Source organism: Leptosomus discolor, chromosome Z (genome assembly GCF_034619465.1).
Source record: "Leptosomus discolor isolate bLepDis1 chromosome Z, bLepDis1.hap2, whole genome shotgun sequence".
Classification (NCBI taxonomy): Eukaryota; Metazoa; Chordata; class Aves; order Leptosomiformes; family Leptosomidae; genus Leptosomus; species Leptosomus discolor.
The window spans coordinates 9,909,714-10,198,071 of NC_141419.1; the positions used below are offsets into that span (position 1 = coordinate 9,909,714).

Sequence of the window (288,358 nt, forward strand, 5' to 3'; positions counted from 1 at the left end):
AAGAGAGGATTGAAAATATGTGCGCAGGATGATCTTGGAGGTAAAAGACACAGCAGTAAGCTAGTCCTGTGCAAGAAATGAAATGTGTAGTTCTGTAGTTGCAGAAGCATGTACTTGTACTGTCAAAAAGTTACTTTAGCATTACAGTTTTCTGTTCTGATGAAAATAGTACCTGCCTGAGGTCCTGCCTCAGCTGTGGTGGATGCTAGGCATAGTAAAAGGCAGTCCTTAATCAGAATCAGAATGTAAATAGGACAAAACAAAGAGGAGGAAGGAGCTAGTAATCCGGTTTTAGTCAAATTTAAAGAGTAGGAGTAAGTGGTTTACCCAACTCCTGCTCTGTAGTGGAGTTAGCCGTGTGTAGTAGAACCAGGAACTGAACTCTATGCACAGAAGTGTGACACTTGCAACTGAGTATAAGTGTGTATATATTTGTCATTTGGGGAGTTAGAGATAGCTGTGTTGGTAGTGTACAGAAGACAGATGAAACAAGCCACTTTCACACTTCAAAGCAGTACTTTAGTAGTTTGACATTAATAAACAATACACGTAGTTCTTAGTTGTCATCAGTCGTTATCACACGAGATTAAAACAGTTAGTCCTTAACAAGCTTTCCTAAACTGTGAGTATACAGTACCATAAAGCTGATGCAGCATAGCTACCAATGATGACTTGGATCTTTGGCAGTCCTAGTTACTGAAGCAGCCAGCCTCAAGCTCTTAATGATGGGAAGCATGAACCCAATAAGCAACTTCCCTCCCCCTCCTGCTTTTTTCCTTTGTATTTTATGCGTCTTACCCTCCTCCTCAAAGAGATAGGGAGGTCCTTATTTGCTTTCAACATAATGATTTTATTTTTTAGGATCAGGACTTGTTCTTGTTTTGCCAGGTGTCTTTTCTGTTTATTCTGCAGGATTCTTCTGGTTCCAACAGATGTATTTCCTGCATTATTTGTATACTTTTCTCTAATCTTGCACATTTTCCTATTTGCACATGTTTTCTTAAGCCCCTTTTGTGCAGCCATACCATCAGTTTCTGTTTGCTCCTTTGCAGTTGTGTTCTTCTGTTTAGCTGAATTACAGAACGCTTCCACATTTTCACATTCATGCTGTTAGTAGTGTTACAATGCTATAGGATGCTTATGCACTGTCACCAGTTACGGTGTTTTAGTGGCCTTGTGTCTTTCAGTGCAAGGAAATATGTTGTACTTAAAATGGTAGAGGTGGGTTTGCTGTGCCTGGAAGCATGGGTTCAACAGTCGATTGCAGCTGTGAAATGGCATTGATGCTGAATGGGAGGTGACAGAGTACACTTGAGCCATAGTGGTTCACCGACTGACGAAAAACAATAAGGAACAAGTTACCCAGAGAGAGGGAAAAGCAAGCTAGCTATCTGCTGTTTCATGGTGAAGCATTTATTGGTTCTCAGAGGTACAGGTACTCCATTACCTCCTTCAGCCACTGATAGGACATAATTCACTCTAACAGCATTGTGTTGTACCTGTGTATTATGTAGCCTATTGTTAAATATTAATCGTCATATAGAGATGTACAAGTGAAAGACAGTCACTTTGAAAGAAATTGGAAGGATTATCCTTTTTTCCCACTAATAAATGAATTTCATTCGGGGACAAACGGTGACAAGTGTTGGCTAATTATCCTCATATTTTCTTCTGTAACTCTATGGCATCATTCGGTAGTGGTATTCTTTAAATGCTTTGTGTGCACAGGTATTTCCTAGTGCAGAAATAAAAAAATAACACAAATTATAGAATACTTAATTAGAAGAACATTTAAAATTTAATTAACAGTTTGTGTGGACTTGCTCTAGGTTAGTTAGGGTTGAGGGAGAGCTGCCTTTCCTGAATGTGCATATTTTGCCTTGTTGCTAAGCCAAATGCTGATAATTTTAAAAATGTCCCTATTCTATTGGAATCCATCTCTGTCTCCTAGTGTCTAGTATTCATCAAAGGGGAGGTCAGTTGGACCAGGCTACATTTTCTGATGGCTGGCTGTGGAATTAGTCTGAAGAGCAAGGACAGAGAAATAAGAAACTCAAAACTTAGCATTTCAGTATTTACACTGTTTTCAAGTACAAAAGGCAAGATACTTGTTTAGAGATTCAGAACACATCAGATCACAGGAGATGCTCCTGGCAAAAGTGAGTATGAATTATTTTTCATGGTTGCAGAGTTAGTTTCAGATTCCTCATTGCTTGTTCATGTTCGTGTGTAATAGTTGTACAGAGTTTTATTCTTAATATAAACAACAAAAATGCATTTCACAATTTATAGAATGTAGTATTTTTACTGCAAGTGTAATACATGTGTTTACATTTTGGCATAGGTTAGTCTATGAAGGTGTAATTTCACATTTGAGTTCAGTTATCAGCTGAGACACCTTTCCTTGTATAATTCATTGTTAGTGTAGGGCTTTCAGTTGTGGCAAAGGCGTGTCTTTTTTATTATTTTATTTTAAAGAAATGATCATAATGTAGTGCCAGTATTTGTGATTAAGTTAAGCAGAAGTTCATTTTCTACCCCCTCCTCTGCCCGCAAAGGTTTATTCAGCCAAATGTAAGGGAAGGGTCCAGGAACCTTTTCCTAAAGAAGTCTCCTAAGAAATGGAGATAAAGGTCACCAAAGCCTTTTGGTGGGCATCTGCAGAGGCCATGGTCAGCAGAATCTAGCGCACACAGTGATTAAACACTTCCTGTTGATTTCTAAGGGATAATCTCCCCTCTACATTTCTGTCAGTGTTTTATGTAAAGGACTGGTTTGTTTTGATAGTATGTGATGGCTGTTGTTTCCAGAACCACTGGAGCCAGAAACTAATATGATATTTTGGTAAAATGGCGTGTTAATCTCCTGCCTGTGACTCCAGCTGTTAGATGTTTGTTGAAACAGAAAAGTAATGTGAGCAGAAATAATTTTTTAAAGCAAGGGCGTTATACTAAATAGCGTTTTCAGTAATTTAAGAACATCTTGGTAGGCTGTCAAAGTTAAATAAATTTCCGTATTTCAAAAGTCACATAAATGAAATTTTCACTTAAATGAAGTTGAGTAAAAAGTACATGATAAACATCAGTATTTTGTATTTTTCTTTACTAAATGTTACTGTCCTATTATAATTATTTTTATACCATAGAGCATCTGCTTCTTATTTATCTAGCAGGGACTCTTATATCTGCCACAAGGGTTTTGGAAAATGCCGACTTCTTAATAGTTTTGAATTGAGATTTTTTGAAACACTGAGAAGCTCTAGAAATGAATGCCTGAAAGAAGGGATTCCTGTGTTGAATTACTAAATTATATTAATCTGCAGTAGTATGAATAATATCCAAATTCACTAATTACATCATTTTGACCAGTTACACAGGAGAGAAGTACAGTTATTTTCTGGCACCTATTCTGGTGCCTGTTATAATGATGCAAGCATGATGACTAAATTGTGTATTAAGAAGGGACCATGAGTAGCAGCCTGAAACTACAGATGATTTAAGTTAGATCTGAGAAATAAATGTCTAAAAACTCAGTCAAAATCAACAGAAGAATTTGTAAGAAAGATGGCAAAGAATATATGGTATTAAGAAAAAGAGTTGCTTCAAATGAGGATAGAGTTTATTGTTAATGGACTAAACTTGGAAGGAGGATGTCCTTTGGACTATAACCCAGACAAGGCCTCAGTTTTCTTCTTTTCCTTGTTTACACCATTGTGCAGGTGCTTACCACATTTCATGGCATATTTTGGAAAAGAGCTGAATAATTTTCCACAAACTGTTTATCGAATCTTGTATTTTATGTTGATTACAGTTAAAAGCTGACCATTCAATAATAAAGTATAAGCCTAGCACAAAAATTACTATAGTCTGTGTTGGATGAATATTTGGGGCTGGAAGGTTAAGTTTAAATGGACAAGGAGCTCATGTTTCCATATAAGTAAGGTAAGTATTAGTAAAGTTTGTTAAGAGCCGTCTTTTCTAATTGTGTTTATCTTTAGCTAAACTTTTTTGGTGTTTTCCATGTCCTTGAGGGTATTCAGTTTTAGAAAGTGGCTTACTACACTGCTTTCAGAAGCTGAAAGAGGCCTGTAGATTGAAAAGCTATGGGCCACAAACTGCTCTGTCATCTAGGAAGCCAAGATAAGTTACATGTGGAATCATATTGTCTTCCTTCTTTAAACAGAGATTCCAGTTGTTTGAGTACAAAAATATATAATAGTCTATGAGAAATCTTGAGATTCAGAAGTGATCTCTGGGGTCTTACATCTGCTATTCCAAGGTTGAAATACCAGATGGATGTTTTAAGAGCTAATAAACACTGTTACAGAATCACTTATATTTTGGCCTCCTCCTTTCTGATGGTTACTATCTACTTTTTCCAAACATATGGCAAGCTATAAGGTTCAGAATAGTTGTATTCTTTCTGCCTTTGTTTTGCTATTGCAGCAAAGCCAGGACACTTATTTTTACTGTATATATGTTCTCAAACAGAAATAGACTTTTCATAAATATGTCTCAAAATAAGAACATAAAGTTTGCTCACTTACGCTTGGAAATATGTAAGACAATTGTAGTTTTTTACTAAAAAACAAAGTCTACACAGGACTACAGTAGTGGCTTGAATGTAATTCAAAGGTTTGTTAAGAACTCCACCCCCAAATTTTCTTCTAGTTAGCTACTTGAAATGTTCAACCGGAACATGAACATAACACAGGTATCTTTATAAAATGATCTGAAAAACAATCAGTGCTGCAAAAATTTATTTCTTCAGATCTTTAGCTTATGCAGTTTAAGAAAGTGCGAGTGTGTAAGCATAAGAAAATACAAGTGTGTGATTGTGAAAGTTTAAGAAAGTGTGTATTTGTGAACTATTAGTAAGTTTGCTTTATGTAATCATCTGTCTTAAACATATGTGGTGGTTCTTTAAATTTATAGTTTATCTAATTTTTCTTTATTCTTACATCTTCCCTAGTATCGTACCCAGATTGTGTCTGAATGGACTTTCAGTATTCGAAAGTCCAGCATAGAAAAATCTGAATTTATTATCTCATGATGAGCCCTCAGTAACACCCATACTTTATATCCTTCATGCCATAGCAACTGTAGTCTGTTGTCCTGCTTATCTATGCTTTGCTTACACGTAAGTCTAGGCCATAGTGTTTTGTGGTAGGTGAGAATGAAATGCTAGGCAAGAAAACAGGGCTTTTGCGGATTTACTTGCCCGTTTAGCCTGCTATATTGAATAGAGTTGCAGCTGAGTGTGAGGAGCACAGCCAGTGAAAAACATGGTATAATTTAAAAGACTCGATAACTCTGGGGAACGCCAATGACTGGTGTAATTGGATAGTTCTGTCAGTGTGGCAACATTTGGTTATGAAGAGAGAAAGCAATGACATTTGATTTATGAAGTATTTATTTTTTTAAAAAAAGTTTATACATATTAATAAAATCACAGAATCATAGATTGATAGAATCATTAGGTTGGACTAAAACTCTAAGATCGTCAAGTCCAAACCTCGACCTAATGCCGCCATGCCCTCTAAACCATGTCTACAAGTGCTACATCAACACGTTTTTTGGACACCTCCAGGGACGATGATGCCACCACTTCCCTGGGCAGCCTGTTCCAATATTTGACTACTCTTTTGGTAAAATGTTTATTTGCAAAATGTGCATGACTTATGGATTAAATTTTATTTATAGAAGTACACTATTTCTTATGCAATATAGGAATTTTACAGAGAAATGGCCTCCTCTAAACAAAACTACTCTCAGTGCCTCACTTTCAAATTTTTTGAAAAAAAGGAAAACTGAAAAAATTGGTAGTCAAATATTTCTTCAGAGAACAAAAGTTGAATATTTAAAATAATTTGATGTGCAAAGTATTAGAACATTCACAGTATAATCAATATAATTAAAGGTGACAATGCAGCCTTTTTAGTCTGATTTTTAAGTAGGTTTTAAGAATTATGTTAGCTAAGGGGAAAAAATGTAAAGCAACAGGAACAAATCAGAAAGATACACAACTCCCTTTCCCTCTTCCTACCTTTCCCTCTTCCTCCCTTTCCCATATTGCGTACTTTGCAATTTCAAAGACCTTGGAAAACTTACTTTGAAGAATATATCTAAGTTAAGGTGTAAACGGTGTCTTTAATAACCATCTTTCAAAGTAAAATTGAAAGAAATATTTTTCTATTTTGGTAATTAAAAACTGTCAATTAATTAAACTGAGAAATTGTACAATCTAAAAATATCTTCTATTTTCTTATCTTATTCTTGCATTTATCCAGCTTTGTACAGTAATTTCCATAAGGAAAAACATGTAGGCATTAGCCTATAACATTAGTTCATGTTATTTGTCACATCTTCCAACTTCAGTGGTGACTAAGGCGGAAGTCCTTGAGTTAACAGTTTTTATTAAGCAGCGCAAATTTGTTTTTTGATTGTCAGCTGAAAGAGGTAAAATTCTTGTGGGAGAGACTTGGAGGGCAGTATTTTGCAAACAGTGTAGTGAGAGGCAATATGCCTTGCAGTTATGCCTTCCCATTTCTTATACTTCGTGTATTAATGTGTAGGCCACAGTGCACCTGGCATTGCTTCAGTTCTCGATTATGTAAAACAATGATGCTGTTCTCAACCATGTCGTAGTCATGAGAGTCCTATGTCTTCTGCAGTTTTGGCACTTAATTTTCTCATTCTTTTTAAGAATACGTACATATCTTCATATTGTTTTCTTTTCTTTTTTGTTGGTTTTTTACTTTTTCTGCACCTGTGTTTCTAAGTAACTTCTTATGCAACATGAGGCAGCAATATGCAGATAAATGGTTTGAGAACTTATTCAGAAACACAGAAGTTGACATGGTTCCGAGATTCAATGGAGAAGCATCTTTCTATCTTTCTGACTAGTGCATTGTGAGCCACTCACTTTCATTCTCATTTTGAGTGTGGTTTCAAAACTAAAGCCAAACCTCTGGATTTAATCATAACCTGTGGCCTTGGGACTTTGCTCTGGCAAGGTCCATGCCCATTCTGTGAGGAGACCATTCTGTGTGCAGTAGGTGACATTTTCAAAGATGTTTGATGTCAGGAAATACCTTTCATGACTATTTCAAAGCACTGTCTTGAGTGTGCTGAGGTCTCCCCAACTCCACTGGTCATTCATGTTGCGTTTTGAGTACAGTTTGTTAACACAGAACTTGCAGCTTGGGTTACTTGTGCATCTGCAGATAGCCTCTCCTTGTTTTCCGTGGTACAAGGAGGAGAGCAGTCAAGCAGATACTCCTGCATGTGGCAGAGGTTAGTCATCAGTACCTGAAACCTCTTCGATCATACTTGTTATGCTATGAATGGTGCCAAACTGTCTCAGGATCTCCATCAGGTTGCCTTTTCTGCTTCTGTCAGAGGTATTTCCGGTTTAAATCGTTCCAGGTGTGATTCGTCTGCCAAACAGCATGCATCCTATGTTCAATGCAATCATCCCAAGACAAGCCATTCATTTTCCTGCAGTTAGACAATAGGGAGCCTTTTAGACATGTGTCCTCATTTTTGGTAAGGTGATTTCCAAGTGCCTTATCTGGATGCTCTGTAGCCCCTAGCTAGTAGATGCCTTTACCATCAGTATAAGTCACATTGTGCTAATTTCTCACACTTTCATCCAGTTCCTTTTTGCAAAAACTCGTTGGAGACTTATTTGCTTTCCCTGCTTCCCAAGACCTCCAGATAGCACAAATCAGAGCAAGAATTATCAACCCAGAAGGTATTAGCTGTTATCACTGAATGCTGAAAACAGGACACAGCTGTGTGATTTATCGTGATCGCTCCAGGAGGACTGGTGCTTGTCATACATCTTTGCAAAATACAAACCTCCTCCTGTCTTGGACATTTGAGGATCTAGGGCCATCACTTCCCATGTTTTCCAGCATCACAGCATGAGTGCATTTTTAGTTAGGAATACCTAGTGTATTAAGGCTTTGTCTCTTACATTGGATTAGAAATTCTGGGTGAGTTCAGCAGAGTCAATTACAGGGATTTTCTTTTCCATTTGTGCAACTCTTTGCCAGAAACTTCTTATAACTTAATTATCTCTGAGTCTTCTACCACTTCGCAAAACTTGGCTGAAACTGGAAGATAGTGCGCCTGGAACAGTGTAGAGAAAGACAAATATGGAGACAATGGTTGCATAAGCCCCATTTTCTTGGAAAAGTAGACTGAAAAACAGGAACGCAAAGAAGTTAAAGTAGAGGAATGGAAGGTGAGAAGACAATGTAAATAGAAAAGACAACTAAAATAGAAAATAGTTTTGTATAAAAAAAGAGCAGGAAATAATGTTTGGTTTTTAGCCTACATTGCACATATTTGTGCTTTAAAGAAGAAAAAGCTGTAGGCACTGAGGAGGAAGATGTTATTGTAGGTGGTATGTCACTGTTATCACTTATGCTACAGTGAAAAGCCTTTTGAAAGGAAGCGATACAGATGTCTTTAAGATTATTTAGTCTTGCTTTGCTGTGCTCTTACAGTTTGTACATAAATAAATATTCTCAGCCAAAATACTTTGTCTCTCCTGAGCTTCATCATGAATTTGCTGGTATACTTTGAATATGAGCAATGAAGGTTTTTTACGGATTCCAGGATGGAAACTGCATCCCTAAGATTAAGTCTTGGTTGGATCTACTGGCTGATTTGAAGGTTTGGGTGAGAGACTGACGAAGAAGCTTGAAGTTTCCGTTGCGTACTCCTGGATGTGGAGTATGGGGAAAGCAAGCAGGTGCTTTATATTCAAACAAGACCTTGTCTTGCAAGCTTGAAAATACCTAACACATTCCAGATGGTGTGTACTCCAGTATATCTACTCCACTGTACATGGTAAAAGGAAGTATAGTGTCATTACTTTACTTATGGCCTTTTTTTTTTTTTCAAGGAGAGTGAAACAAAAGCTTAACAGTGCTTTTGTAGTTGAAAAGCATAGGTGAATAAGAAGCAGTATGTGAGTGCGTTACCCCGTAGTATCTTAATGATGCATTAGGTGGTATGGCATGAAACTTTACAAGTTGAGTTATGCCAACAGAAACTAATTTAAACTTTTTATTTAAGAAATTAAAGATTTTTTTAAAAAAAGGAAAAAAGGAAACTTAATGGACATTTACAGTTGTCAGTAAAATGTTTCATGTGACCCTGTGTAGAATTTAGTAAGGAGCTTTAATAATAGTATTTTGGGGAAAAAAAAAAATCCATGACATTTATGCTACTAAACAAGCCTTTAAGACCGTGACTACAAATATGGACCCACTTAAGAGACATCTCTATGGAGAGTTTCTCTATTTCATTTTTATAAAATTGACATTTTTCAAACTATTAGCTTTAAATTGAGAAGTAATGGAAGAAAATAGAATGTGTGGGAGTGAAGGGACTGAAATGCAGCCTACCTCTTAAAAGCTATGGGCACAGACTTATTTTGTAATTCTTTTTAAATATAATAGTTTTGTTGGAAGGCTATTTCCTGTTAAAATTCTAACAACTCTGTATCTGATCTACTGAACTATAAGACCTCAAAGGTCTTGAAATTTCTTTCCTTTAAATACCATTGTCCTCAAAGAGTATTGTGTCAGGATGGAGGGTTTTTCCAATAAACAAGAAGAGAAAAGGCTTTTATGGTCTAGTGTAGAAGTAGGTAGTATGTATTTGTAAGGTTTTTAGTTGAAAATGGTATGTGTTAGGTTCTTTACCAGTGTGTTAAAAGATTAGTTCCTTTAGTACAGGCCTTATAAATCCGTGCGGTTTTAAGCATTAATAATGAGCAAGACAGGAAGGCTGTAGCAGTTGGTTTTGAGAGAGATTTGGGGATTTATACAGTGTTGCCTCTTCTTTGTGAGTTTGCAGGTGACAGAAAATGAGAAAACTCACGTATTATCCCTAAATAGCATCTCTTATTGCCACAATTGGAAAGACAATTCTGCAGGAGATGCACCATTAGTCTCACACATAGGAGATATATTATATTCTTGCCCTTCAGGAGAAACCACTATGCCATACAGTCTTTCAGTTATTGATCTCAGATGTTTTCTCACACCAGTATGCAAAATTTACTCAATAATTATGATCCTCAGCTGTAGCTGTAGAAAATAAGTATTATATGCTATTTTGAAATTGTTCTAGTTATTGTATATTTTCTTGGCAAATACCATTAGTAAAAAAAAAAAAGATGATAAGAAAATGTGCAGTAGGTATTTCTAACTAGGCTTCTAAGAATGTCTTGTCTATGCATTAGTGATTACTTTAGTCTACTGATTGGTAATTATTTTTGTAATTGAAAAGTATTTTTGAAACATCCATCATTCATAAAGTGTATCCGCTTAACAATGAGATTCATTGATGTAGTCTTAATTGGGGACAGTGGCAGAAGAGGATTTTATGCTGTGTTTGTGGCAGAATGGCAGAAAAGTTGATTATCGAAGTTGTTTTGGTAAGGCCTTAAGCCGTGTCTAAAGACGACAACATTGCACAAGGTTTACTCTTTTTTTAAACTTATTAAATATAATAGAACTACATGCACAAAAAAATATCATCTGTCAGAAGAGGCATCTTGAATCGTTCTTTTATCTCTATTAAAGAAAGCCAGAAAAGGGAAACAAAGAGAAAAGGCATACTTGTATACAAACAATTGTTGTCACGTTTATGGGGTTTGTAACTGTAAAGACAAATAAGAGGGTAGGGAAAGCCACAGGTAGGATGCTTAATGTTTGTACTTCTTGTCTGAGAATGGCTTGTTTGTAAATGTTGAATCTTGGGTATTGTACACTGTGGCATTCCAGCTATGGGGTAAGTAGACAAAGATGAGAGGCAAAGGTGATATAGGACTGTTTCACTCAAGAACTACTCAGAAAATGGCCATTTCTTCTCTTCTGAAGGTTATGGAATCATGTTATGCTTTGTTCCTTTCTTGCTTGCAACTCCAGATGGCATGTTCCTCTTTTGAAGTCACTGCCTTTGACCGATAGTGTTTGATTAAGTGTATGTTAATGAGAAATCTCTCCTTGTCTTTGAACACCTTTTGCTAGTCCAAGTAGCACAAAATGTGAAAAAGCAGTGCTGATTCTGTTTCTTTATATTCTCAACGTTTCACTTGGTGTGACTCAAAGGATGGGGGAGAGGTAATAGGGAGAACTCATGGACCTTAGTTTGAAATTCTTGCATGTATGTATATGTAGAAAACAGGACTAAGCAACATAGTCTGAAAAACCCACAGATACTAAAAATAATAGTGTGTGCTATTTGTCAGAAACATGCATTTTCACAATCCTTTTTCAAGGCCTTAGACAGTATCAGTGATTCAATGGCTGATATAGCTGCCTTAGATCTGAGCACTGCATCCTGATATTACAGCTTTAGATAGAAGGCACAGCTTTCTGTTTCATCCGCAGTGAGGACTGTGTTTCTTCAGTCCCAGTGTGTGTTATATCTTATTCCCACTTTCTTATTTCCACTGTCTCTTATAATAGCAGAATTTGGGAGAAAAACTGTATTCAATAGGGTTACAAATTTAATTATAGATACTTAGAATCTTTCTTTAAAAGCTATAAAGGAAAATGTGTTATGTGTGTGGTGAACAATAACTGATGAATATAAAACTAATGTTTAAATATAAGTTTATGGCAGCAGCAAACATGGGAAGTCTTCAGGGGGAACATTACAAGAAGTTTTTAATAAAACTTGTTTCAAAGTTATTTATGGCATTTAAAATATTTTGTAAATACAACCCTCATGAAGACTATTTTTCCTATGCATTAAATTTTTTTTTTTTACTGGAGTGATATGGTATTCTTTTTGTAAAAGCTGTGCATGCTTCCGCAAAGTGTGGGGAATAGGTGAGTATGAAAGGTAGATTGGAAAATATAAACAGAGATCTTCAATAACCTGCCTATTAGTAGAACCAAAACTGGCTTGTGTTCTTTCGTAGGCAGAACTTTTCATTTCTTCCTTTTTTTACCAGTCTTTATTTTAAACAGTGATACAATTTTGAAAGAATTTTTACCACAGAAAATTGGATAAGAAACTTTTAATGTGTCAGAATAGAGCTCAAGAAATTATAGTTTTTAGATGTATTTCTTATGTAAGCTCTATGTGGTTTCCAAAAAACTTTAAATATTCAGGTGCTGTGGAGTCCAGAACAGTAGGAATTTCACATTGAATAGTATTATCTCAGGCCATTGCCATCACTGTTGCTGCCTGCTGTGCGATTGCAGATGACATCTTCTGTTCTGTAAAGCAGCTGGGAACAGTTGTGCAACTAAAGATGGATAAAGGAAATCATTGTTAAGATGATGGTTTGAAAGTGTAAGCTGAGTGATGAAAACTCTTGTCAATTTTCTCATCCCCTTTTAGTTTTGCGAGGATGCTAGGGCAATAAAGAGCTATCTCCTGCAAGATAAGAAGCAGTATCAGAAAAAAAAAAAAGCTTCAATGATTTGGCTAGCTCTCTGTACGTACAGAGCTGCAGTTTGAAATATCCTTGTTTTCAAATTACGGGTACATTGGCATCCTCTTTTTAAAGCAATGCTAATGGTAACAGTTTTATTTTATTGTCTGGGATATGGGTGAAATGAGAGTTCTAGGAGTAAAACTCTTATAATGTTAAAATAAGTTTTCAAATATTTAGATTTGCTGTAAAGTAACAGTCCAGAAAATTTGATTGCCATGGTGCTTGGACTGCACTTAGACAAAGCATTTTGTGGAAAAAATGTTGCTAAGTGAATAAACATATTAGGCAATAGTTTCTAAATATTTTATACATACAAGTTATTGTTTAAATTCAAAATATAAATAGTTATTTAAAACTTACCTTGGAATAAACTGACAGTAATATTTGATGTATTTGGATATACAAGAACTAAAATAGTACATTGGCATTAGCTGAAGGGAATTAATGACAGGTCATGAGTTCTTTAGCTGTTGAATGTCTTTTAAAGACTGAACTGTGGAGTTGTAAAATAATGAGACTTTTTTATACAAATCTTGGTTTAGAAATTTAGAAATTAGACTTAGGCAATTGATTCAGAGGAAACTCCAGGCAAACTGAAGTTTAAAACTGTATTTGGGTTTTTTTGCCCCCCCATACCCCCAAGATGTTCTGTGTAACTATAATACAAAATTTGCCAGACATTCTCCATGGTCGATGGTGTCCTGTGATATCTGAAACCCACTGAAGTCAGAATAAGACTCTTAACTGACTGAAGTGCCATAGGGAAATACAGGAGAAACAGTACTGAGTTTTGACCAATAAATAAGTCTGTCAATGTTTACTAAGTTTCTAAAAATGCTGGAATGTGTTTCTATGCTATAAACATGACCTAGTAATGTTTTACCCAGTGTAATGAAGGACTCATAATTTATATTTAAAAACAATGTTTGTCTCAAAAAATGGGAGACATCTGTTAGCTGCATATCTACAGACTATGAATCTATAGTTAAATATTGTGATTTGTACGTGTATAAAAGTGTATTGTACATGTGTAAATTAAAAAAAAAAGTGGTCATACAAAAGTCTGTTCAAGTTTTAGATCCACGCAACTTTTACAAACTGTATGAGAACAAATGCTTATTATGGTAAATATAAACAGTACAAATTAATCTTAGAAACCCCATGGAATTTCCCATGTATGTTTGTAGTGGAAGATTTTCACAATAATGTTTATTGAATTGTTTTATCAGATGTATCATTTTATATAGGACCTCTATGGGAAGATTGCTTCCTTTTGATTGACATTGAAAAAGCAAATACTAAAAAAAAAAGGAAAAAGTGCTCTGTGGTGGTGAACACTATAAGTATCTGCTGTATCAACTTGAACGTTCCATAATGTCCTTGCTCATTGCAGGGGGTGGGACTAGATGACTTTTAAAGTTCCCTTCCAGCCCAAACTATTCTGTGATTATGTGGTTCTGTATTTTTTTTTTTTTCAAATAGGCCTAATTGTTTTAAATAAAAATTGGTTCTTAACGTTAGCCTTGGTAGAAGTGGGGAATTGTTACAGTGAAGTTAAATTGCGTTGATACCGTGGGTTAAAATTAGAGACCTGAAAAATATTTGGTTTTAAGCTGCACTGTGCATAGGTTAAGTTTCTTGAGTAGCTACCAAAAAAGATCGACAGCTATATCATTGGTGAACTTTGCAGTGCTAGGTTAATGGTTGGACTTGATCATCGTATAGGTCTTTTCCAACCTAAGCAATTCTATCAATCTGTGATTCTATGATCATTTTACTCGTGATGGATGGTCCTCATGTATGTATTGAAAAGAACTATACCTACTACAGATAGGGACACATTGAGTTGCACCTGAAGCAGGTTCTCCGAGACCATTTGTCTCAAAACATACAATATTTCACTGTAATAGTAAATAGAAATATGATGGAAACATGCCTTTTATGCAGCATAATAACAAGTGTTAAATTAATCTCCTTTGCAGAAGAAATGTGTTATTACTGTCTAAAATGCTTTGAAAGAATTTTGAGTTTCAAAACAGAGTTCTTCCCCCATATCATTGCAAATAATAAGGATCTTAAGAAATTGGTTTATTTCTTAACAGAAATACGGTTTTTGCTGTCATAGAGGGGCTGCATCATACTGGCTGTCAGGGAGCAGCAATGAACAGCTGCTTTTTGGAGGCCAGGAGAGAAGGAGGATAACCTAAATGTCAGGGGAGGGACCCTGCCAGCCGATGCCCATCCTGCTGCCCCCAAGAGAGGCGAGTAGGACAGACACTGGAGTGGTAGTCTTGTACCCCTGAGAGTCCAGGTCATAAGGCAGTTAAAGCCCATTAGTGCACCCAGGGCCACCCCACTGGTTATGCTAAATAACAGCAGAATTTCTGCTCAATTTGTATTGATTTATGTCTTGATGTACTTATTTTTTTCCTTCAGAAGCATTTTTGTATTTTGCTTCTTCGTGTTACAGTCTTGCATTAGATATATTCTTAGATTTGCCTAAGAAGAAATGACTACTGACCACCTAAACCGTATTTGAAAACTGAATAATCTAATGTTTCTTTTTCCCCCAATAAACCAAGAATGAAAGGAATAATTACCTTGTTTTGACAAGTGAACTGAAGGAGTATGACATAGAAGTCTTACAGGAATGCATACATGAAAACTAGGCTGTCATGTTTACAAGGTGATTTTTTTCATATGATGAATTTTTCAAGCGCTAAGTGGTCTGTAAACTAGACTGGTATTTTTCTGAGGAACACAGGCTTCTTTTGGCTATACTGTAAGGAAAAGCGTTAAGGATAAATATAAATATAAAATTTTGATTGTGCAGCTATTTTATGAAAACCCTGAATCATTCCAAGCTGTTAATATTTTTGCATTACATGTATCTATTACACAGTACATTTTACACCAATCATTGACTGTTCTGCAAGCACAGTTGAATAAAAAATGGGTTTGAGTTATAGGTGTTGAATGGAGTTAGCCTCAAATTCTGTATAAACTCTGCGATATTTCTGAAGAGAAAAGGGAATAGATTTCTGTGGCCATATCTGAATATACGTAGTATCATACATGAGGGAGCAACTGTGTTTTCAGTATTCCTTTTATCTCAGTTCTGAAAAGCTCTCTTTAATATTTTCGCATTGGTTGCGGAACCTTTCCAAGTTGGCCTACTGGTTTTTTGCCAGAGTGACTGACAAGTCTTTCAGCATTTGGGAGTGTGCTTTTTAACTTCTTCTTTTAATTACAGTGTCTTTAATTACAAGAACATCTGTTAAGATACTTTGAGTCTTATATTGAAAGACTGATCTTCCCTCCATGTGTTATGTGATGTGTTTGGTTTACAGCCAAACTTTTTAAGCAGAAGGGTGACTGAGTTTCAGCTATGTTCCAAAATGTTTAAAGTCTTTGAATTGTTATTTGCAAAGGGGTATACAGTAGCTTCTGAGAATTTAAGAAAATTATATATCCATGAAATGTTTTGTAGTATTGTGCTGTTAATTCAGATGTGCGAGACAGTAGGCTTTAAAGCACCTTCACGTTTATTCTAACTTTGTTTTGAAAGAGCAAAACCAGAATCAGTAGTGTCAGTTCTGCTGAAGAAGTATGCAGTTCCGCTACTTGTAGGTCTACACTCCTATTTGACCAAAACCGTCATCTTGACTTTGCGTCTTAATCTGATGTTCTTTTGGAGCACGTATGTTGTAGACCATTCACTTAGAAAAACTCTCAATCTGTTTTTCTAGTAGTGCCTCTAGGTAAATTTCTAACCAATACTGTAATTGCTTTATAAAAGAATATTGCTTGTAAGAAAAATTTTGTATTTATTAATTCATTATATTTTGTTGCCCAAACATTGTCTGCATCTGAATAGTTATGTTTTTTCCTCGTGTTGCTACTGCAATATGAATAGTTTTATTAAATACATCTACTACTAAATAGTAGACATGAAATGCACTGGTTATTAAGAAGTTTCCACTTTTAATGTAATTTTTTCTTTAACTTCAGTAGCAAGTCATCTCTGGTTGTAAAATCAGCTTCATTATTTTGCAAAAAAGGGAATACAGAAAAAGCAGAAAACAAGAAAAAAATAACTCCGCTAATGCTTTGCTTCTGATATAAAGACTCCTGGGATTTAGTGTCAGTTTGAGTAGGCCAGTGGACTTGACCTGTTTTTTGGCAAAGTATTTGTTGAAATGTGTACAAAGCAAGATGACACTTGTTTTCTGGTACATTATAATATTTTGGTTTGTATTTTTATGTCCTAGTTATTTGCAATGATGTGCTTAATTTCCAGAAATTAGTTACTCCTTGGACAGAAATTATAAGCACACAGAAAATGAATTTACCCTCTAATGTATTTATTTTTATAGTTTCCAGTTATAATAGTGAGAATTTTCTATCTAAATCTTAAAAAAAAAAAGAAAGCTACTACTGTGATTAAAGTAAAAGAACTAATTTAAACCAAAACAATGTAAGATATTATGAAATTTTTCTCTGCTTTTGTTTTACAGATGACCCTTTCTGTAGCATTCTACTCAGAAGCAGTCACAAAGTTTACTAGTCAACACTGATTTTATAATTGCCCACATAAACACTTCCGTTATTAATCTAAGTATTTCCAGGGAACAAGATGTTGTATATTTTGGTACTTCTAGTCTGAATTTTTCCATTACTTAACCACTTTTCTGTATCCATTTCCCAGATTCTGAAAATGGAATGGGGAGGAGAGTATTCTCTTGATTCTTCCAATTTGGACTGTTTGTTAAATGTGCTTCCTGGAGAACTGGAGTGTCAACAAATCCTTGGTGATCTTGATGAAAAAATAAAGAAGAACTCTTCTAGGTAAAGACTGTTTTATTTGTGACCAAAATATTAGTGAAAGTCATTGCATTTAGGAAGAAATATGGCTTGTCTTTCTCTTCTAGTTATAGGTTAAAATTCTGATAATTATTTCAGTAGTAATTTTACCTTAACCACTTGAGCATTTAACAAATTTTTAATACCGTATAATTTTTGTGCTATAGTCTTTCTCTGTGTGGTATTTTTAACAGTTGTATCATCTTAATCTTAGGAATTACTGTGGTAGGTGTAATAGTGGAGGAAGAAAATGTGTATTCCCATGACAATTCTATGTCCTACAGCTATGAGTTAGAATTTTTATTCACTAAAAGAACTAGAGAATTTTACAAAAAGCAAAATTTGAACTCAGTATGTTCTTTAAGCATTCCTAATGGAAGTAGAAAAAACAAGTTAATTAATATCTATAATCTTTCTTATATAAGCCGTTATTTTACCTACATCGGTTAAAACTGTTGTGCTACAATGAAAGAGTTTCTAACTAGAACTTGTTTTGTAATATACCTTTCATTGTCTATTTCTTTCTAAAATACGAGTTTCCAAAAATTGATGCTATACAAACAGTGGTGTACTGGAAGGGTTCTTTGTTGATGCAGATTTTTTTGCGTGACTACTAAAAAATCAACTCAAGGTTTTGTGCCTTATTTGAAAAGCGGTGGCAGTGTTTTGTGGCTAAACTCTTTAGTACCTTTAAAATATTTTGGTCTGTGGAAGATGCTCTTAAGTAAATAAACTATTTGCCCCTTTGAAAAAATAAGTGTACATTCAGAGATACAAGAAGTAGCATAATATTGTATTAAGTTTTGAAAATGCTTGCCTCTGGATCACAGTGCATGTTGTAGAGTCATATGATTTCAAAGAAAGCCCTTCACGACATCTGTTTAAAGGTTGTGTAATTTTAATGAAGCCCACATTTGTGAGGTCTTTGCTCCCAAACATCTTCCTGAAGAATGACAGTCAACCATTGCTGTATCGCACTGAAAACTGATTTAGGTCATCTCTGAATTATTGTTATATTGCTTATGCCAGGCTGAGAGATTTTTCAGGCTTTTTATTTTTGTTACTCTTATCTCACATTTTGAACATTTTCATTTAAAAACTCAGTGTTTACAAATGTAGCTGCAATAGTAGTAATCCCAGGGTAGCAATGATAGTGAAGATCTGGGGAATACGCTTTTGTGGACCCCTGCATCGTGCGATTTCATATTACAATTTTCCAGCTGTTGACATCAGTGAAGTGTAGATACTTAACTTAGAGTTTAGTTGATCTCATAACACAGTTATAGGTACTTAGGTTTTGAGTTGCTATGGTCTTGCCTATCTGGAAAAAAACATCATCAGCATTTTTGGCAGATGTGTTGTCACCTCTTCAGTTACCAGCTAAAAGTGATTTTGTTGTCATTTTGCAGAGCCAGCCTGAGAGTTACAAAGATTATTATCAAGATGAGTGTTTGGAATGCATGCTTTACTACTATTTTTGTTTTTAATGTGTGTAAAATGTATGCTGCTGGTTGAGAAAACTTTTGGCTGTGGGAAAGCAAACCAGCTGTTCATTCCTTTTAATGGTACTTTCTATCAGTTAACATTTCATGGTAGGTTTTACATTAACATTATCACAGTGGAACTACTTATACATTTTTAAGAAGGCTGATTATCCCTGTCTTAGGTATGTAGTCCTACAAATTAGAAGGGCCTTTTGCTGTAAGTTTTGTAAGATCCAAATGGTATATAATCCAAGGAGAGCAGGAAATTGGAGTAGGGTGTGGTACACAGCAATGCATGTCAGGAAAAGCTGTGCTTTTCTGCTGAATTGACACTTAAGCTAGTTTTTAAACTAATTTTCACAGGGAAAATCAGAAAGTAGCCCTGTAGTTACCAGGTGATATTTTGCTCCTGTAATATGTCAGTTTCAGAAATGGAGAGGAGTTTAAAAGAAGATGGACAGCAGCTGATGTGACTTTTAAATTAAAAAGAGTCCTTTTATTGCTAATATATTAGAGGTAGCATGGAATGAAATCATTTTCAAGTTACCATTGATCTTTGTAAGTGGTATGATAAGACCAGCTCTATGCACTATGGTGATGCAATTGGAATACAATCCATTTTTCATCAGAGAGATTTATGATTTTATTATACCACAGAGAATAAACGTAGTAGTATACAGCATATATATGTTTTTAAAAATAAAACATTGTATAAAAAATTATGATCCAAAAGTGTGTAAATCACTTGAATGCTCATTTATTGCCTTCCAGCTGAATAGCTTTTATAAAATTGTGTGGCACGACAAATCAGATATGCTTTCCAGCAGTTGAATTACCTTCAGTATTTTTGTATTGTACCAATTCTATTTGGTTCTATAACAAACAACAAAAAAAGGCCATCTGTGTGAAATGGTTTTATTTGTAAGTTTTAAGGGACTAAGTGGTTCATTCATTCAGCCATTGTACAACAAAGCTCTTATTACACTTGAATGTTAACTTTATTTTTACAGCAGTTTATACTAGCAGATGAATATGAACTCTTAAAACTGCTGTCATTGCTGGCCAGTTTTATGTGCAGAAATAGTCTCAGGTTATTCTAAAGCATGAAGTTGTAGTCATCATTTCATCAGGATGCCCGTTTGTCTTCAATCTTTCCCCTTACATTTTCTTTGACTTTTACTGTTTATCAAAACTGAGCCTTTGTATTTTTTGGAGGATTAAGAATTAGTTAATTTTTGAGCAATCCACAGAACTAAACCTTCAGCTGATATTTGATACTTCTAAGCAGAAAATAAGGTGCAGAGCTTGAAACCAGTGCAGTGCATAACTTGAAAGTGATTGTAAGCATGAAATCTCTTCAGCAGTTGATTCTTTGCGTGTATTCAGTTCTTTCTTCAGTGAGTGGCTGACTGCCTTTTAGTGGTGATAAAGTGATGACAGATTCTGTGAGGCTGTAGGACAGGTGAGGTATTCTAGGTCTTCTTCAACAGAACAACTACTCAGAATTCAACAAAATTATTTAATAATAATTGCATCTCCACAATACACTGGAGACTGTATCTTTGTGAGGCTTTTCACAAAGGCTTGATTTGACTTCAATCTGATAAATTTCAGTGTTACCCTCTGACTAATTAGCAGTAATTCAGTCACCTGGGATTTTGTGAAGGTCTTTTTTGAAGGGCTCCAGTGTGGTCAATACTAGTAAGTGCTTATAGCGTTGCATCTTGTCCCATAGCTATTCAATATAAATTGTAATCATTATTTGAGCAACTGAAAAGATCCTTAACTTGCAAATAAGAGGAATATCTGGAATGTACCTCAATAAGGATCTTAGTATGACGTTTTCCGGTTCTTAATCATAACTTTGCTGATTTGCACAGAAATACTTCCCACTATCAATTCCTCACAACAAAGGGGTGGAGGACTTTCAAACAGGGCATTACGCACTGCTGTCTCATTGTAATTCACTAAATCAGAACTGGAGTGTGTGAGGACTCATGTGTTTTTCAACTGAGATGTGCTGCAAGAGTCATGTTTCTCTTTTATTTTAAAGAAAATCTTGGCTTATTCCTCTCTGGAATTTTCAGGAAGCAGCTACACCTCACTTTCCTGTTATTCGAGAAAATTAGCAAAATCTTGGTGTCTCCAAACTACCAATAGTGGTTGAGTATTGGGAAGAATTTCAAATGGGGGCTTATAGTAAAGGAATAAAATTAATAATTTTATCAGTTTTACTTAGACCTTATATTTATCACAGATCTGAAACTTCTGTGTGACTGTAACCTGCTTGCTGTACAAGTGCATTACTGTAGTATTTAGTTGAGAATTTAGTACCTGTAAAGATATTAGAATAATGTTACTAAAGTCTTTGTCAAAATAGTATCTGTCTACCCACTACCCTGGACTAATTGCTAGGAACAAGGAATTAAACTGAGAAAGGAATGTAATTTTATTCCTATTCAGCCTGTGTTGTCTTTGTGCGTGATCACTGAGTTTGGGATAGTTGTTTCTTACCACCTTAGCTGGACAGCACAGAGTCTTTCAGGGATTGGCTATTTCAATAGACACACATTTTCTTTACTCCAATATACAGTGATTGTATTTGTGTCAGTATATTCAGTAGTTACTTAGGTGTCATAGACATCAACAGAAGCTGTAATCAGATCTTTGACTGCACTGCGAAATATCCCAATTAATTTCATATGAGAATACATGAGACAATGGGGTTTTAGCCATTATTTGTCACTACCATGTTTTTGTTGATGCAGTTGAAAGACTCCTATGTTTCATGGAATTGTAGAATCACAGAATGGTTTGGGCTGGAAGGGACCTTAAAGACCATCTGGTCCAATCCCCCTGCCATGGACAGGGACACCTTCCACCAGACCAGGTTGCTCCCAGCCCCGTCCAGCCTGGCCTTGAGCACTGCCAGGGTGGGGGCAGCCCCAGTTTCTCTGGGCAGCCTGTGCCAGTGCCTCACCACCCTCACGGAGAAGAACTTCTTCCTGATAGCTAATGTAAGTCTACCCTCTTTCAGTAGTACCCTCTTTCACTGTCAGTTTTCTGAAATAACAAGGCAAAGCTTACATCTGGTGGGCTGAAATATCTCAAGTTTTTCAAACAAGACTGGAAATTAAAGGTGGGCAGTGGTTCAGTTAGAACTGATGATTCTCATAAGGTTGAGCTGTTGAGTGAGTTTCTCTTGCTGAAGTGCAGCAAAGTCATCACCATTCTAGTTCTTTCTGGTTTCAGTGGCATACATGCTTTACAGTTTCAGTGGCTATGTTTTGTAAGTAGCTAAGTTAGGGGTATGAAGTAGCTTGCAAAGTGCTTGAAGGAGGTGCTGCGTCTTTGTTTAATGTCTTAAGGTCCCAGATTACAGTAAGAAGAATTTGAGGCAGTGAATTTTTTCAAGGTTTTTAGCTTTATAATAAGCCTGTAACTTTCAGACTCTTATTTTAAAGAATTGCTGGTTTTAAAAGCAGGTATCAAGATATGTTTGTCTTAACAGCATTTTCTAAAGAGGTAAAGCTTTTGTAGTCAGTCTTCCCATCAGTTTTGTGTTGCTGTTTGACTTCACTCTTGTTGGTCTTATTTTAACTAGAACTTACATACAAAATATAAGTAAGAGAATAATATAATCAAACTATGAAAAAAATGTTAACATATGCAAAAATATTAGATAATAACAAAAGCTATATTATTAGCAGTAGCAGCTTTACATTCTGGCTTTCTCCTCTGCTGTTGAGGTCACCATTGTATAAAAAGTAAAATATGAAATGGAATTTAATCTGTTTATGCTGTTGCGTTAATGAGAGTAAGAAAATAGTCGTGCCAGAAAGAACAAGCTGATGGTGAGATAGACTAAAGTGGAAGCATAACATTATAGGCGAGGAACTATAATAATTCTTTTTTTTTTTCCAGAATTTTAGAAATACCAAGAGATGCGTTGTATTGTGAGCATTACTGTAGGTTATCATAAGCATTGCAGGAACATTAAAGATGATAAATAGCCATTTTTGGTAAAACCTCTTGTTTCTGTTCAAGATAAGGTTGTCAAAACATTCTTTGCATGAATCTTTGTGGGTTTTTTTGGTTAGATCGTATCTAGTAGTTTAAAAGTTACTAGAAAGTTATTTATATTTTTGGTTAAATTGCTGTTTATTAACACACAGTAGTGCTGAGGCATCAGCAATGACCTCATGCAACTGTCTGTAGATCATGGGGAATTTTCTTAATACTTCCTTTTTTGCAGGTCAGCTTTCATGAAATAAAATGTTTGTTTCATCATGGGAAAAAGTGTAATAATGAAAATGCCTGTGTGAATTATACTGGTAAAAGTTTATTTCTTACTACTGGAAGTGTACAGCAGGTCCTCTGACACAAAGTTTCCAAATGATATGATTTTGTACAAACTGCCCTGTATCTTTAGCAGGCAAGCTTTTTAATGAATATACATGATAATAACGAAGTAGTATGATGTTAGTGCTTCTGTCTTCAAAAAGCACTGGAAACACTTATTCCATTAATTTTAAAGCAAGCTCTTCTTAATAAGAGACAGTTAAACTTATTCTAAAAGCAGATGTCCATGAATATGAGGATCTTAAGCGTAAGTAACATGAGGTTTAACGATAATTTCACTTTATAGCTTAGCAGTTTAATTTAACCAATCTTATTGTCGTTTTATGGCTGTTCCATATGCTGTATGAAATAAATTGAAACAGTGCTTGTTAGAAATTGAAAGGAGTTAGAAGATCATCCTTCAACTTACTCATAGTAATCTTAGGCAGCAGAAGATGATGTATGGAGACAGCAACCCTCATTTTGCTACTGTGCTTTTCAAAATAATGTTGTATCAGTATGACAGTGCTTACACTATCAGCTCCGTTATAGTACTTGGTTTGTAACTGTTTCCCCATTCATGCAGCCACTTAAAAAGCAGTCTTTCCACATGATTAGGTTATTCCTAAAACCTGTCATTAACTTAATAAATAATAGCACCTAGGAGTTCTCAAATTGAGACTGTTTCTCTGTGGTGGGAATACGTACCAAGTGGTATCAACATGCTGCTCCAGAAAAGCACTCTAGTCTGGACAGAGATAACACAACAGAACTTTGCTTAAAAAGGAGAAGCTATTTCGGTGAACTCATTTTCACTGGCTTAATGGTATACCAGTAGTACTAACTGCAAGCATTGATGTGTCTACAAAGGCTCAAGATACTCCTTGTGTGGGACTAAAGATTTCTTTCTTGACAAATCGGTCAATTTTACAAAAATCCGTATAAGCATAACTATCAGATGTCTTTGCTGCAGAGAAAGGATATTTTTTCCTTTGAGCTTTTATATTCCACTTCTTGCATAGTAGTTTGGTAACTATTTTTTTCTGTTTACGTCCGAACAGTTCCACAGGTTCAAAGAAAGGTGGAATCACCTGTGGAAGAAAAGTGAATTGAGGTCTGTTAAATACTAGGACACTATCTGATTGAAGTCCTTGTATCGCAAACTGCTAGAGATGATGACGATATTCCAAGAAATCAACATTTTAAATTTTTTTTAATTATTATTATTATTATTTGGCATCTTCTAATGACCACTGTCAGAGACCTGGAGGCCTTCCATCTGACCAGGACAGCTATTTTAGTGTAGTTCCAATAGGCTGTTTTCCAACAGAAGAATGAAGCACCTTCTGGTTAGGTTCAGCAATTTCTCAACGTTTGTACCTGAGCACTTAGAGAATGAATTGTATGCCTCACCTTATCATTAATGTTTAGTATTTCAGTGGATGCTCCAAAAAACATACATATGGAGGACAGAACCAGTTAACAATAGTGAACAGGGAAAAAGCATTAAGTACTGAACCGTGTCTGATTTCTCTATTATTCCAGATCTTATATTTCCAATTTAGGTGATGTTACACGCAGACATGGTTGTGTTTTTCCATTGACTTCACATCATTTTAAGAGAATTTACTCTGCCATCATATGTGTAGAGGGTCAGTTGACATAATCTGGGTTGATGCCTCAATTTGTTAAAAAAAAGGAGCTTATTTACTGCACTGAACTTAATAAAATATATTTCCAGTTAAACCTCAGTGAAAAAGGATTATTTGTGAGGGAAAAAGGAATTTAGCACTTTATAGGCCTTTTTTGTAGTTATACTTTAAAGAATAAAATTCATTAAATACATTAAGCACATTTTTCACATCAAAATTATGTTTTATTTACAGTTTGTAAAACTTCAGCAAACATCCTTTTGAAAAAGGGAAATCAAAGTCTCATTCTCCCTACACAGATATGAAATTACAAAGGTTTAAATACTATCCTACATACTGAGAATAATGTTAATGCTATTTGGCAGAAGTCTTTTATTTAAAATTATTGCTTTCTAATCCTAGATGGTACACATTAATTTTTTTTTTTTCCAGAGGTAACCGAATTCCTAAATATTTAATTTAATGATGTAATTCATGTGAAGAAATAAGTACCTATAATTAACCTTTTTCTTGTATGTGGTGGGTTGACCCTGGCTGGACTTCGGGTGCCCACCAAAGCCACTCTATCACTTCCCCTCCTCAGCTGGACAGGGGAGAGAAAAATGTAACAGCAGGCTTGGGTGTTGAGGTAAGGACAGGGAAATCACTCAGCATTTACCGTCACAGGCAAAACAGACTCAACTTGGGAAAAAAATGTAATTTATTACCAATCAACTCAGAGAGGTGTAATGAGAAACAAAACCAAATCTTAAAAAGCCTTCCCCCCACCTCTCCCTTCTTTCCCAGGCTTGACTTTGTTCCCAATTTCTCTACCTCCTCCCCCGCAAGTGACGCAGGGGACAGGGAATGGGGGTTGGGGTCAGCTCATCATACTGTTGTTTCTGCAGCTCCTTCCTCCTCAGGGGGAGGACTCCTCACATGCTTCCCCTGCTCCAATGTGGGGTCCTTCCCACGGCAGACAGTCCTCCATGACTTTTCCAGCGTGAGTCTTTCCCACAGGCTGCAGTTCTTCATGAACTGCTCCAGCGTGGGTCTTCTCCATGGGGTGCAGTCCTTCAGGAACCGACTGCTCCAGCGTAAGCCCCCTCATGGGGTCACTAGCAGCAAACCTGCTCCAGCGTGGGCTTCTCTCTCTCCACGGACCACAGGTCCTGCCAGGAGCCTGCTCTGGTGCAGGCTTCCCATGGGGTCACAGCTTCCTTCAGGCATCCACCTACTCCAGTGTGGGGTCCTCCATGGGGTGTAGGCAGATATCTGCTCCCCTGCCTATGGGCTGCAGGGGGACAGCCTGCTTCACCATGGTCTTCACCACAGGCCCCACAGGAATCGCTGCTCCGGTGCCTGGAGCATCTCCTCCCCCTCCTTCTTCACTGACCTTGGTGTCTGCAGGATGTTTCTCTCACGTATTCTCACTCCTCTCTCACTGCAATTACTTCTGTGGAATAAATTTTCCCTTTCTTAAATCTGTTATCCCCAAGGCGCTACCACCATCACTGATGGGCTTGGCCTTGGCCAGTGGCGGGTTCATCTTGGAGCTGGCTGGCATTAGCTCTGTCGGACATGGGGAAACTTCTAGCAGCTTCTCACAGGAGCCACCCCTGTAACCACTACCGCTGCCAAAATCTTGCCACACAAACCCCTTACACTGTGATAATAAGTGTTGACAAAAATCTTAAGAGAAGTAGCAGTGGTTTTGAGACCACGTTTACCTACAGTATGCTGTAAGTAAACAGGATGAAAATCGTTTTCTTCAATCAAAAACAATGCAATTTTTACTTTATTGGGATAAAAGGATTAGATAAACTGAACGGACTTACCAGGATTTGTACCTACAGGGAGGGCCACTGAAACATATCCACCCAATCCCCTTATCAGCATTGGGACAAATTATGAAAGTATCCGGTCTTGAGAAGACTGTAGCCTATTCATAGCTGGTAGTTTATTGGCTTGTACACATATTCTTATGTCAAAAAATGGGTGTAAAAACTGGTTCGTAATTGAAGCAAATTGGCCCATACTAACTGGAGTAGCCCCCTTTACAACACACAAGGCTGTAATGTTTTGGATGTGTCTGAATGAAACACATCAGCACACCACAATAAAAGCCTTTCATAGTGCCCCTGGAATCAAGGTGTACGAACAAGGCATTCATAGCCCTGAGAACAGGTTTCACAAGTTACAAAGGTACATGCCAACCTCTTGTCTAGAATTGGTGTTCAAGGCTAGGCTATCCCATCAGGAACCTGGGTGGGCCACAGGCAGAGGGCAGTTGTTTTCATGGGGCTCCTGATAAGGTCCTTTGATGATGGGAAGATGCTTGTTTCAGTGCACTTCATTTTGAACTCAGTCATACTCTGGAAAATCCTAAGGCTTTTGTGTCAATTTTTTAGAAGTGTTTTACAGGCCATCCATGTATGTGTAAATTTTAAAATTTTTTCTGTATTTTAGCATTAGTTGTCGTTACTGAACTTGGTTTCTGAAGATAATACAGCTGTAAAATGTGGTGACATAGTTTTAACAGACTAGATACACTTTGAATGGTTTACCTCGTGTCTTTTAAGCATAGGACAAGTATACCCATAATTCTTAATGAATACCATTAAATATGGGAAAATGAGCTGTTGAAAATGACCTACTTATTTTGATGAAATCTTTTTTAGCAGTTGTGCAGTCATAGTTTTGGAAAAAAATTATATATTTTTTTTCTGTTGTTCAAAGTGCTACCCTTTTTCTGCACTTATATTCTTATGATCATCCTTGCATTTCCTGATTGTGGTTGACTCAGTTTTCATATTCAGCTTGTTATTATTTAGTACTGTGTTTTAAAGAAACAAAAGACACCAAGTGAAACCTATCAGATTATATGTCTCAGTGGCACTCTCAAAAAAAGTGTGCTTCTCTCTTTTGGGCTTGTTGTAGATAACTTAAAAATAAAAGGAAAACTCAGACTGCTGTTTATCTCTGAACTTAATTTAGTGTGATCATTTGTGCTTTTTTTCCCCACTGTTTTTTTAAAATGTCAGTTCAAACTAAAAGACTCAGTTCCCAAAGGTATGGATGACACTGATTTACTTTATTGCTGTTGATCAGAATGAGACAGTTTGTAAGACTTCCGCGTACATTGCATTACATCTGTAAAAGAATAAAATGTAAATCACTCAGTAAAGGAGAAAATCCAATAAATATTTCTTCCACATCCTGCAAATAGTACTCCAGGCAGAACTAAATGACAAAGTACGGTCAGTGGGTGATATGCAGAATGGCCTTTCATCACTGGTTTCTCTTTACAAATTGATATGGCCTCGTAGTGTTAAAGGTTTGTTTTGGTTTTTTTTTAAAAAAATATTCACAGTGGATTATATTTTTAATAAATATATTTACCTTCCAAAAGATGACATTTCATGGAAGATGAATCTTTCTATAGAGAAGTTATGCAGAAATAAATGAAAAACTTTATTCAAGGTTACTAATAAAAAAAAAAAAAAGTTTTCTTTTTTTTTTTTTTTCAGATGGAGGTCTTTAATTTGGTATTTTTGTCACAGCTTGTAAAACAGTGAAAGATGTAATTTGTATTCCAGTTTCTTTTCTTCCCTTTCGTCTCCTTCTCCTTTGCACCTCATCCCATCCTCCTTTCTAATTTTCTGCCTTCTTTTGCCAAAACTAGTCAAGTTTGAAAATGTTAGAGAGCAGTTAAAGAAAAACAGCCATACTTCATCTCTATAAAATAGAGAGGTGAGTGGCACTTTAATAGCCAAGTTTGTTGGTTGGGTGTGTCATGAAAATAGAAAATAATATCAAAAGTATCTGACACTGAAATACCTGTAAAGAGCTGAGTCTCATCTAATCCTGTAACTCTGCAGCGATAGAACTAAATTTTAACTTGTATTAAACTTTGCATCCCTTATCAGCTGTAGGAACATAAATGGAATAACTAATGTACTCCAAAATAAAATTCGAGTAGTAGTGAGCATTGCTTTGCACTTCAATAAACCAGAACTGGCATCAGTCTTATTGTTGGCTCTGTATTAAACCTAGATCTGCCTAGATCTAGTCAGTACTATTTTTCTAACTGAAACTATACAAAATATTAAGCATTGCTTTTAAAAAAAAAAAAGTAGTTCTGAAATACTGAAGAGGTGTTTTTGTAGGAAATTATATAGATTTACATTGTTTCTAGATTTTCCTCTTTTTTTTATGTAAGTGTCCACACAAAGAGAAATAAAATAATTTCTGATATTCAATTGTTGTTGTGATTTTTGCAACTGAAATCCCTGTAATAACCATACCAGCCACACCTGATTTAAAAAACAGGATTATGATTCAAGATGAATTTTAAGGAATGGATCAGCTCCTTGGAAACCAACTTTGCTGTCTTTCAGGTGTTCTAATGACAAAAACAAGGAAGAAAAGATCTGCTTTCTCAGCACAACTGACTCTAAAATTCTTCTCAGCATTTTCTGTGATGTCAATGGGTCTTTAAGAAGTCGTTAATATATGTTATGTATTATAGAACAACTGCTGATTGCTAAAGGAGCAAAATGACACATTCACCTTTGAATGTGGTAGTTGATTCAGTTTATATTCTCTGCTTTAGCTAATTAAGCACCAAGGACCAGATCTTAGGTTGGATGATGTCTTATTCACTGTGTACTTCATCAAAAAGTACAAGATTGTTTGAGAATTGAGGCAGTACTTGCTATTACTGAGGATGGTACAGTCTGGCCTGAAGGAAATTTATTTTAGCTCTAGCTTGACTGTATTTAAATGGTAATCCTGCAATTCAGGCCTCATTTAACGAGAGTAATTTAATCTATGAAGAAGGACTAGTGTTACATTAATTTGAAGTAGTTTTTCTCTTTGAAATATGGAATATATAAAATGCTTTTATCTCCAAGTCATTGAAAAAATCCTCTGATTTATTGATTTATTTATTTATTTTAGCATAGAACAGTGTCTTAAAGACCTGCAATCAGAAGTAAATGAAATATGTACCGATGAAATACTACAAAGCACAACTGACTGCCTTCAGTGGCTAAACAACTGCAATTTTAGTTCTCTCAGACCTTCTTCTACACACCACGGAGAGCTGATGGAGTTCCTTAGGACCTTGGTAAAAATGGTTTACTAAAAACTTTTAATGTTTGGGAACGTTGGTTATATGATGGGATGGGGAGGGGGGGGTGGTGGATGTTGAAGTTAATTAGTTTTCTCATTTCAGTCTTCATTGTGGTGAGGATAGTTCAGAAATCGTATTATAAGGCTTAGCACTGGTTTTATGTCCACAGCAGTGCGTTATGTTTCCTTTTGATCATGCCTTAAATAGACAAACTTGGTACAAAATCTTTTCACTGATGCTGCCACATGTTCAGCACTGCTAGTACTGTTTTATAAACACATGTTGGTAAAATGTGAAGCTACAGTCTACACCGAGACTATTACTGTTACTGCTTGTTCTTCGCTTGTATCAGTATGAATTTAACTCACCTAATACAGATTATTGTCCTGTGTGCATTATTTAAGCAGTAACTTCCTATCTACTTTTTCCAGTTAGAAATGTGGGAGATATTTCCATTGTCCTAGCAAGTTGTACAACTAGATATAACCAGAAATCAAATTTCACTTCAACAAAAGATTCCATTATTCTAGAAAGCATTTTTATCCAAAATTTTTATTAGCCTTAATGTTAACCTTAGAATATATGTGTGGAAATGGAAGTCTGGCAAATTGAATTGGCTAGATAAGTGAAGGGTGATGCCTCAGTAAATGACAGCCTGCAAGTTTATATATAAACTGTGTCTATTGTGTGTTTATATGATGTACATATGTATGAATGTCGAAACAAATAAATGGTATCCAGTGGGTTGTTTTTTATCACTTCAGTGTCATGGTATAGTTGTAGGACGTGAACTCCTTTAGGCTAAGATTAGCTCTTCTGGCAGAGGAAAACTGCTGTGGAGAAGTTGACTCTTTTCTCCTTTGGAACTATCTCCTGGCTAGAGCTCAAGCTTCATCAAATCACCTGGTTTTAACTCTTAAAACTGGTTGTTGATCTTCGAGTCACCCATGAATCCACTGGATATTAAGCTGTGTCAGATGAGGAAGTCATCTCTAGAAACACCAGGTCTTTAATGTTCATGAGGTGAAGAAATTATTTTGTCCCCTTCTAACATAGGTGACCAGTATGAATGTTGCTGTTGATAATCGCCTCACTCAAGGGTGTCAGAGACTGCTGCCCATCATACTTGACCTAGACAGAATGAGAGGACCCCAGAAAGTCCTGACTTATGGAGTCTTTTGTTATTCATCTTAGTCCAGTTAGATCCTTACTTAAACCCTCTAAGAAAAGGGCATGGCCATGATGACTTACCTGTGTCCATTCCCTGCTTTCTTCCTTCTCCAAGGTCTATTCAAGGCATATACCTGAACACCAGGTGGCGGCATTTGTTCGGGAAAAACGAAAACGTCCCCATCCCTAGAATACTTCGAGTATATCTTATACAAAATGTGCTTTCTAGTGCTTCAGCTTCTCAGGAGGATACTGACTGCATGACGGTCTGGCTGTGGGCTGTAGAGTCCAGTTAAGCCTTGAGAATGACCCTGGGCAGACTGCTAAACAGGCAGCAAAGTGTGAGAAGCCTTAAAGTCTCAATTCTGCACAGTTTAAGAGGAAAACATTTGTGGAGCTTAGGGACTGAGACATTGCTGTTTCCAGGCTCATGGCTTCTTAGACAATCCAGCCTGTTGCGTAGATGAGACTACAGATGAAAAAATATGTATGTGTTAGCATAGACAATACATCTGTAAGAAGATACAATGGCAGTAGATAATCTTTAGCTCCATAAACAGATCTGTGATAAACTGTTTTCAGTAATAGTCATCATTAATTCAATTTCTACAATCAGACCTTTCTCAAATGTGTATCTCCATCCATTGAACTAATTACTCGCTTGAGTTAATTTCTAACTTACAAGCTTTTAACTAGGTATCACATAATTTTCAATAACAGTAACCTTCCTTCTACTTCAGGACAATATCACTTTTATTTATTATTGTTTATCACAATAATGACACAATTATATGTGTTTATTTTGTTAGGGATTTTGTTTATCTTTTAAGATGCTGGAACAATTAAGCAAATAGTGCAAGGTTCTGGATGTGCTTTGGCTGAGGTGCTGTATTTGGGTGTATAGTTAGCATGGTATTCTCATGCATTTATGAACTCTCATAGAAATAGTGAGAGGTTCTGAAGCCTGAAAATGTTAATTATGGGAAATTTTGTCATTCTGTGTACTGTTTTGTAATTCTAAATATTTAAAAACTGAATGTGTACATGAACACATCTTCATTAAATTCCATTCCTGCTAAACTAATGACAAAATGGGTTTTTTTTAACAAAACATTTATCTTCATGGATTTGGTTATTGATATGATAGGTAGTAGTCAATAGTAGGTAGTAGTCCAGTTGATTGTCCAGACCACAAATGTTTTCCTGTATATTATTGTCACTATCTTCCTGTGCGCATAAGAGAACTTTTCATGCTTCTCTAAAACCTTTGGATACTAATTTGGATCTTTTTCTCTTGAATAGTTTTGGCATCATCTTTTGAAGTATTTTTACAGATTAATTTTCAAATGGAAAAGCCTGTGTCAATATAGGCAAGTTCAAAGAGACTTGGTGACACTCTGTTTTCAGAGCTTCAAAGTTCACTTCAGGGGCTCTTTTTCTGAGTAACACTGAGTCTAAGATGGCATCTGTGAGCTCCCTATTTTTAATGCTTTAGTTTAAGTTGCAAAGGGCTTGAAACAATGCTTAGATTCTTACTGGCTTTCATGAATAAAAATGTTTCTGCTTAACCTTAAAAAACAGCAGTAGGGATTTGCTTGGAAGTCATTTGGATTAATCACGCAAAGGCATCAGTTACATTCACTGTTTTGACAGCTTCTCTTGTTTTGATCATTTCAGAATATAGTATTTGAGCATGATTCATAAAAAAAATTAACCTTTAAACTCCAGAAGTCTACCTGTGGAGACTTGACTCTTCAACACAGTGGTTAGTGATTAGGGTTTCAGTTTACACAGAGACACATTCTCCTTGGGGACAGAAAACTCTGTAGAATACTTCAGTAGATAATAATAGAAAATAAAATCAGCCTTATGTATATGCATATTGATATGTATGATTTAAGATTTTAACTAGTCATACATATTCCTATCACATGCACATGCTTTTATAGGATATTTGGCTGAGAGTTTCCTTTATTATTCCGTCTTTCACATGCTTGTCAGTGAAAAAATTCTTAGAAAGCATTCTGAAATAAAAATGTAAAATGGAAGAAAAATAGCTACTCTGTTAATTTTAAGATTTTCCTTTATGGGAGGCAATCATGCTCTCCGTCTTTTGTTCAGAATTAGCTACTGTGGTGCAAGCCTTTTTATTTTTTGGTTTTTGTCACAGAGCACTCCAGAGCAGAGGGCAATAGGAAGGTTAAACTTGTTTTTTCCCATAAGAGTGCAACAGTTTTGAATCATCTGGAACAAAGAATAGGAGTTCTGATACTGAAAATTTTTGTGACTCAAAAACATGGTGGGGGGAGGAGCCCGCTGAAGTTTTTGTTCTAAATTTTGGTTTTTTTTATATTTTTATAAATTGTCTATTGATAAAAGCTTGCTACAGTAGAAAAACTGAGCATTTTGTATTGGAAATTATTATATTTAAGCAATACCATACTTGAATTTGGTTTATTTTTCTCTCTTTCAAAGTGGGAAAAAAAATAAAACTAGTCATTTCCTCAAATACTTGAGGTTAAATAAATCAGTAGTTCTGAAGGTCGAAGGTTGCCGACAGTTTCATTATCAGCCTTACTTTATAGGATGGAGTATAGCTGGGAGACCCATATAAAGGACATGAGTGGAAAGAACTACCCTTATGCGATATGCCACAATGCTTTTCTCTGTTGGAGAGAAGCGATAGGAGGTGGGGGAGCAAGTGAGAAGTTTTCTGGATCCTGATTCACCTAAGGCTTGCCCACTTGGTTCCTGAAACCCAGAAAATCAAGAGTTTCACTCAGTTTTCTTGTGACTGTGATGGGGAAATCTGTAGTCAGCTCTAGAGCAGCTGCAGAATTCAGAGCATTGTCTGTACAAATAAAAAGTTGATGGGCCTAGGACTGTGGCCAGAGCCAATCTGTAGTCGGAAAAATGTTGAGGATGTCGGAAACGGGTTTATAACAGGCAAGTTCCATTTCTCTGATAAAGGAGGGAGGTTTTGTTGTACAGTGTCCGTGGGATTTTGGGGTTGTCTTCTACTCATATATTGGACACACCTTGTTCGTCAAATGATTCGTCATGTACATATTGAGGAGAGCTGCAGAATGCTGTTTAAATTTGTGTGATTCTGGGCCAAGTAGAAAGCATTGAGCTCTGAGAAGAGGACCTGGTATTTGCTGCATGGCCTGATGAACTTGAAGCAGCTTTAAGGCCAGAGATCCTGTCCCTGGACCAAGAGGGAGCTCTTCTGGCTCCGATAAAGTAGGAACAGCGCGTGCATCCATGTGATTTCACCTGCTTTGTTAGCTGGCTTCCTTCTCCTTCTCCAACCCATACAGCTGAGATGTGTTTAGAGGTTGCTGTATTGTCATCAGCCTGCATCTTGGTTTGATGGCATACACAGCTGCTTATTCTTTTGCCCTGTGAGATCTTAGCCTGTTTCTTAACAAGTTTTCAGTTTTAGTTCTTTAAGGGGGTCCTGGGAAGATTATTTGATCCTTAGAATGGCTTTTTCGATGGTTGCTTGCTGAGCCAGAACATAGAAAGGAGCAATGTTTCATTTTATAAATTACTGTCTTGGTTTTATTAGCAAAACTTGTCATTATCTGTGTAAATCTTGAGTAATTTTTCATACCCTTTTCTTTCAAAGATTTGTCTGTGGATCACAACAAACAGGCTGCCGAGGTTTACCTAATAAGCTTTCCAAAGCTCTCCTTTGATTTGTGGGTGAGAATTGATTGAGAAAAGAGGTTAAGGGTGTAAGAAAGGTGGGAAGAGGAATGTGAGTTATTGGAGCAGGTAGATAAGGGTATGGATTGGCACATAAATCCATGGGAAAACAGGCTTTGTTGTTTCTGTTGTTTATATAGCAATTTGTTTGAGTATCTTATTTGCTGGGGAGATGATTAGCATTGGAAAAAATTGGTACTGTAGCATGAAGCTCTTAATTTTATGAACCAGAATTAATAAAGCATTTCTAAACTACTGTCTGATTTACCTTTGTTAGCAAAGCTTGCTGAAGAATGAGCAAAATCAAGAAGAAATGATACTTCACTTCCTTCTAGATCTCTCTAGCCAGTGTGGTGTCTCATTTCCCTGTACTCCAAGTGGGACGTCTTTTGAGCTAGCATCTTCCCTTCATGCCATTGAGGATGATTCAACTATGGATGTGAAATCTCTCTGGGACGATGTGAGATTGCATCTTCGACGATTTTTGGTAAATAGACTGCAAAGTCAAGAAGAAACAAATACTAATGCTTTACAGCAACAAATGGAGTTTAAAACTCAGTGCATACAGCAACTTTTGTTTCTTTATCCTGAATCGGAAGTTTTAACGAAGTATCAAAATATGCAGAATAAACTGGTTAGTGACCTTCTGCAGAACTGTATTTTGTCTAGTTGTGGTGAAACTAATTTTGATAAGGTGGTTCATGGTTACCAAAGTTCCATACCCACATTGTGCACAATGATAAAAGAGGATTTGTATATACTAAGTGGAACCATTGATCCTTCTTCATCATTGAAGTTTATTAATGAAACTTATCTGGACACTATCACCGAAGAAATGACGGTTCTTCTTGAAAGACTTTGTGAGCTGCAGTTCAAGGAAAATGCTCTACATATAGTTAAGGCAAACAAGATTTCAAGGAAGCATAGAGGAACAGTTCATGCTGTGGGTTAGTAGCCTTGTTTTATGTTCATTGTAGTTAGATATTATTTTAATTATACTTCTTTTTTCAAGTTACTTGATTGTTTCCTATGAAGAGAGAGGCCTGAGATTATTAATGACAGATTTATATTTTAACCATATTACTGCAGTTGAATTATAGACTGTGTCAGAATTCTGATGAAAAAGGTTTTAAAGTAGGGGAGAGTATCTTATGTATATAGAAACCCATTATAATTCATTGGATAATGTTGTCATGTCATAGTAATTTTTTTCAGTCTAACTTATTCCGGTTGCTGAAATATATACTAGAACTATTTAATGCAGATTTAAAAAAACCACACAAACTCTTCAGTCTTCTACCTCCACTTTTCTTGAATCATCGGAAGTTTAGAGGAGATTATAGGAAAGTCCGTACGATAATGTGACCATGAAATAGACACAGATTCATATATCAGATCTGAATCAAAAGATTACTATACAGATTCTAATTCTAAAAAAAAAAAAAATAATCATTTAAGTTTTCCAGTCTTGTGAAAGTGTGAGTTAATGCTACCTGGTAATTTCTTCTTGTTCTAAGGAGTTTAAGGCAGGAAATGAATCTGTTATTGATGTGGGATTTTCTGTACTTTCTTTTTACAGTTGGTGAGTCTGACAAGCTAATTTCCAACAGAAGGAATCAGAGCTTTAGAGAAAAATCATACAGAATGGAAAGTTTCATAATATAATTGCATGATTGTATGTAATTGCTTTTTCAATGCAGAGTTTTGAGCACTCCTCAGTGCAAGATCTGTTTGTTTAAAACGTAGCCTTCCATAAAGGTGAAGTAGTTTGCAGACAGAAAATATTAAAAATTTAGAATCATGTGAAAAATACGGAAATAGAAGACAGATCCTTGGGTTGTACGACATACATAGATTCATACACAAAGGATGAGTGAGGTGGTGCTTTGCCAGGCCTATGCAGATGAAAATTACACTCTTGTGAGTTTTAAAATCAATATACACGTTAAAGTAAGTGAGTCAATCAGAAATTGCACTGGAAGAAACACAGAAGTAATTTTTTAACAGAAGAAGAAAGATGAGGTAAGATGAGAAAGATAAGATTGCAGACAATGTGAAAGGATGAGAAGTTCAACGTGAAGCTGGTATATTAGTGGGAGGGAGTGTTGGTGGGAAACAAGGAGAAGTAGTGTCAGATAAATGCTCAGTTATGAAATAAATGACAAGAAATGAGTGAGATGGGAGTCAGTGAAAAGATTCACTGATGAAAAAAAAAATACTGGTAGGGTACTGGAAGTTTGTAATTTAATTTTTCTTTTAATCTCAAAACAGCTCACAAAGATAGGGAAGTTCAGTTAGCTCCATGTTACATCCAAGACATGGAGATTAAAGTGACAATAAGGGTGACTCTCTAAAAAAAACCAAGACATTAGCTGCTTCTATATTACAAGATGGAAGAGAACAGTCCTTCGGTCTATTAAGATAGTAATTCCTCTCCTTAAATTTTCTTTACGACAAGACATGTCTTTACATGGTTTTGTGCCAGCACATCTATTGGGACAGATTTACAGTACACAAATCTATTGTACATTCAAAAGAACAGAGGAAGGTGAAAGTATACAAAGTAAATCTTCGGACCTGCTTGCAACTTTTAAAACATTTTCTGCAATGAATTACAAAAAAAAAAAAAATTAACTCAGAAAATCCCACAGAAGATATTTCTTTTGGTTCAAAACGTATTAGAGGTCAGATTTGCAGGCACAGCAGCTGTCCCCTTAAGACCCATAAAATGTGTTTAGAAGTGGCTTTTGTTAATATCATTTAATCCTCAAAATTACTTTCTTTGCAGTGGCTATCGTGCTCATGTCTTCATCTCTTCACTGTATGGCACTTCATATTATTTTACTTCAAGAGGCTGGAATGCGCGCCAGCCATCTCTTACAAGTTTTCTGCAGAATCAGGCTGTTCTAGATGATCTGTGGTTATAGACTGCAGGCAAACATTAAAGTGACGATAGTGAAGTCAGCAAGCTAGAGTGAAATAGCGAGTCAGAGTTGTGAAGCTACATAGGATGTTTTTTTGTTTTGTGGACATGTCGTAGCCTATTACTTGGTATTATTAATCAACTCAAGCAAAAAATATACTTTTGTCATTACCAAAGCAACTGTTATTGAATTGTTCATTGTATGTGTGTTTGTATGTGAAGAGTCTTTTCTAGAAAGAGATTTCTCTCTTCTAAATGTTTGAGTATGCTACATTTGTGCCACACTAAGTCAGAAAAAGGCACTTTTCCTTTGGAATGAGAGTGTTCACAAGGCAGTTCACACTGAAGTAGCTATTCTGGAAGAACTTCTACAGAATAACTACTTTGGGAGGTTTATAATGGTAGATAAGGTCTTAGTGTCAAGTGGCTTTTCCTGCTTGGAACTCTATTAAATTCTGATATCTTTGCGGCCCTCCCACAATTGAGAGTGGAAGTCTGTGTTTATACACAGGTTAAGTTAAAAGGTGGCTTTAATAGGCTGCCTTGACAGTGATACCCAGTTTGCTATCAAAAAAAAGCATGCTGGAGTATGGAGGAAAGGGGAGAAAGGGAAGGAGATTTTTTTTTCTTAGCTGAAAGACAGTTATGCCAATGTGGTTCTTATTTTTTGATGCGTGTTGCTTCTGCCCTCTGGGAACCACCAAACCAGCATCAAACCAGCACGTTTCAGAACAGCGAAGTGATTTAATCTGGGGCATTCAATTAGGATTGTTATCCCAGAGGGGAAAAAAGGGTTTGTGTTTACAAAATGCAGGTTTGGGTTTGTTGGTTTGATTTGTTTGGTGTGTTGGGTTTTTTTTGTTTTGTTTTGTTTTATTTTTTTTTCCATAAGAACTGCTGTAATTGATCCCACTGTAGAGGAGAGGAAAAAATAACAGAAAATAATGAAACAATGCTAGAACCTCAGAAAACTTTATATAGATGACCTACTTCTGTCAGGAAAATATAGGTAGTCTATAACAAGCTTTAGCAGAGTTATAAATCTTTAAAATATTTCATATATAACAATCTATTTGTGAAGTAAGGAATTAACTTTTTTTTTCATATTGTATTAGAAAAGTTATTTGTCAAGTACTGTAATGAGGTTGTATCCATTTATCAGGATTGAGGATGAGCATGGTTTGAGAGAGAAGCTGGCAAAGTGGTGTGTGAAAAGAGGCAAATTCTTTGGAACTTGGCATCTTTGATTGCCAACTCTAGTGGAGGCAGGTGGTTTTACATTATAATTTGATCCAGACAGCTGGTTTTCAGCTTATCTCTTAAGATTTTTTGCTTCTATTTCCAATGTGATATTTCTCAGAAATTATTTGCAGTAAGTCTATTAAATGTGGATTGTACTTTTACTGTTTGAACCTTTTCCGTGTTCCTTTGTTTACAAAAATGTTAAACTAGTTTAATCGGCATTACTAACCTGTCTTAATCCTTCATCTCTTTTAGATGAAGAAACAGCTACTCTGATAAGACATCAGCCAAAGAAACATAAAACCCACGAGATTATATACATTCTATATATTAGTGGAATGTTGACTTTGCTTTATTTGTGTAATTTTTTACGTATATAGAGAGAGACTGTGAAAATACATGTGTAGACTAGTTAGCCTATTTTTTAATTTCCTGTGGTTAAAACCAAACAGAGATTAGAGCTTTATTTTTTGTGAGAATTCAAATTCATTGGCTTAATATTTTCATTTAGTTACAAACTTGCTCTCAAATCTAATGGCATTTGCCAATAAAATATACTTCTAGTGTATCTATATAATTAATAACTTTAAAAATCTTAAATGAAATGTTTTTAAAATCTGAGGCAATACATAGCGTGTTCATTAATATAAGTAGTTGATTATTTTTAAGGAAATAATATTGCAAAGTGGAGGTAAACTGAAGTGGTACAGATTTGACTAAGTACGTTTTTAGCTACGAAGTAATTAAATCACCTTCACTGATGTATTTTAATGTTAATATTTTACCTTGTTACCCTAGTATACCATCCTCTTACTTATGTGTCCAAGCAGGCATCCTTTCTCTTTTCTTTCTCCAAAATATGACCGACTTCCATTCTATTCTAAATATATATCCAAATGTGAACTATTATTTAAACTATGATATTTGTAATTTATTACAAATCTATTATTATCTTTAAATATTCGTGAGTTCCTAAGGAGTATGTTATGTTCATGGAACACCTAATGTGAATGTGGGATATATCTAAACTTGAATAGAAGGAGTCAGTATTGTTTAGAGGATCTGCTTTTGTGCGGTGGAGTTGAGAGGAAGAAGAGAAACTTGTTGAAATGAAGGTAACTTTGGGACATTAAATGAAACTACTTGGTAAGGAAAATCTGTTTTGGGGTCACTTATTCTTACGTGTTCCCACCAATTTGCTGTCCAGCTAATTTGAAATACCAGTTTTGGTTTTTGCACATTTGAGTTAAATTTGATTTCTCCTCTGCGTTCATGTGCACATGGCTTTATTTCCCCTAGTTTATAATTTCCTCCCTTTGAAATAAAGAACCTTAGTTTCAGACTTGCTTTTATCCTTCCATTTAATTTAAATTCAGTCGGTTTGTGATCTCTTGAGCCGCGATTATTGCCTACAACCAATCTTCTATGATCTTCACTTTATCTATCAAAAATATGCCTAAAATAGCATTGATAACCTGCTGGTTTAGTGACTGCATGGTGAAAAAAACAGTTTTTCATGTCTGGGAATAATTAGGACTCAGTAACTTTTGTATAATTTATTTTTCCATTTGTATCTGGAAAGTAAAGAATTCCAGACTTGGTTTCATGTAATTAATATCTAGGTCTTTGCACCTTTTTTGAGATTTCTGTCCAAATTACAAACTATAGCAGGCAATTTACAATTATTTATGTGGTAGTTACAATTGCTTATGTTTTCTTATCTGTAGTCCATTGTGGAAATCTGGCTTTTTAGAAGTTTTGGGAGGAAGGGGGAAAGTATCTCACTCACTTGCCTTACTCCTTTTCTGTCCTAGAAAGTCCTGTTGCATCTTTCTGAAGTACTGGTAAGGCATGCTAGTGTAAATAGCCTGTATGGATTACAGATTATAATACCCAGTATCATATCCTGCCTCAGCCATTCAAGTTCATTGTATTGCCCAGATCTTTGCATTAATACAGGCAAATTTTCAGTTGTATCTCTAATGTGTTGCTAAGGGCCAAATTTTAGAAATACAAATTTTAATTATTGAGGCTTATTTAAAGGTTTTTAATTTAATTTAGGCTTTAGAGTATTTCAAGACCTACCTGCCTATTGCAGTGACTTTTAGACATTATAAAGAGAAAAATAAAGGAATGATGACAGAAACTGGAACTTCACCCTCCTTGCTTCCATGCACGCCCTTCTCTTTTTTCTTACTCCAGCAGGCCCACAGTAACCTTCTCATCCCTTCTGATGGGCATGCTGGATTTGTTTCTGTTTCTGCATGACAGCAGTAGCTGATGTGCTTCCATTATACTTCTGCCTGCTTGGCATCTCCTCCTCTGTTCTGTTTCTGCTCTCCCTGTCACTCTGCAGCGTGCCTGGTAATGTAGCTTTTACAGGAGCAGGGCTTCAGGGGCCTGTATAAAGCAAGGTGTGGAGCAGTTGCTGGAGTGAGCTTTGCGGCTACCGACTTCTTGAGCTGCACTGCACATGGTGATGTATGGCACGATCTCCCCCATATCATGCACACGTGGAGTGGAAAACCCTTCTGTCCATGAAAGATGAGGAAGTAACATGTATCAAGTAAAACCATAGCACTTCTCTCTTATGCATATATAACCTTCAGAGAAAATGTGACGACATCAGCGAAAATGACATGGGTACTACATATGGATTGAGTAAAAATGCAGATGTTGACAGTAGATTTTTTGCTTTATAAATACCAGAGATTCCTGGTTTTGCATTATGTGCCAATCAATGTTGAGATAGGTTTAATTGTCACCTATTTAGAATAATGGAGCAAACAGTCTTGGTGGAAATTTATAACAGGAAGTTAAAATTGAAAACCATTGGACATACAGATATGATGCAGATTTCTGCAGTTGTCTTTGTTCCTCGAGAAGCCTGTAAAATTTTGACAGCCAAAACAAGATCCTGTTACTCAGGGGAGACAAAATAAGTGTCTTTGCATTTAATATAGGCAATAATGTGTTTCATAGCCTCTTTGTCACATGTTATTTATTTCTTATCCTTGCAAGTATTGTATTTGATTTCTACTGCGCAATTATATTAAATTGAAATATGACTAGTACTGGGGAGAAAATAAAACCATCTGTTTGAACGTACAGAGTTGAAGTTTTAATAAAAAAGAGGTACTCTTTTAAAGGCCATATGAACATAATACCCTAGGACCACAAATGTGTTTCTAGTGGGAGAATGACATTTTCATAAAGATTACAAAAGCATTAAGCTTGTTACTTTTTAAGCTTATAGTAGGGGGTAAGATAACAGTATCTAAGTTACTGAAATGTCACTTGAACTGACAGAATTTCAAAGCTGGTAGCATGCCTGAATATCTTCCTTCTTTCTTAGAGCAGTTGCTTGACATTACTTTTTAAGCCCGTAATATGAAGACGGGCAGTGAAGTCTCATCATTGACTCTTTGTCGTATTGAAAAGATACCCATTACAGAATTTTATTACCATGTTGTTTATTTAATAAGATAAGTAAATACTAACTTTACTTTTCAAATTATTGATGTATTTTTCAACATTAAATTCTTGGTACTCTTTTGGGTTGGAATTTTTTTAGACTGTTATGTCCTGATGAAGCTCTTCCAGTTCATCTTTTCCAGCAAGAACTCTAATCTGTTTTCTGAGTTCTGTAGAGGTTGAAAGGGTCATAGTTCCATTCTTGGGGGTTTTTTGGTTTGGTTTTTTTTTGCTTTCAAAATGTCCACAATTAGCAAACACCAACTAGTTATCTTCCTTTTTTGTGCTCTCAGCACACCTGCGTGTTCTTCCTCAGTGTGAAGAGAGCATTTAACTCACTATGCCCTCTAATTATCGCATTCTCCTCCCAAGTTTAAAAGATGAAAGCGATTTACTCTCCAGTCTGATATTTTGTGAGTGATCAGAGGTCAATTTGAGATTTCTATACTGTGGTATTCTGTTTAATAGTAAAAAGTGACAAAATCTGAGAGACAATTACTAAACTAGGCTCTCTTTCTACTTCAGAATATAGGCCTGTATGAATAAAAGTGTGTAGAACTCTGACAGATAAGACTTCAAAAATGTCATTTAAAGGGGCTTCCGCAGTATTGATTGAAAAGAAAGTTGTTACAGGAGTATTTTCAATATATGCATCTACCATCATATAATCACAAGTTAACTGGATGGTCCTACCTGTGATTTTTCTCAAGACAGAGAACCTCTTCTTCACAAAACACGTATTCAGAAAGCAAATTTAACTTTAATAGGGCAGTTTATTTCAGTCACAATAGTTTGTTTTGCAAAAAATCGTATGTGTTTGAATTGGAGGGGGTGTCACATCCATAAGATGGATGTTACACACTAAGTTAAAACATGAATCTCCTTTTCACTGTGCCTTAGGCTTAGAAATTTTAAAAAACCCTCCCGCTTCAATCAAGGAGCTGTCTGATCTAGAGAGAATAAGGAAAGTTACAACCCAGTCCAGCTTCTTAGTTAGAAATTCAGCAGTTAGTGCTCTGGAGATTTTTAGTATCCCTAGACATTGCGGACTGTCTGGAATTGCATCAGTTACTGGCCTCAGACTTTCAGGAACAGCTTCGTTTTCCTTGGTAGCTTCATTCACTGATTATCCTCTGGCTAAGATCCAGATCTTTGTATTTAAGTATAAGGGATGATTTACTGATTTGCTGTTCATGCACTCAGAAAAATCCAGCAATTTCTGTAACACAGAAATTAGGTGTTCTGTTACACACACTGCTATCAGCTCATCTATAAAGAGGTGTTTTGGGAGTGTAGTCTCAGCTCAGTGAGAGGGAACCTATATGTTTACATCCATGCTGATGTATGATTAATCCTTCATTTGTATTCTAGCCTTTCTACAAAATATTTGTTCAAAGGTTATGAATTTCCAAAGTTATTTTTCTAGAAGTTTTTAAATGGCACTGTCTGCCCTTTTTTCTGTATGCCTAGACTTATTTCTGATTTTTATATTCCTTGTAAAATTAATAACGAGAACTTTGTGGTGACTTTGCCTAACTAGGGTTTTGAAACGTAAAGAGGTAGGAAGCAGAAATATGAGTATTGACTCCAGCTTTATAAGTAAGTTTTCAAGTGTTTTCTCTTATTAGAACAAAAGCTGTCACTATCTGCCTCTGTTGTATCTTGGAAATTCCAAAGACTAAAAGAAGCGAAAGTGACAGAGGCACTTTAATCTATTATTTAAGGAAATACATAATACCATGCGTAGACTACACAAAGGAATGATGAACACTTGATAGAAATTCCTGATTGGTTGGAAGTTCCTAGCAATCTAATTTTAATAAAATGGATCTGATGTAATGAACCAATCTGTGAGACACCCAACCATTCCACTGTGAATGTAAATGCAGAGGGTAGAAACGAAGCTGGCAGACATTTTTATATTTGCGGACATTAAAGAAATTGAAATCATATTACAATGAATCTGTTAACGACTGTGTTTTCAAATACAAATTACAATTGTCTCTTATCAGCCAAGTGTTTTAAATGGTTTACAGGGAAACACATGCAAGTTGTATCCAAGTTAGGATTCACAAGAAAGTTTGACAGACCTGGCAGTACTTGATTTCTGTTTCAGCAAAGACTGAAGAAGGTCAGCTTCTTAAGAATTCTTCAAGGACTCCTCCGTTACAAGATAGGTGCTACCTCCAGTTTGCTAGATGCTCCCTCAGTTTTTATGCTTTCTCCACTCTACTTTGGTGTTTTCTGTGCCTGTGTGTGAACACTTCAGGGAATGTGATGACTCCCTCAGCCCGCAGTGTAGGCAAAAACATTCAAAAAATGTGTGCGGAACCAGTTTCAGTCGTTGGTAAGGCCAGAATGTTGTTTCAGATCCACAGAGAAATATTATTGAGAGTAGCATTTTGTCATAGGATAATTCTTGCAGTTTTCTGAAGAGGATTGTTTGCTTATAGTCACTACTTCAGAAGAAATTTTCGGGTATAGAATAGCACCTAAAAAAACCCCCATAGGTGCTATAAACAACTGCAAAAGTCTGCCTACAAGTTTTACAATCATTTCAATGAAAGGGAAGTTTAAAGAATGTCTACTCTTTCACTCTTATGGTAATTATCAGAAAATGGTTGGACACCAGCTGCTAAATTCGTTAAATGTACTCATCATTAATTAGTTTTAATTCAGAGAGTAATTAATTTGTTTACATTTGAATTCTTTGAACTGTCGTTGTCTACCAGAAATTGCAGTGTATAATCAGAATATCTTGTAGTTTATTACAGGGTATGTGTGGTCTTGAAAAATAAGAAGCAGGTTGAGTCACTGGCTCCAGAGCAAGCTGAGATAGGTGTCTGTATATGAAGTGGTTTTATTAAACATTATTACAGGGCACATCAGCCTCAGAACACTTGAGGAAGTCTCTGTAATTTGTTCAATGGAGTTGTAAAGTAGCTGTATGCTGTCAAGGAGCCAGGTTGCTGAGATGATTTGCTCAAGATTACTGCATAAATTTGGTGTCGCAGCATGATCAGATGTGCTGGCTCTCCAGCCTGTGTTTCCAGCACTGGACTATCCTTTCATCAGTTGGTTGGTGAATGTGATTTCAAGTAAAGATTTGATTTTGACAGACCTGTACGCTCGGTGTTAACGAAGGACTTAAGCATTTGGTAGCAAACATCTAGCAACCTGATACACAATCAACCTTCACAATCATGTGAGAACTGATCTCATTTAACTGGGAAGACATTATGGAGCAGATTTGATTAAAATTTCCTTTATAGCGAATCAGTTTCAAAAGATCAGTGTAGTCTTCACTGAGGTTGCTTCAGTAGCTGGCAGTGACATATCTCTTTCTATGACAGAAACACTCTCTTGATTAAATAATATGCAAATTTATACATGCCTACTATGTTTATACATAAGTTGGGATCCCTTACTTCACTGCGTTTTTTTGACACATGCACGGTATGGATGTATAGTATAAACACTTTAAAAAGTCACAAGTTAATGGTGATGTCTAATAAGAAAATGTTTGCTATCTTTAGATATGTGACCATTTTTTAAAAAAAAAAAGGGACGAAAATAAGTCAACAAGTAGTCTGTTTGCGTACACTGCTGTATCAGATTCTCCTGGCACTCCTGGGTTTCACTGGAACTAACAGGGAGCTGCAAAGCAAGACAGGTGTTTAAAAAACCTTAAACACTTGGATAACAGTTTGCATCCATGTGGTTTCCTTTGCTGCACTGGTAGTTCTTTATGGATCTGTCACTTTCAATCAGCAGAGAGCACATGCGATCAGTATATCTGATAAACTTGTCAATGCCTTTTTAAAGCAGGATTCCCCAACCTATTCTATTCAACTCTCCTCCCCCCTTCCCTTTTTCATCATTTCAAGTAGAATCTTGATAAGACAGAGATATGTCACAGGCAGCTGTGTATAGCTAGCTCAGGCTACAACTAATTTGTGCAGGAAGAAATTAAATCAGGAGGTAAATTATTTCATGATTGCTCATTCCCAACAGAGTTGGGCATCATTCGGAAGAAAATATCAAATAATTGGTTTCAGGCCATGTCAGACACATGCAATTCCCTTCACTAATGGCTATGTGAGGTAGCAGTAGGCCTCAAGGGTCACCAAAGAACTGAAAATAGCTTAGTGCTAGGCACAGCAATAGAGAGAGAGCACATAGGAAATGAAGTGGCAATAAGTGCAATCTATAGGGGAAATGTGCTTCACTTGGAGTTTAATATATTGGCTTAGAGTCTGGCAGTAAGCCATGCAACAATTGTTTACCTTTTTGTCAGCATCTGCATCTGTTCTGTTTTGTAAACAACACTTAACTTTCAGTCAGTAAATGCTGGAATCAATAACAACTGTTAAGGGATTTCCTTTCTCATTTTTTTGTATTCTATAACAAATGCATGCTACAAACAATGTTTGCCTTAGATTAACAAGGAACAGACATTAACAGGGTCAAAGGGATTTGGTTGGGAACATTTTATAGCTTCTTGGGTTTGCAGTAATTGTATCTATGTGATTTGAATGTATCTTGTAACCTATCCAAATTAAACTGTTAAAAAAATGCTAGCGTGCAGTAATGAAGATGATTTTTTATAATTATCTTAAGTACTGTGTATAGAAAACTGCTGGCACTGTTGTAATAATTTAGTTCTGTGTAATATTGTGTATTACATCTGCCATGCAGAAATATTAAGTTGCCTCTTACAGTATGAGGAAATTAGTGATTATATCCAGCAATACTAATTATTTAAACCTAGCAGTTACATTAAAAACCATACACCAACATGCAGTTTGAGAAAACTGTGAGCAGATGTCCATAAAAATTGAATATATCATTACTAAACACGAGTGAAAGAATAATACAGTTTATATATAAGCTCTGTTTAGGAGATAGTGTGCTGATGAATGCTGTCATAAATGCAAGATTGTTATCACAGTTATAGCATCACTTAAAAGTTAATATCGCTGAGAGCTGAAGAACACATTATTGTTAATGGAATTTATGTATGTAACTCCCTGTGCACTGCTTTGAAAATTTACCCCTTGAAATATCCCTATATGCAGTGACTACCAGCAGCTGAGTTTATGTTGCTTTATTAGGCTATTTCTTTTCAGATTTTAAGAAAATGTTAGTTCCATTTATGAAAAGGCTTTATTGTTTGTATGCAGGTTGTAGTTAGATTTTAAGTTTAATATTACACTTTTCCAATTTTCTTCCTTATATAGCTTTATTGTATGAAATCCCTGACATCGCTTTCTTCTGCCCCTTGTAGAACAGTATTGTAGATCTAACTTGTATGAAATTAAGCCTTATAAATGGGGGCAAGGGAATGGTGTTTAATGTATTGGGAAGGTATTTTATAGTAAAATTGATTAAAAGGGTTTTAAACCCTTGGTTCCTGCTGAGGGAGAAATCCCCACTGTAATCACTGAAGAAGACAGTCATCAGGTTGCTTTCCAAGGATTCCATCCTGAGTCTCAGAAGCAGTTTAGCCATGTGGCTCTGTACACTGAGTAGTAAGGCTAATTAATCTGAGAGCAGTACTGTCGTAGTGCAGCTATTCCTCAACATCCACAGCCATCTCACCTATGATGCAGGGATTTCTGCACCACACTTTACTGTGTTGCATCCCTGGATGGGTTTAAATGATCAGCATTAGCCATTCCATTTTTTGAGCTGTTGTAAATGCCAAATTGTTTATAACATATAAGGTACCACGCTCATTAAAAAAAAAAAAAAAAAAAAAAAAGGAAAGAAATGGCAACAGTTACGTTACAGTTACAGGATTCATTCATATGCATATTTTCTTATGCCTTTTGAGATTTTAAACACTTCCAGGCTATAATCAAGGAAATTGGAAACACTTTGTTTAATGATTTCAAGAGCTACAGCTTTGAGGAAAGTACCACTTTCGAAACTTGCTATGGAATCACAAGTTAGCAGCTGTACACAGGTCATTTAGGTCTTATACAGCCTTATTTCTCATGCTGCTTCATTTTTAGAGATGAGGGCAAACCTTTTTGAGTGGTAAGATAAAGGCAGATACCTTGCTACTGGGTTTAAGTATTTAGGAGAAGCTCAGGTGCTGTGATCAAGTGCTTCATTGAATGTGTATCTTTCGCTCTGTGTTGCTTGAAAAATGCTTCAATTAACTTATTAGCTGGCTTAGAATTCCTATGGGTTCTTCTCAGCTTCGTCACTGGTGAAGTGAAATTCTCTAATACCATCCTTTTTTATTCCTAAAAGCTCCCAAGTGGTCACATTATTTTGCAGAAAGTATCTTTATATACAAATATGTAAGAGTAGACTGAGATTCATTGTTCAAGACATATCTCATCCACACTGAATTTAACCTTGACATTTGAATGACATGCTGATTTTTTGTTAGAATTAATGTTGAGTAGAATTACCTCTGCAATGTATTTAGTTTATCTTATTAGTAGATTACGTGTTAATTTAACTGTTTGTATTGTGAAGTTTCCCCTGATTTCACTAGTACTTATCTTTGTGTCTCTTTTTAATGCTATTGTTTCACTAGACTACATCCTACATACACATATTTTTTAGTTGTTGATGTAGAAAAAGGCAGAAAGGACTTAGAGAAGGTCAACAAGCTGATGAAAAATATAGAACAGCTTCCACATAAGGAGAAATAAGCAAGCTACAATTCTTCAGTTTAAAACCAAAATTAAGATGGTAGGATAGGATAGATGTCTATAAGATGAAGGGAGGCATTATAAAAATAAACAGGTATCAGTGGTCGATGATTCTTAAAGCTAGTTGGCATCAGGGGAAGCTAAAAGATGAAATATTTAAGCAAACAAAATGATGTATTTGTTAATCCAGAGTGTAGGTAAGGTGTGGAACTTTCCATGAAATGTTATGGATGATAAAAAATGTAGGTGTGATGAAAGGGTAACTGGAGAAATTGATGAAATAGAAACCCACTACAGATTATTAATGTATGACACATTAATGTGAATCTGTTGGGAAGCTGCCCAACTGCAAGTGGTCAAGACCTAGGTAAGCTCTGAGGAGAGGCTCTTGTATATGGTTTCGGTGTTATAATTAAATTTAGCCTTCCTCTTTCAGTCGCTGTCCAAGCTCAGGATACTGGGATAAAAGGCTCAGTTGCTGAACCTAGTATAGCTACTCTTACAATATTATGTTCTTATGTTTGTGATACATAGAGGCTCTCACTTCTTAACCATCCCTCTTTGAGTTGCTTGTAATTTTTCAGATTAGATATATTTTGCACTAACATTTATTACAATTAGTCTAAGTGAAAACCATTTTTTACTATTTACTCTCAGGAATTTATGTTAAGAACTACTTAAGTTAATATTGTTTTCAGTCTAGCGTTTCAAGCCTAGGATATAAGAATAAAAATAATTTAAGGCAGCATGCTTATCTGCAATTTAGAAGTTCTGAAGCCTTAGAATGTTATCAAAAGTCTAAATGTCTGAATTGTGTATGTGTGTGTGTGTAACTTCATCTGCACAAAACAAATGCCATATTTGCTGTTTTCTAATTAATCTTTTTCATAAGTACATCGCTAAACCTGGTTGTTGAAAATCGTGATGACAGTACTTAATTTTTTTAGGGTGTTTGCACTACGTGCTCATCTCGAATCATCAGCATCTGAATCTAAATATTTACTGTTAAACAAATGTCATCATTTGTGCAATGAAACAGAAATTTGTTTCTGAATGTTACCTGTGCTCTTTCTGTCTAGATTCTTTCATAATCTTTTCTGTATAGCTCCTCCAATTGTAGGTGAATTTTCCAGACTGAGGAAGGAGGGAGAAAAGCAAGAAATTTGGGATGACCATTACAAAAATTTTAGGTTTTGTGTAATTAGCATAGGATAAGAGGACCCATAACCTGGGTTACAGTGGATCTTCCATTCTAAATTACACAACCACTGTGTAAACTCGTTTAGGTTTAGAACGTTTGAAAATGCAACTGAAAAGTTTTTCCATATGGATGGTAGAACTGTTTTGGCTTAAATTTACCTAAGAACCTGGATTAACTATATGTTAAAGAATGCAAGACTTGTGGATTTTATGTTATGATGTTAAAACACCTAAATTATGGAATCATAGAATCATTGGATTGGAATAGACCTCTGAGATCAAGTCCAACCATTGACCTGATACCACCATGCCCACTAAACCTGCCCCGTATTAAGTTAATTAAATTAGTGGACAAGTAATTAGTATTTAGGTTGCATAATATGCAAGGATGGAACAGAAGCTTACCTTATTTTGAAAGGCTGTATAAAAAAGTAGATGGAACTTGATTAGTGCTTTATTATTGATGTATGTTTATTGTAACTTAACACTGCCTTGATTTGGAGTGTGTAGGACCTGGAGTATTCTGCTTCTTTCATGTATTTTTACATTTTTTTACTACCAGGCCTTCCCCCCTGCCCCCTCCAGCAGTGAACGGGTTTTATTACCTATGGTTGTGGCATTGATGCCTTTACTCAGGGCCTCTTCTCAGGTGTGTAGTGTTTGCAATGGCCATATTTCATCCTTAGACTTGCCAGCATTTAAGCTTTCCTTCTGCTTTGGAAAGGACTATGCATTTGGCAGGTTTTTTATGTCCTGAGACTTGGATGAAATCTGAACAGAAACTTGAGAGCCAGTGTAGTCCGTCTTTAATTACTAGCCTCTAGTTTAGCAGGGTGCTCATTCCTACCTGCTGAAGACTAGTAGTATGCTTCTGTTCATATGCTTCTGTTCATAGGCAACCATTCAAATGGTCTCTGGTAAGATGAACTGCTTCATTCTTCAACAAGTGTGGCATGTTCTTCAGACATTAGGAAAATTTCTTCAGCTTCAATCCACTCTGCTAAGTGAAAGGCCAAACTTGAAAATAAGTGTTTCCAGTTTCTCTGATGCTATATGACTGCATCAACTGCCTTGGCACCAGCATAGTCTGGCAAACCTCAGACAATTTCATAGACATTCAATATTAGTTTCACTTGGGGCTTCTTTTTCTGTAAAGAAGGCTCTCTAAGAGTGATCTTGTTTGGGATGGCAGAATCCTGGTCTTACAAAGTAGTGCTTTAACAGTAGGTCAATGTGTCCCATTGTTAGGAGACTCTACGGAGGTCCTATTGATGTGTGTATGTAGCTAAAGATTCTGCTGTAGCTATTTGCTGCACACTATTTGGTCATCGGGCACTAAATAAATGAATTGTCGTTTCTGAGAGACAATAAAACTGTGGACATGGAAATGACCATATGTGAAAGGAAATTAACTTCTGATGGTTTCCCCTGTCCGGTTCTTCCAAACTGCTGTGGATGAACTAAGCAGTGTTGAGGTTCAAGCTAACTTCTTCCAAAAGTTGGACTGTCCAATAACATGCTTTTTTTATCCAAGCCCACAAGAAATAGCACCAGTCTTATGTAAGAATTAGCCTGTGTCTGTGTTTCTGGCATGCTTAAGCTTCTGCAGCTGTAGAAACTGCACTCTTTAGTAGGACCCATGGTTTCTCTGTGAGTAAAATGAGATGGAACAGTGCCTTGCAGGGATAGTTCTGGGTAGCTCAAGTGAGTAGTTCAAAGATCAGTGCCCTGAGTCAAGAGCCTCAAAAACTGTTAACTGTGCAAAACAACACCTAACCTTATGTGAGCTGTGTGGGTCAGCAGTTAAGAGGTGTTACTGGAACAGCACTTGTCCTTGCAAATACCTGTTGCATTATTACCATCAGTTTTGGTTGATAGACAGGTTCAGTGATATATCAGCATAATTTGTGCTGATTGCTAATGTGAGAATATGTGTCTTTACCCATCCACAGTGTTGTAATAAAAAGCTTCTGTAAATGATGCATCTTTGTCATATCTGGATCTTTGGTTGGCTTTCCTGTCAAATGCAAGTCACGTTACATTTTCTTTATCACAACAAAGCCTAACTGAAGACAAAAGAAAATTTAATAATGAATTACCCATAGTATATGGAGCTCTCTATAAATCCCATACAGGTATTTGGTGGTTGCTTGCTTGCTTTTCTCCTTCCAGAGAAGTGTTAAGGTCTGTGCTGTGTGATGCATCACATCTTAAGGATTCTCTGCCTTACAGTGCAAAATGATTCTCTGCCTTTGTAATGCAAAAATGATTGTTTAGCCTTCTTCCCCTGTTCTAGGAGAACAGTATTTATTACATGGTGGCCTCATCTTTCCTTTCAGTTTTCTAATGGCTTTATCTTGACCATCTTCTGGTCACAGAGGTTTGCACATCACTTTATGTTGAATAGGATCACCACGTTCTCACTGCCTATAGGCTTCTGATTCAAAGGGTTTCAACTTCATGCTTCAGGCCTTCATGAGTGCACTTAAATGACTGTTCTCTTACCTCCTTTCCTCTTGTCTGTGAGGGTTGTCTGCTTATCAGACGGCAGTGCATATGTTTATGCCTTTTTATCATATACAGAATTTCGTCTATGCTTACCTCCATTTTTTCTTATTTTTTTATCAAAGTTTTATGTCAGCCGTGAAATTAACCCAATACTCTTCACTACCTTCCAACTTCTAGAAGTTTGTCTACACTTCACAACCTAAAAGTCTGAAGGGGTTTTCTAAATGTTTGTAGAATCTATGTAGTATTAAATAGTAAGCTTTTGCTCTGATGATTATATAAGTGTTCGTTTGCATATACTATAATATGCTTTGTCGTATATTAAAGTGTTTTCTCAGCTTCTTAATGGCATGAAAAAAGAGGGATCTTTGAACTTAGTGTCTTCAGCTTCCAGCTGAAATACACTTTGGATGGTCACTGAAAGTAAAAATTAAAGTTCTAGCTTTTTTCCGAGTTTGGTAATACATTCTAAAATTAATATTACTGTGATATACCTTTGGCTTCTAGCTCCACTTTCCATTGGTCTGATGAGGACAATATCCGTTGGGGCAATCAAATAACTGGAAGGTTTCTTTGTTCCTCAAGAGAGGGGGACAGGAGCATCACAAACTTTTCAAATTATAGTAGACAGACCTAACGTTCCATTGATTTTTGTGGTGTGATTTGTGGTTCTTACATCTTGGATCTGTTTCTCGCTGTCTGCAGACTCGGGCAGTCATTTCATGTCAGTTAAGTCATTTCATGTCAGTTAAAATCAGTTTATATTATCTAGTTTTCAGGTAAAGGAAGAAAATTCTCTGAATAGCAGCATGTCTTTTTTTGGAAGTTTAAGACTTAAAATTGGAAATTCAGTGATAGAGATATTATTTACTTGTTATTCAGAGAGGAAAGGCACTAACAGAGGCAATTACGCATAACACTTTCTTTTGCCATTCTTAGAAATGCAAGGGACTAGCATGAATACATCTGTTTGGGACTTTGAGGAAATTCAGATGTGGATGCAAAACTCGCAGTTCAATCTCTGAGGCTGCAAAACCGGAATAGCAAATTAGGGAATTTATATTCAGAGCTTAGCTCTGCTACTTAGATCTACGTCTGTTTAAAAGTGATTTGTGAATACCTAAAAAAAATATCTGGGAACTTTGAGGAAAAAGGGAGTTACTGAGTACTTCAAAATTGAAAAGGTAAGAGAGATTTGACACATAAAAGTACATTTCAATCAATTTCTATTTGTTTTCGTCTTTCAGTGCTTGCCTTTCAAACTACTCTGGCTCTCACTCTGACACTTGCTGCATAAACTGTTCTGCTGATGTTACATCTGCAACAGAACTGCATAGGAACCTGGTATCAGCTCACCACAATTTGCATAGAAGTGCAAATTTGTTACATTTAAAGAAGTTATAAAATTAAAATACTTAAAACCATGTGGTTTGGTAATACTGGATTGGAAACAGCTCGCAGTCTTTTATAGTCTGACTGTGCTCAAATCAGAGTTCCCTGGTTGATATGACATGATTATATGTTATGATTACAAGTGTTAACCTTTCAAAATAAAATGTTCAGTTTCTTCTTTTAAATACCAAATGCTTGTAGGTATAATACTTGCTGATATTTGTTCACTGACAGTCTCACTTGTTTTCAAACCCCACATATTTAAAGTTGTGGAGTGTTAGATTGATGTTTCTTTTCACTCAAACGTCATATTCATCAACGGTATTGTGCTAGCAGATTGTTAAACAGACAAGGTGACTTGCAGAGTGACAGTGTAGTGATGTGATGTCCCAAACCATTAAAATACAGTAATGATGTGGGTTTTTTCCTTTTGTTCAATCAGTTTTTGCAACACATTGGTTCTTCTGAAAAACACAGGTGAGAAGGTTTCTGGGTAGATCTGTTGCTTGGAACAAATCCTAGTTACGGAATAACAAAACCTGGGAATCAGTTGTAACTTCCCAGATAGTTGAGAAATGCCAAAGACTTAGAAAAAGCTAATGTAACAGTGTTTTATAATAAGAAAAAGATACATTATGCTATGACAAAAATGAAATTACTTGATACGTTATACTTTCTTACATAATCAGTTTTGCAGAATCATTTTTTAGGCTATAGTAAAAGTTATTTTATGATTTTACTTGAACAGCCTCCCAAGAATACCACAAGAAAGGAAGGAACTTCTGCTTAACATTGTATCAGCTCAAATGTCTGTCTCAACTTACCAAACTCTTTTTATTAATGGAAGAAAAAATTGAAGACCTCTCCGCAGAAATCCTGTTGGTGCCTTCGTTTACGGAGAGGAATAAAAATGTTCAAGGTAATGAACACTTTTCCTTATATATAGATTCTGCTTTGTGCAAATGGATAATTTTATTTTCAACATTATTTACCTAATTTATGTCATCACATTTTATAAACAAATGCATTACCATATTCACTGAAAATCTTTTTGAAATATGCAAGTTTACATTTCAGCACAATGACTTGTGGAAGAGAACTGATAATTGTGCGTAAAGATGTGATGTACAGTAGTTATCAATGGAGAATCATAATGAAAAACTATCAAACACTGTAACATAATATCTCCTGTTGAATTATCTATAAAATCCTGTGTTTCATACAGGACAAAACAGTGCATGGAGTCTGAATTCTTTGAATCTGTGACTGTTTCTGAACTCGTCCTTGAAAGTTGCCTTTTTCAAGAGAGAAAAACATGAACTTGAACATCAGTTTAATTGATCTTCATATACATGCAGCTACATGTTTTAGTATATAGTCCTGCTTTAACCTATTGTTCTCACAAACACTTACTAATATATACTATGTGTACTATCATGCTTATCTCACTGGCTTCAGTGGGTATTTTATAGAAGTAGGCTCTACATCAGAAAGTAGACTGCTTCACCATCAAGCCTCAAGTTTGCATTTTGCTTTAGATTCCATGCTCACTCTCTTTTCCATGTCTAATTGCATTCATGTCACAGGAGGAGAACCTGAAATCCTGAAAATTCAGGTGAATATGACCTTCCAGGTGACAGTATGCTCATAAATGTTCTTCTACTCTGCTACTTCTGCCAGTAGAGAGGCTCCAGGTCACCAGAGAGCAAGTGGTTTCAAGAACTTCGATTATTTTGCAGGAAAGAATCAGACCAGAAATGAGACCAGGCTGCTTAGGGAGAGAGGCTAGGTGGAGTCAAATATTCGATATCTCTGTAGTCAAGCTGTGGGCTGAGGAGAACAGTGTTTTGGATGTGGTCTTGGAACACTAAGTTGATAAAAAATAAAAAAAAAAAAAGTTGAGTAAGGTAAGTTCTGAGGCACACATTTTGTTGATGGATTCTTCATCTAAAATACTTACGCTCTGAAGTAAAGAAATACGGGTTAACGTATGTATTTTCAGAGTATACTTCGAAGCTCGAATAAAATTTGCATTCAAGTTCCATTTCTGCTATTGGTTCAATGTATTTCTGCCTCCTTTAATCTTTCAGTTTCACTAATTCTCAAGAAATGTTAACCTATTATACACTGGTTTATGTTTTATGGCCTTCATCCTACAAAGAGCTGTTAACAGTATACTTCTCGTAGGGGTAATGTGGAGGGTAGGGTATGCATTCAGTAAGGGTAATTTTAAGTGTTCTTTTTATTTTTATATTGTGATAAAATATAAAGAAATTGAAAAACTCTTGAATGGGAAATTTATTTGACAGGTTTAACTGCACTTCGAAACATGTGATCTCCAATAATTCAGAGAACTTAATGATTTCAACATTAACAAGAAATATTTTACTTTCCAGGGAGTGTATTTAGGACTTTGTCCTGCAGGCATTTCTCCAAGCTTAATTACATTGAGAACTGTTCCTCAAAAGTGTGTTAAGCCTTCTTTGAGGAATATTCTTTTAGAGTAATCATGTCTATAGCAAGTCGGTTCTTAACTGGTACCTCTACTTAATGAAATCTGAATGGGAGATATTACTAGATCTTCTGTAGGAGGCAGTCTTCTGGATAGAAGACCTGTTCTAAAATTACTTTTACCCTGAAACAGAGGTGAAGGTATATCTTTTACAGGTGGTTTTAGTGAAGTCATCAGACATACCTTTGTTTTTGTTGTTGCTGTTCTGATCAGGTGGTTTTATTCAAAAACTTTGCTCAGTTATACCAGTTTCTGGATAATATGTGAAGAGGAGACACGGCCAGGGAAATTTTTTTTTTTAAAAAGTCTGACTAGAATGGTTTATTGGTGTTATTTTCACTTCATATTGTCAGAAATCTCAGTTGCAGTGATGAAGTGAAAGATGATTTGATATGGGAGAATGAGAGCTATGTTCCCAGTAGTTCCAAGTTCTGTTAAGAACCAAAAGGGATTTAAGATTTTCTCTGTTAATGTCCTATATTGGGCTGATAATCTTATCTTTTTTCACTGATGGAGGCTGAGTTTTGATAAGAAGTATTGATTAGAATCCTTGCTTTATTTTCATCAGAACACATTATAGTAGTGACTAGAAAATCTAATGGCCATCTTCTGTACTTATTTAGAAGCCTTTTTACTAGAAATCTTGTTTAATTTAACAGAATCTGGGGTGCAGATCTTTCCAAAGCAGCTCTGAATTAACTCCGGTACCAGTATCAGGTTTACAATGCAGCAGAGGCTGCAGAACGAGCGCAAGAAACAAAGCAAATGAGCCCAGATTGAACCGTGTGCTGCTGTTGCTAGACAGTTACCCGTACTCGCTCTCACTGGTTTAAAGCTAGGTTGGGTGTATCCAAACTACCCTGCAGACACTGCAGTGTAGGCGTATCTGAAGTATCAGTCCTCTGCAAGTAGTACTGCTGGTAAATTAAGGGAAGCTGACCAATTCGTAAAAGGTAGGCTAATATCCAAGTGAGCTAAAGTTTCCCTAGGCACCACATAGATTGGAACCTTGCACTTGCTTCCTTTTATTTTTGGCTGCTTTTAGTACTCACGGGAGCCTTTTTATCCGTGTAACTCACACAGAGATGCAACAAAAGTAATGTTTTTTCATGTGCTTGTGTCAAGTGTTGCATTTATGTGTATAGCCATTTCAATGGCAGTTTTAGTTGATTTTTGTTCAGCATATCCCGTAGTACTTCAATCTTGATATATAGAACATGTGTAAAGTTCCATCAGAAACAAAGTAGTTCTTTGGATGGTTCCTCTTTTTAAATTTTTTTCTTGTCCCAAAGATGGCATCTGAGTTTTATCTAAACCAGACGGTTTCTTGGCCCTCATTTTTCCCTAAACCCAGCGATGACAAAGAGCAATGGCTGCATAAATTGGATGTGAGAAGAACACTTAGGGTTTATCACAGAAGAATCAAAGATTTCATATCTTCTGACAGATTGTTTGTACTCTTAGGGGGTCTTAAGAGGGGTCAAATGGCTTCTAAGAGTTCCTTAGCTAGATGGTTAAGGGATTGTATTAGGGAGGCGTATGTAGTTAAGGGTAAAGAGGCTCCCAGGGTTTGTAAAGCTCATTACACTAGGACTATAGCTGCTTCTTGGGCGGAGAGGTCGAAGGCTTCCACATTGGAAATTTGCAAGGTGGCCACCTGGGCTTCTCTTCATACTTTTTCATTGCATTATCGCTTGGATGTAGTCTCTTCTGCGGATTCTGCTTTTGGTAGGAGGTTGCTTGTGAACCAAAAAAAGAACAGTGAAGAAAAGAAAGACATGTAGTTCACAGTTCTAGCTGGCAACAAGACAAGTTTCTTTGCAGTGTGCACAATGGAATCCTATGAAGACCAATTTAGGCGGTTGAAAATAGATGTTAGAGGGAAGTACTGCCTACCAGTGTTCTCTGATGGTAACCCCATGGCAGACAATAGCACCAAAGGAAACAGTGAACCAGAGTGAACTCTGTAGGGAGATGGATGTAGAGAGTTTTTTTAGGTGATACGGACAGTTCTCTGTGTTCAGTTTGAGAGTTCTGTATCCAGCATCTTCTGGAATAGATGCAGAATCGTCGTTTTCCCAAATCGTTTTGCATAGATTGAAAAAGAATTCTATGGCTTTTGTTTTCCACTCTGACTTCTTTTCACTATTCGCCATCCACCTCTTCCTGATTTTATTTTTTGGCTTTCCTTTACCAGACCTGGCTTAGCATGTGTTCCTCAATGAGCAGTATGCCAAGTTTTGCGCTGGATTTCAAATTATATTTGTGTTCTCTAAGAACAATTAAAAAAAAGGTAACAGAAATACATATTTTATCTACTACCAGTGAGGTATTCAAGTGTGCTCTTAAATCAAATAAAAGGAGAAAATAATGAAAAGATCTTGGACAAATAAATGATGATGTGGTTTTGTTCCATCTCTGAACTTTAGTGTGGCATCTGGGCAAGACTACTACTCTGCCTTTCTGAGGAAAGCTATCTGTATTTTTCTAATGTTTACAGAACACTTATTCTCAGTGTTGCATGATCTTGCTTCGTTCCACTACAAGCAATAAGTTTCAGAAAATTAAAGGAGTAGCCAACCACCTTCTACTTTTTCTTGACCAGGCATTTAACCCTTTCTTCTGTAGGTATCTTGATGTACCTACTGTGATGAGTTAGTCTACTTCTCCCTTTACATTCAGTTGAAATTCCTGAGATGTTCTGACATACCTAGTACGTACAGCACCACAGGGGTTGTTCTCTTTGAAGGAATCTGGAACATTCAGCTGCAGTCAAGGGTTAAGCAAGAGATTTTGGTTTAGAATCCTGCCAAATTGCATTCTTTCCCCATCTTTAAGGTAGATTTCTCTTCCCTCTGGCTTTTCAGAAGCCTCTTGTTGAGACTTTTAGAAAATCAAAAACATCTAACATACTTTCATCTATCTCTCACTTTTTTTTTTCCATTGCAGTGAGAAAAGTGAACTTTGGACAGATCAGATAATGAGTACCAAGAAAAGCTTTTTCCAGTGGAGCTCTTTGAAAACACTGTGGGCAAAGTTGTCAAGCCCTTAGGTTTACAAGCTTTGTCTCAGGGGACTGGGAAGATTTGCAAAGGTCTGTCCTTCACAGCATAAGAAGAAATTCTTTACTGTATATCGATTTCTGGAAAGTGTAATAAAGGGAGCATGGAATCAAATTTGGGAGGTGCATCCTCTAAATAGACTTCGAAATTGTAAAGATTCAAGAAACAAAGTTGTGATTTTTGCTTTGGTCTCAAAGCAAGATGTTCAAGTAGCTTCTTTAAGAAATACATAGCTTCAGCAGATCAATCCGAAGTGAAGATGGAATTTACACTAGGAGGAGTTTGATTTCAGATATGCATTTTTTGTATTTGTGTTATTACAGTATGTTCAATATAGTACAATAAAAAAAAAAGGCCACTATTGAAGACAGAAAGCAGGAAGGTTTTTTAATCTACAGCTAGTCAAATATTTTGTTTCTTCTGCTTATTAATACTTGTGGGGGAGAGGTATTTCCCATTTCTGCAAGACATATTATTTCCAGTACAGTTTCAATGAAATTTCAGGCTGAGGTGGCTGAATCCAACTAATAAGCCATTTTGATGGTGCTACTGTTTACCTTACTCACAGTTAGTAAGCTGTTGTACAAAAGGTTTCCTTCATGCTTTGCTCTTCTATGCTGCATGCAAGATTATATCACAATGACAGTTCTTATCACCCTTAGTCCTATTAAAAGAATAGGAAAACAGTGGAATTCTGTAGAAAAAATAATTTCATAGAACTTCATATAAGGAAGAAAAAGCATTATGTCAACAATGCAAGAGGTCTCCCTGTCATCATCGTTACATAACCAGAAAAATACTGAATTAGAGGAAGAATTAAATACATTGAAGACAAAGGGGACATAGCCAAAAAGATTTGCTTTAAAGAGAAGAATAATCCCAGACAAATTTTCATACACATAGGGAAAGTTGACTGAAGAGTTTTGAGCTTGTTTTGAATATTTACTGTCAAAATGATTCAAGTTGCCTGGCTGGTAAACGGAAGGAAGTACACAAAGTAAGAGCAGTTTGTCAAGTTTGTAGAACATAAGTTTCAAGAAAGATACAGCAAGGATTTATGATTAATCCAGTCTTTCCTAATAATGAAGAATTGTGGATGTGTAGAATATGCTCTGGAAAGAGCAAGAATGAAAAACTGAGAAGTTTTCCTTCAGCCTCCATCTTCTTCTTTCATCACATTCACTTCTTTCTGCCCTCTTTCTGTAAATTCTCTCTTCTGAGCATCCACATGAGAAGGATTGCATGCATTTCTGTCTATTTGTGCAAATGGAGTTTGAGGTTTGGAATTTGGGAGAAGAGAGGAGTGAAAGGATTTGTATAGAAAACTGTGGCTGTCTAGGTAAGGATGCTTCCTCCGTCCCAGTGCCTCCCTTCCTGTCTTCAGTGGCACACCAGTTTGGGCTGAGTAGCTTCACTACGGCAGTCGTACCTGTCTCTTGAATAAAGCTGCACTTTTATTTCCCGGCGGAGTCTGCTGATTAGGGCAAGACAGTCAGAAGACAAGTGAAGTAGTCATGGGACAGGAAGGAGGTAATTTGAAATGTCTCTCTGTGGAAACAGCATTTGAGAGGAAGGTTGTGGTAGCATCTGAAGTGCAGAGGCTTTGGCTTGTTGCTAGTGTGCAATGATCACTGAGAAGCAGGAAGGGAGCCCTTGCTAGCTGGAGGTTAAATTGAAGAGATTAAGGCCAAGATACCTATGTGAGATTTGGAAAAGGAAAAATTTGGGAAACCAAAGGAACTCAGTAAAAGATAGGAGACTTGACCTTGGGGCTTCCTTGGTAGGACCAGAAAAGTTTTTAGATGTGTGTGAGCCTGCATGCACATAGGTAGATATATATGAATACAGGACAAGAATGCCTGGGCTGTTAGTTAGAAGAGCAGGTGAGGAGATCTAGTAGAACCTGTTAATTTGAAAATAAAGGAACCTTTAACATGACTGATGCTGGCGGAAACATCATTTGGCTCTTCGCCTCTGGTCATGGAGACACAGATCTACCATCAGCTAGATACCTATTTATCTCAGCTGTGAGTTCTTAACAGGTATTGGCCGTTCCACCAATACGTAAGGATTTTAGGTTTAATGTTAAAGGTTTTCTTGAAAGTCTTGATATAAAAAAATATACATAGCTGATCTGTGAAGTGACAATAAAAGCATGTGAATATGTAGATATTCAATTGTGCTTATAATTACAATCAGATGTTATATCTATAAAAAAAAAGAATTGCAAGGGGAAAAAAAGGCAAATGTAAGGTAGAAAGCGCAGAAAAGAAGGAAAATATCCAGTCAAAAAAAACAGTTAGTTTTTTGTTTGTTTGTTTGTTTGTATTTTTTGTTCTTGAGTAATTTCTAATGAAAACCGTAAAAAACTTCTGCATAAAATACATTAAAACATATTGAAAAAAATGGTGAGTTTATGGTGCTGTCTGTAACATGTTGAATGATCAGGGAGCTAGAAGACTTGGATAGTCTCTTCTGGTTTTATATTGTACCACTTTATCTTTCATTTTTCCCAGCTCAAATCTGTATTTCCCTGAGGTCTTTTGAAAATGCAAACGAAAACAGTGCTTGGGAAGAAAAAACCCCAAAACCTTGAAGCTTTAGAATGCTGTATAGGTGTACAAAAAGTGGAGTGTTCATTTTCAGAGCGTGAATTGTTCAAGGGAAAGACAAATTCACTTTGGGTAAATGGCGTCGTATGTATGTAGACAAACTAGGGATTTCATAGAAAGAGAAAAGCTCTTTAAACCTTGGCCATGTGTACTACCAGTACCTTCAAGTGACTGAAGAGCTATAAGTTTATGCTTAGAAGATAATCTTTAAGAATGCTGGACAGCACCCAATCATTTAAAACTTCTTGGTTTTAATTTCACATGAGATACCTTAAATTAGGAGTACCTGTATCTGTGTGGCTTACCAGCTTTATGCTAGGAGACGGATTTTAAAAATACCATGTTGTTTGGTTTTATTGTCATGTTTCTTTTGAAACACAGACACATAGAATCTCAGAACGGTTGAGGTTGGAAGGGACCTTTGGAGGTTGTCTGGCCCAACAACCCGTGCTTAAGCAGAGCTGTGTACAGCCAGTTGCCCAGGATCATGTCCAGACAGCTTTCGAGTATCTCCATGGATGGAGGCTTCATAGCTTCTCTGGTCAACCTGTTCCAGTGCTCAGTCACCCTCACAGTAGAAACATGTTTCCTCATGTTCGGAGGGAACCTCCTTTTTTTCCATCTGTGCCCATTGCCTCTTGTCGTGTCACTGGCCACCACTGAGAACAGCCTGGCTCTGTTCTCTTTACACCCTCGCTTCAGGTATTTACATACATTAATGACATTCCCCCCCTGAGCCTTCTCTTCTCTAGGCTAAGGAGTCCCAGGTCTCTCAGCCTTCCCTGATAAGGAGAGTTGCACCAGTCCCTTAATCATCTTCATGGCCCTTTGTTAGACACTCTCCAGTACATTCATTGACCTGCTGGCCATGCTTTATCTAAGGCAGCCCAGGATACCATCAGCCTTCTTTGCAGCAAGGGCACATTGCTGGCTTAGTTCAACTTGGTGTCCACGTGGACTCCAAGGTCCTGTTAGGTAAAGCGGCTTTCCAGCTGGGCAGCCCCAGCATATATTGGTGCCTGGGGTTGTTCCTCACCAGGTACAGGACTTTGCACTTCTCCTTGTTGAACTTCATGAGGTTTTTGTGTGCCCATTTCTCCAGCCTGTTGAGGTCCCTCTGGATGGCAGCATGACCCTGTGGTGTATTAGCCGCCCTTCCCTGTTTGGTGCACTCTGCCCCATCATCTAGATCATTAATGAAGATATTAAACAGGGCTGTATCCAGTACTGACCTCTGAGATACATCACTAGTTACTGGCCTCCAACTAGGCTTTGTGCCACTAATCACCACACTCTGGGCCTGGCTATTCAGCCAGTTTTCAACCCACCTCACTGTCTGCTTACCCAGCCCGTACATCAAGAGCTTGTCTACAGCTTGTCCCATAACAGGATCTTACGGGAGACAGTGTCAAAGGCCTTACTGGAGTCCAGGCAGACAATATCCACCGCTCTTCCCTGATCTACCAGGCCAGTCATTTCTTCATAGAAGTTTATCTAGTTGGTCAAGCATGCCTTCCCCTTAGAGAAGCCGTGCTGAGTACTCCTGATGAATTTTTTGTCCTTAATGTGCCTGGAAATGGTTTCCAGGATTAGCTGCTCTATCACCATCACAGGGATTGAAATGAGGTTGACTGGCCTGTGAGTCCTCCTTCTTGCCCTTCTTGAAGGTAGGAGTGACATTTGCTTTCTTACAGTCTTTGGACTCTTCTTCTAGTCGCCATGATTGATCAAAGATTGGACTTGCAATGACATGTGCCAGCTCCCTCATCACTTGTGGGTGCATCCCATCAGGCCTCATGGACTTACCTATGTCCATTTTGCTTAAGTATTCCCAGACCTGATCCTATTCCACCAATGGTACATCTTCCTTGCTCCAGCCTTATGCCCTGGTCTCTGGGACCTGGGATTCCTGAAGTCTGGTCATGCTAGTAAAGACTGAAGCAAAGAAGGCATTCAGTACCCCAGCCTTTTCCATATCTGTGTAACCAGGTCCCCCATCTCGTTGAGCAATGGGCCCACATTTTCCCTAGTCTTCTATTCATCACCTGTGTACTTCAGAAGCCCTTCTTGTTGTCTTTGACAATCCCTGGCCAGATTCAGTTGCTTTCGGGCTTTAGCTTTCCTAATTTGTCCCTGGATGCTCAGATACTGTTTCTGTGTTCCTCCAGTTACCTGTCCTTGCTTTCACCCTCTGTATGCTTCATTTTGAGTCTGAGTTTTGCTAGAAGGATCTTCTTCATCCATGCCTCCTGGCATGGATATTTTTTCATGAAGTTTTTTCAACTCTTTTGAGCTTGGAGGAGGTTTTTCTTGAATATTAAACAACTTTCATGGGCCCCATTTCCATCGAGGGCCTTATCCCATGGGAGTGTTCCAAGCAGATCTTTGAAGAGGCTGCTCTCCTGAAGCCCAGGGTTGTGAGCTTACTTTTCACCCTCCTCCCTGCCCTCAGTATCCTGAACTCCACCAGCTCATGGTCACTGCAGCCAAGGCTGCCTTTGACCTTCACATCCCAAACAAGCCTCTCCTTTTTGGTGAGTATGAGATCCAGCAGAGCGCCTCTCCTCGTTGACTCATCTGTCACTTGGAGGAGGAAGTTATTGTCAATGCATTCCAGAAACCTCCTTGATTGCTTGAAACGCTCATGAAAGTGATATCTACCCCAGATATTGGTTTGTCCTTGTCAAAACTGGGGCAATATTCCCATTACTCCAAGATTTATGAGTAAGCTTTGTACCAGCCCTTCTTAAGGAGCTTCACTTGTTCTTGCTCCTGTCGCCATTATTTTGCTTATAATAACTGTACTAATTAACTGTCTTTTTATTCTTATCATATTGGCGTTTCCAAATAAGTAAAAACTATAAAAATACATTAGTGTGCAATTCATATAATTTATTGAACAAAGAATAGAAATTAATTTCTACACAGCTGTTCTAACATTATCTTTTCTCCCTAGGAATAGGTGACTGCACAATCAGTATAAAAATGAATTAATGACAAAAGAAACTATATTTTACACATTATGTGTGCGTTTGTATAAAATATGAATACAATGAGATGTGGATTTCATCATGTTATATAAAAGGAGCTGTGTATAACCTGAATTTGACTTTATCATAACATTAGTATTCCCCTACATCTTGTTGAGGGGGTTTTTTTGCTTCATATTGATATATCAGAAGGTGTTGTAGGCTGCTGACTTTTCTACAGAATTAATCTTAACTTTGATCCCTTTTATCATACTGTGCAGGAGTTCTGAAGAAAGCTAGTGGGGAGCTTTTAATAGGAGAAACTAGAGCAAATGAAACCAGTGTGCTTCCTGAACAGTTACTTCAGGTAGAAGAGGTGAGTATGAAAAGAGTCTTACACTTTGTAGGGGATTTTCTTTTGTCTGTGTCTCCAGTGTAGTCTGTCACCATGTTCATTATAAACTCCTATTGCCATAGTTTCATTGTTTAGCTACTGCAATTAATTTTAGGTGCCAAGTCCCAGTTAAGATGGAGTAAAATCTTACGGTATTCATGAATAAATGGTTGTTATTTTAGATTTAATAAGAGAACAGATTTAACAGCAGAAGTATAGGATAACTTCAGAACAAACATTAGAAGAATGCTAAGATATGATAGCTTTCGTCAGTATTAAACATATTCTCAAATACAGCAGAATCTTAAAAAAATATATCAAGTTCTTAGCATTTGATCATAGCGATGCTTCCTATAGGTGTAAGTACTCAAGCAAAGTCCAGTTTCTTTGATGCAAAAAAACCTACTGTGTAGTAAGCGCTATGCTTTGTAGAATGTATGTACAAGATTTAAGTTTTAGTCTGGCTTCCATTGTTGAATTTATTGGACGTAAATGTTCTAACAACTCTGTTATTTTGCGATAGTGAAACTTAATTTCCTAATGGCTCAATTTTAATGCTGAAATGACCTTTTAAAATGTGCTTTGAATCACTTCATGAGACTAATGTTCCTGTATTTTATGGATTACAAAGAACAACGTTTTGAGAAGATTTACTTGACCCAAGACAAAAAAAAAAAAAAAAAAAAAAAAAAAAGAAGGAATTCAAATGCAAAAATGGGTGTCCGTGGGGGCTGTCTCTGTGCTTGCTACACTTGAGTGTTGGGAGTGGGGAAAGGGAAAGGAAGGAGGAGGTAGCTTCTAAATTGGAGTAAGCTGGAAGGGCTTCACTTCATAGCCCTTCATTATCTTCTCATTTAGTATTATAGCTGCAACTTGTTAGGAATCCTTTTCTTCTCTCCTAGTATGCCCTCATGGTGGGGATCTTTACTATACATCTTACGTCATTAAAATATTTCTCTTACAGTGGTGCAGTTCGCAATTGGCCACTTCTGGTAGGGTTTAAGTCTGCTGGATGTCATATGAGCAATGCAAAGCAAGATTAGTGGAAAAGTAATGATGTCCTACTGTGTCTTCTAACAACTGTTACGCTTCATATAATTCCAGAAGTCTCTGTTTATAGGAGGCAGGGAACTGATGTAAACCATAGTAAAAGCCAGCATTGTCTAAAAACTAGAAATCTCTATCTGAACATTTTGATCTTTGCTAAATCCAGCTCTAGAGAAGTGAAATTCGGTGTGGCTGTGCTTAAAACCAGCTTCTCTAAATGTTTTCCATTAATATTCATGGTAAGTAGCTTCCAGTTGTTACCTTGGAGTGAAAATTATTGCAGGGTATTCATGGCTGGATTACTTGTTAAACTATTGAAAATGGTTATAAATGTATTTAACTTCATTAAGTAGATTCTGTTAAAGATTCTAAATAATGTAAAGATGAAGCCTGGCTTTTTAAAAGCAGTCTTGTTTAAACAGGGGTTTTTATAAATTTATTTCTTAAAAATCTGATCGCAAATTTAATGTTGTTATGCATGTTCATTTTTGTTGAGTGTATATACTGCTTTTAATATGTTTTTGATGGTAGCAGATATTTTAAGTTCTTAAAATGAATTTCAAAAGCTGTTTGTGTCCTTTAATTTAATTATGGATATTCATATAAGATTCAGACAATAGTAACACTGAATAATGGATTTGGATTGATTTAATATAAATATGTATTTCAGCCTATTTTACTGAATTTTGGCTGGAGAAATGCATTTAAAGACCTGTCTTCTTCTGTGGCTCATTGTATAACAATAGCAATTGAGGATTTTTCAACTAAAATTCTTCAACATGAGCAGAAAGAAGAGTTTTCAGCTGCAGGCTATGCAATGAGTCTTGTAAACAACCAGCAAATGAGGGAGTCCTGCAGAGCGGTCCAACAGGAGGAGCAACCAAAACGAATCGCTAAGGCAGGTATCAAAAGATCTGAAGTTTGAGGGGAGACAGAATGCCAAGGCTGTTTGCCATCTACACTTTGAAGTACTTACAGTACCATTAATATTCTATATCTTATATAAATGGAATTAAGAAGAAAGTGAGAGTCTCACAATATGAGACTGAACAGAGCTTTATACAATAGCCCATAGTCTATACTTGAAAGAATTAACTTTTAAACTTCACTGGCATTATTTTTTTCATCCAAAAAGTTCTAAAACATTCCGATTAGTATCTGCTCTGTTACCAAGTGGTTCGATGGGAAAATGCTGAAAGCTTTGAAGCGTAGCTATAAAGGGATTTCCTGCACTCATAATCTGAGACACGCCATTTAACTAATCAGCATAACCAATAATATGGCCAAATTAGAGTTCTTTGATTTGGCTGAGAGGTCGTTGGTGATAATTAATTAAATTGTTTTTCTAAGGGAATATGTATTTGAAAGTTTTTTTTTATTTAATAAGCTTTGCAGCTGTTCTAGCAAATTTCGAATGCTGTTAATGAATGTTTGCTGAATATAACATATAAGCTTTTTAGAGATTATTTTAGGGAGATCATTGTATGAATTTACTAAGAGATGACAACTTTGTTTTTAAATTCAGTATGAAAAAATGTGTTTGTACGTTTTTCAAAATAGATTTGTTTAGAAAATTATCTTTGTTTACAAGGAATTAACCTTATGCTTTGAATGTACATCTAGTGAAATCATAAACAAAACGAAGGAATTACTAACATAAGATGGTTTTAATTTTTTTCCCCCAATATATAATGCAGCTTTAAAGTGAGAAGGAATGAAATAGTAATTCATTTACTGGGGATAAATGTTTCTCCCTTGTATAACAGAAAGAAATTATTGTGAAGCTGATTTAATGTATTTATGTTTTATGCCGATTTCATTATTCAAGAATCTGACCCTAGTGTGTATAAATTAAACAGTGCTGTCAGAATACAAATAACTTGATGCCACGTTTATTTCTCTCAGTTTTGTTCTGACATCATGGAAGAACTTGACACATTGCTTCCATTGGCTCTGGCATGCAGAGATGATTCTCTTCAGGAAATTAGAGCAAACTTTGTAGAGGCCTGCAGCAAAGTGGCAACAGCTGTCCTGGAAAGACTAGAGGAGAAGAGCAAAGATGTTCCCTCCAAGGCTCCCCTGCAAGACTTGTATGCTGCCCTTTCCACAGCGATATATGTCTTTCAGCATTTTACAATGTATAGCAATTTAATGAGAGAAACAAGCAAAAAGTGAGTCCTTTTTAGTTATAATGTTTTAATTCAAACATAAATAATAAGGGACCTCATTCCATTTTGGTGATGCGGTATGGTTGTAGTTTTCCAAATTGCATCATGTTTTTTTAGCACACGCACTGCATGTACTATTTATGGAAAAACCTGAATCAAAGCTATTGATAATCTAAAGCAGCCATTACAAAACAAATTATTTGTGTTTATGATCTGCATTTGATTTGCAGATCAGTATTTTTCGTTTATTAAACTTCAGTAAATAGGATTGTCCAGTGAACTGAATGCACTCTACTGTCACATAAATAGAGGGCTAAGGCCTTAATTTCCTTTTCTGACCTTTGCAATAGCTGAATTTTCATAAAATCTGATTTAGCACATGGCAATCTTAGAGGACAGTGTAAATACAAATTCCCATGCTTTTTCATTACACCATCTGTATTCAGAAATGTGAACAAATGCATCCATTGTAGTTTTAGAATTTATTTTTCATTGCATGCAGAATAAAAACTAGAGAAGAAATGTAGTAATAGTGTAAAGTCTAAGAGACTGTTTGACCTGGGGACAATATAATTTTTCTGTGCTTTGAGGAGATTTTGGCTTAAGATACTGGGAATCTCTTTATTGGTCCATGTGTTTCTGGCCAAAGGTAGTTTAAGAGTAGAAACTGGGCCTTTTGGGAGGGAACCTGAACTAGTGCAATTTTAAAGGAATGAATGATTTCTAAGGGGTTTTATGCACTGTGAGCTACTTTCCTTCTGATGTTTTACTCCCTCCTGCATGAAGTGTATTTTTGTGAATGGGAAGATATTGTTCAATAATTCTTCGTTTGTGTACTATGAGTTTTAGTACATACCTACCAGAAATAATCCCTGGACTCTGTGTTTATGTTTTCTTTATCATGCTTAGTGCTGATGCAATTATGCTTCAACCCAGAATCTCCCAGTAACTGAATGACAAATGTACTTTTGTCTCAGAAAATCGGATGAAGTAATATATTTCTCAGTGCCTTGTTTAAATGAGAATTTTTAAATGAGCAGATACATTTAAAGAACTTGTGAAACAAAGACCAGATACTTTTCAAAAGCAAATGCTAGGTTCAGACTCCAGGACTGAGAGGAAATGAATGATTGATACCTAATAATCAAAACCATTTGCAGTACTGGGGATTGTTACCTCCTACTGCACAGCCTTTCAATCTTTGCCTCTTTGATCATTCTCTCTGAACAGAGCCCTGTTCCTAGTGCCTGTCCAACAATATCAGGAATTCATCAGCGTTCTTCAGTTTCAAGTTATGAACTACTGCGTCAGAGTTTGTGCTACAAGCATTTTGCAGGATGCTGAGAGCCACCACTGGGATGACTACAAAGCTTTTTATGAGGTGTGAGGTTAAGTTTACTGTGCCTCCCTTTTACAAAATGTGTTTTACTGGTTGCCAGTTCTCTGACTAATTAGAAGCATAAGATCAGCATTCTTTTACACAGAGATTATTGGAATTTACTATTCTAATTACTCTACGAAATATCTATTATTGCAGGGAAATGTCTCTGTAGAAATGATGTAGGAAAACATAGTCATTTAAAGATGAGATAAATCATTACCATGGAGTTTTTATGTCATTTCCTTAATAAAATACTGTGTCAAGTTCAAGACATTTATATAGAACTCAGTGAGGAAGACACCGTCATTTTCACTCTTCTTATAGAAAGTGTGACATGTGAAAATGAAAGACAGCTCTTTTTCCTCTCAAAATTTTTATTCTGATTCTTTGATTTTTGTTTTCAATTGACTCCCTGTTTGATCTTTTGTGAGTGAAGGATGTAACAAAGAAAGATGGTCAATATAGTTACTTTCAGCATTCAACAGTGTATTCTGAAATAACAAGTGCCCCTTCACCTGCATTTTGAAGTCACAGGTCTGCTCTTGAGCTATAATCCTAATGATTCTGTGAAAAAACCCTAAGGATCAAGTGAATTATTATAGTTTATTAAATTATAATATATTTATATAAATATTAAGTTTAATTAAGCTAAATGCAGACATCTTCTGACATATACTGTTTGAAATTATTTTCACTTAATTTTAGGATGAAGTGAAAGCATTTTTTGTTGTTTTTTTTTTTTTTGTCAATAATAACTGAGATCTCCTGGAGAAAAGTCCTGCCCTTCCTTGTATTATTTGCTGTGTGAGAGAATTAGGGAGTTTTGTTAAGCATTTTCTAGAATTCTTACATGAGACAAAAATCTGTGTGATACATGTATTCTACTACACGTATTCTACAGATGTACTATAAAAGCTGCTGAGTCAGTGACAAAAATCAGTAATATACAGGTGATCCAGGCCTTAAGACAAGTAATCTATCAAAATGCCCCTCCCTCAAAGACAAGCAAATAAGCTTTTCACTTTTCTTTGAATGTGAGCCCGGATGTCCTGGGTTGGTAAGAAGGTAAGAAATTTAGTGACTTTTGGCAGGTGATACGTCATGACATGATCTTCACTGTCTGTAGTCCATATGGTGCTGTGTCCAGTTTATTAGTGACCCAATAACAATTCACCATGCAGGAAACCTAATTGTCAGAAATAGCTGTCTCAAGAAGGAGGAGTATGGACTAGCTAAAGAATTTTATCATTGCTGATCAGAACTGATGTGTGTAGGAAGGGATGAAGAATGCTGGTATCTCAGCTCTGTACCATTGCAGGACTTGAAGTGGGAAGTATGTAATTTTACATCATCACTCTACTCTTTTTGAGGGGCCATGGGCCATGGCCCAAGGATGGACCATGATCTGTCTGCTCACAGTGCGTTCAGGAGGCATGATGCTGAGCAGCTGCTACTTCCATTGAGCTCTTGCAGGCATCCCAAATGGAAGAGATTGGCTTAAGACCTATTGCTTGTTACAGAGACAACACCCTGCTGAAACTTCCAGCAGCGAGAGGTGGCTCCTTCCGAGGTCTAAGCTCAGGAGGAGATGTGAGGCTCTGCCTCTCAAGTCATGCAGATGCTGCTTAGCTCAGAAAACAAGAGTAGCTCAGAGCCAGGCACCAGAAGACCTTGCCAGTCATCAAGTGCAGGCTCTGGTATGAGTTCCTCCTCTCTCAGTGGGAACGCACTCTTGCACTTGTGCGAGTCAGTGCCTCATAGCCCTTGATGCGTTTTCAGCAGGGTCCGCTGCTGTAAACAGCATCAAGATCTGGCTTCTTTAAGGGAATCTGCGCTTGGCTCTGCTTCTGCTTGTCTCTTGAGTAACCTGGCTCTTGAATCCAGTTTAGGTCAGGACCCTCGCTACCCTTTCCCCTTTGTGCCACAGTTTTGAGTGTTACATTGCAGCTATAAAAGATTCAATCCTCATCTGTGAATCCTGAATGCAGTTTCATAAAGGGAAAAAAATACATTCCCTTGTGCTCCCACAAAATAAGCAAAACATAGCCCGTCCTTTGGTTTTGTGTGCATGAGTAGGGGAGAAGGAAGAGAAAGAAAACTTTTTCATTCCTGTATTGCATGCTTAATTACAAGCTAAATGGCAATGCTACACTTCAGGGATCACATGAAGTTACTCTTTTCTTTTTCCCTGATAGTATAGGGCATTCAGGTTGTATTAGAAAGAATGTGTGATAGCCTTCCTTTCCATTCCCCACTAATGACATATCGACTAATGAAACTTACTTGATGTGTAAGTCATCCAGAAAGAAGACAAAACCACTGAAAGACAAAGGGAAAGAGGAAGGGGCAGGGGACAGTGCTTGATTACAAGAGCTGCTGTTTCTGTATCCATTTGTTTGTTTGTGCAGTGGTATCTATCTGAAGAGAGCAAGATTGATACCAAGTGATTACTACAGTCTATAAAAGAATCTTCTTCATTGTTAAAATAAGAATAATGTATTTTAAAATATTTTTTGACTTTCATAACCGATTTCAGTACCTGCTCACCCATCCTCCCTCTGAAGTGCACCTAATCCAATAATGGTAACTGGAATTAAAAGAAAAGCCAAGAGACCAATTATGATTAGAGGGTAAACACAGTGATTATGATCACTGTGAGATCACAGAAAGTTTTGAGTATGTTTTAGGAAAGTTAAGCAGAGATTTTGTGAGATACTAGTAGCAAATTTGTGGTAATGTGAGATCTGAGCTGAGCTCTAAGAGCACAGTTTCAACTAGGCACTTGGAGTCTGAGCTGCCCGGGAGTGAAACCCCAGGTTCATGATCTTGCTGGTGGAGTGCACCGAACACCCACTGTGCCACTGGGCTGGCTCTCCAGATTATGTTTTCCAATGGAGCTTTTAGTATAGCAGACATCTGCTGTAGCTTTGGGAACCTATGTTTTCTAATAGCCAGAGAGTAAAGAATTGTCTGTTCAAAGATAATATTCAGTGGCTTATGTAATAAAGCGCAGCTGCTTGTTCCCTGATATACAAGCTAAATAAAAGCTCACATCTGTTTGTACTATACAAAGCCTGCAAAAATAGCAGATGTTTACCAGTAGAATTGTCTAGAAATGGCAACAAATAGAAAAACAGGTCAGAAAAGGGGAATGAATCTCATTTAAATCTACAGTGAAACTGTGGCTTCTGCAGTGGAGGTACAATGTTAGAAAAGGGGTGATACTCACTTTGCTGCTTTAAAGTAAATAAAGCAGAGGAAATGAAGCAATTTGTGTTTATAGTTACATAGTTAAAGCATAAAACTCGGCAGCATTCAGTTACTTAATAAATACCCTACGTTAGGAAGTAAATTTGGAATTGTATTTCTGGTTGTCAAGTCTGCATGGTGTTTGAAAAAATTTTAACTTATTTTTATAAATTAAAGGTATGACCAAAATAAATTAGCTTTCATTAGGCATTAAAACTAATTATTTTTCACCTGGTAGGTTTATTATCTATAAGTTGAAATGTTTTTGCAAAGAAAGGGAAATGTTAGTAAAATGTCTGTAAGGCATGATTATGGGTTTATTTCTGAGTAAGTTCTACTGGAATGTGCCTCAAGAGTGGTCATGGTAATATATCTAGGAAACCCAGACTTACAGAAGTGTATTAACATTTGAGTTATGCAAAGTTACAAAGTTATGAGTTAAGTTATGAAGTAAACTTGTACTTTCTTATGATGACACTTCAGTATATCATGCAATAATACTGTAATTTTATTTCATATAGGAAAACTAGGACATTATTTTAATATGTCCATTATTTTATTATACCATTTTTGGCCCGTATAAGACAATCCTATTTTACCTGTGTGGAAACGCTTGTCAAGTATGTGGTTGTTCAAAATAGCAGAGTGATTGGTTTCGGTTTCCCTGTTGAAATATATCTAAAACAATTATTGGATGTCCATGGTTGTACGTACAAAGAAAATTAGCCATATAATTTTCTTTTGAAACTTATCTGTATTATGTTTTTTCTCTTCTGCACTAGTGAAACTTGGAAAATTGGATGTCTTAATGATTTGTTTTTCTTCTTTATTCCTAAATTATTTAGTCACAAGTTTGGTACTTTTGATCTTTGTCATAATTTACCACTTTTTAGTATAAACCACACTTCAAATCTTATGGCAGAGAAATGTTGAATAGTGAGAACTTCCACTAATTTGTTAGTGGTGTGTTTTAAAAAAAGCGAGATTATTTTGTCTTATTATTATTAGATTATGCCTATCAATTTCTTACAGCATTTTAAAAATTGTGGAGTTCTCTTATATTTCTCATGATGCTAAAGTATCAACAAATTCTTAAATATTTCTCAACTATACTGGAATGTGGGAAGTGAAGATTCGATACAGCTTCATCATAAAGCTATTTTCTGTATAGGTATTAGTTGAAATATTTAAATGTGAGTTGAACTATGTACTTCTTAGAGATACTATGAATTAAGCACTGTGATTTTGACTCTATTTATCTGTGTGTCTTATTGGCGTGGGTCCATGTAGACACTGAAATATTGATACCAATGCTGATTCCTTCCCCAAAAATGTTGTTTCAATGAGTTAACATCATAAGATGAAAAAAAAAATCTTACTAAAAAATTCTGGACATCTCTTATTATCAGTTTAATTGCTCAGTTGTTCTTTATTTCCACTTTTATTGCGTATCTATTATATATAACCAAAATTTCATAATCGCAGTTATGTGTGGCAGTTATGAATCTGGGGAAATACATATACTTCAGTAATTTAAAGAATTATTTTCTTTGGAGGACAAAGAAACTATTAAATTAAATTCATCTGACTATTCTAGTGAGGACAGAATACTGTGTATGTTTTTAAACTAGACTTATAATACTATGGGTTTTGAGAATAGGTTAATAAAGGATATAAAAGGTCAGATGCTGTGGTTTGGTTTTGTGGCAGAACTCGACAGTTTTGTAACTGAAATAGAACATGTGTTTCCTTGCTAATAAAGATGTTTCACATCTTGTCAAGGACAATTTTTTGGTCATCATGTGCCTGAAACTCTTCAGTTATTTCCTTTCAGATTGAAATAATTAGACTTATAGGATCTAAACTGACATTTTGGAAGGTGTGTTTTTATTATTTAATGTGTGGTGATTTTGCTAGGGGGAAAGATGCTCATTCTCTGTCCAGATGTGGCATTATTTCTGCTGTGCACTTCATCATGATCTGTGGACTATTCTACCTCCCAAGACAGCCCAGGAGATTCTTACAGATGTACTAGAGCAATCTTTGGCTATGCTGTCCTCCAGGTATTGTCAGGCCTGCCCCAGTTACAAGAGAACACCACAAATCAGGTAATGGTTGTGTATGTAATGCACACTTTTAATGGATAAAATAAGTAAATCTTAATTTTCTGTTATGCACTGCTTTAATTCAAATTTAAATGTTAATGAACAGAGCAAAGGGTATAGACACAATTTATGTCTTTTGATGTTCATTTTAATTCAATATATTTTGTATATTTAAGTGTATTTAGTAATCATACACTAAACCAAGCAGAATCAAAGACCTCTTTTGAGCTCTTAGTGAAATTGTTCCAAAACCTGCTTGATTGGCTTGAAAGCCTGATGATGAACAGTGTATTGAGGAGTGGCGGTGCAAGCAGAAGTGTAGGCAGAATTGGCAGCATCAAGATTAGAAATTAAGCCATTAATTTATGAAGAAAACTTCCTGTGCTCCAATAGAATTTGGGCTTTCATAGGGTTTTCAAGTGAAAGAGCTATGAGGTCACATCGAAAGATTTGCCAGAATGAAGCCAGTGGTGCAGAAGGAGAGAGGAGGAAGAGGCTATTCCTTCTCCTGACATTTTAGGAAATATGAAGCTGGAAGTTTTTGTTGTTAGGATTCTTATGTTTTGCCAGAGAGGAGGGTCTCTTTAGGACATATTAAAGCAGGTATCTCCAGGTGGAAGCTTACCTTACCTCTGTCCTTTCTATCCGATGTCTTGTTTGACTGAAGAAATTGGTGTATTTCTCATCCTGCCCCTTTGCTATATATCTTTCCTATATGAATATGTTCTTTTTAGATTTTGAAAGTGACATAGTCTATGGTAGCCATGCAAGTTAAAAACTTGAGAGCTTGTCATTTGTAGGAGATGAGAGACACCCAGCAGAGATATGTTCTATGTGAGCTAAGAGTTGTGTGCTGTCTTCACGAGTTTTATTATGAAAAGGAGCAGTGTCATGGAAGCTTAAGTAACTTGCACAAGTACACGTTCTTGGAATAGATGGGGAAACCCCAAAGTTTTATTCTATGTATCAAAATACCTGTCTGTATGCTCTTATTCCTGCACTAATTTACTGTAATTTGGCCCTTCTATATTGTTAGATACAGAGGGTTTTCCTGGAAACTTTCCTGGAAGTTTCCCAGATAAAAAAGGTATCCTGAAATATGAAGAATGTGTATTGATACAGTATTTCTTAAATGTAGTATTAGTCAGGTCTGTATGAATGTGCTTCAAAATAGTGGACAAGAAAGAACTTTCTACATTGTCGTTTTGCAGAGAAGCTGTTTTATTTAATAAAGTGATTCTTGAATTTATCTTTGAGTAAATTCAATTATCCAGTCATGCACAAATGAAAAAAAAGTTGATTAATATCATTCAATATATTTTTGTCACAGAGGTTTTACATATTTTTGCTTAATAGTACCGTACTTTCAGGGGGTATCTTTTCCACCAATGGTCCTTGAAAAGTTAGAGATCTGATCTGTGACATAGATAAATGTCTGTTCATGTGTGTTTGCCTACATTTTCCGAAAATAAGATGATCCTTAAAAATGCAAATGATCACATATGCACCCATTGGGTTTTAGGTGCTAAGGTGCTTTTTTTCAGTCCAGCTTCATGCCTGCCGTATATTTTGTGTTCTCCAACTGTTTCCTATCTGTTGTATGTCAGCATAGTCTTCTGAGATTATGTTGTTGTAGTTTGGGTTCTTGCTATTGTTTAGCTTAATGACCCATGATGCTCTGCCAGCCGATATCAACAGGCAACAGATTACTGACTCAAAAGTGTTAAAGTGTTCCACATCGTAATATGTTGCCTGGCAGTTAAAGTTTTGCAAATCGAAGATTTGGTTCACTTGCCATTACTTTCTTGCTCCAGCGGGATTTGGAAATAGTATGTACATTATAATTATACTTTATCGTAAAGAAAACTAAATGTTATTTTATTTGGTTGTAGTTTAGAAGGTAAGTTGTTCCTTCTAGTGACATTGTCCTTTGGAAAAGGAAATTTCCGTATTTTTTAAGTCTTATTTTGACCTGTTTCAGTAATAACTTTTCTGTGGAAGTGCTGAATTTTTACGGTGTAGTGAATTCAGAATTCCTACACCACTGATGGAAGAAAAAAATTTGAAGTCCATGGTATGATTTAGGTTTTAAATGTTGTCAGAGGAAAGCTCTATTTAACTGAAATTTACCACTATCCTGATGTTCTAAATAATGTTATTTTCACTTTTTCTCCCCTACAGAATTGATATTGCTGCCATTTTGATGTCCACTGAAGATATGCTCTGGTCAGTTTGCAGCTCTGTACCGGAGTTTCTGAATCCACAAGAAGATAGAGATCTCAAGATCTATAAAATACATAGCCACTGCAATAGTCTGCTCTCTGTGCTGGCTATTTTAACTTCACCACTGAAGAATTTGTATGAGTGAGTATGAAAGAAACATTCAGTTTGAGATAAAATTAATTCTTGAGCTTAAACAGATAGATCTAAAAGGTGAATAATTGTGTTGAAATACAATTGCAATGCATAGTATTGACGCATTTGGATAACCTTTGACTATTTTTTGATTTAGTCTTGATCTTATATTTATGATCTTACCTAAAGCCCAGTTATATCTGCTGGGATTTTACTAGCTTTGGATCAAACTCCCGTGCTGCACATTTTTTGTCTGGTGATAACATAGACTATAGTGAATGTCTGTTATGATTTCCTCTGCAACACAATCAGTAGAATTTCATTAATAATTAGTTTCTCAAATTTGCAATGTACTGTTCAGTTAGGACACATTTTGTTAGAAACACATTGTTATCGATCTAAAAACTTTTACCACTATGGTACCAAAGCCTTTGGTAGGGTTTTCAAGGCCTTAGTCACTCATACAATTTAAAAAAATTCATCTTCTTACTAGTTTAGATTTATCTACCTTTAGCTTCCAGGTAAATTAGAATGTTCTGCTGTCATCCCATAATAATTTTGTAAGTACTGGAATTTAATGATAATGTACTGAAATTATTGTCTGGTCATATGACCAGTATGATTCAACAAATATTAAAGCTTTTAAGCTTCTTTAACTAAGTCTTTTTTGTCATATGTGAGCTCATTTTAATGTTTGTGGGCTCTGAGGAACATGCAAAAGTGCATTGTAACTGGATGTTTGATCTTACACAATGCAGGCTCAGGAAAAAATAGCGATTAGGAAAGTGGCATACGATCAGATTAGGTAGTCCTGCTGTGGCAATAGTAATGGAGGCGGGAATGGACATTGCAGTAGCAGTAACTGCTTTGACATTTCACCTTTCCTTTATGAAAGCAGTTAGAAAGATGGACTAAAATAAATATATAGTATAGTCTGTTCCTTTTAACTGTTCTGGTCTCCTCCACTAATCCACGTTGTTTACAGATTTGTTTGTACCTGGAATGATAAAAAATCTGTGCTAACTTGGGAACTCACAGAGTTTCAGAACAAAGTGCCAATGGAGAGAGTGAGGCAGCATATTTTGTGTTTTATGTAAAATGCTACAGATTAACAACTTGGTCATGTATGTTTCATGTTTAGGCATATAAATTTCAGTATCCTAATTTGTTTTTCTAGAGATTAGAAAGTTTACATGCGCAGGATGTCGCAGCTCATTTAATTTACTACAGAGTACTCTGCAAATCATAACCAAAATCTGGAAGCTTTGTTTAAGAATAATACCGAAGATGTCATATTTTGTTATATATAATACTACTACTAAAAAACATTGTTAGAAAGATGATGCATGGTTTTGTGTAAGTAAAAAGGGATATTTTTTATGAACTGTGTATTCAGAACTTTTATTTTCAAAACCTGTGAGACTCCATTATCAAAACTTTTCTTTTATATTGTATGTTTCATTACAGCCAATATTTGTCATGTAACCTACCCCAGTATCCAGAATACAAAGAAAAAACAGATTTACCAAATTAGCTTCTTGAATGACTCTACCCAGTTGGAAACACTTTCATATACTGAATTTTATGTTGAATTCCTTGGTCCATTATTTACTGAGTTGTGCATAGTTCATCATGTTAAGAATCTATCAATAACAAATTTAGAAGTTATGCATTATTTTAAAGGAATACTAATACTTTGTCAGTTCTCTTTACAATTACAGCTGTATAACAAACATTTCCATCTGTTAGCTTGGCTCTATATCTTTCAAAACTTAGGTAAAATTAACTGGAATTGAAATAAAGATTTTTCTTTTAAATCCATCATGCTGTCCTTTGGTACTAGAAGATTTCCCTGCAGGGTCTAGGTTTAAATTAATCTTTAGGCTGCTCAGGAAAGTTTTGTGTAATCATAAAAGCTGTAATGACAGAACATTGTTTTCCAGGAGTTGTCTAATAATACGACTGGCTCATTTCCAGCTTACTAGAGATGCTATATTAACTATTGCTTCCAGGGAATTAAAATTATACAAGATTCTTTATTATGTTGTTGAAATGCAACAAAATAGTAGGGGGGCTGAAAAATTAGTAATGTCCTTAACTTATAAAAATTATAAATTATTCTGGCGTATGCTTTCTCCTTCCTAATTTTGTGATCAAATGTTGTGCATTCTGCTATCACTTACGAGTTTCTTTTCTGTAGGAGAAGGCTACTTAGACTTGGTCCTACATTCACCTATAAATCTTGATTCATCAGGTTTTAATACTCATTTTTCTGTCCTTCGTTTTCCTCCACCCTTCTCTGGCCTTCCTGAATTAACTTTAGCATGATAGAAATGTTAGTTGGAAAGGACTGCTGGACGTCATCTAGTCCAACCTCCTGTTCAAAGCAGGACAATCACCAAGAGTAGTCAGACACAACTGTGTTAGCTGACTCATGTAAACCTCCAGGAACTGAGATTTTACAGCCTCTCTGGGAAACCTGTTCCATGGCTGCACTGTCTTCTTGCAAAGTTTTGCCTAATATCTAGTGTGAACCTTCAAAGCTGCTGGCTATGGCTTACTGTGTGACACCAGTCCCCACTAACAAAAGTTTGTCAATGTTGTCTTTATAATTACTTCTTGGGTAGTTGTAGGCTGCCATTAGATGGCTCAACCATTTAGCCACCTCTTCACCAGGGTAAAGGAGCCTAGATCCCTCATCCTCTTGTCAAAGATGATGCAGTCTAATCCATTCCAGTTTCCTCATGGCCTCCTTGAGCTGTAGGCCCAACACCTGGACAAAGTATTCTAGGTCAGGCTTAGACGTTCCCAAGTAGATGAAGCGATTCACTGTCTTTAGTTTGCTTGGCATACTCCTCCTAATGTAGTCCCATCTGTGGTTTGCCTTGTTTCTAGTGAGAATAGATAGTTGCCTCGTATTCAGCATCCTACTGGCCATAAACCCCAGGCTTGGGGTTGGCCAGGATTGGTACTCAGACAATCAGTTCCCAGCCTAGGTTATTATAATTCTGGTGCTGGAGCAAAAAGTTGCTCTTTACCTCAGTGAACTTTGTGAGTTTCTGTTGGTCCAGTCGTCCATGGCTTGGCACTCTACTGTTCGTGGTGTTAACTACTGTGCCCACTTCCCCCTGTTTAGTGTCACCTGCAAATGTCCTAAACGTTATGTTCTGTCTGTCCACTTTTCTCGAGGTTGTTTAGGAAGCTGCTGAACAACAGCAGTCCCCAGAGTGTGCTCCCCAAAACTACCAGGTTTTGCTATTTTATTGCTGTTGACCCAAAGCTTTCAAAAAAGAGGATTTTCATCCCTCAGAAATTCCAGACATTGTAGTCTTACTCACTGACAAGGTGGTTGTCAGTTGCTCAGTTCAAGTACCTGGATTTTGTGCTGTCTGGATCTGACAGTTTCAATGCTGCTTGTGGATTTCATAAGAGAATCCAATGCTGTTCTTCATTCATTATTTTTTACAGAATGAAATTATCCAGAAGAAGCAGGCTGGCAATGAATGTGCAGCACAACAGACCCATTTGTGACTTCGGAATAGAGTCTGTCTTCTGCACCAGGTTGAGGGTTGCTCAAGTTGGAGCAGATCGATTCTTGTTCCTTTCTTCTATGTTCTTTAGTCTTTTGTACTGAGTAGGAAACGACAATTTTTCTGTTAGGGAAGATCATAAAGAGTTAGGTGGATGCATCATTTTGTGATTTCATACTGTGAATTATTGTATGTCTTACTTTCTCAACAAGAAATCAAGTTAATGGCTTGAATGCTGAGAGGAGAATTTAGAGATTCTATTGGTAAAATTGCTGCCTATTGGGTAAAAATATCTGTCACTTAATTTTAAAAACTGAAATATTTATCTTAATTTTAATATATGAGTTATAGTTCATGAAGTTGCTCTTTAGTCGTGTTTATTCCTTATACAGAGCTAAATCCTTCAAAGTCTACAAGGAAATACCATTAGGATGCATCTTCTTGGCATCTCATTTTTTCACACCTGCACTGACTTACAAGATCAATTCTCACCTTGTCATACTCTACTGAATAATAAAACTACTGTAACTTGGAATCTTGCTGTGGTATTAAATACTTTCACAGATGCTATCCACTGCTTTGAGACTATAGGCAGCTGCTTTAACATAGCTTGTAGTCAAAAAAAATTTCCTACTAGCTATTATTATAATTCTGTCAGAAGGGCGGTTGAATTAAACTGTCTGGCACAGAATTGGGTTTTCCTGGCAAGAATTACATAGCCAGCAGTGGAAACTGAGAAATGCTGGCACCAGAATTATTGTATTATTATTAGACACTTGATTTTGTATAGTACGTGCAGCTATTCTAATAGTTAAATAATCTTTAAAACCCTCAGAGTATCTCTATCTCAGTTTAAGAATTGGTGTAGAGGTTTTGTAATAAGCCTCAAAGTCCAAAAGTCTGCCCTGTGCTTGTCCTTAGGAGACAGCTAAGAAACCATACTTTGCAAGCTGCTTTAGCCCAGAAGTCTCTTAAACTGTTCATATACTATCAGTAGACAAGATGTTGTCTTTTTTTTATTAATTACTACCCAAACTGTATCTATCATGCTTTCTTATAGGAAGCTGGCTCTATGGTTTGCTATATTAAGAAAAATATTTCAGAGGATGAGAGACAATAAGGTTTTTTCCTTTAATTTTCTCACAATGTTAAAATTACTGTCTTTAACATAATTATTTTCTGGTTTAAGTTCTCCCTTTATGTAGTTTAAGTTCTCCTTTTATCTATGTTGCAGTCTCAGATTTATTTTTAATCTTCAGGTTTTCATGAATTCACAAAGAGCACAAATTCACTAAGTCCTAATCCTTCTGCTCAGATATGGCTTACTTAAGATCATTTTGAAGTCTGTAGTAAATTCTTCCTACTAATTTTGTTTGATTAGTAAAATTAATTTCCAAAGAAATCACCCTATCTTTCAGAGCAGTTTAGAATCTATAAAACTGTATTTCTTGTTGAACAAGTGTTACTCTCTTATCTTCTTTCATCCGGGGTCTTACAGGCAGACAGTGTAGCTACACTTCTAAATTACTTATATGCAGCTGTTAAAAAAGTTAAATTTTAAATAATAAAATGACAAAACACAAATACTATTAATGCTGTGGTGACAAAGCACCCTATAACAGGAGATTTTACCTTTTAGGTTAGGAGTTCCTGAAGGCTATATACAAATAGGTTTCCATTCTGTCTCCATTTTTAAAGGTTTAGATCTGCTAATGTCATGACAGCGGCTTTTTTTATGTCTTGTAAAAAGTTTCTCTTGTCCTGAGAAAGTCCTCATGTCTTTTCCTGAGGTACTTTAAAATGTCCTTCTACTCTTACTGCAATAGAAAGATTACCAACTCAAAAGTGGGAATGGCATTGAATCACTGCAGGAAGTAAAGCAAATGTGCAATAAATGAGTTCTGTAGAAGAGGCATTTTTAAAGGTGGTCACCTTCTTTGTATAACTTAGAAAATCCCAGCCGTGATACATAAAGAAACAAGCTTCAGAGGAGGAAAGTTATTAAGATGAAAAATTCACAGCCAAGTAGTTGAAAAGTAAGGTGCAAAAGAAGTGATAATTGATTACGGTTAATGGAGGATGGATGTAACAGACTGTATCCTCTCTGCTGGAATTGTATTCAGTGTAAATGAGAGTAAAAAGGGAAGAGGCCAAGGGGCATCCATTCCTTTCACACATTATTGCATCCCAGTGGTTGCTACAGAATTGTACACATACTAAAGCATTTATTATTTTTTGTTATGAAATAATAATTAAAGAAAAATATTAAATTCTATAACCCTGTTATTATAATTATGTTTATTTTATAATCATGTAATATCGTTAATTAATAAACGTCATTAATTTTTAGTATCGGTGGATTGCACACATCTGATTTTTGCGTCTCACATCATTTGGGTAAGAGTAATAATGCAGAAGTGGCGTAAAACTAGCTTATCTAATTCTTCACCAGTCCTTATATTTGAAACAGCTTTTTTTTTTTTCAACCACTATTTCTTACAAGCCAGTGAAGGTCCAAAGCTTCTGGTTCAAATTTTTGGCCAGTTTAACCCAAAGTCTATTTGTACTTACATCTTACTCAAAAGAGAACCATTATCGTTTCAAAAGATATTTTACTTAAGTAAAATAAGTGTTGTAAGTATTGATAATATGATGCATGTATTATGAGAAAGGAGATATAGAAATTAATGACTGAAGAGCAATTTGCTTCTTCAATGCATTTTCAAACATAGTTTGAAAATGTGCTGTATAGGAGCAAAAATATGAGGAAAACTGCTTTAACAGTACTAACAGCACTAGGTAGCAAGTTTCAAAGAGTGAAAGTAAGATATAGAATGACATTTTGAATAGTATAAGATAAATAAATTTGCAATTATGTGTAAGCATACATATATTAATATCATTTATCTTAAGGGATTTTCTGTATTCTATTTATATATATTTAGTACTAATGATCCAAAGGGATTTTCAGTCTTCCATGCAATTCAGAAGTATTTGGGTTTTTTTTCAGGACATTTCTGAACAATTCTGATGAACATCTTCCTCAAGATTTTTCAAAAGTCTTTTATCATCCATTACACTGGTTATTTTGCATACCATCGTCCTGTTCCTCCTTATTGAAGTGAGTATCAAAAGTTGATTGTTGTAAAAGAACCACCAGATAGTCAATAATAATCAAATACTGTTAAAGCATTTTGAAAACAGTGTACCTGAATGAGTCTAATTAATATTCTGATTTAAAAAAAAACATAGAAACATTTTTTTAAATTCATTGCAAATTTCCCTAATCTTTAAGAGTCCTTTAGAAAGGTCACGCACAAAGCAATGCACTGTGTAGCTTTTTGCTAGTATATTCATTATATTTGGTATTTGAATTATCTGAAAGGTTTTCTGTTTTCTTTCTTTGATTAAAAGTATATAGCTCTTGAAAATAATGTAGTTCAGCACAGTTGCTATTTTGAAAGACTTATAATTAAAGGGGAGATAAAGAATGTATGCCTCTGTTTATGACTGCTGGTTAAAAAAAAAAGGTTTGATATATAAATAACCCATTGAAAAATACACTGCTTGATCGTAGTTGATTTTTTTGGGAGATTACTGCATGATTAGAGGCAAAAGCTTAATTTCTTTTTCTGTGTCACTGCATATAATGACGAGTTACATATGAGACATATGCTACCAGCTGTGCTGTCATTCCCTTTCTAATTTTGAACCTGAAGCACTCCCACACCAGTGTAGATCCTCTCCTAACCCCTTCACCTCCTCCTCTTCAAAAGTTATTTCCTGAGAGATTTTCATGAAAAGCTGCTTTGGTGAATTGTTACTGTGTTTTCTGAGAAAATATTTTTATGCATTGGAGGAATACATTATCAAATGAGCGGTGACCTGTTGATGATCAATGTGCTGTGGATTTACTGCCTCTTACCTTATACACACAGTATCTTGTACCTTATACATCACAGTATCTTCCCTATGATTTTCCCCCATACTGCACAAAACATGCGGATTGCTCTTCATAACCTTCACTCCTAACTATGTGTCAGCAGTAGTTAGCTCCTTCCCTGGTGCTTCTGATACCTGCTGAACCAGAGGCAATAGATGCTGTAACTGAGTCAAAGTTGCATGGCTGGCTAACCAAAAATGCCGCGTGGAGTGAATGACTGTTGAATTCAGAACGTGTCCTTTTCCCTGCTTGAAATAGCAATTTAAGTTTTTCTAAAGCTTGAAAAATCATATGTTTTTATCTCCCAATCGATCTTCAAGGAAATTTGTTAGTGGCTTTATGAGCTGTGCATGGGTGGAGAGAAAGGAGAGGAGAAGAGGGGATATAGGAGAGGGGATGACTGCATGATCACTTTTAAAAAGGGATCTGCTCTGTTTTGGGGGAAACTTATGCTTCATTAACGACTTGCTGTAGAACAGATGATAAGCTTTTTGATGCCCTAATCCAAAGCCAGTACTCAAAATTTAAATTATACTGCAAATTATGAATTTTGGAAGATGACTTCACAAGTAAGTACCCTCTGCTGTGTAAAAGTATGTGAAGGAAATGCTACTACTTTTTCAGTCTGACTTAATTCTCTTTTTTGAGGTGGAATTAGGATTTGACAAATGCTATTTAGGACAGATCTGTCTTGAATAAATAGCAGAAAACTATTCCAGAGCTATACAGCATTTGGATCACCTTGACCACCAAATGGGAAAATGAAGAATCCGAAAGAAAGCACATCTCTGAGAAGATATAGTTAGCTTACCTGTGTGAGGATGGTCCGTATATATAAACCCATGTGTCCTGGTGATAATGAGTGAACTATGCTGGTAAAATACTTAATGTTTTCTTTTAACAATGCACCTTTCAGCTGCCCAGAAAAAGCAATGAAAGACCCTGTATGTAATGAAGTAATTTGAGGGACATATTCTGAGGTGTTCTAATTTTGTTAGCAGTTTTACACTGTATATTTATGTCATGGAAGCTTTTATTTCTTGAAATACTGCATTGAGAGTATTAACAAGACACATTATGTTTAAGTACTGCAGGAAACTATTTTTTTAAGAGCTTCCTAATTCTTCCTGTATTGTTTTATGTTTTTACTTCTTACATCTAACAGAAGTGTATATTCACTGTCCATAACAAAATTGGAAGCATAGACCATTGTATACCTCCCAGCTATGGCTACCTAATTTTTGACTGAAGACTCTAACCTGGCACTGTTTAACCAGATTTACTACATTATTTTTCATGCCTAAAAATGGCTAGTCTATTTTCTTCTATCTATTTGACTTCAACATCTTTGTCAATGTTGTTAACATGAATTAGCATTGATGTTTATTTGCCTTGTAAAACCTTGAACTTATCATTTAAGGTTTTATTTTTTTCTATCTTGGGTACTAACCAAAATAACATAGTTGGTTATCAAACTAAATAATTAGTGATAATTTATATTACGGTTCCTTTAGGGGTAATTGCGATTAATTCTTTGCTTCACTTGGGGTTTATAATCATACCATTTGCAAATCAGAGTTCTGTTTTTTTTTTCTTTTACTGTACAAAACTGAACATTTATATGTGTGATATTTATATGTACTTCACCTTTTGTCACTTTTTATGAGGCTAGTCTTATTTTCACTAGTACTGAGCTATGAGGATGGGAGAACATATGCCTCTCCATATGCACGTTACAAAACTTCTCAGTGCATTTATTGGTGCTAGCTTCATGGCTGTAGGGAATGTCTGCTATATTTTATTTTTCCTCCAAGTGAGTCACACCATTGTACATTTCAATTTGCAAGAGGCTTAAAGAGCCAAGAAGTGGTGTATATTACAACATGATAACTTCCCATCTGGTCAATGACAGACAAGTTTTATTTCAACTCAGATATTCTAAAAATGGCATTTATTTCTGAAGTAATTTAAAATATTACCCTTCATAAATCTAACTGACCAAACTTGTCCCTTTTCTTATAGTTTGAAGGCAATGAATGACCTTATTAGATATGATAACCTGGCATGCAAGGGAGAAACAAAATGAAACTGGACAATATATTTGAACTGAATTAGTGAAGTGTTGAGTTTACTCTCATCCACAGCACTAGTTCTAGTGAGAATATAGTAATTGTTTTAATTTAAACTTTAATTACTAATGACTAATTAGTTCTTAACAGGCATTAGGGTTTTTATATATATAACTAATCTTGAACATACAGAAATTAAGATACTACTATTGAGAATGCAAAGCCCTGATGTTGAAAGTTTGAATGCAATATGTGTTTTAAATATGAAAAAGTTATTTTGGCTGCAAGTTCTATTAAGATTTAAATGTGTGGGCTTATATGGAAAAATACAATTTTTGAGCCAGTGCTACATTATCAATGATTATATATAATGTACCAGATAAAATCACAAAAGCTGTACGTAAGTTTTCGTGGCGCGTACATTGCTTATCAACTCATAGGCATTTGCTTTACTGTTAAAATCACAAAGGCTGAAGTGTATAAAATCCTCCTTTACTAAAATGGCTTTTACAGTATTAACTGTGAATTTTTGACATAATAGTGGGATGTAAAGGTCTTGCTGGGAAATGGGGTTATGGAAGCTTGTTTTCCTTAGGATAGTTCAAGGTTGCCCTGCAAGATATGTGGCATACTGCTTTTCTGGTATGGAAGCAAGCGTGCATGTGAAGGACTAAACTAGAGGAGTACATCAGCTGACATCTTCCTTTCCAGGCTTTGTAGGTTTCTATTAGATACATTGTCTACATAGTGACCTTGACTGAACAGCAAAGTTTTTGTGCAATCTTCTCTGGGTTTTTTTGGTGTGTGCACATGAGCGGGGTTGGGTAGTGGCACACTTGGCCGAGTCAGATGGCCATAGAAGTGTGCAACTTAATTCTTAATTAAGAAATTCCCCTCAGTTAGAACAGCTGCATGAACGCATTTTAGTTCTGACCCGATAGTTGTGTGTAAATGGCACATAAAGTGTATGAGCAGAGGCATATAAATCCTTCTCCAGTCTGACGGGAAAATGTAGCTCCTGATGAAGAAGGCTTTAACTGATGCCGAAGGTGATGGGTGTGTACTGGCAGATAGTGTTTATGCCTGCATAGTTAACGCATCAGTGCATATGTAGTTTTTACACTGGTGCATGTAGAATTTATGTGCATAAAAGTTTACATATGTGGTGCATAAACTTTCAGTGTTAGCAGCTATTTTTGTATAAACTTGTAGCCAAAGTGAATAAATACATTGGGTAAACATCAGTTGAAAGTCAATGTCAAAACCTTCAAAATAATGAAAAATTAAGCTTTCAAGGAAAAAGAATTACCCACAACTCTGTTTTGAAAACTCCTTTTTAAAAATGTTTCTAGAAGAAAATAGTAAGTACAATGGGTGGTAAACACCTTACAGGATGAGATCTTTTTTTTTTAATTTTATTTAATTGCTCCAATGTGAGTTCAACAGTTGGTGTTGGCTCATTGGCTGAGTTCAGAGGAAGCCCTGGAATATTTTTGTTTGGAAACCTAAACTTTGGCAGAACATGGAAGCTGCAAAAAGAAAACAAACTGCAGTCTCCTTAAAAGCTAATGACTTTGCTTTCTCACTTCTCCCTGCTGGCAAAACAGTTACCTAGTCTAACATTTCAGAGGGATTTTTCAGGACACGTAAGAATTGGTCAGCCTCATGTGGAATTTTGCAGCCCTTTTGAACATTCTCTCTGTTTTTCAATTAAGATCTTCATATACATCATCAAGGACACTTCAGAGCTGTTACTAAACAATTAATGTAATAGTGAACTAAACAATTAATAGCCTTAAATTTATTGAAGCACAAAAAAAATTCCTTTTTGCCTGGTAGAGCAAGGCAAACATGGTTCCATGAAAGAGAGAAGTGAGATTGCTTTGTATCAGTTATAACTTTGGCAGACTACCAAATGTTAATTTGCTTTTAGCTAGTTGAGATTAAATGTAATTCCTTCCCAGAGCTGCCTTAAAGTAAGCAAGCATGAAAGCATTCTCAGAGTAATCTGGGAGGAATTGACATTTAAGGGAGTTAGCATTACATTTGCACTTTAAGGATATTAATTTCATAGATAAATTAACTACATTATTCTGTCTTTATCTTACATTTTGAAAGGACTCCATCAGCCAGAGAAATGGCAGCCCAGGGTCAGCTGAAACTGCTTCTATCCCAGCCATACTGTAATTTGAACTTGCTTTTGGAAACATTGCTACATCATGATTGTCTCTTAGTGAAAATTTTACTGAGAAGTTCAGGTAAGCATTTATAGAGTCAACCCTTACGGGAATATCAGCAGGAAACAGAAATGCATTTTTAACTACTTAAATACTGAAGGAAGGCTGTCAACCGTTTTTGGGGGTATTGGTGGCTGTTCAGTTATCAGTAGGACACTTCTTGAATGAAAGCAAAAACTCATCGCTTTCATAAGTGTGGATTAGTAGTCTGGAGGATCACTTCCAAAATTATGTTTCAGCAGTGGAAATCTTACAGATTTTGTTTAAGTTATTTTATGTTTGTCACCGTAGGCATTCTAGAAGTACATTTATATGCTTCCTCATGTTAGTACTCTTATTAATGCCGTTGTGAAAGTAAAACAAATAAAAGAATGGTTCTACAAGGTTTTCTTTTCAATCTGCTAATACTGTCTTTGAAGCAACAAACTTTATCACATCTTTCCTTTTAATAGCTTTTGGATCAAATGAGCAGATTGGTGAAAACCTAATGGTATAATCACCTGTTTGACATAATTTTGCAGTAATAGTGAATGAGTGTCTCTGTTTCTGCTGTTCTTTTGCAAAAGAGTTCTCGCTGCTTATCAAAAAAAAAAATTAAGTCCACATATTATTAGATAGAACATAATTTAATTCTGTCATTTTAAAGGGGTCTAACCTTTGCCAGGGGTACAACATTTCTTCCACTTATGTTGTGCATCTTACTGAGAGCTGCACTGCATCCACTTGCCTATTCAAATACCTGTCATCTGTTTCAAAGACTGACAAATGTTTGATCAGGGTCATATTCTTACCCTAGTGTTATCCAATATTAAATTTTACTAGCTGCTTAAATTATCACAGGTATTAAGTGACAGAACGTATTAATCTATTGACTGACCAGCCTCCTGAGCTTCAGGGAAATACGTGCAGCTTTGATTTAGAAAATGTGCTGTTTACACAGACTTTATTAATGTAATTACAATATTGGTGTGAATAAACTTTCAGATTAGATAAAATTGAAACCTGTCATGATCTGTATCTTCTAAATTAATTTCAAGAGGGTTAATTATCTAATGATTAAATGATCATATTCTTTATTCCTTCTATACAGCAGCTTTCTGATGCTATGTAAGATAAAAATTTTTTATTATGTGAGCTGTTATGTATTAGTACACGGAAAGTTGGACTAATAAGCCATACCTTAGTACTAGCAATGACAGTTTTGGATTCTTCTGTTCAGTAGGATAAAAGGCTTACAGAAGTATGTCCTCAGCAACAGTAAAATTTTGCAATGTGTAGTATTATGCATGAAAACAGATAAAAAGCCAAGTTTACCATGGTTCTTTAAGTGATTTGCCCTGGTGATAGCAAAACTCCCTGGTATTTAACTAGATGTTAAGAATTCTTTGGACAGGAAAAGTCTTCTTTCATTTTACTTTACACCCAATCTTTCCTTTTGCCTTGAAAAAACAGGCAAAAAAGCAAACATTCTATATAAAGAGGTGCTTATATGTAGATATTTTTAGGCAATGATAACATTTTTTTGTATTATAGCAATACTTTGGGATACTTGCAGTAGACATCACACAAACACTTTTAATTTATTTGCACTCCCATTGTTCTCATATGCTTGTGCCATGGTGAGGGTCAGAAATAATGTATATTCCCCGTCATAGCAGGGAGTACTGTTGGGCTTGGCAAAGTTGTCTCAGTAGAAAGAGTGTTTTGAGGGAATGCATGTATGCATGATTTAGGGTTGCTAAATATTACACGAAGGTTATCCTATTTGTTGAAGGTATTGAAACTCCATGTGTTTACCTATAAGCTATATGGACAGGGAGGTGACAAGATTTGGACTTCTGTCATTTTTGGTGGAATATGATATGTGAAATGTACATAAAAAGTAAAATACTTTTCAAATATGAAGTTATCACATCAAAAATACTAAAGGCAATAAATCAGGATACCCCAAACTGAACCACTTACTTGTTGCCGCTGGGTAAAAGGCAACTTTGAAAAAAATATTTGAAAAATGGGATTTGCATATTGGACTTCTATAACTTAAACTACAAGTCTAAATAACCTAAGTGTATTGAATTACAGTTAGTTACAGTGTAATAGAATCCCAGAGTTGTTTTCTACAGGCCAACATTCAGAAAATTTCTTCTAAAGCATATTATTGGGTGAGCGAGGGTCTAGGGCCTTTGCTATGCCTTTGCAGAGAGAAACAATGAAGGTAGCTAGTACTGTTAATTTTCTGACAAAACAAACTGTTTTGCAGTTTTCTTGGTGGAATGTTTTTACCAGAATTGTTTTGTCACCCATTAATACGAAATAGAAATGGATTATTTTGACAAACAACAAATAGTAGAGAAATAAAGAAAGTGGTACTTGCGTAATATGAGTTGAGTGCAGCAGATGCCGATATGAAAACGGGAAGGGTGAAAGTGAACTTTGAGAAATTCTGCTAGACTTGCTCTGAATGCACAGCATCCCAGCAGAACAGTCTGTGACTTCTTATTTGAGAGTCTTTGTTTCAGGAACCAGGAGTTATTCTTTGTATAATAAAGGAAAAAGCAGTAGCTTTATTGAGTTACACTGGCCCAGCACAGGATTAATACTAAAGGGAACCTCATGAGTCAACAGACACCTCGCCATCTACTAGTCGCTGATAAGAAAGAGGTCACTGAGAAATCATCAACAAGGCACGTCCGAGGGCTTCAGTTAGTCCTTGGGCCTCACCATTGCCTTTGTTTTAGACGTGGTAGCACCAAGTTAAAAAGGTACAATAAAAAAAGCAATGTATTCCTTTTAAAAAAAACCTTACTAATTACAATGAATACATGAGACTCCAATTGTTACAGAGATTTAATTTCATTTTCTACACAACTTTAAAGTGAATATTGGCATATGGAGACAAACTGGAAGAAGACTGATTTCATAGCAGAACAAGGCCATTGGCAGTTTCACCTAGTGTTTTTGGCTTGCGCAATCATATTTCAGAGACTAATGGAAAAGGATATTGTGTAGCCTGTGTGGTTAAACATAGATGATATCCCAGTCCCCACTAAAACGTTGGAATAAGAACTGATAGTAACATTTGCCGATATTCAGTGATAAGTTTAAGGCTGCAAATCTCAAATTGGACCCAAAGAAATGTGAATTGCTTCAAAAAGAGATAATTTACCTTGCATGCATAAGCAGGGTGAGGAAGGGAGGATTTCCACTGAGAAAATAAAACTGTGTGGTGCAGTAGCAGCAGCTCCCTAGACGCTAATAGATATGAAGAGTTTTCTAAGACTGTGCTTTTATAAACTGATTTCTGGCAAGAGAAGTTACTTGAAAATATATTTGTAGAATGAAAGGATTTTTTTTCCCCCACTCTAGTTCTTTGCCCCTTGTGAAGCACCTCATTAACAGCCACAATGAATAGTGGGGCATTTTAAGGTAAATTTTAAGCGCTAATTAAATTTTAATTACATTTATTTAAATTAATTAAATTTTAGGCCTTTAAAGGTAAATAGCACTGATTTTTGGCAAGTTACCCTAAAAGAACAGTGAAAGGTGGTGACTTTACCAACTGATTTCACTTAGGAATCAGACTGAACTTTGAGAGACAGTAGTGAGTTATTACAAATCAAAATGTACATTCTTGAAATAAATTACCATTTCCATTAAAATCCTGGCATCGGCTAAATCTGCATAACAATTTAAAAATTTTATTTCAAGTGCTTGAGGGTCATTATTTTTATACTACCTCGTAGTAACTCCTTGAGATTTAATAATCCTGAGACAGTCTACCAGGCAACTGGAAGAACTAGCAACTGTGCTAGTCCCATGGTTCAACCACACACAGTTTTGGGGAAATAGTCTTGCAGGTTTTTTGACAAAACTTGAGGGCTGATCTGCAACACTGTCGTCATTAGGAGAGCACAGGCGAGTCTCTTAGAGGAATTTATATGCTTGTGCGGAAATAGCTCTCTGGATCATCCAGGATAAGGCTTGTGAGTGTAGACTCCAGAACACCTGAAAGTTTTGCTTCTTCACGATAGCAAACTGTATCGTGGTATCCTGACAACAAAAGATTAGGTAATTATTTTAAAAGTGGCATCTCCTCAAAATATCCATCTGACCAGTAAACTTACTGCATACTGTACATGCATAACCAATGTGGTAAAATGGTAGAAGGGTTTACTGGCATGATGTACTTCTAGCTGGAAGATCAGTAGAAAAGGGACCTTAATCACATATCCTATTCCTTTTGATCACTTTCCAGTGATAAGCTAAAGAAAACAGTAAATGGATTTTATGGAGTTTCTGAAATATTGAATTTGAATTTCCATTTGGACTGTAGTAGAGCTCTGCTGAGAATCATGTACCTTCTCTTGACAAAGTGCGAAAATCGTCTCTGACTGTGATACGTGGTCATATGGATAGCCTTTCAAAGACCTAGTCATTTCTGGTAGGAACTTCTTGCTACAATAGAGCTCAACTGAATAAATTTTAAAAGGGTAACCTGTTCAGTATCGATCCCAATACATGGAGTAATACAAAGGAGGTAATGTGGCCATAGGACTAAATTCAGATTTGGGCTATCACAATGCCACAATTTCAGCATATTATCCCATAAAATCAGTGCTGGAGATTTTCTGATAGTAATGATTTTTTCTAGTTGATATGGGTGAGATAGATTTCACAGAAGCCATTAACTCAGAGATTCATTAATGGAAGCTTCTTCTCAGATAGTTGAAAATAAAATGTTTAGGGAGAAAAAAATTCTAAAGGGAGTTGAATGGTAGTAAAATTCTATGAGACTGGTGACTTAAAAGTATATAGATTGGTAACGTATAAGTATAGAGGCACAGAAGTAGTTTGCTGATATATTAATAATTTATGGACATGTGATACAAAAATTGTTAAAGTCTTTTTTTCTTATGTTGAGCTTTTTAGTTGTCACAAATTTAGGATTCATTGGATTCACAGGTAGCAGCTAATACAAGGGATATTATTACTTGAGTCTTATGAAATTGAACTGGATAGGGTTAAAATCTGCTTTTCATTCAGGACAGAAGTAATATGATCTAAAATTTCTTTTTGAAATTAAACCTGAAATAATAGACTTTCTGCCAAAATGAAGTCATATTCAAAGTTGCCATAGATTCTAGCTGTCAAGACTGACTGGAGAATGATTGCATTGGAGAGGAGAATAGAAAAAAAAGCCAGTGACAGAAGCAACACTGAGAATATAGTGCAAAGAAGCAAGTAGGGCAGAGTGCCTGTTGAAAGATTCAGTTCTATAAACAAATAAAACCTTTTTGCATTCTTTATATCCTCATCAGCTGCTGTGATTTAAACAATGAAGCAAGCAAAGTTTTATGCTCTTTGCAAATAAAAGAACAGTATCAGAGATAACTTACTCCATCTTTAGTTTCTCTTACTGAATGAACCAGCATGTATAAAGTTGAATTTTGACTACCACTTTTGGTCAAGAAAGACAGCATAACTGTTTATGGCTTGTCTGTCTTGTAAGGATTCACTAGGGAAGAAGTCTACAGTTCACAACAGAAGATTTTCTAAAATTAGTAAGATTCATTTCATGGCTAAACCAGTAGCAGATAAGAACTGGATGAGTGTGATAATGTCAGCAAGTTACTGGGAGGTATTTCTATCAATAGGAAATAAATAAGAAGAAATTACACTTATAAGTCTTCCTCTCTGAAGATATGTTTTTAAAATACATAGTGCTACCCCAGGAGGTTAAGTGCATTACTTTGTCATAGGAAGAATGATTCATTGTGGCTGGTTAGGGCATAGCTAGATACATAATATTCTTATAAACATATTTGTTAATAATATTAATATTTTATATATCTTTTGGCATCCTCTGTGCATATGGAACATTATACTATATGGAAATAACAAATAGCAGATTTTCTTCAACAGGTACCTAAGATAAGTGTGTATAGGCATATTAATGTATGGATTCAAGTCCTGCTAAAATGAAAAAGAAGCATCTCCTTTGAGCTATCTATAGGAGCTTTAGATTCCCTTCACAGGTTAGTTTTGTTATACAAGTGCAGTGACTGGAAAAAAGAGAAATATACAGAGGGAAGCGTCAGTGGGCAATAAATATGATGCCTATCATATAAATACTGTTCTTATGTGATGATTAACAAGAAGGCTGCATTGGAGCTCAAACTAAGATGAATATTTAATGTTATGACAGGTGAGCTAATAAATGTTAAAGAAAAATTCTAAAACAAGGGAAATCTACATATCTTTCTGTAGACTCTTAATTCATAATATTTAACCAGCTCTACTGATCAACTAGCTAAACCTTTCAACCAACTGACATTACCCTTCAAGGTCCCTTCCAACCCAAACTGTTCTATGATCCATGTGAGTTTATCAGTCAGAAAACTCATTTCAACCTGAGCTTTCAAGGGTCAGATTTTGTTACAACAAGGGCAACATTCAGTTCAGGGTAAATAAGAAAAAGCTGATGAAAGCTTACGTATCTTGTTATGTTTAGCCTCAGAATGGTTTCCCAGTGGATTCCTGAAGATCTTTGCTTAAAAGCACAAGAGTTGTGTTATATACTAGTTATAAGAAGATATATGTATAACCCCTTGCAGAATTCTTTTATACTTCTTTCCATTTACCTAGATTTATTAGTAGCACTAAGTTTATTAGAAAAGTTACGAAGTTATGACTCAAACTATCCATGTGGCATGATCATAAAGAAAATTTAGGCTTAATTAATTAAATAAGTCATAAGCCGCTTTAAACAAAGCTATTTCCCATCATGTTCTGCCAAGACAGTTTACATAGTATTTAAAATCTCAGCAAACCTTCTCCCTAGAATTTGGTTAAATTAGTTTGAAAAAAATACTTAGAGTAATATAGTCAAAGTTCAAGTCAAATTTTCACCTCACAATTTGAATACCTCCAGGTTTTCCTTTTTGAACTGCTTTTTCTGCTTTCTTGGTTCTTTCTTTGTCATATTCATATTAGACATCATGTCACTGTTGTGAGTCAATTAGTGGAATCCATTTGATTCTTCGTTCAGTAGCATCTGGCATTGGAAGGTGTCTCAGCAAAATATGCCAGCTCACTCAACTCATGGGAAAAAAAGCTGACTAAAAAAATTCTTATTGCTGATCTGTCTCCTGCCTTAGGGAAAAAACCCACAATTTGTTGGTTATGAAATCATTGGTCTTGTTTTTCAGCTTTCTACATCCTATGGGCTGTTTCTGTTAAGGTTGCACGCTAACTAGACTGAATGGTTTACAACAATGTGTGAACTAGATTGTAGGAATTCAGAGGAGAGTAAAATGAGATTTTTGAATTTTACAACATTCCCAAGTCATTCAGAGCTGGGTGGAAAGCATCAGTTTTCCACTGGGGTAGATTTTGAAGACTGTTTGAACCACTAGAAAAATACAGCCTAGAAATGTAGTCTCTCCCATCTTTCTCCTGCACAGGTTGCTAAAGGTAAGGGCAGCCAAACTGGCATAAAACAATGATATCCTCAAGTTATCCTGATTCTGTTGAAATCAGTTTTATAGAAACTTTTGGTTTTGCAAACCAGAAATTTAAATTAAAAGGGTTTCATTGATTCTGGCTCTGGTCATTTGTTATGAGTGTTAACAACAAAAGCATATTCCACAGATATGTGGGACATTGGCACAAGTTAAAGCCATTGAGTTGCATTGGTTCAAAGAGGTTTAAACGCATCATCTTTCAGCTGGGTTGATTACAATGATTATCAAAACCATTTAGAAATACATGTTATGTAAGCTGGTATTGCTTGACTATGAAAAACGGTAGTTGTCTTTAAAAACCTAGGTATCTGTATCTTAGCAGGGCTGAAATTTTGTTCTGTGGAACTGATTTTTTCTGTGTTCCATTTTATGCTGAAAAACAAAGCCAACCCATTTTGGGAAGTATGCAGCTGCTACTTTATTTATTTTGTGTAACTAAATAGAGTTCTGTTATTTCACATGGCTAATATATGGGTAAGAGAAGTTAAGCAGTAATAACTTTTTGATTGTGATTTGACAGAAGTAGTACAATTTACTTCCAAGTAATATTTAGTAAATAATCAAATTCTAATTATATACTGAGGCATTTTTAATTAAAAAAGCATATTCCATAGTTTGTAAACATGCTTCAGTCTTTTTTTTTAATGGCTACATATAATTCAGGAAGACAGTCAAATGTCATTATGCAGAGGAAGATCAGATTTCAGTAAGTAGTATTATTGTTTAAAATATTATTCAGATACAGTTTGCAGTGTGTTTTGATTAATACCATCTATTTCTGTGAACTTGAATTACTTGCAAATTATTGTAACCATGTTTTTGTTTATTTTGAAGGAAATAAAGTATTGAATCATGATGAACAAAGTTCTCTCTTAGAACAGACAAATAACAAAGAGCCTACTCTGATTGAAACAATCTTCACAGTATTGTCTTACTGCACTTTATCACCCAAATCTCTTGGCATTGCTTTTGAGACCTACATGGAAAAAGAGCAGTTGTGGAATTGTTTATACAATATGACAGGTATTTAACTTATTAATAAGTATTTAAAATCTGATGTTAAACCTTGTCAGTTTTCAGACCTGTAGCACGTAATATTTTTACCGTAACCAATTAAATGAAATGACGGTAGTTTACTCCAAAATTATAGTATAATTGAAGTGTTTTGAACAATTGGGTCATAGTAGGAGTGGAGAAAATTTTGAAGAAAGCAGAGGTTACAGTGAGGTGTGGTCAACCAGAAGTCTGATTTCCTTAAGAGTCTGTCTTACCAGCAGGCTGGCAGCAGATAGTTTGTGTAGCTCTCTGCCATTACAGGTTCTTTGTCTCTGTGCATTTAATTGCTCCAGACCTTTGCCATGATTTAAAAGTAAGAAACAATTAAAGGAGCATGGGAAAAGAAAAGGAAAGACTCCTATTGAGGGAGACATGGTCTGGTGGGCATCTGCTGTCAACAGGGAGGCAGGCTCCTGATTTTCCATGGAGACAGGGAGCTGCCCTCGCAGTTAGGGCAGCTGACACTGCCCCCAAGGAAAAGCAGTGTTCAACCAGAAGAGAGGTGAGGTTTAGAAGGGTAATCTCGCAAATGATAGCTGAAATGCAGGAAATCTCAAAAGAAAAGAAAGGAAGAAAATGAGAGAATGTAAGACGGGAAATGGTATTACGAATATCACAAAATAGAAAACAATGCTGGTAAAAGTGCTTAGGTATTCCTCAGAGAAAAATGGGATTGCAAAAAGTAGAAGTCTAAGGTATAAAAGGAAGAAAAATATAGAAATCTTGCATGGAAGCTTCCAGAAAGACCATGTGGAGAAGAGTAAAACTCGGATCAGCAAAAAGTACAGACAAGCAAAAGGACTGAACATGGCAAATGTTGTCTCTGGTACGTCCTGCAGCACTCTGCTGCTCCATGGCAATGGAGAAACTGCAATTCTCTGTGGTGTTAAAAATGTGGAGAAGATTGATACTTGTTGTAATGTCAATAACTGTATTTAGGAAGGCCTATTTTCAACGTGCAATCTCTGATAACATGCTATGTCTTCGTTGATGGCTATTATTTGTATGCATTTTTGTTTCCAAAATATCTTTGCTGTTCTCTAGTATTTCTGTGTATCTCTAGTACAGTTTGGGTACCTAATAAACACAACTTCCTTAATGCTATCAGGACAAGGAAGTAGAAAAACCCAGGTATATCCGTTTGCCTCATTGATGTCTAACAAGTAATTAAATGTAGTCCATATAAAAAGGAAGACATCAGTCAGCTTATATGAAATCTTAGAAATATATTGATGGAGAAATGAGGATGAATGAAATAAATTAGATGGTATTTTTCATCAGTACTGTGATAAGTTGGTACAAGATGCTACACTTTATACTTGCTATATATTTGCTTTATACTCTTTCTTTAATTTGTAACAGACCAATAAGTCTAAGTTATTATGAATCATAATGTTTTGCTTCTCTTTCCATGAGAATTCCGGAACACTTCTTTCTGAAACAGATTTACACAAATGACTACACTTACTGAATATTTAATAATTCTTCCTTCTGAAGTTTCCAGTTGTGGTGAGTCGGAGCCAGAGGTTATCAGATGCTTGAAGTTGACTTTGATTAATTCAGTCAAGGGTATAGTGAAGCAGATAATTTCTTTGATGCATTCATGGGAGGCAACAGAAAACTATGGAACATACCAGCACAAGCAAATAGTTCCTGAAAGTTTACTGAAAACAGTTCCGAAGGAATGGAATTACACTCCTCGGGAAATGAAGAGAAAAGAATCTGGGAAATGTGGGTGAAATTTATACTAGTTTATAAATTTGTCATAAAAGCTTATGAGTACATATCAAAATTGAATAGTTACAGTTCATGAGCATTGCGGTTTGGCAATGAGCAAAACAATTTCCAAACGTGCTGCACTTTTTTTAAAATACTTAGCCTTGCATACACAAACAAAGCTTTCTAAGATAATCAGTATTGTAGTGCTGATAATAATAGCACTGAGAATATTTTTAGCATCTGGTAGTAGTAGGGTGGGATTCAAGACAGAGTAAAGTGTAATGGCTATGCTCTTGTCTTAATGGCTGCAACTAATTCTTTTCTTAGTTATCGTATTTTCAGCCAGGACTGTTTAAATTTAAATATACAGTGTTGTCTGAAATGGTAACAACTTATTCCTCCCAACTTTACAACAGCAATTTATGTTTGAATATCACTGAGGCTGGTATGGAATTTGCTACTGCTTGCTTGTTGAAACAGTTACTGAAGAAAGAGAAATAATATATGTAGTAGGAGATTTTTTGAAGGTGCTTGGATGTAAAGATAATTTCTGGTATATACTTTCATAGCCTACAGTGCCTAAAGTCTCCGTCATTTCAAAAGGCTAACTTTTGGAAACATTTCACTATAAATTTATGGCCACCAAAATATTACCTGATTATTTTCAATACAGTAGTGTGTTCTGACATAAAGTTTTGTCTCTGTCGATTGTGGGCAAGTCAGGCCATCAGTCCATTCTTTCTTTCCATATATCTTCCCTTCAGCATGTTGAGGCACATTTATGCAGCACTGCGCTTACTGCACTCTCACTGCGATCTCACTGCCATCTAGGACTTGTATGGCTATTTTAGGCTAATACTAAAACTGAACTGATATGCAAGCTGAGAGGTAAGGTTCAGACTTAGTGACAAATTAAATTGGCTATGTGACACCTAGAACAGATCTGGCTTTTTATGTTATTTTTTTTAAACAAATGGAGAATAGAGGTGCAATGAGTCAGGGGTTTTCTTGGTTTGTTTAGGTTTTGTTTTGGTGGTTTTTTAAATCTTGACTTGACTGTGTATTGTGGATCACCTTTTGGTATATTTTTTAAATTTAATGAGCAGCGTATTTCCTGTAGTTACTTCTGTAGGTGCTTTTAATATCTGGAATGTGTAAAATGAAGTGCTATATAGTGTGCATGCTTATATGAAAGTTGATAAACTGAAGCTTTGTAGGTGTGGACAAAGAAAGGGTTTGATAGAAAACTAAAGATTGTGAATGTATGTAATATCACGAGACACTTAGTGCAATGCTCTGCTTGTGAAGTCGAAAAAAAATTACACTATGATTTTGAAGACAACTTTTTTACCATTCAAAATACCTGGATGTTGTCTTTTTCATTTATTCTGTAATAACTGTGCACAGCAGGACTAATTGTTAAGACAGTCACAGTCTGAATTCTAAATTTTCAAGGCCCTCTGTTTTTAATTCATGTTATTGTTTAGATTTTGTGGGATTTGTGTGGAGGAAGCACAATAGAAGTCAAGCTGCATGTGTTGAGTACTTAGGCTTTTTACCCATTTTCAGTACAAAAGAAAGTTAGAAATTATCATAGAACATTCAGAAGCATGCTGTGATAGAACTAGAATGTTAATGTTAATCATATCTTCTTTTCTTTCTTTTTTTTAAGGCTTCACAAGGCTTGCAGCTCAGGCAGTATCTATTGTAATCAGCAAGTTACCTACAGTGATTGCATGTTTGCCTCCCCCAATTAAGTACTTCTTTTTTCTGGCTGAGAGAAAAATGTCAAGAAACTTTGCTGAATTGAAGAAAGCTGGTCTGCTTGTCTGGAACTTGATTGTAATTATATGTCGGATATTTGAGGATGGAAATACTGCAGAACTTTTAACAGGTGCAACACTTGACAGATGGAGCAAAGAAAAACTCAGTTTAGTTCGTGTGTGCTTGGAAAGTATTATGGGAAAACAGAAAAGTGGTCCTAAGCAAGTGACCCAGAAGGTTATACAAAGCATTGAACAGCAAAAACCAAACTGGATTGAAAGCCAGTTGCTGAAGGCAAGAAAATTGAGCACAGACTGGTAAGAACGTAGTGTTTTTCAAATGCTGTTCTTTGTTCTTTATTTTACTGGATTATTGGCATGTTTATGGCTATTGTTCAATTTTTTTTTAAAAAAAGGTAGATGAACAGTGATCCTGTATGAAATGGATTAGTTCTTAATGTTGATGGCTCTATAGCGTGTTTTTGTAACTTAATTGCCTTGTTTCATTGGAACAGTGTATTCATAGTACTCAGAGATTTCATATTTTTGTGATGATCTGAAAACATGGACAATTTATCCACATGTGTATCTTTCAGAATGTGAACAGGTACTCTGAGTAGAAGGCACCACAATATATTTATCAATTAATTTTGCTGTGGTGATTAAATGAAGAGGAACTATGAAAAGCTTTCAGTCATCTGTGATTAAAAAGTGAGCATACTTCATTTTAAAGCATAACAAACCCTGAGGGCAAGTAGGATATATCAAAACAGGACAAGGAGAGCACCCTGCTGTGCCTTTCTGAGGAAATATCAACCTTCCCTGCAGATTTGACATTAAGGTCGGAATGTTTTAAATCCTTATAATGATTTTTCAAGGACCTGTGTACACATCAATGTGTTCCTAGTCCAGTCTGTTTTAGTGTTGAAGTCGTGTACTGTTCTGTAAAAATACTATTCATCAGTTTTCCAATATCAGATTTATTGGAGTTACGTGACTTACTGAATTGAATTGTTGACTGCTGAAACTAAGATTGCTCTTTTTTTTAATGAATAGTCTTGAAGGTTGCAGTCATTGCTATCCTGACAGTAATTGTACATATAAACAAAGGATATAGTGATTGTGGGTCGAAATCACTGATATCGGTGAACAGACTTTCAGGCAGTGCATTAAGGTAGGAGTCAGTTAACGTGAGTAGCACTAAGCAGTAATAGTGTCACAGGAATGCTCATTGACATTGACCTTTCTAATCTTTACATTTCTATTTAATACTAATTTACAAGCTCTAATCCAATGATGAAAAGATTGAAGCCAGATGAGAGTGACTGAGTGATAGAATAAAAAACTCCTAATGATAATATGTAAATTGATACTTAACAGAATGGTTCCATAATGCAGTTTCTAATGTCACTGAGAGACTAAGTATTTCTTAAAAAAATGCAAGTGCAGGGTAAGACAATGTTGTGGATAACCTCTAAAAATGAAAACATTAGTATTTGCACCTCTTCTGAAGCTGAGAATTTTAAATTTATATAAACCTATCTTCTTTTCTCTCATACCATAGAAATGGTGTATTATCCATCAAGTATCAGACTGTGGGAAATCAATGTGGGGAAATGTTTTCTGTATGTGTACAGTGTCAACCAAAGTGAGAACTAGTTTGTGACTAGAACTCCTGATTTTAAAGTTAGGAAACTGAAGAATGCAGTACCTGCTCTCAAAGTGAGTAGTTAACGTGATGCAGTTGTGAAACTAAGTCCCCTGACTTCAGTGGGATTTCTGCAGTGGAAGTGTAGCATAAATGTTATTTTTCCATTTTATATTCAAATGTCATGAGTCGATTTCCGGGGAAAAACAACCTACTTAGTAAATACCTGAGATATGCAATGTAGAGATAAAGTATTATTATAAATGCAAATTATAAAACTAATATGTTAAAGCCGAAATTCAAGTATCAGTTAAACTAAGTAGCGATCACATAATCGCTAAACTAAAAGCAGATTTTTCAAGAGGAGATGTGATGTTTACGTGATTTGTTTGAAATAGGAGTAATTATATTTGAAAATCTAAGTTGGTGTAAAATTATGTTCTGTATAACCCCTTCATAATTAAAGGATTTTGTGGGCAACTGTATGCACATGCATTTATATCTATATTTATAAGTGTTTATAGGGTTTTAATAGATACAGTGTGTGGAAGAAAATAAAAACCATAAACTTCAAAAATTTATTTGGGATTCACCTACACACTTGTGGAAACATCATTGAAGTGTACTGGATTTTTATAAGCAAAAGTCGTGTTTGATTTTGTGTTATGTTATTGTTACAAGGACTGCCAGCTACATAACAAGTCTAAATATTATGTAGGTTCTTCCATTGTGGCATACAAATCTAACTTAGTTTTTAGGAAAATTTAAAAAAAAAAAAATCTTCTGTGAAAGATTCAGAAAGTGGCAGTTGTACACATTGCCTGCTTTGTGTACTGCCTGAAAGCATTACTATTCATTAAAATAACCTTCACTTTATGGTAGCACCAGAGCTGTAAACAGTCACGTTAGATTCTGAAGAACATGCATCTTGAGAAGAAAAGAAATGTCTGTCTTTGCAAAGTAATTTGTCGAGTTGAAGATTATTGTTTTTCATCATGGTGACCCTGACTTGGCTGGCTGGGTGCATACACAGATTAAGATGAATGCAGTTATTCCTTGGCTGAGGTCTGCCTCTTTCAGGGCACATTCTTCCTAATGACATGATTGATAGGCAGTCCCAAATCCAGAGAGGAACTCATTAATCATCGCACTGACTGAATCCAATCATCTGCTTCACCTGCACAGTGACGGACAGGAAAGGATACAATCTGGGCACTGACACCGATATGCTCCTTTGTCAGAGGTCCTCAACTTTTTCAATGTCAGTCGCTAAGAAGTTTGACAAGAAATTCAGGTTGTATCTATGTGTGTCATCAAAGGATCAGCCTAAGTGTGCTTTAATTTTAAAGATCAATTCTTTGAAGCTTTTCTGTAAAATACACCATAATAACAGAGTATCACTTACTTCCATTCTGCTAAGAAGAAAATTATAGTTTAGATTTTGAAACCATTTGCTCTGTAGGACGTTCTGAAGCTGCATGTGGAAGCAGTATCAGCTTTAATGTCCAGCAGCTGCGTAGCATTTAACTGAGCCTGCAGGTCAAACAGCAATTTCCAGTAGAACTACCTTTGTAATCATGGCACACTTCCAACAGTAAGCTGCAACTTACAGCTGACTCTACCAGAGTATGTTTGGGTGTTTTGGTTTTACTTCTAAAAAACTGAAAATACTGCTTTTTTTAAAAAAAAAAAAAAAAAATCAGAATGCTTCTTTCATATATTTTGTATAAATCCAGTAATGCCTGTAGAAGGGATAATAATACATTCTACTGGTCTTTCAAGTTCTTGACACATCTGTGTCAAGGTGTCAACATATATCTGTGTTGCAGCTCTAATATTTGAGGAAAATAATTCGTTTTAGTACTTTTTTTCTTAATACTTGCAGTACTAAGCAAGTACAGAGCTGGTAACTTATGTTTGTGTGCAGAGAGAGCAATTTAACAGCCGTCAGAGCTTTGAATGCACATTTTGAAGCCATTTGGGCCTGTAACCTTCACATTTTTTTGTGGCAGCTTGATACAAATACTTTTAAGAACAACAGCAAGGAACAGTACAGGGCAAAAAGTGCAACAAGTGGCAAATAGGTACCTTTGAAGTGTTTACTACCATAGCAGTGGGAAGAAAAAGACTTCAATTTAAAATTTCTAACCTATACTTAGAGTAATGGCTACCTTTCTGACATGTTAATTAGTCTTTAATATGTGCAGCGACAGGCAAAGAAAAATGTACAAAAGATCGAATGCCATTTCTAGCAGCAAAGATACTTCTCTAGTGGATAAGAAAATAAAAAAAATATTTGCTGTTTGTGTGTTCTTGGGGTAAAGAATGATTTATGTTTTCATCTTTCAGATTAAAATAAAATTGGTATCATAAAAATATGTTATTTAGCTTTTATTTTGTATTTGTAGGAAGGCTTATGGGATGTCTACACAGCAACATTTTTTTTGTGCAAGACAAACCTTTAGCCAAAGGGTTTTTTTAACGTGTAGTCTTAGCTGACTTTGTATTAATATTTTGGTTTTTAGAAATTTGATTTAGAGAATATTTGCATCTTTTCTACATTCTAGTGCCTCAGTCACAGTAGAAGGTGCAACGTTAGAGGAAGGAGGTATTGCACTTGGATTCACTGAGCAGAAAATAAACATGATGGTCCTGGATATCTGCCACAAACCAGGTGGCAGCGAGTACCTGAGGCAAATTTATCACATCATCCGGCTCAATGAGGTAGGGAAACGGCCTTTTTACCGAGCAATTAGGTGTGTACTGGCCTGAGGCAGCGTCTGCTGGCAGCTAAGGGTTAGTCAAGGAGGTGATAATGCTTCTTAAAGTCAATATGAAATCCTATATTGTATTGTAATAGAATCCATTCAGTTTAGGCTTTTCTGCATTTGTACAGAAAAGATTACTTTATGGGAAACAATGTAGATTTTATTTATGTACTTAAACAGTGGTATGGCACATAAACTTCCTTCAGGTTCATATTGTAGACCATAGATACATCTTAGGATTTTGAACACAGTAAAAAAAAATTTTAAAAAATCAGCAAGGCTCTTGAAAAATTGCCTGCTACAGGAAGTAAAATTAAATGTGGTAAATCAATTCTCCCGATTTAAAACAAACAAACAAACTCTTTGACTGTATTGAGGAAGTCAATGCATCCCCATGGAAACTTTCCTTAATGTAGTTCAGTTACTTACTAAACTCTGTTCAGTTGAAGTTCTTTCAAAATTACAGTGAACAAATTTGGATTTGTTTGCTGCACATGGAATTTGGGCAATGTGAAAGAATCATCTCGTTATTTCTAAGAATGTACCAAATTGCCCCAAGTTACCAAAAGCATTCTGATTTTATACACTGAAATAAACAGAGATTTGCTTAAATTGTATGATAACACAGATCTACACGGCTTAATTAAGAAAGTTCTGTTTATTAGCTTTAATTACTAAATTACTGTTCCTTGAATGCATAAGCAGGTGCTGTTAAGATCATTGCAAGTGTACAGAAGTGTTTATAATAAAATGCAAAATAATGCATATATAGGCATAGGCTAAGATTTTTTCTTTTAAAAAAATTGGTGGCAAAAAAACCGATTAGGCAGCTACGTCTGTATGAAGGCAATAGAGAGCAGCTCAGTACTGGCACTGTGCTTCTGAAACTCAGACCAACTGTTTAGTTCCTAAGTATAGGCTTAAAAGCAACTTTTATGCATCTGCGTTTGGAAGCAATGTAAGCATGTATGTGGAGATGGCAACCTAATATTAATACAATACAGAATCTTTTCAAGTTTCATCTCAAACAATTAAATGGTTCAGGAATTGAAGTGAAAATTATCACTGTAATACAGTTCAGACTAAACCTTTTCACCTGGAGCATGTTCAGGATTACTCCTAAATAGAATAGAGTGAGGAAAAGATGATGAGCAAGACCTCCGAAAATAGCATATAATCCAGTAGCTAGGGCAGTCACCTAGGGGACAGAAGATGCAGGCTCAAAAGTTTGTTCTGTTTGGTTTAGACCAGGGAATTCAATCTGCATCTTCCACATCCGAACTAGCTCCCCAAACTGCTAGACCATTAGCTACCAATATGGAACTCTGTCCTTTTCCCCTGTTGGAGTTGTTTCGCCTTGTTGAAATCATTGTAAAAATCCATTCTGTAACTTCTAGGCTCAAAAATAGAATAATACTCTAATTGAAGGGGTAGAATGCCCATGTTGGGTTCTGGAGACCCTGATCCAAGATCCGACTCCTGTGAGTATTCGGTTATTTATACAAAGTAGAGCAGCTCCAATAGGAGGTAAGAGGCTGAGAGAATTAGGTGGGAGAGGGACTTTAGCCTGACTTTCTGCATCCCAAATGTCTCTCCTTGAATTTCTGCTGCTAGTAAGAGCTTTGTTAAATATAGAACATTTCTCAGTGGAAAAAACTGTCATGTTTTCAAAAAAAGAAGAGAAAAAAAAAAAATCCTGACCAGCTTGACTCACAGAAGGACTTAACCGTGTTCCTTCAAATTGCCTTTTAAACCATTACAAAACATTTGAGTGCTTAGCATAGTATTATGATAATGTACTTTTCAATATTATTTTTCATAACTTAGATTATGTTTAATGTGCCTGACTACCAAGAAATAGAGTTAATTGTCTGTTCAAAAGTCCATCCCTTTGTTTGGAGATTCCTTGGACTATCAAGGGATCATGTTCTTAAAATTAGTTTGGAGATCTTCATGCTACACGGCTTAATAATTGCGTGTGAATAGCGAACAAGATGATGAGACAGAAAATTGTTGTCCTTAATAATTTTCCTTAGAAAAGCGGGTGAAAAAGGATATAGATTCTTGGAAGCTGTATTTGGAAATAGGACTATGATGTTATAAAGATCTATAATACTGTAGAACTCAAAACAGCCTGCAGTTCTTCCTGTATTTATCAAAAAGTAATAATTTTTAAAAGCACTTTTGACTAATGGCTGCCAGAGAGAAACCAACACTCCAGAGCTGTAAAGTTCAATAATATTCTATCTACTTGGTTTCATGCCCAGTCAATGATAGTGAGGATATAGCTCACATGTTTACAAACAAGATTTCATTTCTATCTATTTTCACATTTTGGAAAATTACCCTTTTAGGGTCTACAATATGTGCTATACTAAAGGAGTTCTTAAAGTAATGCATTTACAATTGTTGAATCAAGTCTCTTTGTCAAAGCATAATCCACGGTATTCCAAAGACAGAAAAATGCCTGTACTGGGAGGTGAGCTGTTCAAACCCTTGCAAGCATGGACAGTGATTTCCAGTATCGCAACCAAAAAAGCAACAGAATCTGCTTCTGCTGGCTCTGTGACACCCAGAGGGCTGGGTTGCTTTAGAGCTGTCTATAGATTTTTGTGAAAGCGTGTGCATGGAAGGCAGTATATTTATGAAAAATTGGTAAATTTATAGAAATAGCTTTTAAATAACCCCCTCGCCATGACTTTAAACTCTTTGTTATGGCGTGAAGTAATGAATGAATGGGACAAAAACTCAGACATTTTTGTAGGCTGAGAAAATATAAGTAAGAGACTTAAGGTGAGTTTTCATAGCTGGGTTATGCTGTTGTTTTAAACCAAAAAAGCTCTGAGACTTCCTTTTTTCTTTTTTTAAATACACTTAGGTGATTTTGTGGTTGTCTTTGGCAGTCCTGACAATTGGCTGCAACCAGCAGAGAGAGACAGTCCTGTTCTTTCTCTTGCTCTTTTGCTTTCCCACTCCTGGGCCCCGCTTTGTACTAGTGCTAGAAATCATGTGGCTTGTTTATCTGGCTGAAACCTTTCTTTTTTCTGGCTGATTTCACAACATATGCTAATGGCAACACAAGGGAGAAACATCTACAGTCTATGTGGATTGGGAGGGAACTTGTGCCTTTCAGGCCAGACCACAGTTGGATCAGTTTAAACCGATGATGAAATTATTCTTTTAGAAAGACCCACTGAGGAGCAGAGGGTGCCTTGGCAGGTAGTTTAAATGTTTGCTCACCTGCATCTGAGAATTTTATCGTCTCAGTAGTACTGCAAAGTAAAAGGAGCATTTGCATCCACCTGTCTTAATGAAGACTCACCTTGAGTTCATGCTCAATGTTATGGCAATACTATCATTATGGAATTCATTTTAATAACAATAAACTGTTTAATCACAGTAGTCCTTCCGGCAAATAGATCTGTAAGTGTTTCATTATCTAGCTCTTTGTAAAATGTTACTATTTAATCAAAACACTTTATTGGCATGCAATGATGATTTATTTACATAGAAGTGTAAGAAGTGAAAATAGAAAAGATTGTGGCCAAAATAATCACGCATCTGTTACAGTATAGTTTCTAAAATTACCGTATAAATCATAAATGACTTTTAGTTTTTGGATGCTTAAACAATTAAAGATAGCTTTGAAGAGTGGGAGAATATTTATTTCCTGTGTTTAAATGACTGGTTTGAACATGTTCATCAAATAATTAATTTGTAGTCATGTAGTAACTTTTAATGCTGCCCAAAAAAAACTTTAAATATTTTGTATAGTTTATCGTGCAAAGTAAATCATGTAACAACTGTCTTATGTTAGAACAGCTCATAGAAAACATTTGTTTTTCACTTGCACGTATACCTAACACATATGAGAAATGATACACATAATTTGATAAGAATTTCAAAACAATAGCTTAGAATATTCTGATTTGCTTTAGTTGGATGGATGTTCATGGAAGTTATTTATTGCTTATTGTAAAATGATGTTATTCTTAAAAAGGTTTCTATTTTGTAAGAGATTACTTATTCCCTCCTTATAATTCAGGAGCAGCTGAGGGAATGGGGGTTGTTTAGCCTGGAGGAGACTGAGGGTGAGACCTCATCGCTCTCTACAACTGGCTGAAAGGAGGTTGTAATGAGGTGGGGGTTGGTCTCTGCTCCCGAGTAACAAGCAGTAGGACAAGAGGAAATGGCCTCAAGTTGTTCCAAGAGCGGTTTAGTTTGGACATTAGGAAAAATGTCTTCACCAGAAGGGTTGTCAAACACTGGAACAGGCTCCCAGGGCAGCGATAGAGTCATCATCCCTGGAGGTGTTTAAAAGACGTGTAGAGATGGTGCTTGGGGACATGGTTTAGTGGTGGGCTTGGCAGTACTGGGTTAACAACTGGACTTGATGATCTTAAAGGTCTTTTCCAACTTCAATGATTCTATAAGGAACTTCTGTCAAGCACACTGTAAAGTTATGCTTGAAATATAGGCCAATTGCCCTTAGAAAACCTGGTGACATATACTATTTTATGGTTGTTTTTTCTTCTAAAAGGAATACTTGAAAGAGCAGCTGTCTTGTGAGAATTCTTATGAAGATGGTGTTACCTCCAGTCAACACCTGCCCTTGACACTGAAGGGCAGAGAAGAGCAGGCTGTCTTCAACCCTTTCCAGGTGTACAGACAATCTTGTGCAAAAGTGTTCAATCAGGTTTGTGAAAATCAGAAACCTTTGTTACAGTATAATTTTTACTTGTCGATCTTATTATGATCATGATAATGACAGAGACTGAAATTATGAAAACAGAATTAATTACATGCGTTCACATTTGATGCAGTGCAAAGGAACATTATTACTCAAGAATCTAATGAGAGCACCCTCTACAACAGCATGATGTTCAAAGAGCCATTATAATCCTTTTCTTTTATCAGAATTATTGCACCTAGAAGCAATTTGCTTTTACTTTGACTTTCTGTGTTAGTTCAGTATAGTGAAGGAAAGCCCATTAGTAGCAATGACATTTATTACATCTGTGTAATGGTACATAGGGCTAGTCCTTGTACTTTGAAAAATCATGGCAAAACTCCAAGTGCATATTTAGAATCTTCCTGATGAGTCTTTCACAGAAACGTTGGACAGTAAAGTAAAGGGTGCTTTGGAAATACAGAGATTTAACAGAACCGTGAGACTGAACAGGGGCAAAAATGAAAAGATTAAAGTGTCCATTTCTCTGTTTCTCGTTAATCCATATTAGCGATATGTAAAAGATTATAATTTACTTATAGGAATTAGTTTCCTGATACTGTAGCAGTTAAAGAAGATAAATCTAGTGGCCTAAATCTCTGCCAAAGCACCACATGACCAATTCATTACCCAGAATGGTATGTAGTTTCTGATAGCAATTGGACACTTAGAAAATCTTTCACCATCATTTCTTAGGTCTTCTTAATGCATCATCTCCAGTTTTGATTCTACCCCTCAATTTTGAATATTTAAAAAGAAATGGTATTACAGTGAAACTCACTTTACAGACTTGTGGTAGAAAGGCATCCTTTTTCAGTACAACTCTGCTTTTACATAGTAAAATCTCCTTTCCCAGTTCTGAGATTTTGGACTATTTCACTTGTTGTGTTGCTGTAAAATATATCTGATTTTGGATTTTCGGTTCAGGTTTGTTTTGTTTTGTTTTTTCTTACTTGTTTAAGGAATGCTTAATCATTGTCATGTTGAAGTAAAAATGTTAATATATTGAATAAAGAGATTAATACCAATTTCACAAGGCTTTTCACTCCACAGTAACATGCTTTAAAAGTATCTTTTTTTCCTTCCACTAGTCCCTTTATTTATTTCTTAAATTCATAGAATTTAAGGGGCTACAGAATCACTTAGTCCAATTTGAAATGCAGAAGGTAGTTTACCATGCCTCAATTCTCAATTCATTAATAGTGTGGTAGAATAAGACCTTCAAGTAGTGACAACTCAGGGCAGAATTCTTCTGCTACACGACAGGTTTGCAGTGCTCTATTAATCAACAGATGACAAGGGATAGTTCATATTAAATTGCTTTGGATTTTGTAAACTTCTGGTGGAAAGTCTTATTGCCTGAGTATAGAAAAGATTCTTAAAATTAAAAGAAAAAAAAAAAAAAAAAAAGAGTAGATCATGGACCTTAGAATACCATGTGCCAACCCTGTGGTTGACAATGACAGACTTATTTCCTGAGCTTAATAATATTATTGAATAATTTCGTTCCCTTTGCCATAAAATTGCACATTTATTTGGTGATGTGGGACTGTCTGTTTATAAAATAGTGGTCAGTATAGATCAGTGTCTGGTTTCCTGTGACGACTATTACCAATGCCAGAGGAAGATGCCAGAGTGCTGGCAAGGAACAATTATACTTCTCACAGGATATATTTCTTCTTCAATTTGTTTCTTACTGGCTGGCAACTCCTGTGAAGCTTAGGAGTTTATAATCCATGACTAATTTCTTTATGTTCTTTAAATGTATTGTAGCTAGGTGTGTTTTTAATACATCAACTAACATTTTATCCTTTTATAAATTCTAAGTCCCAAGAAGTTACTGATTTCACATTTTTGTCAATGAGTTAATTATGGATGGCTTTTTAAAACTTTTCTTTCAGAAGGACCAATTGGAATAGGCGTGGCAATACTGCTTGTGAATCCAGAGAGCTGGTTCAGCTCTAAACAGAGAATGCTTGTGTTACACTGCATATTTAACATATTCTCATATATAATGATACAATATATAACAACATATCATCCATGGGAGGATTTCTGAAAACGACTTATTTCAGAAGGTTTCTGAAAGATAATTTGTAGTAAACGTTCCATGTATTGTTTGTTGGTATAGGTAAAAATTGCGGTACATTAGGGTGGCTGACTTTTCTGAAGTTTGGCGAATTTGTCCCTATTGTGTCAAATTTAGCAAGATAATTAATCATAATCTCTACAAATTTTGCTGTTCCTGAAACAAAGGCCACTGAACCACTGTTTTGAGTTCAACCCTGGCATTTTTATTAATGAGATGTAAATTTCTTACCTTCCAGCCCTCTAGTTCAGTAGCTCATTCTGGGAAGTGTGTCATTTCTGTTAACAATTCAGCCACTTTATTTTTGCATTCCTGTAAAAATCTTGAATAATCACCATCTGGTCCTAGTAACTTGTTGCTCTTGATTTTATCAATTTGTCCTGACACCTCAGTCTCTGCCAGTGCTGCTGCTCCTCTATTGTCTAGTAAGATTAAGTCCAGGCCATGCAGCCCCTCAACAGTATCAATGAAGGAAAGTGCTACAAAGAAGTAATATTCCTTTCCTGAAGTGACTTTTTTCAGGCTGATCCTTTATTTTTTCACAAACTGATCAGTCTGGTGGACTGAATTTTTATCTGGAATACTTATACATTTTCCTATTTGTTTTTATGACTGTTGCCACTGGCTGTTTAGTTTCTCCTTTTTAGCCCTCTTGATTTTGCAAGTACTTCTTCCAGATTTATTTATGTATTTTTAATTCAACATAGATTATAGAACAGTTTCCAGTTTTCTCCCCTGTCTTCTACTCCCACTGTTCTCTCAGATGACTCTTCCGTTATTTCTTGTTTGTCAGGTGTTCACTGTTAGTTCCTCGTTCACTTTCCACTTTCACACTGCATTACTCTTTCATTAGCTACCCTTGTCTCCCTTTCTTATTCTGCATTTCACCTCTATTTTTCTACATTATTTTTAAGTGCATGTGAAAGATGAGGGTTTGGGAGAAAATTAAATTAAAAGAAGAAAGAGAATAAAATAAAGATGGAAGTAAGGGGAGGGATTGCACTGATTCTGCTCTCACAGAACCAAGTGCTGTCTGCAAGAAGAAAAAGTACTGCAAGATATAGTCTTCTTATTTAGGTTTATTTCCATTGTTTTGTCTTGTTTAATCTTTTTTTTTTTTTTTAAAACTACTCAGTGCTATTTTAGTGTTAGAACAACAATTTTCGAATTATTTCCTCCCAAGAATGTTGATTTGTTGTCACTTCTTAACCATTACTGACAAAGAAAATTAATATTATGCAACAGGAGTTACTGCTTTGTAGACATAAGTATGTTGTGAGGTCTTTTTTATGCCCACCATTATTGTAAATTGTTTTTATTTACTAAATAAGCAATATGGAGTTATATTTGTTTGTATTGTCCAGACTTACTGCTGTTTATAATAACCATCTGGTCAGTGGAGTGCCTTACAAAACAATAGACAAATAAACCATCACTCTAATTACAATACAGGTTACATCTTGAATTCTAGCTATACCAAGTTTTTTATGACAAACTTTTTGCTGACAGCAGAAAATGTAAATTGCTGTTACATAAAAAGTTGCCAATTATTTTGCTTTTCAAACAAAGAGTCAAGCTCTCAGACAAAGTGGTTGGGCAGAATGCCATTAACAGTTGGAAGAATAACGGTTCAAAAAATTGATTTATCTTTTTATAAATAATGGCTACATCCCCAAATGGATTTATAAATTAATTGCTGTCTTATTGGAATAAAAACCTTCTTCTGTGGACATGATTGATATCATCTGTCTAAGTCCTTGTTCTAGACCCCCCTCCTTCTTGGTTAGTATATCACAGCTGGAGCTTTAATTTACTGATCATATTAACACTGATTAATAACTAACAATAGCTTCTTGCCATGTATCAACAGTCAGCCATTACTGAATGGAACTGGGATTGGTCAAACTTGCTGCCAAGTTATTTGGGACTGAATCAGATGACCTTCAGGGTGCTGCTGGAACACAGGTAATGGGATTGTGGCAAATAATTGCTCTTTCCTGTTGTCTTTTTTGCTTTATAATAGCCAATACACAAAGATTTTACAGGTGAGAGTTATACAATAAGTGATAGATTTATTTTTAAATATGCTGTTTTAAAATGGAGATACTTGTTTTCTAGTGCATTTAATCCATACAAAGATGGTTTTCAATTCCTGTTTTGAGAAACCTAATATATTCTTTCTGTCTGAGACCTGACTATGCGTTAATACTGCCCTTAAATAGTGCTTTAAAAAGAAATTAGTATCTTTTGCAAACCTATACTGCTCAGGGAGATTTAAACTGTACAGCACAGAGCTTAGAGGGTGTTTGCTTCGGTTGCAATGAACCTTAAATTCAGTTGGGGGCACGACAAGCATAGCTAGAAATAGTGTTTCCTTAATAGTTTTTAACTAATGGAACTTATTTTGGTATTTTAACACTTTCTTACTTGTAAAATTTAACTGCTTAATTGATAAGCAGATATATTTAATGCAGAATTCGTACTTGTTAATTATTCAGAAATAGCAATTTGTTAAATTCAGAAAATTGTAGGTGGAAAAAAATTGATATTTTTCCAAAACATTTGCCACGTATCCTTGTGAAAACTGGAAAACTTATATGTTGCAAACTAAGAAGTTTGATATTCCCTTCTTAATTCTGAATCCTCCTGGTGATATCTCACATGGTCATATCACTCATCTTTTAAACGGAACTGTTTCTCTATTTAGAAACTAGAGTGACAATTTCAAGTGTGTGAATTTGCATGTCAAAAATAATTTTATGCCGTTTTCTCAATTTATTGCTAGCAGTTGGTCTTAAACATTTAATTATTCCTTCATTTTGTATATAAAATATTTATACAGTCTATTTCTAGTCTTCTTTCTTAATTTTGCTATGATTTTCCAAAATTTTAATGCAATTGCACAAAAAAGTATGCTACCAAAAACGTGCCATTCAATTCTGCCCTTAATGTCCTCTGTTACGCACACCAGACAGAATACAGGACTTCACGGACTTTTTGGTCTGTACCAGTAGTGTCATTTTTATGTTAAATGACAGAGACAATTCAGTAAACTTTTTTTCTTTGATAGTTCTCCTGCTGATTGCTAGCACTTGTCCTTCATTAAAAATGAAGTAGTTTGCCCTTTTTAAAGAGATTGCAATGGAAAGTCTTAGACTCAAGCTGATTCTTGAACTTCCCTTCGAGTTGATGTCATCAATATGAGCCAAAGGGAGCAGAGAGGACTGCTGTGATTTGCAGATGGAATATTTTCTGTGGACATTTCATCTTCTCTGATATCTTGAAGCACTTTTCATTTTTCGTTTGATCTCTTTATAGTTTAGAAAGAAGTCGTGTATATGCATTCTCTGTCCTTCTCTGTATTTCACGCCTTTGTCATATCATCTATTGTTGCCTTTTTTTTTGTTTGTTTAATAAGTGCCCTAATCGTTGTCATCCTTCCTAATTTGAAAATGTCTCCATTCATTGCCTTTCTACATGATATGGAAATTCTCATCTAAAGTGGCATTATGCAAGCCACTAATGATTAGCTCATGGATTTATTATTTAAACCACTCTTCTCTACTTTACAGACCAACAGATCATTTAAACCTGTTGTGATCATTAAGTAGAATTGCTAACTCAGTATCTCCTATAGTGGCCAGCATCGCCAACGCATCTTGTCTTTACGTGACTTAATTTTTAGCATAGCTAAAGTATGTCTGCTCATGTTTTCCAGCTAACTAGGCCAGTTCTAGCTGGTCTCATGGCTACTGAAGTAAGCTTTGCAATGACTCGAGTGAGCCCTATCTTTAGGTGATTCTTCATGCTCCTTCCTAAAATCGCATAAATCTCAGCCTTACTTGTGCTCAGGAGTTAGCTGAAGCTGAAGAGGTGTGTGAATATTTTGACCTCCTGTTTATGACGGACCCATTCTGTTTCTCCTATTTGCCTCTTGAGATGAGTTAAACAAAACTAAGGGCAACTTGAAAAAGAGTCAGAACCATCAAAGTGGAGTGCCAAAATACTTTAATTACTCCTTACTTTAACACATGCTAAAGCTTTCCCTTATCACTTACTTCTGTGCAGGCAAAAATATTTTTACCAGTTCACAGTGATATTGGGGCCTATTTCCTTTTTTTATATTTAAAGAGAAATACTGTCTGTTGCATACAAAGTAAAGTAAGTATGCTCTGCTCTCTCTTTGGTGGAAAAAAAGTAAAAATGCTTAGGGGACTCATTTGCAAGGGAAATGCTCCCTTAACCTAGTTAATGACTGAGTTAGGTGGGAGGGGGTTATGGGAGCATTGTCCCAGAGCCAGCAAGTGGTAGGCAAATTAATTAGTTGGTGGTTAGGGGAAAGTAAAAAGCTTTTAGGACTGGTTTAAAAAGTGAATGAAATGTTGTGTACTACTCATTGGCTCCACATGAGCCTGTGAATCTAATCCATGTGTTCATATGATCCTCAAATTAAAAGTGTTTAGGAAATTTTTCAAATTACAGATGTGGATCGTTAATGATACTGTTTTGTTTCAAGATTATCAAATATAAAACAGTATCAAGAAAAAACTATTAAAGTTGAGCAATGAGCAGTAACATAGAAAACTTAATGTTCATTCCTATTTACAATTCATACCTTTAGAAACTGTAAGGAAGTTTTCCTTAAAAGACGAAAAGGAATATATAGATGGATTCCTTTCCTTTCTAGTTTTACTTCTCATTCTTTTTTTTACATGTAGTTTGAGCTGCAAGAATAAAAGTTAAAATGTATTATTTCAAGTGTAGTTGAAAAGTATCTTTTAATAAGCCTGTTAACAATCAGCTAACTTATAGTACTTGACTTACCCAAGTTTAAAAAACATCCTGCGTACTTAGACAAATACATGCTGCTTCTTTGAACCTTGGCCCTCGCTTGCACATGCTTTAGATATTTCAGTACCAAATGGGAGTTCCTTACCTCTATTACATATACTAAGACAAGCAGGCCATGTGCTTTTAGTTCTTGTTTAATTCACATGTGTCTCAACTTCTAGTCACTGTCCTGCTCATAAAGGAAAAAATTATTGTTGTCTGGCTAAATCAGCATATTGAAACTGTTTCTGAAGGTTATTGCATCAACTATGATCTCATTTTTAACTGTCTGGCCACTGTCTCTGTGCATATTATCACGTTCAAAAATACTTTAGTGATGGTGATGAGTTGACCCTGGCCAGCAGCTAAGTGTTCATATAGCTGGTCATTCACTCCCCCCACAATGGGAGGGGGGACAGAACTGGAAGAGCAAAGGTGAGAAAACTCGTGGATCGAGACAGCGTAGTAAGGGAAGCAAAGCTGCGCACACAGGCAAAGCAAACCAAGGAATCCATTCGGTGGCTTCCTGTTGGCAGGCAGATGTCCAGCCAATTCCTGGAAAGCTGGGCTCCGTCATACGCAGCAGAGACTGGGCGAGGCAAACGCCATAACCCCAAACATCCCCCCTTCCTCCCCGTTTCCTCGGCTTTTATTGCTGAGCACAATGTTTATATGGCATGGAATATCCCTTCGGTCATTTTGGCAGCTGTCCTGGCTATGCCCCTTCCAGCTTCTTGCACACCCCCAGGCCATTTGCAGGAGTTGGGGGGAGGTGGGGGGGTGGGAAAAAGAAAAGACCTTGGGGCTGTGCAAGCACTGCTCAGCAGTAGTCAACAACCTGTGTGTTGTCAACACCGAGGCACAAACCCAAAGCACAGTCCTATACATTACCCTTCTTGTTTATGTACTGTCCTTTATACGGATATATGTTAGATACTTCTTGATCATTTATTTTCAGCAACTTGTACATAATTATAAGATACTAACACTTTGCTGGGTTTTGAGATGTGACCTTCCTTCTGCACTTCTACAGGACTTTCAGATGCGTTGAATACATTACTATAGAGAATAAATACATTCCACTCACTATGATTATGAGAAACAACTGAGACACTTTTATAACATGTGAAGCCATTCTCCAATATTGCAGTAATTTGCTGTTTGGAGGAGGAGTGGCTGAGGTTCCCTCCTCTGCACTTAGGGGAGGTTTCACGGAGCACTAGTGCCAGTGCAGGGCAGTTTTTAGTGATTTGGTTGGAATGATGGGGAGTGGGGTGTGGGGTGTGAGCAGGAGCACTCTGGGAGCTACAGGAACAGACAGAGAAGAACTCATGACTGCCAAAGCCAACAGTAGTAATGTACAAGATCTTAAGGGTATGAAGCATGACGACTTAATAACTGAGAGGGGAATACGTTGATTTACCATAAATGTGTCAGGTAAGAATCAGTACCAAGTTAGAAGAACTATACAAGTTAAAACCAGTATTTGTTCAAGTGGAAAAGAAATGCCATGAAAAATGTCTAGCCTGGAAATGGGGAGATGATTTCCAACAGATAAACCAGTGTAGCTCAAGAAGAGTTTGCCAGAAAGTGTTTGCACAGTGATAGGAGCTTAAGTAGTTTTAAGTTGAAACAGGATAGACCAAGTGGTTTTCTTCCAGTCATGTGTTCCTTTGATAAATATTCTCAACTGTCCAGCAGCTTCTCAAAGCAGAGTAGAAAAGCTGGAATTGTTTATATATTGGCTTTAAGGGAAGTATAAAAAAATCAATAAGTTCGTTTTCTACTAAAACTGGATAAAATATGTAAGCTTTCTAGTAATGTTTACGGCAAAATATACAGAAACTCTTACATTCTTCAGTCTCCAGAACTTTTCTTAACGTAGCCCAGACTGCATACTTTCTGACAAACTACTGGGCTCTTTCCAGGTGGAACACTTTTTAGGAAAGTAAAGGCAATCCTTGGCAGCAGGGTGCTGCCCTAAGATTAACAAGACCCCTTTATGCTGTCGAAGCTGATCCTGTACCTAGTGTCTCTCTTTTTTGAAATCCTTTTGACTATATTGGATGAGGACTGTGTGAACTTGACTTTTGCAAATAATTTAATTAATTTTGTTATGGCGTTTGTTTGCCATACTAGAGTTAGGTGATAAAATTATGTGGTTTGCCATTGATTAAGCTTAATAAAACTGAAATTAAGTCAAAAATTATTGTTTAGAATTTTGAACGATTTGCAGGGCTAAGTCTGCATAGCTCTTGTGTATTCTAGTGGATACACAGACACCATCTGTTGAGAATGGTAGCCATATGGTGAACTATTTATAGAAAATATTTATATTCATTGTGTTGTTGATTATCTAGATACCCAGAAAATGCTCTTTTAAAATCCAGTTTATCAACACATGGAAAAATTTATTATATAGTTTTGAAATTGAAAAGAATCTCAGCAAACTGCATGCACTTTTTTGTCTGTGAAAAATTTTTTCATGCAATTCTACAAAAGCCCAGGTCTGAGAAATGAGTAAAAATACCCAGGGCATGAAAAGGTAGGAAGTTCTCTAATGATTTTCTTCATAGGAGAAACAAATGGTGGAAGAACAGTTGCTGGCGTGATTCCAAGACAAAGACCATATCTGCATGGCAGAGCATGCCAGTGTTATGTCTAGTGTGCCTTTGGATGTGTTAGTCAGCCCTTCTTCTGTACTGCAGATGCTCCTAGACCTTTCGTTTCCAAATTGCTGGATATTGGAAATCCATATTGGTGTTATGGCTGCAAGTCAGCTATTAATGATGTGTTGGTGGAGAACTGGGATGCCATTAATACTGCAGTAATCACCACCTGCTTGGTGAGATTATAATGGATGCCCTTATAATGCCTGTAAGAACAGGCTTTCTAAAAAGCATAGGAGTCTGTGAAAGACAGTATCCCATTGTTCCTGTATCAAAAGAAGCAGGTGGAAGGTATTAATCCGTTATTGCACATCTCTCGGTTGGTCACAGAGTCAGGCCCTAGTGCTGGATGTACTATAAAAAAGCCACTGGGATTTTGAGGGAAGTCTGATTTTGACCTTTCTGGATGAGCAAGGACCCTTTTCCATAAATGAGTTGGTCAATAACAAGGTATATGTCACATCCGTCAACATAAGGATTATCCTCCGTCTGCTTATCCTCTTCTGACATGGCTGATGAAACTATACTGTGACCTTAAAGGATCTGTCAGAAGTAGGCTTAGTTCCCTGCCTGGCAGCTGTAAAGCAGAATGTAGATCAGTAAGCAAGAGGGAAAACGGTACCCTGTATTACATACTGTTTGAATGTCATTCCAGCCACTATTATGTATACAGCTGTAGCATGAATTTCACAGGTACATGAGGCTAAAGGTGAGACTTCCCATATGCAGTACACTTTAGACTTTTCTGGTTGTTAGCAGTCTCTCCTGCAGACATGTTGATGAGTCCTGTGAATAAAAGAATATTCTCCAACAACAATCTCCAACAAAAGATACTAAAAAGGAGGGAACTGCCATATCGTAGATAACCTTATTTAATGTGAGCTCCTTTTTAATACTTGGAGGTACTTTATGATGAGGCCTTTGCCTACATAGGATATGGAAGTATGTACTTATCGGCTGGCTTTGAAGTAACAACTATAAAATTGCTTGAATAAGGTTTTGTTCTAATTTGATGCTGTTTCCGTTGCTCAAACCTGGCCTCTAGAAAAAGTAAAAAAAAAAAAAAAGTATCGGTGATACATGTTTTGCATTCAAAAAGTGTATTAAGCATAGCTTGTTGACTAGACCATAGGTCTGTGAGCTAAATCCATTCTTCTAATGATTTCTCACTCTATCTTGGTTTCCCTGTTAAAAATTAGGTAACATTTGTCCACATTTTTGTGTCCTTTGATATGTTTTGATGGAAAAAATGCTAAGTAAATGCAATGTATTAGTATTAATAATGCATATATGCGTTTATTTTTAGGATTCACATTTCACTGATTTCTTTAAAAGTATATATCTTTTCTTCATAACTAGATATTTATGTATACTGCAACCCCAAATCATTCTTTGGAAGTGTGTCACTTTGACATTTTGTGTCACTTTGACATTTTATGTCACTGTCTAATTAACCTGCTGATTGGCATCCCATGACCCGGCTGAGTTTCCTTAAAAACAGATACTTCCTTTCATCTGCAAATAATTTGCCTTCCTTTCAACTCTGTCTCACATCCTGTTGCTTACTAAGGATTCTTAAGTGGAGGTAATAATGTTTGTCATCTTATCTGTTCTTCTTCTTTCTGATCCAAGTTTTCATTCTTAATAGATATATAGTGGGTATAAGTGCGTACAAAAGCTCTAAATGTGCATTAATGCGTGCAGAGTACTGACTACCCTAACTGTACACCCTGGCTTAGCTGCTCATCTCATCTATAGGCTTTCTTGCTACACCTACAAAGGAGTAGGCTACAGAACAGAAGCCAAGAAGCTAGAAGTCTGTTTTGCCAACCAACCCGTTGTTTCTTCCTTCTGCTTCTTTTAGATAAGGGATTTTCAGTAAAGTGCTGGTAATGCAGAGTAATTCCATTTCCATACAGGGATCTCAGTTCATTGCAAGATGTAATGAGTTGAGACATGCAAATCAACTGTAAGGCAGAGGGGAAAGTATTAATATCAAAGTTAAACAGATGGAAAATCTGGTCCTGCAAGTCACCTTTAAGGTTTCTTCTACACTGCAAAATTAGTGTGTAGCAGATCCAAGAGTATAATCTAGCTCTTTTGACTAAATTTTAAGATACAAAGCTACCGTATAGCAGGTGATATGTGGGAACTGTTGATGTGGAGTCCTAGGTGGCGACAAAGGGGAAGTGGCTTAGCTTTAGTTACACTTGATTGCTTAGCTAATTTGAATAACTTTCAGTCTTCCTAGGAAGTGGTAGGCCCATCAGTTTTCCTCCAAAAGAGATGGAGAGCAGCCGTGTACTTTCCCTTGACTTTGAAACATTTGCTGTTGCTACCACAAAGCAAGTAGTAAGGACTGGTGGCTGCTGCTGTGCAGATAACAGACCTTCATAGCTGTAACTGCGCTCTCTGAGCTACAGCTTTCCCACAGGCTATTGGTTTTCTCACGTGGCTTTCCTGGATAAGCTTCCTCTGTCCTGCCCAGCTCACCTGATTTAACAGCTAATTGCTTAAGAAAGGACGACAAGTCCCAGAGATCTTACTGCCTCTTCAACAGGCCCAGTTGTCAAAGTCAAACTGGCTTTGAAAGTTTTACAGTCATGATACAGTTTGGAAGATACGGCAGAGTTGGGCAGTTTCAGATGTGCTCTTAAATAGGTACTGTGATGTCAGTAGTCAGTTTGAGTCTGCACAGACACTGTGATTTGAGGGTTTCTGATGCTGACTGATAATTTGGCCCAGAAAAACTGTTTGTTTGTTGTCTTTTTTCCCTATAAACTTCTCTCTGGGATCTAACAACAAAATCTAGTCTTTGTGAAGAGTGGGAAACCATTATGCGTTCTGCATCATGTAGCAAAGAAGAAATTCAGCATTGTCATTCTAATAGTTAACACTGGAAAAATGTCATTGAAGAAAGCTTTTTTTATGTTAGTCTTCAGATTGACAGGTTATGACAAAACTGCATTCATGTTGCTTGAATACATCTTTTGTCTAGTTTTACATGCTTTTTGACTTGTCTAGAAAATGACATATTGAGGTTTTCATTAGCCTTAACCAGGTGTGATTTTCTTTATGGAAGATACCTTGGTAGGACTATAGTTGAAGGCGAAAAAACCAGTGAAGCTTAGAAAGGCCACGGCCCTTCTTCAGATGGTAGCGATGAATTGAAAGACTCATTAATCAGCAACCAAGTCACAGGTGTGATGGCTTTCCTGCAAACTGCCAACAGACTGTGAAAGTCACATCCAACACATGAAACTGTTAAACTAGACACATAAACTATAAACCAGACATCTATAAACATTCTTAAACTTTTGATTTTCCATTTTAGTTGAAAAACGCAACCCTGGCGTATTTTCTTCTTGTTTGTTTGTTTGTTTGGTTTGTTTTTTTAAAAAACAAAAATATGTTTGTTTTCCGAGTCATATTATTTTGTTTAGGAAACAAGAAAAATCTGATGCTGTTTTCATCTTTTGCTTGTTTTAATACAATAACAAATTCATTTAAATGGATGCACAGTTTTGATTGCAATGATAAATGTGAATAGTTTCAGTATTATAAATTTTTGTGCACATAAAATGCATATAAAAGCTTTAACAGAAAAGATGAATACAGGGATTTTCTGCATATAAACGAATGGCCATTTTCTTCATGATTTTCCAGTCCTTCCCTCTAGTACAATAATTATCTGGAACAAAGATTCAGTTATGCTGTAGTGCTGCAGTGTAGACAGAAAGTCATAAAATGTTTAGAGTGAAATGATTTGGAAGGTTTTATTATTTAGTCAACCTGCACTGGATTTTTCACCTGCACTAATGGGAAAAACCCATAATAAGAAGCCAAAGAATGAAATCTCCATACAATTTTTCCACATCATTCTTCCTTAAACTCTGTGGATCCCCTGAAATGAAGGAGAGTCTAGTCAGAGGTCTTATACCTCCCCATTAATTTTTTTTCCCCCAGATTATCCTTAAATTGATATACTCCCTGTAGATAAAAATTAATTTTACTCTGTGAAAGAGCAATGAATATGAATTTGCTTGGATTTTTGTGTTTGCTAATTCCTTCGTCTCCCTAGTTCTCATCTTTTTCCAAATATGGGTGCTCAAGATAATAAAAATTCTTCTTTAAAATCTGGAGCAGATGAGGACAGTGTCCCACCTTCATCTGGGATGAAGAATCTTTTTGTAGAAGATTTGTTTGATTTTCTGTTTCCCTCTTTAGCACATCTGTCTTGGTTTTGAACGTCGTATCTAGAAATTAATTTTAATTTGCAGTCCATATTCTCCACTTCTTTATGCCTGGATTGCCAGTTCAAAGTTATTTTGGCCTTGCTCAATTTAAATCAATGGAACTGTATATAAGTATAATGCCTGCTGGCTCAGCAGTGCTGTAATGCACACAAAAGGCAAGGAAGCAGTGGTCTGCATTTATTGAAGCAATAGGGTATTATAATAGTGGTATATCAAAAGTGATATCTGCTTTGCCTCTACAAGGCTCTGTAAGCAGATATTTGAATATACCTGTCTTTAAGATGTATCTGTAGCAGATTTTATCTGATTACTCAATGTAGTGCTGTGCTTGTTATTGGAGGGCTTGTTAAAGTATATACAGCTGTCATGTCATGTCACCCGTTTTAGAAAGAACTGTTGTAATTTCATTTTAATGGCAGTGTATTTTAAAACAGATTTTACTATTGGGATCAGGGAGAGTTGTATTTTGTTTCAGGTTTGACCACAGATTATCGCCTGTATTTTTGCCCGTTAACTTTCTGTTGTTGCTTTAACTCGGTAATTAAACACCCCCACAAAAAAACCCACCCTCTAGAATAATACAGAAATGATCCCTTTAATTGTACTAATAAAGACTATGACAGCTGAATTTAAATACAACCAAACTCTTCCCACTAAAGTGTTAATGAAATTAACAATAAAAAAAGTATAATGATTTCTCTTGGGATAATTACATGGGTAATTTAACAGCACATTTGGATAAAAACTGAAAGCATTTATGTGATATATAGTTAAACCTCTGTAAATGGTATGTGGAAAATCAAAGACTTTCTTATTGTCTTTCAAGTACAAAAGAAATCTTTAAAAATGTTAAGTAGTAGCTCCTCTTAAAAAGTAAATTTATCTTTCATTTCTCTCACATTTCAACTTTGCATTATTTATTGTTTCATGTGGAGTGACTGTCAGATTATGCTATAGAAACAGGATTTAATGTACTTGTCTCAAAGTGAATGCATAGGCAGTTGGGTGTTCTCTTGCATAGCTCAGTGGAAAAATAGTTGTTGAATAAGAAATTTTTGATATGATATTTTCAGAATTTTAGCAATTAAAAAGAACAGTATTTGAATAGTAAATACATTAATTTGAAGAAGAAAGATGTGACGCTGACCTTACAGACATTCTGTTTCAAAAGAAATAAACCACAATTTCAAATGTGAGCTGACTTTCCAGTGGCGTAGTCCCTTTAGTGCCTTGTTGACTCTTTGCATGCTGGTCATCAGATGCTGTGCTTGCCCCACGTACAGAAAACAGTCTAATCTGGTAGATGTTCCTTCATTCTTTTTTTGTTTGTTTGTTTGTTTTTTTTAAAAAAGAGAGAGATTCCTCTCCGGCATGTCTTTACTGCAGTGAAGCAACTGCAATTCACAGAGGGAAAGGTAGTAGGTCAGGCACAGGTTATTTATTACTTTCATTAGGTGATAGTCAGCACTGTAAACTCATCCAGAGACCAGGTGGCTTTCATGATGATCACAGAACATCCGATAAGCATATACTCTGTTCATTAAGTGAATTGATGCTTGCTGCAAGTGTCATTTTTCTGGTTGTTTTATATTATGGCCACAAGCTGAAACACGTTCACCAGCTCGCTTCTTCCCCAGCCCTCAACTGTGGTCTCAGAGAAGCAAGCGGAAGCTCACTACTCAGAATAAATCATACATATAACTCAGGCTAAGGCCAGGCTCAATTTTTTAGATCCAACCCCAGCTCTACTCAACATCAGTTGAAGCATCAACCTATATTAAGCAAAGACAAGCAAAAGACACTTGATCGTATGTCTTTCAGATATAAATAGCCAGTGCCAACAGCAAATAGCTCTCTCTTCTCTTCCTGATAATCTCCTAAAAAATTCCATGTGTGCCTTGAAAATTAGCAATAATAGAATGGCATTTTATGGGATTCCAAACATGAGACCTCTCTGGGAAAAGGAGTAATTACAATTACTATCAGACACTGAAAAATGAAATGCACTCTCAAAATTGGATGTATTAGACTTACAGAGAACAGTTCTATTCATTTTTGCCAGTATCTGCAAACAGCCTAACCATGTCTATAGGAGTGAATGTGGGTGACAGGTACAGCAGCAGTTCTCTGGACACATGTTCTCGGTGTGTCATAGACAGAGGTCAATGATCTCTTTATCTAAACTTCAGCCCAAAACGGTCATAGATCAAGGTGATCTATGACATTCAGACATTTGGAAGTTAGGCTCTAAGATCATTTTCCGACATCATGCCTGAAACAGACTGATTTGATACTAACTGGGCTGAGTTAACAAGCTTCAGGCTATAGCTTTCTGAGCAAGCAAGATTCAGTGGTGGCTAGTAAAGGGATCTGCTTTTCTCTATTACTTTTCCACTAGGAAAGGTAGTGAGCCTAGAATAAGGTTTGTGTGATGAGGCTTTCATAGTTTTCATAGTGTCTTCATTATTGGTAAACATTTCTGGTAGAAAATTGACAGATTCTGAGGTCTTAAGGTCATGCTTTGATTTATTTTACAGTAACATAAAAGCGTTGTTCTAATGCTTTTAGAAGTATAAATGTTGTCAATTTGTTGTTTATTGATACGTAGATCAGTGAGGACTGAGTTTCCTTTGCAGAAACTATACTCCTTATACCATGATCTTCTAATTTTTCCATCAATTTGTTTTAATTGTTTTTGCAAGTGGTTTTCCAGACCTTATTTAAAAAAAACTCCAAACTTTTCTTATTTTGAAATAAATCAATCGTATTACTCTTTGTACCGCTAAGAATTATTTTATTCTTACAATTCTCAGAAATGCATGTGTGCTGTCTCTGGTCTTGATAAATTGCTATGTTTTTAGAGTTTCAGTTTAAGGTCTTCTGAACTTCAGTTTTGTGATGGTACCTAATACATATCATCTACTGGAATTAATAGTGGTGTATTTTTTCCTCCTGCAGAGTATAGAATTGCATTATAGTACAGTCCCCATTGCCTAGTTTTCAGCTGTTTTAATTTTTATTTCAGATTCTTGTATTTAATTAATTATATTAACAATAACTTTTCCTTTTATTTGCTGTGTAACAAATTCTTTCACAAAATAGTCCCTGAAACTGTTGAAATTGTATTTCTAAAGTATTTGCCACTATATTATTGGGCCGTTTTATATGAAAATACCTAAAATCATTCTAACTAGCATTCTAGTTGACTTTGCCTTCTTGGACTGATTCATTTGGGTAACCATTATCCTTCTTGGTCAATCTGGATTTGGTATGATAGCTTTAGAAACATATGTGTATTCTAGAGGTCTGTCCTTATAGTTTTAACTAGGATGGTTTTCCATTTGTGATACTTTTTAGATTTATCAATGTATGGTCATCTTTTCGACATAATCAGCCTACTCTATGTAGTTTATAGGTGAGTATTCTCTCTCCCCAAAATATGAACCATTCCATTACGATTCTATAGTATCTTTTATACTGGGGGAGAGGGCGAAGTGGAGTGTCTCCCTTTTTCTTCTCTGAGTATGTATGGGCGTTCGTTGAATATGGAGAGATAGCTGCTGCTTTGTTTTTCATTTCTATTTCTATATTACTCCTGAATTTTACATTGCTGACTCTATGGCTCCCACCAGTTCTAAATGTATTTTTCTACTCTTCGTGTTAACAGTCTCATTTACAGTGATTAGGAGAGAACGCTTTCTTTTCATGATGGCCTTTTCATGACATTTTCTATGTTTTCTTAACATTGTGAAATTTAGTTTTCTCATTTTAATCTATCTTTGCTGTCATATGCAGAATTTTCCTACATGGGGATTAATGGGCAATTAATCTTTTTATTCCTCACTAAAACATAATCCTGAAACAGTTCATTCCTATCCTTAATCTAGTGAGTTGTCTCTGTGAAGTCAATACAATAGCTGGAATTCAGCACGTTAGACTAGATTGCATGCTTGCAGTTCTGGGGCTTGAGAAGGAGACTACTTGGAATTAGCCCTGTTTCTTTGACCATCTATTTGTCTTGTGATTGCATATCTGTGGTCTGCAGCAACCATTTGCCTGCCCCACACTACATGGTCTGTATCTTGTCCATAAAAGTACACTGAAAATACAGGCTATAGAAATTTTAATTAAAAGTTGAATGGTAGCTTTGATGGGGTCCTACTAGGTATTCTGAAGGTGCAGTACTCTTGTTCTGTAAAATAAGACAATAGTAAACTATACCATTAGTCTATCCATTAAATCTGTTCAGTCCCAAGAGCAGTTTTGAGAGACTATTTTTTTCAATTTGATTCAGTTGTGATTTATTAGAAATTATTCTTGAATGTCAGAAACACATGCTACGTTTCTGTTCATATGCGGGCAAACATATGTCCATACACTATACTGTGTTATAAATATTTAAGTGAATATTTACCATGGGGCAGCAAAATATAATTTAAAGAAGTGGTGCTATGTATCTGAGGGAATATATTTTGCAGTGCTTTATTTTAATCTGGAGAAAATAATCTGTTGACTACTTTTTTTTTTTTTTTGAAGAAAAAAATTTAGTATTACTAAATACATTTAATACTAAATACATTTAATCTTTTGGTTATTGTGTCATGTATTGTTTTGGGATGCTAATTGTTAGAACAAGTGAAAAATAAAGAGTTTAAACAACATACTAGTTCCCCCCACTGGGCTAAGAATTAGCAAAGTCATGGTTTCACAAAGTTGATGTCAAATATTCCTGTGGTTAATGTAATAAAGAAATTAGAATGAGTTTTTCCCACTGCACTGAGATAGCTTAGGAAGCGGGATGAAGAAAGGAAGGTAATTTTTCTGTTGCTTAAAATACTTTTCTCATAGTTTATTGAAGTGATAAATAATAAGACTGAAACGTCTAGAACAAGCTTTGGTATAACTGAGTTAATTTTAAAAGAGCTGGGGTGTTACAGGGAGTGTGCACCCTGTGAACTGAGTGGTTTCTTCTTTAATGGCATTTTCTCAGCATCCGATAATATCAGAAAAATAAAGCTTTTATATCTTCTGAAGCAGACTTGTCAGGTTCTCAGTGGCATCTTATAATTGTGAAAACTAAAAGTATGCTTTAACTTCCCTCTGTTAAGCATCTATATGGAGGTCTTTGCATCCTTATTTTTCTCCATAGTTTTAAATGCGTGGGAGAATTTGATCAGTGTCCTTTTTATATTCAAAATGAGCCAGCTTCTGTCTCAAAAGTGTCTTATTGTCATGATGTCACTGCATCTCAGGATTCGTGACCTTTTGCTCCATATGGGTTCATGGTAGACCTCGTTGTGTTTTTGCAGACTAGATTGCTTTTGTCCCCCCGCTAGGGGGTATCAAAGCCTTTTGGACTAAAGTTTTGCATACTGGTAGGTTTGCAAATAAATACATAAATGGAATAAAAATAATATACTAAAAGTACCCTACAGCAACTGAAAGCACCCAACAAAGAGACAAACCTCAAGTTTATGTATAATAAGGACCGCCAGATGTCGCAAAGGCATCATTGATGGAGTGTTTTTTTATCCAAAATGTGGCACTTATATGAGGAATAGTAGTATTGTGTTTGAGAGTTGCAGAGGCCATAACAGGTCAGTGAAATGTCCTTCAAACATTTGATTTTTACATTTGAGAATAGGCCAAGATGAAAAGATAACCACATATCTGACATTGACATTACTACCATTTAGACAACCGATGCAATTGCCTTAGTCAGTGGGATCAATCAGACCTTTATTACTTTGAAAACCACATAAAAGATGTAGGGTTTTTTTTTCCTTATAAAAATCAAGGTTCTGAACATCATCAGATCACAAACTTCTAAATGTAAAATTATTATAATATGTACGTAGTTTTATTTTCCCCTTGTTCTTTTAAAAGTTGAATACTATAAAAAAACATTAAAAGGAATAACAAGTAGTCTTGAAAGAATTTGAACTGAGTTGAACAATATGCATAAATTGGCAGTTTAACAAGTAGAACTTAGAAACAAGTATTTGATGATGGATTTTTTATTGAGACAGAATGAGAATGATAGTGGATAAAGTGATTTTCCTTATTGAGAGAAAATATAGTGTTTTTCAACATGTCTTCAGTATGAATGGAAGCCCTGTCAAAAAAACTGAGCAACACATAATATCTTTTAAAAGGTAAATTAACATAAGTATATCACTTAGTTTATGGATCAAATTTTACACTTGTCAGTTTTATTCATAATGTCATAAAGTTTATATTGTAAAGATAGTGTTATTACCTTTGTTATGTCCTGGAAAAGCCTAATATTAACTGAGTTCATTGTAGAATTTAAAGTATATTCTGCTGAAGAAATGCCAGTGCAGAAAATTAAGTCCAAAATATGTATTCATGTGCAGATCTTAGTCAAATCCCTAGTAATTTTAAGTACTTGAAATACATTATTCAACAAGTAACCTGCTGAACGCTTGCGTTTAATGGTCTCTGCCTGAGTATACAGAAGCTGTCAAGATAAAATATGGAACATGTATCACTCTAATTCAATTATGATTATTTTTTAAAAATAAATGTGCATCTCTGTGTGTTTGTGTTGTACGTGGAAATGTGCAGTCTTTATTGTGAAGACTGGATTTGAATTTGTTTTGTGTGATTCTTGCTAATTTCTCTGTTGCTCAGGTATATGTGTATGCACCACATAAACGTACAACGTATAAATATATAAATTAGAGGTTTTCAAATGTTGAAGATGTTCAAAGTTTGTGTAAGTGTAAGTTGAATTTATACTGAATGTGTGTATTTATACGTAACATACATTTCTGCTTCCCCATATTGTATATAAAAAAAATAAATTGGTGATATGGTTATGCGTATACATATTTGCATTATCGTTATTAAATAAGTTAAATAGGCCCTGGACTTTCCTCTAACTTCAAGTAAAATGCTTGCTGAGAATTCATGTGTGGAAGCAAGCACGTCTTTATCTCTGATTATGATTTCGATTCCATTCATCTTGTATAATTGTGATGTCAGTGGAGTTCCTAACTTAATGGGAAGTTCCTAACTTAATAGACATAGTTGCGTCATATTCCACAGATATCAAACTCTTTAACTCTACCTTTAAAGTCTTTGCGTGAGAATTGAGGAGGATTTTTGGTCATGGGTTTTTAAGTGAGATAGATTTATATATGTGTGTGTTTGTGTACTCCGCTTATGAGCTACATACATATGGAATACTTTGTGTTTTGTTCTAAGACTTTATGTATATTTAACCTTTAATTTAACTAGCAGGTTGTAAGATTTCCATAAAAAATAGATGAGCTTTGAACTCACTGAATGTTATTGGTGTAGCACAATCAATCATTTCTAAAGGTTAATGGTGTTAAAACCAATGAGAACATATGTCTTATTTTTAATACTGTTATATTAGTAAAATTATTTAGCATAGATAAGGAATTCCTGTTCTGTTCATTGTGTTAAATCAGGATTTACAGTTTTTGAATAGCAGAGTATAGATTTTATTATAAAAGTTGAAGGAGGAAAAAGACAAATAAGTATTTATATAAACTTTTTTACTATGAATAAGATAATTGGTGATATAGTAGCTATGGCATCTTTCTAGAGCTAAGCTGATCTGGAATGTATTACAATTTTTTGAAATGTTTTTACTTCTCTCCATCCAGTTCTGCTATCTTTTAATAAAATATGACTTATATAGGTGTTATCCTAATTACATCATACAGGCAATTCCTCAATGAAATAAAAAGTCGATACTTGAACGACAGTGTGGCAGCGGTGGGGGGGGCCCCGGCATTTCAAATGGTAAAAACCTGCTGTGGTAACAAAGACTGAATCCATCCCTATGTTGCATAGCTTCCTGATCGTATCTTTAAACCCGATGGTAACAAAGAATATTTATTTGTTGCCAGGCTATTGTAGGGTTTATTTCTGGACTCAAATCCCAATTATCAAGAAAATTGCATCCTCTTTATCTCGCAGAAGGGTATACAGCATCGTAGCATATTTGGTTATTTGGTACTATAATATTGTTACCTTGCTTGAAACACATGGTCCCTCTTGATATACAAGAAAAAAACTGAATCCATTTCAATAAATTAATAGGGATGAGAATCCCAATCCATCGTTCTTTTCAGAGGTTCACATACATTGTAATGAAATGCATTAGGAGTTTTCTTCACTTGAAATCCAAATGAGACCCATTTTGGCTCACACCCTTGACAGTCTCTTTTATAAGCACTGCTGTCTCCTGTTCATGTGTGGGCTTAGTAAAATGCTTCCTTTGTAAGATGCACAGAGACAATATAATGCCATGAAAGACGAAGGTGTCAAAACACAAAGTTAGAGGCAATCTAATCAATGCCTCCTGATTTAGCCTTTGAAGGCTCTCTTCATTAAAACTCTTTAATTGTGAGGCTTATCTTGAGGTAGAGCTGTTACTTAATATTTTTCAGTGTCATTCTTTGGACAATCATTTGTACCTTTTAAACGTAATTTCAATATTCATTGTTTAGTAAATTGGATGCCTTGTTAGCAATAGTGGTGGTATGAATGACTTGCATTCAAGTGATTGAAGGTAATAGTGTATAAATGCTTGGTTCTCTCCCCCTGAAGTTTAATGTGTTTTATTTCTGTGTACATCATTATAAAATATATGGTTTTCATTATGGGTCTTTTTATTTTTATGTGTAGGAATGCAGGTTATTTTTAAATTATGAATAGCAAGACTTGTAGCTGAATCCTTTTGAACTTTTTAAAATTTTCAGGTTCAGTGCAAACTTTATAAGTTCTATGTAAGTAGTGAAAAATGTGATCTCAGATTATAGTACACTACATAAATTCTGAAAAGGTATGAGATAAAATAGATGGGACATAGGCCTTTTCTTCACAAATGATCATAAAGTTGGTAGTGGTTGCTAGAAAGCAACTTCTTGAAATTGTCTGAAAACAAAGTGTCTTTGAAAGCACATAATTTGGAAAATGCCTTTAAAAGAAATACTTGCCACCTAAAAACTGCCAACATAAATAAAAGCCTACAGTATAAGTCATCTTTTTTTTTTTTTTTTTTTTTTGTGAGCCAGGTGACATGTTTTGTTGGGTTTTTTTAAAAATGCATATATCTCAACATATATAGTTTCTGTATGTGTATGTGAATTGTACTGCAGTACCACATGTGTATGCATGTAATGCGTGTATTTGCTGTATCAGTAAATGCATTGTCATACACTATTTGCTCTTAGTCCTGATAAAATTTTGAAAGAGGTACTGGAAAACAAACATTGCGTGTTTTTACAATCTCTCATAAACCTACATCTATTTCATGTCTGGAATATCAGGAAAGGTGAAACTATCTGATATTTCCCTTGTAAGAATTAACAATAAAAATAATTTCAACATGTAAAAAAAAGCAAAGAAGACTAAAGAATTGATTTGCAGAAATCCTTGAAAGTGGAAAAAGAACTGAGGAAACTTTGACCTGATTTTTAAATGACTAGTGTGGTGAGTACAGCTGCTCTAGCTTAGTAATTATTTGTGATAGGTTGTTTTTGAGTCCCATATGTATAGGAGCTCCAGGCCCAGCTACCTCATTTGCTGGCACACAAACAGATTCTTCCAGGTGCTGAAAATTAAATTTTAATATATTATTTAAATATTAAGAGAATTACAGTTTCAGTAATTTTACTGCTACAGCTGGAGTGCGAAGTGTGCCTATACACTGTAGAGGTTCTTGTGTAGTCTACCAGAATGAAAATTCCCATTAGATTTAAATACTTCCAAGGAAATAAACGTTTGATGTAAAGATAAAAACATATATTTGTTATACAGTATATTTCAAAAATACTGTGTGGATCATGACCTATTTATAGACTAAGATTTTAAAATGCTACATTGCAATTTATTTGAATTCGCATTATAAAATGGATAAAAGTTTAAGAAATAGTAAGGAAAAACTTAGTTACCCACGTGTGAAGAGCTTGAGTAAGACAACAGTTCCAAAAACCTGTTAAGCAGATGGTTAACCTAAACCATGTATTTAATTACTTTGATACCAAGTTAATATATTTTCCGGATTAAAGTTCAGGCGTGTAACTTTCATGTGTTTAATCATATGGAAAAAGTGTGTTGCTGAATTGGGGATCTCAACCCTATTTCAGGGTTTAAGAGAAATATTTGGAGTGACTGGCTTACACCTATTTTTTTTATCCTGAGAAAATTAGGAAGGTTATCACAGAAAGGTAAAGTAAGTTTTAGATAAGTTGCAGGAAGGTGTAATTGCACTGATCCGAAAATACCATACAATGAAATACACTTTTAATTCCAAGAATTTTCTGTGACTCCTATCCCTTCTGTTTCGTAACTTCAGCATACTTTTAACTATTCGTGGAATGAGCAGCAATATCCAAGTTCAAATATGGGTTAAGCAGACTTGGAATGCACTTCTGAGGTTTTTTTCCTGTTTCGAAACATAACTGAATGTAAATGTGTCCTGAAAAAAACAGTGCTGTTCTACCCAAATTAGCAGTTCACAGGCTCATCATCTGAGGATGGTATCTCCTATAGTTCTGTGGTCTTCTAATAAATATTGCAATCCAGAATCTTTTTAATATGACATCAAAGAATTAGTTAATTTATTGATTTTCACTGTGCATCAGTACAAGTCAGTGGCTCATTGGAATAACTTGCACAATAGTCTGTCTTACCCAGTGAACTTTTATTTTCAGTTTTTAAAACCTGTCCTGTTTAAAAGGGCCTTAAACAGGACTGGCCTGTGTTGTCAGCAATCTGCACTCAGTGCCATTTAATTTCTTTCCGAACTGTGTGAATTCTGAAAAGTTGTTTAGGTGAAATTAATTCAGTTGTGGATTTAAGTTCTCCACTGGTTATTCTTTGTAAGGGGAAATTCTTTCCATTTGTTTTGATTATAGTACTGAATATTGATTGGGATTCATTTTTGTAGTCAATGGATCTTTTATTCCATTGTGAGAAGATCATCATCCCAGCTCTTGTCAAGGTCCGTCTCTCTAAGTCCATTAATCTTTGGATTAGATGATTTTTCTGAAAATAGGATAGTCTGTGTAGTTTTAGTACAAGGTTGTGCTTAAGGCAGAAGTGATAGCAACTTTTAAAACACATTCTGATCTTCACAAAATCATTTTGGAAAGAAGTAAATTGCAGTGCTTTTATCTTAATTATGTAGTTGTATTTCATGATGAATCGTTCACAGTTCCTGTTACAGTAATATCTTCTACTATTTTTAATAGTTATGGAATTTCATCAGTTGGAAAGTTCAAGATGGAACTAATTTAAAGTAAAACACCAGTACCAAATTAAGAGAAAATAAGTCCAGAAAACAGAATCATCACCACATCTCTTACAATCTTTTACTATCTATAAAAATTTCTCCATCTATCCAGTGCCTTTTTTTTTTTTTTTTTTTTTTTTTCCCCAGAGCATCAATCCTCTGTTGTATACATTCTGGTTTTATTTTGACTTTTACTATGATTTGAATATTTTTATATCTGCTAAATTAAAACAAATTTTTCTCTATTAATAGCCTTAATTAATGAAGCATCCGCCTATTTTTTGTAGGCTGCACATTGATTTCGTTCATACAGAATCAGTCCCTAATTTTCCATCCTATTTGAAATACTTTTCAAGTATAACGAACTATTGCTGTTAATAGCATAATGTATTTTTGAACATTTCTTTTGACTGCCGTAAGGTATTTCTTCCCCTACTGAGAAATTCATTTTCTTGTAAAGGAGAAGTATGTGATTCCGAGTTACAAAATACATATACAGTCCTATATTCATGAAATAAATTATGTCTTCATGTTCCTTTTCTGGTCCAGTCTCATGTGCTAATAATGTCACTGTTGGATTTTGTATCATGACAAGATAAATTTACCTGGTTTCAAAATTAGATTTTTAAGGACTGTGACAGTATGTTTGTAACGAGGCTTCAGGGGACATGGACCCCTTTGCATTACCTGGTGGGATATGTGCCCCAGTTCTGCGGCACACGGGTCATCTCTCCAATCAACGTCAAGGCTGCTTCCAGCCTAGTGATGGCTCTGATCTTTATCCAATCAGATGGCTATACCCTCCAATTTGATGAATGCTACTAATGAAGATAAAATAAATTACATTTTCTCTTCCACGTTGTTAACTGTTATTAATATTTACGTTGAGCAGAAATTAGTTGTCTTACTGGTTCTCTCTGATAAGTGATGCTTGGAAAGATAGCCACGTCAGTTGTTGCCTCAAGCTGCATGATGTTGTGCAAAATATTTTTTTACCGAGATAAAGCAACGCCTATTTTATGAAAAATACAGAATCTGTAATTCAAAACCATCAACAGACTAGGTATTTCTATGTAGAGAAGTCAAAAAAGATTAAATTGACCATGATCAAAAGTATAATGCTAGAAATTTCTAAAACAAGCACCACTTTATTAAATTGAAACAAAGTTATTTGTAATGTCATTTATGTCTCTTTTTAAGGCAATAAAATAAAAAATAGCTACTTTAGGAATACGTCATAAGAACTGAAAATGCATTATCTGAAGCAAATCCAGAGCCTAAGTTTGTAATCTCACCATTAGAAGATAACAGACTAGTAAGGCAGAATGCTTTGCTCTTAAATGGACTTTCACAATGACCTGGAACTTTGCTTTCCCTTCATTTAATAGGAGACATTCCCAGACTGAAAGTGTGAGTCTGATGGAGACAGTGACAAAATTTCAGTAAGGCCATGGTTTCCTCTCAGGCGACAAAGTATTATTGAAATTTTTTCTTTCTTTTCTTTTAACATTTGAAGTATTGGAAAAATTTTCTTTGAAACTGTAGTACGCATTTAAAATGGATAAAATTCTTTACGTCCTGAAATCATCAGAGGACAGAAAAGTGACAATGCAGAAAATATAGGAAGTATTTTTTTGCTTGCTTTTTCTTCCCAATAAACAATGTCTTGGGAACATAAATCCATACATAAGATTCACAGAATTAATATAGCGGAAGAGGGTTTTTTTAAGGTTTTCTTCACCACATTGTGACTCATTCTGTGTGGTTATGACCCTGAGACTTCTTACAACTATCTTCCCCTTAGGACAAGTGGAGATATACTGTAGATTTCAAGTGAAGTACTTAAAACATAACCTCATTTCTCAGAGAATAGTCAAATTCTAACATTTAACTGGATTTTCCTGAATGCTGAGATATAAGGGATTGACCCCACAAGATGGAACAAGTCTAATTGGAAGTAGTATAAAAGATGATAATATCAATGGATTTCAATGTAGTATAATTATATGTTGAAGCAGAACCCTGAAACTCTATTACCGAGCATTGACAGGCGGTATCTTAAAAGCCAAAGTCAGGAAGCTAATTTTCAGGGCAAAATAATGGTAGACTGATTAATACAAAAAATGTATTTTAATTGCAAACCATCATAGCCCAATCATCAGAAGCCCCTTTTTTCTGTTTTCTCTTTTTCTTGTTTTCTCTTTTTCTTGTTTTCTCTTTTTCTTGTTTTCTCTTTTTCTTGTTTTCTCTTTTTCTTGTTTTCTCTTTTTCTTGTTTTCTCTTTTTCTTGTTTTCTCTTTTTCTTGTTTTCTCTTTTTCTTGTTTTCTCTTTTTCTTGTTTTCTCTTTTTCTTGTTTTCTCTTTTTCTTGTTTTCTCTTTTTCTTGTTTTCTCTTTTTCTTGTTTTCTCTTTTTCTTGTTTTTTTACCTGTTAGGTGTTTTTATTGTCTGCTTGTATTTCAAATGAGATTTTAGTAAAAGCTAAAATTCTGGCATTCTCAGCTTGTAAGGGCCTACAAAACTTATGTTCAACATCTCTCCTTTTTCATGCTCGGTAATTAAAAATGGCTATGGGCATTTTTCATCCTTTGAGATTTACCAACTGCTATAGCATTTGTAGAGTGATTTCTTCACCTGCTTTTACATGGAATAACCAAATATCGGAGCAGCTTGAAGTACTTAAAAAAAAAAAAAAAAAAAAGAGTTTACCTTTAGGCTTCTCATCTTCAGCACATAGGCGGCTATAGCACTATTCCACCATTCAATTAATTTTGAAATCCTAAGAACAAAAGTCATTAATAAGTCTTTTGTCATGGATAAAAAAAGAGAGATTCCTTTTTAGTATTTGTATGTCATCATGCCAGGCTTAGAAAATTAGCCTAATTTATTATTTAAAACACTGGTGGGATTCCTAATTGCATTCATCATTAGATATGACACGTTTAGAACCGAGAACCATATCCAGTGAGAATTTTCCAGTTTGAATTTTGAAATAAAAATATTTTTCAAGAGATCCCTAGCTATCGCTTGTTACTATGGCAACAGCCCTATTTGTCTGAGAGCTCTGCCTGCTGCCAATGGGAGCGCAAGCAGCGTCAACTAAACATACGAATACATCAAAGACAAATTCATATGCTCAATCTGATCAGCTCAATTAATGTAAGAACAGAAGCTGAAGGGGGTTAAAAGAGGGCATCCATTCAGGATAGATGAAGCCTCTTTTAGCAGAATATATACGCCGGCCTTTTGGGGGAGGAATTTAGCACACTGTCAAAAACATTATCAGAAAAGGAAAGTACTAGGCCTCCTACACCTAACAGATATGAAGCTGTCAGACAAAGAATAGCACTATTCATTAAATGACACTTATTTTCTCCCACTTTACAAGAATACAGTGAACAAAACAAGCAGGGGAGCAGCTGAGAGAGACACTTTTTTCTTTTCCTGGTGATGACAGACATGCAGCAATTATGGTGATAACTAAGGAATACTAAACAAGGAGCCAGGCTCCATTCTGTTTATCACCTAAAATTTTATGTTACTAAATTTGCATGCAACTCTTGTTTTGTTTTATTATTTATGTCTAGGACAAATTAGATCCTTTTGTTTTTAACATGGTGCTTTCTGTTTGGTGAAGAATGCCACTAAACTATACGCATTCTCCCGTTTTTCTTGTTAAATGGCCATATCAAGTTGAAGTGCTTTTGAAGTGAGAGAGTTTCAAAGCACAACAAAACTGCTGTTACCAGTGGGGGGAAAAAAGAGCATTGGTGTAATGGCAGGTATTGTATACTAATTCTGCCGTACATAACTTAGAAGGCAGTTGACGAAAATTTCTGCTAATTCTCACCTTGACTTGCAGGATGCAGCAGGGCTTTGTTACTTATTTTTGGTGCTATTTGCACAGTCCTGTGAAGTTTGTGGGTGTTGCATAAGTTAGTTTGGTTTGTAGCAGATGGAAGTGAGCTGGAAGTCCCGCAAGGCTACTAGCTTTTAAGAATCTTATACTTAAGCCATAATGATCTGATTTAAGGCCTATTATCAATAGTCTGCTACTTTTATCTGCATGATCATGGCTTGATTGATACTGACTTTGTAGCCATGTACTCCATAATACGCTGTCAGGCAATGCTGACAGCTGCAATGAAAGAACAATAAATGTGGGGCAGCCGTAATGTAAAGGTTCAGCCAGGCTGTATGAAAACTGATAGCTGCGATATTGGCTCCTATGTTACCACATATTCCAGCCCCTTTGAGAATTTCGTGGTGAGTGAATTAAAATGGTCTCCTGATACGCAGAGAGAGGGCGGGGGCAAGGTCTTCACTTAAAAAAAAACCCTGCAGATTGCTAAAACCCTGCATTAAAGTCGATGGGTAGACATAAACTTACTTCAGGAAAAATCAAGAAATGCTGCTTCTCTGAAAAATGGGTGCACAAAAACTGCTGTAGGTGTTTATATACTGGTATAACACAAGTAGATAGTGTGACTAAATTTAATGCAATAGTTTAAACTTGTTGACAGGACATCTTTTTCTAGTACTCTAGCTAAGTTTCTGAGGAACCTTTTGATTTTCTTTTATTCTTATATGCGTTAATTGTATTTGCAGTTCACAATGTAATTAAATGAAAACTCCCTGATTGACAACTGTTACTCTAAGACAACAAAGTCATAATGACTTGAACGGGGCCTTGATTTCATCTGAGACCTGTGACATACTGAATTAAGTGCTTTTTTGTTTCATGTCATGAATGTATGTAGATGTATATCCGCTATTAAACTAAAGAAAGTAGTGAAATGTAACTAAGGCAACTAGTATCGAAGTTCATTATAGAATATTATGTTCCTGTGCTTTTGGTTTGTGACATTTTTGTGGTCAAACACTTCAAGGAACTAGGTCAAGCAGCAATGTCTAGCTTGTAAAGACACTAGAAACCTCTGTTTTCTTGCATTTTCTACCCTTGTTACCAAATAAATAAATAACATTCAGGTGTCAAAACCAAAATATAAATACTAAAACTTGCATTTAGTTGCTTATTTTATTATTTAAGAACATAGAGAAACACTGAGGCCTCCATCAAGTTCAAATCCCAGTTGTGTGAAAGAAAAAACAGGTTCCTTGCCTCCAAGGCATGATAGTCCCTGTTGTACATAGCTATTTTGATAAGAAATGTGTAAGAAAATGACACTCCTTTAGAGATATATTTAGTTATTTTAGTATCTTTTTGCTCTAATTTGGCTCAGAAAAGCATTACTTTTAACAGAAATTAAAAGTATGGGTTTATAATTTCATAGTGAAAATGCTAATAGATCTGTCCATCTTTGAAAGACAAAAAAAGGTTGTTCATGTGCTGTCATTTAAATCTGTCCTCATCTTGATATAATATATAGAATTGACGCTCCTTTTGCTCTTACTGAGATCAAAGGTCTTCCTACATGTCCACATGTGATACACTCAGAGAGGATTTCACAGGGCGCTAGCCAACCTGCACTAGCTCCTTGCGTGACCAGTTTGCTGCTTGCCCTAGCCATCTTGCTTTTAGTGTGCACCGCAGATAGTGTGCATATTTGATGATAGTGTGGGACAGTTTGTGTGCTGTAACTGACATCTTCAGTTTATGACACACGGCTTTCCAGTGTAGAGAAAGTCCAAGTTTGTGACTTTATGGTAATCAACTCTATAAACATCACAAAGCATAGGGTTTGCAGTATCATAGTATATTGCATTTACATACTCCCGGTGGTATATGAAGGTACTTTATATGAGAGTGTGCAAGAAGTTCAAAGGAAGAATTAGAAAGCAGAGTATTTCCAAGACTATGTACAAATACATAATCTGCTGATCAATGAAACCATAAGGCCAACTGTCTCTATCGCTAATCATGAAATTGGGTTCTTTGTCTATAGTGTGATTAGTTGAATAAGGAAGGCAAACGAAATAATTTGACTTAAATGGTGCAATGGTGGTCTTTCTTCTACATTTAGATAATCAGTATGCAGCATTCAAGTTTCTAAAACAATAAGCTGCTTTTATATTACTGCCATTTGGAAAAGCATGTGCTCCTACTAGCTCTTTCCTTTTCTGTAGGTATGGGTTAAAATGTCTAAACTTGATAATTTAAAAAATATATATTTAAAAAGGGAAAAAAAAAAAAAAACCAACCCAGAGCCTGATACCTTGCACAATATGCCAGGAATGAGCCTGAAGCAAATTTTAACATTCACATTATAACCCTCTGAAAGTAGGGATGTATAATGGGAACACTGACAGACCCTGAATGACACTTAGGTTGACAGACAGTAGCACCACTAGGCACCCATAATTAGATCTTTTGTGTGCTTGCAGTTAGCTAAAAAATGCTCCCTAGTTTATTAGAAAAACTATTTCAAAATTAATCATCAAAAGGTAAGTTGTGTAGTGATGATGGAAATAAAAAGGAATGTAAAAATAATGTTCTTAGTATTGAATTCATTACGGTGACGTCTGCTAGGTTTTCATTTAAAGACACCCCATTGACTAAAGCTTTCATTCAAAGATAGCCATCTGACGCAGCTCATCAATATGATGAATTTACCTTTTGGAACATGGGCTTTACTTTTTTCTTGGATAGATGATGCTTAGTATAGGATGTTGTGGAGTTTATTCAACACTGTACCAAATGTTTAGCTGACTAAGATATGTGTGCCTATCTTTTGCATAAGTTCTTGTGACAGTTTTGGCTTCTTTGAATTCCAGCATATTTTGCATAGGTTTGTGTTGAAGTGCATGTGAGTTGAACGATGAGCTCTGAGGTATTTCATATGCAGTAGTTGTACTATTAATCTGCAATGCTTTTGTATTCTTAAAAATACAAAAGCTTCTGTAATACATTTATTAATTACTCATATTCTAGAAGAAAAATTCAGACTGTGATCATCTGCATTTGGACAGGAGCAAGAAACAAATTTTTCAGTTTTTCTGTTTAGCCAGTTATTTTTTGTAGTGTTCTCGATAATACAGAGAAGCTCAGAATGTTATCTGAAAATCACAGTTCAAAGTAGAAGGCAATGTTTTGAGTTTCTGTTTTGTGCACAAGAAATAAAGTAAATATTTAGTTTTGTAGGATGATCAAAATTAATGGTAGGGCAAGAAAGTATTTTGTTACATATAAGATGTAATGACATAAACTTATTGCACACTGGAGGTCACCCTTGCTACTTCAAATTTTTTTATGTTTTCCTAAAAAAAAAAAAAAGGCAAGCAGCCTGTGTATCTTTTAGTAAGTGCTGAGCATAAAACTATGCAATAAAACAAGTGTATGTTTGGGATTGTGTTAACTCTTTAATTGGTTCAGCAGTATGCAGTATAGGTAGACATTTTTGGAAAAACTTTTTGGAGTGCGTGTTTAAACTATCTCAAGGACTCTGTAGCCTGCATCGGAACCTCTGCTACTTGCACTTGCTTTTATCACTTGCCAGGAAAGCTAGTTTAAAACTGGTTCTAGGACATCTAGCTAAATTGCTATTACTTTGCTAGATTACCGTAAGGACCCACCCATAGCTGTATAGAAGTATTAAATTACCATTAAAATAACTGTTATGTCCTTAGATAGGTGCAATTAAATGTTTTATTCAGTGGATGAGCAAAGTGCAAGTTTTACTGTTGATTAGCATAAGAACAGAGCTGAAAGGTCTTGAGAAAGCCCATCCACTGTAGCCATAGGAGTCTCAAAGGAGAGGTTTAAAATTAAATCAATGTCCTTATATTTCCAGTCTTTTCCACGTCAGAAATCATTCTGATAGAAAAGGATGCAAATGGCATGTTCTGCAGCTTACAGCCAAGCAAGGTCTTAAAACTGAGAACCTACATTCTACAAGAGTTGAACAAAAAAAAAAAAAAAAAAAAAAGGGCAACATATTCTGTCAATCATAGGAGAGAGAGAGATTTTATCACTCACAGAAAAATCTAAAATCATGGAAAGTCCAGCTTGCTCATTTCTAACAAATCTAATACAAATATTTGCTACTAAAACATTGTGTAGTACCTTCCATTAGAGGACGTACAAAACTTAACGAGTACTAATTGACAAAGCCACAGAAAATTGACGAATTCACAAAACTTTGTAAAATTCTTTGGTGCTGTGTGGCAAGCGTTTTCACTTTGGAGAGCAAGACACACAAATTCAGGCTAAGGCATAGTTATATTCCTCCACAATCTGAACATGCAACCTGTTAGTTAAAAGTGTGTAGTACAACATGGGAAAACCTGCCTGGCCGTACAACGTAGGAGCTACTTCACTGAATCAGAACTTGTATCCTTGGTACCAGTAGCTTGTCTCTAACAGTGTCCCATTCCAGCGACTGCAGGGGAAGCTGTGATAGATTTCCTAATAAACTGTGATTTAACCAATGTGAGGTCTAAGATTATGACCTGGGTTTTGAAGCTTACTGGCCTGTGCTCGTGACCCAGATTAATAGACTTTCTTCAGGGAGCCATCTGTGGCTCTCCAAATTCTGTGTTTTCATACTTTTCACGTGAAAATGTTTCTCATAATAAAAGAAATATTGTAAATGTATTGCTAATATATTGAAAAATATACTTTACTGTAAAATCTTATGATTTTTACACAGAATCATCTAAGATTTGGTTTCTTTGTAAGGAAGTAGGGACAGTGCTGTGTAGGACCACAAATAAACCAGCAATTTAGCAGGTCCCCCAGTGCCTGTAATGTGATAGCTGCTTTGAGTGCTGTGTAGGATCATTCCTCTGCAGGGTTATTAAATCTCAGAGAGAGCAGACTATGGTCCCTACTGACTTTTCCTGAGTCTCTGGGAGGACTAGCCAAGAAAAAAATATTCCCTGTCTCTTTCTCACATTCAAACCCATAAAAGGTCTTTTCTCTTGCTTTTCGGAAAGAGCAGAAAACTAGCATTCTACCAGTACCACCAGTTACTATTCTCTAGACAGCAATCCAAATTCGAAAAAATACTTACCCACAAAGAACTTCTAGTGTAAACAAAGCATGTCTTATAAATTAGTCTACAATAAAAGCAGTCATTTGTCTTTCCTAGCACATGTTAGCTCAAGATCCTGCGGACTTTCCAGCTGGAGATATTTAATCACTCAACACCTGTCATCCTGACTTTCCTTGCTGCTCCACATGATGCTTCCACTTTGCAGTAGAGTCTGTGTGAAGGGATGTGTAGGAGCTGAATATCCCAGCTCTTCCATAATGCTGGGTGAATCCCTAGATGGGATCTTACTAGTCACCTTTGCTAGGAAGACCAAATAGAGAAAAACAGGCCAAGGGATCAAAGTAGACCCAAAGTATTCATTTACTCTTCATTTGCAACAGTTGAAGCCATTCCTTTAAGGCATTCTGCCTAAAAATCTACTTAGGATTGGAGAACCTAAAGGATTATTTCCTCGTACGTTGGATACTTGTTGTAGCAGTAACGCTCTCCCTGATACCCATTGTCCTCTGCTACGTATTTCAAACTGCATTTCTTACATCACTTGCCAAAATGCAATTTCTGATTATCATCCTATGTCTTATAGTTTCTGAAACAATTATTCAGAGGTTGAATTTTTTTTCCTCATTGAAGGGCTTTTCTCTACCACATTCAGGTAGTGTTTTACTGCTTAGTTCATGCTGGTACTTACGGGTAGCAGCACTAAACTCTGAGGAATCTGGCTTGTGCACTGGTAGCAAATCTGAACCCTTCCTGAGAAGTGAGCTTCAAGTCCCATGTACATGCCCAGAATCCTAGAGCCACCAGCATCCAGCAGGGAAAACTTTCACTGCTGGACAGAATGACAAGGACAGAACCATCTGAATTAACTCGGGGAGAATGTGTGACCAGCTCCCCTCAATACACTTAGCCAGGAGCTAGTAGCAGAAGAAAGCTGGAGCTGTAGCAGGGACCTCAAGCATACAATAAAATTACTTTATTTAAGACTGGTAATACCATAACCTGTAACTGTCATTGTACAAGCAGTATAAGGAAAATTTTGTCCTTTATTTTTGGCTTTCTGCTAGCTCACTGTAACTTACAGTTAGTCTTCAGTAAAATACAAATTTATTTTGGAGGATGAAATTGGTACTGATTGGTAGCTGATGCGCTACTGTAAAATACTGTAAACACAGTTGTGCTCACAAGGTAAAATTTTACCGTGAATTTATTCTCTTGGGATGGAACAATAAAGTCACAATTCTGAAAGAGGCCTGTAAATGTTATGTAATATTATCATCATCAATTAGTAAAAGATGCCTTTCCAGTATCTTCAACTGAACAGATAATGAAGAGGTGGAAGATGGGAGGAGAATTTGTCATTGACTGAGAAACAGGAATGCACTCCTTCCCACCAGTTCCCCAACAAGGACTGGGTTTTTTTTAACATTCTGGCAGCATGCCAACGTGAGTGAGTCAGGCTTTCCAGCTGCCAATTAAAGCAGCCCAGTCCCTTTCCTCACCAAAACGAAGTAGTGGCCCAGTAAAAGTATTCACAAATCAAACTGTTTCTTCAGAAGAGTCCTAGGTTATTGAGAATCATTATTGGTTTTCCTTGGCTTGAACCAACAAACAAAAATAACCATAAAAGCATGCATTCTGAAGGTCAGAGTATGTAAGATCTGTAGAAGTGTGATATCTCATTGTATGGATTTAAATATCACAGTAGTAAAATTTTTAATCTGCAATTTCTTTGAAGCTGCATATGCATTGAGATCACTGAGTCACGCCTAAAACCACAATGAAATCTGTGAAAAGTTAACACCTCAAGTCATACAGTCAATCTATATTCTCACTCAGAAGAGACAACAGATTAGTAAAAATTAGACAGTGGAGGAGTCAGTAGTGCATCCACAGTATTGGAGAATAAATTGGAGTTTATTTGTTGTAGATTTTTAGAAAAAGTGGAAAGACAACATACAGATTCTTCATATTCCGTGACAATATGATCTCCAATCTTAAGAAAGATTCTGAGGTACTTATCATGTCTTTATAAATAGGACTTACTGCATCACAGCAAGAACTAGTCAGAATTTTGTAGTTAGATCAGTATCTGTTCTAGGTTTTTATAATAATGAGGAGAAATGAAAATTTAAAGGAATGTGTTATGTGTTTCTTTCAGTACTTGTCATTTCATGATGCGTAGCACATTAAGAAGCTATGGATGACATCATACCCGTTTTTACTTATTCTGAGTTCTCCCTTCATACTCAGATGAAAAATCCTTTACCAATATTTGAGTTATTTCCAGTCTTCATAATCCACAATTTAAATTGTGTTTTCCTCAGTGATTAATTGTCATAATTAGAAGTAAAAATGTTGACGTAAGTAGACAATAACTCCCTTAGAACAGAATGGAGCTAGTCAATGAATTTAAGACAAGAGAAACCATATTAATAAATTCCAGATGTTGAAATAAGCTAAATTTTTGCTGAATAAAGACGCTCGTAAGGAAAACGTAACAAAATGCTTAATAAAGATGGAAGTGGATTTAATTATTACCCAGTCTGTGTGGCAACCTACGTGGTTATTTTTGCAGAAGAGTCTGTCATTATTATGGACACATAAAAATATGAAGAGATTAAGTATGAATAAAAATCCATTGTCGTTGTCATTCATGACAGCTAATTCCATCAAATTTATCAAAAATGTTGAAGATGCCACACAGATAGTTTTTTCAAATATGTGAATAAACCGGTTGTACAGATAACATTTAGGTAAATCTGGCTGTAAATTTTACAGTACATTCTTTGTACTTGAGGATTTCCTTCATTTTTCACAATATTTTACTCCTTACTTGGAACATCATGACTTCAAAACCAAAGTATGTAAAGAAAAGGTTAAGGCAGTACATTTTAGGACACAAACATATATTTTAGCTCTTCATAGAAACTGTTTTCTCCTTTCTCTGAGTGACTCCAGTGTAGGGCAAAGCTGATATTTCCAGATACACTATTTTTAAATATCCTAATTATCTAATGCTTCTCTTTGGAAATTTGCCTCATTTCTGCCCAGATTTTTCTAAGTTTCAGTTATGAAATCTTTATTTCCTAATAAATGTGGTCTTTTATCTGGAAGTAAATGAGAATCAAGTTATATATGTATATGCTGAAGAGTATTTTCCTGGCTATGAAACCCAAAGCAGAACATTTTAGTACTGTATCAGTGAAGCTATGTGTGTTTCTTCTCTCATTGTTTTACAGGTGGCAATGTGTGTTCAGTGGAATACCTAAATATTTATAACGTTCTTGGGTTTTTTTTTTCAAAAACATACTAGGGTCTGTAAATTTATGGAGCAAGATAAATATATCAATAAATACAGTGTTTGTTACTTGTAGAAGTATATCTAAATGTACATATTAATTATAACAATATGGTATCGCGGAAGTGAAGTTTATACTTGGACTGATGGGGTTTCTGATGATCTGTAGCTCCTGTGGGAAGGCATTTCGCAGTCTCAGACTAACCCCAAGAAAGCTATTTTCCCTTTCGTGAGAGTTTCTTTAGGTCAGAGGACTACTGTCTAGCTTTAGTCAGTCTTTTAGGTAAGCTGCTGACATCTTTTTAATATTTGAACAGACTTTGAACATCACTTAAACTCTAGGGGAAACTACTGCGGCAAGTGGAGATATTCAGACTTAAGAATACACCAGCGAAGAACACTAATGCTAAGAATGCACGTCTTGTTAAGGAAAAATGCACTATGCTAGCCAGATTTTAGAATGAAAATGTTGTGTCCAATTACTGCATATATCCCAGCCAAGAAGCAGACATAATGAGGCTAGGACATCACTCGTTCAGCCGTTTTTGGATAACCATGGTCTGACCTCATGGCTGACCCTGCTTTGAGCAGGAGGTTGGACTAGAGACCTCCTAAAGTCCCTTCCAACCTGAATTTTCTTGTGATCTTATGACTGTCCACCCGAATTGGAAGAAGTTTCCTAGCAACAAGAAATTGAAGACATTAGTAATGGGTGAAACCTAGTGTCAGGGAAAAATCCAGGAGTACTTCTAATCTATGAATCGGATTGACCAATATTGTGTGTGTCTCCCTTAAAGCAAAGGAAAGTGTACATTCATTGTGAATCCTTTGAAATGCTTTTTCTCTGCTCATCTGTCATGCTCTTCATTCCCCTTCATGCAGCTCGCTCTCCTTTTATTTCTGATCTGATTTCATCCATTGACTGGCTGGTAGGTGATATTGATATAGCTGTAGATGGTGATGGATAGGTAGCACTCTAGCATCATCAATATACTGGTGGTCCTTCCTTCTGTGATAGTTCTTCCAGATCGTACAGTCGGTGCATGCAGAAATAAAAAGAAACAGAAAGTTGTGGGACTTGGTATAGTGCCTGGTAGTAGAGAGAGGCACATTCAGGAATGACTTATGCCATTTTAGTAAGTTAACTGGGAATTCATGCATCTCTCTGAAGAGGGATAGCCATTATTTATAGTCAACAGTATTATGAATTATGGCAATAGCATTAATGCTGAGGAGACATGCCAAGATTAAAATGAATGTCAGCCCCTACCCACCTCTAGAGAAAATTACGCAGCATTGCCACTATCAGCTCCATAGCCTGTCCCATTTGTACTAAGCCTATAACATTATTCATTAGATCTACTTCTTTGGGCTTTTCAGTGGACTTCCCAGGAGTTTATTTGAGAAAGGGAAGGTTAATGGTGAGCAGCAATTCTCATGAGTTAGTATAATCTCAGTGCGGTTTTGCCAAACTTTCATTCTGACATTCCTTCATTTTTAAAAGAGAAAGGGAAGCTTTTTTCCTAGAGTAATATGTTCACTATTCCAGTCAGTACTGCTGATTGATATTTATTACTGAGATGTAAAGCAGAAAGACACTAGTGAGAGTGACAAATATTGGACTGAAACCCTTTTGTTGCGCAATACTACCTGAAGAGTGGATGAACTGTGAAAATGTTAGATCATAGGAAAACAATTTTTTAAGAATTCTTCCTCAATACTCTTTCACTATTCTACTTAGAACAGATTAATAGTTTCACATAATGGTGGATGTTTGGCTCTGGTGCAAGCTGAAATTTCTCGTGTTTGATAAAAAAAGTATTATGAATAACTCCGTGATACAGACCTTGCCAGATGCAGTGGAGGCTGATAAAAAATAATCTTGGCCTATAATGAAGCTTCAACACAGCCTTTGAGAAAATGACCGCATCCTTGCTTTTATGGTCTGCTGTTTGTGCACAAATTTGCAACATTTTCTCTTCAATACAGAATTTTATTAAATAATAATAAAAAATCTGCTTATGAAATGCTACAAAATACACTTAAAGTAGTTAACAGAGTGATGGTTGAGGCCAGTGTTTGAAAGTTACCTTATTCTGTTAAGTTTTTACTCCTTAGTTTATGGACTTAATGCTGTTTATCTCTAGCAAGCAAAAGGAGGTATTGGAATCAGGGATTTCTGGTCAAGGCAGAACCACTAATTGATTTCTTGCCGTGGAGGAGATAATCTTTTGCCACTATTTTAGTATGAGAGTAATCTGTTTCAGAGTGGCTGGGCTGTAGTGTCCTGAATCTTGATCTCTACAATCAGCATTTGATCTAGAGTTTGGCTGTACTGCTTGCTTTGAGTCAGAAGTTAGTTTATAAAGCGGTGAGATGCCAAGCAAGGAAATGAGAATGCAGATGCATAAACTTCTTGAGAAGTACTGTTTGTTTGCAAAATCAGGCAGCTCCTTAGCAGTGTTGTTCTGAGTGATATAGAGCTCTCGTGGCTAAAGGTACATGTGATCTGATCAATGAATTAATATTAAGGACCTGAATATAGACGATGCACACTTTCATATAAACAACAAAGTGTGGAAGTGTTTGAACTCTATAGAAGATATTGGAAATGCTTCTGCTTTTTTTTTTTTTTTTTTCCCAAAAACCTTCATAGGCATAGTTTATATAAAAATATCTGATTTGTTAGCCTGATCTTGCTGCAGCAACTTTAGCTTGTGTGAGATCAGAGTTATTTCACAGGTCTGTAAGTCCCTCCGAATGGTGCAAAAGTATGCCATAAGTTCTTCAATAACCAGCCCAATTTCTGTTCTTGCTTTTCCTATATGATTGTTCCACTCTTCATAACTGTTGGAGAATTGTTATGGATTCAACCATTTTTTTCACTTTATTTGAAGAAAATTTTAAGTTTTTGCTAACAAAGCAGTAAAGTAGTGCATTTTTGTTAGAACTCCTTAGGGGAAAATTAGAGTAGTGGTATCAACTTGCAAACAATTTTATAACAGAAACTTAAAACAGGCCAAATATTTTGGTTTGGGTTGGGAAATGGTTAACCCAAACTTTTCATAGAGCCTCAAATTATGTTTTGGAATTTGAAACATTCCTAATGTAGGCTTCATGCTTTTTCAGGTTTCTGTTCCAACTTGTGATGTTGCCTGTTCACTGCAGATTTAACTGTGTCATGTCCAGAAATAATACTCTTTTTCTACCCACAGTGCTACCAGTCAAAACTCTTGTTTTAAGAATTATCCCCATCTTCCTGTCATTAGCCGGTAAAGAAATTAATACTGTCTTAATGCCTTACAGAATACGTTTCAGATAATTTAATTGTTCTTCAAGTTTTATATTGTTAGACTATACCGATCAAGTCAGAAATGTCAGAAGAACAGGTGTCTGCACACTGTTACTATTAACCTGCCTGATAGTGCAGAAATATTTTGGGATGGATGAGACCATCTTGAATCATGATAAAAACTTCGAACAGCCTCTACAGAAATCAGCAACTTTAAATAACTGTAATTTTAACATGAGAGAGGAAGCTTGCCGTGAAGCTGAGTTCCATAAAACCATGCCATTTGTGTACTTTACAAAATAAAATATGTAGTATACTGCGGACAAAAGACCCATATACGTGCCAGCAGCTTTTGTTTGAGTGGGGTAATCAATGTCTTAAATTTTTCTGTGTTGACCCTCCCACAAACTCATCTACACAGTTACAGATATCTTGATTTCAAATGTTCATCTCTAGTGCAAAATGTTGGAAGGTAAGCAGCAGTATCTTCGGGATCAAGGAGAACAAGTCAAGAAAACTTAATTACATGCACTGCCTCAGCTCCACTTTTCCTTGCTAATAAGAGTGGCTTATGCTGCAGACAGGACACTGGTGGCAAGTTTTCCCTTTCATTATATATTTGGTGAACAGTTCTTCAGTTTTATATTGTGCATTTAATAGTTATATTAATAACACTATTAGTACATGCAATACAATCTAGATGACTAACATCTCAAGTAGATCTGATGTGTTTAGATCTCAGGTTCAGATTCATTTATAGAGCAGGGTCCTGGGAGAACGAGTCGTGAGCTGTCTCTTATTCCTGGTTTGATCTTTTTTTTCTCCAATGTTTCTACAACTGTAGCAGTGCACGGCTCAGATATTTTGAAGCAGTCAGAATATGTTTTCTCTTAGCCTGTCTTGATGGATGTTTACTTTTGTTTCTTTCCGGAAATCATATTGCCCTCTTCCTTCAGCCTCTGTAGAACTGTTGGTTGAATATCATGCCCCTTTTACTTCATGGAAGATATGAAAATATATTACTTCTCATCAGGAAGCAATGACTATATCATATGTACAAAGATGGATATGTAGCAAATATTCATAGAAGACAGCTGCAAGCTAAAAGATGTTACTCGCAGATCAAAAGTTTCTTGATTACATCACCGTAACCAAAAGATCAAAGATAATGTGATTTAATTTGATCACTGAGTCATCCAAATAAGCATGGAGCTCTATTGGCAGTTTTTCTGAGGTAGCAGATTGCAGTTGGTATTTAATCAGGAAAAGTATTTTAAAATAATGCCCATAATAACATTTTAAAGTATTAAAATAATCTCCATAGTTTCCTAGGGTTTGATGGAGTTTAACCATTGGCATAATGATATTTTACTGAGGCTGTTCCTAAGATATTTGCAAGCACCTCGCTGAAGGGCGTAGGTGTGGTGAGTCACCCATTCAGCACGCAGCTCCCATTCATTCATTCCCACGTTGTAGCCTCCCTGGTTTTGCATAACCTATGCAACGTTCTGTTGTCAATCAACCTCAGTTTTGTACAGTAAACTCTCTGGCTCTCTTTTGACTTGAATGAATGGTGCCATTCATTCACATCATAATTTTCTGCAAATACCATTCCAAAGCGAGGATGAAGCGACTGGCTTTTAATGTGCAAGGGCTGTGAGAATTGTAAGGCATTGCAGTCAAAGAGTTTTGTGTGTATGCAAACCAGGTCAGAGGTGGAGGAGAAAAAGGGAGGAGACTAGTTAATTTACCTCTACTATCAGCTGGAAACAATGAATTTTTCACCACATGCAACAGAGAAGGCAGAGCAAGCATAATCATATTAATCTGCCACTTTGTCATGCTATGCTCTTCTATAAGGGAAAGCAATCTTGACTTTTTTGTCTTTCAGGCATTCAGAAGTTATGAAAACTTTGCCCTGCATATTTACATGTTTTATTTTTTGCTTCCTTCTGGAACCCAACCAAGATCTAAGTTTTTACCTCTGGTAATTTTTTAAGTTCTTGGATACTGTTATCCTTGCAACAGCTGTTATCACACCTAGCCAGGCTCAGCCTAGCGCAGGCTCAGTCACAATTGGGAGGTCCTTTAGGGGAATGAAGAATGAGATCCTCAGCAAAAGTGGTAAAACTGAGAGGAGCAAGAGGCTTCTGGGAAGGGATTGTGGGAACAGGGCAACTGATCACGAGCTGCTAGAGAAAAGCAAGCAAAGAGTTCCTGCATGCTGCTGTTTGTGGCCTGGAAAGGGAAGGGGAGTCCAGTATTTGAAAGGATAAGAGAGTAAAATGGTGTGGTTCCCCCTCCTATCAAACAGAGAAGAGCACTGACTATTGATTCCACAGGATTTATTGTTTGAAGTTTAATATTGTCCATAAAATTCATCCGATTTACAGGCAAAAAAAATCTCTGCATCGTCTCCTATGTCAATACGAGATACTGTCTCCTGATGGGAAGATCTTTGGGATTTGTGAATGCCTTTTCTGATGCCTTCTGAATGATCAGCGTCATCTTCTAGCTTATCCCTTTAGTGAAAGTTATCATTACTGAAACTCATTGCTTATTGAAACATTAGATAAGCTATAATTTAGTGTACCTCTCTGGCTGTAGTTTTTAATCCTTGTGATTCTTTAAAACTGGCTAAAACTGATCTCTGATGGTAGTTGAGTACTGTGACTAAGCAAGATTTAAAATGTTGGGAATGTATCTTTCTTAATTTCAATATGTTTATTATGCTGTTAGTTGGAGGGCCTACCCAAACTTTATTGATACCTTCTAATCTAAGAATTTCTTCCATTTTTCCTTAGATGTCTAATTGTATACCATGGGTTTTAAGAATTAACAGCATGATATGGTTCTCTTCTCTTTGGAGTTTCTAAGGAAAACTCTAAATACAGATATAGATAGATCAGTAGATAGATACAAGTTGCATAACTAATTAAATGTAAGTAATAAAAAATATTCATAGTTCTGATTCTATTATGTGTCAACAGCTTGTGTTAGTGGTTAAGGACAAGATGTTCTATCAGACCGACTCTTTTAGCTTCTGTTTCTTCCGACATCATCTCCCAGCACAGCTGGATGGTAAAAAGAGGGTGGAAGATGCTGGTGCACTAGAGAAAGTTTAGATGCCATGAGTGACATCAGTGCAATGGCCTTAATGTGGTGATGGTTTATGGCACTTCACTGTGGCAATGCAGATATGTCAACGAGGCAGCTGACACCTAACCTAAAGAGAGGACTGGAAACTCATTTTCCTGCATGATGACTGAAAAATATAAATTAAAAAAAAAAAATCACGTAGAGAGGTAAATTTTTGAGTGTGTTATATTACCATATGCTGGTTTACCCATCTCTGCAGATATTTACACTTGAAAGTTCAGATCTCCTTCCAATTACTCTGCAGCTAACTCATAGTTTACACAGTAAGGGCTATAAAGTAGAGTTTTTCTGGGTTACTAGGTTACACTGACAGTTTTTTTTCAGTGATCTTGAACTTCAGTTTTTTATTAAAAGAAAAATTGGGGACAATTCTCAACATTAAAATACACTTCTTACTAAGTGGAAATGAAAGGATAGGACTTCTTTCACCTACATGCCATTATAAAATTTATTTTTTTTCGTAATCCTTTTTGGTTTAAAATATATTTTGATCACTTACATACGCATATTCTATGTTTTGTATTTTGCTATGTAACGTCTAAACTGTAAACTTTGATACATTGTTAAGCAGTTGTCAACAAAACAATGGATTTAATATTCTTTGTTTAAAAATACTCATATCTGTTGTTGAATGAGACAGTCTATTCAATCTTATAAATATCATATTTAATAAAGAGCAATCCACAGCAAAGAGAAAAAATGTCTTTATCCATAAGCAACCAGATGAGAAATGGATTTTTATTCAGTCAAATCCTTTTAGTCAATGAAACAGCACTTTCATGCATACTGCACTCAAGTGATAATTAATATAGTCTAATTCTGGACATGATGCCTGAATTGATGTACTGTCATCAATACCCCATGTTAAAATCAAACCTTGACAGGGACTTAACACCCTGGAACAGGTCATCATACGATAATACTCTCTTTTCCTTTCAGTATTTGTCTTCAACCAAGCAAAGTATTACAAGATGAGGGGAAAAAAAGGGAAATAATTACAAATGAAGAGTGACGCAGGCTGTGAATAGAACATATGTTAGGCTAGGCAGAGGCATCAGTGAATTATATCATTTCATGATGAAGTGGCAGTGGGGCTGAACGGACCTATTTTAAACCTTGATGTATTTTATCTCTACTGTATTTGGACTGTCATCTTTGGAGAAAGACTTTGTGTAATTGAGAGTCAGCTCCAATCTGCATGACTTAAGCATGAAGTGTAAGCCAGATGAACAGTGTTACGGAAGAAAGGGAAGGATCTAATAAGGTATAAATGAGTAATAACCTTTATACCTCAGACATTTAAATGTGTTTTACAAAATACGATGCTTAATGGTATTAATTTCATGGTACTATTAATAATATAAACAAGGTTTGAAAATAGTTTAAAATTTACTTATTTTTACTTTGTTATTTTAATAAATCCTGTGTATTTACAGTTAAGACATCCTTTGTCACACTGAACATACCATTGTAGGAGAACCAATTTTTCGTTAGATAATTTTTATGATTCTAGTGTATTTTTGTTCTCGATTTCAAGATTCCTCTTCATAGGCTGAGATTATAGTTTTATAGTTATTTGTTAATTTTGAGAGGAGTTTGTTTTGATGATGTTCTTATCTGTAGTGCCACAAACGATTGTATCTCTAGAAGAGTCCTCAGGGAGTCAGTGTATATTTCGATTTTAGTGTAGAAAAAATATAATTTTAAGGAAGTTAAGTTTTTTGCTTTCCAGCAAGAAGTTGGCGTGTTGATAGTGTATGATACATAAATTGACACTCAATAGTGAGTATTTAGGAAGAATTTTTGGTAGACCTTGTAAGTCTAATAAGAACTTAATAAGTCTTCCAGCAGGTCTTCGTTTCTGATGTAAAAGAGCATACAAATGCTGTGTAGCATGTCCAGCACAACTCAAGGTGCATTTCACAAACTTAATAATTTGAATTTAATTGTATCCAACCTTTTGTCTGGATCTGGTTTTGTTAGAAAGATTCTTCAGACAATTCAGCTCTGGAGACAGAATAATTTGTTATTGATACAGCTATGGATAAGGATAGCTTCTGTAATGCAAGCTACTTGTTCTGTATAAAACATTTTCTTCTTAGGTCAGTGTAGTTACATAGAAGTGTGATGAGCATTTCACAGCTCCTTGTGCTTCGTCCGCATAGTTAGCCAACAGTTTCAAGCTTAGAATAAATGTTATTAACACTTTTCCTTTCATCTTAAAAAACAGCTATTCAGAAGAAACAGAAAAAAAATAGACATAATAGTCCAGTATGTGAACCTTTGTACTGAAGAGTATGCTTATCTGTTGGCCAGCTTCACATTGACGAGTACTTGCATGTAGGGCATCCTCATAACCATGTGCGGATGGGACAGGTCTGCCGGCGTAGCTTTGATATCAGGATTGGGGTCACAGAGGTTTTGGAAGAAGTTCTTTGTCCTCAGAACCTGTGCATAAAAAATTGGTTATCACATAAATTCTTTTACATTGCCTTCTTCATAGAAAAAAGCTTTCCTACAATGGGACAGTGAGAACAGACTATTTTTTCTTTATTCCTTGCTTTTGTGTTGTTTTATTAAGTTCACCTCATGTTCCTGTTCACAATTTGAGCACTGTGCAACTAACTTCTAGCAGTCTGTAGATCCTGTGTCTGTGAAGGTTATTACACCATGTTAGGTATTAGTAAGTAATTTCTCGCAAATAAAACAATATGGCACAAGAACATTTAACATCTTCACATTCACTTATTGTGATAAATTGTGTAGTGATCTACTGTGAGTACAAACAGGTAAATCTGTTCCAGCCCATGTAGGAGATCCAGCCTATAAAGTTAAGCAGATGTCAGGATGAGAAACACTGATGGAAGTCATAACAGCAACCAGAATTTAAAGTCTTTTTTTTGGCGTCAGATCAGTCTGCCCCATGTACTACTGGTGTTTTGATGTCCTTCATCCTGATGATCCTTTCAACTCTTTTACTGTGCAGCTTTGCAGTCTCATTTTACTACTATTTTAAGACATTGGATATGGCTTTTGAATAGCTTTCTACTGACTTCAAACTACGTATGTATGCATACATGCGTATATACACGCACATATATTTAAAGAAGGACAGCTGTCATACAAGTTATCTGTTATCCAAAGACTGAATGTGTTGCTTTTGAACTGTATCTCTTTACATGATTCTACTGTGAAAATTCACTTGCATCTGATAATCATCTTGCAGATCAAAAAGCAAGATGATTTCTGGGTGAGGAGAAAACATTAGCAGAATCTGCAAGATACGGAGCTTGGGCAAATGAAGAATGCAATTTGACTTTAAAACAGCAATAAACTCTTGCGTCTACAGAGCTGAGAAACTTTTCAAAACTACTGTTTACCAGTAGGCAAGGAAGAAAATAACATCAATAAAGCTATTCAAGTAATAAGAGAACCTGTTCACAAATAAACTCAAGGTAATGTAACATCAATATAATTTGATCACATTTATGGAAAATTTATTTATGATTTTGAAACTTGAGAATGAAATGTCAATTCCAAATGTCTGCTACATCTTTGCAGTTAGATCAATGATTTCTAGTTGGTAATTCCCTCACTGTGCTCTTCTCCAGGCCTTTCTCATGTCCTGTGGGATGTGAAGCATCCTGTCTCACCCAGGTTCCCTCACACCCCATCTACTCTCTTATCTGGCAAGTTTCGTGTGCATGGGTTTGGTCTTCTGAGTGGAGATGCTCCTGCGTGGCCACTGTGGCTGTCACGTTCTCACAGGGACTATCATTTTGCAGTCAGAGTGCAGAATCTTTCTTAGGCATAATGGGCTTGTAGAATTAAAAGTATTTTGGGGCACTGCAGCCTCAAATCCAAAACAGAACTTCACAAATTTGACATCTTCAAATCAAGCTGACTGAGTTGCTAGGCAGACTGTGATGCTTTTACTGGTTAAACTGGAGCTGCCATCTTCGTGAAAACTATTATGAAGTTCAGAGTGATTTGTACAAGTGTCTATTTGGCTTCAGTTTCTATGAAGAGAAGAAAAGTAAAACATAACTTTATTCTTTTTCCCCTTCTGCTTTTTTTCCACTTTAGAGGTCTTACAGTAATAAAGGCAGTACCTTGACTTAAGAGTTGATGACTTGTGGAGTCAAAATGAGAGTTACGTATTTTTGACCTATTATGAATAGCTTAGTTCAGTTTTGACATAGTGCATTGCAATACTTTCATTTTTTACAAAACATTTACAGTTAGTGTAAAAGTCTGTTCGAGGAAATGCGTAATGGTGGCTACATGGCAAATTTGAAACTGAAAATTAGGTGTTCGTTTTATCTGTCTGCACATCAGTTTGTGATATTCCTTGTGAGTTTCACACTGAGAGCAGCAGAAGTTTGACAGTCAGTGGCAGGCAGATTAGTAGCAGTGCTATTGTCTGTCGAGAAATACGCACAGCTCATTGATTTAGAACATGACTCATAGAGTAAAATCAAAACCACTCCTCTCTAACTTAAATTTGGGGGGGAGGGCAGAAATTAAATAAAAAAAATCCAAAAGAGTGAAACTTTAACCAGAGACAAATGTACGAATGAGCTGTGCTTGTAGATGTTCTTTAGAATATTTTCATGGCTTGAGATTTATACCTGATTTTTTACATACTCTGTAAAGAGTTGCATCCTTCCTACTAAACTTTAGATGCTACAATTGTATTATTAATATTACTACTAATAATGGTGAAGTGGGACAAGAGGCAATTACAGATTTTTTTGCGTACTTTTTCAACTCTAGATGTGGTGACTTTTAACCAGTCCACAAATGGTAGTAGTAGCAATTAAGAAATATATCTACTTTTGTTTTTACAGATCAGTTGTTTTTTATATGAAAAGATTTAGACAAGTCTGGTGTTTTATAAGACCTTTCTTTTAATATTTACATTATAAAACTTGGCAGCAGCAGAGTTCTGAAAAGATCTTTGCATTTTCATTATTTTAATTTTTAAAGCTTGAATTAATTAGTATATGTCAGTCTTTCTGAAGTTTTTTAAGGGGCACAATGGTTTTGAAATCCTTATTGAATTCTATGAGGTAAAAGCAAAATTTTCCATCCTATCAATAAAAATGATGTTGTGGCACATATATAAATAGTAAGAAGCTGTAGCTCTCCCAGAAATGTTTGAAATTAAAACATTTTGCATTCAAATTCATCTTAGAGAACTTTTTTTTCTTGTTGAAAAAGTAAAATCAGAATATAAAGCAACAAGGAAGAATATACTTAAAAAGAAAACGTAAGCACCCAGATCCATACCTCTGTCTTGCTCTTCTGTCATTAAAAAAAAAAAAAAAGCAAGTGACAAAAAGACCAAGAATAGAAATACATTTAATTCAAAAGTTTTTATTGTCCAGTTTTAAGAAAGCTCCATTGTCCACACATATCAGTCAATTAATAAATAAAAAGAAAAATTAAGCATTGGTACTTGTTCACAAATTCAGTCTTTTCTGATTAGCTGTGAACTAGGAAGTAGAACTATACTTCAAGAACAGAAAACTGTTTTAGGGATTTGATAGAATGGTATGTCGTGATGATGATGATCAGCTTCCTCCACAATTCCTTCCAGAAACATTTTTATTTCACCTTTTTTTTTTTTCCCCTGAGTAATTATATTTGTTGCAGCTATCACAGAGAACTATCTTCTTCCATTTCTATTTTATTTTTGCTATGCCTCTCTTTATCCTGTACCCTGTGCCCCCTTTGCATTAATGGAATATAAGAGACTATTCTGTACTACTTGTGTTTATAAGAGGATTCCCCTTCCAGATTCCAGTACTGTAGAGCAGCTGGAAGTGTTTAGTGGCCGTCTGTACCAGTACTCCCATCTTTTTAGCATTAAAATTAATTTTCCTCATCTTGGCATATAAAGAACCCCAGTGTGCCCCTTACCTCATTACCTGAAATTTTACAGTGACACCAACAGCAGGGGATGTGGTGGAGCAGCTTTTTGGATATCAAGAGTAGAAGCTCTGGGAGTATTAGCTTGAATAGACACTGCAGTTCTTGTAGCCTTTAATAGGTTCTTCCTTCACGACTGCTGATGGCTGGAGCAATGTGGGTGGATATCATCCAGGTTTTTCTGTCGCTCTGATCACTTGCAATTTTTGTTCCTAGGTAAGAGAACAACCAGGCACACATCTGAAGCGTATACTTGGTGCGTAGTGCTAATCAGCAATCTTGTTGACTGTCATAGAGGAGGCTGAATAACTGAACATGTTTATTTATGTATAGTGCAGTGTAGTGACACAAGGTAAAAATGAAACTATTTTGTTGACTATCGTACCTGCTGTTCCAGTAATGCACTTATGTTTTGCATGAATATTGATTTTCAGTTGGGGAAACATACCAAGCTCCATAAAATCAACATTCCTGAGCACTGGATTTTTATAGAAAGCAGTGTTTAGATATAATTAGATATATAAATGGGGGGAGAGGGGTTGGATCCCGGTTGGATGCAAGCGTGCAGGGACACTAAGGTGGTCAAACTGGCAAATTTCTGGATATTCAGGGAAACAAATAGTAGGCATCTGTCTTTCCTTGGGAAGAAAGTGGGAGAAAGGTATTTTTATTACATTTGTTTTCTTTTGTTTTCAGTAAGCTTCCTTAATCCTGAGTTATGAACAGGACCTCTAGAAAATTTCACATCTTTTAAATCTACAGATGAAATTTTCCTTGAAAATCTAACAATGGAATGGGTTTTTGAGAGCACTAACAAAAAGCTTCCCAAGTGACTAAGTCAATTTTGAAATACAACTTTGAAAAGAGATGGTTGCAGGTATTATTAGAAGCAAGCAGTCAAATGATTAAAAGAAAGCCCTGAAAAGAGAATGAGGGGAAAACAATATTCTAAAAAATTTAAAAGGTATATAGACAAAATTTAATACTAAGGATAAAATTGACTGGAATATGACAGGAAAGAATAAACAATCACGTAACAAAGCGTGTAGTATCTTCACTTGCCAAATCCATGTCAGTAAGATCCTTTCCTGGCCTCCTCTGCTGCGCTCTGCCTAAAAGCTGGTACATTCCTCAGGCTCAGATGTATGCCCTATGATCGTTGCATGAAATCATGTCATTTCCTTGTAAAAAAAATTCAGCATGATTATTTCAATAATCAAAGGCCTATTGTCAGTTACAGTGTCAGTCGAGATGAGGGGGTAGATTTACAGACAGCAGAATTACTCTGATACAGATCTGAAAGTTAAATCTATGGAATCTGGGGTCAAATCTTACCATCAGTCGTATGAGTAGCTGTTTTGCTATTGACTTCAGTGGTGCTGGGATTCATGTCTTTGGAATACCATAGAGGAAACTGTGACGTGATAATCATGTCTTGTATAGCCTTAAGGACATAATACTTGTAGTTAAATACTTTACATAGATTTGTAGTTTTAGGAATATATTGTTTATTTGTAAGTATATATTAATAATTTATTTTTATATATTTTTTTACAATGTTTGGAGATATTACCCTTGCATGTATTCATAAAAATACAATCTTTTATTACATATACATATATACATGAAATACCATGAAGCCATTGTTTGAAAGTGTTAGGCCATTCTAAGCTATTCTATTAGATGGAGATCCTAAATTTGTGGTTGAAAAGTTAAATGATATCAATAGATACAGCTGCCTGTAAAGCAGGTTCATATTTTAGGGAAATGTTTTCTTTCAACATGAGAGCAGTCTTTAAGAAAGCAATGTTAAAGGAAAGAAAAAATGCATTAAAGAACTTTAGAGAGTATTTAATTATATAATTGCAATCATCATAATTTAGTATAATCATATTTGGGTTTGTTTAGTGCAATGATTAAAATTGAAATATATCTCTTGAATGTATTTGGCATAAAATAAGCTCAAAATTTATGGGGGAAAAAGGAATAGATATAATTAGATTCTTTGATAAAAATTTAGTCCTGGAAACTGTCTGTATATTCTTTTTTTATTTTTATTTTGATGATGGCTAAGATGGGGCCATTCTTTTAGAATTAAAAAGAGTGGTAAGAGGAAATGAAAGGGCAACACAAATGTCAGTACAGTGATATGACTCAGAAAGTCTGTGAACTTACTTTCGCTCTTGGTGTCATCTTCCTCCCTTCCTCAAATTCCTCAGCTCCTCCTCTAATCCACCTGTCGTGTGCCTGGCACTGTAAACATATTTAGATGTCAGATTACCAATGAAATACCTTAATGCCATTAAAAGTGTGCATGAGTTTCTCGGTGACAGAAATAATGTCTTCCTACAGCTCTCAAACATGAGCAGAGGCTTCTGGATAACACTTTTATGCAGATACATGGTTATAATAATAATAATGTGGAATGTTTATGATACAATTTTTTTTAGTCACACAGTATGCTATGAGATCTCTCTTAGTAGATCTCTTTAAAAGAACGCAATTCGATTGTAAATAAATCGTTATCAATGTACACCACTGTATTGCATTCTAGATAGACAGTGTTATTAGCCAGAGTTGTGCAATAAACTCTTCCAAGTTTTCTTTCAAGTATCTTTCCTATTTTCTGTTGAAATTAGACTTCTATACATTGATATGCATTTAATAAGAACATTTCTTTTTTCTGGTATGTTTCCAGAGCTCTAGCATGCAGTGAAGGTTTTATAGTCAGTGTGCAGTGCAGCAGATGTCATTCCATTTGCCTAAGTCCTGCTGACATTTGGAGTTGTGGATTAATTGAGCTACAGAATGAAATTTAATTAAAATTAAATACAGACTTGGCCATTGTATCTGTTCATTTTTTACACTCTAGTGTGTACATTTGCAGTCAGCGCCATAGTTAATTTGTTTAATCAGTATGCTATGTGGGAGAAGCTGCACTTTGTTTTAAGCTAAAATTGTGGCAGATGCCAAGTGGAGCATCGTTTCTATAATTTCGTGTGATACATGTTATGTAAATGATGCTATTGATGTGCCTCAGAACAACCTGAAGGGTGCAGATTATTCTATTTGTGAAGTTATTGAAAAAGAAAAGACTGTATAAAAGGTGGGGTTTGGTCTGGGTTTTTTAAGACAAAGATTTTGTTTAAACTGATGTTTTAAGTACTCTGCTAATTTAGTTAGCTTATGGGGAAATATATTGGTAGTGAAAGAATTACAAAAGTGCAATTTATTTCTCTCATAAAATGCCATTGTCAGAATTGGTTTAGCCTTGAGATAGATCTGTAATGGAAATGTCAACAGAAGGCATTAAAAAATGCCAATACTTGATTGTAAGAATTTTCTTCTTGATAATTGAGTAGGTATGTATGTGGGAAGCATTCAAATGTTTTTTCTTCTCTCTGACCATAATAATAGGTATTGAATACTGGGTAAAGTAGAAGTAACACTGGAGGGAATTTCTGTCTTTATGCATTTAATTTAGGTCCATCTGGAAACACTCACTTCTGCTCCTTTACGTGTAGGTAGCACTAATTTTAGGTATTCTGACTCAATCTAAATTAGATGCCTAAAGCAGCCAAAGTAGATGGTACGAATACCTCTCTGAGTATTAAAATAAAGAAGACATTAGTAGATGCCACCCTGAATATTGCATAATAAACTTAGTGACACATTTCTACTGTGAAAATTGAGGACATAAAGTCTCTCATTTATAGTTTACTGAATGAACAGAGGTTTTAAAAAATGAGTTTGTTTGTTCAACTTTGTCCTTCATTGCTACAATGAAAATTGTTCTGACATAGCATGGTTTTCAAAAACCAATTGAAATATCTAAATGTCCCAGGATATTCACTCAGTTTCCAGCAACGTTTGGCTCAAGGCTTCCTTTAAAAAGAGGAAATGTCTGTATTCAGTACATAAAATTTCTCTTCCATCAGCTTGTCCATTCTCTGCTTGAGTCCACATAAACTTCTAGTATCCGCAGTAATGCATAACTTCACTGCACGCTGGATGAAGAAACCCGTTTTGTTTGGTTTTAACCTACTGCTGTTCTCTGCCCTTGAGGCCCACCAGCTGCTGCGTTGGAAGAGATGGTGTAAAGTGGATTCCCTCTCTCTAATTCCATGCTGCTTGAGGTGTTATGGACTTCTTATATGCTCTGCTCTGCCATCTGTTTTCCAGCCAGAACTAATACCACCTATTTTTGTGCCTTATTCTGTTCTACTGTAACCTTTTTTTTTTTTTTTTTAAGATAGAGAGATGATGGAACTAGAAATGTATATGGTATTCAACATGTGAGCATGCCATGGATTTATATCCATTGCATATTGTAGTACTCTTACTTATTTTCCTGCTAAATCTAAATGCTTAAATCCCAAGGCTACTTTTGTTTGTTTGTTTGTTTTTGTTTCATTTCATCATTGAACATATATTTTCCCAGAACTATTTAAGGCCTCAAGATCTTACCCATGCTTGGTAATTATCAGCTCAGAGCCCATCATTTTGCCAGTACAGTTAGGATTGAGATTCCCTTGTACATGACTTCACATTTGTCTTTGCTGAGTTTCATCTATCATCTGAACGCCCAGTTCAGAGCTGTAAGGGCTTTCTTGATGTTTGCACCATCAGTTCTTGACTTCACGACTTTTAAGTGTGTTGTGTCATCAGCAAACTTTCTCATCTCACATTTCACTCATCCTTTTTTCATCATTTATGAGTGAGTTAGACAGTGTGGGTCCTTGTGGAGTTTCTCTGGCATGCACCATGCAAACCGATCATCTGTCTGTACCAGTCGTCTGTGTTTTAACCGTGTTTATGCATGTTGCGATTCTTTCTTTTCCACCTTGACTGCCTAGTTGCTTTACAAAGCTTTGGTGAAAGACTTCATCAGCAGCTTTTGAAAACCCAAGCATACTATATTGAACAGGTCTTCTTTTACAAACCTGGTTTTTGAGACGTTTGTCACACATGACTTCCCTTTACTAGGGGTGGGCTGACTCTTACCTCATATAGCAATTTGTCTATCTGTACACAAGTTCTGTTCTTTGTTTTAGTGTCCACCGACTGGCCTGGTGCACTCCCAAGGCTTACCTGTTTGCAGATACTCCCTGGTACACATTTCAAAAATGGGTGGCACATTTACCACATTCCAGTCCTTAATTAAGTAGTTTTAAGTAGTAGGTTCCACACTACAATTAGCGGTTCAGCTATTACAATCCTGAGTTCAGTTGAAACTATAACGCAAATACTATTTGGTCCTGGCAATGTGCTACTTAACCTTTTTTTTTTCTTTTATTTGTCACATAATATTTTGTACTGACATTCAATTTGAGATAGATTTTTCTGCTGAGACCTTTTTTAAGAAAGCTTCAAGTAGAGGAACCTTCTCAAATTTTCCACAGTTTATTCAGAAGTAAAAAAAAAAGGAAAAAGAAAGCGAAAAGCCTGTGACACTTGCACACTGATAGTCTTCTAGCTGTGTGAACATTCCAGCAGTGATCACAATAATGTGAAAACACATTATTGTATTGTAGGGTTTTAATCCTTTTTGTGGGGGTTGTTACTCATACTATCTTCTGGACCATCTCACTGTGTTTTTATAACTAACCTACGAGAGTTTATGGTACACTCTATTTTCAACTTTCAGAATGATACCGACTTGCTTGTAATAACTTCCTTTCCCCTCCCGTCTAATTATTTTAAGTTCTTCTTGCCATGTCTGTTCTCTGAAGTGACTGCTTTCTGCCTGCAACAAGATGCCCCCTGTCTTTGTGCTGCCTCCAAGTCTCTTAGCTGCCTCACTTGGGGATATAAAGCTTTCTGTTGAGTTACAGAGCTACAGCGTTGCTGAAGTTGAGCACAGCTTTTTGAGGTGAGGCACAGTTGTGCAGCATTTTGGGGGTTTGCCCAAGAAGGTTGAATTCCAGTGCATGGTAGCTGCTGTCACAGGGTGGATTTTTGACAGTAACATTTCAAATCAAGTCGGTTGTTCTGCTCAAAAGTCAAAGGTTGTTTCTTCTCTCATGGGCCTCTAAACAGACTGCCCCATCAATCAATTGCTGACCGTGTCTACAAATTTAGTCATATCATTGGGTCACAATGTGATATTTTCCCAATCCACAGTGTGAGAAGTAGCCTGAGTCTCCCATTACCGCAGCATCCTGGCCGCCTGCTTTCCCTCAGCATTCACAGGCAGTGTCACCAGTTCTGGTCAAGTAGTCAGCGACATCATTCCAATACTAAGTTTTTCCCATTTAGGTCTTGAATTTCAATCATCTGTCTGTCTTCAGACAGCTGCAGTCAAGACCAAATGTGTTTGGCTTCTTTGAGCCAATATCCCAGCTAACATGGATTCTCAGCATCCCTCCAAAACACTCTTAACTGCATAGATGTATTCCGAAGCTTCATCCCATATAACATTGCTTTCCTCTTCTCAGTTGTAATCACCTGAAATTTGACTTCTTTTCTATCTTATTTCTATCTCACTGCTCATTTATAGAGTAGCAAACAGGAATATGGCACTTTACAGACAAGAACAGACAGTGCTTCTGAAAGACTGTCCCCATCTTGGCCCTTACAGTCAAATTCAAAAAATGCCCCACAAATAACTGAGTTTTAAAAAGCATTTTAAAAAACCTTAAAAGGGTTTACGTGTGGCTTTCTTACTCATATGATAAGAAATGGGTTAAGCCAAGGGGTTAATGCACTACTGATGCTATTAAAATGTTGATATGCATCTTGATAGCACATGGATTAGGATTAAAGAAGGGTAGCTGGATGGAAGGAGGCACCGTTTGGTGAACTCAAACCCGAGAGAGACTGGAGAAGTGCAAAGGCTTTACTTGGAGCATTAGGAGAACCAGTAATGCAGTAATTTGGAAGAGGCCATTGGAATGAAAAAGGTTTGTCCCTGTCTGCGCAAGAAAGTGACTCTATGACCAGTGGGCAAACCGCTGCATGAGTCCTCTTACAGCAAGGTGTGAACTAAAATTTGTAGGTTTTTTCAGTCGTGGACATGGAAAAGTAAGATTCGTTGATGATATAAATGGCATATGTCAGGAATAAGTAACAGTCTGGATGAAAAACAGTGAAATAACAAGAATTATTTAGAGGATGTTGGGGGAGTAAAGCTGGGTAGTCACCCAGCTGACAGAATGGTGGATTTGAAAATGGAGAGATTTTTTTTTACAGGGACTAGAAAGATTTTTTACTTGAACTCCAAGATAGTAAGATGACATTCAGGAGAGGTAGTAAAGGGACAATTGGAGACAAGACACAAAAGAAAATAGGGAAGGTTTTTTTTTGAGGCAGTGGTCCAAATTGAGTGCTAGGACTGAAAGGCGGAATAGAGGAATCACACTGAGGGTAACAACATTTTAAATTAGAGGTACAACTGTGAAAGAAAGAAGAGGAAGACATGAAGAGACAAGACGTTGCAGATAAAGGCTAAAGGTACTGGAGAAGAGCATTCGGTTGTAGAAGGGGCCATGTGAGAAGACAGTGATGGCAGCAGAGGTGGGAGGGACGCTGGAGAAGAATAAGCAGATCACAGTGCTGAAGATGAGAGTAGGAGGAATACAGAGGATATATTTAGGCATGTTGATATGTACAAGTTACATAGCTTAAGAGATGCAACAACACATAATAGGCATATTTTAGAAATATTTTAATTGTCAGAAGGGAAGAGGCTAGCGATCCACCATGGCAAAAAGTCTGTGTTCAGCAAAATCCAGTATGAAGTGGTTTTTTACCTCATTGAAGGGAGATATTGAAAGACAATCTGATTTTAGGGGAAGCGTCTTTCTGGGTATAAAGACAGCAGTTCACTTAAACCCACAGCACAATAGTCACAGAATCACAGAACGTCAGGGATTGGAAGGGACCTTGAAAGATCATCTAGTCCAACCCCCCTGCCAGAGCAGGACCACCTAGAGCAGTTCACACAGGACTGTGTCCAGGTGGGTTTTGAATGTCTCCAGAGATTATAGTTTGTTACTTTTTTTTCAATTATAGCTGTTTTATTCATGCAGTATCTATTGCTTTAAATTTTTACCGATCTATTAGTGACATGTTATCTCACGATCTTGAGCTTCATGATAACTACTCACGGATTTTCCTTTTAAAGTTTTAAACTAATTGCCAGTTGTAGTCATTGACTGCCTTTTCATTCATCTATTTAGAATGGTAGAATAACCTGCATTTACAACTGTTACTGTATTGCAGGCCCACAAAGTTTTGGATTACTTATTTTGCAGTCTAAATATTTTTTAACTTCACAAATGAAGTTGTCTGCTAATATTGAATAGATATCCAGCAATTCTCCATGGATCTCCATTCTTCACTCTTGTTCATTTAGGGGCAAAACTAATCTCTCATGTTTTCCTCATTGCAAGCTTGCAAATATGAAGCTTTTTTAAACAAGCTTTACACTGTGTTTCACCTGAAAGGCAAACTAATTTTAATGCCTTTTTTTGGTGCTTACAGCTTTTATATACATAGGAGTATTGCTCAATGTGACAGAGTCTCCTTATCCTGTGTAATACCCTGGTTCATGGGGCTGTGGGAAATACACAGATGCACTTTTACATTAAGAACTGGAAACTATGATAACGTGAGACAAAAAATATCCTGCTTTTAGTCCAATTAGAAATTAATAATCTGCATGTATTATATCCCTTCATCTAAGTGATATAGAGTCTAATACCTCTGACATTTACTGCAGAAATTGCTCTGTGGGGTTCTCTGCTTTGCGTAATTTGGACTTGCCCCAAGATTATTTAATTATGGAAAAGAAATTCGTGCTGTCATTGAACCAGTGTTGGAGATTTCAAGTGGAACCAACATATGCTAAGCTTACATAAATTATTAAACCAGATTTAACTTTAACTTTTTCCTTTTACACATTGTGAATGGCCATGCGTTCAGTCTAGAAGATGTAGTCAGAGCAACTATTCCTGTCCCGGAGTAGTTAATTGCATAAACAACAATTTGCTTGTTTGGAAAACAATACACTGTCCAAAAAACCCCCAAAAAATGGAATTTCAGAGCAGCATCCTAAAAGTATGTGATTGCACTGGTAGTCTTGAATTTGTGTAAGATGGCCTTCTAAGGATATGCACTTGTTTTAATAGATTTTGTCAGGTTAACACTATGGGAACATTTTTCTGCTGTATTATTCAAGATTGTGCTGTTGGGCTTTAAAGCTGCATACTACCAGAATTGTTTTCATCAATCTTGAGAACTGATAGTGGAGTATATTTTATTTTCTGTTTTTCTTGTTCTTTAGCATAACATTATGTAATTCATAAATTATCCTGAGAAACTGACAGGCTTTTGTTTTCTCTCTAATAAGTATTTTAGTTTGGTGACCTCTGATCATTAGGCAGAATATTTCAGAGGAGAAGAGAATGAAAGTCTGTGAGAAATGCCATTCTTTGATGCCTTTGATGAAGAGATGCTTCATGGAGTCAGTGTGACACACAGCATGGGTGTAATCCTTGACTACAGGCTGACTTGAAAACATCATGTGCCAGCTGTGGTCAACTCTGCATTTGTTACGGGTGCTTTGGGGCTCGGCTTTTTAATGATGTAAAGACTACTGCAAGACTGCAGACCTTGTTATATGCTATGTAGTAGCCATAAGGGATGGCTCTATAATTACACAGGTGCATTATCATTGCCTGTGCCGTAAACTGTACTAATGACTGTGCATGGACCGGACAAAGACAGTAATAAAAAGGATTATAGCAGTATTCTTGCTGGGATCCCTGAGAATAGAAACATGGAACTGTTTTTACTGACTTGCACAGTGCTATGAGTCTTTTTGAACAGGTTGTGTCAGTTACATGTTATCTCACTATCATGAGGAATTAGTGTGTGTAGTTCTGGCCATTTGTGAGGTTTTAAGAAATTTTCAGTTGGTTTCTTAGGAATGCTAAATGGATATTTATTGGGAGTGTTTGTTTTTGTTAAGAAAATGATCATTTGACATTGACATGCTGGCATAGAAATGGAAACGATACTGAAGATGTAACTTTTGGAATTTCTAGCATCCCCAAACAATTTTGGCTGTGCAATTTGTTTTAAACTAAGTTGGGCTCTGAAAGGGTCTGAGGAGAAAAGAAACAACCATTCACAGTTTAGATCAAGACCTCCACAAAGTGATGCATTTGTCTAAAGATAATGTAAATTTATTAATTTTTTACTCCTTTTGTTTGTGTGATTGCTTTTAAGTCTGCGGATGTGCATGAGTCACATTTTCCTCTTAGTTTAAAATTTTACTTTCAAGAAAAATAGAAATTGTTTCTCTTCACTTTGGTAGAACAAACTATCTGAAGACTTGACAAATAGTTATTGAAGCGAGTAATGCTGTACCACCTGTTCTAGGTGATGGGTAAAGATCAGGTAGTTCCATCTGTCCTCTATTTCCTTTAAGAAATGTCTTCTCCTGCAGGTGCAAGTGGAAAAAAGAGTAGGCTTGCTTGTCTTCAGCTCTTCTCTTTTAGAAAGCCACTTTGACTAACTGAACTTTTGGTTCATACTGTTGTAGTATGTAATATTCTGCAGGCCTTATTATGATCATCTGGTTCAATTAATGTGCAGCATCCCCAGGAAAATGATGGGAGAATTATGGGGCAATGTGTGTTCATTCATGCTAAGCTGTTGACATGGAACCATTTCTTGATTTTTGTCTCATGGACCCACTGAGTGTCCTCTATCCGTGTCTATGCTACAGACAGCAAGGCAGCAAAAATAGTATAGGGATTTTATAAATGTGGTACCTTAAGTACCAGAAACGTAAGCAGTCTGGAGCTCCTCACAGGCTAATTTTCCTTGCTGAAGCACAGTAAATTAGCTCACATGAAGCTTGTGCTGCTGAGAGTACAGTGCTGCTGGTATCCATGTTAGTTCGTCTAAAAATAGCTTTGGAAACTCTCTATTCTTTGCAAGCTGCCATGTGGGCATGCGTTTGTTGTCTGGCGATAGCTGGGGCATGTGTGGAACTGAAATAGGTAAAGATCAGAAGATACTCTACCTATCAGTAATTTTAGGCACAGTTTAAATTGTCAAGGTGAAATGTAGGTGAATATAAATGTAAACTTCTCAAAGATAATAGATACAAATTTATTAAACATAATTAATGTTTCTTTTTGTTTAATTATTGAACATAAAATAAATGTCCAATTACCTCTAAATATATTGTTTAAAACAAACATTTACAATGACTATTTTTTTTCATATGCTGGTGTTTTCTTAGATATCTGTATCACATTGCTTCATGCCACAATCAGAAGTTTTATTTCCGTCTGAACTGTCTATGCCAGTCTTCTGTTTATTGAAAGGATCAGTGATAGAAAAAAACCCAACCCTGCATGTGCCAATCTAATATATTGATATATTAATTTTTATTAAAAATGTGAGTCGTGAAATAAAAGAGGCACTGAATGTGTGAGTTATTTTTAAGTTAGATATAAAATTACAATGTAGGCAATAACAACTAGAGTTTTTCTCAGTGATGGCATAAGAAATATTGTTTTCCACTGCTGTTTGACAACTTCCTTAAATCCATTATGGGTCACTTTCTGTTATTTTCTTTGAAATATTTTGTGAAAGCACCCAGCGGTCTGTAAAAGTGTGAACCAGTCTGTAGATACTTAAACGTGCATATTTTGCTATGCTATAACTGTGACATAATTAAAGCAAGGTTAGTACAAGTATCTCCCTCTGTTTAAGAAGAGTGATTAGAGTAAGCAAGCATGAATATCCAATTTATTTCACCTTTCTTGTTGGATATTTTGTTTCTAGAAGTGAAGCTGTTTTGATGATGTGGACTACACCATCTTGAATAACTTCTAATCTGAAATGAAGACATGCAAAACTATTTTAGAAAGATTTTGAACCTCTCTAACTCTCTGCAGTTATGTAGACTTGCTGTATTTCTGAGCTATAACAAGGAGATTTTTGTAAAATGTTCTTCATAGTAGAACTTGTTTTATATGAGAAACATACTTAAAAAGCTAATTTCTTTTCTCCTTTCTGCACTGCAATCCACAAAGTGTGATTAATAATAGATTTAAATTTGCTAAGTGCATTTACTCCTTTGTGCCATCATAAAGAGAATCTATTACTGTAAAATTGAGGCTTAGTTCCAAATTGTGCCATTATGAAGTTTTCTTCCAGCAATGTTTTGTCTCTAATACACTTCCCTCATTGTAATTCTATTGCAAACCTGATGTCTAGCATCAAGTCTCACAATAATTATTTTAAATTGCTACTAGGAACAGTAGTCCTGGTGGGATATATTACTACCATTCTAACAAGATGAATTTCAATGCACTTGTAACCATATTATAGTGTATTATGAAAGAAAGAAAATCTTTGAATTGTAGGTAGGCAAGCAGATTCAGAACATTGAAAAATTATTTTTATCAACTTCTTAGCACTTCATGTTGCACTTTTACATTATCAATTTAAATTAGCATTAATTATATATTAAAATGTATGATAAACTATCACTATAAGGTGGTTTTAAGTAAAACTTAGCAATGATATAGGGTGGAAATTTAGAGATCGAATTGTTTTGCTGAAATTGCCTCTAGACTCAAAGCTTAGAAGTCTCCTGAACTTGTGGTAAGAATAAGTAAAAACTAAAAAGCAAGGTAAACTAAAGGAGCTCACGGTAATGGTTCATTTCAAAACAACAGAAGCTGTAAAGTTCTGTGTCTCTACTTCATAATGAGATCACAGATTAGCTCCTAAATTCATCCACTTAGCATAGAAACTTTAAGGCAGGTCTTCACCAGTTGTTTTAAAATGAGCACCCAGCTGATGTAATATGTTTATGAATACAGTAAAGCACTGTCTGTAGATTTATTATATTGTGCAGTTCTAGAATTAAGTGCTTATGCTGTAATTAAATGATAATGTGTAATTATTTTCAGATCAATATTCAGTATCTTTCTAAAGTAATAAACAGATAAATCTGTAATATCTTAATCTAAAAGGAACTATTCGACAGCAGTACTCAGAAGATGGCTAAAATTTCCAACTTACCAAATTTCATATTTCTAAAATTCAGAACAGCTAATGTTGTTTAAGCAACATTAGAATAATGGCCCTGAGCAAGTAAGAGAAAGCGGCAAACTTTTATGTCACTCTATCCTGTAAAAGAAGCCGGATGCCTGTATTTAGTTCATGTGTGGGGGTTGTAAGTAACACCTTAAAACAATTAGAACAATATGAAAGTTACGTGGTAGCGGTCATCACGGGAACACATGCCATGGTCTCATTTTCGCAATATTGTTTGCAAGAGAAGACAAACTGCATGCAGCATGTGGTGGAAAATCATCAATAGCCCATTACCTTTTGTTTCAAAGTGGGTGGGTTTCATATTCTGGACATGGTGTTGATAGCTGAGTCTGGGGAAGGAGCATGTTGTCTGTGTATAGTCAGTTGGCTACGTGTTCACTTTGAGGGTGGTCGCATCATGTACAGGACTACCTGTAGTGACTTCATCCGTAGATACAGCTGTAAAAGTTGCATCGCAGTTTCTTGTTTTGGGAGAAAAAATGTCTGGGTGATGGAAAAATGATTAGAAACAGAAAGGTCCTTGAATCTAATGGTCTGTTTTCTTCGACTGCTCACATCTCTCTTCATAAATGTTTTACAATGCCTTCCTCTTCCCCCTCCCATTTCTGAATTCCAGTCTTTCCTGTTAATTTAGGAAAGAACCTACAGTGCAAAAGTATATGTTGAAGTAGTTTCTCTAAGGATATGGCACGGAAAAAAGTGTATTACCTTCTAACTGTCAATTAATTTTCAAACCACTGTTGATTTAATGCAGTGATATAAAGAACTAGAGATTATTTTAGATCTTCTTTACAGAATAGATTTTCGTATTTTCTTATACTCGTTTCCACCGTTACTTTAATTCCTGAATCCTACACTCCTAAGGGTGTTTAAAGTACAACACTTCTGTGTTTGCAGCTTTTGTATTTCTGTTTATATATATATACATATATAAACTCAGTTACCATGCCCAGGTTACTCATACACTTCGACAGTTATAAAATGAGATTGTAACAGAACTGCATAACTTGTCGTGTTCACAAATTGAATTGAAAAAGGCAAAATGTATGGAACTCACTAAATTCAAACAGCTATGCCAGTGACCACATTTTCGTGTTTAGCCATCACCTGCTGACTCGTGTGGTAAGGTCACCACAGACTATAATTTGTTAAATTTGGTTAAAAAGAGAGCTCGGATCCTCAGAAGTGATGGCTCCTCATCCAGTGTGAAGTAAAGCTAAGGAAGTAAAGTAAAGGTCTCTGCTGGATCAAGGGTAAAGTACTTAGCACCTTGCAGAGCTGATGCCAGAAACTGAGAAGCAAATTGCCAATAACGACATCACTGCCATTGGTGTTGCTCTGTTAAAAATAAATACGTAATTTTGCTTTTGTGCCTTGTCAGCATGAAATGCTGAAAAGTAATTTTGTTTGTTTAGAGAAAGTACAGAATAAGTGCAAATGAGTGTCATGAGCGCATATGTCACGCAGCTACACCAGTATGCCACAGGCCATTACAAATGCACAACTTCACAATGGATTTAAAAATAGTTCAATATTCTTATTCTACCTTTTTTTTTTATCTGCTTGAACTCTTAGTAGAAGCATTATAAATGGTTTATGACATTTTATTATACGCAGTCCTTCTAAAAGTTCTTCAATAGCGGTGACTTACACCAGCTTTGCTACAAGTCATAGAAGGAACTAGTGAAACGCTGCTGTTCCCCCCCTACCAGTCCTGGCAGCCATCAATCACTTTAATCTTGCTACCATCCGTTAAGTGTGTCTTTCCAATTAAAAGGGCTTACCCCAGTCTGAAAAGGCCAGCAACTGGAATAGTACCATATTGCCTTTGTGTTTCAGCGCTTCTTGATGCTAAAGCCCTACCAACCGTTGCCTGAAGCTATTTTACAAAGTTTTTATGAAACGCTTTGACAAATTATTGTGCTCATATTACGTATTGCATGGTGTCTTTTTTTTTTTCTTTGCTTAAATTAATTTCAGTGTTTGGAAATTAGCGTACAGATGTACACTTTCAGACATGGTGCAAAAGTAGAAAATATTTTTACTTTTGACTGGACTAAATATTTGGTGTACCTGGGAGTTTGCTGCTAAGCAGGAGTCAAACTCTGAATCTCAAATATTTTCTGATTAATAAAAGGCTACCGTTAATGCTAAAAAAGGTGTATTCCATAGCACATTTCTTTATCCAGCAGAGGCTGCTCGAGAGAGATAAACAGAATTTCATCCAAGGCCCTCTGAGTCTTAATAAAGTAAAACCAAAGATGCATAGTGCTACTAAAAACACTCTTAAGTGCTAAATAAAAAATTCTGTCAGAGTGAGCCCATAACTTCACCTCTTGGGATTGATCACATCCTTTAGCTTAAAATATGAAGTGAGCCTTAATGAGGAATTGAAATTAGCTTGGAAATTTTTAGTAATTCTTACTTCTTTGAACTTAGGAAAAGAGTAATTCATTTGCTAGTTCAAGAAGTTAGGCAAGAATATGTGCTGTTGAAATATTTTAATAGTACTTAACTTGCCAACACTAGATGGCAAGAGACATATTCTATGTTAAGGAAGTACTATATGAATTTACCAATATGTGTACCAACTCCAGATTTCACGACTATTGAATGGATTATTGTCCAGAGCTAGGTAAATTTGAATTCCACAGAGCTGAAATGTTGGAAATTAGCTGCATGATGTATGAACCCAAATAATAGTGTTCCTGACGTAGGAAAAAGTGATGGAAATTAAACATCTAGTTATGCGCAGTGTGTCTGCACAATGTGCTGCATGCACCGCATGTGTTAGAATTTCTTCTCAGTTCTTTTTTTAATCTTTTATTCATAGCATTGCAGGTGATGAAAAATTTATGCCTTGAGTCTGGCATTGAAATTAAATGCAAAATGAAAACAGAAGCAGTTTATACTGACAGCTTAAATATCTTTATCTAGCATACGGTTGCACTATAAAAATCACTGGGTGACTTTTAAAATCTCCCACGTGCAAAAATGCAAACATTGCACAATAAAGGATAAAGTTAGGACTCTCTCTATATTAACAGAAAAGTTTCCATTCATTATTATTCACTACTAATTTTTCAGAATTGTTTCAGAGTGTCAGGTGAGTGTGAATACAGATTCCTACACAGCTGAGCTACTGACACTGTTACGTGACGTAAACAATTGGGTTTTGCATTACATTTTATGAAGAGGATTTGTATACTTGCCTTATTTTAAATTGAATGAAAGGCATATGTCTTGTACTTGTGTACAGATAGAGTAAAAGGTTAATTATTTGGGTGAATCAGTTCCTGAATTGTGACAGCCGTAGTGCTTGTATTCTGTAACAAGAGCAGGATTACTAAGAAACCTACGTGTATTTAAAAATAGTGACAATCCATAAAGCACATACTTAGAAAAGTATAAGATAGTTTTTTAGAAAGCAATTTTTGTTGTAGCAACTTTAGCCATAAAGGTCTATATTTAAAATGCTGTTTTATTTCGAGTCATTCAATCAGGTTTTGAGATATACACCTGCAATGGGGTTTTTCTTGTGTTTTTTCTTCTTGTTGTTGCTTTTACTGTTTGTGTAATGCCAGGCCACTAATTATAATTTTAAAATCAAAATTAATATCAAGAAAATAATTTCCATGAAATTTTGTGACTAGTGCATTATTGTGCATCATGAGATTGATGTACTAACACTGTGAAAAATAATCTATTTTAAAAATATTTTAATAACTGAAATGTGAAATGTAGAAGTCTATTTGCAGTCACGTAGAGTATTAACAGTGAACTGCCAGTTACATTTTCATATGCAGAAGCCTGTTCTCCAGTACTTACCAGTTTCTAATTTGTGGCTTTTTACAATGCCTTATATAAACGTTAGTGTGTATAATTATGCAGATAATTTTATACAATATTAATTGTGCTAAGAGTGTACTGAAAGTCTGTTTAATTCAGTAATTCATTTGCATTTTAATGATTCAAACAGCATAAGGTTACAGAGTAAAATTGAAACATCTCGTTGACTGTTACTGCAGTGTGAAAAGAGTTGAAGCTCTTATTTTGTGATTTTAAATCTATTAAATATATGATTAGCAAAAGTCACATTTAAAAACATTGGAGAACACACATTCAATGGGTTACCAAAATCAGCGGCAGTATATCTTAAAGTCCATTATGTAACCCAGGGATATTTAAAACATTTTGGAGTTTGCTCTCTGTGGCATTTGATCACTGATTGTAATATGTTCACTACAAGCGTTCCACACTTGAGCAGATAATTCTGGTGGTGATGGTAGACTGAATATATCAAATGCACTTGAGGAAAGATGCTGAGATACCTTTCAGCGGGAAGAAGGAACGTGAGAAATAAATACTTTTTTATTTTTTTTAATCAGATCTTTTAAAGACATAAGGTACAGTCTAGGGGATTTTTTTATACTACGGGAGTGAATGTGCTAGCTTTCACAAATACAGAAATAACATATTCTGTTGATCTGTATCAATAGATTTTAAGTTAGCTATGTAACATTTCTCTCATTTCCTTTATCATATACAGATTTAATATCAGCATGAATAAATCTAAATTGTTTGCTTCTTTCTTCCCAATTCCTGAAGCAATGTAAAAGCCTGGAGAGGTTTGAAGTGACAGGATTACAAGCAGTCTTTTGCATACATGGCCTTTAGGGATGAGCGGCTACCTTGCATCTAATAAACAAGAAAGTGAATTCGTTGAATAATGAATTAAGTGGCATAAGTTGTGATAACAAGGAGCAAATGTAACTTCAGACGAATGGTATTTGCTTTGTATGGGGTTATCTGAGAGGGCTGATGCTTCACCAAGGGATATCGAAAAAAGGCTCATTATATTAAGATGTTCTTTCACAGAACACAGCCTAAAATGATCTTGCGATTTTTTCATTTGCTGAGCTCCTTTGTGTGCCTCTATCAAACCAACTGTCTCCACCAGGGGGATAACTGGGATTTTTTTAGGCCACTGAGTTTTGTTTATAATGAAAATTCCTAGTGAGTTTTAGATGGGTCACCCAACAATTAAATAGAGATATCTAATTGGTTGATCCATATTAGGGTCAGCAGCTGGTTACAGAATAAAAGCTCGCAGTGCCCCACTTGCACAGTTCTGAACCAAATTAAATTATTAATCTACTCTTTGCTTCGATGTAGCTTCACAGGGATCCCTAACCTGCCATACTGAATAAAGCAGAACTACTACTTTACATTTTCATTATGATGAATTATATTTTAAATTGCAAATACATTCCCATTTAGTTTGCACGGAACATTTGATATCTTGAATTTATTCCGGCAGTTAGTGTTTGTGTTTATGTTTGTTTTGTTAATTCTAGTTATTAAATGGACCTGGGAACTCATGGGCATACAGTTAGTATAAATAAAGTATTGAAATAGTCAGAATATGAGAGTCTGAAAGAACTGAAAGGAAAATATTTGTTCTCTTCAATTGGTATTTTTTTTAAATTGAGAAGGACTTTGTGTGTTGAAATGGACTATAAGTTAATTCACAATTAAAGACAATTATCTTCATAATGGCAACGAGGAAGCAGGTCTCTTACCTTTTCTGTCATTATAAGTTTATTGCAATTTTGTGTTATTTAATTAGTTAAAACTGATGTGCATAATGTGTTAAGAATACAGTTTCAGCACATTAGTACTGTATGAAGAGAACTGTGTGTTCTCAAATAAAACTTGCAAGTTTTTTTCTTTTAACAGTTACACTTCAGAATTTGTAAAGAGCAACAGCTGAGATGAATCAGACTCTGCATTGTTGTTCATCCTAGCCCAGAGAGGAAGATTATAACTTGAATTATACTTTGTGAAATAATGGCAGGAAATATCCAGCTATGTGCTTTTTCATTATTTTTTAATTAAGTTTTTAAAGATACCTAGCGCCAGTACCCAGCTGATTAAGTGATCTTGGTGCTAGATCCTGTTGCTTTTAAAAATACATGTACTGATATGTACTGCCTTTAAGAATAAAGAAGCAGGTCTTGTTTTTAATTTCAATAAAATGGCATTTCAGGCGTTCACATCACATTAAATAAAGCATGCTACTTCTTGAGAAGGGGACCTACGAAAGAGATAATCCAAAGGGACTGTTGTTTAAATTGTACCTTGAAATTTGGTCAGCTATTCTAATTATTCAGCATGATGGCTTACAGTGATGGCAGGCCTGGCCGCATTCCAGTGATGCTACCATAAGAGCAGAATTAGTCCTATTGCACCTATGTGTGAGTTATCTACTGCTGAACTCATCACAGAAGTAATACAGGATTGCAGTTTACACCTAAACCAGGTATTGATAGCTGTTTTGTATGCCGTGGATCTCCAAATGTAGAAGCTCCTTTGATTGCAAATGGTTTTGTGACACTTTCAAAAAAACTTGTTATTCGGCTCTTGGACGATGCATTTTAAACTTACTTAATGTTGATGAGCTTGGCTTTGGTCTTGTTTTGTTTGTGAGGACCTAGTCTTTTTTTCTGTTTTCCTTTTCAAGTTAGTCGTGTCCAGAGAAGAATGATGACCAAGTTAAATGAGTAGTAGGTACAGTGTCAGATGAAATGCAAAGTGAAGGAGGAGAAAAATGTGAAGCATTCATATAGTTTCCTCAAGTCTTACTGTATTAGCAATATTAATTTAGAAGAAGAATGGAAATTTCTGTTAAAAGTGAGGTTGCTGTCAAAAAGAAATTAGGGTATGTAAAAAGAATAGGCTAGAGAATAATGCAGAAATATCATTACAGAAGCTCTGTCTCATTTTGAATGTTATTTCCCATGGTGGATACCCCTCTCACGATGGATGTGGCAGGCTGGGGAGAGCTCAGAACGAGTCATGCAAAGTTAGAAAGTTTGTATTGTACCTCAATACAGGATTTTGTCAGACTTGAAATATGTGTGTAACTAATGTATGAAGGTTACACTCAGAGCTTCTGTTTTCACTATTAGAAAAGAACACAAGGGAAATGGAAAGATGGCAAATTCATGACTGGTATAAAATATATTTTCTTACAACACAAAACTAGCCTGAAGGTAATTACCACACAATGGTTTTAGTGAGCAAGTTAGGTCTTGGAAGGAGAGAAATCTTTTTCCTTCAGAACCATGCATTTTGATAGGTAGCGATAAGGAAGGCACAAACTGGACAGGTCAAAAGTAGTCTCTAAGTGGTTATGATTGGAAGAAGTATTTTGTGGAAACAGATGTCAACGTCCTATGTTTGGTTTCAAATTCTTTTCTTCTATGTTTTCCTTTTTAAAATATTTCTGGAAATTTTTTTGCAAAAGAAACTCCTCTTCCTTACATCTTGTAAAATATGTTCATGCACAGAATAGAGCTTTGCACCATGCCTGCCTTCTGTGGCTGGTTAGCCCAGTGCCCCCTCCATATCTCTATCTGTTTTCTGCTCCTCTCCAAAACTGTAAATCATTTGCAATTTATGCAAATTATTGTATATGTTTCATACATAGAATTTTGTTAATTTATCTTTCTACTCCTAAGGTAAGACTATTTTTGCATACCATCCATATTCTAAGCCATTTTAAACTACCTTAGGTAGTCACTGATAGTGAATTGTCACAGCAGCAGACAGATTAGGTTTATTTCAGGTAACACTGTCCTTGTTGAGGTTCTCCAATGGGTTTTGTATTGCTTGCTAAGGTCCAATATGATATAACTGTGGTGTTGTTGATACTATTGCTGTCTATTTGAAATCTAGTTCACCTGTGACTACGTATTCTGTCATCATAAATCTTGGCTTCAGCATAAACCTACCTTAGCTTTTGGAGAAAGAAAAATGGGTTCTAGCTCTTGCCTGCTAGCCTTTCCCCAATAAGGACAAATTTAAGATAAGAGAAAAATGGATGAACGCTAGGTAGATAGATCAAATAATCAGCTATATGTATTATACTTTAAAAGTTTAATGTATAAATAGTTATAAATGTAATATTACTAAATTCAATGTGACTGCTTTTTATCAGCCTGTGAGCTATTGCGAAAAAAGGTGCGTTCACATAGGGTAAAAGATTTTGAGGTTTTATGTATTTGTTTAAGTGCCTGCCTCCTAAGAATGACTGCGTGCTGGCAATGGTGAGAAAATATGACACCGTTAGATTTCATGATGTATTCGGAACTTTTCTCAGCTATGAGTACATAATATACAAAATTTAGCATAACCTGTATGGATCCCAAAGATCCATAGAACTCTGTAGTGTTTGTATGGACTTGGTTTTATTTTCACTAAAATATCATGCTTTCCAGGGATAAGATTTTGCATTGTTTTTAAACAATAAAAGGGCCCAGTCAGAATCAGAGTTTCCAAACAGCAGATTTATCAAAATCAGGGGTGCTGAGAAATTAAATTTATTTCTGTTCTCACACATAAAAGTACTACAACATTTAGCCTTTCTAATCTTTATTTAAAAGATTTTTATCAACGCTGAGCAATAAAACTGCTGTTTTTCCAAACCAGAAGATTTTTAAGCATTTTCAAGCACAGTTCAGTATAGAGCATCTCTGAGCTGATCTTTGCATGGCTCCTGTTCCATTTTGACTTAAATGCAAATGTTTCATTTGGTTCATTTTAGCCATATTGCACTTGGCTAATCTCTTGTTCACTAACCCAAAGATTTTCATGTTCAGCATGAAAATCTTCCCCATAAGAAATAATGAGAGATACGACACATTCAATCCACAGTCCGTCTAAGGTGTAGGAGCAGCTCAAATAAGCTTACGCTGTCACTGAACTGACACGAGATGAAACAATTTGATTTAATCAAAATAATGGACAGAAATGGGATTTTTTTCTCTTTTTGGTAGTTCTGTTCTTCACTTTAAAAGCAAGAAATTTCAGTGAAAAACTCCTGTGAAGGAGTTAACCTTTGCTTAAACAACATTTTCCATCAAGATATATTTTCAATAGAAACTATAAAGTTCCATGTCAGCTCTACTCATTAATGATGGTTAATGTTTTTCATTTTGATCGATTGTAATTTTTAACTTGCTGTTCATTTCAATGATATTTTTCTAAGTAGCTCTTTGTGACATTTTGAGAGAAATTTGGAATGTTTCCATGATTATAAGAGTAACAGTGTTATCAAAAGTAGACAGATCTTGTACTACTGAATACCCGTAGGTGTGTTCTGAAAGCAAGTTACTCATAACGATGATGTTATCTCAGACACTTCATTCTCAAAAAGTTAGCGGTAATTAGAAAGACTGGTATTTGTTTCTTCTCTTGGCCAAGAAAACAGCTCAAAATAAAGCATTTTAAGTCAAAAGCAGGAGTAGGAGAAGGCAGACCTTCCTATTGAGTTTGACAAAGATGTGGTTCCAGAGACTTGTGACTCTGACTCAATGCCACCTGTGGTATTAATAGCCGTGTGGGCTACCTGATGAAAAGAACCCAAAAGTTCCAATGCCCAGCAGGAAATTTTTGTCTTCTTTCTTTAAGTAGACTTTCTTCTGGATAGAAAGAGAAAGTTTGCTTACCACAATTTCCCTAAAGCATACCTTGACTTGCCATTAAAGTGCTGTGATCAGTTGATCAGTTTGATATTTAAAAAGTAATTTTCAGTTCATATATCTCATTATTGCTGCAATTTGTGAATGTCAATTTCTTAGCCAGCATCTTGTTTTTATCATTTATAACATGCTGAAGGTCTGAGAAGGGGTTCTTCAAACCACTCTTCTTGGGATTTTCTTTCCATACAAGCCTTCGTGAGTGAGAAATGAGTATATTTAGGATGAAAATCAGCATAAGCCCCGATCATTGAGAGCCTTCACATCCTTGTCCTCTCTTTAAGGATGATTCAGAATGGAAATCACCTGTCTGAAGGTCAGGCAGAAGTGCACTGACTAAATTATGATAAAGCAGCATTCAAATGTACTAATTCATGACAGTTTATTTTCTGTTTTCTTTAACTTACTGATTTTTTTCACAGAAAATGCATAGAGTTAACTTGAAGTAACACATTAGACCACCGTAATGTACTAAGAAAAAAAAATATTAAAATGTCTTCTGGCTTTGTGAGTCCACAAATGTTCTGAAACACCAGCTAGTTGATACTAACTTTGGCATAATGCTTTAAACAAGACAGATTCTACCATGTTGAAACAAGCAAGTTAGTAGCAGGACCAGGTATTCTGGGCAGCTGAGTAAATCCAAGACTTTCTTAACCTGGTAGTTTTGTAATAAAGATAGTAATAATATCAAGTGGTAGTATAATGTTTATACACTGTAACATCTTCCAGTTTGGTAACTGTCATCAGTTTAGCAGTTTAGAATATTTTTTGACATTATCACTACTGCTTTATACATAGTTCATTTAATTATTTGAAGAGGCCAGCTCTAAACCAAAACTTATAAAAAGATAATATAATTAGCCACAATTGAATTTTCCTTAGTATTTGAAAATGGGATACTAAGAGTTCCTGAGAATTCTGAAAATGTTCTTTAGCAGCATCCCAGTCATTTAGTTCTGCAGGTAGATTTGGGATTACCTCTGTTTTCTGTTTTATTTCATCTTTCAGGCTCAGAAAATACTTATGAAACCTCACAATAAACAGCACAAGTGATCTTTATTTTTGCATAATCTTACTTAAAATGTCAAAATACTACTTTGCAATATCTAAATAGAAAGTTTTATGATCTCAAATGTTACTTGGTAATGTGCATGCTAGATTTTTAGGTAGTTCCTTTTAGTTTTGTGCCTAGTATGAAGTGTGCTTTAACTTACCTTACATTTATTTTGACAATACATGGAAGAAACCACCAAGCAAGGTGTGCCTAGTTGCACATTAATCTAGAATTAACTGCTCCAATACGTTTACCCCTTGCATGTTTTCATTAAGGTATTGAGACTTGGTGAGCTCATAGCATTCTACGGCTTTACCAGGTTTCTTCATCCCCAGCTTGGATGCTAAGGCCAGGTTATTGACTGTCACAAAGGAAACTCGGGCAGCCTTGTCATCCAGGTGTCCCTGCCACTGAAGGGACCTTACGATTCTGCCTTTTCTGCTTCCGTAGCAGCAGTGCAAATAGTGACAGACTTACATCCATCCCTTAATTTCGGTTTAGCTATTTTTTTTTGAATGGCAGAATAAAAGCTAAGCAGATGTAGCCATTTTGTTGCGTGATATTCGTGTCTAGATAATGCGTCATAAGCAGCAATGTTTATTATGATTAAGTACAAAAAGAGAAAATGAACCTGCTTAGCCAAGTCAGGTATGTGCCTTTCTTTGGGGAAAACCAGAGTGAGATTAGAATTGAAAGATGTTTACCATAGTAAACCATCTTAGGAAGTTATAGGAGCGGTGTCGACTCATGCAATTTCACCTTAAAAGAACGTTAAATCCCAGCATTATTATTCTGCTAATTTCCTCATATGACAGACAGTAATGAAACATTTGTTTTCTTTTTGCTGGAAATCCAATGGACATTGCGTGAAAAAATTAAGTATTTTTCAAGCATTCAGGTAGGTCTAGTAGTTATAATTTATAACTTTTTAGGCAAACAAATAAATAGACTAGATCTTAAAATCAAGACAGAGAAACTCAGATTAAAATGAAAATTATTCTCTGACACATCCAAAGTGGAGAAGCAGTGTTTCTGCTGCAATTTTCTTTCCATTGTAATGATTGATTTCTGTCACTAGTTTTTAAAACCTTTGACATGAAGCAACCGATTTCTTCAGTTTAAATTATTTTGTATCTTTTATAATAATAGTAGTTGCTCTCACCAATCATGGGGAAAAAATGATTCCTTAATTTGCTAGAGAACAGAATGGTTTTGTCAAGAATTCGGGTAGGTTTATATTGTTTCTCAGTTGGAACTGGTAAGGTCTTTCTGAAAGACGTCTGAGATCTCTTTACACTGTTTTACTTAGAATTGATCAAGAGAGTTAAATCAGACATGGACCTGACAGTAATTTCACAAAAAAATTCACAGATCACAATGAGCATATCTCTGAAAGAAGAACAAGAAATATTAGAATATATATATTCTTTATCAATTCTGACAGTACAGTCTTAGAGTTATTAAAAGTCAAAGAACTGAGCAGATGTCTAGCAATGCTGAATTATACAGTCTGAATAACTTTTATAACTAGCAGATCCAGTGCAATCTTTTCTTGACTGTTAAGCATCTGTCAGTAAATCCTGATGCTTAATATCAAGTGCTTAACAGAGCCAGCTGTGTACTGTTCAAGCTTAATAGAAATGAAAAAAAATGAAGATTAACAGGTAAATTTTGCTACTTTACTGAAATTATATGATGTATAATGGGTTCCATTTTCTTTTTAGTGAATTTTAGTGAATACTCAGAGGGATCACCAGTTGGTCAAGCATGTTGGGGAAGCGACTGCAAAATACTCTTCCTAATTTTTTTTTGCAAATGGAGACTTAAGAAGAGAAAGAACATAAATTATTTTATTAACCTTTTAGTACTCTTGGCCATATTTTGACGTTTGAGAATTATAGTAATTGATGTAGGAACATGTGGATATAATTTTTTTGGTCTGTCAGACTGTTTAATAGACAGTGCAAGTTTTGTCCAAGACTTTGTGAGTAATCTGCTTTCTTGATATCATTTTGTACATACCAGGAAATGTTGGCTACTTTTAACTTGCATTTTGAAGTCCAGAACATGATATTGCAAGATACATGTCTAGTTAGGAATTTAAATAGGGTAGCAGATAATTTTCCAAAATAAGTGTAAAATATATAAAATATAGAAGCTTTTGCTGCAGTATATAATAGAAGAGTTTGGCTTACACTAAGTTCTTGATGTCTGCCGCCATGACTGCAAGGCCTCTAGCTAAAAGATTTTAGAAGAGTTATTTCTGATAGTGTTACCGCAGAGGGGGGAAAAAAAGAGACAAAAAAACCTAGAAACCTCTGTTACGAGTGACTCAATGGGTGCCAAACCTTTGTCCCAAATTGGGTTTTACCTCAAAAGGTTTTACCTTAAAAGTCAAACTGAAACCACATGCATCAGCATGCTTTTTCAAGAGTAATAGATGGACCTCAAGAGTTTGCCAAGCAAGATTTTGAAGTTTAAAGCTGGAGGGGAAAATGAAAGGCTAGACTTAACAAAAGTTGGGTGTATCTTACTTAATCTCTTATCAACTGATGTGTACAATGGATCAAACTAACACAAGTAACCACACTAGGAAGTTCATCTATTCAAGTAATTCTCTTTTAATTTATAAAAAATATATATATTTTGTGTATATTTCTATTTAAGAATCAACTTACAGACAAAACCTTGGGCTATAAAAGCATATGAGCAGCAAGTGCAAAACTGCTGTGACTATCACCGTTGATAATGCATTAGTAGGCAAAGTAGGCAGCTTAATTTACTCACGGTAAGCTAAGTGCATTCTTGGCTCGTAAAGGGAAATCATTTGCTCACTTAAGCCAGATATCTGACTTTTGACGGCAAATGTCACTGCCTGGATTTCCCTTTGACAGTTTGGCAACCCTGCACCCCTGTTATAGTATCCACTTATTTGTCTTGTTTTCAGCCAGATTAATCCATTCTGTTTTGACAAGAAGACTGATGGGTAATTGATAACTGTGATAGACACAAACAGAAGAGTTGGATGCTGAATAATTCAGCACTTTTCAGTATCAATAAGAGAGCAGGTTGAAGAATTTGTGTCTCTATTTACACTTAAACTAAACTAAGTCAGCCCAGACATTTATGCTGCCAGTCTATCAGAAAACCAAACAGTGTACATTCGGTTTCCACCCGACAAAATGTTTTATAAGCTTGTAACAATATGTGTGAAGCTGCCAGAATAATAAATAGGTACAGCAGCCCATGCATGCTAATGTTATGTTGTAAGCAGTTTTGTTGACAAGTGCTAATACTTCTTTCATACTATCATCAAAAGCAGCTAATACAACAGCCATTATTTGCTGGCTTTCCAAGCAAGACATGATGGATTGTGACCTTAATATGGGTTAGCCGAGTTTTGAAAGTTAAACAACTTGCAATAAATCACAGAATTATTACAATGCAGCTTAATTGGTTAAGGACTGTTTATTTCCTAAACAGGGTGAAAAATTTCTGTTTCGGCACTTTTAATTTGCAAAGTGCATTTTCATTATGAATGGCAGTTTAATATTCTGCTCTTTTGTCATGCAAAATATGCAGCACACAGGCAATCTATTAATTGGACAAAAATGCATTGCAAGCGTAAATTATCCTTTATATCATCACTTGTGAGCTTTTACATCTATTAAATGCATTAAACGGAATATAGTTAAAGGTTTTACAACTTGCAGGTTAGTTCTGAAATCTAAGTCAAGCTTCAAGATAATTTTAATGACCTTTATTTTTAGCAAAGTAAAGTAGTTAAGTAGTAGTAAATATAACAAACAATTTAAGTGATATTATTCTTTAGGAATAGGTATACTGATTCTATTGATTAAAAAGTCATAGAAATCGTAACACTTCTCTATATTATTATATTTCTTTTTCTATGTATTAGTAAAAATGTGTGTGTTTCTGCCTCCTTTGTTTTCTTTCTGTAAACCAAAATGACAAGTATTGTAAAATTAATTTATACAGAGTGATTCAGTATGAAACAGAAATTGTACTAGCTTCCTAAAATTTTGAAGGATTTGGAATTGTATTTGATACAGTAACAGTATTTTTGATCATAATGGTCAAAATGCGTGTTAAAATAGCATACCTTTACAAACTTCAGAACCTTATTCTAGTATTGCTGAAACAGCTAGAATGACATGGTGTTTTAAAAGTCACCCATAATACAGCTTGTTGCTGCTTTAATTTTGTATAAAATTAAAATTACAGTAGATACCAAAGAGTCATCTCAATGGTGCACATTATTTTTAAGAGAGAAACTAAAGGGACAAATTGACTGGCTATGCATTTTAGCAGTTGTTAAAAAGGTGCCTAGCATAAGAATTCAGCAAAATGGGCAGAATGTCTAGAATTACCTGTTATCTGAAATAATCTGTTTTCAGTAAGCTATAATTGAACAAGGTTCACGACATGAAAAAGCAAGACATGTTTTGGACACTGAATGCAGCTTTTCTTCAATAGTTTATTGCTAGCTTAAAGTTCAAATCAGAGAGTACATTATTTATTCCTTGGTTATGTGTCTTACAAACCACTAACAAGTTTTAGTTGTGCAGTAACTTCCTTTTAAAAGCAGCAAGCCAAATTATCTCAGAATGTAGTCTTAACCTTTGATAAATGATGGCGATTCCCTTATCGCCCACACCCACCACTTGGAATCAGGATCTGGAATATGTGGGCTAATTAGCACAGAAGAAATGTAAAGATCATTGTAAGTACTTAAGAATGAATGTCGCTAACATAGAAAGATGTGCCTTCTGTTTGGCACAGTACTTAGTAAGGCAAGAACGAGTTAAATAACACTTGTGGAAGAACAAGCAGCAATAATAGGTGAAGCACTTGGAGTGCTCATAGACTCATCAGGTAATTCAGGTTGGAAGGGACGACCTCTGGAGGTCAACTATGAGGTCAGAACAGGTTGTTCAGGGCTTTATCTAGTCTGGACTTGAACACCCCTATGGCTGGAAACTGCGCATCCTCTCTGCTTCTCATCACCACAGTATAGCATTACCAGTTGCTGTGAAAACTGAAGGTCATCTTGGCTTTGACTCTTAATTTTTGTTTCATCCAGGCTGGTTATATACCATCTTACTTTGCTATAATAGAAAATACAATGCAGTAATACAAGGATTTCAAATACTACTAAGAGACATAGTCCATCAGTTTAGGTAAATATCCAGAGAAAATATCATACTCAGAATTTTATGCAGATTTCATTAATTCCGATTGATCTTTCAGGACCGTGTAAGGCTCTGTTTTAGGATTATTACTGGGCAAAGTCTCAAATACGTGAGAGACCGCCATTCATCCACCCACACAGAACTGAGCTCATGTTATCATTCATCTGTTGGGGTGAGTTTTTTTGCTTTAAATGCAGCATCTTAACTGTATCAAAGAGAACTGTTTCCATTCCACTTTACTGCGCTAACAAAACAGATCATTGGATCAGTTAATCATTGGATTCATCAGGTGACCACTTGCATTATTAACCATTTAGTATTATGAGCACATAACTCATGCTGCAACGTTCATTTCCTTAGCAGTATTGTCTGTGATTTTTTCCTATGGTGTATTGCAAGATACACTTATCAAAACCTACAGATGTTCTGGGAAGTGTTACTGGTCTCATCGATGAATGCAGCAGTCATGGATGTGCCTTAGGATAGCAGACAGGCAGATGTGTTCGGCTCTGGGTTTCCTTCACCTTTATGGCTAAGAGGGAGGGGGAAGCAGTGTGGAGTAAGTTTACTCGATGAACCACAGCTTCTAGATTTGTTCAGCTAAGCAAGAACAAGGAATAGTTCAGGACTAGTGGGTTTACTGGTGCCAGTGGAACATGGGGTGGATGAAGACCAGTTTACTGACACACTGAAGTGTGTCAAGTTACTTCCTAGGAGCTGCTGTGCCATAAAATGGATTTCCTTATTGGTCAGCTTTTCTAGCTGGAAATGTACTGCCCCTAACTGCTAGCAGCCAATAGCTAATTGATGTAGTAGATTTAAATATGAATCTTGTGAAGATGTTTGTTAGGGTTGGTCACAAATTTTGAACATGCCACCCAAGATTGCTGTGGCAAATACAAAGTGATGGTGGTTTGAGCAGGACAGGAATTTTATATCCAGCAAAATAATCTTAAATTATAATGAAAGGAGGTCCTAGAAAACATTGAGTATATTTATATTTATAAAACATATGTTTTGTTGTATACTTATATCTGCCTGTGTCAAAATCCACTATTTTGATCTCTCACTGGTTAGAAATACTTAAACTATTGAAGGTGGAGTTTTAAGCCCCAGCCCTCTTTGGAACACTGCCCTTGTAGTCAACAGCCTCTAAGCACAGAGTATAGCATGTTATATTTTGAAAGGGACAAACCTGTGCCTGCACTGTTTCTGGTATCCTTGCTTGTTCTTGGGTTGTAACCGAAACCTTTTGCCATAATTTTTCTATTTCTCTACCAAACTCATTTACTGTTGGACAACACCCAAGTCTCAATTTCATCAGTATGCATTTGCCTCCTTGCAAGTTGTCAAATGACTAGTCAAGCCTTAAAAAACATCTCTGGAGAGATATTTTCAGGTAGCTGAAAATCAGCAATAGCATTTCTACCTGTGGCTATGAGAGTGTGAGAAGTAATGATTATCTGATAGCAAAGAAGGGCTAGTTGGGATGTTGTCTGGTTTGTCTCCCTGACCACCATTGACTACTGAACCTGTAAATCAGTACTCTTGACAATTAGCAGCAGAATGCAGGGCTGAGAGTACTCTTGTGAGGCTTATTTACTGTGGATATTGCTAATCACATATATAATGATTTGTTGCGGGTCTGAACATGGGATTCTACTGACATTTGTTTCACTAAGGAGACCACCACTGAGGGGTCTGCTCCTTCCCAAATCTGTGCTTCTCATGCTGTTGTGTTGGTGCGGCTCATGTCATTGCTGTGAGACTTCCTTGGGAAATTATCTTGGGTTAATCTCCTTGCAAAATCAAACAGGCAAGACAACAAGCCAAACAGAAAATGAAGCAGAAAACTGAAGAAGTCACACCAAAATATCAAGATTTTTCTTTATCACTGATAAACTTCATATCCCAAACAGTGAGAGACACTATAGCACAGCATGTGCTGTTAAATAGACAGTTTCTCCAGGAGAAAGATGTAAGAGCTCCTCCATAAACTCTCTCCTTGAGTCTAGATTGCTTTACTCTGGAAATTAAGTGTGCTGTCTTTATCAGCCTGGTGATTTTTTAGCTGTTGGCAGCCTTTGTCAGGGGTGGAAATGAACCAATACATAGATGTTCTCTGTCTTACATTCCTTAGGGATTTTTGAGGGATTTTTTTTGTCCTGCACTGGGAGTTGAATCTGATTTTGAGAGAAACCCTTCTGATCTCATGCCTATCTACAAGAAGCCAAAGTTTTCTCTTGATTCAAGGGTCTGAGTAATATGAAAGTCAGGAGTGAGGAAGCTGGAGAAGCCCAAGGGTATATCAAACAGAAAGATAATGTATAAAACTTTATCAGAGGCTGCTGTTAGGCAAAAGTTTCCTGAACCTATGTACTACAAGATAAGAAGATTTGGGGGATGAAGAAAAATCAATTAGGACAGAACTTTGAGTGAACGAGTGGGAGTAAGGGCAAAGGAGGCAATGTTAAACAGAAATGCTATTTCATCCTGGTGCCATGATGAATAGCAGAGAACTACCAGCTCTTGTATACCTGGGTTCTGTTAACCCACCAGTGAAGGTGATTGACTGGTCACCAGCAGTACTGATTGTGGCCAGGTGTCTGGTGGCAGAGCTTTCTTTCCAGACAGGATCTAATAACAGCTGACAGCAACAGTTCAGGGAGGTCTCTTGGAGCCTTGTCCTTGGGAACATCTGATGTTGCTTCTTTGTTTTGATTCATCAGTGACAGAGGGCATTTTCTTCATTTTCTGGTCATAGTATGTGATTCTGATAAGGAACATAGACATTTCTAGAGGCTGGTCAAGTCCAGAGTCCCTGAAGGGGTCCAGCCAGCCAGCTGGGCAAGGGACAGAGGTGTTACCAAGAGAGCCTAAATGTGAGGCAATGACATTACAGCATATTAATGGAAGAGTTTCACATGCTAAATAGATAAGAATGGGCCATGATGTTAAAACAAACAAACTCAAATAAACTCTTCAAAGTGATTGTTTTGCTTTTCCAGCCGTAGTTGATCTCTAATAACAATAGAAGCCAAACAACTTTGTTTAAAGTATGTGCTTATATAAGGCATCTTGTGGGAAATCTATGTAACAGAATCTTTCACGGGAAAAAGCCTAAGACAAGAATTGTGGAGGCTGGAGGAAAACTATGAGGCTCTGCAACTCACAGAAAGAAGCAGCAAAAAACTAGCAAGTCTTTTTACTTGGGTACCATAAAGAGTTACTCTACGACGCTGCAAAAAATGTACTAGATTTTTATAGAAATGTAGGGCCAGATTTACAGGTGGCCACATACATCATTCGTGTGTGCATAATTATGGAGAAATGCTTCCAAGATAGGATATGGGACTTACGAGACCTGGCTTTTATCTGTGCTTCAGAATTGTGCAGAAAAACTTTGTACTGATACTACTATGTCAATTTCTGAAAGCAGCTTTTTGTATCTTTTGCTACTATTATTTTTGGATAGGTTCTAGTATGGGCCAAGAAATAACGTCTTGGGTGTTTGTAACCTCAAGTTGAAGTCTAAAATGGGTGTGCTGCAGTGTGCTCGTCTCTCAAAATGAACTGTATTTATGCCACAAAAGAGCATAAAAAGTTCTGTTTGCTCCAACAAAGAGGTACGGTGAATTCTGTTCTGCAAGCTGTTCTTCTAGGACTTAGTAATATTTTTGTAGGCTGGATAACTCAGATACATGTAGCAACATAGAATAAAACCCAGCACAGATTTACTTCAATTTTGGGACAAGAGATTGACTGTTTTTCTTAATATATTATGGGTCTTGAAAATGTGTAGGACTGCCTTATTACTGTGCTTTATTGTGCAACCATAAATAAACTCTGTCAATGGAGGAGCTTTCTGACTAGATAATAATACAGACTGTTTTTCTTGCATATCTTTTCTTAATGCACTAATTTGGTTTGTTGTATATGCTTACGAGTGTGGATTTTTATGTGCTTACATTAGGTTTGGTCAGCAAAGCTATAAACACCATTAACGCTCTCAGAAAGCCAAGCCATGGCTCCTTGAATTTAGCTGTCGTGGCACTGCACCAACAAGTTACTACAAGTAGTTTTCCTATAACATCATCTTTACAGAGAAAAAATTGGCTGAAAAAGTAGAAATCATCTTATATTTGACTGAAGTCACTGAGTTCCTCTAGAAATTCATCCATATAATAATGCTGTTCCATATGTTACTGAAATTTGGATCTTCATGACTAATTTGATCTCCTCTGAGAGATACAGGTGAAATGAAATGTAAAACAAGCAGAAATACAATATCAAAAGTGCCTCAGAGCATGCTGCTTCTGGATTTTGGAACTGATGTGATAAAATATTCAGTCTGTCAAAAAATCAGTCAGAAAAGTTACATTACAAAATGCAAGATGATACAGGTTTGCAGTTTATATCTTCTGCTTTAGGTATCCATTTTTAAACTGTTTTCAACAGATTTAGCCTTGGTCGCGCAAATTATACTGTTTTCCAACATACAGTCCAAAAATAACTTGTAGAAATGTAGCATGCAATTGGTTGTCAAAACAAAGTTATTAAATCAGTGCTTAATTTTATCTCCTGATATAAGCAGTAAGATCCTTGTAAATTTAGAGATGACAATTCACTGGAGTAAAGTAAAAAATTTCAGCCCATCATTTAATTACTAAAACCTGCAGGACAGAGCTCCTGAAACTCTTGACTAGTTTTAATCAAATTTGTCTGATGGGCTTGGCCATGAAAACCAGGAGTATTTATACTGCACATCAAGTCAGGACCAGCAGCACTCACCATCTGGGCCAGACAACTGAAGGAATAATATCAGTCCATTCACCAGTTCACTCTTAAAGGCGGTCAGAAGAGAATCCCTATGGAGAGAGTGAGTGACTATTTGGGCTTCCCAGTAACACTTCAGAATGCAGAGTGACACACAACATCAAAGAGTCACAGGATGGTTTGGGTTGCAAGGGACCTTAAAGCTAATCCAGTTCCAACCCCCTGCCATGGGCTGGGACACCTTCCACCAGACCAGGTTGCTCCCAGCCCCGTCCAGCCTGGCCTTGAGCACTGCCAGGGAGGGGGCAGCCCCAGCTTCTCTGGGCAGCCTGTGCCAGGGTCTCACCACCCTCACGGTGAAGAATTTCTTCCTAATATCTCACCTAAATCTGCCCTCTTTCAGTTTGAAACTGTTGCCCCTTGTCCTGTCACTACAGGCCCTGGTAAAAAGTCTCTCTCCCCTTCATATAAGCCCCCTTTATATATTGCAAGGCCACAATAAGGTCATTCTGGAGCCTTTAAGGTGTGACTGTATTACATCAAGTTTATACCAACTATGAATAAGCAAAGTTATAGCTAAGTGAGACTTGATCAGATCTTACACAAGATTGTAGGAAAGTCTGAGTTCTTGCAGTGTTTGTGAGGTCTCAGGATATTCCTTGCCACTGTCAGAGCCACCTTATGCACAGAGAGACACTAGGCTGGTCACTACAGAGTAAAGACACCGATCCTACGCAGGACACAGTATGCACGGAAATATGTGCTTCTATACAGCAGCAAATAATTTTGTCTATGGTTTTGGTATTATCAGAGTCCTTACTGCTATACAAAGATTTTAATGCTATTTTTAAGAAAGCAAAATAGACATTCTTTTATTGCAAAAATTTGCATTGAGGAATATTTTATTTGTATCTTACATTTTAAAAGTGCCATGGGAAGAAGTGGGTTTGATTTTGAAGAAGAATCGTTTTGAATAATTAACCATGAATTACTCTAATTAGAAGAAAATAATTATAGGTTGGACATGGCTGCTTCAAATGAGATGTATGGAGTTAGTGACTATTGGAAAAATAATGCCACCTGATAGAAGCTGAAATAAATCTGAAAAAGAACTTTCTCTTACAATCAGGATTTAACTATGGTATTTTAAAATGTCTCCAATTTAAAACATGCAAATTTCTTCTAGACAGAAGTATTAGTAGGACTATATTGTTGAATTACAAAATCCTCAGTGTAATAATTAAAGAAGGTAGTTTTATCCTTCAAAAGAGAGTTGTGATTAACTCTTGTCTTAATATCTGAGCTTTTGCTCAGAACTACTGAGAATACTATAGATGCCTCTTCAAATCATAAAAATCTTGCTTGAACCAAAGGTATTTTTACAAGTAAATGTAATATAATAACATATGTTTGTATTACATATACAGAGATGTATATATTAACAACATGGTTGTCTTCAGTTTGAGGTGTAAGGGGTTTAGCATGCATGCACCATTAAATTTCCTTACATTGAGAAGAATAATTTGTTTCCTTTAAAAATCATGCTTGGGAAAACCCAAGGCTGAATAGTCTAAGATTGCATCATTCTTCAAGGACTCATGTTTCTCTGAAAATTACCTGAATACAGCCAGAAGAAATCCTTGCAATTTAATTTTTTTAGCTGATTATTCTGGATTAGGTCTCTGGTTTTGCATCTTTCATAACTTGAAATTTGCATCAAAAGACTTCAGTGTTACAGTGAAATAATGATTTTTGGTGGCTCTGTAAATGCCGTTCTCAATGTGATTATCGCATGCCCATAAATAACCTCCTGTACTTCCCTTCTGTTAAAATCTTAATAAGCAAGATGACCTTTTTAACACAATGAAACATTAACCAATCCATTTCTGTCTAAGCAGCACGGACAGCTAAACCCGAGGTTTTCTAGACCATTGTGCTAGCAGCAATGCGCCCTCTCCAGTGAATTTTACTGCCATATATTCATCACATGATTATATGCTCATGGACACTGTTAGCCTGTAATGTGTTGTTGAAGTCCAGATAAGGAAGCAAAAGTTCTCTTGAATATTTATCCTTATTGTAATTATCATGGCACTTCTACAAAACTCACTGATGTTTTGTTTCGATGTCAGTAGAAGTAATTTAGTTTTTTCCAGTTTAATCTTCTCTTTCATTTCTTGCCCTGAACCTGTGCTTTAGAAAAGTGTAGTAGTGGCTTCTACGCAGAAGCAGGTGAATGGAACTTGTAACACGTGTAGTCAAACACACAGAAATAGTAACCTTTGCTATTACAGAAGCTAAGCTGATGACCTCTCTGTAAAGCTTAAAGCCAGAAATTATTTCTGGGTGGGGGATCATGTTTTTTTGTGATAAGAGTGTAATGTATTTTTCCTTAACTGAAACAAGTATGGTAAGACTATCATGTGCACCTCTTCAGTGGTAGCTATTTCATTTTTTCCTTCTTACCTTTTTATAACACAAGTGAGGGAACAAAAAATAAGCCAAGCAGAGATCGTTCGTGTTTAAACGCTGCATCCTTATGAACACGGTATCTAAACATTAGTTGCATTAACTCACTCCAAAGCCAATGCGTGTTGTCTAAATGCAAAGTGTGAGAGTGCTTCCATCTTTTGTTTGTGGTTAGACTGCTGTCATGTTGGCCCATCCTCTTAAATGTGAATAATACTGCCTGTTGAATTTTTTTGTGTGTTAACCTTCCAGATGCTTCTAAAAGACTTTGAGCCTGTGAGAAAATGATGTTGAGCATCTAACCACAGAATGCAGACCTTCTAGGAGATCACTTAGAATTTCTGAATTCTGCGGTAATAACTGAACATATAGGCTGTTGGGGTTTTTTTAGATTAAATTCATTTAAATATATCCTATTCTACTGTCACAACTTCTTACCCAAATGGTATGTAGCTATGCTTAAGCAATTTTATACCCAGATTGTTGTCACAAACTTTCCTTATAATGTGGACATTGATTTCACTTCAGCATTTTAGAATTTTCATTCTTATTTGATCTGGAAGCCTGTAAATTATGAGCAACCTTAGGCAACTCAAAAGTATTGTGAAGGCGTACAGTAAAACTGAGGTCCAGAGAATAGCCATGGAGATGCTCAGGGGGCTGGAGCACCTCCCCTGTGAGGACAGGCTGAAAGAGGTGGGGGTGTTCAGCCTGGAGAAGAGAAGGCTCTGGGGAGACCTTACAGCAGCCTTCCAGTGCTGAAAGGGGGTACAGGAAGGGTGGGGAGGGACTCTTGATCAGGGAGGGTAGTGATGGGATGAGGGATAACGGTTTCAAACTGAAAAAGGGCAGATTTAGGTTAGACACAAGGAAGACATTCTTCCCTGTGAGGGTGGTGAGGCACTGACACAGGCTGCCCAGAGAAGCTGGGGCTGCCCCCTCCCTGGCAGTGCTCAAGGCCAGGCTGGACGGGGCTGGGAGCAATCTGGTCTGGTGGAAGGTGTCCCTGTCCATGGCAGGGGGTTGGAACTGGATGAGCTTTAAGGTCCTCTCCAATCCAAACCATCCTGCAGTTCTATGATGTGGAAGACTCATTCTCTTTATGAATAGTGCAATCAGATCACTCTGGGTAAGGTCTTCCACCTTCCCAGAGTACAACTGTCTATTCTAATTCTTTAGAAATATAACTTTTAAAAAGAAGGAGGAGGAAAAAAAATCTCTTTTCAGAATTTAATTTTGCCAAACTGTGTCTATTTGAAAAAGCAATGACTAAAATGTGGCATTTAATTATGATTTAAAATTATTGACATTCAGGTGCACCTGTTTAATCAAAAGAAAATAATGTGTGCGCTGTAGTCTTTTTCTATTATGCTTCTGATGACAATGGTAGGGTATTAAGAAAATATAATAGGAAAAGTAATATCTAACATTTTGTTTTGTTATGTCAAGAGATAGAATAAATGTTCTTATTGGGTAATTTTTACAAATTTCTGCTATATTAAGCTATAAATTTCCAATTCACCTTCATCTGATTATCATCTAAAGTCAAATGCTCACCCAATTAGTTATTTGGTATATTCCTGGTATGCTCTTAAGAGAAATTTATTATCCTCAGATCCATACATCTGTACAAAGTATTGCAAAGCTGTTACCAAGACACATGAGCATTTTCTGCTTACAGTATGGGAGAGCTTTAATTACAGGATTCAGTACTTTTTCCTTCTTTTCATATAACTGCACCCTCACTCTGTGAAGAGTGTAGGCTGTGCCATTGCTGGACCATCGTTGTGCAGTGATCAGAGCTGCTGTACGAATAACCTCTGCTTCATTACTGCTAAAGTTGGAATGTATGAGTGGGCAGGCTGCTGCAGAAAGAGCCAGGATCCTAGCACCTGAACGACATGCTAGACTCTTCCGCTCTTGCCTCTTCAACAGAGTTTGTGCAGGGGGAAGACCAGGTTACCTGAAGTGGAGAGTATAACATGTTATTTGGAGCAGACGTGGGCATTCACAGTTGTGGCTGAAATCACTGGAAGATATTCTTTCAGAAAGGAAACCACTGTCTGGTGCTAAGTATTCTTCATTAATGGTGTCTCAGACTGGGAACTCAAATATGATTTTAATCTTTGTCCCAGTTTGGCGATACATTAAACAGGGTAGTGTCTCTTAATCTCAAAGTATGTGGTATCAATGTTTTCTTTAGTGTCTGTGAAGCACTTGGAGAGTGATGCCTGCAACAGAGAAGCCTGGAAGAAAATTAAATAATGATAATAACAACATCAACTTTGAAATGTGTGGTAAATTAGATGTAAGGTCGTCCACTGAATGCTTAGTTGAAAATACAAGACAGAGATAGGTAGGAAAATGGTGTATGGAACTTATCATTAAAATTCATAGTTAACCTTAAGTCCAGCATTTCAGACTTTTAAAGTACCTGAATTTAAACTTTTTAACAAAATTTTTGTATCTCAGAGAGAATTTGAACATGTCTGGTTATGCTGGAGCATTATCTAGTAGGTAAGGGGGAAAAGCACTTCTAAATGAGTTACCCTTTTGTAGGATGAACTGAAACCAGAGCACTGAATATTCTGGGCAGGCTGTTCAGAGACTGTTTGCAAAACAGGAGAAGGATTTAGTTTCTCTTTAATATAACTTCTGTCTAGCTGTTTCTCTCTTTCTGTTGCATACCTTGTTTTCAACAGCTTTGGATTACTGAAATAGTTGAGTAGATATGTATATGTGTAATCTTTGTCTCGTTCTTTAATGTAATTTCTACCTCGTTTTTGTCTCCAATTCTGCAACAGACTACATATGTATACAGTCTTACAGATAGGCAAAATAATGACCTCCTGTGTTATGGTTTTATATCATGGTTTTGCATCTAAAGAACTTACAGTCTCAAGCAGCAGTTGGGTATATTAAAGAAATAATTAATTTTAGTTTCTTTTAACTTTGCCTTTTCTGGAAAAGTATGGGAGTATGGTTTTGTTACACAGTGTCATCACTGCAAGAACAGCAATTCTGTGAGCAGTGCTCGCTTTTTCTACTGGAGCAGTTCCCGTGGTTCATGGCGGATGATAGTCATGCCACTAGGATCAGCTACATCTTAGGTGTTCCTAGGGCCAGGTGCAGATGCCTGATGATATATCCAGTCCTTTCACACACCTAGAATCCATTCAGTGCACTCCTTCTGTGGCATATGATGGCTGATGGTTTGTAGGCCAGCACCAGTGTTTTAACAAAAATAGTAAATATTTTGTGATTGTATTGTAAAGGCATAACATTAGCTTGAATAGCTGCCTTTAGAAGAAATAAAAAAGCATTTCTATGAAATACCCCAAATAACGATTAATTCCACCTTTTACACAGTGTTTTCCCCCTTAACAATTCCAAGTGCTCAGTTAGCAAAATTTTATCCTTTAATCAAGGCTTTGAATATTCACCTTTTTTTAACTACAGTTCAGGTGGCCATTGTTAAAAATACACATATAATTGTTTAAAGAACATCTCTCATTTTGTCTAATGCATCTTTATTGAATGCAACTGAGTGCCTTTTTTTTTAGTAAGAACAGGAGACATTTCTCCCTCTCTTCTTAATATAGCTACTGGTCAATCTCTTATAAAAAATATTTCAAATGTAAAGTAACATTGAGATGGTCTTAAGCCACATTATTTATTATTTTTACTGCAGATTAGAACAGGTAGTTTTGGGCTTCTTTCCACTGTGATCCAGATGTATCCATTATAGAGCACATCCTGTCTGTGCTTTTGCCTACATGGTTACAGCAGTTACCTTCTGACCTACAGTGTCTTTGAATTTCAAAATCCAATTAATACTATGTCTGAGCTATTTCATTCTCTTTTCTGTGGCCTAAGGAAAACAAAATGATTTTTTAAAAGCTGATGTATTATTTCAGTGTTCATTTGAAGAGGTCAACTTCTTGTTAAATTCAGCAGAAAAATTCTAAGTAGTAAGCTGCCACTTCAACATTTTTGCAGCCATATTTATTCAGATATATTTACATGTCTGATAAAATTACAGCTGTGGAAACAAATTTAAATTAGCTTTTTCACTTTTACATTTAGTTTATCTCTTTCCCTTAAAGATTTGTGATCTTGCCAGGGTCATTCTCCTTGCTCATATTTTTGCACTCTAGCATTATGATATGTTCTTTGCACATACATGAATGCTGCAGCCTTGCACTTACTAGTGGCATTAAAATGAGGGAATAAGTGTCAGAACTGAACAAGTCTTGACTGTCAAATATAAGCATCTCTAGCATTCATGGCTAATGCTCTAATCATCAGTGCAAAACGTTGAAATAATTTGCTTTCCCTACATGTTTTTACTGGCCAGGATGCATAGGGGAGTAGCGTGCTCAGTCATAATCATGCTCCACAAAGGTTGGAAATGTTCCCTTTGAGCTTCCAATCATCAGGACAGACGAAGTGAAGACAAGCCCATTGACAAGCAAGAATGGCAATAATTTATTTTCTACTGATGGGTTGTGAGAAATCATGTTTGGAGCAGTGGCTGCATACTGTGGGGCTACATGAAGAAAGACTGCAATGGCCCTAGATGAAGCTCTTCACAGCTCATTTAGTCCAAATGTAGCCACCTGGGTGGTGAATCGGTTCAACGTACCAGCCCAGGCATTCCCGCACCAAATTAGATCACTTACAGGCAAGGCATATAGGGGTTCCTACAAGGCATTAATCAAGGGTGCGGGGGGTGAGCTGTCAAAACGTGGATTTCAAAATTAAGGAACACAAGAAGGATTAAAATGCAGCCACGTCAGAAATTCAGCAATATAATTTCCATCACTTAACTCCAGGTATGGAAAAGAGCTTGGCAGAAGAAATAAGTGAAATATTAAGGGTGCTTTCAGTAGGGGTAGATTTTTACAGATGTTAATTAGTGAAAGCAGCATGAGGATTTATTTAAGCTTGGGCACACCCCCTTCAACTTTCAGCTGACAGGTCAAATTAATTTATGTGCTTCCTAACAGTGCATAACACAGTTCATATCTTATTTAAATTTACTTTTGCCAAGGCCCACTGATGTGCTTAGCATCTGACATCTCATGCTGTTTCAGAACACAGACGGATATTTTATTTTGCAGGATATGAAAAGCTGACCCCGTTTATTTTATCAACTCAATTTTATTTTATTTCTATAGAAAAAAAAATAAAATAATATTGAGATCTGACTCTAAGGGTTTTGCATACATTTTACTCTACTTTTTTTCTTTAATATGATTTTTGTTTCCTAAGAAATTCTGCTGTCTGTATTTAAAGTCAGATATCCTCTTAAGCAGAGATCCTTGAATCCTCTGAATGGAAGCATCCTGACCTGACCAGCTAAGCATTGCTTCAGATGTTGTGGGGTTTTGCACTTTCTTCTCATATTGTCCATTGCTCTGGGGGGAGGAAAGAGGGAAGAAACAACCAGAGGGGCAAAGTTCCTTTTATCTTCAGAAAAACTGTAAAGTAGGCATCTCTCCTGTCTGGTGTGTGCTGGAAGAAAATCTCCTGCGGTAGCCCCCTCCTTTGCCTTCTGCGTCTCCCTCCATTGTCAACTTGGAAAACTGGAGAATCTGGATTTTCTACTTGAGGGGAAAATCACTAGCATCTCTGAAATGCTTCAGAAATCAGTAATGACCAGGAGTTGTCTCAGTGTTATCACAGATGTCATACTCCTCTGTGTCACCCGCTTTCCGATAGCCATCAAAGTGGGTCTCCCCACTCCTGCATCCGTAAGGATCCGTCAGATAGGAACCATTTGCCACACACCACTTCCTCTTCTGGAGGCTGGGAGCAAGCAGCCCACAGGGGATAACAGCCTGCTTCTCTGGCAGTTGCTACTTACTGCTCACACAGACTTCTCTGCTCTGGCACTGAAAACTCAATGTTTCAGCCCTGCAAAACATACAAAAAATAATTTGTGCTTCTACAAGTAAGGATTGTATGTGACAGGATATGTAAATGACAGAATTAAGGTTTTCCTGTGTCGCACTTCTAAAAAGTTGTTCTATTTCATCTATTACGATGATATTTTTTTATTTACTCAGAATGAGTGTAAGGCTCTTATACACAGTAATACAGCTTAAATGATCTCAAATTTAAAGAGAAAATACATATTTGGCAATTGAAATGTCTATGAATTGTATTTATTTCTCTTCTAATCGTCTTAACTTATAACTTACTTAAGAAAATGCAAAACAAAGGGGGCAGAACTAGAGTTATTATGTCTTTTAGGTAATCTTGACTTCCCTTTTTTTGTATTACGTCGGGAGATTTGTTTTAAAAAAGTCAAGTGTGATGATGGCTTATTATCATAGTGTGCAATACAGAGGCAAATACATAACGTTTAATGTGCCAGGTAATCTGTGAGAGGAGTTAATTATATCAGTGTATTTTATATACTGTCAAGCTTCCTTTGAAGGGACATCTCCAGCTCCTCTCCTCCTTTAAGGTAATTGTACCACACTGTGATCCTTAGAAGCACACTGAAAATACAGTGGCTTCAAGGCAAAAAAAAAAATTATCTTTCAATATACAGACATATTATGACATAAATACACATGGTTTGTTTATACTAGTTAATAATTTTTGTAGATTTCCTCTCTGGTTTTATTTCAGATTTTTAGTGCAGCTAATCTAAAAATAGCATGAAAACAGTGTACCCTGTATGCAACTTCAGCTCTGTACTTCCTGCATGTTGCATTAATATTGGAAATATAGTAATGAATTTTTCTAAATGATTCATTATACCAGGCACTTGGAAATTTTATTTTTATTTGGTATTATTTGGTCCTCTAAGGTAACATGACAGGATAACTGTCTTGCATAAAAAACAAGATCATCACTCTTTTTCACTGCCTATCAACCAGTTTGTGCTTAACCAAGCATTTATTTATTACCTTAATGGTAAGGTCCATGAGGTTACTACACCTGAGAGAAAAATCTGTAAGACAGGCTTTCTAATTAATCACTGGGAGGGTTCAAGAAGGTCTTGTTATTTCTGTGTACAGCGGAATTTATGTAGTCTATTACAAGTGTTGATTGCTAAAACTGCAGCTCATTTTTGTTTCTTCAGATCTGTAGTTCTTTTTGTGCTAAACTGTACCATTCTGCTTGCAAACATGCATATAAAAAGGTGCAGAGAGAGGAAGACAGGTCTAACTTTTTGCCTGTTTGCCCCTTGAGCATCTGGGCAAAAAAATGGCGAGAAAGAAAGGGAAAAGGAAGAAGATCAAGAGTGGCAAATTCAAACATGGACAGGTTGGGGCAGGGGGGAAATATCCCATATGAAAACAACAGTCACACAGTTTGCAAACAATGTAGAGTGAAAATCCTGCGAAATAGTCCAAGATACCATTTACTTTGTATATTACCTTTTTTTGTCTAAAATGCCAGAATCTGGTAAACATGATACCTGCTAGGCTGGTGTTCTTCTTTTCACTCAGGCTGGGCAGAGCTCTTGCTGCTGGAATACAGGCACTTGAGCCAGGAAAGCTGGGAAAAACTTCTGACCTCTCACAATATCCATGTGCTGAGCTTCCTTATTAAAAATCCTTCTTTTGAAACCGACTTCTGGAAATGAATCTCTGCAACACCAGCTTCACCCCAGGTGAAGTACAGTCCGGTTTTAAGAGAAGCTCACCTGGCACCACGACCAGGAGGGATGGGGAAGCCAGAGGAAACATCTCTTTAGTCACGGCTATCATAACAGAGTAAAACTGCCCACACTGATCCTTATGAAAATAACGTCTCTTTATTTCTAAGGAAATCATTTGCAGCCAAGAGAATAAGTAGAGCACATGGAAAAAAAACCTGGAGCGGAAGGATTATTTCCTTCTTTTACTTCTGCAGTGAAAACCAGAGTGCACATTTTAGACGACTGTGAACTCCACTGTAATCTTTCTGTGCCTGTTAAATAAAGCCTGTTAAATAAAGACATATTTCTCTATATGGATGTTTCGAGAAGGATATATAAAAAAATCAGCTATATGGGTTTCTTGTGCCACTGGAAATCTCCATACAGAAAGCCGAAGAACCGCATTGCCAATGCTCTTATAAGGAATTGTTAAGTCCCTTGACTGGATCCCCTTCTTCTGACCTCCTCAAAGACCTAAGGATTTTCTTCTCATTTTCATAGATCAGTGTAGCTTTGCCCTTACCTATGTACAAAACTTCCTCCTTTTTCATGTTAGCATATCACTCCTCTTTTGCTGTCTTATCTACATGCTTTCCTCCTGTGCTTCTGAGGTTCTATGAATTTCAGCCTCTTTTGAATAAATTCTTCTTTGTGCAAAAGGATGTCCTCACCTCTTCTGCAGGTGATGTTTCCACAGGGAGAAGTAGCAAGGAAGCTTCTCCTTGTTTACACTTTGCTCCTGAGGTTTTCCCTTGTTTCATCAGATCAGAGGAGGGATTGTTCGTACTCCTGAGTATCACCAAATGCCAATTAGGGCTTCCACACTGGATTTCTGCACCCTTAAACAAAGCTACAGCTTGAATTGCTGATGTTCATTTGAAATATATGGAGAAAAAAGCCAAGCTTTGCCGTGTCTCTCTTTTTTTACACATAGAAAATTCTTCCATAGCTGCATATTGCCTAGTTTTATAGAATTGGATCTACAATTTAAAAAAAAAAAAAAAAAAAAAAAAAGTTAAAAAATCATTATATGCAGTTCAACAAAGGCTGTAAATAGGTAGGGATAGTTGCACATAGTTATGCTACCTATGAGAGTGGTCAAACAGGTTGCCCAAAGACACTGCAGACTCTCCATCCTTGGAGGGGTTCAGGACTTCACTGGACACAGAGTAGAGCAACCTGATCACCTTACATCTGTCCTGAGTGGGGAGTTGGATGAGATGAGCTCTAGAGGTCCCTTCCAACTTTGATGGTGAATAGCAATGAATGTGTTCAGGCTCTGATGGAGAATGTTTGCGTGTGGTATTGAGCAGCTTTAACCTATGGAACCTGGCTGAAGACCAGCATCTTGTGAAAGTCCACTGGTCCGGTCCTCAACTTGAGACAATAAAGAGCTTTAGCAGACAATTACCTCACACCAGAGTGACACCACTAGGAAGAATACAAGGAGCAATGCCATTAGTAAGATTGAGAAAAAGCAATGCTGTTGATAGAACTGAGAAATGGCAAAGCCATTTGAGATCAGAAGAGGGAGCCCAATGTAAATCCTCAAAGACTGGAGACTGTACGTGATCTGAAAGAAGGGTACCTTGGGGCTGTCCCTGCATGGGTATTGATGGACCATCCCAATGCACAAGGCAAAAGCCCAGTCTCCCAGTGCCTTGGCTGGCAAACAGGTACCTGTGTCTGAAAGTGGTAAAATTTAGTGACTAAGAGCGTGTATGAATGGATGCTTATGCTTCAGACTGGTTTTGACTCATAAGTACACAGGTCCTCTTCCCCTTTGAATAGCATCAGTTAAATCAGGTATAACTCAATGTTAACCCTAAGAACCACTCGCATCAATTGTTAAATTGGAAAGTTACTAATTCCAGAAAAAAAAATTATCTACTAGAATAATATTTGGCATGTGAAATTTCATGAAGGTTGATTTTATTTTATGGGCAAGTTTGGGCTAAAGATGGATATAACAGATATAACACAGTAATCTTCAATTTTAACTAAAAGGCAACTGCTGTGCCCCCATCATTAAGCTGTAATTCTTACAAAAACTTAAATTAATTGGATTTTTCACCAGAACTTTTTTGTTTGATTTAAAGTACCATGTAGATTCGTTATAGAAACTTCATTTAAATATGGATTTAATTAGAAATGTTTTATAATTTTAATGAGTCTTAAAAGTCTTTTGATGAGCAGTCAGTGTAATTATGGTATTTAAAATGATTGGATAAATGCATACTTTATAATTTACCTTCCTCGCAACTGTGTTTTCATGCCGGTTATTTTTAACATGAAGAATTGTTTCATTTTGTGGCAGTTTATCCTCCTCTTCCTTCCACAAAATGTTTTATCCCTGAAATAAAATTAAATATGCATGATACTAGTAGTATTGGATAATATTGTAATAGCACAGTTAAAAATCAATCTAAGAGAGGAAAATTATTTTGGTTTTGTTAGAGAAGTGACTAAATTGACAATTTGTTATCCAGAAGTAAATTACAGACTAGCTCTGTCCTATATGTGTTTTCTCTTTCGTGTTTGAGGAAATTACCTGCAAAATTGCTGCAGAAGATGCATTGCACTAGGCATTGTGCTATCAGCAATCTGCTTCACTATCACAACATGAAGAAAGAAAGAGGTTCAGCAAATTTAGGAAAATAAGGAGGTTATAGAACTAGCGGTTAAAAGGGGAAAAAACGGTCTTTTTAATGCATCATATACTTTATCACACAACCTACATGAAGAGCACAACTATCACATGCTGAGCCTCACAATTCATTGTTCAGAGACAGTACACATTAGCTCCTGCATGTCTAATAAATTGTTTTACATTGCTTTGTTTTTATTGTTTGTTTGCGTGTGTTTGCATATATTTTTATTAATGAAAACTGAGCTCATGGTAAGTGGAGTCTTTAATACGGAATAGATAAGCTAAGATTAGCACAGCCAGCCTAAAGAAAGCAGCAAACAAGAATTTTACAAATTGTTTCCCACGACTGCAATACCCCTTTACAAATCAGCCAAATCTCTTCTGCTGGAGTGCTCCAGGAGAGTTGCGTTTCCCCACAGTCCCCAGATCTTTGTATTAATGACTGAATGAGCACTTCAGGTAAAAAACATTTGACTATAATGTACGTGCATCAACAATTCCTGTTCCATGATTTGATCTCCTTTGGCTTGTAACCACTGGCCATGAGGTAGCCGTGCCTGATCAGCGCAAATCTTTAGTGTCTTACCCAGAAAAGACTGTAAAATAAACATGTAATGATACTTGCTTGAAATGCTTGCCCACATCGAGCTCATGGTTCCTGGCTTTATGTGGATCTGCGTGTGGGTTTCCATCTTGCAGCATTAACCAGCAGTTAATGCAAAGACTGTTTTGTGTCAGCAAAGCTAGGTTCAGAAATTTTACTCCTCATTTTGCGCAAGACTATGAAAATGTATCCCGTTCTGTTAATCAGCTGTTGTTCATTCAAGGCCTGTCTTTCAAATGTAAGGAGAAACTTCACTTGCACTCATGCTTTGCAAGTAGATAGTTGTATAAATAATATCATGCATGTACTGTCATCTTCATGTCTCAAACGTGTATATGTGCCACATGGGAACGCTTAATATATTTTCATTTTTGTAATCCTGTATGTCTATTGGACTTTTCTTGTAAGTATTTAAACTTTTTATTTTGAACATAAAAAATAACCTAGTCAAGTAGTCTCGTTCTCAGTTTTCTACCCAACTTCCCAGCAGGTGCTAATTCTATGTTGCCATGTACTGCTGTGTAACTCAGTAGTACCAAATTTAGTTCTGAATGCGTTCCTACAACTTTTTCTGTGTTGAAGGACACTTATAATTAATACCATTTTTCCATGAGCCCATTTAATTGTGGCTTTCTTGGACTTACAATAATATGCTTAAAATAATATTCTTTTTGTGAAAAATTGTTATGAGTTTAAATCAAATTGTAGTCTATGACCTGTCATTTCCACAGTTGGTATGTCTGTCTAGTGAACATTGATTTTTGCATGCCTAACCACTTTATAATCCAGAACCATTGCGTAAATTCTTTCTGGCTTAAACAAATAAATCTGTGCTGATTTATATCATTGATATAATGCTTCCATGAACATATTTAAGATTAGAATATCAGAATCTGCTAATGTCTTCCTTTATTTTCTTTCAGATGTTTTAACAAAATGGGTTTTTTTGTAAAAACAAGCTTTTAAACAGGATTAACACCTTCTTAAACTTTTCTGGGAACTCCTTTGCTGTTTTTATGGTTTTGCTTCATTCCACGTTCTGTGTACATAGGTCTTGTTCTTTTTATTTTCCTGCCTTCTTTTTTTGTGACTTCAGCTAGTTCCATGAGGTTGCAGAATGCTGGCAGTCTCAGAAATATTTTCATCCTTGAAATAATTGCATAATTTACTTTTTCCATTTATTTATCTTTCCATCTATTTAATATATTCCTCCAAGATAAATACTCTTTAAATCTCTGTTCTAAGGTTTACCTGTTTGATTCTTTTATTTAACCCTTTCCTTTATCTTCAGATATTATGCTGACCTTTAAGCCAGCATCCAACTTTTAAAATATTTAAATTACTTACTTAAGCACTTGCTTATCACAGAATCACAGGATGGTTTGGATTGGAAGGGACCTTAAAGCTCATCCAGTTCCAACCCCCCTGCCATGGGCAGGGACACCTTCCACCAGACCAGGTTCCTCCCAGCCCCGTCCAGCCTGGCCTTGAGCACTGCCAGGGAGGGGGCAGCCCCAGCTTCTCTGGGCAGCCTGTGCCAGTGTCTCACCACCCTCACAGGGAAGAATGTCTTCCTAATGTAAATGTAACTTCTTTCAGTTTGAAACTGTTACCCCTCATCCCATCACCACGCTCCCTGATCAAAAGTCCCTCCCCACCTTTCCTGCAGCCCCCTTTCAGCACTGGAAGGCTGCTGTAAGGTCTCCCCAGAGCCTTCTCTTCTCCAGGCTGAACACCCCCAACTCTTTCAGCCTGTCCTCACAGGAGAGGTGCTCAACTTATCCCAGTAACAGCCCAGTCTTGGGAAGTTCATCTATTGAATAGATTCTACAAGCATATCCCCTTACCCTTCAGCAGTGGTGCTCTGTTGTGCAGGGAATAGTTGCCCCTTCTTTCTCTGCAAGTGTAAATATTCCTAGTTTATGAATTTTTTGAGATAGCTCTGATTGCAAATATAGCAGCTTTGCTGAAAAGAAGGGAACTGCTTAAGTGTGTTCCTGTGTTTGTGCCTTTTCCTTTTTCCCATTTTGCAGTGTCATTGATGCTGTCACTTCCATTTTGGCTTCTAACAGCTACCAGCCTAAGTCACAGAATTTACTGACTTTAAATAGTCGTGGATTTGAGGAGGAGAGGAGCTTACTTGTGATTGGCACAAACATGGGCAAAGCTTTTACCATGCAGTATACGTAAACCTTGCCTCTTCTATTTTGGCATGATGTCAATTTTATGAAACTATTTAAAGGCATTTTACACAGACCTCATCGTATTTTTTTTCTACAGATACTTGCCCCGTTTTAATCTCTTCCATGGTACCTATATCTCCTGATTTTCTAGTAAATTTTCTGTGTGGATTTTAGAGTGTTCTGCTTTAGAGTGAAAAGAAATTTCAAGGCAGAGAATGAAATTCTACGCAAATACTCTATGTTCTTATTATTAATCTTTTATAAGAGAGAGGTCAGAGTCTTTTTGACAGGACAATGTGTTTGTCTGTTTTCTGCAGTACCGCTGTTGGGTTTGAAACACTGATACACTTGTGTGCATGCACCTGAGAAGCAGAATAGGGATGTTAAAAGGTTGGTAGTGAGTGATTGTGTAAGGTAGAAGTAGGTTTGGCATTTATTAAACTATGATTTGTATGAGTGTAGGATAAAAATGAGCCAGGCCTGCAGTAATTTTGTGCTTGACCTCTCAATGGTTCTTACACTCACAAAGATCTTAATGTAGCCATTACAAGCACTTCCTCTCTTGCTCTGAAGTGACTCAGTCACTAAAATATGTTGTAAGTAGACAGAAAAAGCCTACTTTCACATGGTACCCTCTTCTGTCTTCCTGGTTTCACCCATATCTGTAGCTGCTTCAGATACTTCAGAAACAGAAAACCTACTGCTTAGGATAAAATAGACATTGTAAGTGCCAGCTGCCGCAGACACTGTAGGTTTTATGATCCTAAGACTCTTTGTAATGTCTAAATCTATCATTCTTATTAAAAATACTGAATAATTAAAACCATTACGATACATTTTCAACAATTTATTCTTTTAATATTTTATCCTAGAATAAAGTTCACATGATGCTCCACAAATATGTAGTAAGAATGCTGTTTGCCTTGAGCAGAAATATAGAGAGAATTAGAATTTCAAAAAAGAGAGAAACATTGCACTTAACTTTGGCTTCATGGTCTCATTTATTGTAATATCCATCATTTATTTCTGTGGCAGGTCTTTATGCAGGAATTATTCTTTTTCTGAAAGCACTGAACTTTGTGCTGACTTCTGATTTTTAAAAATAAAAACTACATTACCAGGAAGTCAAATATGGCACTTAATTATTACATTTTTTTAACTCTCTGATACCTCAGATGTATCCTGATCAAGGTTGATCAAACTCAGTTGCTTAGCATCATGTTCTCTGAAATGTGTAAGCAGCTACAGAGAAGTTAAGAGGCTATGGATTCCTGTTTCAAATGCTGAAAATGGCATTAATTGATAGGCATTTTGCCAGTACTGTAGGCTTCACCTATATCTGCTTTTTTGGGCATCTTCCAAATCCTCATATCTGATATCTGGATGATACATAGATTTTGTCGGCTTGATTTTGGTATACTTGGCAGATAAAGGAGAGCAAATTATATTCCTGTCATGAGAAGATTTCAGAGATTTAGAAAATGTTCCCATCCCACATCAAGATGAAATCCAAACCTTTTTAAGTTCATCATGCAGAGACACAAAGCCGGGAGTCTGGCAGGTGGGGATTTCACCAGTACATGGGAGACCCTTCATCTGTCACTCTCACATGTCTCCTGTGAGTCATTTGAATTAGAAGGATACAGACCATCTGACACTTTCTTTCTCCTGTGTTAAGGAATTAATCCCTGCTGAATCGCTGTATTGCAGCCCGATAGAGTGCTGCACATCTTCCCTCATCCTCCCCATATCCCTGGCCAAGGCAGCAGAGTAGGGATGTGAGCCTTGGTCCTGGTTGGCAAAGACCAACCTGTTAAACTGCCTGACGGTATTTTCTTGATTTCTAGCTTTGAAATGTGTTTTCCTTTTGAAAACGATATAGAAGTGGGTATACATCCACAGAAAATGTTCACCAAATTGGTGTTTTCTGCGTCAGTAAAAGTTGTGAACATATGTCTTCATGAGTTTCCTGGTTGCAGATATATGCACGTAATCCCAAACAAGTTCCCAGTTCCAGCAATGAGTAGGAATAAATATCATTTGGATGACAGCAACAACAAACCTGTGCAGTTCAATTGAATCTACATGTGTCAACCAAGTATTTGCATGGTGTTACTGTTTTCTTACATGTCTTTTTCCTCATCCATCTCCTCCCTGCTTTGTGACTTCCACTCCTGACATCATATGTATCTTACACAACAAGCTGAAAAACTGCCTTCTTGCTCTGTCTGTTGAGTGATGCCATCCTTAGGTTATGTACCCTACAAAACAATGCCAGCAGAAAGTTCGGCAAGTAATTTGCCAATGTTATTCTCATTAGCCTGTAAGGCAAATAATTAAATCTTCGCTGGAGGACACAGAAAATTGCTATTAGATATATTGTGCTCTGATCATTTAAGTTCTATCATTATATTAATGTTTGCTTTTTTGTTTTTGTACCACAAGGTTTTGGCTATTGCAACACTAACAGATAAATGAAAAATAATGTAATAGGCCAATTCCTTTAATAGTTATATTAAGTAAAGGAAAATTCCTCAATCACTGCTTGCATTAGTAGAGGCACCATTATAATTTAAATTGTTCTACTGGATGAATTTGAAAACTAGAAGCCTCACGATCGTTAAAACAATATTTGCACAGTAGTATTTAACTTTTCAAAGATTGGAGGAGTGGAAAAAAGCCACAGTAAATATGAGGTATATTAAGACATTTCATCATGTAGTATTTCTGTTTAACCAACTCCCTATTTAGGAACTATTCTAAATATGTATCTTGAAATGTAGTAAACACTATTTACAGTTAAAGGATTTGCATGTGTATGCATGTTGAGTAAATTAATTAATCAACACGATTTTAAAATGTATTTAATGCACAGCTTTATGAAGTTAACTCTTTATAGATGCTTTCCTCAAGATCAGTTTATGTACCAGAGCTCAGCATGCTGTTCTGTAGAGTCACCTGTCTTTTAATGGATCAAAACCAGATGAAATTTGCCTTTGTTTATTCATCTTTTTCCAGTTAACAACAGTTTAAGGAGTGGACCTGAGCTAAGCAGAGAAAGCAAAGCTCTTTGCCAATTTATTCAGGAGAGCTACTGGGGAATTTATTCTAGCTCTCTCCCTCCTTACCTTGGTTGCAAGGTGTTGGTCTGCATGACTGATTTCCGATATTTTCAGTCCTCTTGTCACTTACCTTTCTCTTCTTAGCATTTGTGGCTTTCTCATTTCTGGATGTAAATATTAGTTACGCTGTTACAGGCAATATTATCTTGCATGATGAACTGGGGAAAATGACTAGGTTTTCAGTTCCAAACATAAACAAATTGTTTTTTTCTTTTCCTTCCTTCCTTCCTTCCTTCCTTCCTTCCTTCCTTCCTTCCTTCCTTCCTTCCTTCCTGCCTGCCTGCCTGCCTGCCTTCCTGCCTGCCTGCCTTCCTTCCTTCCTGCCTTCCTTCCTTCCTGCCTGCCTTCCTTCCTTCCTTCCTGCCTTCCTTCCTTCCTTCCTTCCTGCCTTCCTTCCTGCCTTCCTTCCTGCCTTCCTTCCTGCCTTCCTTCCTGCCTTCCTTCCTGCCTTCCTTCCTGCCTTCCTGCCTTCCTGCCTTCCTGCCTTCCTTCCTGCCTTCCTGCCTTCCTCCCTTCCTCCCTCCCTCCCCGCCCTTCCTTCCCTCCCTCCCCGCCCTTCCTTCCCTTTCTTGCTTTCCTTCCTTCCCTACCTCCCCTTCCTTCCGCCCTTCCTTCCCTTTCTTGCTTTCCTTTCTTTTCAATTTTTCAGTAAAGGCTTCCCATACGACACTGAAAGACCTAAATGACTAACAGTGAAGCATACTGTGAACAGGGTGTGTTTCTCTATCTCCATCTCCTCCACTGTATTTCTGTATTCACCTGTTTGCTACTCTGAAATTGATTTGTTAGGCTATGTAGATTTTTATCTACAGATTATTTTATTGTTCTTTCAGATGATATCTCTGCATCAAATGGTTGCTGCATTTTCCATCTGGTCCCAGTAATCCTCAGGGAGAGTGAGACAGGGTATACAACCAGTTACTAAGTTTTGAAAATAAAATAAGAAGCAGCTGCTAGGCTTCCGGGATTGTTGATTTCAGTTTTTTTGTATCCAACAATGGAAACCAGCCAATTTATCCTGGCCTTTCCGTCTCTTATTTTGTTTTATTTTTGGCATATTCTTTCCCAATCTCCCCCATTAAAGAATTCATCCTGACTCAGTATTAGCCATTAGCGGTCATGCTGTTTAGCGCACACTTTCCATCCAGTTGCCTTTCAAAAATGTACTCCAGAGCTGAAAAAAATGATTGTAGATTTTATTATACTAGACAGCTATTTTCTATAGGAAGAGTCATACAGGCACTACTCACATGCTGTTCTTTATTGGAGGGACCACATTTACACTGCGAGTGTCAGACAGGAAAGCAAAGTACTGATGTGCAGCACAGATGTCTGATTTTGGCCAGTTTACTTCAGTATTTCAGTTATTACGAAAGTTGTAAACGCTTCAATTTTTCCACACAGGGACAAGTTTGTATGGGTAAAGTAAGGTAAAGGCAACATCCTTCCTTTTCTCAGGGTACATGTGACTCCTGTGGAGAGGTGAGATGTTTCTACAGGCTCATCCAGAGCCTTAGGAAGTGAAGGGAGCTTTCGTTCTCTAGTAGGAGCATTTGACACATGGCAGAAGAACCGTGCTGCCTGAATGAGGGAATTTTCCCTTACCAAACCTGTGAGCTGGGCAGGAGACCAGGACACGCAGGGAACCCCATCTCCCACACCAACAAGCCTGGGACACTCCGCTCATTGACTACACCTTCCCAGGGAGCCCTACTGAAAAGCAGACAGTCATGCCAGGAAATATACCTGCCAGGAGTGAAATAGGCACATTCTGGTGGCAGCTGGATTATGTTGAAACATATGTAGGTGCCCTTTGAATACCAACAAAAGATATTTATTTTACTTGTCTACGGTATTGGGACTGTATTCCCCGTAGCACGGTTTTGCTTGTGTACCATCTTGTGATATTCTGTATTGGATTGTTGTCAGCATTTTCCATAAGGCACTCTACTTTTAACACAGTGTGTAACTGTACTATCTCCAGAGATTATTCAAATTGCAAGCTGAAGGTTTAGAATGGGTAAAATGCCAAAATTAAGGTCAACTGAGCAATTTAAAGACTGCCCTCATCAGGGCAGGTATGGCCTCCTTTACTTGATCCAGTACCATGTGAACGTAACCATGTTGCTCGCAGCTTGCTCAGTGCTGTCGCTGGCATTTATCTACAGCACTCTGTCATGCCACGTAGAAATATCCTACGATACCATCTTTAGTTACATGAACGCGTAGTAGTCAGAGCTAGATGCAGCTGCAGTGTGCACAAAGAGGGACAACCGTGCCATATGGGACAGCGCTAATGACAGGGCTAATGTTTCCTTTGGTAAGGCTGCCTGCTAGGATTTCTGTAGGTGTCAAGGAGACACGGTGTTTGTGTGCCTTCTGGGGTAGCTCCACATGGTACGGTGAAATATGATGAAACGAGGAGAGGCTGAGAGCTGGGATTGCTCAGCTTGGAGAAGGCTCAGGGGGACCTTGTCCATGGGTCTGGACACCTGACAGAGGAAGTAAAGATGATGGTCTGTTCTCAGTGGTGCCCAGTGGCAGGACCAGAGGCAACGAGCACAAAAGGAATGCAGGGAATTCTGTCTAAATGTAAGAAACAAACTATTTTTACTCCAAGGCTGGTCAAACTCTGAACCAGCTTGCCCAAGGAAGTAATAGAGTCTCTCTCCTTGGAGATGCTCCAACAGGACATAGCCCTTTGCAACCTGCTCCAGGTGGCCCTGCTCTAGATGAACAGCAACCTTGGGTGCCTCTGATACCCCAGGATGGGGCACGCCTGGTCCTCAAGGGAGACTGGGGGAGTCTGGCCATGGGTCAGGCAGGAGTAATTTTTTCTTTGGTATGAACATGAAAGGACATAAGTCCATCATTCACTCAAATTTGATTGAAACCTTTTGGTACCAATAAAAGTCAGCTTCCTGGGTCCACCAAACATTCTGCTTAGACTGCACATTTTTTCTACAAGTTATGAACTGAGTGGAATTCTTCTAAAAGAAAGAAAAAAAAATTCTTTTTAAAAAAAATGCAAGGCATTAAGAAAAGTAGGGGATTATATTACTCCCATAATAATCTGTGTTTTCACAATATTCATCTTTCTATGCTATCATAGTAGCCCCTTCTTAACAAATGGAGGAAGTTTCTTGTTGACAAATATGAATTGTTTATATTCCTAAGCCACAAAGCTGTCAAATTATCAAATACAATTTCTTAGCAGATATATCCTGTGTTTGTATTTACAGAACATACATATGCCACAGTAACCACATTTGAAAGCTTAATCCTTTAAAGTATTTACATTGGGTTTTCAACATTCATTATGGAAAGCCTTTCTAAATTCAAATAAAAAGGGGAAGGGTGAAAAGAGGGAACAAGTAGTGCATGATCTGAAGAGCAGGATATTTTTAGTAGATGCATTTCTGGTTCCTAAGCTCTACCATGTAATCATATGCAAGTAAAACTTACATTTACTGAATGGAAATGTTGCCAGCACTGTGATCATAAGAACCTTCTTTTTGTGAATTTCGGCCTTTTTATTTTCTTGAAAAATTATATTAATGCTCAAAATAATTAAATTAATTTCATAAGATGATTACCAAGTTATTTAAAATTATTGAAATTATTAAATCCTTTGAATATTTGCCTCCAAGCACTTAGCTTGGACATAGTGTATTGATCCCATTCTTCCATAAAATCTGCCCTCTTGAATGCCTGCATCATTACCGTTTCTTGCGTGAGTATATGCATATGTGTATGTGTACATATAGGTATGCAATATGCATATGTATTTGAACTATCACATGCATTTGCACAATCAAGCATACAGTGTTCTTCATTCAGAGAGTCAGATGAGCAATTTCATGCATGCATTAGAGATTTTTGGGATAGTCTGAGGAAGAAATAAAAGAATGGGGACAGAGTACACTCTGCAGGCAATAAGCACGTGGTCTTTGCACAATTATTTCTGTGAATGTCACTGTAAGAAATTATCCCTTGTGAATGAACTTTGCTGAAGATTCTAAGCAGTTAGATTAAGAGAGAATGTGTTTTAGTCCAAATCTGAGTAAGGCACACATCCTGCAAACTGAAGATATATAAATTATTGTTATTAGGGTTTGGAGTATTTTTGTTTAACTTATTTAAAAAGCAACAGCAAAAAATCAAAGTGCTTTGTTTTAATATAAAATACTTTACACATACCTGGTTATCTGAAAATATCATTTTAGGTTAAAAACCATTACATTTGTGAAATTAAAAAAACCCCAACCATTCCATATTGAAATATTATTTTGAATAAAAATGCATATTGTTTCCTTATAAAACATTGAAACCAAATGCTTTCGCATTGGAATCAAATTTATAAGGCTCACCATAATTAAAATCACTTGACATTTAAAATCTGCCCTGTTATTCAAGATCTTTTAGCTGAAATTTTTCACCAATTAGGATAAAGAAACATATTTATTAAAATACAAAGGAGAGAGTGGCAGGCACTTTCCCTAATCCTGTGAACTCGGGGAACGTGCCAGCATTCAGTTCATCTCGCAGAAGCATTATAGTTCTGGGATCCTGCTGATATATATATATATGTGTGTATATGTATATATATATATGTATTTCTATAGGCCTTTTATTCTTTATGCATTCCAACATGTAATTCACCCCAGAATCCACTTAGTTGCAATAACAAGTCCCTGTTTAAGGAGACCCCAACTCCATGACTGACAGGGAACTGGTGGAAAGCCAGAAGGACAAGGTCTGGGACACAAGAAGCCTTATGGAAATTCAGATGCCTTAGTCCAAGAAGAATATTAGCGGATTAGATCAGTGTGGAAAAAAAAAAAACATTGCAAATTTATGATTTCTCTCTTTTTTATCCCTTTCTTACTTCAGGATTTCTGCAAACTAAAAACCCAAGTTACTCTTGGGAGTAAATATCAAGGTGCCTGAAACTTTTGGTTACATTTCACTCTAGTTGTGTTCATCTACTGACAGCTTGCCACTCTCAGAAGGGTATAATTAGTCATCTGTTAATTGTTTAGTACATTCCCTGTCCTCTGTCAGTCTGTATTGTTATCACGAATTAATTAGAAGTGTCCTATATATACATACATGCATACACAAATATATGTTTTCTCACCCAAGTTGGAAATACGTTATTAAGAGCATCTTTCCGTTTTTTGACAAACTAACCACGATATTAACATTACTGCAAGGTAAACAGTGTTGGACCTGGAGGAGCTATATATAAGTTGTGTATAAAACAAGAAATCTCCGAAAACTGCAAATAAAATTAGACATCCTGCTGCTGCAGAAACCTAACAAACTGGACTGTCTTCAGAAAAGCTGGGTCAGTAGGAGGCTAATTATCTTGAATGTCGATTATTTAAAGCTATGCAGTTAGGAAGGAATTGAAAGAATTGTAAGAATGCACTGAAAAAATGGAAATTTAGCTTAATGGTTTTTTTAAAAGAATCAACTGAAATGTGAGGATATAGATCTTTCCAGTTATCTACTGTGTTAGAATTGTGAACAAAAAAGGTTAAATTAAAAAAAGGCCTAAGAGAAAGCTTCATCCTGTTGCAATATGTTCCCGCTGCCTGCAACTCATGGCTTGGTGTCTGTAAGGCTTAATTCACCATTTTTCAAAGATGTGGGATAGCAAACACCAGTAACAGGGAGGCTGAGTAAATACTACCTCTCCTTTCTTACTGCAGCTGGAAAGCTTCTAAAATTTTTGCTGTGTGCCTTCCGCTGCCCTTGACAACATCCTTCATAGCTGTGTTCTTGCCCTGGAAAAGGGTCTTTCATCATTTTATTTCAACACTTGTGAAGTTTCTATTTTGGTTCAAAACTTCTTAAATATCCTTCTAATGTCTTAACTTCATAGCTGGGACAGGTTAACCTGTGAGTCAGAGCTCTATTCTCTTCTCTTCTCATGACATACTTTCAAAATGTTTCCCATGTACTGATTTCTTCAGTACATCGAAATACTGTCTCTTCCTTTGGTTTGCTCTTTGAAAGTAGGAGCATAACTCTGTTGATCCCTTATAGCTGTGCCTTCATTTAATTATTTTTCCTCACTCCCATTCTTGTGACATACATACAATTAAAAACATAAATAATAATTCTCATGGCATCTTCCTCCATGTCCTCTACAAAATAAATGAATTATTTTATTGATTGGGAAAATTCTGGAAGGCCATTTTTCATGGTATTTGTGTGTATGTAAGAGAGAGGATTTTGGCAAAATTGTATTGAAATTTTCAGGTTTGATTTATTTCCGAATATGATGAAGGACACTGATTTTTGCATAGATTGTCATGAAAGCAATATAATTTTCCACTATAGGGAGATATTTTGGATGAAGAAAGTCAAGTGAATATTTTGCATTAGGTAGACATAGAGATGTTGTCCCAGTTGGTGTGATTTCGGGGTGAATATCACCACCAGAACCTTTACATGCATCGCATTGTTCCTCTCGGTCTTGTTCAATAGTACAGTAGTTGTGTATTTGATGGCCGACCACCCCCCTCTTTTTATACATCCTTCAGGAGAGTATCTGTTTAGTAGATGGATTAAAGAGAGATTAAAAAATCTGAGAAGATTACTACACATATGACTGAAACAAAGCAGACTTTTTTGAACAGTTAACACTTACGGAGTTAAAGTGTTAGTCACCGTCTTAAATAAATTATTTTAATCAAATGCAATCTGATTAAACGACCAGAGATTTCCCTTTTAATTTAATACTACCATCAGAAAAATGAAACATTGCCCCACGTGGAAACTGAAGATTTTTCAGGACTTGAAATTATGGACAAACATTTGATTTAGTTGATATAAAATGCATTTCATGGTCTATGATTTCTCACATTACAAAAAACGTGTTTACAACTGAAATATGAAGTGAAACTTACAGAGGTGTATATGCTTCTATTACTTAAAAATGGCAAACAAGATACCAGCAGCTGAGATTTCATGTCTCACAGTGAAGTGTAACATGCTAGACCGATAAAACAACTGTTTCACTGCCTGCAAGAGCTTAACCCACAGCTGTCTCTCATGAACTTCAGGAAGCAAAAAGGTAATTCATTAAAATTCTCCATGAGCTGGTAGCACCTCATTATATTTTATTTAACTGCTAGCAAGTTATTGTATTTTATTTAACTGTATGATTTCTCTACCCATTGCAGCTCAGTGTAGCGAACACTACTGACTTTATTAGCAGTATTCTAATACATTTAAGTGTATAAGTTTATTTTGGATTAAAATAAACATTTACATGTAAATTTAAATTTAAATGTATTGATTTATCCTAAAAAAATCTCAAGAGCTATACAAAAACTCCACGTATTTTCCATCTCAAGTATAAATATGCCAGTATAATCTAGTACAAAGGGATAGTGGTTGTTTCAACCAAAGGTGTTTGAATTCAGTAAAGGTCCTGCACAGGTATGAGACTAGGATCTGCGATGATGGCTTGTAACTAATGTGGAGGTTGCAAAAGGCAAACACCAGACACCAAAACACTCATCTCTGCTTTATGCCTGCTTTGTCACTTTCCTCTTTCTCTGTCAATGGCTGGCAAAAAAATGGTCAGTCTCATCTTCATCCAGCCCCTAATAATACTTACTGTAATTATATTCTGCAAGAAGCAAGTGTAACAACAAGTATGAAGACCTTTTTTGGAGAAAATACAATTAATCGTTTCACGTCTGCTCAATTTCAAAAGCCTACAGGAAGTACTTGCACGTGAAAAACATCCTTTAAACAGAAAGGGACCTCAGGACCAAGTGAACTGGGAGGGCTCTACAGCTGCAAGCACATGATGTAAGAGAATGTGCCACAGCTGGCAGTGCATATGAGTGTTAAGTTCTGTGATGAAAATCTGCAACTATTAAACAACGGGATTAATTTAATCTCAGTTCCACAAAATTGCATCAATTAGTTGTTTATGCACAAACTATAGCCTTCTTTTGCCTCCTTCAGTTTATAGTGTTACTTATAAATAAATGCATTTGGATAGAAGTTTGAAAATCACAGCAAAACAGCTTATTGAAGAAATTGAAGGTGAATATGTGCAAAACATTTCCATGTAAATTGCATGAAACCACTCTTAAATCATGTAAAGACAAAAGGGAATGTAAATTAAGCTTAAGCACCTTTTTTGTGTTCTTTTCCCACTGTTGCCTTCTTACATAATACTTGGTAGAAAAAGACATTCCATATGTGTGCTCACTGACTTTATCAAAATTCCTCTTGAACACAGTGTGTCTTGTAAAGCTTTCCAGTGGTAATTTACCACATTAAAAATAGATAAGCTTAAGAGCTTGCGGTGCTTGAAGTCTGAATATTTACCTGCGTTAAGGTGTTTGAGTGGCACTGTTGGTGTCCGATTTAGATTAGATGTAGATTTTGTCATCTTCTTAGCTCAGTATCAAATACATTGCTATTTTTTATACATAACAATTAAATACAGCTATTATTCAATATGGAAATGCGTATTTTCAGCTGTTTAATGTACAGCTGTACAGTTAGTGTTTTATTATCTGCCAACAATTCCCTACAAGAGGACCTGAGAAATTAGCTTTTCCACAGGAAGTAACAGTGGTGTCATTGGTTTCTCTTTTTTTTTCCTTCCTTCCATAGAGTTATGTGTGGTGTAACATTTTTCAAGACATTAAGAAATGCAGTAGATATTGAAATACTGCATAAGTACTATTAGCAATAAAATAGCACTATAAAATTGTATTGGGGTGACCTTTTCTGTAAACTGTTCACTTTTTAGACATTGTTTTGTATAACCATTAGGAAAGTGCAGGGTTAGTCTCTCAAATAATACACAAAAGGGGATTTTTCAATCTGAATTGAAAAGTATTCTTACATTTTATTTCAATTTTGTTCATGTTTATTCCTGCTTGTAATTTTTTACGTAATTTTTCCCTCTAATCTTTAACTGCATTAAACAAGCTTAGTTGCTAATCAAAGAGTATCTATTGAAGTAAAGTTCTTAAGAAACTTCTTAAAATGTGGCAATCTGCTACAAGTAGAATCTGTGTCACTTTTGGTAATCTCTATACGCATATATGTGTTTTAATACTGATTTAATATACTGCTGCTTTGTTATCAACTGCATATACTTCCTTTTGATCTGTAACAAATGTAATATATAGTCCCTATTAGGTTTTTTTTAAAAGCGCTTTCTTAGGAATATATCTACAATTTACAAAGTATATGCAGTATTGCCACAGAAAATCAAAGCAGCAAATACATCACCATGTATTAAATCCAGCCCTGCTAAAATGTCTAGCATGCGTTTTACAGATGCAAAGAAAATTTTTCACTGCATCTTTGCAACTACATTTGCTGTTTCTTTCCCTTTCATAATTCAGAATGGAGAGGCAAAAGTATCACAAGACATAGTCCTGCATACCCATTATATAAATGGGCGTATGGATGGTACTCATAAGGAGGGATTGCACATGGATACATGGCTAAGGAAACCTGAGCTGGAATCACGGGATCTTCCTGGGGCACCCAATACTTCTCCCCTTGCACTTTGTTAGCTTGTGGGTGAGCAAGCCACAAACTCTTCCTGTTTATGAGAAGAAACAGAAGGCTTCCCAGTGCTAGTTATCTTCTTTGACCTCATGGTCTAAGGTCCAGGCTAAGCAGCAGAAAACTTCAGTGTCTCCTGTATTTGCCTGTGCTGACCTGTTTTACTGTCTCTATCTGAAAAATATACTGCTAGGTTTTTTCCCCTCGAGCAGCCACATGCAACAAAGAAACGAACAGCATACAGAGAAAAGCTTTTAGACAATTCACCTCAGGTGCACACAATATGTTATCTACATTATTTGGTATTTCAGCATGTTTTGAATGTGTAACTGTAAGCACGCAAGTAGTATTGGCCTGAAAACTTGTAACACTACCCGAAAGATTACAAAGGTGATAGCATTTTATTCTAAACATATGCTTTAATGATGAAGAATATACTGAAAGTTGGGCTTTCTGGACACTGAGACTCATCTTATTATGGTTGTATGAACTCTAAGCAAAATGTAGGTGGTGATATGATGGACTGGTTCAAATACTCTTTTAAAAATGCTAATTGTATTTAACCTTCCAAAATATAGCCAGACTAAAATAAAATATATGCCACTATGTGTTTGGAAATTTTCTCTAAGTGCTATGTTACTAATAATTTGAAACGGGTGCAGGTTGGCTGTTCAACTGATGAAGCTTGCATTTTGAAAGTAAATCATGGTGGTAATTTCATTCATATTCCCATTACTTGAACCGGCTAGTTGGATTTGTACCAATTACTATTGCCAAAACAATTGTCACACATTTTAGATATGCTAGTAAAAACATGTTCCATCTTGGACAAATTTTTGAATAGTAAATGTTGACTCTTTTTCCACTTGAACACAAACACCTGATTTCTCATCCCATTTAGAACTGCAAAGATATGCTGTGGCTTTCTTGCTTACTGCCCAGTAGTCTTTTAAAAAACAATATGGTCCCCAGACTTTAAGTTTAAGAGTGGAAAAATTTCTAAATTAGATGAGGGACCAGGTGTTTGTCAAGCTCATTTCATAGATTTTTAATTCATGGATACTGTTAAGCGAATGCATAGAAGACATTCTTATCCTCATTGGACCTGCTTAAATGCTTTAAAAATAGACTACTTTTTGATAAAATGATAATGTAATGTATTAGTAATAACTTGTTATAAAGTGAACACTAAAGAATGTCCAAACTAGATGACATTGAAGATTTTTACCAAGACTAACGTTTAAGATTCAATAAAATGTGCTGACAAGTATGAAGTCACTGTCTTTAAAAGGAATCTGCTGATTTATTGTTAAGCTTCCATTAGCCAAGACTGCTAGATTTCTGTGTTATACCTCCAGCAATAACTGTTTTGAATGTATTCCATTTAGCATTTTCAGCTGTCGTCCTCCCGAGCAAACAGCTCCTCTAACTTAAAAATATGCAACAAATCAATTCAATTAAAATGAATAAATTCCACTGGTAAAGTGATGTTTCCGAATGGCTGTGAGGACCATAAATTCAAATTAAGGCTTGCACGACCTCTTCCTAGGTTTGAAGAGGCTCCTTGGTACATTAGCAAAAGGAAGAAGGGAAAGCAGTCACCCTGTTTAGCAGCACTCACCTGGGACGCTTGCAAAAGTAACTCTGCTGAGGGCTCATATAGCCAGATCTTATAAACATATCATAAACCAGAGAATGAAGCAGACAGACATAATAGCCATTAATTGTACCTAATGTTAATATTCAGATAAGGTTAAGTATGGGAGTAGTCATAGATGAGTGGAGGAATAGGAAGTTAATTACTGCAAAACTTTGATCATGGACGCACGGTGTTTATCATTTTATTCATAGAGTGCTTTGCTTGTTCAGATACTTCTTCATTCCAGGCAGTAGTGTGCATTGTCAGATTCAGTTTTTAAGGTAAAGGTATGATGGATATATGCTAATTTATACATGTTCATTGAATATATTTTTCATAGCTGTATTTTAATGATCAGATTGTACTACAGAGCGCTTGTTCTTTTTCTGGTTTTAGTAAGCTTTTAAGTACAGTTACAAGAAGGACAGACCATGCTGTGTTGCCAATAACTTTTGTCCTCTTTTTGCAAATATGATGAATGCAATATTCTCCTCCCACCATTCTGTAATATATTTGATTTATTTACCAATCTAAACCTGTATATGGCTTCTGGTTTTTGCAGTCTGAATGAGGACGTAACATGTGTGGAAACAGGATTAAAGTATCGCTCCTAACAGTTTCCTAAAAGTAGTCTTTGTTCTTCTGCTGCTTTGCTGTCTCCTACATTGCAGGATCATCCTATGGCTCATTTATAATCTACTGTATTTAATACTTGAAAACACGATTTCTGTATTCAGTATGCATGCTTTACCTTTTGTCTTCAGCTGGTCTGAACTGGGAGCCTACACTTTATTATCTACTTAGAACAGAAAGAGATTAATATTAAAGGGATATCAAACTCTTAAATATCCACAAAATTTGTAAAAAGAGATAGAGCCACATTACTGAGCATTATGTAGGCATAATTAAAGTGATACAAAGTTTAGCTGACTATGTATCAGCACTATTTCTGCATTTATTATCCTGATTTTCTGCAAGGGAATACTGCATGACTCTTAAGGTTTTATATTTAATTAACTACTACAGAAAAGCAAAATCATCTTCGTATTCTTTTACTATTTAATGGTATTAGGACATTATCCTGAACTAGAATTGAGTATTCACATGGAGAAAAGGAATCATCTGATAGGTTGTTTCTTTCTTGGTCTGATTGATATACCTGATGGTTAAAGAAACAAAGAGCAAGTCAGTTTTGTAATGTTTTATAATATAGTACTGTCACTGCAAGAGAATAACCTTTCACACTAAGTGTTCGGGTTGGACATCATGTAGTGTTTGAGTTCTCACTGCAAACCAACAGTTGAGAGCATCTGCTTAACTTCCAAAAGACTTGTTAGCTCCTCCACTTTTCCCCTGCTAGTTTTACAAGGCTTCCACCTCTATCAACATGTGATATAAATCAGAAAAAGAAAGTACTATCACAGTAAATACGAGTAAAATTTTGTGGTAGTTTTGACAATTTGTGTCAATTGCCTCACAGCTGTGCCACTGGTGTGGGGCAAGATTTTTGGGGGTTGTATTTTGGATGATTCAGTAATCTCAACTGGTGTACCCCACCGTTGGAGAGGGCAATGAATTGATAGTAACGAGTTTTGTATTGACTTGCTTGTTCTACAGACTCTTTAAAACACATTAAAAAATTAATAAAAAGTTCTTTTTATTTCAGGTGGGAGATGAAAGAAGATGCAGATCTTGAAGATGAGGAGAAAGTTATGATGGAACACTTAAAAAATGTTTATTTGACACAGAGCACTCCTATCTCAGAGGATAAAGAAGAATAATTACCTTGACAGGTTTCGGGTAGCACCTTTTTCTGAATTCAACATGATTAACTTAATGGCTTAGTTATAACTGACAGGACTAGAAAGCTCAGGAATATATATCTTGAGTAGGAGTTTTAAACTAAAGAATGTTCCCCTGTTATTGTCTAGTCACCCCATCCAGGCAGCAATTGTTCACACATGCGTAAGGTGAGCAACAATATATGAAAATGTCAATGTCACAAAACAAGGAGGGTGTAGCTTGATACTGCGGAGGCATAAACCTGAATGACAAACCAAGAACTGTTTTTAAAAGAGTATAAAACTCACTCTGAAAATAATGCAACTTTGGACATGTGCTAAGCAAACACCTGTGCTACGCTCCCATGGACCATTTTGGAGTCAGAGTCAGCCTGCCCCTGGTTACTGTCACTCAACGACCTTTTCTCTCCCTTGGTGTTTTTGTTCTAGTTAGTCCTGCCATTAAATCACCCAAAATGTATGAAAAAGGACAGGTATAGGCCATAGGTCTGCAGTCCTTTGTGAGTTGCATCAGGATAAGTCTGCTTGGCCATTATTCCCAAGCAAAACTGCATCAGCTTTATTGCCCTCACAAATCCTAACTTCCCATCCATGTATGTTATGGCTTAAAAGGCACATGATAGAGAAACTTGTTAGCAGCTTGTAAAGTTTTGAGAAGCATCTTTTTATTTAAAAGAATTATTCACTGGCAGTGCTCAAAGGACTATCTAAACAGTGAACTAAGAAGAGAAAATGATAAAGAATGCAGTATGTATTTTTGCTAAATATAGTAAATTTAATTTTCAAAGTAAGCCCTGTCTGACATTCAGATTTTCCAAATATTAAATGTTTTTCTTTTCAGTAAAAGCTCTTCCTCAAAGAGTAAAAATAGATGAGTTAGGTGGCTACTGTGACTATTTTTTATATGGAAGTTGTGGTTAGTATTTCCTTATCTCTACAGAAATAATCCATCATTTTTCTATCTGTTTCTTGCATTGGAAGTCCAAGGGAACTACTTCCTCTGCCTGATGAAGGATCCTGGCAAGATCTTGCTAAGGCTGCCATCTGAGCTGCAGCTAGTCTTGTTCCCACCAGATCTTCTCACAGATGCTATTATGGACATAACTCAGACCACTTGTAGGAGAAAGGCACATTTTTTTCCTAAAGACTTCAGCAGCGTCATGGCTAACCACAATGCTAATGCTGCTGTAGGGTCTAATCTGAAATGCACTTTTTCCTCTTCTTCATTGTTCTTTTTTTCAATATAAAATATCAGACCATTTAAAATGAAAATGGAGACGACTGCATCTTACAAATCTCCAAAGATCTCGTTACAACACTGCAAGAACAAAAGGGCTATGAGGCGCTGGTGCTTAAAAATGCTAAAAATATTATTTAAAGAATAAACCAGACTTTTTCTTCTGCTCCTGATATAGTCATTTCAGATCATAGAGAAGTGATGAAGTGTAAAACCAATTTTTCTTTGCTTTGTATTTCACGTTTGAAGATTAGTTGTGGTCTTAAGGCTTAAAACATGGCTACGGGGATTACCTATGATGGCAGGTACGGTACTCTGACAAATGAGGTACACATGCTCCAAGCCATACTAATAATGTGTTAGTGCTCATTGAAGCTGGAGTTTAGAACATTCTTTCATATTTTATCAAAATCTATTGTACATAATTAACTTTTTATATAGTCACATAAAGTGAATTTCTGTCTATGTGGTGAAACTGACTGAAATACTTCTTGTGAAAACACTCCCCTTCTGGGAAACACTTATTCAATAGGATAAACTTTGCAAGTGAAATAAGCTAACCCAGAATAAAAACCTTTACTTACTCTGAAATGGGAATGTCCGTATGGGGAGTTATTCCAAACTGGTTATTATCCTTTAAATTCACAACACACCTGGTTCCAGCATGACCTGTAAACCGTCACATTAAAAAAAAAAAAAATATCTTTATGCCCCTTCCTCCCTTCTCTCCCTACCAAATTAATTCAGCAGTAACCCACTGGGTAGCACTATGACAATTTTGTCTTTCTTAGAAAGAGTATATTTATGATCTTTACCGGTGTGGGGCTGACAAGACAGAATAACTAGTCTGAATAAAAGCTGAACCTTTGCACAATATTTTATTTGGAGGTTTTTTTTATCCAAACCTCTCTCTATATATATGTCTTTTAGAGTATCTGAACGCAATCTAATGTGTGTTTGAAATTGAACTTGTCCCTCAATGCTTAGTGAGAAATAGCAGGGCTCCGTTTGTTGTCAATGTAGTGAACCTCTTAACTGACCTTCAGGTTATGAAAGAAACATCATCCTGGTGACATCATTTATGCTGAACAGATACTTATGCAACATACACATTTGTTCAATAAAAGTACAGTAATAATAAGAATTGCATAACTCAGATTGCTAAATAATGTGCCATTAATTTATCAAGACTGCTTACTTTAAACTTAAGCCCTTAATTGAAGAAAAATGAAAGACACTTGAATGAGCTGATCATTTTTACATTGTAAGGTGTATAAAATTATGACTACTTGTGTAACAGATTGCTGCTCTCTTTGGCTTTTCTTAATAAAAATATAGTTCTATATTCTTAAAAAAGTTCTGCTGATTCTAAAATTGACTTGAGATTAATTTCATTTTGGAGAGTGATGGGTTCATAAAGCTGCAAAGTTTTGCTTTCATATTTTATGTCCTGGCTCTTTGTTACTACTTGTTGATCCAAGAACATCTCACATTTACGTTTAGCCTCAATAAATGAAGGCAACAAGAGCCAGATTTTCTGGCTGCAGTGTGGGCTCTGCGTTCATGACCACTGCAATCTGACCTTGTTAACTGCTCCTGGAAAGGCAGTCAAAAATAAGGATTAAAGTCTGCTGAGTACAACAGACCTTTCTGAATGGGAAAAAGCTGTCCTCGTTGGCTCAGCCGAGCTAGCTTAAAAGGAAATTATTATATTTATAGAAATAAATTGGATCAGATAATAGCACAAACTAGGTAACTATGCATTATCATTAATGCTTACACCTAATGCTCATTTAACGTTTTAGTATGCTCAGCCTTTTTTATGAAACAGGCTTAAATGGTGGACTTCATGGCATGGAGTATCTCTAATTACATTTGTTTAGTATCCAGTTCAGAGTTCTCCAGATCTTAACATCTTGCTAATTTTGAAAGGCAGTTAATAAAATTAGAAGCAGGGCAAAATTGAGACAGTATTAATAGTAATGAAACTGGAGAAAGCCAGGAGAGAGAGAATTTGGGGAAAACACAGGCAATGACATAGCCCTGCCTTTCAGTGACCGCTGTCCTGAGAAACAGCATCACATAGATCATGCTTTATTCCAGGGAGGGCTTTTGTGGAGACCACAGGCAACAAAACTATTTGTTCTGGAAATATGCACGGCAGCAAGTGGATGTTCTCTAATTCATCTCTACATCCTCACAGTAGTGCAAGGTAGGCATGAGGTTGGCTTCTTCCAATTAACTTCCTCTGACAGAAATATCCCATTTCCCTCTCAGCTGGGAGGTCTTCACAAAGTACTACTGAGTCTTAGCTACAGTAAGATACCAATTATATGCTGATATAAAACTATTTTATAGAACTCCTTAAAAATATGTGCAATCATTTTTAGTGACAGACACTATTCAGACTTCCAAGGCAACAGTTGAAAGACTGAGGAATTGGACCTTAGACACATTGCCCAATTAAGCATGAAATGAGAGAGTAACTTGAGAGCAATGGGGAGATTTCTAAGTGAGCATATACATCTTGAGGAGGTCCTGGCTGGTACAAAGCTGCTTCTCTATAGTAACTGTCCATGTTTTAAACAGTGGTATGAGTGGAAGCAGAAGCTCTAAAACTATTTTAAGTGTAAAGCCCAGGAAATGAGCAAGAGTGAAGTTGGTGTTTCCTCTACCTTTGGACGCCAACACTTGGGCAGCAGACTAAACCAATTGTCATTGCCAGGCAGGCAGTACCAGAAAAGCATGCAAGGTCTTCAGTAGGTTGAGTATCACCGAGGGCCTTGTAATACCCATCAGTGAAATGACGAAGGAACCAGCTTATTCCTCTCTAGCAACAGCATTTGAGATAGACTGTTAGCTATTATTACAGCAAGTGAAACAATGATAGAGAGCTGACAAAAAAAAACCAACCTCTAAAAAGCAAGGAATCACGCAAACAAGCAAAAAGAAATCCAAACCCTTTTTCTTTTTCCTGAAAAAGATTCTATAGCAAGTATCTCAGGATGAACTGGCAATTACCAAGTACTAATGACTTAAAGTGATCACCTGGATTCAGATTGTATGTCTAAATTCAGTAGACAACTATCCCTAAACTGACAAGGAGCCACTCAAGTCATGGCTAGTGCAAATTTTTTGACTACCAGATCAAGCCCTTTAGACCCACAACTGCTTCAGATGGTAGCAGATTGCAGCCATCTCTGAGGAGCTACTCCTACTGAAGAAAGGATTTTAATGTTAAAATAGCTCATTATGCAACTTCTGCAGTAAATCCATCCAAGCTCCAACAGTCTCAGTGTCTACTCGGCCCTGAGTCACATCCACTCTCTATCTAGAAATGAGGCAAAGAACCACATAATGGTGGTCATATTCAACAGGTATGATCTTCTCTAGTAACTAGCTCAAAGAGCATGCCATGTCTGCCATGACAAACTCAGGTTTCAAACTTTTTTCGTGGTGGAGGTTTGCTACAGTAGCACGTTAACTTTGTTGTCTTCTTTTCAGAACAGTATTTTTAGAAAAATAATCTCTTTTCAGCTCTCACAATAAATAAATGCATTGATTAAAATTACGCTTGCAAAGCAAGCACCCATTCATTGGAAAACACCTGATGAATGATTATGAATGCAGCCACATGTGTTCCTTAAGATAACTGTTAATTACATGGGCATATGTATTTTGTCCCTAGATGACTTCACTAGAGGACAGAAATATGGTTACACAAGCAGTAAATTTGTAATTACCTAAATCCAACTACTTTAATTTTTTGTCCCATAATCTGTTTTCTATGTAAAAAGTCTGGTAACTTTTCGGTATTTGGTCTCCGTAAAGAAATGGTAACACACGGCTCTTCATGAGTCGTCTTGACTCTGTTTTGGTTTCCATCTCAATATTGTCTTTCAGGCACCCTTGAAAAACTTACTGGTTAATGTTTGTTATAATTTAGAATGTGGGCACTGCTGGCACTCAGTTATACATGGGTAGATCACTAATTTTCTAGACTAACTGTCATACAGAGTTAAAGCAGTGTAGGTCCTATATGAGTAATAATTTCAGGTTTAAGGTTGTCTGCACTCCTCTGCACCTAATGTTCCACATGCATTTTCTAATATCTATGCTTTTCCATTGTTCTAAGCTACCTGTGTCACCTGGGATAGTGGGACCTATTTTTATGCATTGCTGTTTGTGAGTTATTTATGTTTTTTACTTAAATTAATGTATTTTGCCCCATGATTTATTTCCTTTAAGTTCTCTGAACTTTTAATTTACACTTGGAAATCCATCGCACATCTGTTTTTACAAATCTACAAACACGTATTTACATAACAGTAAAGCCTATGCCTTCTCAAACCTGATACAGAGTCTTAGAGAACCAAGAATTTAATAAATGTAAGATTCAAACAAACCACCTGCAAGGTTATCATTCAAGAAATGCAGTAGTCGTTTTCACTTGGAATCTCCTCTCTGTATATCTCTGTATTTTTCTTCTCTCATAAGAAGCTGTTTCCTTATGTTCTGGACTCTGTTGGTATCTTCCATTTATGCAATAAACATGTCTTAAATGGGTTTTATTATGTAGATTAAGATTATGCTTTCCCTCTAGAGAATGGAACAAACATTGGGGAGGTAAGAGGTTGAAGTGGCAGGTGGTTTTTGTTCTGGGATATGGACTAGCAAACGGATTACTTCCTAAAGTAAACCAGATGTGGCTTTGGGAATGAAATAATCTTGGCAGGAATCCTGCCTGCAGGTATGTATGATGGCTGAACATGTGCTGCGAATAATTTCTTCAGAGGCAAACAGATTAGGTCTCTTCAAATGGCAACAGTTTCCAGCTCCCCTGTTCCAGTTAAGTCTCCAAATTTCACACATGCCCATCCACTTTATGAATGGACAGACTGATGGAGGTTGTTGCATTAACGCAATGCAAATGTGTAATGTTAATCATCTAGCCGCCTCTTCTCTCTAGACAAAAAATTAACCAGAACACGGTAGACAGTTCTTTACTTCCAATAACTATCCAGGGTCCTGATGAATGTTAGTGAGCAAGACCGTACCTCTAACAGAATTTGGTATCAGAGCACAGATAATTCCAAACTAGTGAGTCAGAGAATGTGGTTTAATTTTTCATGTTTTAAAGGTACTGTATATGCCTGGTGCAGTTCTTGGATTTGTGAACCAAAACCGACCAGCCCTGCAACCCTTTCATTTTCATTCCCTTCCCTTCTCACCCTTCCCCAATTCTGGCTCAATTGTCAAGTTTTATGATCGCTTCTGCAGTTTCCAGATGAGGCTGTGACCACACCTTACGCAGCAGTGTACAAAATATATACAAAGCAATAAACTGTCGCAAAGAGCGTCCACTGGAAACACAAATGAGTAGTTCTCCAGGCCCAGTACTGAGACACTTTTTTGGATAAACCTTTTTGCATTTTAACCCTACACTCTGACATTTGGGTAGACCTCAATCTGACAAGTTTCAAGGTGAGATATACCTAGTTGTTTTGTAGGATCTTGGTGGCTTGGTTTATTTTTGTTTAAAGGAGGGGACAGGAAGGGGAAGGGATTTTTTGCTTATATTGTTATGTTAATTCTACTGCTTTTGTTGCTATTTTGTTTTTTTTCCGTCTGGACTGATGATTGGCCAATACGTGATGGTTACAATCTGCTTCAGTAGTCTGGGCATTGATAAAGTCACTGTAACTGCAAGTAGCAGAAGTAATCTCTGAGTTTAGTCTTTGTAAAAACTGTCTATCATGGCAATAGTGACTACAGGAATTAATTCGATTTAAATCTCTCTACTAAAATGGTCTATCATTAACATGATTTCTTAGTTCGACCTTGTGAGGTCTCTCCCTGATAACCACAGTTTAGAAGTGGGAAGAACAGAAAAAGTGCTGGTATCTTATGTGCTGTACCTTTTCAGGGATCTCTTCATTTTTCCAATTCAAGTTCCAAAAGGTGCACTTAAACTACGTAATGGAAAAGGTACATGTATTTGATTTTCCATTTTATGTGTACACAAATTGTTTAGATGACAGTTGTACAATTTTTAAAGAAGCTATATAATACCCTGGAGCAGTCATCTGCTCTGACATGCATAACTTATTCAAAGATCGTTTGTGGAGTTGAGGGATTGATAGTTTGGAACAGAAAAATTATAGGTATGCTAAGTACGCTCTTGCAAAAATAAATCATGTAATCATATATTGAGATGCAATATTTCAAAATTCAAAGTACAATTAAACTGTTTGCACATGTAACAGCAGTGAAATAACTTTGCAAGGTTTACATCGTAAGCCCATATATCTACAGAGTAAATAGTAGAACACAGACCATAAAGTTCTGTCAGTAGCATTGCTTTCAATCTTTGTTTCATTCCACCAAAACTTTTCATATCACTCTGGCATTTTTTTTGAATAACTATATACAGGACCAAAGAATTAGGAGTGGTAACTTGAAATATAGTTCATATATATTTAATCTTTACCACAAATGCAAAAGAACTAAGTGAAAAACAAAGACATAACAGACTGTAAAAACTCTCGAGAACATATAATGAAGCATAAGAATGAATGTCACGACAGATTTATGTATGTTCGAGTTTCAGCAAAAACCACTGAAGACAAATTTGAGAATATTTGTGTATCATACTTTTGGCACAATAGCAGGAACCAAAATAAATTATCCAGGAATAAGACATAAGAAACAGATTCAGGGTGTAAACAACAAGCTGAATAAGAATTTTGAATTAAAGAAAATTTTCAAGCCAAAAGAAAGGGAGGTTTTTCAGCCTTACAGAGCACTCATGAACAATGTTGTTTTTTCATGAGTTTCCAGTATTTCACATTTTTTTTTAAGTTTCTAATTTAATTCTTGCGAAAAGTGTTTCTCACAGGTAACAACACATCATCTTTGTCAGTAAAGCCAATGTGTTTTTATTTTTCATGAAATACATTCTCTGTATTTATGCATTACAGAGTACACAAAAAGCCTATTCCATCGATGTCAAGCCAAAAGAACAAATGAAAAGAAACTAAAAAGCGAATTCTAGAGTTTTGGGTTTTTTTCCTCCCACTATCTTTTCTTTTGGGCTTAGCCTCAGAAGGAATTTTTGTGTCCCAAAAGACAGGTTAACTTTTCCCAAGAATCACACATCCTAAAGGATGCTATTCTTAAATGCAACTGCTAGATGACAAGGCTATGCCTATTTTTATTCTTTTTTAACCTCTGGAAATAGCAGGTATCATTGACAAAAATTGTTTCTTTTTTAAGATTTAAAAAATTCATATGTTTTCCAGATCTGTGTCTGACAAGAGCTAGGCTGAAGTTGGTCAGTAGTGAGGCCTCTATTGTGCAAACACATTGCTCAGCATTAAATAATATCTTGCGATTTTCATGAAGTAGGTGACATGAGGTGGTCAGTAGCACAGAGCAAAAGTATAGTGCCTTTTTTCATGTGATTCTTCTCTATCCTGATACCTTTTATATCTTTGTGTCACAGCAAAGGATTCCTAAACTGGATCACATCCTCCACTTTCAGGATTCAGTGCAAAGCTCAGATGGAATAAACCACTTCACATTTATTGCAAATGTAAATCCAACCCATGCAAAATAAAAGTGATCAGTCACAGAATCCTTGTGTGCCCCTGTTGCGAACTGCATTTGCAAGGTTTAGAGTGCTCTTCACCAGCAGCAATCTCACTGAGAACTAAAGATGTTAATCCTTCACGCTGTCAGGTGCTGAAAGCAGAAACGTAGGTACTTCTGAAGAAAGGGCTGTGGTGTTCTACCAGCACTGAACCACAGGAGGATTTAACAACTGCTTATGAAAGTTGCATTGCAGGATAGCTATTAAAATCAGACATCCTACTTGCTACAATCATCTATCAGCTGCTTCAAAAATCCTGCCCACCTTCTGTGTGTCATCTGGAGGAGATAAAGTTTTAATTGTGAGCGGGTGGTATAAAAAAAATAGAAAAAAAAGACAAGGCGCCTTCTGTCATTCCAAATTTCTTGTCCTATCTTGCTTTCTGTTTCAATGTCTTTCCGGTTAAAGATTTGCAGGCAGCTTTTAAAAAGACAAAAAAATAAATAAAATCAATGGAAACAAATAAAATCTAGGACAACAAAGAGCATGCCATAAAGAATGTACTGCAGAGAATGTGAATAAAAAATTTTCCATATTGCAGCTTTTTCCTTTTTATGCTCTGACTCTTTTCTCACCTTAAGTTTCAAGTAATTCCTGTTTCCTGGGTATTCATTACCAAATTCCATTTTTGTCTGTTTATTTTGCATTTATATTTATGACATTAAGAGCTTCTTCCCTGTTTCCACTAAGCTACAGTATTAAACATCAGAAGCTGACGTTTTGGGGTTCATAATGGTTTCATTCATAATATTTTCATTCAGCTTTTCTGTTCAATTTTTTGACGAGACTTGACATTTTTTTCAGCCATTTGAAATAAGCCTTGTTAAAGCAGTATTTATGTTACTGTAATAAGAACTGTCTTCAGACCATGATCACTTGTCATAGACACGACAAATATTTGGTTCCCTTGGTGTGCTCCTCTTTAGATATGATGATGAAGTCTTAAAATAACTTCTCCCATCTTCGATACAGTTCTTTTGAGTTACATTTTTTGCCTCTAAATTGAAAAAAAAAATAGTATTTTCATACTGACAGCACTGAAAATTTCATGCTCTGTCATGCAGACTGCAGCCCTTGGAGAGAACAGCTTGTCTCTCTGCTACAGACAGACACTCGCAGAGCCACTTGCCCACGTCGGTGTCATCTCCATCAGTCGGCCGGCCTGTTATCTCAAGTTCCCAGCACATCCCAGGCCCCTTCCTTCCAAGGTATTATTAGTGAAGTGGGTTTCTTGAAAGTCTCTGGGTCTTGTTTCAAAGTTTGATTCTATTTTTCCCCTCTGTGCTGTTTTCAGTGCAGTGTCGCTGCTATTTCACATGGCTAGCGGTTGACAATTTTTCCTCTTTGAAACTCTGTCTCTTTCAAATTCAGTTTCCTAATTGTTTCATGGGAAAGGAACACAGTCTCTGGCCTTTGTTTTATTATTTATATTTTGTGAAGGAGAAAAACAAGGAACAGTAACAGAAAGGACTCCTTTAGGGATCAAGTCCAGGCAAACACATGACAGATGTCTAGTTCACTTTAGAAAAAATAGAAATGCCTTTCTATGGCAGACCCATGACCATCTGACTGTTGGCTTAACCGTTGTGGCAAGACAGAAAATCAGGTCTCCCAAGGTCTTCAAGAAATCTTAATGTCCCTAAAAGAGACCTCTTTCCTTCTCATTTCCCCTAACTAATGAGTTCATAGCTAAGGTTCTCTGATCTTTCAGTACCTGATTTTGAACTTTATGGCTGTTAAATTTCATCCCATTTCTCTCACTCTAGTCAAGATCATTACTCGCAATAACTTTCAATGTAGTGTCCTCTGCAAATTTCATGAATGCACATCAAATTCTTATCTCTGTCTCATTAATGACTGTATTGCACATATTATGTCCAAAAATTAATCACAGTCCCCAGAGTCCTCCTGCTTATTTCCCTCCTACCTGGTAACTGCCTTTCAGCTTAGGCTTTTGCAGTCTCCTCCTCACCCACTCCACATCCACCTTACCAGGTAATTCTGGTCTGAATTGTCATCAGTCCCACCTTCAGCAATATTGCCCATGGGGAATCAGTTCCTTTATTTCAGTTTAGATACATCAGGGCAATGACTTACTCTTGTGTAGGAGACTGTGATCGTACTGGAATGACATCATCTGCTCCAGACAGCACCACTTTGCAACTGACCGCACATTCTCTTTGCATTTATGTTCACAAGTATGTAAAAATCTGGTCTATCTCTGTGTAGTATTGAGTAACCAGGCAGTGTAAGGGGATTCATCCCAGCTGGGTAAGAGTTGGTGCAGTCCAGCTTATTTGGGAAGAATTTATAAAAAAAGGATGTTTTTTCTATAGAGTTTGGACTCCTTCATGTTCCCTACGCTTCTTTTACGGTCATGAAGGCTACCTAGATTTGAAGGATAATGTAACAAAAGCTGAATCCACCCATGAGTTTTCACTAGGTCTGTAACCTCCTACAGACTCAAAACACACTGGCAGTCATTAACATGCAGCCCAAGACAGTTTTAATTACATGACCACATACTTTTTGCAGGCGACTGTTGTTTCATATGCCACTTGGGACAAACAGCGCAACTGTAATAACCAACAATTCAATGCCTTGTTTTCTCTATGTTCTTTGAAAGGCAGCTCCATTTACCAGGCATGGGTAAAATCCTAGTTTTTGAAGATATTTTATTTATTTCAACTGCGCCTAAGCATTTCAAACTTTAACTTACCTTCACCTAATCCACAGAAGCAAATTATGTTTCTGCTTAAAATGAGAACTGAAATTAAGGCAAAGTTTTAAAAACCTTGGATGCTCAATCAAAAACAATGCAGACCTGACTTTTAACATCTCTGACATTCCACAGCACCTTGTGTAGGCAAATCGCAGCTTCCATCTATTTCAGATGTAAGTACTCACAGTTCCTATTTCTGAAAACTGAACTCAAGAACCTTCCTGGATACTCAAAAAGCACTAAATTAACAGGTCTAAACCACTGGGCTTAAGTAACATATCTGTAGCCATCTATGAATGCTCTAGCATTAGGAGGGGCAGGAGAAAACAGACACAGATTTTGAAAAAGAACCAAAGCACTCCGTTTAGGTACAACAGTAAGCATGCAGATTAGTATTTTTGCGAGTATTAGGCTATTACTGGTATTACTGTAGGTCACAGAAGTCTCTAAAGACACCAGGACTGCAGAGTCTTACACACAAACAGCAGATAAAAGCCCAGCTTCCAGTGAACGACTATTTACCACACACTACCTCCATTTTCTCTTCACTGATGATACTTGGAATTCTGGGGCCAGTCCTCTAACGAGACTCAGAGACCTCCCCTTTCAATCTGCTACCTCTTTGTAATAAGAGCTTCAAATCTACAGACAATAGCTATTTGCTGGTCAAGCATCTCCAAAACCACTACACCCCCGCCCCTTGTTTTGATAAAACTTTATCACCCTGAATCCTTCACTGGGCCTGCAATTATAAAGGACTGAATCAAGATCACGAGCAAGGCACTTTTTTAGCTGTACTGCTCACGCTAGCTAACCCTGAAATTTGTTCCCGACTCCTACATTCTATTGGTTCATTTTTGGTTTTTTGGATTTTTGGGGGTTTTTTTGGTGGGAACTGCGTGAGATCAGAGAATGGTGGTGAATCAGACTAAGACCCTAACAAAATGCACTGACTACCTTTGAGTCAGTCCCACCAGGTTCACTTTGCAACTTAGCAGCACTTGTGACACAGATGGCATGAACTTTGAGTGAGAGGATAGGTTTGCTTACATCAACACACTTACCAAAAAATGTTCATTAAATGACTCCGAATCCTGACTTCTGTTCTGCTACAGAATAGCCAGAGCTGATGGGCTAGACCTCAACCACAGCACTGTCATATGGCATCCCAAATGTCCCATCAAAAGACAGGCTCAATACAAGTGGCTCAAAATACCAAACATGATTTGTAAAATTTAAACAGTTAAGTTCTCCAAGACATTATAATATCTTCTGCACTGAAGAAAAATACTTCACTTATTCCTTCTTTGGGTGTTGCAGAAAGTCATTGAGAACAAACCATACAAGCTTGCTGCTTTCAGTCAAAACAGAGCAAGCAGCTGGGAGGAACCTGGATGAGAAATGTTTTACCCTTTCCCATGTAGACCTGTCCGTGGCTCTAGTTCACTGGATTTTGCCATCAGCCATGACCAGGAGCTGAAAGGAGGTGGAACATTTCAGATGCATGCATGGTACGTGGCCCATCTTGGTTGTCTTTGGGGCAGGAACAGCTCACAACCTTCCTGCTCAGACAGAGCCTTGAGAAGTGGAAACCTCCACCAAGCGCCCGCATTAACGCAGGTTATCAGCAGTCATTTGACGAAATCTGGAAAGCTTCTCAAGGGAGCAAGACAACACACCCCCAAAATAAAGCTCAATGATGGCAGAGCGAGTGTGCTGGGACTGCTCATGGGGTGATTTAGTACCGGCCAATGCAATGCCACCCTCATGTATCCCTGAGGACGCCTGAAACACCTGGCATGACAATTTTTATCCGAATCTTCCCTTTTTTACATATCCCTAAGCGATCAAAATGGACACTTGGGAGCAGCAACGTGACCTTCTCAGCGAGACGGACCAGCCCAAACCGCTCCCCCAGCAGCGGCCCCAGCTCTGGACGCCGTTACCCGCCCGGTCCACGTCGGCGGTGCCCGCAGCCCACCGCCGCCCCCGCGGGCAGAGCACGACCCCGGTGCTGAGCTCCTCAAAACCCCCTTCCCCGGGGGAAGCCGCGACTCCGAGCGGCCGCAGCCCCGAATCGCGTTTCTCAGGCCCATTTTAGCGGCAGCCGGGGCCGAGGCCGAGGCCGGAGGGGGGCCGAAGGGACGGGGTAACCGCAGGACAGAGCTGCCAGTGCCGCCAACGCCGCCACCCTTCCCGCTCCACATCCGGGTTCCTCTGCCGCGCCCCCGGGCGCTGACGTCACCGGGCGCGGACCCCGGAAGTGGAGCCGGAGGGGGGGCGCGGGCGGTGCCAGGAGCCGAGCGGCCTCGCGTTCCCCGGTGACGGCGCCGCGCCCGCCCCGCCCCGCCGGCGACTGGCGCCAGGTACGTGCTGCGGCCCGGCCCCGGCCCCGGCCAGCCTCCCGCCGGGACGAGGGGCGCGGGGGGAAGCGGCGGCGGGCCCTGGGGCGGGAGGGGGGCGATTTGCCTTCCCCCCGCCAGCGGCGAGCGGGTAGGGGTCGGCGGCGGCGGTGCCTAGCCTCCCCTCGCAGCTCGGGTGAAGGCGCTGGGCCCCGCGGGCCTCGCGTGTTGGCGGTGTCAGGCCCGAAACGGCAGCGGAAGGGCTGGAGGAGGAGGGGGGCGGCGGCGGCGGCCTCTGCCCTGCGGCCGGGTCCTGGGGCGCTCCGTACCCGCTGCGCACCGCGGGAGCGGGTTTAAAAGTAGATTGGTACCGCCTGCCCTGTTAAACCCGTGTTAATGCAGGCGGGGGGACGCGGCCACGGTGTCACCTTCTCCCCAGGACCGGTCCCGTCTACCTCCCCGCCCCAGGCCCCGCCGGTCACAGCCTCTCTGCCCGCAGCTGCTCCACGTGTTTGCACCTTTGGAGCTGCTTTCCGGCTGTGAGAGTGGCAAACGAACCAGAAAGAGAGGATAACAATAATAATTTTCTAATTTTCTAGGTAATTTAAAGCAGTATTTATTCCCAAAATGCACGCTCACAGCTGTTGCTGTAGCTTTTTGGCTCTGTCAGCCACTTTCACAAAACACGACTTGTCAGTTTTCCCTGTTCCCTTTCTGTACAGTTGTGACAAAAAGTTACTGCATGAGCATAATTCCCCTGAGTTAATAATATAGCTGGGCTTGAGTGGTAATTTTCGTCCCGAGTTTTGCTTTCCTAGTTATACGTAATTGAAAACTTGTTTTTGGAGTGAAGTTTCTCATAGTTGGTCTATCAGCTTAGAAAGCTGCGTGAAATATTTGTCGTTTCTGAGTTATCCAGATGTAAATTTTTAATTTTAAACTATTGCTGTTACTTCGTTTGTGTTTGAGATAACTCAGAAGTAGTTTTTGTAAAACAAATCAGATGTGCATCTGTAGTTCCTTTCAAAAAAACCACGCACTTTGCATTTTAAAGAAAAGTTGTTTTCTTTCTTCCGTACAAGCTAAATACTGAAGCTTTTGATAAGGAATGTACTGCTTTCCTTCCAGATAGTTAACTTTTAACTGTGGTGTTAAATGAGCCAAGCTGCTTAGTCTCGTGTAAGCTGGCTTAGCAAGTCTTCAGGAAATAGAGGATCCACTTTACACTATTTCTGTATGAAGTTTTTGGCTAAGGTAGGAAGTTTGAATAAGCAGGTAACAGACTTTGGTCAGGACGTGCCATCATTGGCAAAAGAGGTTATTATAAAATCTACAGCACTTACAAAGCTAATGGGATATCTTTGGTCTTAACTGCACGGTGATGTGGTGACACAGTAAAGAGTAGGGTGGTGACAATATTTGCCTTGGAAGAAGCATAAATGCCACTAGTACAGCAAAAAGGTGGGGTCCTTTTCGTGACCACTGATATTTTCTTAGAATCATTAATGAGGCTATGGGTGAAAGAGGGTGGCAGCATGTTATGCTACTCATGGTAAAGCTGCCTGATGATTTTGGTTATAGAATGGCTGCGGGATGTTAAAATTAGCCATTTTGTAGTTACATAGGAAAAGGTAAAAATTCTCTTGCGTAGGGAAAACTAGAATCTTAGAAGGTACTTGATGGCTTAGAGGGTATCGCAGAGTCTTACCGATGTAAAATACAGGAAGCATGTCTTTATGTGCTGCTCTGGGTTTGGAATTGAATGGATCTGATGTTCTGAGTGTTTCGGATATTATTTCACTTTCTTTCAAAAAAAAAAAAAAAGTCTATCTTTGCTCAGGAGATACTTTACAGGGTAGCTCTAGACAGAAGCCCCAGGCGATGACTGTGTCCATGGCTAAAGTCACTGCCCTTAGGTACTGCCTGCCTGTCTGTTGGAGGTCTGCTGTGCCAGCCTTGGTGTTAGTCTGGGCACTGCCCGGCCCACCTCAGTCAAAACATGGTGGCTTAAGAGAGATGTGATATTTATAGAGTTTAAGCTGACCTGACTCTTTTTCTCTGAAATAGGTTAGCAGATGCTGGTAGGTGTAGGAATGAGATGAAGACTTCCAGCAGGCCGACCGTACTCACCAGCTGGAGGCGGACAAGGGCAACATCATTTCAGAAGCTTAGTACATGCTCAGAGTGCTGTCTACCTTACTGAAATACCTTTAATTATTGGACTTTTCTTACCAGTGCCTGGATTTTGTCTGTTTTCTTCAGATTGCTTTTTCAGTGATTGTAGCCAATTATAACTATATGTTAATCTGCTAGTTGACTTGAACATGGCTTTTACTGAATTGCCTTTTATGTACTAGTTAGCTAATGTTTAGGAGAGCTTCTCCTTATGATTACTCAGCGGGGATTTATCTGTTGGTCTCTTTTAAGTTCGCAACCTTATTTTTTTTCTCCCCTGAAGACTCAGCGCTGACTTTGGAGGTTTTGTCCATTCCAGGCTCTATAGAAAAAGTTCTGAATGCGACTCTATTGCTGGTACTTTGAATTTGACCCACTGTTCCTTTGGGGAGGAATGTGCTGTGGTGACTGAGGAGTTTTTTACATTTACAATAGATTCCTGGAATTCTTTGAAGTAAAGCATACATACAAAGAATGAATGGATATCTTTTTTTAGTTTTTTTCCAGTTACTTACTGAAACAGATTGGTTAACGGTGGGCAAGAAGACATCTACTTATGAAATTTAATGCTGCCCTATGAATTTTTTTTTGAGCCTTAGAAGAGACGGTTTTTTTCTCTTTGTAGGTGTGGTCGTACACATGTCTGCTTAGCCTGTAGATCAGTTGCACTGAACAGAATTCCTGAAGTACAATTTAATGGGTTTAAAATGGTTGGGTTTTATGGATGTTGTTCAGCGTTTTAAGTACTATGGTTAGAATGTGCATTATGTATATACACACACTTCTTATTTTTTGAGAGGAAGACTCTGGAGTGAGGACTCTGAGAATTAATGTTTAACTACTCACAGTGTCCCTTATGCTGTTCTGATGTGACTGAGTCTTATTGGAAGGTGAGAAGGTACAGCATTTCTATGTAACCCTTGCCTCTCTGCTCAGCTCACCATCAGGTACTTGTTAGTGCCAGTTGGTAGTGACTTTTGTTTTATGACTGACTGTTTCTCAGAATTAGGCTAGGACCCAGAAGTCATTTCCCTCCAGCTACAGACCCGCTGTTCACAGAGTGCCCAGGGTGCAGCTTCGCAGTCTGGTCACATTACAACCCCACTTGATGGAAGGGGCAGCACTCCTCTTCCTGCCCCATGCCTCTTGGCTGTATGAGAGAACAGCTGGTTGAGTAGTGAGCCAGGTAAGGAAGCTGATCCAGCTGATACAGAGCTAGAGATGTAAAATGCCCCTTCCTTGTTTCATCAGCTTGCTAACTAGCATGAATGCCATCATAAGAGGATGTGGTATTGTGGCTGGATGAAGGAGAAGGGCTGAAATGATGGGCTTCAGCAGATCAAGGATCTGCAGCCTGAGTCATCTGACTGTGGTGAAAGCCCCTCTACCAGTTTCCTGAGCGGTCTGTTCCTGTGAGTTAATTATTGATGATACTGCTGGTGAGGATGGTGTCCTGCTCTGTGGGCTAGTGCGATCTTCATGTCACTGCTTTTATTCCTGTTAACGCTCTCCTGGAGCGTATTGACCTCCAGCTTGATGGAACCTCTCTGGTACTGCAGTTTGTATTCTGTTGAGCAGATATCCGAAGAGGGAATATAAACTCTACATGGTTCATCAGGCTAATTTTAGGTCTTCCTGCTTTACATTTAGTATAGTTTCTGTATTCTTCCAGCTTCCTGTTGCCCAGCAGAAATTGAAGAGAACTGGTCTGTGCTAAGCCTGATATATAGACATTTGAGTCTTGGAAGTACTGATTTTTAATACTTACCTGAAATAAATCTTGTCTTAGCAACTGTAGTATTAGCTGAATCAATATATTTAGTATGGTGGTATATTTACAAAACTCTTCTATCAGCAAGTAGGGTTTTTTCTCAGGCAGGGAAATGAAAGAAAATGTTCTTTATTGTATATCTAGAAGGAGAGATGATGATGAAAATAAGAATCAATTGGACTCATCAGTTGTCAACTGGACTGCAAGTTATACAGTTCCAGTGCTGACTGGAAGCAGGTCCATACCTGAAGCACCCGTGATGCTGAATGTTAGCTCGTGCATTTAAAGTCAGGCCCATCATATTACATTGTTTTTTGGTAGTTTATTATCAATTGTTCATAAGGAAGTTTTCCTGTTTACTGTCAATTTCAAATCTAAGTTTAAGCTAAATATTTATTTCTTTTGAGAGGGACATACTGAAAAATGTTTCTGACTGTATGGAAAATATTCTTGATTACTTTTAAGTAACCCTAGGCATCTCCAAGATGTGGATAAGAAATATGAAATTTAATAGGAAGATAGCTTTGGAAATTGTGAACTGTTTCCCAAGACAGCTAGTCTGGATTTGTCTGAATTATAAGCTTCATAAAGTTGCCATTTTCTATTTGCAATTAAATCTTTTAAGAGATTTGTTTTGAATTCTCTGGACATTTCAGCTGCAATGTACATACTTTCCTGGCCTACTGAGCTTTCTTTACCGTGTCAGCTTTATGCAACATGCATGACAAAAGCTCCTGGTGGGGCACAGGAAAAATGGGTTCTCCTGTTTCTTGTCATTCCGTAACTGAAGTATATTTTGGCTCAGGAACAGGCATAGTGGACCTAATTCTTGTTTTATTTCTGCTACATGCTGGGAGTTAGTAGCTCAGTTGTACTTTGCAGCCATTGTATACCTCTCAAAGGAAGACTGTCTTGGTTTTTAAAGTAATAACTGCTTGTCTGAGAAGATGGACAAGGTGATTCTGATTGATCTTGTTGTCAGCGTGCCATGTACGCTCCAGCTTGTCTTGCATGTTGCAGCAAAGACCAAGCCCAACAGATGACATAGTGTTATAGTTTCTTTTAAAATTCTCCAAGCCAGGCTTCACAAAGCCCCAAAATGCACATTGGAGTGAATGTCGTATCTATGCATACCAGTGTTAGTGTAGAATACATGCAAATCTTGGTCTCCTTGTTTAACTGAAGAAAATGTTAAACCATATTCTTTCTTTGCTTTCTTCCTTGTCCTAAGCACTAGAATATAACCAAGTAGCCTTGAAAACATCCAACTTTTTTTCTAACAAATAAGCATGTAATTCCTCTTGCAGAACGCGTGTGTTACAACCCTGTCTCAAGAAATAAGATGTTGAGTTAGTGGGCTAGATTTAAATAAAACAGGCACCACAGTCAAAACCGAAACTGGAAGTATTTTCAAAGGAGAAATATGTTAACAGGAAGACTTGGTAGTGAAAGAGCCATTCTATAAAGACATTATAGAAATATGGTGAAATGAGGGATAAATAGGTGTGCTCGTGCACACAATCTGTATCTCGAAGAATAATAGTCCATGTACTGAAAGAGTATCTCCCCACTGAAGCATACGATTAAATCTTGTGAAATAAAATCTGAACGACTGGGAATTATGTATCTGTATGATGGTAACTCCCAAGCTGCCAGACTGTGTTAACATAGCTGCCCACCTCCAAGCTGAGGAAAAAGATTTCAGAGCAGGCACAGACATTAAAATCAACAAAGCTGTTATAGGTGCACACTTGTGTTTGATACATGCTAGTTAATAAGCCAAAAATTAGTGGAGTTTTCTTGATACTTTATTTTAAATGTTTGTATTTTGGAATAGCAGAGTTTGAAATTCGGAAGAATAAACGATTGCCTATCACAATGATCATTTACTGAGTCCTTCTTTTGCTTTGTCTGTATTTCTTTCTTGCCTGTGTTGGCAAATCAGAAAAAGTTTTCAGATGGCAGCTGTGTGTTCCTGCCTTGTTCTGTCAGCGCAGTTGTACCAGATAATGACCAAATCTGAGAATTGGTAAGTTAAAAGTATACTCTTTAAAAAAAAAAAAAAAAAAAGGGAAAAAAGGGATTGGATGGGCAAGAAAGGTGGTTTTAGGTCAGATCAGGTCCCTGCTCTGGTTTAACTCAGATCTGATTCCCTGAACTGGTTTGCTACGCATTGCTACAAACAGTTCTGTCGGCACAGCTGAGGGGGTAGCGTGGGTAGGGGGTGGCACCGCTTAAGCCATTTTGCAAAGATGTGTTTGGGAATATGTCCTTTGATTCTAAGACCTGGGGGCAGGAATAGTCTTTGTTCTGTATTTGTTCTCTGTGACACAGTGGGGTACTTGTTATCCATCTGGATGAAGTCGAACACAGCTTTCCCTTGGGTTGGATTTAACATTTCTCAGCATAAGAAATTGTCCTCATTTTTAGAAATTTCAAGCATGTTCTGATAATGGCAGCATGAAAGCTCCAGGTTATCTCACTTGGTGTTATGTCCACTGTGATAATGAAACTTTTATTTCCAACAAGATGCAATAGATGCTTAACCACCATGCTATGTGAGATTTCATAGCTGTAACAAACCCCAGCTAGTGTCCTGACTTGTACTTTATTTCTTAAGACATGATTTTCTGTTGTCAGTGATTCAGAAACAGACAATGGTATTTTTTGGCACACAGTGCCGTTTGTTCTCCATTGTTGCTCTTTCTAAATAGGTTATATCGCTTCATTTCTAGCTTTACATTCATGTGAATCATCCTGCCAACTTCACTAATATCGGATAGATTGAACATACGTTCCTTCAGGAGTGCTTTAAGTTCTTGTTCATTATCTTCCCAACATCATTCTGCAGGCAATTAAAGATTTTGAAAAATTTTGTCTTTTCATTCTTTGTTCTATTACTTCTGTCCTCCCTGTGTTTCTTTCTGGTGAATATTTAAGTAGTCATTAAAATTAGGATAGCTCCCTGAGGAGTAATTGTGAGAGGACCACACCAAAATAACCAGGAGTTTGAATTCTTGCATGTGTGAAGTAGTTGGTTGATGGAGGAGGAGAGGAACAGAAATATGCTGAGATGCTAAGTCCAGTTCCTTAATGATACCAGCCCATACCTGCATTTTCTTGGGATAAGAGAGAAAACTATTACCTGGTTTGTATCAGATGGAAATTGAATTTTTCAAATGCTAGTAGCACATTCCTTTGAGAAGCTCAGATTTTGCCTACCCAGTGATGTCCAGAGAAAATTCTTGAGAATTGTGGTCTTCAGAGAGTACTACTAACAGCAATATAAGAAAGCTTTATATGTGTGGTAGTGTTAAACTGTCTAGCACAGTGTAACTAACATGGTATTTTTTCTTTGTTTGCTTGTTCTAAATTACATTCATCTGCTGTTCTATAGCAGCACAGGATAGCAGTTATATAAAGTTTTACGTTATTGCCAATGCTGGTAGATACACCTACCCCAAAAAAGATTTACCGTGAGGGTGGTCAAACATTGTAATGGGGCCTAGAGAAGCTGTGGAGTCACCATCATTGCACATATTCAGAACTTGTCTGGACAAGTGCCTAACCAGCCTGTTCTGGTGAGACCTGCTTTTTCAGGAGGTTGGACAAGTTGACCTCCAAAGGTTCCTTCCAGTGTACATGATGCTGTGGTGTGGTCCCTCTGTGTTTTGGATAAGAAACATGATACTTGGCACAGTCTACTTCTGTGTCAGGTATCAACTTCAGTTTTAGTATGTAAAAATCTCCAGTGGTTCTGCCTTTACAAGACATGCTGTGCCCTTTTTGTTGTTTTGGATACATCTACCAGTGCCACAGAACAACCGAGTGTGCTTGTTCCACCACTGGACTGTAGCAAGTGTGACCAGTGGAAGGGGACAAGGGGGAGTTTGGTCTGAGGAAAACGCTCAATGGCTTTGTTTTTCCCATGCTCGTTCTATAATGGCAGGGTGAATGAAACCAGGGGACTGGAGTAGAGTGGATGGGGGGAAGTTTGGAATGAGGAGTTGAGTTGGCAGCATCTCTGTGGAAGCACTTGAAAGGACGAATGAGGACAGCTTGGAGATGGAGTGGAATGGCACTAAAAGCTCTTGGAGTGGAATGAGGCCAAGTGGGCCTGGGAGCTTGTGAGTGAATTAGGAGAGGATGATTGAGAGGCACTTAAACATGGGAAAGGAGGATGGGAGAGACGTTAGTGTTGTACTTAAAAGCTCAAGAGAGGAAGGTCAGACAACAACTTAATAGTTCCTTATCAAGTGAGCGCCTTCATTCTACACATTGAAAAAGGCAGAAATACGGTGGAAAAAACCAAATGTGATTATGCCTTCTGCACTGGGTTTGCATGGCAAGGTTTGGGGGGGGGGGCAGGCTACAAGGGTGGCTCCTGTGAGAAGCTGCTAGAAGCTTCCCCATGTCCAACAGAGCCAATGCTAGCCGTCTCCAAGATGGACCTGCCGCTGGCCAAGGCTGAGCCCATCAGCAATGGTGGTAGCACCTCGGGGATAACAAATTTAAGAAGGGGGGGGAAAGCCTGAGCAACAGCAGATGGAAGAGAGACATGAGACTATGTGAGTGGAACAACCCTGCAGACACCAGGGTCAGTGAAGAAGGAGGGGGTGAAGGTGCTCCAGGCACCTGAGCAGAGATTCCCATGCAGCCCATGGAGGCCCACAGTGGAGCAGGTCGATGTCCAGAGGAGGCTGTGACCCCATGGGAAGCCCACGCTGGAGCAGGTTGGCTGGCAGGAACTTGTGACCCCATGGGGGACCCACACTGGAGCAGTCTGTTCCTGAGGGACTGCAGCTCATGGAAGGGACCCATGCTGGAGCAGTTTGTGAAGAACTGTAGCCTGTGGGAAGGACTCATGCTGGCTGTCTGCCATGGGAGGGACTCCATGCTGGAGCAAGGGAAGCATGTGAGGAGTCCTCCCCTGAGGAGGAAGGAGCGGCACAGACATGTGATGAACTGACCCCAAACCCCATTCCCTGTCCTTCCTGCAGCGCTGGAAGGGAGGAGGTAGAGAAAATCGTGAGTGAAGGTGAGTTCGGGAAGAATTGAGAGGTGGGGGGAAGGTGGTTTAAGATTATTTTTTTTATTTATTTCTCATCCTGCTCTAATGTGCTTGGTAAGTCAGTTAAACTAATTTCCCCAAGTTGAGTCTGTTTTGCCCATGATGGTAGCTGGTGAGTGATCTCTCCCTGTCTTTATCTCAACCATGAGCCTGCTGTTGTATTTTCTCCCCTGTGTCCAGCTGAGGAGGGGAGTGACAGAGTAGCTTTGGTGGGCACCTGGCATCCAGCCAGGGCCAACCTACCAGACCTTTGTTTTGTTAATGACTTGGATGATGGCAGAGAGAGTATATTTATTAATTTTACAGAGAATAGCAGGCTGGAGAGTATTCAAGTTCTGTGAAGAATAAATTTAGAATTTCAAATGCCTTAGAAAAATTAGAGAAGCGACGTAAAAGAAATAATGCCATGTAAAAGGACAAATACAGAGTACTGTGCTTAAATTAGATAGTTCCCTTCGTAAATACAACGTAGCAATACTTCTAGAAAAAAGAATTCCAGATTTTTAGGTGAATCATAGTCTGAACATGCGTCAGTAGCACTGTACTGTTGCAATAAGGGTAATCATTCTTTTAGGATGTATAGTTAGAAGGGACATATTTAAACGTGACGTGATAATTTCACTCTATTCCACATTGCTTGGGCTTTGTCAGTTTTGGGCACCACATTTAAGAAGTAGTTTGAGCCTATAGGAGAGTCTTCCAGGGGAAAGCAACAAGAATCTTCAGAAGTCCGGAGGAAAAAAAAGGTGCAATGTGGAAAGAGTAGTTTGCTCAGACCAGAGGAGACTGAGACATGAAAGCAGTCTACAGGTATGGGAGGGGATGCTACAAAGAGAAGGGGCATAAGCTTCCTGAGTGTCAGGAAGTAAAGGGCTGTGTCAAAAGTTAGGAAAAATATTCTGCTGAAAAGGGTAGTTTGGTGTTGGAATAGATTTCTATTTACAGCTAAAATGTCAAACAGGATAGTTCAGTTGTGAAGTGATACTGGGGGATGTGGTTTCTCTGTAGTTGCTGGAGAGTGTGCACTACCACCCACCTTGCATGGAGAGAAGAATGTCAGCTTTGGTGGGGGAGGTTTCCCCTTGCCTTCCGTTCCTCAGGGCTGTCAACCACAGCTGGGGGAAGCAGAGCAAAATGCAGGAGGTCTGACAGTTCGGATGCCCGTTGGGGCGTAAGGTAAGGTAAGTTGTCACAGGTTAGGGCTGGGCTGGCCGCTAACAAATGACAGATGCTCTCTATTGACCCCTCTCCCTCCCCAGAAGGGAAAGGAAGAGTGAATAAGGGAGAGAGGCTTATGGGTTGGAAAACTAAAACAGCTTTATACTGAATATGGCCTGTATGGGATGGAATGCTTAGTTGGTCAGTTTTGGGTCAGCCTGGCTCAATTCTCCCTGGAGGTGCAAACTTTCACTTCGCTCTGACCTTTTTTTTTTTCACTTCTGGCACCTCGATATACGATACAAAATTCAGCGGTGACCTTGGTTGCTTACAGGAGCAAGTATAAGCCAGAGCCTTTCTTCACACCATTCCTCGGTACTACCTATAAACATCAGGCCTTATCGCTAGAGGCAGTGACTGTCTGGAAAAACATGCTGCTGTTTTTCAGAAAGTGTCTTAGAAGAGACTTAACTGAAAAGTAAAAGCACTGAACAGAATTACATATGTTTTAGGTCAAACCAGGATTTGAGGTTCAAGCGTGAACTTAGCTAACATGAACCTATCTTTAGGGAGGTTGTGGAGTATTTATCAGGGGTGTTTTTAAAAAAGAATTTAGGCCGGACCACACTGGACAGAAACTTACATATAGGTGATGCTAACTTAAAGAAGTAGGAAAGAATGAGGTGACTTATTTCCTCTTTGGTTTTGTTTTCTGCACATTGTTTTTTTGTTTTTTTGTGTAAGACTGGAGTTCAGTGCATGGGTGTGAACTAAGTGTGCAGGCAACCTTAATTTTGATATTTCCTGATACTTGTAGGTATGACAGTGTTTTAATAGTGTCTTTGGGTAGGGAAGACACACGCGTTAAAGGTATGCTATCATCTATGGAAACACGATATGGATACTTTTTAAGGTTCCATTCATCTGCAAGGTGAATATTAACCAGCTTGAAGGTGTTTTAATGTGCTTGAAAGAACGGTTGCCAATAGAATGAGTAATATCCAGTGTTGTCGGCTTTCAGAAATTTGTCATGGTTGTGGCCCTGATGGTTTTGACAGTTTCATGATGATAAATTTTGGCTGTCTAACACAAATTGAAGAACCAGAAATAAATTCATAAGAACACAACACTGAAATGCCTCAGACCACGAGCTCTTAATTCTGGCTCAACCACATGCTGCTCGTAATGATTCTCACATCCCTTGTTATAAGCTGATTGTTGCTCTTGTGTGAGATAACTGACATGTATACGCACACACATATACTTTTTGCATGTTCTTTTGTTGTGCACTTTTGATGTTTCTTCACAGAATGACAGATTGAGGTCAGCAGGGACGTGTCAGGAAATTGTCTAGTCCAACTCCAGTGGCCAGAGCAGGCTCACCTAGAGCAGGTTGCTCGTGACCATGTTCAGTAAGTTTTGAGTATCTCCAAGGACAGAGACTCTTAACCTCTCTGGGTGCCTGTTCCAGTGTCTAACCACCCTTAGAGTAAGGAAGTTTTCCCGTATGTTCAGATGTTCAGTTTGTGCCCATTGCCTGTTGCCTTCTCACTGGGCACCAATGGGAAGACCGGCTCAGTGGTCTTTCCTCTCCTCATCAGGCATTTAATAGGCATTGATAAGACTCCCCCCGCACCCCACCCTGAGTTGAGTCTTCTCCAGGCTGAACAGCCCCAGCCTGCTCAGCCTCTCCTCAGATATCAGATGCTCCAAGCCCTTAAAAGTCTTTGCGGCCCTTCACTGGTCTTGCTCCAGTCTGAGGAGTCTGGAATGGGACACAGCACACCAGATGTGTCTCAGCAGTGCTGAGTAGAGGAGAAGGATCATGTCCCTCAACCTGCAGGCAGTGCTTTTCCTAAAGCAGCCCAGGATGCTGCCAGGATATTCTTCACTAATGTGTTTCTTCAGGTCTCATTTTAAACTTTTGAGCAATGTTAGGTATATAGTCTAGAAAATATTTCCTACTTTCTTCTAAATTTTTCCCTTTCCAAACTATAGTATCTTGAAATAATACTATGTTTTGTGAAGTTTCAGAGACAGTAGCACAAAAGGTGTATCCACTGGAATGGAGAAATTGGCTTCAGCTGATTATTACAAGATTGAGAAATATTTTGAAGTTCAGTAATTTTTAGGTATAGACTTATTTTGGTAGTTGTTTTCCATTTAGTGTGAAAACTATACCTCATTCTTAGGGTAGTTGAATATAAAAATATTTCTCTGCTATACTGAGCTTGGTTTTAAAGCACCTCAGTCCTAATTTCAGATAATTTTTGATGTGGAGTTCGTGCCACTTAAATTTTCAGGTGCTTTTAGTTTTAGTTTTGAATGTCTCCAAGGACAAGGCTCTGTTCCATGTCCCCCTCCCCGTATTTTCTTTTTTTGTGTCTCCTTCCAGATTTGTACCAAGTCTGCTAAAATTCATTTACATCAAGAAAGCACGTACTTTGTCCAGCATTGCTGATCTATTATTAGCAAGGTTTGGATAGTTCTGGTTTCTTTTTGTAAAATTACTTTGCATCTGCTTATCCTCCTCAATTTCTTGTTTGTTTGGTTTTTTTTTCTGTGTCATTTTTCATGATTTAGAATTTAGTAACAACGCATGGAGAGTCTGAAAATTTTGATTTCTCTAAAATTTTCTTTCTCTTCCTTTTTCCTCCTTCTCCAGTGCAAGGAGTTTAGGACAAAATGCTTTTGCTTCTTGGGACTAAGTGACATCTTTAAGCTGTTTTAACTGAAACAGTTCTTCTGCTTTCATTTGAGAGTAGGTTAAAAACATGAAGGATTGGAGGATTGGCTACATTATCATGTGGATTTGTGCAACTTTATTTTGTTGTGCTGTAATTGTTCCTGGTAGTTGATGTGATATTTTTCTTTGCAGATTCATTTTGTCCTGTGTTTATACTGCTAATGTCTCCTTGTAATGCTCAGTACAGCTTTCATTTAATTATGAAAGAGGAATTCTTGTTTATGTAAGGATACTTACAAGGTGGTGCTATTTTCATGTAGATTTTATTGTAAATTGTCCATTATGTGAGAAAATGTTGATATTGCCTATACTGTGCTTTTCAGTTGCTCTTTTTACACTCAGTGAGACTAATGTTGGTTTGTGTTTTTTTCCATGCGACACACTTTATAATGTATGTCTGCTTGTGTTAATTTTCACATAGTCTTGGGAAGCAATGTAATCAGCTGCTGTAGAGGTTGACATAAACATAAGAACTTTGGCATGGACAGACCTTAGTACACATGTATTTTTTTTACATGACTTTTTAGGATTAGACATTATCCATCTGATCACAAAGTGACATGAAGGTAGAATAATGCAATAGATTGTTTTCCCTTGACCTGTAATTACCGTTCTTTTATTGATAAACTGTTGTAGCTGTTATATTTTTCACTACCAGGCTATTCAAATCAATAAGGTGTGTTTAACAGCAGCATTCCTTCAAAAAAGGCATCTAATCGCACTCTGGAAGAGTTATGAAGAGTTCGCTACTTCCCCTAACTTAATGGTTAGTCATTGTCTTTTCTTTCTGAGAGTGATTATGTATTAATGTTAACACAAAGAATGATAAAAGAGGTTTTAAGGGAAGTCCTTTGTTACTATTTTAAATAGTGTTTGGAATGATAAATCCTAGAAGATGAGAAAAGTGCTGATGGTGTATCAGTGCTTGGTAGAAGAGAGTGGTTCAATCCAGACAATAATAGATTGTTTAGCTGACTGTCACAACTTGGGTAAACTAAGGGTATCCTAATGGAAAATTCTATTAATAAATAATTAAATGACAGAATGAAATCTGTTTGTTCAGATAATGAGTTTACTTGATTGCAGTTACTGCTTCAGTGTAATACATTTAAGATTTTGTAAAGGGAGTACTCGAAGATAAATCGTTCAAACTTCAAGACTATTTAGTATCAGTAAAATAGCCACGTCACGAGGCACTTAATATCTTTCTGAAAAAGTGTTAAGTAACAGTTTTTAGGAGTCTTCTGTAAATACTGCTAGGAATTAGCTTGGGAAATAATGTTAAATGGTTACTAGTAACATTTGTTTTAAACCCAAGATTGATAAAAAGATAAATAGTAAAGAATTTGTTTGATATTATCCGGTTATTTGGCAAGTTAGGTCTACAGTCTGTAAATCTAAATTCAAGTTAAAAAAGCAGGTGAGGTTTTCAGAACTAAAACAAAGAAATCAGGAAAAAAAGACAGCTTCCTGTGAAACTGCCAGTGTAGTGGTGCTAGTCCCATGGAGTTTGACTTGCATAATGCTGTCAATTGGGATTTAGAAAATGGAAAGGGACAGAGAAACTGGAAAAAATTGCTTTGAGTCAGAATCAAAATTCCATAGAAGGAGACTGCTAAGCTTGTTTAGTTTACCAGAAGAAAAAATAGGACTTGACTGTAGCATCTAATCAAGTCAGGGAAAAGTAGAGAGACAAAACTTAATGTACAAAGGCCTGGTAATGACCGGTGACTGGAGCCTGAAGCGAGAGTAATGCAAACTGGAAATAAAGTACGAAAGACAGTGACCAGCCTTTCCGAGCATCACAGGAAGTGATGGGCTCTTTAGCTCTTAATAACTTGAATTTGGGTGTGAGTGCCTTTCTGGGAGAACTGTGGTTAAACACGAGTTACTGGTCTCGGAGCTGGGTAGCTGAAGGGAATAAAAGACCTTTTCTGTTTAACAGGAAGTAATTCTGATCAATTTTGTGGGCCCATCTGGCCTGAACCTGTGAACCTTCCAAGCAAAAATAATTTGTGGTGATGCTTTTTTGTCAAACCAAGTCACATCTCCAGTCTCTTTTCTTCCTACTTGTCTGCTGCTTCTGTCTGCACCTTTGAGTTTGGCATTGCTGGCTGAACTCTGCTCTATCACACCCTCTGCTCCTACAAAACAAAGGGAGATAGCTCTCCCTTTAGTAGGGATTCATGCAGACTAATAGGAACTGCAGCGTTTTCCACAAAATAGACGAAGAATCTTAGAAGGCTGGTTTAGAATGATTAGTGAAGTTTCTGTAGCCCTTGTTTTGGAGTGGCTCCTCCTAGGGCAGAGTGTTTAGGCTTGAGGCTAAACCAAACAATTTGATATGTCTGTTCAACCTCATTGAACAGTTCATTTGACAGGTAGAATTTAATCTTTTCAAGGACTGTGTTTGGCTAACTTTGCTTAATAGCACAGCAAATAAAAGCTGTCAATATGTACGGCAAAAAGGTCCAGAAGAAAAAGAGAACAGTTGTTCCCCAGTTTTTTGTTCTGGAGTTCGCATCACAGGTGCAAATGAAACTGACAAGTTGATCGTCATAGTTATCATCTGTATTTGTGCACAGCAGTAATCCATCATTCGTTGTGCAAGGAGGAGGACTAGGCCAGCAGGAATTGCCTGAGGTTTAACAAAAGTACTGTGAAGTTGTGCACTGGCAAAGGTATAATCCCCAAACAGCAGTGCAGGTGGGGGCATGGCTGACTGGGATGTAGCTCTGCTAAAAAGGAGCTGGAGCTGCTGCTGAGGGCAAGGTGAACGATGCCAGCAGGGTGCCGTTGTAGCAATGAAGGCAAACTGAGGCCACCATTGTATTGGTAAGAGCGTACCTAGGGGGCTGTGGATGGTTTGTCCTCTGATTTCAAGAGGGATGTTAAAAATTGGAGAAGGTCCAGGAAGCGGCCACCAGGATGATTAGCATGTTAGAAAGATGATTGGCATGTTAGAGAACTGAACATTTGGAGAAAGGTTCAAGGAAGTTTGCAGAGGAGGGAAGGCTTGGAGACATTTTATCAGTCATCCAATACCTAGGAGGTAGTTGTGGAGAAGTTGTTTTCTGTTCATAAGGGTGCATGATGAGAGGAGAAATCTGGGTGTAAGAAAATCTGTTAGAAATGTTAAACATTAGAATAAGTTCCTCAAAGGTGTGCTGGAACCTCCCTAACTGGAAATATTGAAGGCTCATCTCTCTAGCACCCTGAGTTACATGATGTAAGGCCCTGTAAGGCCTAATGAAGTAAGGTCCAACAGAAGGCTGGAGACCAGATCATTTCCAGAGATCTTTTCCAACCGAGACTGCTCTGTGATGCTGCGGTTAAAGCTGTTTGACAGTCTTGGCTCTGGGCAGAGATAGCAAGGTTGTAGATTAGGAAGTAGCAGAGCTCTCTAAAGAAGTCTGATTACAGTTACTGACTTAGGCAATTAATGGAGTATTTTTAATGTGAATATTAGATTTTCAGTTTTTAAAGCTGAACCGTTAAGGAAAATGAAGTTTGCTTGCCTTGCTTTTTTATCTTTGTTCTTCCATTGTTTTGAAATAGAAAGTAAAAGATGGTCTACTGATGTGAAAAACATAAAAATACAAGCATGATCCTGTCAGAATTTAAGATCAAGTTAATTTAAATATTGAGCTAAAAGAATAATGTATTTACATTATTCACATTGTTTATATATATATATATTATAATGTAGTGCTGCTTTATGATAACCAGCAGAAGCGAATCTGTGGACTTGGATGTGTTTCACAGGGCTATTCGCTTTGCCTGGCAGATAGCTGCAATGAAGCAGTACTTCTTGGTTCAGCTGCCCAAATAGCATGTGCTGCCTCTCAGGTAGAGGGCAGAGCAAAGGCATTTGAGATACTATATTAATAAAGTTGGGAGAAATGGTAAAATAGAAGACACAGGTGTCCTCCAGCAGGAAAATCTGTGGGCAGAGCTTGTAAGGCAGGTTTCTTGAGGCAGACACTGCTGCAAAGAGGAGGTGTGTGCACTGTGGGAATTTAGGGTATTTTAGTCTGATTCTGAAATAAGGTACCTTGATGATGACCTGATGTCTTCAGTAGCCCTGCATGCTCATTTCAGTTGTGCATGATTTGATTCTGCGTAGCGTCCATTTGCTTTGGATATTTCTATGTCATCAGAGTGTCTGCGTTAGATGCAAAGTAGTCAAGTGGGGTGGTGATATTTATTCTTTGCATGTGCACATTCTGGAAGGTGTTGGAGGAAGCAGGTATGTCACAGAAAGCTGGATGCACCTCTTACCTTTCCCTAGTCTCTTTTTGTGCACCTCCTGAGCATGGAGTCTGAAGTAGAATTGGAAATACCTCGCTGTGTATGAGGATCCGGGCTACAGACCTGGATTCCCTACATTTCCAGGCAGTTTGTCTGTCATCTTTTCAGGAGTGTTCAGTTAATGGCAGACAGTCCTTCTGAAAGTCGCAGTATTAAGAGCAAAGGGGAAGAGAAAAAAAGTGATTTTAAAGTACTAGACACATATGCATATGTCTAGGGGTTTTTAGCAGCTTTTGATGGTAGCCTAAGCAGAAATCATTTCCCTAGAGTTTTCCAGTCTCTCTCTTTCTCTCTTCTTCTGCAGCTGTCCTGCAAATTACTTTGGTGTCTCTCCTAAGAGGAGGCTCTTTTAATAGTCTTCGAGTTTTTCTGTGTTCAGAGGCCTTTTTCTCTCCCAGCTGACCCATGGGATTGCTTGAGAGAAGATGACATTAAAAAAAGATTAAAAATTCTGGCTTTGTCCTGTAACTGCTTAGTATGTACAGAGATAAGGCTATTGAGAGTCAGTCTTCTTCACCCGATCTTTCAAGCCAGAATCCTGTTAAAACCATCAGTCTTGTACAATTGTCTTAAAATCTCATCCAAAATGTGGGTTTTTTTTTATAAAGTATCACAGGGCAATTTCAGGTATATTAAGAAGTAATACTATGTCAAGTCCTTGTGACTTATCCTTGCAATGTACACTGACAGGAAAAATCTGATTTTATCATTAAAGAGCATTTCACACAACTGTTTTCCAAATAATTATATTGCTTCAACATTTCTTGTTGTCCTCATCAGTTGGGATGTAGCACCATGCACTAATGGAACAACACAATACAAATCTTGCACTGAATATAGCATTATGACACATTACATGGGCTTTTTCTGAGGTTTTCTGAGGGTGTTAGTTCCTCATAAACATTAGTTCCTTTAATTTTCCCTAGCATCTGCTGGTTTTGGAGGACACTTACTGGCCTTTTAGTAGAGGGTGGTGGTGAAAGGCATCTTGAAATTAACCTACAATTCGTTAGTGTACACTCATCGTGGTATTGAGATTGGGAAAGCTAGGGATGGTTCTTCAAAGTTCTTAAAACAGGAAGCCAAAGGTCCATAGTTCTGAGCATTGAAGGAAATTATTCAGGCTGAATGCCCAGAAAATGGGAAATGTATAAAAAGAGGTTATTTGAGAACATTTTTGTTTTGAGGAGCTGATTAGTCCGTAAGAACACCTGCAGGTTCCTGCTGTGAACACAGTTCTCCCAGGCAGCATTCTCCTCCCTTCACTGCAGGATCACTTTTTCTGTCCACAGTGTTGCTTGCCTGATCCGTTAGATAACTATCCATCTGCATCAACAGAAGTATCATTCTCTGTACACTTAATTATTGATATTTTTCATATTTAAGATAGTATTCTATTTTGTCTTAACTGCTGTAGGCGGCCAAGCACCCCCACAGCCACTTGCTCCCTCTCCCGCAGTGGGGTGGGGGAGAGAATCAGAAGAGTAAAAGTGAGAAAACTCATGGGTTGGGATAAGGACGGTTAAACAGGGAAGCCAAATAAGGAATTGCTGGTGCTCAGCCATCCCCAGGGCTGCAGGGCTCCATCATGCATAATAGTGACGAAGATAAACATCGTAACTCCAAATGTTGCCCCCCTTCCTTCTTCTTTCCCCAGCTTTATGCTGAGCATGGCGTCATGTGGTCTGGGATATCCCTTTGGTCAGTTGCAGTCAGCTGTCCCAGCTGTGTCCCCTCCCAACTCCTTGTGCACCCCCAGCCTGCTCACTGATGGGGCAGAGTGAGTAGCAGAAAAGGCCTTGGCTCTGTGCAAGCACCCCTCAGCAACAATGAAAACATCCAGCAAAAATCCAAAACATAGCCCTGTACAAGCTACTGTGAAGAAAACTAACTCTATCCCTGACAAAACCAGTGCATGTATTTGTAGAATTCATTGAATGATTTGAGTTGAAAGGGACCCTAAAGATTATCTAGTCCAACCCCCAAAACCTGTTGCTGCCACTGAAGACTTCTTGATGATTATTTTGACCCTCATGTTTAGTTGGTAAGACCGCCGCATTGTAAACCTCTCAGAGGCTGTAATGAGGTTGTGCAGCCTCTTTTTGTATTGTTTTGACATGCTTATTTGATCATGTTTATATGCATGTGTTTATGAATGTCATTTCCAGCATTTCAAGGAAGTTAAACTGAAATAATTAAAATTTCAGTGTGTGGAATCGTGTTGACTCTGCCTTGTGTAAACAACTGAGTTGCTGACACGGTTGGGACGCTAATGCATATAGCTCATAGTCCTCTGCTTTTTGAGCTTACGGGGTAAATAACACTGGAAGGTAGCTGCTGTGCAAATAGATCAGCCTTTGGTGTCGGCTGCAGTCACGTACTTTATCAGCAAGTTCCACCACCATTTGGTAGAATGTGAAGATATGCTGAGATTCAGGGACTTGGGATCCTTGCCAGTTTCTTTGTATTCCAGTGGTTAAAGATCCTGCTCTTCTAGCATTTATTACTCCCCTCCTGTGCATCTTCACTCTGGCTTTTTGCAGCTGTACGGAGCGTGCTCTAGGCAAATAGGTAAATTTTCTGGAAATTCTGATAAGTCTTAATAAGTCTATATTAAATGTGTGCAAAAAGCAATTTTAACTTGAGCAGATCTGGGCAGGATTTAAGGGTAATGGCAAAAGGCACACACTGCTAAGCTGATCCTCTGGCTAAATTTCTGATCCCTGCAACATGGAGATGCTGTAGCTGCTCATTAACATTAGCAGAACTGAGCGGAAGGTACTGTCTCTGAACCTTCTTCTTATACAAGGGGTAGACATTTTAGCTGAACTTTCTTGAAACTGTTTAGTCCAAAGCAGAGTGGAAATACATTGCTTTCAGAGCTGAAGTTTGGCAAACCTATAAGCAGTTGAAAATAGGGTCTTGCAAGTGAAGGAAAGTGAAGTACAACCTTAATTGATGCAGTTGGTATTGATGTCACCTGTAGTGCCCTAAAAGCAGGAATAGAGAAAATCGAATTAGACAGAAAATACTACAAAGATGAAAAGTATGTCTTTTTTGCTTTGTTGAGCCAATACAGAGAAGGGATAGAGCCAAACTGTCACCCAGCCATCTCTTTGAAGAAAAACTGGGTCTTACTTAGTTATCAGCCACGGTGCACAAATCTAACCCATACTTGTCCCTGGCTTGCTTGGGATGTCAGTTTACAGAGAGCAAGACTAATTCAGCTGTGTTCTAATAAAGCACTGCAATACGAAGAAGCATTCTGATGACTGCTGTTCAGATAAACTTGATGGACTTGTGCTGTTTGAAAATACCTGTGTGTTTTCTTCTTATGTTGCACTTGTGGAGTGTTAGCACTACAGTAGCCTTTATTTGGAACATTTGTAGCATTGACTTAATTTCAGATGTTGCTAATGTAGGCCAGATCGTATACTACATTTTTTTGCCACGTTTCTAGCTGCATGTACAAGGTGAATAATAATTGAAGTTTGTAGAAAACTGTGTAAGTGCGCATTTGTTTCAGAGTTGGACTATGTGATACGGTGTCTAGTTTTATTTGAAGACTAACACTGTGTTACACAATCACAAGCTCAGTGGTCAAAACTTCCAGTACCATTTTACAGACAAGAACATGAAATATGTATGTACGTTCCCTTAAGTGTGCAGAAGTCTGTTGGGTTTGGTTAGTTTTGGATTTTGGCTTTTTTTGCGGTTAGTGTTGGGGTTTTTTTTAATTTAATGACCATTTGTTTGTGAATCCACCAGTTTTGTAGTTGCATTAATAGGGGTTTGATGAAAATGCAGCCTCCTTGTCTCATGTGAAACCCGAATATCCTTGCTGTCAAATTATTTTAAGTATTGCTGGGCATTAAGTTGAAGAGGCACAGAATGTTCATATGATATTTTGTGATAGAATACTTAAGTTTGCATGGGGAAACAAGATGCGTACAAATAAATGCACATTCTCTTGGCAATAAATTTATTTACTGTGGATTTCTTTAGGTGAAATAGTAACTTGTTTGTTAGGAAGTATGTTTGCTGTAGCTAATATAAAAAACAATCGCAGAAAAGATGTTTTTAAAAGACTTATCTGAGTAATTGTACAGAATAACACATTTAAAATAATCTGTATGTATTACGAGAAACTTGATGATCGTATTTGTGAATGCTGTGGCATGGTCAGTGTATGCAGCTGAAGGTCATTTGGGCTTGAAACTGGTGCCTAGAATAAACTGCAATTCCTGCATTTGCCTATAAGCAACCATTCAGACAGCTTTATAATTTTCCCACCGTTCATTTCTGCACCATCCGACTATAGTTGATTCAACACCTGCCTGTCAAAGAAAGAAAATCCAACCCTCTCATCTAATTTCTCCTATTTGTCGTTTAAACAAGCATCAGTGAGGGATTCAACAAAATGCTGTGTTCACACAAACAATGCATAAAATACTGTGTGCTTCATTCATCCTCATTCTAATATCAAGTCCTCCCTCCAGTGGCTGCTGTAACAGTTTTTTACGTTGTCAGAACTGGAAGTTATGTCTCTCAAAGCTAAATTCAGATGTATTTGTTTGTTTATGTATTTTGGTGCTTCTGCCTTGGCAAGTGAACCTGTTAAGTTTTCTACTCTTTCCTCAGTGGCAGGGTCATCATCTGTTAAAGGAAGAAGAAGGGTATCCATTGTAGAGACAAGAATGCCAGGGATTCTTGGTTTCTGCATTGATTTATCTGATATGATTATGGGAGTTAGTTTACCAAGGTAAATCTGTTCAGATAGATTTTACATTTCTTTCCTTGGATAATAAGAAGTCTTTGAGCAGCTGTATGTACTTTGTAACTTCATTAACTTACCTATACCCAATTATGAATTTTCAAATGTTGTGCAAGGAGGACTACCCAATTTGTATGACCAGAATAATGTTCATCCGGGCTATCACAAAATACTGACATTTTTCTAGCACTTCTAATAACTTTAACTGGAATGGGTTAGTTTCTTTTCTAAATGATTTACTACAATGTATGTAGTTTTGTGCTGCAGATGTATGAACTGATGAATGATGGGGTTTTGTATTTGGTTGTATTTTGTCAGTGGAAGCATCTGAGAAAATTCTGTAATACCCTCCACATGTGTGAGCTGACATTTGAGCCATGTTAGTATTTACATTGACTACGTTACATGCTAGAAAATACAAAAAAAGTCTCTGTGGTTTTGCTGTCATGTTTGTTGATTACTTTTGTTATGAGTGTTTACGTGATTAAAGTGTTAGCCAAAAGATGCACATTTTAACTGAATCATGTTGAGTCGTGTCATAATTTAAAAAGTTCACAATCTAAGCAGAGCTTTCCTGGTGAAGTTGTGTCTTTAAAAGTCTTTTGGCAGTGTACTGTCATTTCCCATCAGCTTAATCTGGCAAAGGAAGGTGTCAAAGTCTCCCATAGGACCAACTTGTGGAATGGATTATTGGGCTTTCTTGAACACCAACTTAAACAAACGATAAACCCTCCCCCCCAACCCTCTCCTTAGTTAAGAACTATCACCGCCTTAAATTGCTGTATTTTTCCTTAACCTACAAGAAAGTGTTTCATTTAATAATAGGTTTTCTCTGAAAACAATAGAAAAATAGTCTTTATTATGCTTCTTCTTTTTTTCTTTTTTTTTTTTTTTCTTTTTTTTTTTCCTTGCTGCCTTTCCGCTTACTTGAAAGAAACCATTTTGGGGTTCTTTCTTACAGGCATAAGTATTAGGGAACCAGTAGTACAGTTAGTGAATCCTGTTACTCTTTATTTGAACGTTACAAATTGCTGCAGAGATGCAGTTCATGCAAACTCATCTGTGGTAAAGTATTTTGGGGAGAAGAATAAAACAAATTGGTAATGACTGACAGATAAAACAAAGAACCAAAAAAGATGAAGGGAAAAAGAATTCAATGCACAGTAGTCTTTTTGTTGAGAAGGAAGAAGCGGTGATTGTGATGTGGTAGTTTGCTCCCTTGGTGTCAGATTCAAGATTAAAGAGATTGCAGATCTAAATGTCTGGTTGCCTTCAGTGCAATAGGAGAAATTTAGAAATATATCTTGCATGTAAATTCTCACCTTTAATATACTGTGGTTCATTCTGTAGCTGGACGTTTACTCTATATGTTTCAATGCCGATAATGTATTGTAGAAATCACAGTGGTCTAAAAGTGTGTGCTCTGTGTAGTTTTACTGAAACAAAACTGTATGATACAGTAAGAGCAATAAAGTGGAGTTAATTGATGAAGAAGACCCTTAAAGGTTGTGGAATCACAGAATGGTTGGGTTTGGAAGGGCCCTCTGGAGGTCATCTAGTCCAAATACCCCCTGCTAAAGCGGGTTCACCTAGAGCAGGTCACACAGGACTGCATCGAGGTGGATTTTGAATGTCTCAAGAGGAGACGCTACCACCTCCCTGGGCAGCCTGTTCCAGTGATCTGTCACCCTTAATGTAAAGAAGTTTTTCTTCACGTTGAGGTGGAACTTCCTGTGCTCCAGTTTGTGCCCGTTGCCTCTTGTCCTGTCACTGGGCACCACTGAAAAGAGCCTGGCCCCATCCCCTTGACACCCACCCTTGAGATATTTATAAGCGTTGATTAGGTCCCCTCTCAGTCTTCTCTTCTCCAGGTTAAAAAAGCCCCAGGTATCTCAGCCTTTCCTCCTAAGAGAGATGCTCCTGTCCCCTCATCACCTTCATGGCCCTGAGTTATGTTGATTATGTTGGTTTCTCTTGTATCTTCTACTTTGGATTTACAAGTGTGGTGGTTCTCCAAAAGGCTCATCATTTACTGATGTTACGTCAGAATCACAAAAAGAAGTATCAGTTAGATAGATGCCCTTTTAGGATTAGGGAGAAGTTAGTGTTCATTCTTGTGAACTTGAATCTGTGACCAAACATGATATTGGAGTGTGAGTCACACTTCGTGGTAAAACATCTTAATGCACGACACTGTGATGAGACTTTAGAGTGTCCAGTATAAGTTTTGAAGGAGAGGAAAAAGTAAATTTTCATTTTCCCTTACATACCATAGTGGTTTATAATACTCATGGATGTTTTGCTTTTGGAATAAGTTCTGGGTTTTGTGACATAAGCAGTGGCAAATGCGATCTGTTGAAGTCAGTAAGTTTGTTAATTTTCAATTTTTCTTGGTTTTCAGATTGTCCTTCAAAGATTAATGTACATTTACCTCAGTATTTTAAATCTGTTGACAGTTTGGGTAATGATGGCTCAGCTCCCGCAAGGAGGCCCAGATGAAAAAGAGAAGACTACTGCATTAAAGGGTATGAGTCTTTGCCTTCTTTTTATATATGCGTTTCAGAAACAATTATTAAGGAAAGGAAAATAGTTTGGTACAGCTGTGCGTTAGAGTCTGGGAACTGCAATATTGAAAGAGACTATTGGTCCATCTATGCTAATGCTTTTTGTGTAATGATGTGTCTGTTACAAGTATTTTCATAAGATGATAGAAAAAATAACAATCAGTGGTAAGGAGTTACATAATGAGATCTCCATTATTTTTTTTAATTTTCATAATTATCCTTTGAGAAAGTTGACTGGTGCTTTGTGTTCTTAGTTTCTGGGAGTTATAATTTAATTTTTATGCCACTTAGGTTTTATAATTATGCAACCATATGACAGCTTTCGAAAATCTCTTTAACTAGAATATTTGCAGGGAAAACATTTTCAGTGCATTGATTTCCATGTTGATTTTATGAAGTTTTCTTTGTATTGTACATTTTAAAAAAATAAATGGACCTAGGTGACTTAGCAGAGTAATTTTCTTGAGGAAAAAATGAATAAATGACATCTTTTAGATAGTTTTTCGATTTTGGAAGTACATGGAGTTGGTTAGACCTACAAGTAAGCTAACCAAACATTGAATTTAAAGTGCTTGCATTGCACATTTACTCTCTAAATCATCTTTCAAAAGAGAAACAAAATATATATTGCATCTCCAGTGTAAAAATTGGATTTCTACCAAACTGTTATTAGAAAAATATGTTCTACTGCACGGTGATGGTAGATGGTGTTCCTTCAGTTACAGCTGTGTTTTTGTAAAATGTTTGGTGAAAACCTCTGTGGTGCTTTTTTCAAACTTTGTATTAATCGTGTCAAATCAGTATATTTTGAGGAAATTTATACTTCATGTTTGGAAGAATAAACTTCCTATTTTATATTTGGCATTAATTTGATGGCCATTAAGGATTACTGTCTGAGAAGTATCCACATAATGAAAACTTTCTATGAGGTGATTGTTGAGCGTTAGAAGGTCTCCTACAGACCACTCAGTTTTGGGCTCTTTTGAACTGGTGTTGAATGGAGTTGGAGAGTTCAAGATCTTGGTTGAGAATGGTGGATCAGATCTTGACAGAATCTCGAAGTCATAAGAACACTTTAGCTAATTTTAACTTGAAAAATTGCACAGGAAGAAAGTGACAGTGTTGGTGGTTGGAGCACAGACCAGCTGCAGTCTTCCTGAGTGACTCTGATGGAAGCTGTAAATCATGACAAGCTGTCTGTACTGCAGATAAGCTTAATGTAGTTCGTATAGTATTGCCCTTGCTACTTAGGAGATGGATATTTTATTATATAGTAACTGACAGTTCTGTGTAAACACATTTCCAAATAGGTCACAATAAGAAGACATGAAAACTCTGGTTAAATTAAATTGTAGAGGTGTGGTGTGACTGGATTCTCCTCACCAAGGAGAGGAAGATGTGCTGAAGACTTATTTTGCTACCTTGATGTTGTGAAAGTACACAGGAAGAAAGGGTGTGCTTTCTACATCCTGCTGTGAAAAACTTCGATGAGGCTCTTTTTTTCTCCTGTCATTCAGTTGAGGACCAAGGCAGCTCCCCCAGCACTTTCAAAGAACAATGCACATGTGATTGCTCATGTGAATTGAATGTCATGGGACTTGATACTGAACAGATTTGATGTAAAAGTGAGCTATGGTTGAGAAATTGATTTAGAAATCTTCCAGTCTATGTCTGATGTTATATAGCTATATAGTTATAGATACCACAGGGATACTCAGATACCATAGCAAGGCTTGGAGAGGTGTTGGATTTCAGTGGCCATACAAGCTTGACCCCATGAAATCACTTAGAGAAGGAGGAGCTGGGACAGTCATATGGAGTGAATGTCATGTGAATGTGAAAAGTTACAAAGGAGCAGGCGAAGGAACTCTCAAGAATGTTGAAGCTGATTTTCAGTACATTTTAAACACTGTAGAAATATCAAAGGATTAATGTACCAATACCAAGCTTAGGTGATGTGGGTAAGCTATAGGCTTGTCACTGGCAACAAGACTAAGGAAAATAGTGATACAAAGCCCATTCAAATCATGATTTTAAGTAATTAAAGGATGGAAGTGTAGTTAATGTCAAACAAAGCTAGTTTAAAGAAAATGAGTCTTTTCAAACTATTTTCTTCCCTTTGAGCTACAACTCAAACCAATACTTAGAACACTTAATGCATTTCCTTGATAATAGATGGTATGTTGATTTATGAAACAATAATAGTTCAGAGTCAGTGTAGTACTCCTGAATGAAATGTTTGAGTGGTCTTCAAATTCATCTACAAGGAAGTAGGAAAATATATTTCAGTAGAATCCTGCTGAATCATTTCTTAGTGATTGTTTAGTAATAATCAAAAAGTGTGTTAGAAGGATGGCATTGGGTTGTGTGGGTAATGAGCAATGAGGAGAGGAGAGATGTTTGTGCACTGTTATCTGTGTATGCAGTAATTATTTAGTAGTTGTAAACAAAAGATGTCCCTATATGCTTGCCTCTGGTTAAATGTAAGTACTTAAATCTAGGGCAAAGAATGCAGGCTATACTTACTTTGGTGTACTTGCATTAGTGAATGCAGGCTGTACTAGTTTATATCATCCCAGTATGAAAAGGATGTGTATGTCATGGCTTGCTGTAAAATGGATGATGGCAGTTTTCTCTACCTTGAGAGTTATTAAAGGAGGGTGGTTGAAAGAAGGATTCGGATAAGTCTATTTGAGTATCAAAGAGAAGGTTAAGGAGTGTTGTGATCACACAGCTGGTAAATGCCTTTGAGATGACATGCATTTGATAATCTGAGCTCTTCAGGAAAGCAAACAAGAACGTATCAATGACTTGATATTCATAGAATAATATCAAAGAATGGTTTGGGTTGGAAGGGACCTCAAAGATCATCCAGTTCCAGCCCCCCTGCCATGACAGGGACACATCCCACTAGACCAGATTGCTCAAGGCTCTATTCAGCCTGGTCTTGAGCACTTCCAGGGATGGAGCATCCACAACTTCCTCAGACAACCTGTTCCGGCATCTCACCACCCTCAGGGTGAAGAACTTCTTCCTTATATCTAGTTTAAACCTGCCCTCTCCCAGCTTCCAACCATTACCCCTCATCCTGTCACTGCAGGCCCTTGTAAAAAGTCACTCCCCAGCCTTCTTGTAGGCCTCCTTCACGTACTGGAAGGCCACTCTAAGGTCTCCCCGAAGCCTTCTCTTCTCCAGGCGGAACAAGCCCAGGTCTCTCGGCCTGTCCTTGTAGGAAAGGTGTTCCAAACCTCTGACCATCTAGGTAGTCCTCCTCTAGACTCACTCCAGCAGCTCCATGTCTTTCTTGTGTTGGGGCTCTAGAACTGGAGGCTTTATCCAGGTGAGGTCTCACGAGGGTAGAGTAGAGGGACAGAATCACCTCCCTTGACCTGCTGGCCACACTTCTCTTGATGCAGCCCAGGATACAATTGCGCTTTTGGGCTGCAAGTGCACACTGTTGACTCATCCTATCATCCACCAGCATGCCCAAGTCCTTCTCCACAGGACTGCTCTCCATCCACTCCTTGCCCAGCCTGTATCTGTACTTGGGATTGTCTTGACCCAGGTGCAGGACCTTACACTTGGCCTTGTCAAACTTCATGAGGTTTGCACAGGCCCGCCTCTCCAGCCTGTCCAGGTCCCTCTAGATGGCCTCCCTTCCCTCCAGCGTGTCGACTGCACCACACAATTTGCTGTCGTTGGCAAACTTGCTGAGGGTCCATGTCGCCGACAAAGATGTTAAATAGCACCAATCCCATTACCAATCCCTGAGGAACACCACTTGTCACTGGTCTCCACTCAGACATTGAGCCATTGATCACAACTGTTTGAGTGCAACCTTCTAGCTAGTTTCTTATCCACTGAGTGGTCCATCCGTCTTTGCAATTTGAAGACCACGATGTCGTGCAGGACAGTGTTGAAGGCTTTGCACAAGTCCAGATAGACGATATCAGTTGCTGTTCCCTTGTCAGTTGATGCTGTAACTCCTTCATAAAAGGCTGCCAGATTCATCAAGCAGGATTTTCCGTTGGTGAAGCCTCCACATTTTCCATGTGCCATAGCAGAGCCTTCAGCAGGATCTGCTCCTTGATCTTCCCAGGCACAGAGGTGAGACTGACCAGCCTGTAGTTGCCTGAACTGGCAACTGAAGCTATGTAAATTCATGTTAAAACCATGGGACTTATGTCTAACATTCAGTGTAATGAATCATTGAAATAAATCACCATGTCTTCCGTGGCTTCTCTGTCCCTGGACATTTTTCGATCACCATTAGAGATAGACAGGTAAATAAATAAATAAGAAGAGATACTGACAATGAGGCCCAGCTTTTGAATCTGTAACAAGATTTCCCATAACGAAGTCCGATGTTTAGCAATATGTAGGATGTCCTTCTACCCTTAAGACGTACAAATCTGAACAAACACATTTTGTCAGTGATGATAGTGAAATAAAAAAGACTTAGTATGCATTATGTAATTTTTCTTTTCCTCTTTTAGATTTATTGTCTAGAATAGACTTGGATGAACTAATGAAAAAAGATGAGCCACCACTTGAATTTCCTGATACTCTGGAAGGATTTGAGTACATTTTTAATGAAAGTAAGTCGTATATGCTTTCTAAAGGCTATACTTAGAATAATGTTGAGAGGTTATCAGAACTTTAATTATACCTTGTAAGTCCCTGTTAGAATTTCACAGTTTTCTGTTAAGAACAAAATTTTGAGCCTTAGTGTTAACAGGCTTGTAAATCTGGCTAAGTAATACTTTTTTATTTCATAAAATTGTCATGAAAATCCCTCATTTTGTACAAAACTGTAGGTTTGTACTGTGCATACTTTATGACTTCCTGTTTTCTAGTGTCAATACAAAAGTTCTGAAAGTGGTTTTTGTAGCATTAGCATAAAAAGCAAAATTAAAGAGTGGTCACTCATTTAAGAAACGTTTTATTTACCATTCATTTTAATTTATTTTATTTACGTTTCATTTTCATGGATACAGAAGAAGATATTATTTAGATAGTAATTTATTCCAGCTTGTTCGTTAATACAAATAGAAAAACACTATATGGAGGGAAGAATGAGCAGTGTGATAGTCTCTCTCTTCTGGTGTGGGTCGTGGTTTTGCATTGCAGCTAAGCGTGTGATGACTGCAAGTACTTCCAGCTAGCCAAATCTGTGTGTTAAAGGAGTTAGTAGTATTTATGATTTCCAATGCATACATTTTAAAATCCAGCTGAGAAATAAGCCTCTGAGCTAAAGTAATACCAGACTCCAGGAAATGGCTCTTTCAGGATTGTTTGAAACCTGTAGGATAAATGGGGACGTTTACAATTCTACTTCTTTGCAGTGCCTGTTCTGTGAACAGAGGAACTTTAGTTTCTAAATCTGCCTGTCTTACATCTTCCACTTTTAAAGAAAAAAAAAGAGCTTTCCTTTAAATGATAGTCATTTATGCAACACTTAGCTTTTTAATACCCTGATGGCTTTCACAGGAAGGTACTTAGAGACTAAAAGTGTCATGAAAGTGATGCTCTTTCTTTGATGGGAGGGGTTCAGCTCTGTCACTTTTCAGCTTCTTATTTTTAGATCTTCACAGTGTCTACTGTCTTCCTTACTGACTTCAGAGTTAATGGTTCATATGTGGTTGATAAAAAGGGCTGAAATTTGAATTTTGGGGAATGGTGTTTTAGAATGATGTTGCTGAATATTCCATCACTAACCTCACAGCCTGAGTGATTTCCGTGGAATGCAGCAAAACCTATTACATATGCCACTGGTCAGCAAAGCAAAAAGGTCTTCATTTTGCTTTTGCACATTTAATTCAAATGTTCAGTCAGGTACTTTTATGTCATAATCATGCTTCTCTTTATGATCGAAAAGTCAGAAAGGTTTTTATCAGATTTAAAGAATCTGAAGAAGACAAGGTTCCAGAAAGTCAGAGGAAAAATATACCAGATATTTGCTCCACTTTACTTGTGGAGAGAGCAACTTTGTGTATTCCTGAATGGCATATTTGAAGAGTAACTAGCTGAGAAAGAACAGCTGAAGGTAGAGTTATGATGAAAATGTGAGAGGAGGGATATTTGGACCTGAGACAGTGCTATGAAGTTGGGGAGAAATATTTCCCTGGTGTCTAGTACATGAGCTAAGACAGGTCTGGAAAAACTTACAAATAAGCAGATAAGCATAACTATTAGAGATATCAGATCTTAAATGTTTTATTTAAAACGTCAAGAATCAAAATGTAAAGGTACTGAAAAGGTGTTAACTAAGTTAGCAATTTCTTACTATTCAAGAGGAAACATTTTGCTTCGTCATGCAGACGTTTCAGCTTTCAAAGGAGATACTTGTACATATTCCTGGTTTTAGTGTTTCTTTGATCTACTGCAATTTTGTGATGCTCTGAGACCATAACTTGGGTTTTGTCTATTAAGCTGAAACATTGCTAGTAAGATATCTGCTTTCTGCAGTTTGCTTCTTACTCGGTTGCCATTTTATTGTTATTATTATTTTAACTTAGTCCATTTCTTCCTCTGTGGTTGAGTATACTACTGAACTTTCACTATAAACAAGGCCAGCTCAGCAAGTTACATTGGAATCGTAAGAATAGCATGTGGGTTTGCTCTAATGAAGCATTCTGCTTTGTTCTACTACTTTGCAATCTCAGAGTACCCTGAATCTAAAAGCTCTTACTTCGTTGCAGGGTGCCTAGGAGTTGAGATATTTACCTGAATTGTGGATGTGATCTTTTTTTCAGATTAACTTGGAATGTTGTTAATCTTGAAAAGAAATGTTTCCTTTCCTTCCAGCTTAATTCGTACTCGCATTTCTTCATAAATGCAGTTGGTTTTGAGGTAGGAGATTTGTAACTACAATTTGATTACCTAATTGACACTGCAGATCAAATATTAACTGCTCCTGTTTGCATTTCAGTGTTAATCTCTAGCAAACTTGCAAAGCAGTTTGACATTTGATATCTGCACGTAATTTCACTGTCATAACTTGTGTTTAGCTTAATCTAGCAATATATACACCATTCAAGGGGAATGCATTTTCTTGTTAATGCTACAATTGTTTTCCTTCAAAAATGCTGTAACCAGAAGAGAAGGAATTCTTAATAGTCCAGCTTTTAGATGTAGTCTTCTTTTAAAATTTTCAGCAATTAAATATGTTGTACTTTTAATGGAGAAGTATATGGTATATTAAAATTTAATGATTTTATTTCTTTTACAGAAGGGCAGTTGAGACACATAAAAACTGGGGAGCCATTTGTTTTTAATTACCGTGAAGATTTGCATAGATGGAACCAAAAGCGCTATGAAGCTCTCGGAGAGGTATATTAATTGTGTGGATGTATGCATGCATATATGTATTGGTGTGCTGTGCTTTCTGTTATGTTTCTCTGTGGAAATGGTACTTTTAATTTTGTATATATTAAGAAAGATTTAGTGAGGCTGCTGTCATTTAACAAAAGGTGTTTCAGGATTTGTTGCCTGTTAATGCTGTAAGAGTAATTGCCATTATTTGCTGTATAGCTTAAGATGCAATTTAGACTAGAGTTTAATTTTAGTGTGTGTTCAAAATAGAGTATCGTCTAGATTACATAAATCAGAGAATATTATGCAGTGCAGGATTTTCTTTACTTTCTTTTCCTCAATGTACAAAAGGTACATTGGGTACAAAACTGGCATTTTACTTTCTAGCTGAAGATGAATTGTTGGCTGGTTTTCTCATGTTACCAGGAGATACCAGGAGCCACTAGATGGATTAAGTAGAGGTCTCATTATTAATGGATTAAGTACTTGTTGATGTATTAGATATTTGGATGCTACTGGTACTTCCAGGCTTCTGTTAGGGATGTTGTGGGTGTAGTACGTGTAGAAGTGACTGACCATGGTTCCTTTTCTATGTGAAAATTACCTTACTTTCAGTGACACGCTTACTGTGATGCTTTAGGAGTCAGAGCATTGACTTGAGAAGAAAGGCGACTGGTATCAGCAAATGCAAATCCGTATGTGCTGTGGTCCTCCCTGCACTGTCACAACCTCCCCTGCCCAACAGAAAGAACAGCCTCAGCACGCTGACCTCTAGGTAGTAATGCTTCTCACGTCAGAGTGGCTTTTGGAGAAAGGGGGTGCACAGTTCTATGTACAAACTATGGTCTTTTTCTTAGAGACTATACGATGTTGTCTGGCTGTGTCTGTTGAAATCATTATGGCATGTCACTCAAGAACTGCATTTGCCTCATGGCTTGTCTACTTTCATTATTGTTGTTGTTTTAATAAGGATGAAACACATTCCCCACTTACTCTTTCTGTTGAATTAGTTCAGACTACTCGGAGATAGAGTTGATTGTGTACATTTAGACATTTTATCTTTTAAACTTTCTTGGTCTAACCCCAGTGGGCAGTTCATCCCCCTGCCCCCAGAGCTGCTCACTCACTCACTGCTGTGGGATGGGCAAGAGAATCAGAAGAGTAAAAGTGAGAAAATTCGTGAGCTGAGATACTTTAATAGGTAAAGCAAAAGCTGTGTGCACAAGCAAAGCAAAATAAGGAATTATTCAGTGCTTTCCATGAGCAGGGGAATGTTTAGCCATCTCAAGGAAAGTAGGGCTTCTTCGTGTGTAACGGTGACTTGGGAAGATGAGCACCTTACTGGAAGATAGCTCTAGACTTCTTCAGCTTTTATTGCTGAGCATGACACCATATTCCATATGGCATGGAATATCCCTTTGGTCAGTTGCAGTCAGCTGCCCTGCTGTGTCCCTCCCAACTTCTTGTGCACCGCCAGCCAGTACACTTGTGTACCAAAGAGTAAAAAGAAAACGAAAAAGTCTGAAATGACAGCCAGTCCTACCCTGTTGCAGAGTAAATAGTATAAACCCTCTTGATTGATTGAATTTCTTGGATAGATAAATAAGTATATACTTAAATTTATCACCAAATGGTTTCATGCAGTTTCTCTTGCTGCCAAGACTGCATTTGTTAAAGCTGAAGAAACATCTAATTACATGGCCTTTTCTAGGTGTAGCAGGACAGGCTCTGGGAAGTTCTGTAAGCACTGAGCATGCAGGCTCAAGAAAGGAGTGCATGGCAGAAGTCTGCCCATCTTGATTAGCAGGAATAGCACTCCATCTGTCCTTAACCAGTGTAGCTGAGTGAGGTATGGTGTAACAATTCCCACCAGCATTAGTTTGGATACTGTCAGGCTGAGAGAAGTGGAATTAAGGGGTTCGGTGGAGAGCAGTACACCAGGAGAGGAAAGAAAGTGGGACATTCATAGGTGCACAGTCTAACAACACAGGGCTGTGCAGTGCTGTGCTTTTATATGTACAAGCGTCCATTTAAATACAATTGCTGTGTTCCGTTACAAAGGATTTCTGTTGTTTGAGAAAAATTGCTGAAATTATCTCAATTCTTAAGTAAACCATAGTGGATTTTCAGTGTGCAGGTTTTATATGTTCATTCAGGTACAATGAAAAGCCACTGCAGGCCAGACTGCTGTGACTTCATCAGGATAGATTACGTGGATTAGTCTGTCTCCCAATTCCTTGCTGTGGCTCCTGAAGAGGTTTTGTGATGGAGACAGCCTTTGTGCTTTTGCGACTGCAATGACAAGCTGCTGCTGACCCTGCGAGGCCTCTGCTGAGTGGTGGTCTGCTGCTCTGTGGCTAGCTCAGCCCCTCTGTTTCATTCAGGGGAGAGCCACGGCTCTGTGCTTGATGTGTTGGACCTGCTTGGCAGTTGAGCACTGGTTTGTTATCAGGGATTGAAGAACCTTGCTTTCCACCTCCTTCTCGTACCTGCAAGGGCTGTGGCAGGGGAGGAGACAATGGGGTCTACTGCTGCTGGTTCTCACATCCTTTCAACTCACGTGAATATTTTTCCAAAACAGGGAAATGTACTATTGCCCAATCTGCTGTTTTGTCTAAGTTGCTTAATAGGCATTTCTTCCAACAGGAAACAGATTAGCACCTATTCCATGGTCTGTCTTTGCAGACCTTTGTGTGTGTGCCTGTATTGTTCAAATATCCCCATTTTCCAGATAAATGAGATGGACAAGACACAACTATAAAGATTAGTATGTCTCCGTGTCGGTTCCTGTGCCGCCGCGTCTTCTTATAAGTGTTTGGCAGCATCATCAAATTCCTCATTCTATACATCTGAATAGCGAGTGCCACCGCTTCAGCCCCTGGTAGTATGAACGACTTTTTATGATTTTTGATTAATAAGGAGGTTGGGTGTGTTCATGGAGTGAGTGCTTTACATCTGTCTGTCTTGTGCATTTTGCTTTACTTATATTCGTTCTTCATGTTCAGGTTTGAGTGATCTTTGAAAATGCACCTTTTTTTATATTGGTAGATAAAAGCCAAGGGAGGTTTGAGGTCAGGAATCTGACAGGGTGAGTTTTTCCAAGTTGTTTATTTGTTTTGTGTTTTTTAGAGAGAAAATAAATTAATCTGTGTTTCAATCTGTTGTCTGCTAGGTGTTTGATACTACACAATTTTTCCAACAAGGCACAAATTTATAAATACTCCATTGTCTGGTTTTGGCACTATGAATGTTTATATAGTTATCTGAGAATGCAGGGGATGCTGACCGGCAAGACCCTTGGCATTTGTTCGCATAAATAAAACCTTCTTTTGTGTCATTGATTGGTGGATCACTGATGTAGAAGTTGAATAGTAGAGAAGTGGTATATTACCCTCTGATTAGCCATTTTGTAGTCTAGGGTAAGGTGTGTGTAGGAAACTGTGACAGCTTGAGAAGCAGCAGCTCATATAATTCATAAGGTGATGCAGAAAATCTGGCCTTAGGCCTTTGCATTGAAACATCACCCTTTGGCGTTAGGAGTTCTCTAATATGTACTTGTGGCTGAACGTTATGTAGCTGGACATACAGTGAGATGATAAAGTAGCTAGACTTGTATCATCAGAGAAGAGTATTCAGTGTATTCAGTGTTTCCATTGTTAGCTCAGTCGTATGCTATTTTTCTAATTTTTAAAGAGTATACCCATACTGCCCAAGGCAACCTTTTTTTTATTATTACTGTACTTAGATATTGTGAGCTGCTTTTACTGCATTTTACTAATTTTAAGAAGTGGCCTTATGTTACAAGCATCATTCTCTCTTTCTTGGAGCATTAATAAATTTCCATTTGGTAATACATGATTTTTTGCTGTTAAAAGTCATGAATACACTATCCATGATGTTCTGCTGTTACTCTGGCTGTATGGAAATTGATTCTTCACAAATTACAATGGTTCGTCAACATCTCCACTTCTTACGTATCTTTATTCTTCATTCATTGATCTGTTATTTCAAGCACACAATTTGTTCTGCAGCCTCTTGATATGTGCTCCTAATAGACAATTTAGTGAACTGTTCATAATTTTGTGATTCTGGTTCAGTCATTGCTATTGCGGCATTGAATTTTGTGGAGAGCCTCTCCATTTGCTTTTTAAAAATTAAAATGGCAACAGAAGTGCACAGAACATGGTGTTGCAGCTGCTTCTAACTGCCGATTAATCCATGTGGCAAGTTTGAAGTACGTTTGAGAACAATTTTGTGACAACAGTTCAGTTGTTGCAGGCGTACCATTCCAGTTTAAGGTTGAATTATTTACTTTTTTTTCTGGCCAGGAGTTATGGAGATTTGGATTCTACCTTAAACTGCAGATTAGACTCACATGACATATGTCTCCTTGAATTTTAGGTAGATGTCTGTTTATTGTTTGTACTGCGCTTTCAATCGATATTATGGCTGCTGAAATTGCCAACAGTTAGCTGCAGCCCCTGCTTCATCACTGAGACTAGCTGGAATTAGAATAAGGAAGATACTACTAAAATCTGTTGCTGGGATTTTACTTTGCATTTTGCCAGTCGTGCAGGTTGTATTGATAATGAGATTTCATGTGAAAGAGGCTAGACTGAGACTCTCTTTCCATAGACTTTCAGTAACTGGAGTATTCCCAGCATTGGTAGGCAGTTATTGTCTGTCCCTCTGCATGTAATTACAATGCAGTGTTTGCTTGGAGGCTATTTTTTTGCAGATGTTTTTGTGAGTGCCATCACTAATGAAGAGACTTTCACCTGTACTGACAGTTTGCTTGGCTACCCCTGTCTTTAAATAAGTCAAATAGGATTTGTAAATATGTAGATGATAATGTAGAGTAAGTTATAAATGCGTCTGCTGTGGTCCTATTCAAGGACTACTGTATGCCATCTCTTGTAATTGCAGCCTGTCTCACCTGCAGAATTGTAGAAGCAGGTACCAGAAGGTTATTTTTTACAGTTACCACACCATAGCACAAGAAAATACCTTATGTCTCTGTAAAACAGATATGGAAAGAAAAGAAATAGAACACCTAAGTCAGAAATTCCTTGCATGTTTCATGTATGATAAGATACAGTTAATTTTACATCATCATAGAAGTCTTGTCCCACTAAATAAACTGCTTTAAAGTAGATGCACAATGTTAGGTCCAGCTCATCATAAAAGTAGACTAACCATCAAGGTTAATATTTTTCTGTGGGGAAGAAAATAAGGATGTGGAATTATGACAATGACAACCCATAATTAAGATCTCTAAGTAGTAAAATGGGATTTTTTTTTCTTTCCAGATCTCCTTTAAGTTGAAGAACAGCTTGGTCTCAACATAATTTAAAAAATAAGCGTTCACCTGCTACTAATTTCCTCCTTGGTTGCAAAGAGCATTATTTGTTTAGATGACTGAGAGAAAGAAGCTATTTACATAGCACAAATGAAAGCATAGAGCAGCAGAAGAGGACATGTAAGTTAATGAAGAAGGAAGCATTAAGTAGTCTGCATTTGAAAGGGTGGCTTCTTACATGAATAACCCAAAATCTGATGATAGGCTGCACGTGCACCTGATAGTACTTAAGGTCCAATCTTGCAGCCGAAGCTCGTGTGAATAAACTCAATAGGTCTGATCTTGTGAATAAGGGCTGCAGGATCAAGTTCCAAATAAAATTTGCAGATGATTAGTAGAAATCCTTACGCTCTAGTTTCAGTTTCTTTGCACAGACAGTTTATCATTAAACATTCCGGATTTTCTCTGGCTATTGAGACTTTAATATAATAAAGTATGTGCTGCACACCGTGGATTAAACAAAATTACATTTGTGTCCCTTTAGTTATTATTATGTATTTTTGTAAGTTATTTAGTGTTTGGAAAAATTTGTCTTACTGAGAGGACAAGATAAATTGATAGTGATGTAATATATAGGCAGGTTCATGGACATTTGGTTTCATGGGATGCTTGCTTGGCTAAGGCTCTTGAAGAGGTTCTTCTGTTCAAAGAGATTAAACACCAGATACTTAACAGGTGTCTGCTGAATGTGTGTGAACTGAATTTTTTCAGTGACTTGTTACAGCCAAGTAAGGGTAAACTTTCATGGGGATGTTAAAAACCCTCACTGAGAACCTAACAGAGTCTGCCTAACTTTGTGTCCTGTTTCAATGGTAGAGTCAAAGCATCTAACTGAAATATTTCCCCCATCCTTATTTTTGAAAGTGATTAAATCCCACTTTGGGTGGTCTCCTTTGGAAGCAATTTGATAGTGCTGTTTCTGTGTATGTCATGCCTCATCTACTAGTGAATGTTGCAGAAGGTTTTTGCTTTAGCAAAACATTACAGTGGAGTTAAATGTCACAAAAATATTTACTGTTTGAACAAAAAGAGGTTACTGAGCAGAAAAGAGAGATTTGGCAAGATCTTTAAAATAAAATTGTGGTCTTGTTTCTTATTGAACAGAGAAGAATCCACGTGGAATAGAGACTTTTGAATCTACCAATTGGAGGAAGAGCTTGAATGACACCTGTCACTTTTTGAACACCGGGTTCAAATATAAGTGCATTTCCTTAGGATTACATGCCTTATAGGTTACAGGTTTTTGTCATATTACCTTGATTATTTTCATTTTGTGATAGGTGAGTGTAAAACAGAAACAGAACACAGAAGGCTTTAAGCAAACTAGATAAAGCACCTAAAAATGGGGCAGGGTACTGAATTTCTCTCTTAATAGTAGTTCCTAAGCTGTAAAGAACACATCTGCATAAGATTCCGTTCTTTTACTTCACTCATTTTTGAACCAATGCCTTTCATAATGGAAAGAAAATGCTAGTAGAAGCAGCACTAAAAAAATCTAAACCATTTATGCGTGCTGTTGTTAGAATTTTAGGAAGATTTCAGCTTTTAAGAGTCTTGTTTATCTTCAGCATTTCTTTTTGGTGAGTAAAGTTGAGGGACGGACAGATAGGATTGAAAACTACTTAATAGTACCTAAGGAAATTTAAATATGAATCTTTGTTGCATGCAGTATATTCATTTGCATATGCTAAATCTGCTTTCAAAATCTGCTGTTTGTGAAGACTTTTTACTGGAATGATTATGTCAGATGTGCTTCAGTGAACTCTTCTAGTTTGTAGGCAGCAATTGGCAGTAGGTTGGTTCATCAAAGTAACATGACAGTACTCGAAAGGTTCAGAGATAGTTTCATAATTATTGTTAGCATGATTCTTGAAAGAAATGATGAGCATCTCATAAACCCAGATGGGAATTTGTTACATTGTTGATAAATGTGTTGATAAATGTGTTTTACATTTTTAAATTGATAAACAGTGAAAAGCAGAGAAGATACAATAAGGCAGATGGTTGTTTATAAAGCACTTGCAAGTTGCTGCAATTCAAAGAATGGTACTAATTGTTAAAAAGAAGACAAAAATTGGAGTAGGGGGAGTGTTTCAATGAGTTAATCATGAGCTTTTTAAAAATAAAACCTTCAGCAGCTTTAGTTCAATTAGAACCATTCTTGCCATCCTGGGTTTATATGCAAAAGTTTAGACTCTCAGTTCTTAATAAACTTTTGTACCAAACATTTACATGTAGCTGAAATTAAAAATACAGCTAATCCACCTTTTATCTACATGTATCCATTCCTTTCTTTCTCCCTCCTCTTGTTAGAAAAAAAACCCAAGATTTATTGCCCAGCAGAATAAAATTAACTTATCGTTGGTCTTCTTAATCGTTCCCACTTAAAAAGAGTGAATAGTGAACTCCAAAATCAGCAGAGAGTTTGCAGCATGGCAGTAAGATAGGAAATGGCTTATTTTATGTTCAAGGAGTGGTGAAAAAAATTGCCAACTAGGTGACTAGGAAAAAATATACTAGGAAAAAAAAGCAGAATGCAAATCAGCCCATGTGATGAAACCAGTTGGTTCAACTTTGTCTTGTGAATGTTCAGTTCTTGTTTCCATCAGTGATATTAAAAGTTTCTATGAAAGGCAAAGTATTTTCCTACTGTTTCAGCAGGAGTTTTTTTGAAAACCAGAGTTATGTAGATTACTGCCTTCATTAAGCAGGTCTTTTAAAATGTGTTTATTTTACCTCAGTTGCAGAACTCTGGAAGAGTTAGTTCTATTGCACAGGATTTTCAGCTTTTCCAAGATAATGAATTTAACACTTTCTGTGTTTTCAACAAGAGACCTATATCTTTCAGTTTTCTGGGAATATTTTTATTAAAATTCAGCAGAATAGTGATATTTTTTAATGAAGCTGTATCAGCTGTGTCAGTCCTTAATAGGAATAATTTGAAAGGAAAAAAAAATCAATTATAAATCAATAGAGCGTTGTATTTCTGTATGTGCAAACAACCTAAAATTACTTTAAGATGCTCCAGCTGCTCAATTCATTAACTCAATTACAACTGAATTTTGGTATCTGTTATCTTCTGTTGATCGCTGTAGCAGAAATATCCAGTTAGTGTGCCTGAAATTGTTAGATGCCGTTTGACTATTAAGGAAGATCAGTTCGATAGATTGGTTACTTAGGATTTTGAAAAGTTTGGTACGTAGTTATTTACCTTCAGTCATGCGCTGTCCTGTCTGTAACGATTAAGGAAAGCTCCTCCACAAATAGTGTCAATTCCTTCTTGAATTCAGGGTTTCCATATTTGCCTCTTGGGCTTCTTGGGTAGTTGCACCTCTTAACTCCTTCCAGTATATCTGCCAAAACCTTTAGTTCTACTCTTGAGTGATACCATGAGTATGTTGTTGGTAATAAGCTATGAAAAGCCTTTGAGGAGAAAAAAAAATTTTTCTCTTTTCACTGAATTAATGGAGGGTGGGGGGGAGTGTACATGTGTTTTTTCCTCCTTTCCAGATGTGTAAATTATGTAGATGTTACGATAACTTTCTTACTTCACTGTAGATCTGACACCCCATAACACAGGATGGAAAAAGTATGTAAAAATGTTTTTGATTTCTAGATTCAGAAATTCAGCTTCTGTCCTCATTTCTAGTATATATGGCTCTATTCTAAATGAGTTTGTTAAGATAAAACCTGACATATATCCTTCCCTGTCAGAATGCGTGTGAGTGTTTCACATTAAAGTATGTATAAATGTGAAAAATGTGTTTGAAAGTGGTTTTGTTAAGTTCTATAACCTGAACTTGTTTTTAGACACGATTAATTTTCATGCATTAGACACGTAACTTCATCACGTGCTGGTAAGAATTTTGGTGTAGTAGACCTTAAAGCTGATGTTTAAGCAAGAGGGGAAAATACTAAATGTAGGAAATGGGGGTGTTTGTCCACTGTAAGCTGCAGTTTTAGGTGAGACACCTTTTTGGATATTGTGCTTTTGATTCTGTGAAGTTGGTTAGAAAAATACAAAAAATATAGACTTAAATGAAAGATGAAGTCCAGGTATTTTTCTTTTCATACAGTATTGATACAGCAGGCACAAAGGGAGTGTTACAGTAGTTGCTTGCACCATCTGAATGTAATGATGTAAATGAAAGAAAGAAAGTACTAATGGTTTATGAAGGTTGTAGGAAGGCAGAAGGTTCAAGTGAAAGAAAAAAATTTAGGATAGGTGACCAGAAGAAATTTTTAAATGAAAGTACTTGGAAAGTGCTAAACATTCTTTCTGACTGGTCATGAGGGGTTTACTACTCAGTTTCCCGTATGACATTAAATGTGTCAGGAGTGATTGTTACAGTTGATGTCAACTTTTCGAAAGTTCTGGGGTTTTTTTATCATTTTTATTGAAGCAGCTTTTTAATCATGCTTTACTTGATACTGTGGAAATGCACATCAAATTTTGAAGTGAACATTTCTGTTACTGCTGACTTACAGAGGCTTTTAAGTTCTAAGTCTTAAAACAAATGTTGTTCTGTGTACTAGTTAAAAACTACTGTGAGAAACTGCAGGTAGCAGTGGAGGTGGGGAGTAATGCTAAAACAGCTGTCAGCAAAATAGAAATGATGAAACTCTGGGACAGGAATTGCTTTTGTTGAAGCAGAATGAAGTGTCAAAGATGTCAGGACGCAGTACTCGTACTTGCAGAAGTTCTTTGTGGTTTTTCTTCAGCTTAAAACTTCATAGATCTTTTCATTGAGGGAGGGATTTGGCATTTTTTTGCAGAAAGGGTAGGCTTTTCGCAGAAGTCAAACTGTTCACTGGAAAATAGTGTACCCAGCATACCCAACGCTCAAGAGGTGAAAACTGAGCTCTGTGTACGTCCATATATGTACATGTACAAGTATTGCTATTTCTGTGAAGGCAACTACCCCAAAGTCAACACGTGTAGAAGATGTGAATGGCCAGAATATCATTTAAATAAGTGGCCAAGATATAGGACAACTCATTAATCATTTTCCAGTATTACAGTGGTTTGTCACTACATTTGATGGCAAGTTGAGGATTACAGCAGTGAGTGTAGTGAATGCAGCTTTTTGGTCACTGTGATCCATACACACATGTTCTGGTGAGGCTCATGGTGACATGCACTATTACAGTAATGGCTGAGAACCGTATTTTTCTGTTTTAGGTATCCACGTGGGCATAACATTTGCTGTCCCAGCAAAGGGCTACCAGAAATTAGCTTGTGGCTAAACCCATAAATGTGAAAATTGGCAATGTCCTTTTTTCCATTTACATCTTGATGTGTCTTACGAGAGAGATCATTGTGAGGGATGGAGAAACCTACTGGGTTCATCTTTAGAGGGGAGGCATACTGTCCACAAGTAGTCAAAAATTATGCATTCTAGAGTTCAGGACAATGAGATGGAAGTCTTTTATGCCTTTATACCTGCAGGCAGGTGTTTAGCCATCTCCAGGAAAGCAGGTCTCCATCACACATAACGGTGACTTGTGAAGACAAACAGCTTATTGGAAGACAACTCTGAACATCCCTCCTTCCTCCTTCTTCCTTGAGCTTTTACCGCTGAGCATGATGCCGTACAATATGGAATATCCCTTTGGTCAGTTGGGGTCAGCTGTCCCAGCTGTGTCCCCTCCCAAATCCTTGTGTACCCCCAGCCTGCTTGCTGGTGGGACAGTGTGAGAAGCAGATGCTGTGTGAGCACAGCTCATCACTAACTAAAACACCCCTGTGTTATTAACACTGTTTTCAGCACAAAACCAAAACACAGCCCGGTACAAGCTGCTCTGAGGAATTTAACTCTATCCCAGCTGAAACCGGCACAAGGTGGTGTTGATACCTTGGGTACGTTTACTGGTGGTACTAGTTATTAGCTTGGAATCATAGAATAATTTTGATTGCACCTCTGAGGATTCTGCAGTCAGCTCCCCTGCTCAACGTTGTATCTGGCTGATCAGTTAAAAAGTTGCAGACTGCCTTTAAGCAGGAGCACCCTAATCATGAATGGTTGCTACAGAGATCTGTCTGCATACTCTAGTGGTGGAGCTCCCTGGTAGACAGGAGACCTTAGGTGAAACTTGCTTCTGTGAGCTGTGAGAGGAATGACCATGGTAGATGTGGCTAGGCTCATAGGGCTGTGAAGCTGGCTTCTAAGGGGAAAAATGTGCTGGTTTCCAAGTTTTGTGAGGTGGTCGGATGTAATGATTTACTGAAGTTTTTTGAAGTACAGTGTGAAAACTTTGGAAAGAGCACCACGAATGTTATGTGACCAGTTGTTGAGGAAGGGTACTGAGTGTCAGACTGTTACATTCAGAACAGAATGATTCTGTTAAGTGCTACTTAAGTGCTGCTGTTAGTATGGATCCTGCCACCTGCTGCCAGATTCCTCTGTTATTTGAAGTTTTATTTTCGGAGTCCATACTGCCCTCCACCAATGTGTCCCGATGCACTTGAAAAAAGTATTACCTGATAACGTATATACTCCTGCTCAACTCCACTGTATTTGGCAAAAGTGCACTTTAGGAGTGTGTGCCTTGAGATCTGTTTATAATAGAAAAGGAAACAGCGTGTTTGATAACATGAGCTTGTACCCACAGCAGTCAGCCCAGAACAGAGCTCTTGTTTGTCCTGGGTTTCGATCTGCTATTCACTTTACAGTGTCACGCTTCTTCTCACTTAAGTATTTCGGGAATGTCAGAGAGCATTGTCTGCTATTTGCTAGGGACCATGTAAGGATTAATCATGAAGTGAGAGGTCTGATCTGTTCTTGCAGATGTCAACATAATTCAGTACTCTTGGTCACGGTGATGTCTAGTATTCAAAAATATTTCCAGATGTATATGGTTGTAGCTAGATAAAATTCAAATAATTTTCACAGTGGATGCATTGACATCACCTTGTGAAAATGATCAAGGTGCATACTGGGTTGCGAGTATATGACTTCAAGTTTGATCACTTCTACATTAGTAATCTAAAACTGCAAAATAATAAAATATATCATTAATGTTTCCTTCTGGAACAAATTTTTCTTTATACAGATACAGTATGATTGGATAATTCCAAAGTAAAACTGTAAGATGGTGTTCATTGATCTTTCTGTAAGACAAATCTGATTTCAGTTCACAGTCTGCCTAAGAATTTAAAAGTATCTTTTCGTCCACTGTCTTTTAGAATGTTAGAATCTTTGGTGAAATGCTCACTCTGTTAACATTTGTAAGTTTCTTGGGCTTATCTTTCCGCCTCCACAGGAAACCAATTGAGGATATTGTCAGATACATTAGAAAGCAGAGTTTGTTTGGCTGCAGTATTAAATGGCCTACTAATAAACTTTATTATAAAAATAGCCTCTAACCCTAGAGATAATATGGGTAAAGTGAACAGAAATTAAGTAAATTGTGAAGTGGGAAGTGAAGGCTGATGTACATTTTTAGTACTGTTTCATAAAGATTTTTCTGGACAGGCTACGCTCAGTAACATAATGGTCCTAGCATAGATGGTAGTACTGTAATTTTGGGCTGATTTCCAATATTCAGGAATGCATGTATTCTTGATCCTTCATTAAAACTCACAACTTTAGGACTATTGTTTTGGGAAAATAAGACACATTAGCCAGCAGCACAAAATAGCAGGAGAAGCCACAATATTAATTTCCCTTCAACCCAGCCAAATACCGATTATTTGGCTGACTATCAAAAGGAGCAGCAGTAATTGTTTCCAGTATCAGTGGAGGCATTTTGCTGTTTAAAAAACCCCAGAGCTTCCATTTCATTAACTCAAGAAAAGGTTTGGTCGCTGCTATCAATTAGGGAACAAAAATGGGTTCTCATGGTAAGCTGTAGGTTGCTGTCTGCCTGTGCCTTGCTGTTGCCCATGAATTGCTGTGGGTGCTGCCGGGAGCTCCCGATGCCACCGCGGTAGCTGCTTGTCCTCCACAGGCTCCTCTTCTCCTGGATGCAGGAGCAGTCTGCAAGAGCATCTTCCCAAGCCTGGGTCGTGAATGTGGCAGGACCTGCTGTTGTGTGTGATGAAATAAGCAGGAGTTCCACCAGATTAGAGCCACCTTGTGAACCCTGGCCAAAAGGTAGTCCTGGGTTTACAAATTAGTCTCAGTTTGTAGAAGAGGGAAAATAGAAAAGGAGAAGCATGGAAAACAAGTTTATAGTCAAACTGTAGATGGTAACGTGATGTCACTTGTCAGCCTGCTTGATGCCAGACTCTGTGGTGACATGCTGGTCTCCTTCTGCCTCCGGATTAGGTCTTCAGCAGAACAGAGGGTGAGTGCCCATGGGCCTGTGTGCCCATTGCCCAGACTATTGACTGACAATAGCAGCGGCAATGAAGACCGTCAGTGTATGGTCACAGCACCACAGGTTGTATAGAGCAATAAATATGGGTTTGGTTTTGGTGGATTCTCTGCTCTGTTCTCATAGCATAGATATAATTGTGCCAAATTCCCTTGTCGAACAAGTTGCTTTTAGGCAAAAATGCCTCTGATGCCTAATCATCACCTTCTCATTTTATTCTCTTGACTGTTATTTGTGTTCACTTTATCTGATATATGATGAATTTAAAATGCCTTTCTTGTGTCTTTCTGTTTTATAATACCCTTTCACCAAACAGAACTCTGCAGGCTACGGGCTGTGGTATAATTATAAATTGCACACAAGCATGCTGCTCACTGTTGTTGATGTCCATTTTCTTTATCTGTATCTAGGTGATAAAGTTGCCTACTTAGTGTTTCTATGAAATACTATAAAAACTGGATGTTAGGAAGTTTCCTTTTCAGACAATATTTTGATACCATTGTTCAGTAGGAATTGCTGTGACTCCCTACTTAATAATATTTGTTGCTGATAACTACTGTATTGAACCACTTTTTGAATCAAACATGGCTGTTCTTCTGAGTGCCCCACCCTCCAAAGAGCAAAGGACCCCATCATGCAAACTTCTGTTGGGAAACTGATAAACCCGAACGTGAACATGAGCCAATCCTGTTCACATGGTTTATAAATGGACATCAGAACAGGCTTTTACACAGTATTTTCTGACTCGGGCTGTTTCATAGCTTCACAGACTTTTTAGAAATAAATGCTTGATTAGTTGGACATGCTAAATATTGTACTGTTTTAATGCAAAACTTCCATTAAAGCTTCTGAAATGTCCCGTTTGACAACAACAACGAAAAATAAGCTTTTCTTCTCAAAATATTTAGAAGGTCAAATCATGAATTGTTAATCACTATCATGTTAAGTGATTTTATGTGTAATTGGACTGTATCTTGGTGCTTGGACTGAGAAAGTGATTCCTTCCCAAGTGAAGTATATAGGTGAAATTTGTTAAAACACAGTGAATTGTAGTGTACACAGCTTCCACTATTAGCTGTGCCCACATGACTTAATGAGAAGTACTACGCTGATGTGCTGTCTTTGAACATGAGCATGCTGCATTATTGGCTACATTAGTTTTTCAGTAATAATTCCATAGGAAGAAAGGGTCTGTTATGCTTCTTGGACATCATCAACATAAATAATCATGAGCAGCTAACAATATCGTGGCATACTGTTTTCTTATTGTAGGTGAAGTAGTATGGGCTATGAATTTTGTTTTATAAACCTCAGTTACCAAGAATATTTCTTCCTCGTAGGATTGTTTTAAAAATAAAGTAGAAAAAATCCACATAAATTAACCTTTACAAATGTGATTTAATGTATAAATTTTAAATAATAATTTATTTCATGGTTAAATTAAATGGTTTCCTGTATTTTTATGCAAGAGTGAAACTGTCATAATTTTACTTGTCACATTTGAAGCAAACTTCCATACGTCTTGGTCCAAAGTTCTCCTGGCATTTGCCATACCTGGAGTTTTTTTGTAGTTTGCTCCCTCTTTGAGTTTGCCTGCCAGCAGAACACAAGGCTAGGTTAGATGGACTCAATCATGTGGAATAGAAGAAGGAAATCTTTCCTTCAGAAACAGTGAGGAAAAAGAATAGAAAAAGGATCATCTATGTCCAAGGTGTTTTCTTAACCTTCAACTTGATACCCCCAGAAGGGACAGTGCCTTCAGGGCAGGTTTTTCTCTCCTTAAGGGGAAGTTTCTTTCAGAATAGTAGCTATTATGACTGTAGACTAGAAAAGCAGAAAGCAAGGTAGCCATTGCTCTTACAAGTTAACTGCTGGCTTTTGTCAGTTACTCAAAGCAAGTGAGGGTCCCGAGTTTGCCAATTAAGTATGTGATAAGTTAATGTACCATCTATTTGGTTCACTTGACCTCATAAAAAGAGATGCAGGTGTCGTTTAATAGTGAAACTATAAACATTTTTGTGATTTGTGGTCCTGAGGGTATCGCCTACTATCTGTACCAAGAAAAGAAAAAAAAAGAAATAGTGCTAACGGTCAGTGCCATGGCCCTTTTTACCTAAATTTATGTAAATCCAATTTATTTTGACCCGCTGCTGTTCTGGAGCACAGTGGCAGAATGGTTAAGACATCTTGCTATGGAAAGAAGGTGTTTATTTGAGTTCTGCTCTGGATTTACATAAAATTAGCCTTCAGTCCATCTGTGAATATTTATCTGGTCATTTCTGCTGAGGAATCAAAGGTGGCAAAACGAGATGCTTGACACATCACTGACTTTTTTTGTCTGTGACTACAAAAGCTGGTATGCTTTAACTATGTTAATCTGATATGTCAGTTGGGTTTGGCATGGATTTTTAACCTTTCAAAACTTCATAGTACCACCTCTCCACCTAAACTCCATTTTTTTCCATTAATAGTTGGAATAATCAAAACTGCTGCTACTCTTTCTTCCAGATCCCTTTTCATAACTCATCTCTAATATGAAATTTAGAAATAATAATCCTAAATTTTGGTTCTTGAATTGGAATAGTGAAATGTGTTTATAAGCCTCATTTATATTTGTTCCTCTCTTATTTTTCTGGGCTTT

General features: G+C 36.9%; 3 protein-coding genes across 5 annotated transcripts in view; all 3 read left to right on the forward strand.

Moving 5' to 3' along the window:
* The first annotated feature begins 17,191 nt into the window (after positions 1-17,191).
* LOC147413222 (uncharacterized protein KIAA0825-like) lies at positions 17,192-35,763 on the forward strand. The gene is made up of 3 exons (XM_086479918.1): positions 17,192-17,322; positions 29,756-29,924; positions 35,089-35,763. The coding sequence occupies exons 1-3, from the start codon at positions 17,192-17,194 to the stop codon at positions 35,761-35,763; spliced, it is 975 nt and encodes a 324-aa protein (XP_086336044.1).
* A 32,974-nt stretch (positions 35,764-68,737) lies between these two features.
* Positions 68,738-226,182, forward strand: LOC104351899 (uncharacterized protein KIAA0825). The gene is made up of 9 exons (XM_086480033.1): positions 68,738-68,988; positions 89,736-89,875; positions 98,221-98,400; positions 99,931-100,164; positions 101,825-102,233; positions 106,131-106,287; positions 110,872-111,027; positions 115,020-115,114; positions 226,068-226,182. Exons 1-9 carry the CDS (start codon positions 68,738-68,740, stop codon positions 226,180-226,182), a joined length of 1,737 nt encoding a protein of 578 aa, XP_086336159.1.
* A 38,398-nt stretch (positions 226,183-264,580) lies between these two features.
* ARB2A (ARB2 cotranscriptional regulator A) overlaps positions 264,581-288,358 on the forward strand; it is a 243,903-nt gene continuing 220,125 nt past the window's right edge. Inside the window, exons 1-5 of one of the 3 annotated variants that reach the window (XM_086479798.1) lie at positions 264,581-264,686; positions 269,222-269,323; positions 271,957-272,057; positions 272,897-272,972; positions 280,032-280,036. In XM_086479798.1, the coding sequence (XP_086335924.1) occupies positions 264,581-264,686; positions 269,222-269,323; positions 271,957-272,057; positions 272,897-272,972; positions 280,032-280,036 (390 nt within the window). Of the gene's footprint in view, positions 264,687-269,221; positions 269,324-271,956; positions 272,058-272,896; positions 272,973-280,031; positions 280,037-288,358 lie in introns of those variants that run through there. The other 2 variants (XM_086479799.1, XM_086479801.1) reach the window with 2 other exon arrangements.

What these genes read in the sequence shown, in the direction of transcription:
- LOC147413222 (XM_086479918.1), top strand. Translation starts at nt 17,192, where the DNA reads ATGGAATGGGGAGGAGAGTATTCTCTTGATTCTTCCAATTTGGACTGT. An exon ending in ATAAAGAAGAACTCTTCTAG is followed by an intron (nt 17,323 to 29,755) that starts GTAAAGACTGTT and finishes TATTTATTTTAG; the next exon opens with CATAGAACAGTGTCTTAAAG. An exon ending in TGGAGTTCCTTAGGACCTTG is followed by an intron (nt 29,925 to 35,088) that starts GTAAAAATGGTT and finishes TACCTTTGTTAG; the next exon opens with CAAAGCTTGCTGAAGAATGA.
- LOC104351899 (XM_086480033.1), top strand. Translation starts at nt 68,738, where the DNA reads ATGGAAGAACTTGACACATTGCTTCCATTGGCTCTGGCATGCAGAGAT. An exon ending in AGAAAATTGAGCACAGACTG is followed by an intron (nt 102,234 to 106,130) that starts GTAAGAACGTAG and finishes TCTACATTCTAG; the next exon opens with TGCCTCAGTCACAGTAGAAG. An exon ending in ACATCATCCGGCTCAATGAG is followed by an intron (nt 106,288 to 110,871) that starts GTAGGGAAACGG and finishes TTCTTCTAAAAG; the next exon opens with GAATACTTGAAAGAGCAGCT.